The sequence below is a fragment of the Sarcophilus harrisii genome, chromosome 3 (assembly GCF_902635505.1).
Source record: "Sarcophilus harrisii chromosome 3, mSarHar1.11, whole genome shotgun sequence".
Lineage (NCBI taxonomy): Eukaryota > Metazoa > Chordata > Mammalia > Dasyuromorphia > Dasyuridae > Sarcophilus > Sarcophilus harrisii.
Window position 1 is genome coordinate 84,180,661 of NC_045428.1, and position 267,908 is coordinate 84,448,568.

General features: G+C 34.8%; 2 protein-coding genes across 3 annotated transcripts; one reads left to right on the plus strand and one right to left on the minus strand.

Annotated features, from left to right (window-relative positions):
- Positions 1 to 9,500: 9,500 nt before the first annotated feature.
- Positions 9,501 to 177,028, minus strand: GTF2F2 (general transcription factor IIF subunit 2). Of its 2 annotated transcripts, XM_031958394.1 has the most exons (9): positions 176,818 to 177,027; positions 167,059 to 167,132; positions 160,813 to 160,831; positions 159,862 to 160,006; positions 147,249 to 147,287; positions 92,597 to 92,678; positions 42,922 to 43,021; positions 32,014 to 32,157; positions 9,501 to 10,184 (listed from the first exon to the last, which is right to left on the minus strand). In XM_031958394.1, the coding sequence occupies exons 1-9, from the start codon at positions 176,881 to 176,883 to the stop codon at positions 10,065 to 10,067; spliced, it is 789 nt and encodes a 262-aa protein (XP_031814254.1). In that variant the 5' UTR covers positions 176,884 to 177,027; the 3' UTR covers positions 9,501 to 10,064. The 2 variants fall into 2 exon arrangements, with proteins under 2 accessions (XP_031814254.1, XP_031814255.1); XM_031958395.1 differs by lacking the exon at positions 147,249 to 147,287 and having other exon boundaries at positions 176,818 to 177,028.
- On the plus strand, positions 111,200 to 112,918 carry KCTD4 (potassium channel tetramerization domain containing 4). The gene has a single exon (XM_012547038.3). The coding sequence runs from the start codon at positions 111,411 to 111,413 to the stop codon at positions 112,185 to 112,187; it is 777 nt and encodes a 258-aa protein (XP_012402492.1). The 5' UTR covers positions 111,200 to 111,410; the 3' UTR covers positions 112,188 to 112,918.
- Positions 177,029 to 267,908: the final 90,880 nt, after the last annotated feature.

Sequence of the window (267,908 nt, forward strand, 5' to 3'; positions counted from 1 at the left end):
TATTTTGCTGCACAAGAAAAATCAGATCAAAAAGTAAAAAAAAATAAGAAAGAAAATAAATTTCAAGCAAACTACATCAAAAAGCGTCAAAATGTTATGTTGTGATCCACCCTCAGTTCCCACAGTCCTCTCTCTGGATGTAGATTGCTCTCATCATTACATATTTGGAACAGGCCTGAAACATCTCATTTTGAAAAGAGCCACGTCCATCAGAATTGATCGTCATATAGTCTTGTTGTTGCTGTGTACAATGATCTCTTGGTCCTGCTCATTTCACTCAGCATCAGTTCAGCATCAGTCTCTCCAGGCCTCTCTGAAATCATCCTGCTGATCGTTTCTTATAGTACAATAATATCCCATAACATTCATATATGATAACTTATTTAGCCATTTTCCAGTCAGTTTCCAGTTTCTTGCCACTATAAAGAGGGCTGCCACAAACATTCGTGCACATACAGGTCCCTTTCCCTTCTTTATGATCTCTTTAGATACAAGCCCAGTAGAAACACTGCTGGATTAAAGGGTATGCACAGTTTGATAACCTTTGGGCACAATTCCAAATTGTTCTCCAGCAAAGATAGTTTTCAACATTCATTTTGTAAGGTTTTTTGTAAGATTTTGTAATCCAAATTTTTTCTTCCTTTCTCCTTACCTTCCTCCTCCTCAAGACAATAGGTTTATGCATATACAAAAATTTTAAATATATTTGCTTATTAGACATATTGTAAAAGAAAAATCAGAACAAAAGGAAAAAGCTATGAGAAAGAAAAACAAAAGACATGAAAATAGTATACTTCGATCTGTATTCAGTCTTCATAGTTCTTTCTCTGGATGGGGATGACATTTTCCATCACAAGTCTATTGGAATTGTCTTGGATCATACAATGAAATTTCAATAGAGCTCCAAGGCAAGAGGTATAAAAGAAAAACACATTAACTTGGAAAAAGAAAGGCCTTCAGATGTAAGATGAATATTCCATAAATTAGGAAGGCCCAGAAGTATGAATAGTTCAGTTGCCTTTGAAAAAGCCAGCAATAACAATGAGCTTGCTTCTAGGTCACAGGCTGTATTCCTAAATTCTACATTCTCTAGACTATCATCTACACAAGACCTCAATAGAGTTTGGGAAGTGTAACTGGCTGAATTGGGACAGATCATTATAAGCCAAGGAAGAATCCTTATTTGTAGGAACTGATTCCAAAATAGGAAGGATTGTCCAATCTATCCCAACTTCTGTCTGAAAGTGACAAATTTCATTGAGGCTCTGGGGAAGTCAAGGAACAGAGACTTTTGGGACCTCATTCGGATATTTCCCTTTAACAGTCAGTAAATAGACTCAATTAGTTCTTTAAGAATTTGGCAAATGTCTTTTGCCAAGACCATCAAGTTAGATCATTACCCTGTAACAGAAGAGCACCATAACTCTGCAACTAAAGAGAGCCCAGCACCACCCAGTAGAGCCAATGGCCAAAGGTGGTGAGAATGCAACTGCCCATAGTTCTCCCTTCTACCTATTTATTAGAAATACTGCCTCCTGAGAAGAGCCCAATGATTGAGCAATTTACCCAGACTAGGGCAACAACAATCACCATATTGTCATATCCTAGCAGTTTGCTTGCTCCTACTGAAAGTTTCTCAGGGGCAGGGAAACCAGCCTGGCTGTTTGGCAATAGTTTAGCAACTGAATGACTCATCTAGCTCAGCCCAGTAGTGTCTGCTTCAAGTGGCCCAGAAAAGTATTTAGTTCAGTCTAGCAGCAGCTGAGCCTAGTGAGGAACCAGGTCAGAAGCAGATCAACCCACTTGACCCAGCCCAAGAGTGGAATGAACCATTCATCCAAGAAGCCATACCCTGTGAAGACCAAGCCCAGTTGAGCTACCCTTCCATTGAAGATGCTAGCTGAATAGTGGAGCAACTCATCTATTATTGACACTATGCTCCACAGAAAACTTTATTTTTTTATTTATTTTTTTTAATTTAATAGCCTTTTATTTACAGGATATATACATGGGTAACTTTACAGCATTAACAATTGCCAAACCTCTTGTTCCAATTTTTCACCTCTTACCCCCACCCCTCCCTAAATGGCAGGATGACCAGTAGATGTTAAATATATTAAAATATAACTTAGATACATAATAAGTATACATGACCAAAACATTATTTTGCTGTACAAAAAGAATCAGACTCTGAATTATTGTACAATTAGCTTGTGAAGGAAATCAAAAATGCAGGTGTGCATAAATATAGGGATTAGAATTCAATGTAATGGTTTTAGTCATCTCCCAGAGTTCTTTTCTAGGTATAGCTGTTCAGTTCATTACTGCTCCATTAGAAATGATTTGGTTGATCTCGTTGCTGAGGATGGCCTGATCCATCAGAACTGGTCATCATCTAGTATTGTTGTTGAAGTATATAATGATCTCCTGGTCCTGCTCATTTCACTCAGCATCAGTTCTCCACAGAAAACTTTAAAAGGATCCTTCAGAAAAAGAAAATACATTAAGGCTTTGAACTTCCAAAGTAATTAGTTGCCTTGGCCATGTGTATTTCCTGTACTCTTTCCTACCATTCTTTGGCAAGTGATTTTAAGAGAAAGACTGCTTTTAAGTTAATTAATTGACTGAATATTCATTTGTTTTGATACATAATGGTTTCCTTGGTTAAGGAATATGGTCATAAATGTGATCTATAATTCGGTAGGATTATTTCTAAAAGTTTAATATTTTAAAGAACTTCTTGGATTCTTTTATGCGGTATTGATATTATGTATAGGAATGTATTGGGTATTTTAAAGTAAAATGATTTATATAATGTTCAATTTATGAAACATCTACTTGGATATGAAAGATAATTGTTCTAAGATGTGAACTTACTGGGACAAATTCCTTATTGTTATCAATATACGGTCATGGTAAATACCTGGTTGGGATTTATCTGAAACTTTGGTTAATGGGATTTGTTATTGGAGGTAAAATTTCTTGGGCTTATAGTTAATGCTATTTGGGAGTTTTGAAGCTCTACCCTCTGACAGTTAGTGGGATGTTATAGTCATGTCCCTGCATTTTTTTTCCTCCTGTGACTGTTTTCTCTACTCAGAGCAATAGTCAATAGAAATTGTTAATGCAATTCAATTATGTCATACCTTGTTATTTCCAATCTGATTATATATGATCATTATATCCTAAATACTTGGGCAAATAAGTATTTAGCCTGGTCATCTATCTGTACTGGATATTGTGTTTGGATATTCAAGTTTTTTTTTTAAAGGTTTCTAAATAATGAGAGGATGATTAGCACAATGGTCTGTGAGACCCAACTGCTGTTTTTTTTTTTGTTTTGTTTTGTTTTGTTTTTTTTTTTAAATTGGGACTATAGTTGACAGCCTTTTGCCTGTCCTGTGAGACAAGCATCTCTTCACATAGGAAGCTGCTGGCCAATCTATTTTGGCCTCCCCACGTGTTGTAGCAGTCCTTGTGGACCAGTCTTTTTCTCTCAGACTGTCTAACATTTATCTGTTAGATTTGTTTTTTTTTTTTTTTTTTTTTCTTAGATTTTGGTCAAATTACAGCTATATCTGGGACCTAAATCAGCTTTAATTGTTAGCACACCACACCACATCTATCCCCCTCTCTGGACTGAGAATCTCCGACCGTCCTCAGCAGGAAGCAGTTTTTGAATGAGAGACCATCGCCCCTGCTCCTAGTGTACTTTGGACTGATATGAGGAATTTGGGAATGGTTGATGAATGATTGTTAAACCCTGACTGGGTCAGCTATTACTGTGTGTTTAAGATTTGGGATGGAAATTGTTAAACTTGTGTAACTATTGCTGTTATGTTTGGAGGATTTTTAGGAAACCTTACTGTACTAGTCTGCTATGTATAGGAATTTTGATTCACTCTTGGGATTTATATGTGGGATGGTTATTTAATAATTTCTTTCCATGAGAAATAAAAGGGAGGAAGAGATAGGAAATAGGGGAAACTGGTGGATTTTTCTCAATATCTGAAAGAATGGGAACAATTCCTATTCATTTTGCCTTAGGCACTTCTGCTTCACCCCCTATCTCATTAGTTCAAATTGGGTTGGAAATTATTTAGAGTTTTTTTGTTTGTTTGTTTTTACTCCTTGCTTAAAATTACTGAATTATGATTTGCTGGTTATGTTTTAACTTTGAACCCTTTATTCTGTTGAAATTGCCCTGGCAGACTTAGTTTTGGGGATTATATTTTAGAAACAACCAGGAATCAGACACCTGTCTGGGACTGGCAGTCTCTCTGATCTGTTTCTCCACTCCTGTAACCCCAGTTTCTTAATTAATATTTTAGCATTCTCAAAGGATCTTGCAGTTTTGTGTTAGGCTTCTAAAACTTCGAGGTTTGCCTGCCTTGATCTAACTTTGCATACTCTGACACTCTGCTCAGAAATCTGGATCCTTTCTGCAGCCCTGTCTGTTCCTTTGGGTGGGGACAGGTGGAGCTACTCTAAGTCTCATCTTTCTCCCCTGGAGTGGGTTGCCTCTCTGAATGGGCAGCACAATTGTCTTGAGCCCTGCTGCTCTATAAGAAGAGGCTGAGTTTAATGCACAAATGACCACAGATTTAACTCACAGTGAACTGTCCATCTCAAATTGGATTCTCTGGCTGAGATGCTCCCCAACTGCAGAGGACCTGACATGCTTGCAATAGGGAGCCTTTGTACTGCTGATTAACTCTGGGGTTATCAAGGAAAGACTTGTCTTTGCCATAAGATCTTGCATTTTTCTAGTTTTATTTTGGTTTCACATAGGGTTGGTCAAAATTATGGTGCTGAACCTTCCAGGTATCAAGAGGAAGGTGAGTCAATGATTTGAATATTCAAAAGAGAGAGTATGGAATGTTGTGCCACAGTTCCCTTTTATTGTCCTGACTCAGTTTACCAAATTGTCCTGCCTCAGTTTCCCTAAATTGTCCCACCTCAGTTTCCCTAAATTATCCTGCCTCAGATTCTAATTGTTCTGCTCAATCCTGCAACACCCACCCCTCCCACCTAATCATGATAATCCAGATAAGGCAAAAGACCTTCTATCTTAGACATCATGACCCCAGTCATTCCCTATTTATCAGAATATCTGGTGCCCTCCCCCCACCCTGTCAGAACCGGATTGATAGTCCGTTCCTGCTCTCAGTGCTCTGACTCTGCCCCTGCCTCAGTTTACCCCTGTAGTTGAGCCATGTGTGTATAGCCTTCCTGGGAAGCTCACATTAGCTGCTGGATGCTTTGGACATCAGCCCTGGGGGAAGCATGTCCCCAGCACAATCTTTCCCTCTCAGAAATCCAAATAAAACATTAAAAATTCTCTAATCTCTTTCTTGCCTCAGTTTCTCTGGCATTACATAAGCATGTTTGAAAATATATATGCTATTCTTCACTTCTAGTCCACTTTCTTTCTTAAGAAGTCTTCTGGAGCAGTGGTATCAAATCCAGAGAATAAGGATCTCTATGGACACATATTAGCATTACTTATTTTTGTTGAGTATTTCACAGTTATATTTTAATCTATCTTGGCTAGCTCTGAGGGTCTTGTGGTCTGTATGTAGCATGTCTGATACCTCAATTTTGGAGTAATTTGTGGTTACTGCATTGAAGAGAGTTCTTAGGTCTTGCAGTTATTTTTCTTTACACTGTTGTAGTCATTGTATAAATTATTTTTCTTCTTTTTTTGATTTTTTTCACTCCAGGTTTTGATTTTTTCACTCTAGGTCACCTTGTACAATATCTCCCAGATTTTTTTTTTAATCAATCCCTTTTGTCATTTCTTATGATGCAATAATTCAATTACATAATTATACCATAAGTTATTCAGCCATTTCCCTGATAGTTATCCCTTTAGTTTACAATTTTGCTACAACAAAAAGTGCTGTTATTGATTTTTTTCCCCCTACATATCTTTTCCCCACTTCTTTTAAGTAATTTTTTTTTTGGGGGGGAGTTATCATTTTAAATTGTTTTCTAAAATGGCTTTGTCAATTTACAGTTTCATTAATGCCACCTGTCCTTTCATATGTTGTACAACAACTGTTACTTTCATTTTTTTGACATCCTTCCCAATCTGATGGGTATAAGGTGGAATTTTACAATTATTTTAATTTAAAGTAAATTATTATTTGAAGAATTTTCCCCTCCTGGTTTTATTTCCTTTTTTTTTTTTTTTGTACTTACCTGTTCATATCCTTTGATCATTTATCTACTGGGAAATGACCCTGAGTTCTTGAGAGGATACACCGGTGAAACATAAAGTCTATCAGTCTGTTTTTTTTTTTTTTTTAATTATAGCAGTTTAATATAAAAACTGGAAAAAATAATGGTGAATAAAAATTAAACTATTTCCAGAATAGTTTTCTACAAATCCTAATATCACAGTCACCAGGGCAGTGTCCAGTGTGAGGGGCTCCACTATCTTTAGATAATCACCAGGTGATGTGGAGAGACCCAGAAAGTGGTGAATGGAAAGGACCAGATAGACTAACCACTTTGGGGAGAGGGTTTGCTTGTATCTCTACAGGTGGAGAAGGAATCAGATGGGTGCCAACGAGCCATATTCGCCTTGTCCATCTGAGAGAGACGGAGCAGACCCTTGAAATGAAGAAAGACCCAAGAAACATCGGGTGGTTCTGTCACTGACTGTGCCCACCACTGAAAGAGTGTGGCAGTTATGACATTTGACTCTTGGACATCAAAAATTTTGGATTTCAAAACCCTCAGGAATCATTGGATTCTCTGAGACATGATAAGACTGTTGCAGGACTTCAAAAACTTGCGGGGATCATTGGATTCCCTGGCACATGAAGCAATGGACAATAGATTAGTTTTGGACTATCTCTTGGCTGCTGAAGAAGGCATATATGTGACTGTTGTTTACACACCCTCCTTCTAGGACTTCTGGCGATCTTTCACAACACCATGTTGATTTATATTGTTATATTGCTACTTGCATGTACAATTCATGTTTGTTACACCATGAGCCTGCACTGACTGTGGGGAGAGTCATCACTGCTAGCCTGTGCTTTATTGCTATGTGCTTGTGTAATATCTCCCATGCTGATGAGCTTGTGTATACCTGTTTCTAGTAAGACCCTTCAGCCCAGAAACCCACTAACAATATCTGGCTCGATTCCCCACTTCCCTTTGGTGTTTTTCATCTGTCTTCCTGAGAAGTCAGGAAGGACGTGAGCACCTATGTTCTAAAACAAAAGAAAGCGGGAGATGTAAAGGGCTGAAACTCTGAATAGGTGCACTGGAATCAGACAACCGAGCACTTAAGGCTAATTACCTATTGGACAATAATTCTATTAGCATATGCTTGGAGAATGGCCCTTCCCACTATTCTGTGCTGGTTTTGATCTTTTGGTGTATAAAGAGAATTGTGGGATGGACTAGGGGGTGTAGTAAGACAAACCAGAGTCACTTTGGTGGTAGATGAAGAGAAGGAAGGTTGTGGAGATCCTGTGTCCATTCAATTCACTTCTCCCCCTAAAGACCAAGAACTTTTGCTTATCCTGACTCCGGCTGATTCTAATGTAGCCAGGGTGCTAACCAGAACTTCACAGTCCATGTAAAAAAAAAAATGCTTCATTCTACACTCTGGGTCCATCACCTCTGTATCAGAATTGGGTTCATCATGAGTACTTCAGATGTTATAGATCATTGTATTGATCAGAACAGGCAAGTCTGTCACATTTGATTATTATATTGCTCACTGTGTAATGTTCTCCTGATCCTTACTTTATTCTGTATCAATTCATGTCTTCTCATCTCTTACAGTACAATACTATATTATTTCTTACAGTAGAATGGTATTTTGACACATAACCAATGTTAGAAATATGGCTGTTGTCTCTCTTCCAGTCATTTTTATATTAAAATAGATTTATTCCTTAAGGGCTATTTCTCTTTGGAATGAAAATTGAGTAGCTCTCAAAGCCAGCAAATACATTTTGGTGTTTGTAAATCATCTTATTTGTAAAATGCTTTAAAGTTTGCAAAGCACCTCATTTGAATGGGACAGGTTTCTAAGGATGAGGTAGGTACATATATTATTATCCTCATTTTAAAGATGAGCAAACTAAAGTTAATTTGTTCAATAGCTTTCTTAACTGACACTTTATGCACTAAGCATAGATATCAAGGAAGCCTTGGGGCACATGTAGTCTACAACACTTGCGAGTGTGGCCCAAATCATATTAAGATGCAGTTACCTGATTCCACTGTACTGTTGTATTAAAAAAAAATGTATAACATATGTGGTTTTCTATGTCAATATGCGACCTGCAGGGATCCCTCTTTATGGTTTAGTGACCCCCGTTCTATCTAGTTAACACTTCTGCCCTACATCAATATCATCAAATTCATCAATCAAAATCTGCTTTCTGAATGCTTCTTGGTGTGAAGAATTAGGCAACCAGAGACAGAAGAGAAAGTGGAGGGAGTTCTCCAAGAGTAGATACCATGGGAGGAAAGAAGGGGAAACACCATTAACTTGTTTTGATGCCTTTTCAATGTATTTTTTTTTTGAATGTTATAAGAAAAAGAAAAAGTCAGATCATGGCATGACAATGCTTGAAATATTCTGTCCTAAAATCCTACCTTTCTGACTAGAGAGGGGAGGTGTATTTCATTATCTGTGCTTGGAGATCGTGACTAGATTTTTCAATTACTCAGAATCTGCCTTCTTAAGAGTTATATTTAAATTTATGTTATTGAAGCCATTATATATATTCTTCAGATTCTGCTAACTTACTCGGCATGAATTCATAAAATTTTCCATGTTTCTTTGAATTCATCATATCTGTAATTTCTTACTGCACAAAAATATTTCAGGAGTCATATCCCATAATACATTTAACCATTCCCAAACTAAAAGCGACTACTTTACTTCCAGACCTTTATCACAAAAGATTCTGCATTGTCTTTTCTGTCAGGTTATTATTTTTTTTTTAAGATTAAAAAAAAATTAGAATTACCTTAGCTTTAAAGTATTCCATAATGATGGGACTTCACAAATTCTTATTTTTTAAAATTTGCTTCCTTTTTCTTCCTTGAAATCTCTTTTTGTGAGACTCAAGTAAATCAACAAGCCTTTTAAATGACTTGTCCTGTCATTTGGGTGTGTCAATATTATCCATAAGTTTTCTTGGCAAAGATCCGGAATATTTGCCATTTCCTTCTCCATGAATTAAGGCAAACAGGTGTGACTTATCTAGGATCACATAGCTAGTGTCTGAGGCAGAATTGGAACTCGGGTCTTCTTGACTCCAGGCCCAGAGCTTTATGCACTGAGCTAGTATATGTTTGTAGAGGCCCAGTGTTGCCTGTCTCCTCTTTTTAACATGCTTCACCTTTTAGTAACTCAATATTTCTATTGAGTTAAAGAGAAACAATAGAGAAGTAGTTCTTCATTTTTTTTTACTCTTCAAATTAGAATCACCAGGGCCCCAAGAATATAAAATACTCTGGTACAAATTAAAATGGTCTCTTTTATTGATAAATTGAAACCTAAAACATGATCACATTTAAAAAAAAAAAAAAAAACCTTATTAGGTAACTTTCTTTTTGAGCACATTTCAGAGTGGAGAAGTCTTGCTTTTTTCATTCAGGAGACTGTGATGGTCTCCCTTTCTCAGGTTTATTTTGAATCGATTGTCCACTGTGGGCAGGTAATGGCAAAGTTTCATCCAAGAAGACATCTCTGTTAATTCAAGTCTTTCCTATGGTGTTAGAAAACCTTTCCTCATTTGACATTTTAAAGCCAACACTTGAAAACAAAACCAATTTTTAAGCAAAACAATCCCTTGTATCGGCTTATTACAAATTTCTTTTATAAATAACTTCCCCCCTCCCCAAACTTTAGAAACTTTATTTAAAAAACAAACAAAGAAATGAAGCTGAAGGAATTAAAAAGTACCCGTCACTTTACTCTCTTTAACAGACTGCTCAAAGTTTTGAGGACGGCTGCAGGGTTTGCTTAGTACAGTCACAAGCTCACCCTATCAGCTTCTTGTGGGCATATGGATGAGGTCTTCCTAATCACTCTTATCCTCTCCTTGGTAATGTCTGTACTCTGGCTTCAGTTCCCAGGTATTTTTGTGGGTCCCTTTAACATTGTAAATGCCTATTTCTCTCAAGATTTCCTTCAGGTATATCTAAAGAAGAAAAAAAGAAACCACAACAGATTAGATTACGATGATAGATAATCACTATATTTTGCTTAAAATACAATTATTTGTTTGCCAGAGCAGACTTTTCTGTAACAAAAATTACGACCTGACAAATGTCAAGCTCTCAGAGGGATTTCTTGACTACAGTTTAAGAATTCTGCTATGCTGGCTTCTGACACTATACTATTAGTCATACCACACATACAATTACCATGTATTTCAATTTACAAGATGCTGGAAATCTATGCATGCCATCAAATTTAAAGCAGAGGGGTTTTTTCTAGTTAAAAATACACGAACACCTAGCAAATTACTGGCGTTCAATGTTTATTATTATTATGATACCTCATTAATAACAATTGTAGCAGTAATAATCCATCGCTGCCAATCCTGAGAGTAAATCATGGAGTTCTACATGAAGTTACAAAGCCAGCAGCTGCAGAGGGGCCACAAGAGTCTGGAAGGGGGTCAGAGAGGGTCATTATTATGAAGTAACCAGTGCAGTGCCTATATACAGGACAAAATGCCTGTATCAAGAAATCTGGAACTCCAAGCTTGCTAGTCACAGGAGGTGCCTGATCAGCCAGTCATATTCTCAGTTACTCCCAGGTCATGTCCTGGGTTGTAAGACATCAGGGAAAATTCAGTCATGATAGCAAAGTGCTTCAAAATACACTGTAGTCTGCTGATTGGTGACCCTGGAGTTCATGTGCTAAGGGGGCATGCAATGCTCTACACTTCTTCCTCACCAAAAGAAAAGCAAATGAAGCTACCTAAAAGGAGAAAAAAAGGATCCAAACCCCTATGGATTAATCTATCATAGAACCCAACTCAATACTGTGCTGTTCCAGTGTGCAAATAACTGCATCCCTGCTGACAGATGAGGAAAGAAGAAGCATGTTATAAGCTGACCAGTGTTAATTTAATTATTTCTCCTTTAGGGGAAAATGAGTCCTGACTTTCAGACATGGTTTCAAAATTCCACTTTCTAGTTGTGGAGTTAGAAAGAAGACCCTTAGTTTCTGGGGCCCTTGAATGTCTTCCTGTTTCTCTTGGAATGTCAAGGGAAAACACCAGGAGCATCATAAGATCTCTCCTGTTGCTTTCTAAATGTGAATTTTTGGGGTGGTGCTAATGAAGATAAAAGATGGGAGAATTCTCTTAGAAACTGACTTCACTTTGATAGGAGAAGAATGAATTTTTGATAAAATCACTGAAATTTTAATCATTGAATTTGTACAATTGTGTGATGGACAAATCACTTATTTGATTTTGAGGAAGCTCAGTTCAGTTGTAGTTTTTAAAGCAAAGCATTTTGGTTAGAGTCAAGAATGTATAATCTGGGACCTGTAAATCTGGTTTAAAAAATCGGCAACTATTTCAACACAATTCCTTGTAATTTTGTGTTTTGTCACATGCCTTTAAGAAAGGGCTTATGACAGAAACTAAGTTCTGAACGCCTGGGCTGAGGGATCTTCACAGACAGCCTCTACTACCTCTGAAGGTTTCTCAAGTCTATTGCTTAGCTCCCTGAGATGAACAATCAGGATGACAGGCATTCAACAGGGAATGCTTGTAACTCATACTTCCCACAACCATCACATATCAAAGGCTCAATGTTTTTAAAAAACAAAACAAAATTGTTTCAAAGGCTTTCTGTCCCATGACATCAGCACTCCCAGTCCAAGCCCAGCAGGTGGCAGCAAGGGATCAAGTGAGCACCGGGGCTATGGTCTCCCAGTGACCCAGTAGGGCCCTTTCTGGATACATAGACAGAGATGTTTCTGAGCAGCCCAGATGACAGATGCCTATTACTTTAAATTGCATTTTTAAAAGGCGTACACCTAAGAACTCACAGAAAAGTTACCATAAACACAAAGCTATGAGTTAGGCACAAATTATTTGTAATCTAAGTACAAAATGGCCAATATGGTGATTTATATGTTCGGTTTCAGTGAATTAAGTAAATGGATGAAAAGCAGCTGCAAAACAGTGGTTTGCCTTTAAGGTTAAATGATTGAAAGAAGGTAAAATAAAAAGACCTCCCAGTGTGAGAGAGAACTCCCGGTCAAGATTCCTTTCCTTGAGAGTAACTGTAATTTTGAGATACAAACTTGTCACAGTGCCAAGTTGGTGAGAAATGAGTTGGTAAGAAATGGGCGCGAGTGTGTACACACACGTACCCCCCTCCCACAGCTCCTTGGACATTTGCTGTTTTGGGGAGGGGCTCCCCCATTTTTGCTTGGCTGGCTTGGTATAAGGATATAAGCATATTAGGTTCCCTTCACATAAAGACAACACCAGTGGCAGCAAGTCACAAGGCATGAACTTTGACTTCTTTCCCCTTAAATGGAGATACAGAGGTTGCAACGAATCATTATATTCTCTTACTTTGCCTCAGTATTTATTAAGCACTTACTAAGTGAACAATTGTGGATACTGGGTGAGGTACTGAGTTCAGCTAAACCAAGTCCCTAATATAAAACCAAACTTGATGATGCCTAAGAAAGGTGAGAAATATCATGGGAGGGCTGGAGAGATTTGGGCTTTAGAGAAGGGGGGGGGGGGAAGGGAAGTGAGAAAGGCAGGGCATTTAAGGCACTAGGAAACTGTGAGGTACAAGAAGTAGAAGAGCACAGGACAGAGGGGAGGAAAAAACCAACACTTTGTTACAAGTACACAAGTACACAAGCACAGTGTATGTGGAGAAGAATAACAATGAAACAAGACCGGACAGAGAGGAACACCAAACTGGAAGACCTTGCAAGCTAAGAAACTTGAATTTCACTTGGTAAATAATGGGGAACAGCTGAAAGGTTCTGAGCAAGAGTGATATAACCCATTTTGTGATTAAGGAAGACAGGTCTGGTAGCAAAGTGTAACCTAAGTTGTAGAGGGAAAGAAAATAGAGGTAAGGAGAAGTATAGAAGGCTAATCAAATAATGTCATCAAAGTTCTAGAAGTCAATGTCTAGACATGGAAAAATGTTCTCGTTCTCTATGCAAGGATTATCTGCTTGTTCTCAAATCTAAAACTGATGGAGTACACATCTGCTTGACCTAAGTCAGCTAACCTATAGCTATCCAGAGGGGGAACTATGGAGTCTAAATGCAGATTTAAGCATACTATTTTCACTTTTTCTTTCTTGTGGTTTCCCCCTTTTGTTGTGATTCTTCTTTCACAACACGATTAATGAGGAAATGTTTAACACAATTGTACATGCATAACATATCAGATTTCTTGCTTTTTTGGGGAAGAGGGAGAGGAGAAAAATTTGGAGCTCAAAAGATTAAAAAAAATTTTTTAATAATAGTTTTTTAATTTTCAAAGTACATGCAACAATAGTTTTCAACATTTTCAACATTGTGTCCTAAATTTTTCTCCCTCTCTTTCCCCTAGATAACAAGTAATCTAATACAGGTTAAACATGTGCAACTCTTCTTAACATATTTCTACACATACCATGTTACACACACACACACACACACACACACACACACAAAATCAAATTAAAAAGGAAAAAAAAAAGACAAAGAAAAAAAAAAAAACCAAGCAAACAACAACAAAAAAGGTGATCTACATTCCATTCCCATGGTCCTGTTTCTGATGAAGATGGCTCTATCACAAGTCTATTGGAATTAACCTGAAATCACCTCACTGTTGAAAAAAGTCAAGTGCATCAGAGTTGATCATCACAATCTTGTTGTTTCTGTGTACAATATTCTATTGGTTCTATTCCACTTAGCATCAGTTCATGTAAGTCTCTCCAGGCCTCTCTGGAACCATCCTGCTGATGATTTCTTATAGAACATTAATACTCCATAACATTCATATACCATAACTTATTCAGTCACTCCCCAACTTATGGGCATCCACTCAGTTTCTTGGAGCTCAAAATCTTACAAAACTGCATGCTGATACCCTTTGATCCAGCAGTGTTACTACTGGGATTATATCCCAAAGAGATTATAAAGAAGGGAAAGGGACCGGTACGTGCATGAATGTTTGTGGCAGCCCTTTTTGTAGTGGCTAAAAACTGGAAACTGAATGGATGTCCATCAGTTGGAGAATGGCTGAATAAACTGTGGTATATGAATATTATGGAATATTACTGTTCTGTAAGAAATGACCAACAGGATAATTTCAGAAAGGCCTGGAGAGACTTACACGAACTGATGCTGAGTGAAATGAGCAGGACCAGGAGATCATTATATACTTCAACAACAATACTATATGATGACCAGTTCTGATGGACCAGGCCATCCTCAGCAACGAGATCAACCAAATCATTTCTAATGGAGCAGTAATGAACTGAACCAGCTATGCCCAGAAAAAGAACTCTGGGAGATGACTAAAAACCATTACATTGAATTCCCAATCCCTATATTTATGCACACCTGCATTTTTGATTTCCTTCACAAGCTAATTGTATAATATTTCAGAGTCTGATTCTTTTTGTACAGCAAAATAACGTTTTGTCATGTATACTTACTGTGTATCTAATTTATATTTTAATATATTTAACATCTACTGGTCATCCTGCCATCTGGGGGGGGTGTGTGTGAAAAATTGGAACAAGAGGTTTGGCAATTGTTAATGCTGTAAAGTTACCCATGCATATATCCTGTAAATAAAAGGCTATTGAATTAAAAAAAACAAAACAAAACTGAATGCTGAAAACTATCTACATATGTAATTGGAAAAAATAAAATACTATTAAATTTTAAAAAAGACATGATTGTTAAGAAGAAAATATTAGAGCAATTGGACTGGAAAATGTTACAGCCTGAAGGAGATTATACCATGGAGTCAATGCTACCAGCTAAGTGGAACTCCCTAACACACTACTTATATCCTTGTATGATTGTGGTTCATAGTTTGAGAAATATGTTGTGGCATAAATTCAATTATTCAATCTTCCCATAAGTGATGAGGTTACTTTGGCACTAAGTCTGTAAATTATTCAGGTAGAAAGAAACTGTGGATAACATAAAAAGATGAGGAGATTCATAATCTTCCAATAAGATCAGACTAGCAAAAATCTCTCTCTCTCTTTTTTTGAGGGGGGTTACCAAATCAAGTTCTTAAGGAACAACTGTGTTTGATAAATGCCATAAAGGCAAAACAATTATATGTAGAAAGAATATTCAGGGTATTTAGTATAAGAAGTTTTGGAATTTGTCTCTTCCTCCTGTGGATTTTTTTTTTTTTTTTTTTTTGGCCTTTCATTATATTTTTTAACAAAGAAATCTGTCAATCAACTTTCTACCACAAAAGATTGGGGAAATTTCTCACTACAGACTGTGTTCTAGTACTCGGCCTGCACAAGATCTGAAGGAATCAACTGGCTCAGGTCCAGCAATTCTTCCTCAAAGAGCTGTGTGGGAGTGTTTACAGCCAGACTGAATTTGAGAAAGAAAGTCCTACAGGTTCTGCGAGAAAGAAAAGCAAGTCATGTGTGTGTTCTAATAGGGCAAAGGACCAGGAAACCAATGCAGGGGGAAAATGTGGTTTCAAGGCAGAAAAGTGGAGTTCTTTTCCCCAGTCCATGACTCTTTGTCCTCCTTCTTCCTAAGCCTGAGCCAATATATGTAGAATCACATGGCAGAGCAGCCTACTGATTCTGATTCTTCCTCTCCTTCCTCCCACCCTTGCCATTTCTTTCAACCATTCAATCATGATTTCTTTTCTCTATGGATGCTCCAAACAAAACGATGGGTGATACCTGGAAAGGAATCTAGCCACATATGTGGGAGGCTCTGCATAAAAAATATATCTCAATTTCGAGAGGGTAATTAAAATATCCCACAGAATGAATTTACCTTTAAGTTAAATTTGAAACTTAAGCTCTCATTATTTAGTATGTAAAGTAAAAATGTTACTCAATTCAGCTTTTATTCAGAGATCTTATACAAATATTTATGCAAAGATTGCATTTAAACTAAAAAAATTTTTTTTGAATAATGTAACCTCTAAGGAAAAGGAATCTATTTATATATCTATATCTACACATTTTTTCTTTGCTAAGGAAGAAAATTACTAATAGCAAATTTGCTAATAGCAAAATATATGAAATGTTTTAGCTTGCTTCATTTCTGTTGGTTTTTGTTAAAGAATCAAGTTGCCCACACAAAACTAACCTGGGGTTATGAATTCCAAAATAACACTTTTCTTTACCAAGCGAATTTCCTGTTCTCAAGTGAGGTCTCTGTTTTAACCTAGGTGCTTACTGCTTGGTTGTGGTTTTATGCTCCACAGTTATTTTTAGAAGAGATGAAGGATGATGAAATGAGTTTGGTACTAAAGAACAAGAAGTTACATATGAAATTCAATTTATGGGTCACTGCAAATGTGAAACAAAATGGCAGCTGATAATTTCAAGTAGAATATCCTTCTAGCTGAAGATTTAATAGCGAAAAAGGAAATTTTTAATGGCCAAAGTTCTTATAACTTTGGAAAAAACCCTGTCAGGATAATGATAATTCTTACTAGCCCTGTGAAACAAGGAAGAGGTATTATATAAAAAGAAAGGGAAAATAGAAGTCAGTGTCCTGCTCCAAAACAGAATTCAACCACTCTAATTCTTTGACATGTGGTCATCTAATCTCTACTGGAGACCTATTGAGAAGGGCCACTAACTCCTACCTCCTGATGTATCTCATTTCACTTATGAACAGCTGTCTTTCTGTCTTCTCTAGTTCTTCTTTTTTTCTTTTTTAAAATTTTATTTTATTAAAGCTTTTATTGACAAAACATATGCATGGGTAATTTTTCCACATTGACCCTTGAAAAACTTTCTGTTCCAAATTTTCCCCTCCTTCCCCCCACCTCCTCCCTTAGGCAGGTAGTCCAATACATGTTAAATATGTTAAACCCAATATATGGATATGTATTTATACAGTTAATCTTGTTGCACAAGAAAAATCTGATGAAGAAGGAAAAATAACCCTGAGAAACAAAACAAAATTCAAGCAAACATCAACAGAAAGAGTGAAAATGCTATGTGTGTTCCCCACCCAGTTCCCACAGTCCTCTCTCTGGATGTATACGGTTCTCTTCATCACTAAACATTTGGAACTGGTTTGAATCATTTCATTATTAAAGAGAGCTATGTCCATCAGAATTGATCAGCACATAATCTTGTTATTACCAAGTATAAAGACTTCCTGGTTCTGCTCATTTCACTTAGCATCGGTTCATGTAAGTCTCTCTAGGCCTCTCTGAAATCATCCTTTTGGTCATTTCTTACAGAATAATATTATTCCATAGCATTCATATACTACAACTTATTCAGCCATTCTCCAATTGATGGGCATCCACTCAGTTTCCAGTTTCTTGCCACTACAAAAAGGGATGTCACAAACAGTTTTGCACATGTGGGGCCCTTTCCCTCCCTTAAGATCTCTTTGGGATATAAGCCCAGTAGAAACACTGCTGGGTCAAAGGATATGCAGCAGTTTGATAACTTTTTGAGCATAATTCCAAATTGCTCTCCAGAATGGCTGGATCTGTTCTAGCTCTCTTCTACAAAACCCGATCTAACAGATTAGGTATGTGAATGAACCAACAGACAGACCTAGGAAAAACTTTTCCTTGTGTTCCCCAATGTCCAGGTATAAAGTAATAAATGAAGACAATTCTTAAGAAAAAGTAACATGTACCAATACCAATAGTCATGTAAATGTCTTCAATATTGTATCACCCCATTTGTCTAGCTTCTTCATGGAATGAGATGTTCCATCTGTAAGATTTTTCATATCCCAAATAATTGAAAATTATGACCTTTAAAATTATTCCTTATTTTTTCATTTTAAAAAACATAAAAAAAAAAAAAAAAAAGATCCACCATCTTTTACATTGTTTTGTTAGAATACACAGACAGGACAGTGGGAAGACCAATGGCCTCAGACCTAAGGGGCCTGGCCTCTTATTCTTATTGACTGACCAGTTATGGAGAACTCTATAAGGGCAGATATGATGATCATGATGACAATTTCCCCTTTATAAGCTTCTATCACCCCATGAATTCTCAAGAATCTTTCTAGCTCTTTAAATCTATGATTCCTATGACATTATGAAAGTAAAGCTTCTCAAAAGTTCCACAATAAATTACAATAAAGCCAATAGTCCCCAGATCTCCTTATTTTTAAAGCAGAGACTTACCTGACAAGGTCAAGTGCATTTATTATTAATTAAGCAAAAACGTTCATTTCTAACTATTCTGATGGAGGCCACGTGCAAGTTTATCTACTCAAATCCTTTCCACAATTTGACTTAAAGGTTTAAGGAATTAAAGGGCATCTCCTCTGTTCCAGTACAGAATTTTAATGCAAAGCAATATGTGCTGGGCACTGAGGACACAAAGATGAGATGAAAGAAACTGCCTGGTGTTAAAGAGTTTCCTTTCTACTGGAGTAATCATCATTTAAAGAGATAATTAGAAGAAGACTGATTTGGGGGAGAGAAGGGACAATGCATGGAAAATCTCCAGTTGCAAGGGCTCTTGTACATTAGCACCTATGACTTCAGGCTCTTGTTCCAGTTAATTTCTATTACAGTAGCTCCTCAAGACAATTGAAATATGACTCATTTTAGTATGAATGTGTTTTGCCCACAATTGCATTTACCCTCTGCTTAGCTGAGAATTCTGTTCAATATTTTCTGAGTTTCTACTGGCTATTTTTCAGAGATTCGTAGGAAATTACTTTTTCTCTAATTCTTTTCCCATTTAAGACTTTTAATTTCATATACTTTTGCCACAGATGATTTAGACCCATAACTTTTACCATTTGAAACAGCTTCCTTCCTTAACTCCTTTTCAGGTTAAATCACAATTCAAAATTTGATTATCAAAGATGCTATTCATATGTTTCTTTTTCTAAAAACTTGTGTTCCTTTGATTTGCTATTGAATATAATGAACTTTTTGTAATCTGGATGTAAGAGGACCAATTTTACCTTAATATAATTAACCTGGAATTAAATACCAACATGTAAATTTGAACAACATGCTATAGATGAAGTCACAGGATTGATACACGTGGCTTCTATGGCATCTTTCCCTGCATGATGTTCTCATGTTGTAACAATTTATTCTGTGTATGTAATGCTTGATGGTTACAAAGCACTTTAAAACACCATCACTTCCACTCCTTGCAGTAACCTAAAGAAGCCAATGAGGGCAAGTAGTATTATCATTCCCGCCCCTGTTCAGATGAAGTAAAATCAAAGATGAAGTGATTTGTTCTGGGTCATACACCTTGTATTTTGGGGAGAGAAAGGGGTAGATGAGGGGGAAGAGAGAGAGGAAAGAGAGAGGAGAAGGGGGGGGGGGGGGGAGAAGCAGGGAGAGAGAGAGAGAGTGTGTGTCAGTCAAGAGTCTGGTCCTTATGATTTCAAATCCAAGGGTCTTTTTGGCCTATCTCACTGCTTGAGTGGCTTAGACAACATCATAGAGAATGCTTTAAATTAGGTTCCATAGGAATGGTGGCTACCAAGGTGACAGGGCACAATTAAGTGAATTCTGAATTTGTTACCTAGGAATACATATATGAAGCATCAAAGACACTGAAGACAACAGATAAAGATTAAGATGGCACAAATGTCTTTTTGAAAGCTGTGAAATGAATTACAGCACCTCAGCACTCTGACAATTACATTAATGAGATTGAAAGAGAAAAATCTTCCTTACTGAAGGAAGAAAATATATTGACATCACTGAAACTGAAATCAAAGGCAAGCTTAGAATTTCTGAAGGTGTATTTTGTATCAATAGACAAATTCACAATGAATTAGCATCATTTTCAATGAATACAGAATTGTTCATATTAAAAAAAAAAAAAGAATAGGTTAATATGCCCAAAGAGCTATAAAACTGTGCATACTCTTTGATCCAGCAGTGCCATTATTGGGCCTGTAATCCCAAGGAAATCATAAAGGAGGGAAAGGGCCCACATGTGCAAAAATGTTTGTAGCAGCTCCTTTTGTAGTAGCAAAAAATTGGGAAATGAGCTGATGCCCATCACTTGGGGAATGGTTGAACAAGTTGTGGTATATGAAAGATAATGGAATATCACTGATGAATAAGCTGATTTTAGAAAGGTCTGGAAAGATTTACATGAACTGATGTTGAGCAAAACAAACAGAACCAGGAATACATTGTACACAATAACAGCAAGAATGTGTGATGATCTCTGGGGAAGGGGGTAGGGAGGTAAGAGGTGAAAAATTGGAACAAGAGGTTTGGCAATTTAACAAATTCGCGCTGTAAAGTTACCCATGCATATAACCTGTAAATAAAAGGCTATTATAAAAAAAAAAAAAAAAAAAAAAAAAAAAAAAGAATGTGTGATGATCAACCATGAAAGACTTGGTTTTTCTCAGTGGTTCAGTGATTCAAAGCAATCCCAATAGATTTGGATAGAAAATGTCTTCTGCATCCAAAAAAAGAACTAAGGAGGAGACTGAACATAAAGCAACATATGCTATGTTCACTTCTTTTTTTTTTAAACCTTTCCCATGTTTTTCCCTTTTGCTCTGATTTTTCTCTCCCAACATGATTCATAAAGCAATGTGTATTAAAAATAAAGAAATTTACTAGAGAAAAAAAAGTCTGAGTTGAGAGAAAGGTTTAATGTCAATGGTAAGATTAAATCTTTATGCATCATCCCATTTAGCTAAAACGAGTTGTATTTACTCCATTTTTTTTAACCAAAAGGAGACATTTTTCAAATTTAGCTTCCAATAACAAAATTAAAAAGTTACATTTTGTTTTCCTAGTTGATTATTATTCATTGGGAAGGTCCCTTTTTAAAAAATAGTATTTTTTTCCCAATTACATGTAAAGACAACTTTGAATATTCATTTAAAATTTTTTTAAATTTTTCTCTCCCTCTCTCAACTAATTTCTCCCTAAGACAGTAAGCAATTGAATATAGATTATACACAATCATATAAAAATATTTTCATGTTAGTCATGCTATGATAGAAGAAACAGACCAAAAGAAAAAAAAGACACAAAAAATAAAAAACAGTATGCCTTCAATCTGCATTCAGAAAAGTCACATTTTATAATAAAAAGTAGCTTGTATTCATCCATATATATAGGAAGCAGTGAAAGAAATAAAAACTCAGTCTCAGGAAATGTCAAAAGGAAGGGATATCAAGCTATCAAAACCATCATATCACTTCCCCTCTCTGCATCACTCCCTCCTTCACTCCTCACCTTTTAAACAAGTCAGAATAGGAAGTTAGGAGAAAAAAAAAAATGCAGATTTAAAAAGGCTGAAATTATTCCCTTCAATTGACGTAATTTTAGGAAATAAACATAAGATGGTGTTAGAAGATTAAAGTTATAATACTATGCCTTACAGAGAATGACACTGATTATTCTAGAAAGTCTACTGAAAGGAACATTCATCCTCATACCAAGCATAAAAATAAGTTCCAGACCCCAAAAAACCAGGACAATTTAATAAGAATCAGCAGATATTAAAAAAAAAAATGTACTTTGTCTCACTTTGGAATCAGGAAATTAAGGGAAAGATTTTTTTTGTTGTTGTTATGAGGAAAATCAGCAATAGATTTTGACTTTATTATTTTAGCTTAGTGGAGCAATAATAAGAAATGGAGACAGGAAGATGAGACAGTAGATGATATTGGTAATAGTATTTTCCTGATTTAATATAATTTTTTAGCTCAATGTTATTTGAAAACCAATTATAAGGTTTTTACATTGGTACTTTCAATTTTATTAGGTAGTACCCATCTCATACATTGCTCCTGCTTGACTCTGGGATGTATGTGATGATTCTAATTCAACCAGCATTTTTTTCCTACAACAATATAATACTTTATTAAAATAGCTATGCAGTTACCTTTCTGATTGCACAAGGTAATATAATATGTCACTAATACAATGGCCTCTAATTTTGTCAATGTGATTAGTCCCCTCACTGAAACAAATTTAAATTCTCAAGAGGTAGCATGGGATATGATCTTTTTGAGTTGTGACTGAAAAATTCAACACAATAATACAGTATAGAGAAAAATTAAAAGAAATATAAAGACACAAATCCAAGTACTTTCTTCCCCTAAACTTTAATTAATCTATCACAAATTTAATTGGTTATTCTTAACAAAGGTAAGTATCATTTAACCTAAATCTTGTCTCTAGTTCTGAAGCCTTCTAGAATATATGAAAATGGTAATCTGTATTCTTTTTCTTAGGTGTTTATTTTCAGTAGAAATTTTTATCATCAGCTTACTCTTATATAGTACCTGTCATTTAAATTCTGGTTACCTTGTATCCCTTATCTAAGAGTAACCCTTTAATTCCCTCAGTGAAAGATTGTATTTGGCTTTCTAAAGTCAAAGACTATAGCCCCCACTGTCCCCTTTATGATGAAAAACAATTGGTTCTGTTGGTGTTGGACTGTTATCTCTGCTACTGTGAGGTTAAGGCTGGTTTATTACCTGAGCTTGGTAATTCTGAGCAACAATGGGCTAAGATGTACTAATGGATGTCCTAAATCTGTCACCAATAAGTTAAACCTCAGGGTAGTAAGGAATGGAATACTTGGTTGCCTGGGGAAGGGGCAAATTAGGCCAGTACAGAAACAAAACAAGTTTCCTTACTTATCAATGATGGAATCAGACCTATGAGTAGCTGCTTGCACTTCCAGCCTAGGGGTGATAGATCTATCTGAGACTAGACAGAGACACAGACACAAGAGACATAAAGACAAACAGACACACAGAAACAAACACATACACAGAGACAGAGAGAGACACACAGAGAGAAAGAGACAGAATGAGAACTAAAGAGAGAAAAAGAAAAATGATCAAGGACTCATATTACATATTTTTCTGTAAGTCACTCTTCCCTGTGTCCATCTCTTTTCATTCATGAGTTTCCCAACAACCACAGGATGAAATAACTTTCACATACACCATCCCCTTCCTTGTAAATAGTTTTAAATCACAGTTTGTTTTAAAGCAGTATATCAGAAGTTGTTTTTAAACCTGATATATTTCTTAAAAGGAGTCAGTCATTTTATAAAATTTTTTTAACACAGTACAATGATATAGAATAGAATTTAATAAGAAAAATATAGTAATTTCTCCAAAATCTTACTCAATGCAGTCATTCAAAGGTATAACCTCCAAGACTTTCAAACATGCTCTTCAAGAGAAGGAGGAGAATTTCAATTCACTTCATCAGACATGTGGGGGCCTTATTTCTGAATTACTGTGTCATCATAAACTTATCTGTGACTTGACCTTGGGGCAGGTAGCAAGAACAATCATAGTAAAAGAACATCGTGCTGAACTCAGAAGTTATGACCAATGCTCAAGTCCAGGCTCTACTGCTGTTAGTAGCAGTATGGACAAATCATCTTTGCTTCAATAAGATTTCTTCATTAATAGCTCTTTGACAAAATGATCTCTAAAGTTCTTTCTAGGTCCAAGATTCTGTGATTCTAAGACTTGGTGATACTTTTTAATATTTTTTTTCACTCCTGTGTTTGACCTTCAAAGTTTCTCTGTAGCTCTGGTTTTTCCATCAATAATGCCTCTTTCTCCCCAAAAGGTCAATCCATTCTGTGCCTCAGCTGTTGGAATATATAGTCACTTATGCTGAGTAAGTTATTCTTAGCCATAAGCCTAGATCCTTTGTACTCGGGAACACTCCATTCCAAGTTCTCCATTCTTTTTAAGAGTAGTGGCTGTTAAACTGTGTATGATCTTGGCTGTAGCTTCTCGGGACTTGAATTTATTTCTGGCTCCTTCAAGTATTTTTAATTTGATCTCAAAGGTATGGATTTTTTTTTTTTTCCAGGAGATGACCAGTGGATTTTGTTTCCATCTTATCATCTGATTCTAAGAGTTCTGGCCAGTTTAAAGATTTCTTGAAATAGGAATTCTATTGGTCATGCTATTCAGATCGGCCAGTGATTCTTAATGTCCTGGTTATTTGTCTGCAGGCTGGCCTAGATGCTGGAGTTGAGACCTTGCTTTGAGTCTTAAATCTGAAGCAGACCATTGCCGCTGGTGGTGGTTTTAGAACTTGCTCCCCTCTCCATACACTAACTCAGGGCATCCTTACTCAGAAAGTTTACTGCTGTGCACAAGTCCCCTTCTCACTTTGTCCTTCATCTGTTACCCAGAATTGAATTGTAGGAAACAAAGCTGCCAGTTGGCACCTATCTCTGTTGCAATGCCTTGATGTTGGTCTGGGGGTGCTCCTTATGGGTCTGAGACCTCCTCTGGTCCTAGAATACAGCTTCTTCCTGTGTCCTAGAGTTCCAGACTGCTCCAACCTGACACTGTTTTCAGTGTCCAAAGACTATCTCCTTATGTCCAACTGGACTGGACAAAGGATTCACTATGATTTCTCTGGATTTCCCCATTAGCATTTGGTCTGGTACACTTTATGTATTGTTAGGAAGAATATGTAGAGAAGAGTGCAGTGTAATGCTTCCTATTTCTCTGCCATTTTGGCTCTGCTCTTCATTTGGCACTGTTACAAATATAAAACTAATTTTAAAATTCACTTTATTCCACTGTATCAGTGGAAATTCTTCATTCCTCTTTGGCTCTAATCATCCTAGAGATCTCTGCACCCTGTGACCTCTTCTGGGATTGATCAATTGCTCTTAGAGCTTCCATTTTCAAAAGTATCCAGAAGTCAGCTATGTTCACTCATTTATTTTTTTCCTCTGGACTTTGGTCTTGACTCTCCAGACTTTTTTTCTCTAGCATGTCCTCAAATAACTTCTTTCCTTGATCCTGCCTTTAGCTTTTCTGTTTCATTTTATGTGCTGTCTTCCCAATTAGAAGATAAGCTTTTTGAGAGGAAGGAATGTCTTTTTGCTATTTGTATTCCCAGTGCTTAGCATAAAACTTGGTACATACCAAGTCCTTAATAAATATTTATTCACTTAAAAACACAGAAGAGTGACAACACACTATGTGCAAAATAAAAAAAGTAAATACCAAGAATGGTAACTGCTTAAAAAAAAAGTCATGTGCATTGAAGTGTTCAATAAATAGTTTTAACATATCAGAAGAATATTTCTACTTTGATAGGTAGAATTAAAAAAGAACCAAGGTTCGCAAGAACTGAATCTCCACTATATCTCACATCTCAGAAGTTTTAATTACTGCCTTTTTTCTATTTTTACATTAAGAATCTTATAATTTAATAATCATTAATTAAGCATTATTATTTTCAGGATATGTTTCTCTATATATCAGTATCGCTCATGCTTTCTCTCAGTTAACATTTTTTTGTCTGAATTTCACAAGTATGTTTATTCTCCAATCAAGTCTTTTTATATCCCATTGTGCTATAAAAGTGGCGCTGGGCTTTCAAAAACTGTGACAGCATGCTTTGACAGCCTTGGTAATGCTTCGAGGATTGCTCAGGATGGGCTAAAGCATGCTTATTCTCCAAAAGACAGTCAAGGTTAATTCAGAGAGGCTCATCACCAGGCTGACCACAGTGATGACTTTTTCAGGCACAGAAATTCTTAAAGACCTTCCACTAAATCCTAGAGAAACCCAGCCCCATTCTGGTGGAAAGAGTACAGATTGTAATGAGATAAGAGATCCTTCAAGTTCCTGAAGCTCAGATTTCATTCACAAGATCCGAATACACAGATATGACAGTTATGCTAATATGAGTTAAAAGCTAGTTATACTTCTTGAAAAGGCATTTGCCCTGAGTCCTAGCTATAGAAGTGTCACAGACAAAAAGGAAAATTATTCAAGTATGTCCTGGGTCCCTGAAATCTTTAAATCTCTGCATAAGTGATTTCTGAAAAATTAAAAAATTCACACCAGAAATTTGCTCTCAATACATACATGAAGAAGAAAATATACATCTTATATCTATAGAATTTATTTTAATTTATCTGATTCTGTTTTTATGTTGCTGAATTTAGTTTTGGTGCCATAAAACAATGGATTGGTTTTGTACTTTTTCTCTTGGGAAAGAAGAAAAACAAGGAAGGCAGATGATACTCTAGGAATGAAAATGGGAAAACAAAAACCAAAACCAAAAAACTACAAGTAGACAGAAGACCATATGGATTAAAAGAGGAAACAAGAGGGGGAAAAAAAGTGAAAATCAGGGGAGGAGGAACAGTTAAATGGGTCTGAGAGTAAGTTGTAGAGATTCACACTATTCACACTTTTAGAGCATAAGTTGAATGGACAAATATAATGCTTAAATTAATGTTCAGACCACTGATGACAGTATTTAATGATAAATATAGTAATTAGAATAGTTTGCCTCAGAGCAAGAAATGTTATTCTTTCTTAAATAATGGGTCCCCAAATGGTATGACTTATATGCTACAAATATTTAATGAGTCTCTAGAGATATACATCTGTTTGTTTTTAGATACATGCTGCCATTCCTGCCTCATGAACAAAAAATGCTTATTACAGATATTTTTGAAGAAAAGTTTTGGTATTTTTTAACCTTTCATTTTTGAATATAATTCTCTCTCCTTCCCTAGGCAACAAACTATGCTTTATAAAAGACTTTTAAAAAGAAGGGGAAAAAACTACTTGTTCAGCAGAACTAACCAACATATATAAATATGTCATTTAAAATGTACTATTATTTAAATTTATACTACACCTGACTAAATTTCCCATCAAATTTTTAGAGATGCTAGAAAGAGACTTCATTCTGGGGGGTAAAAATTACAAATATTGCCCCACCTTACATCTTCCTTTCCCCTCACAAGTTGTTACTCTTCTGCTTCAGGCTCACCTCCTTTCACCTAGACATCAGTGGTCCTCAAAGTGTAGTCCAAAGAATTGTTGGGGTCTCTGAAACCCTTTCAGAGGGTCTACAAATTCAAAATTATTTTTTATTTCTAATATAGTAAGTAGCTATAAATATAACCCATGTGAACAAAAACTCTTTGAACAGATCCTCAATAGTTTTTTTAACAACATAAAGATACTGAGAACAAAAGTTTGAGAACCACTGACCTAGACAATAGTACTAGACTCCTGGCTGAAAATATGCTTTCAGGCCCTCCTACCTCAAGCCATATAATTGCCAAATTAATTATCCCAATGAACAACTCTGATATATAATTCCCTGGTTCAAAAACTTGAGAGAATACACTATTACCTAAGATAAAATACAAATTCTCTGCTCTAGCATTTAAGATACTCCATAATCTGGTTTCAACTTATAACTTTTTTTCCCTAGCTATTTCTCTCTATTCCTTTTCCTGTATTCTATGGTAAATACAAGCAGGTTTGTTGAATGATCCCTGATTTTATCCTCTCCTATATATATATGAATAAGCCCTAGAATGAACTCTCTGTCTGGAGTGCATTTCCTTTTCAACTTTACTTGCTGAAATAGCCTTTTTTTGCTTTGAAGTCTCAGCTTAGGTATCACCTTTTCCTTGAAACTTTACCGGATTCCCTCCTTCCTCTTCCAAATGAAAGTAACCTCTCTTTTGCCCTAGTAACACTCTACTTTAAAAAGTGTCTTATCCATGCCATCAATTATAATCTTCTTCAGGGAAGGAAACATTATTTTTCATCATTGTATCGTCAGTGTCTAGCACCATGACTTGTATCCAATAGGCACAAAACCTAATTTATAACAATTTGAGAATAAGAGAGTCGAATAGGCAAAAATTCCCCATTTTGTGTGTGTGTGTGTGGGGGGGGGGGGGGCGGTGGCGGTGGTGGCCAAAGGCAGTAAATAGGACAGATGGTATAGGCCTGACAGGTTGAAATACTACTAATTTTTGAAAAGATTCTTAATATTAATATTGATAATAACAACAGCTAACCTTTATGTTTTCTTTTGAGCCAAACTAATCTCTATTGTGAAAATAAGTGAATAGGGAAAGGAAGAGATAGGGCTGTTTCCTCATGACATTATTAATGATCTCTCCTAGAAATGAATGGTTGAAGGAATACTGAAGAATTTTTTCTTTTTGGAGGGGAGGGAGAAGGACTTAAAATGAGCCCACCTAGTCATTATTTAAAAGGGAACAATTAGTCAACTTTTCACATGTTTTAGATTCCCTGATGATATGATGCTTATTTTTCTACTTTGTAGATATGAAAAAAAAATTTAAGGAAAGAAAAGAAATAAGAAGTTCAAGACTAAAGATCAAAGTTAAAATTATGCCAAATGATAAATAATTGGTTTCATTAGCATCTTGTCTGGGTAAGGAAACTTAATTAAGAATTATAAAAGACTCTTTAAAATGGTTTTTACTATACATGGAACACTGGAATCTAGCCATGTACTAACTGGCTTATTAGCTTCTGAATAACACATTCAACTCCTTGTGCCTAACAATTAAGTCTTATATATCTCCACAGAAGGGAAAGAGACCTTATGTGAAGCTGGCTACAGCTTTGGATTCTAAAATTAATCTTTCACAACCAATAAGGATTTTTGAAATAATGACACCAAAAAGTAGATGGCAATCCAAGAATACAGTAAATAACAAAAATGACTCTGTTTATCATACACCTTTTGGCCTGAAACATTACTAGAGGCAGAAATAACAGAGGAGGCATGGAGATACATTTTAGGATGTCAGAAAATGCATGCTGTATGAGACTATCATTCAAAAGTAAATAAAATGTAGGTGTGAACAATACAAACTTTTCATAATGGGACCAGTATCTTACTTTTTCTGTAGGATTTACTTCAATAATATTTAGAGTGAATGATTCTGTAAAATATTATGGATGAATGAAAGATAATGCAGTCCACTCTAGATTTCTAAATTTTCTCCCACCTTCTGATTCCAAATAAGGCAAGATTTCTAATAATGCACTAAATCCAATTGTATAAATACTATGATATAGCTAGCCTCAGAAATGGGCTTGGGTTGAAATCTCTCCTCTGACCTCTGATACATACTAACTAGGTGACCCTGAACATGTAATTTCACATTTCACAGGTCTAGATAATTCTCTAAGGCTCTAATTCGCAGAAAAGTGACAACCTCATTGCAATAGGGTTTCCTGTACCACTGAAATCACTTGTGAGGTTTCTATAAATGTGGGGATTTATTTTTTTTTTTCAGTAAGTGGCTGATCATCAGCATCCTTTGGACTCTGTCAAGAGGAAAATCACTTCATGTTAGAAGGCAAAACTGATACAGTTAGCAACCCCTTCGTTCTCAAATGAAGACTATTGGAAGTTCCTTTCCTTTGTACAAATCTGTTGTCCAAATAATCTTATGGAACACTTTTCTATGAAAAACTGTTTGCTTAGTGTAATACTGTCTGAAGGTCTCACTGCTCATTTTTTAGTAATTTATTTTTTTAAACATTCCATGAGAACTTTTTTACCCAAGTGCACATCTTTTGAAGTAGACTTTTTAATCTTACTACAAAGATAAGAAGCAGTAACTTATAGGAAAACAAAAGATCTCCTAATCAGTTAATTCTATTTTAAATTTTCTTGCTTATTTAAGAAATACTTCTTCAAAACATTGATAGGGAAAGGACTGAAGTTATCAAGGTGTTTGGCATTACTGCAGTGAGCAATTCTCTTTTTGTATTTAAGCATAAGAGATATTTAGGATTATTCTGGTATTCACTTATTTAAAGGCAACATTTTGTGGTGAAAAGTATACTAAACTTGGAAACACAGGAGTGTCTGGTTTAAAGCTTGACTTTGTCAGTAGATGCAATGTGACTTCAGGCAAGTCACAGATATATGTTATCACAGGAGATTCACCAGAGTTGGAAGGGGTATCTGAGGCCATCTAATTCAACCTGTATCCAAACAAAATTCCCCTCTACAGAATTTCTTTCAAGTAGCCATCTGACCTCTGCTTGGAGACCTCTAGGAAGGGAGAATTAATCCCAGAATATGAGTTGGGAGGCACCTCAAGGGCTATCTACTAATCTACTTGACAATCTGCCCAGTTTCTAATTGAAGACCTCTTCTGAAGTGGGATCCACTGTCTTAAGGCAGTTCATTTCTCTTTCTGACAACTCTTCCAATAAGTTTTTCTGTTGTCCAGCCTATCTCTGATTTTTTGTAGCTGACATTTACTGGCTGAATAGAACGAGGTTGGCCTATCAAATACAGAAGGCAGCTATTATGCCCCACCTCTTCTCCCACTTTTTTCTTTGACTTGATAAACAGATAGGAAACTCACTGTACCTCCTGAGGCTTTTTTCCCCATCTTTTTAGATAGTCTTTATTATTAGGAATCTCTTCCTTTTCAGCTTTTACACATTGCTTTCGTAGTTCTGTCCAAGCAGAAGAAGTCTAATCCTTCCTTTTATGTCATAATCTCTCAATTAAAGATAACTTTTTCAAGATGTTGTCCTCCGTCTCAAGACTTCTCTTTTCCAAACTAAAATACTCACTTTATTCAATTAGAATCTGGATAGGACACAATTTCAAGGTCCTTCATAGACTCAATCAACTCTCATAAGTTTTGTTTTCCTCATCTTATAAATGAGGGTAATATCCATAGCACCCTCATTGCCTACACATAAGGCTGTTGTGATGATTAAATGAGACAGTGTACATAAAACACTTGATACATTTTAAAGCACTGCATAAACATAAGCTATTACTGTCAGTATTGAGTTGTCACAATTGTGAGATTTCTAGACAAGTGAAATATTACCATCATAGCTCTGGTGATAAGTTCTGAAAAAGGTTAGGAATGTGGTTTGAAAACAATACATTAATGAAACCTCAGAAAACAGTTAAGTGGAAATTTAAGTTTTTATTTAAACTGTAAAAATTTTAGTTATCTTATTAAATGTACCCATAAGAAGCTTTCAGATCAAATTTTCTATTATATGCTGAGGAAATTCATTGTTCAGGAAACTGAAAAGCTAAAATGACAGGAAATAAAAAAAGCATATCCAATACAATTCTTTCCATTGTTAAGGAATACCCTTGAATGTAAAGCATTAGTCACCAAAAATGCTAGAATCTTATAGTTTGGGGAAAATGGTCTAGGAGCTTTGTGCCTTTTAAAGAATGTTATTGCAGTTCTAAATACATTGTTCAAAGAGCATCCAAGATGAGGTATTTATTCTTTTAGAGGAGAAGGATTGAAAAAGAGGGTGACTGAGAGAGGAAAAGTCTATGATGGATTAAATATTGACAATGAAGGATTTTATTATAAGTTAAACAAGTTAAACCAATTAAACAGGGTTGTTTTTTGGTTTGTTAGTTTTGGGTACTCACCTAAAGATAGAAGGGAAAAACATCACTTGCTTATGAGGAATTGCTGACATTGAATACATTAGGATTTAATGCTACTGATTTAATCTATAAATCATGATTGCTCTGTAAGTGTTAGATGAATTTGTTTACATTTTTATGCTAACAAGCTTATGAGTATTAAATGTGAGAACAGATATGAAAAGGATTATTTGGCAACATCCAAAGAGGCCAGGTTCTCTAATAATTATTACATGTAAAATGTTTAGCATGTCTGGCACATAACATAATAAATGTTAACCATTATTACTTGTCCATATGGTAATAATACCAAATAGCTAGTATCTATGTACAGATTTAAAATCTGGAAAGTGGTTTATAACTTTGCAAGGTAGGTAATCTAATTATCCCCATTTTCTAGATGAAGAAATTGATGCTAATAAGTGATGAAGTGATTTGCTGCAATTCCACATCTAGGACATGTCTAAGGCTAAATTTGAACTTTGGCCTTTCTGCCTTCATCCCCAAGTGCTCTCTCCCCTGTGCCATTCAAATGTTTGATAATGTTTTCGAATAATTCACAAAAAGATCTGTGGGAACATATACATACCACAGGCTGTTTGGTGATGTCCACTAAATCCTTAATATTGTAATACTGATGTTTTTCAAAAGCTGAAAACAACATGTCCAAAACCTGTTGCTTATCAGCTCTAGCTCGCTTTCCATCTTCTTTCTTTTTCTTCTCATATTCAATCTATTTAGAAAATGAAACAAGTGACAATATACATTTAAAACACTCTCTAAAAATTTAAAAAGTCATTTCAATTTTATCACTTATTAATAATTCTAATGTCAGTAAAGAATTGGCACATAATAAAGACCATTAAAAGGGAGAATTGGCAGTAACAACCTAGAAAAAATGAAAAGAAACACTGGTCTTAACCAACACTTTGAACTATATAATTCCTCTAGTACATATGATCATTTACTCAGAAATACCATTTTTTTTTTTTGTCAGAAGGAATAGCAGAATGATTAAATTAGTTTCTTTTGAAAATGAAAATTTTAAATACATCCTGTAATTAGGGATTTCAAATGAGTGATTTAAAAAAAAAAAATCAACGTAAACCACTCCCTAAAGGATTTTGAATACTTAAAACACTAATTTAAAAAACATTTTAAAATTCCATTGACAATAAACTAGGAAAAAATAATATAACCATACCTCATGTAATGCTGCTCTGATCAATGCTAAGTCTCAATAACATGATTAACACAGAACCAAATTCTAAGATAAGTTGATAAATCCTTGTTAATTAAAAGGTCATGATATGCATGGTTGTGATGAGCCCCACAGATGTTAATTTCCTCAAGCCTCAGTCCACTCACAGATACCATTATTTCTTATTGGACATGTATTGTTCTGATAGAAAATAATTAGCTCTAAGACAGGTCTTATCTTTTTATACCACCGATGACTCTAAGTAGACCACGTCAGTAATTTTTTGTCATTTAAAATTTTCATCTAATAGCCATCTATTTAATTTTATTCAATTAACAAAAATTTATTTTCTTTCCTTTCTACTCTCCCACCTCCCTAAAGAAAAATACAATTCTTGCCACAACCAGTATTAATACTGTTTTCTTGAAATGAAAGGCAAATAACTTGACCAATAACTAGAGAAATTAATTCAGACTTCTTAATATGATGATTTTCTGACTTGCTCAAGAAAGCTTTAAATTGAAAATTGAGAAAAGAAAATGTTTACTTAAAAGTGTTATAATTTTCAGAGGAAGAAATATTACTGTTAGAAAGTGGCTTCATTTATGTATCAAAACACAAATTATAAGTAATAATGGAAACGACATTTAGCAGCAGAGAATGCAACTACTAAAATGGAAGTATATGATTTGTTCACAAGAAATGTTTTTTAAAGAAGAGTTTTAGTAGAATATTGTACACTTGCATAACAATCTAAAAAAAGACACATTTGCATAAGGATCTATAAAAGCCCTGAAGGAAATATTTAGGACAGAAAAAAAAAAAAAAAAAGAAATAATATTGTTTGATAAAGCACACTGTCAAATAGCAAACATGGAGAGAGGATGAAGTAGGCCCGAGTTTGATTGCTAGATCTGACACTTTGTTGCTGACTGTAGGACCCTGGGCAACCCAATTTCTTCATTTATAAAATTAAGCTAATACATGTGTTATTATCCATCTCTTGTAATCTGTAAGATTTTAAAAGAAGTGGCCTACATATGTGAACCTGTAATAAAATTCTCAAGAAACTAACATGATTACAGTAAGAAAGAAAAGGAGCATGTGTCTAAAGAGATCCATGTAGATTGAAGCAAAGGGCAGATAAATCACCAGAACAGAGATTTGTAGTAGAAGCAAAAACAGAGAAAAAGAGTAACAGGAGAGAGTAAAGGTTGACAAAGAACTCCAAAGACCAACAAAGGACATTTGTATGTGAGAGGGAGCTCTTAGCAGGTACTTGGGGTATATGAGAGAAAAAAAGAAAATGATAGAGATAATGAATAGCTCTTTAATTCTTGCTTTACTTTTGTTTTCTCTGTCAAGGAGACTTGAATATACAGATCAGGGATATGAAACCTGAGTTCAAAGCACCAGCCAGATGAACCATATCCTACAACATTTTTGTATATGTGGATCCTTTTTCCTCCTGGGATAAAGACACAGTGGTGAGATTGCTGGATCAAAGGATATGCAGTTTGATAGCACTTTGGGTATAGTTCCAAACTGCTCTCCAGAATGGTTAGATCAGTTCACAACTCCACCAACAATGTATCAGTGTCCTAGTTTTCCCACATCCCCTCCAATGTTTATCATTATGTTTTCCTATAATCTTACCCAATCTGAGAGATATCTACAGGCACCTTAGAACTGTCTTACTTTGTATTCAGATGAATTATATCCTAAGAGCAAAAATCTGGCTGCAGTGCCTGCTATGCCCAACTGGTGATCTATAAAAGATTAAAAGAATGGGAGAGGCACTGTAAGCCTGGTGCCTTGATTTTTAAAGATGAAAAAGGGTGGATTCTAAAAACTATTGGCCAGCAAACTTGACTTTAATTTTTGGATTACATAAAAAAACCAAAGATAAAAAGGGATAGTTTAAGAATATATAGAATGGAAAAGCAATAATCACTAAAACAAGTCATAATAAAATAATTCCATTTCTTTTTCTAATGTTATTACTAAGTTTGCAGATTGGAGGAATGGTACAGATGGAAGTATACACATAGGCTGCAGCAAAATATTATAAGTTCCCTCAGACAGCATTGAGACATAGTCTGAAGAACCTTAGCTAGGGACAAAGAAGATTTAGGGCAACATGAACTCTATCAGTAAACTCCTTGGGGATGAAGAATACTTTATTCTTTGTATTTCTATCACCAGCACTAAGCAGCTAGGTGGCACAATAGATAAATTTCAACATTAATAACTGACTTTCTAAATAGAAGTCTTCCTGATTAGAAAATTTCTCTTTGAAAAAAAAATATATATATATATACACACACACACACACACACATATAATACACGTAAAAATGAAAATTGTAAGTTTTAGCTAAAATTTCACAACAGTCCAGATTTTGGAAAAACGTGGCCCATATTCAAATGAATTTAATAGGGATAGGGCAGATTCATCTTCCTGAGTTCAAATCAGAAACTTATTAGCGTATGACCCTGGGCAATTTACTTAATCCTATTTGCCTCAGTTTCCTCATCTGACAAATGAGCTTGTTGATTCAGCATATTTTTTTTTAAAGGTATTATATGGAGGAGCAATCAGACTTGCTGAACTTATTCCCAAAGGCAGATGTAAGAAAAAAAATGGAAATGACAAAAAAGTATTTTTCAACTTAATAAAAGGAAAAATACCCTCACAATTAAGAGTTTTAGGGAGAAGTGAGTTCTTCCTCACTGGAGATTTTAAAGTGAAAATTGAGGTCACTTCTTGGGGGCTATGGGAGAAAGAATTCTTATATTGCTATGTGATAGATTAAGTGTCCACTGAAGTATTTTCCAAAACTCTTTGTGTGTGTGTGTGTGTGTGTGTGTGTGTGTGTATGTGTGTTATTGTCAAATAAATGAAAGTTAGGCACCCGTAGGCATGTACTTTAGAATTGATTTTAAAAAGTTTAGATAAAAGCATGACCTTAAGATCAGAGTCTTTAAAAAGGAAACTTGTTTCAAAGGGATGTACAATTCTTAAAAATGAAACTTTTAAAGGATCTTTGACCTCAAATTTCAAAAGGTCACATATAAAAGATATAATATTGTTGAGGTGAAAATCTCTAAATTTATAAAAGAGAAAATTTTTAAAGAAAGGCTAATGGCAAAAAAAAAAAAAAAAAAAAAAGGCATTGAAAGTTTTCTTTGGAACAAGAAGAGGAAGACGTAAATTTAACTATTTGAGAAAAAGCAAAACTAGTTAATTTCTATTTTGTTTCTTTAAAGAAAACAATTCTTCCCTTAAAGTGGAAAGGGTTTAGAATTGAAGGCCATGGTAGCTAAGGAGATAATAAGAGTAAACTTAACTCCTTTAAATTAATTCAAATCTCAAGGTCCAGATGAATTACATCCTAGAATATTGAATGGAGATGCAAATATAATTACTGACTTTGCTTACCATTTGTAATCTGAGAAAATGTAAAGAACAGGAGGTGTAGCAGATAATTAGAGATGGAAATGTTCTTGGTGAGGTTTTGTTAAACTCAGAATTTTTAAAAATTTAAGTTCTTTTATTCAATTAAAATTTGTCTCCTTGTAATTTCCACTCATTAGTCTTAATTACCCAGTGAAACTATGGGAAATAAAGTCTTATTATGGTTCCATATAATAATGTTTCAAATATTTTTGCTGGGGAAGGGGGAGAAAGGAAATAATAAAAAAGAGATAGGAATGCTATTTGGGGGTAGAAGGGGTAATAGGTGGCAAGAAATAAAGTTGATTTGCTCAGCTCTGATGTTTGCTTGTATTCTCGGTTGAGGATAATCATCTTTGTGAATGTTGGAGGGGATGTGGGAAAACTGGGACACTGATGCATTGTTGGTGGAGTTGTAAATGAATCCAACCATTCTGGAGAGCAATCTGGAATTATGCCCCCAAAGTTATCAAGCTGTGCATACTCTTTGATCCAGCAGTGTTTCTACTGGGCTTTACCCCAAAGAGATACTAAAGAAGGGAAAGGGACCTGTATGTGCCAAAATGTTTGTGGCAGCCCTGTTTGTAGTGGCCAGAAACTGGAAAATGAACGGATGCCCATCAACTGGAGATTGGTTGGGTAAACTGTGGTATATGAATGTTATGGAATATTATTGTTCTATAAGAAATGACCAGCAGGATGAATACAGAGAGACTTATATGAACTGATGCTAAGTGAAATGAGCAGAACCAGGAGATCATTATATTCTTCAACAACGATACTGTATGAGGATGTATTCTGATGGAAGTGGATTTCTTTGACAAAGAGAAGATCTAACTCAGTTTCAATTGATCAATGATGGACAGAAGCAGCTACATCCAAAGAAAGAACACTGGGAAACAAGTGTAAACTGTTTGCATTTTTGATTTTCTTCCCGGGTTATTTTTACCTTCTGAATCCAATTCTCCCTGTGCAACAAGAGAACTGTTTGGTTCTGCACACATATATTGTATCTAGGATATACTGCGACATGTTTAACATGTATAGGACTACTTGCCATCTGGGGGAGAGGGTGAAGGGAGGAAGGGGAAAAATCGGAACAGAAGTGAGTGCAAGGGATAATGTTGTAAAAAATTACCTTGGCATGGGTTCTGTCAATAAAAAGTTATAATTATTAAAAAAAAAAAAAAAAAGGATAATCATCTTTGGACTGGAGAGGGTAAAATAAAAAATAGTTAATAGGCCTAATAACTGATGTCCAAGTCAAATAAGAATGTGAGAGAATTTAATGATTCCAGATTTAGTACAAATATGTCAGGTACTGAAAGAGTGAGAAGATATCATTGATGAAATACTAGGAGAAATCAGTGAAAAAATAAATGGAAGCCCAGGAAAAAGGATGTGGGGCCAAGAGAAGAGCAAAAGTACAGTCCCAAGTTTGAAAAGACAGAAGATAGAAGAGTCTGTAAGCTGCAAACTAAGTGAAGATAAAGCACACAAAACAATAAATATGACACAGGATGTGAGAGAGGCAAAGGAGGAAGTGCTCAAGAAAAATTTCAGAAGGGAGACATTTTCAACTGGGGAGAACAGGGAAGGCTTCAGAGAGAAAATACTTCATTCAGCCTGAGCTTTGAAAGAAGCTAATGATTTTTGATGGAAAGGCAGACTCAAGGTAAGCAGATTCAAGAGGTTAAGTCTGGAAAGGGTGCTCAGAATCAGATTATGGGACAACCTAAGTGACAAGCTAAGCAGTGTTTATCTGCTATTAAATGACAGAGGGAGCCCTGATGGTTTCCAAATAAGAAGATAGTTTGCTACAGTGCAGAGAGTACTGGCCTCAGAGTCAGAAGGTCCAAGTTTGACTTTTCCACCTGTCATTACTTGTGTGACCTGAGAATAAGTCATTTATTTTGTCTTGTCTTCAGTTTCCTCACCTATAAAATGGGGGGACTGGACTCACTGGACTCTAAGGTTCTTCCCAGCTTCAAATCCATAATCCAATGATTTATATTAATGAATACGATTATTTTGGCATCCATATGAATAATGGATTCATTATTCAATAGGGGAGACAATGGCTAGAGAGAGCAGTCAGGAAATGATTACACTAATCTACAGAAAAGATTTGTGGAGACTGAAGAGTTATCTCTGTCTCCACTGAAGAAATCATCAATGAGGAGAAATAAGAGATGAGGGCCGAGAACAATATATTGGAAGAAAATTCATACTTGGAGGACAAAGAAGCAGATTATAAACTAGCACAGAAGCCTGATAAAGGAAGGAAGTTATGTAGGGAAACTGAGAGAACTATGCCATTAAACTCATGGAAAAGTGCAGCAAACTTAAGAAATGAGGCCTAAGGACAATACATCAGACTTATTAAGAAGCCTCTGGTGACCTCAATTTCAGTAAAATGGAGAGGATCACAAGAGATACTGTAAAAGGCTGAATAAATGATAGGAAAATGGAAGTAGTAAGTCAAGATTACTCCTAGAAGTTTGGCAGTGAAGAGGAGAGGGAATATGAGCAGACAACTTGAGGGGTTGAAAGGGTAAAGGAGGCCATTTTTTTTTTTTTTGAAAGACAAATAACAGCTTTAGTGGAGAAAACTGAAGTTTATAAGTTTATGAACAGTTTATTACACCTCAACAAATGTATCATAAATCAATAAAGGAAAAGTTAAGTAAATTCATTATTAAGCTAGCTATTGATTCTTAAGTGTTCAAAATAAAATGGTATTGGAAAAGAAATAGGGATTTTGGATGATAGGGAAGTATATTTGTAGGCAGTACAAAAGATATCATTAGTTAAAGCAGAGAGGGTATAATGGAAAGAACAAGCTTTTGCAAGAGATGGGAGGGGATGGAATCTTATTCCTCTCTCCAAGTCTTCTAGAGAGATTAGCACTGGCAAAGAGAAGGGCTGCTTTCTCTGAAACTGGAAAAAAGCAGGAAATTGATTAAGATGAAGAGGCTGACAAATACTCTCGGCAAAGCATTTTGTGACTGAATTTTAACTGAGGTAGATTTCTGAATAAGATAACATTTATTAGCAGGGGCATGCTACCTGTCAATGAATGAGTCAATGGCTTGCTTCCATGTATGCCAAAGATCCTAAACAAAAGTTCCTCTTTTGCAGGATTTAGGGACTACAGAACAAATAACAGAAGAGAGTAGATGACAAGCAATTGAGATAACATGATTGGTTTACAGAACTGAGGTACAGGGAACAACATAATTGGTTGGAAGTCTAGTAATGGGTGCTACCAATCACTCCTTCCTTCTCTTATAAGACTAAAAAGTACTCTTTGAGTCCAGGTATGAGATAACAAACTGGATATCCTTAAAGGACAGCTTGGTGGAATAAAGATATCAAGGCCAGGCTCTCTTTCTGTTTAAAGACCAATGTTAGCAAAATTCCTTGAACTAAGAAAGCTGTATTTTTAAACTTAACCCAATATAAATATTCTGAACTCAATTCAGAGACAAAGAACCAGTTACAGAACAAAATCAATTACTTGTAAATAAGATCAATCATAAATGATACAAGATCAAGTTTAATCTTCTCAAATAAAAGGGAAGCCCTAATATGAAAAAGGGGTTTGCAGTAAACTGAAGATATGAGGACAAAGTAAGTGTGGAATAGCTGAATAAATAATATGAGACTGGGTTAGCAATGAATAAAAAGATGGTATGAATGAGGAAGAACTCAACTGAAGTTAGACAACTTGGTTTATAGTAAATACAGTCTAAATGGTTTTGTAATAACCTTCTGCAGCAATCAATGTCTTGGAAACAGTAGAAGTAGTAGTACAAGAAGGAATAGTAACTAGCACTTATACTGCACATTAAGGCTTGAAAAACACTTTAAATATTAACTCACCAAGCCTAACAGAACTCTCTCAGTATCCTCTTCTCTCCCACCAGATTGTGCTTTGGATACTCAGCAATTTCCTGGTTGCTGTGGGAGACTCTGCTAGCATACCCTGACTCTTTCCTCACCTCACTATTCAATGGCAACAAGCAAAAGAATTCTCCTTGGCACCCCAACTTATAAAGGAAAGAAAGGAATAGAAAGCCACAAATATGCTCTATGTGGGTGGCAGGGCTCAATCAGAGACATGAAGAACAGAAAGAACTGACAGGATGTCAGTATGTGTGTAGGGCTATACTATGCTGAAAGGAAAGTGACTGGTATCTAGCTGGGACCTGTTGCCCTAGAGTAAGGACTAAGGTTAGCAAATAGGAAATTCTTCAATGTGGGTGGGAGGAGGCTGAGACAGTTTTCATCTATAGTTCCTAAGAGACCTACCATTACATGGGAAAGGGTCAGAAATTGAGCACTGGGAGAGTATAAGGACAAGAAACTAAAAGGGGAGAAGGGAAGAAATATTTGGTAGGTATCTATGTGCCATACACTGTGCTAAATGTATTACAAATATTACCTCATTTGAAATACCAAAGATTTCAGGAGGAAGAAAATTTAGTTAAAAACTCAAGACCACACTCAGGAAAGTCAACAGAAGATACTCAAAAAGAAAGAAAGATGGCTTCTAAGATATCTAAATGACAGCAAATTGTCAGTAAGTAAAAAACAAAAGAAAATTAAATCACATTTAATAAGAGACAACTCTCATTTCCCAACAGAGCATGGAACTACAGCAGGTTATCCCTGAATGGTTCAAGAAAGAAGTTATAAAAGGAACAAATAGCAGAAATCATTGCTTGTATAAAAATTTGAATCCATGATGGTGAAACTATTCAAAGAAGCAAAAAGAAAACAAATGACTGGGATAAGAAACATAAAGAAATGAAAGACAACCTGGAAGACACGCATAAAGCAATAAAATTTTAAAAATTATGATTACCATATAAGCAAATAACAGCACTCTCAAAGACAGGATGTATAAAGACAACTTAAGTATCCATTAAGTCTCCAGAATAACATTACAAATCAAAAAACTTGAACATCACAATGCAAAAACAATAAGAGTTGAGAACTTCTGAATGCAAAAGACAAAGCACTAATTGAAAGAATCCATAGTTTGGCCCTAGGAGTGGAAAAGGCAAAATTGAAGGTCAAGAAACTACTCAGAGAAAAGAATTTCATATTTTAAAGCCTTAGAGGCAGAAAACTTTGGCCGGTGTCTAGTATTAATTTGTGATAACCCCTCTTAGTAGCTGAATGTAAAAGACAAAAAGAAAATATAGGGTTAGAGAAACTGATGCACTGATAAACTTTTTAACACCCTACGAAATATGAAGTAGTAGGAGGCATCAGTGAGAAGCAAAATCTTCAATACTGGGTACTGAACGCACAAGAGAAGGAACCAGCACTGGAGAGGTGAGTAAAGAATATGATGGTTTTAAGAGAAAGCTAAGTTTCAATTAGGATCAGAAGATGTAAGGAATATAAGAGAGTGAGAAAGAAGGTAAAAGAGAGTGGGTTAAAAAAGAGTAGGAGATCCAGAAGTCACAGTGGAAGTAAGGAGAAAGGGACTAGGGATAGGCAGAAACATGAGTGTAGGAAGAGATTTTTGCTTAGGAAAATAGGAAGAACAAGAGAGAGTCATTGGCCATGGGATAGGGCAAGTAATAAGTAGGACAATGCTTGGAAAATAAATCATCCTGAAGTGTCTAATATTGGTATAGTGGTGCCTAGAAAAATTTTCATTAATGCCTGGCTATAACATTTACCTTTAATTATACACAACTGATTAAGTTCAATTTCCTTTAAAAAACAATTAACAAAATCATTTAAAAATGCAAGTTAACATATCTACCTTACACCTATCAGAATGACAAAAATGACTAAAAAACATCCAAAAAACTTGTTGGAATGACTATGAGAAGACAGGCACAATGGTGTACTGCTGGTGGATTTATTAATTGGTACAATTACTCTGGAAAGCAATTTAAGAACTATTCCCCAAAAGACATTGAATTCAGTGGTGCTGCTATTAGATCTTTACCCTAAAGAAATCAAAGAAACAACTTTTTTTGTTGTTGTACAACCTAGAGTCAAAGCTCATGCCCATTAACTGGGGAATGATTGAACAAATGATGGTATATGAATGTAATGAAATATTATTGTGCTATAAAAACTGATGAAAGAAATATTTCAGAGAAACTTGGGAAGCTTTGTATGATTTAATGAAGAGAAAAGTAAACAGAACTAGAATAATTCATGAAGAAATACCATGAAGAAAAACTTGAAAGACTTAAGAACTCTGATTGATATAATAAACAAAAGATCAAAGATGAAACAATCCTTCTGACATGGGTGAGATGGACTCAAAAAGAGTTTAATGAGAAATGTGTTGTCTGTATTTGTTTTGCTTGACTATGATTCTTTGTTACACAGGTTGTGGTTTTCTTTTTTTTGTTTGCAGAGAAGAGCGGAACTAGTAATCATGTCATAAAAATAAAGAAGAAGAAAAAAGTTGTTATTATAGAATTTAAAAAGATACACAGAAGGGAACAGAAGGAAGTTCAGAAGGAAACACAAAGAAAAAAAATGAATTTGTTATGTACTTAAAGAAACTGTACATAACAGACATTTATGATTTTACATTTAATCCTTCTCTCTCTTGTTTTTATGTGGAAATGCTACTTTTTGGAATGCTATAGCCCAGAATAAATTTATAAATAAGTTTACAAATATTTTAGAATTTTAAAAAAAGCTATGAATAAGATTTTCCACTTAAAATCAACACTGCTAATCTGTGAACACCATAGTTTTTTTTTTTTTTTAATTAAATTACACCAGATTTTCATCAATCTTTAGACATAGGAACAAAAATAGCAAAGCACAGAGAAAGAAATTCATGAAACTTACATTGTATTGATGATTAGCCACAGGTTTAAAATTTGTTGTAACAGCTTTGTCCAGCTGTTGTGATAATCTTACAGGTTTTGAAGATTCTTCTATTTGTAACCTGAAAAATGGAAGAAATATTAATATAACCTTCTATATCTGTCACTTAGAAAAATTATCTCCATAATTCAACTATTGGCAATTACACCTTATTGATAGCAATATTGCAAGACAAACTCAAAAGTATGCTAGCCTCAAAACAAAATATATTTCAGTACTTGTAAGTCTAAAGTAATATGTGATTTCCATTTGTGAATGGAATTTCCCTCATTATTTGATGTATTCATATCATGTTAACTTGTCTAAGTTTTAGAATGCAGTAATTTTCAAAATTTTAATATTAAAAATTATCTTTGATCAATAGACTCAAATCAATACATTTTTTCTGAATATATGGGCATATTAGTATTCAAATGAATACTCACTGAAGTTCTATATTTAAATTAGTGAAGTTAAGAAGAAGGGAAGTTTGGGGAGAAAGATAATGAATTCAGTTTTGTTTACACCAAGTCTAAAATGTTAGTGGATGTGAGACATCCACTTTGAGATGTCCAATAGGTAACTAATAACAGCAGACTGGAGATTAGAACTGGGGTTAGGCCTGGACAAACAGATCTGAGAATCATCTATACAGAGATGATAATTAGATTTATGAGAGCTTATAAGAACACCAAAAGCTCAGGACAGAGTATTATGGGGCACCCAGGGGACACCCTGGATTCAGCAAAAATGTCTAATAACTAGAGAGAAGAGTTTTAGTTGAATTTTGAAATTGAGGCAGGATTACAGAGAGCTCAGAAAAAAGAGAAAACGGAAATAGAGGTGCCAGTTGGAGACAGCTTTCTCAAAGAGTTTAGAAACAAAAGGGAGGAGAGGTTAAAAGATGACAGCCACAGAGGATGAGCTATTAAGTGAGGATTTATTGAGAAGGGAAAGACACAGACAGATTTTTAGGAAGCAGTGAAGTTGCCAGTGGGCAGGGAAAGATTGAATGATCCATAGTGGTAATTTGCTGAAGGAAGTACATTACAAGTACCAAGAATAAAACAATTCCTCTTGAAAGGAACTTGTATCCTATGGAAGTACAGATAAAAATATAAAATGAATAAATACAAATATGTAGAAAGTAGTAAAATAAAAAGATTTGGAGAGAGGGAATTAAGTACTTGAAATGATTAGAAATGTTTCAGGTACGAGATGATCTTTGAGTTATATCTTAAAGGAAAAAAGAGACTCGAAAGAGGAAATAAGAAGAGGGTACATTCCAAGTATTTTGCAACAGAGTAAAAGCACAGTGATAGGAGAATGAGTATTGTACATAAGGAAAAGAGACAAAACCAGTTTGGTTGGAGGCATTATAGTATTGAATTCAAGGCCAAAAAATAAAAAAAAATTAGGCACTTACAACACAAAAACAGTAAGTTGAGATTCATAGTAATGCAAATTATTTTAAAAAACCAAGTTATAAGATCAAGATTAGAATTTAATCTAGTCCATCAATATTTATTTGAGCACCTACTTTTGTGTAACACACAAGTTGGTATTGTGGAAGATAACAAAATGTAAGAGAGTTCTTGTATTCAAGGAAGAAAGGGAAGTATGAAGGAAAAGATTAGAAGTCAGAAGTCGTGGATTCAAGTTCTGCCTGTCAGTTTTTCTCTGGGTTTCACTTAGATTCCTTATCTGAATAAGTGATGGTCTCTAGAGTCCCTTTTCTCTAACAATCTTGAGTCCACTATCTAGTTAAGAGAAATAAAACAAAATCTGACTAATGGGTCAGTAGAAATGATATCACAAAGCAGCATCTGACAGTGCCAAATATACTATGTGGACAATTGATGCTAATGAAGATCATATAATGATGAGAAAGACTAAGAGGACCAAGGAAAGCTTCATAGCGTCTGGAAGAAAAAGGAGAAAGTCATTCCAGAATCAGGAAAGTACAAAGATATTTAGTAGGCAATAAATTGGGTTGGAGGAAGAAAAGATTTTTATGTGGTCAAAAGAGAATGAGACCCCCAACTTTCTATTATAACTAAGTAAAAGAAAACCCCAATTAATGAGAACTTTTAAGCAATTAGCATATAGGAAACTTAAGACATCAAAGCTCCAGGAGAATGTAATTATATACCAAATTTCTATGATATTTAATCCTTATTAAAGTTTATTTTCAATCTTATAACTTTCATTATTAGAGATGGTTTTTTGAAAGTTTTAAGTCTACAAGTTTTTCAATGTTACCTATCTATTAGTAAAGAATTAAGTGTTGCTAAGGAACACATATAAGTACTCTACTATCAAGAAGATGTAATCTTTTGGGGAAACAAATTATATACAATTTTAAAAAATTAAATTAAAATAAGTTATATGCAACTTAAAAAATAGAACACACACACACACACACACACACACACACACACACACACACAAAGCTAAATCCTAAGGTACTGCCGTTTGATAAGCACAGTAAGGAATATATAGGACTTGATAAATGATTGAATTTGGGAGAATACAAAGTATTCTATGTGATACAATATAAATCACCTCTAAGATTTTAAATTTGAGAAGAAATAGAGGAATACATCTACCTATAGTCCCAAGAGGCTAGTAAAGAGAAAAGGAAATGTCTTTTGCACATCAATTAACAAAGATTTACTGAACACTATGAGCTAAAAGTCAAATGTGACAAAGCAGCACAGTATCTGACATATTAGAAAGTGCTTAATAAATGCTTGTTCACTGCTGACTGACAGGTTATGAACTTGTGTGTGATTAAAAGAACAGTGGTACCCTTGACATAAATATGTGTTCTGAAGAGGGTTTTAGAGGAATGATGATGAATTTTGTTTTGTACATGTTAAGCTTCAGATGCTTAATGAACACCCAGTTCAAAAGTTCAGTGGGTATTTGATGATATGGGACTGTCATATCCATTTTCAACCTTTTGTGAGTTATCTCTAGACAGATGATAATTAAATTCATGGGAACTATAAGGGTCACTATGTAAGAAAGCAAAGAGGAAAAAAGGGAAGGGGGCCTAGGACACAGCAAGGATATTATGGGCCAGAACTCTGTACTTGAAACAAGGATTCTTACAAGGTGCTAAGTGGAATTAAAAAGACAATGGTAATCCAGTTTAGCATGGTGATTAATAATTCTCTAGTTCAGCATGATTGATTTAATCTTACAACAAATGGTTCCCTAGTGATATAATGATTGGCTTATACTCAGTATGATAAATGGATTTAACTGTAATAGAGCATATAAGCTAGGACAAACTCGGCCAGATTCATTCCATCTTCATCAGCCTCATAGTGGCTAGCCTGTCCTCCTGCTCCACTAAGACCAAGGCCTGTCTGAAGGGCCTCAAAAAAGCTAGCTGGGCCCTAGACAAAGAGACCATAAAGAATTTGGACCTTAACATCTGGATATTCTCGTGGTGATTACTCAGCAGAAACAAAGGCTGACCAGAGACCTCCAGAAAACCAACCAGAATGCTACATTTTGGTGTCCGAATCTAGGGCTAAGGATTTACAATCAGCAGTCCAGACTGACATGATCCTAAGTTCAGTGGAAAAGTCTCTGTGACCCAGAAATTAGAGTGAGTACAAAAATAGACAAGAAGGAAACTTTGTTAAGGGATAAAGTAGTGTTTCAGCTGAAATGGGACAAATGTTTAGAAAACAGCCTTCTTCTCCACCCCAAGGAAAATCAAAAGCATAGTTAAAATAATAAAAAACCAAGGTTTGATTGTAACTTGGAAGCAGATCATTGAACTCTTCCCAAAATATTAAAATATACATCTTGGTTCTCTAAGGAAAAAGAATTAGATCCAGACAAGCGGAAATTAGTAGGAGAGCAACTATGTGAATGTTACAATGAATATTACAATTGGCTTTAAGGAATTATATATAAGTGTTAGAATAAGCAAAAGGAAGAAAGAACAGGAGGGGGAAGATAAATGAAAAGCATGAAGAATTAGACAAGAAAGGAGTTAAAGATAAAGCTGATGAAATTAAGGAGTGTGGTGCTTCACAGCAGGAGCCATTAGGGCATACCCCATCCCCTGACCTAACCCTCCCCCCCAATTAACCCTTCATGGGTGGAGGGGAAAAAAGAGGAGGGGGAGGGGCAGTGACTCAATCAACACCACCTATGAAGCAATCTATGACAAGATTACAAAAGGAACTAGTTAAAGCTAAAAAAAGGACAGGATATATCTGATTTGATAAATGCATATCCTGTTATTCAAGAGTTTGACTCTTCAGGTCAACAAAGGAGAAGATACACTCCTTTTGATCTGGAAAAAATCAAGGATTTGAAAAAGGGTTGCACTCTTTATGGGGCTACACTGTTTTATGTTAAAATGGCATTAAGAGAATTTAGCTTATATTTCATAAGAAAATTTATATGTATTTACATCTTAATCCCTAGTGATTGGAAATCCATAGCAAGGACATGTTTAAAACCTTGACAAAACTTATTGTGGCTTTAGGAGTATCATGAATTATGTAGGATTCAAGCCCAACAAAATAGGCAAACTAGAGTTAATATACAAATCATCTTTGACCAACTAGCAGGTAAAGGTCAGTATGCAGGTGATTAAGCACAGATTAATTATCCTTTGATAGCATATGAGCAAATTGCTGCTGCTGCTATCAAAGCATGGGACTCCCTTCCAGGAAAGCAAGACAGAGGGGAAACCTTCACGAAAATAGAGCAAGGTCCAAAGGAATCTTTTGTTGATTTTGTGGGACGTCTGCAAACAGCTGTCATACGAATGATTGGAGAAAATGCAGCTACAGAAAATAATGATCAAACAACTCGCTAAAGAAAATGCTAATGAGGTTTGTAGAAGAATTATATGGAGACTACACAAAGATATTCTTTTAGAGGAGATCATAAAATGCTGTTCCACAGTGGGCACGAATGCAGAACATGGCAAGACAGGGTCCCTCTTAGCAAGGGACTTTCAGAGAGACTTATCAAGGCTTTCAGTATGGTAGAGTAGGGCATCTGAAAGCTTAATGTAGGCATAGAGATAAGAGTGAGAGGACAGGGTGAGAGAAGACCCAAAACCCTGTATACAAAATGCAACACAGGCTTCCACTGGGCCTCATAATGTAGATTGATCCAGGGAAATGAATAAGAGAAAGGGATTATAATTGGAGAGAATACAGGCTTTTTAACCCAACAGAAGGGCAGGGTCTAGTGCAAACAGCTCCAATATAATCGCCAGGTGATGTGGAGAGATCCAGGAAGTGGTGAATGGAAGGAACCAGATAGGTTAACTGCTTGGGGGAGAGGGTTTGCTTGTATCTCTACAGATGGAGAAGGAATCAGATGGGTGCCAATGAGCCGTATTCGCCTTGTTCATCGGAGAGACAGAAAAAGAAAAAGAAAACCTGGAAACAAAGGAGAAGATCTAAGAAACATCTGATACTGAAAGAGCATGACTGATGAGACTGTTGCAGGACATTAAAATCAGTAGGAATTATTGGATTCCCTGAGACATTATAAGACTGATACAGGACTTCAAAATCTGCAGGAATCATTGGATTCCTTGACACATGAAGTAATGGACAATAGATTGGTTTTAGACTATTTCTAAGACTTATGGACATGTATAATTCCCATGTTGATTCGTGTTGTTTGTTTGTAATACTCCCATGTTGATGGATTTATGTATACCTGTTTCAAGTAAGACCTTTCAGAAACCCTCTAATCTGGTTTGATTCCCCATTTCCTTTGATGTTTTTATCTCCCTTCCTGAGATGTCAGGGAGGGTGTGAACACCTCACTTTTTAGTGTTCTCACCTCCTTTTTTGAGAAGTCAGGGAAGGTTTGATCACCTCCTTTTTGGGGTTCTCACCTCCCTGAAAAGTCAGGGAGGGTGTGACCACCTATGTTCTAAGACAAAAGAAAGCTAGAGATGTTATGGGCTAGAACTCTGTACTTGAAACAAGGATTCTTATAAGGTGCTAAGTGGAATTGCTAAGATAATGGTTATCTAGTTTAGCATGGTGATTAATAGTTCTCTAGTTCAGTACATGTACTTAGTACTTAATAAAAGATTTACACCTACAATGATGTAATTAAAATAGAGACATATAAAGCTGGGGCAAACTCAGCCAGAACCATTCCATCTTAGATCAGGTTTCTGATGGCTCTCCTCCTTCCTGCACTTTGGGAGAGATTGATTCTGACTCAGAGACAGATTCACTTCATCTCACACCACCTTGGTGGCTGGCCTCCTGCATTTTCTCCACTGAGATCAAGTTCCTTCCTCCACTGAGACCAAGTTCCGCCTGAATACCCCCCAGAAAGCTAGCTGAGCCCCAGGCAAGGAGTTAATAAAGAATTTGGACTTTAACACCTGGCTATTCTCATAGTGATTAATCTACTGAAATGAAGACTGATTTAGAGACTTCTAGAAAACCAACAAGAACAATTAGGCAGTGTGATACAAATGATAACTTGGGAAAGAAGACTGAAAAGTAAAGTCAAATAGATTGGAAGAGTCAAATGCTCCTGAGGAAAGCATAGTTAACTGAATCATAACCACAGAGAAGTCAAAAAGTTTGAGGACTGAGAAAAGGTAATCAGATTTGGCAATTAAGGGATAATTAAAAGTTGAGAGAGAGGGAGAGAGTTCAAAGATAGATCAAAGAATCATTCCCCATACTTTAGCTACTGAATTGAAATCAACATGTAATCAAAAATCTAAGAGGAGTGCATTCAAGAACATATGTGTTTTGACATGACTACTTGATATCTGAATGTATGAAGACATAAAGTTTCATAAAATTCTTTCCTTAGTGACTCTCTTTTCAATCCATCTTTCTCTTGAAGCCCCCTTCCTATCATCAGTTTTTTACTGCACCATAAAATCTTTGTTCATGTTTCAAACAGCTCACTTTACTATTTCTATCTTTGCGCCATCTAGAAGGGACACATAGTCAGATCCCCTTTCCCCATAATAAATTATTGCCACCAGATTTATTACAGAGTTTGGGTTTCAGTATGTTTGGGTATTTCATCACAAAGCATTAGCTTATGTATATCTTTCTTTGTATTTGTACTTATTATGGGTCACTGGATTTCAATCTGTATTTGGATTTTTTTGATTCATATTTCTTTTTTAAAATCTTAAACACAAAAAAGTTTTGTCAGCAATTGAGGCTATCTATAATTTCTAATGCCACATATTTAATGTTATTAAACATTTTACATAAAATAATAAATGTTGGCACAGTCCTCTCTTTCCTAGGAAGGAAAGCTCCAATAGAATCTTGGTCTTCCAATTATCTGCTGAAAATGCCAACTATTATTTCTTATGCTCCTTCCAAAAAGAGCTCTTAGTACTTCAAAACTCAAAAGGTTAACCTGTAGAAATGAAAGGGAATTAAAAAAAATCTTAAAATACTTTAATTAACTTTGAATAATTTAAAGTAACTTAAAAAGGGTTTTATCTAACACTACATAATTCATTTAGCATTATCTCATGAAGTGTCAGAGCACATTTTCACAATTTTGCTACGCAACAACAATGCGCTAAATTAATGATAACTGACCTTCTAGACTTGGTCAAGGGCAAATTAAAGGGTTTTTTTTTAGTACTATGTTGAGGAGTTTCATTTGGTAGATAGTAATAAAGCAAATAATCAAAATGCACTAGGAAAGTCTGGAAATATATATTGACTAAGAATTACTTTGGAGACAAGGGAACGTGAGATAGGGTAAAAATATGATGAATCTATTTAACTTAAGCAAAAGGAGCATGTCTCTGTGGGGAGTTATCCTAAACCAATAATTTATATTCTCTCACTATGGTGACAATCTAAAAACTATAAATGTATGTAAATGTAAACATTAACTTAAACCTACAAGAAACACTTAGAGTGTTTATATATGGTGTCTAAATCACACCATAGAGAGCAAGCTCTATTTATTTTAAAACTCTGAATGATATCCTGACTTAAAGATCTATTATAGAAGAGACTGAAGATTAATCTAATCTTGTTGCTTGATGCAGAGATTTAAAGTTGAGTTAGGTCAGTTAACAAGCATTTATTAAGTCCATACTATGTGAATGTCACTGTGCTAAGCTCTGGGAAACATGATCTCAAGGAGCTCATATTTTAATGGAGGAGACAACAAGTAAAGAAAGATGCAAATAAAAGATATGCAGAGGAATGGATCAAAGATAATCTCAGAGAGAAGGAAACAGGAATGGGAAGGATGAGGAAAGGTTTCTTATAGAAATTAAGATTTTAGCTGAATCTTAAAGGAAGACAAAAAGCAAAGTATTCTGGGCATGAGGGACAGCTAGTGAAAAGGTACAGAGAATAGAGATGTAATTTTATGTAAAAGAAAGAAGGAAGATATATATATATATATTTCTTGGCTGTTCATGATACCAATAATAGGTAATTGAAGAAAGGATGAGAAATTAACCGGAGACTAAATAACTTACACTTACAGAATTGGAATGTTAAAGAATAAGTCAAAGAAACAATAGATAATTAATTTCATTAAAGACAATAATAACATTGAGCCAACACATTAAAAGTTATGGGATGCATACAAAATATCCTTTAGGGGAAATTTTATGTCTTTAAAGGTTTTTAAAATATACTTATTTGAAATAGCAATAACAACACCACCACCAAAACACACAGAAGAGATCAAAGAATTGGGCATGCAACTAAAAAATCCCCTAGAAAAACATCAAATTTAAAAATCTTAAGTTAAAAAAATAGGAATCCTGAAAATGAAAAAATGAAAGCAAAAAACAAACAAACAAACAGAACAAATAACTCTTTGAATTAATAAAACTAGAAGTAGATTTCTGAGGAAAAAAATTGACCATTGCTAAAAAAAAGGAAAACCAAACAGAAGCAAAAATGAAATGAGAATTCACAACGAATGCAGAATTATCAGACATCATCTTTGCCCAAATATATGCAAACAAACCCAGAAAAAGCTATAAATGACTATCCAGAGGGGAACAAACTCCCACAGGGACTAGACAGAATTATAAAAGAACTCTAATCACTCAAAGAACAATTAAGAAAATGTTTATAAAAACATATGAGGTATCATTTTTAACTTTGAAACATCTCTTGTACATATTCCCTTCTGTTCTTTGACACTGCCACTATTCTGGTGCAGCTTGTCATAGCTAATGCCTAGACAACTGCTTGCTGGTTAAGGTCTCCACTCAAATTTCTCTCCGCTCCAGTCCATAATCTACTTAGTTGTCAAATTTACCTTCCTAAAGCACAGATCTGACCAAGGAATCTTCCCCTAGTCAATGAATCCAGTTGCCCTCTATATCCTCTCAGTTTTAAATATGAAATTTTCTATTTTGCTTGTAAAGTGCTTCACAACTTTGACCCCTCCTTTATAAAAAATTCTATTTTTTTGATTCATCTTTCCGTCTCTCTCCTTCTCCCCCTACCTCCTCCCATCTGTTTCTCACAAACACACATGTAACCTTCTTGCCACTCCCACCCCCCAAAAGAAGAAAAATAAAATCTGTTACAATCATGTATAATTAAACAAAAGAAATTCTCTCATTGATTATGTTCTACTCTAAAATGCTTCAAAATGCATTTTGAATACATTACCTCTCCATTTGGAAATAAGCAGTACACGTATAAGTCCACTGGAATGGTGGTTGGTCACTATTGAAAAGAGTTTCTAAGTCTTTCAAAGTTAATTTCTTTTACAATATTGTTGCTATTTTAGAAATAGTTTTCTTAATTCTGTTTACCTCATTGTCAGTTTATACAAATTTTCCCAAGTTTCTCTGAAACTATTCCCCTCATTATTTTTAACAGTACCATTCCATTTCTTTCATAAACCCTAATTTAATTCCTAAATGATGGGCACCACCCTCAATTTCCAATTTTGTGACACCAAAAAAAAAAGTTACTTTAAGTTATTTTTATATACATGGGTCCTTTTCCTTTGATTGCTTAGATATTGATGTAGTAGGAGTAGTGCCAGATTTAGGAGTATGTACAACTTATTAGCTCTTGGGGCAGTTATGAATTGTCTTCTAATATGGCTGGACAAGTTTATAGGTGCACCAACAGTGATAATGTTATCTGTTTTCTCAGAGTATCTTCATTATGTTTCTGCCCAACCCTATCTTTTTTAATTTTTTCTAATAGCCTTTTATTCACAGGTTATATGCATGGGTAACTTTACAGCATTAACAATTGCCAAACCTCTTGTTCCAATTTTTCACCTCTTACCCCCTACCCCCTCCCCCAGATGGCAGAATGACCAGTAGATGTTAAATACATTAAAATATAAATTAGATACACAATAAGTATACATGACCAAACCGTTATTTTGCTGTACAAAAAGAATCAGACTCTGAAATATTGTACAATTAGCTTGTGAAGGAAATCAAAAATGGAGGTGGGCATAAATATAGGGATTGGGAATTCAATGTAATGGTTTTTAGTCATCTCCCAGAGTTCTTTCTCTGGGCATAGCTGGTTCAGTTCATTACTGCTCCATTGGAAATGATTTCTACCCCTAGCTTTTAAAGTAACTTTGACAACCTGATAGTTGTAGTAGTATTTCAGAGATGTTTCAATTTGTAGTTTTCTAATTATTAATGATTTAGAGCATTTCTTTTACATGGCTTTTGGTAGCTAAGATTTCTTCCTTTGGAGATTTTTTTCAGAAGTTTGCTACAAAGATTATCCCCCAGATTCCTATTTCTCTTCTACTTTGTGATATCACCTTTTATGTCTAAATCCTGTACCCATTTGGTACTTTTGGTACACAGTATGAAGTGTTGATCTAGATCTAGTTTTTATTAGACTGCTTTTCCCAACACTTATTGTTGGAGAATGAATTCTTATCTTACAAGCTGGAATCTCTGAGCTTATCAAACACTATACTCATTTAACAGTACCATTCCATTTTCTTTCATAAACCCTAATTTAACTCTGGTATATTACATAACTAGTCTGTTCCACTAATCAATCTCTATGTCTTATGTAGCACCCAAATTGCTTTGGTGATTTTTATTTTGTAGTATAATCTGAGATCTGGCACTGCTACACCTTTTTCCTACTTTCCCCCTGTATTAATTCCCCTTGATATTCTTGATCTTTTGTTCTTGCAGATTAAAATTTTTTTTTTAACTATAGCTTTTTATTTACAAAACCATGATGGGTAATTTTTCAACATTGACCCTTCGGTAAGACTTTCTGTTCCAATTTTTCCTCTCCTTCCCCCCACCCCCTCTCCTAGATGGCAGGTAATCCGATACATGTTAAATATGTTAAAGTATATGTTAAATACAATATATGTATACATATTTATAGTTATCTTGTTGCACAAGAAAAATTGGATCTAAAAAGAAAGTAAAAAAAACCTGAGAGGGAAAACAAAAATGCAAGCAAACAACAACAGAAAGAGTGCAAACAGCAGGTGAATTTTGTTGTTTTTTTTCCCCCTAATTCTATAAAGTAATCCTTTTGGTAGTTTGATTGATATGGCACTGAATAAATAAATTAATTTATATAGTACTGTCCTACCTTTTCAATCTTCTGCTTGAATCCCTCCCTTCTATGTCCTTTTTAGTCAAGTAATACTGGTATTCTCTCTGTTCCTTGCACAAGAAAATCAAACTTCTGACTACAGGTATTTTTGCCGACTGATCCCTATGTCTGTATTTCTCTCCCTCTCTCTCTTTACTCCTGGCTTTCTTCAATTCTTAGCAAAAGAACTACTCTCTCCAAGTATTTCCTGGTTTTTCTTGATATTAATGTCTTCCCTCTGAGATTGTCTTCAATTATCTGGTATATATTTTGTTTAATGTTGTTCCTTCTCTAACATTAGACTGTGATCTTGATAGCAGGAATGTTTTTTGCTTTTCTTTATATCCTTAGCACTTTTAGCATAGTGCCTGGCACATAACATGCAATTAATAAACGCCTGTTGACTATATTAGAAATGTTAGTTATAGCAATAAGAAAAAAGACATTGAGGAAATAAGCATGGAAAAGAAGAAACAAAACTATTGCTATCTTCAGATGAAATGATATGCTTAGGGAACTCTAGAGAGTCAACTAACAATTAATTCAAACAAAAACTTGAGTGAAGTTATGGGATATAAAATAAATCTGCATATATTAGCATTTCTGTACTTTACCAGCTTAGCAGGAAGAGAAATTACATTTAAAATAAATACAGAATATATAAAATACTTGGGATTCTACTATTAAGGCACATACAGAAACTATATGAATACATTGCAAATTAATCTTTAGGGTAATAAAGGTAGACTTAAGTAATTGGAGAAATATTAATTTCCTATGGATAGGTAGCAACAATATGATAAAAATGACATACCTAAATTCATTTTCTTATTCAGTACCACACCAACCAAACTAACAAGAGATTATAACATTAGAAACAGTAACAAAATTCATCTAAGAACAGAATTAAGACTCTTAAGGGAAATAATGGGAAAAAAAGGGGGAGAAAGGAAGGAAGCCCAGAAGTAGCAAATCTCAAACTATACTACAAAGCAGTAATGATTAATGATTACTGGTTAAAAAGAAAAAAAAAAAGGGTGGGAAGATTAGATATACAAAAATATAGAAGCAAATGAACCCTGGAAACTCAGTGTTCAACAAACCTAAAGACCTAAGAGACTGGAATAAGTACTCATAAGTTTTGGTGACAGTTTTTCTCACTATTAAATAAAAATTGCTGGAAAAACTGGGCAGCAGTTAGAAATTGAATTTAAACCAATACTTCACACCTTATATCAAGATTAGCTCCAGATGAATTCATGATATAGATTTTTTTGGGGGTAATATTATAAGGAAATTACAAGGAAGAAATGACCTTTCAGATTTAGACAAATGACAAGATCATGAACAAGTTAATGACCACAGAAGATAAAGACAAAAATCTAAAAGTTGAGCACAAACAAATCCAATATGGCTAAAATTAGAAGGAAAGTAGTTAATTAGAAAAAAACAATCAAACCTCTTTACAGCAAGTTTCTTTGATAAATGGTTCATGTCTAATAAAGTGATTCAAATTTTTAAGAATAAGAGCCATTAAGGGGCAGGTAGGTGGTGCAGTGGATAGAGCACCAGCCCTGAAGTCAGGAGGAGCTGAGTTCAAATTTGATCTCAGACACAATACTTCTTAGCCGTGTGACCCTGGGCAAGTCACTTCACCCAAATGCCTCAGGGGAAAAAATAATAGTAAGAGCCATTTTCCTGTTTAATGGCCAAAGGATACAAAACAGGTAGTTCTCAAAAGAAGAAATCTCAGCTATCTGTAGTCACATTAAAAAAAACCAAACATCTGACTGATTTCTTTCTTTTTTTTTTTTGAAGAGAAATGAAAAATAAAGCCACTCGGTTTCTGTCTCCCACCTTACAACTTGACAAAAAAAGGAAAATGAAAAAACACTGGAAGGAACTGTGGGGAAAAACTTAGCACTGTTAGTAGAACTGAGAACTGGCCAAGCCATTCTGGAAAAGCAACTTGCAATTCTGTCCTCAAAGTTATTAAAATATATTTACTTTGACCCAGCAATACCACTACTTATATCCCAAAGAGATCAACGAAAAGGGAAATGATATATGTGTACAAAAATATTTATAGTTATTCTTTTTTGTAGTGGCAAAGAAGTGAAAACCATGGGAATACCCATCCTTGGGAAATGGCTGAATAACTATGATAAATGAAAACAATGGAATAACTACTATATTATACAAAATAATGGAATAATTTCAGAGAGACCTGTGAAGACTTGAATGAACTCATAAATAATGAAGAGACCAGAACCAGAATATTTTGTATAACAACAATAGCATAAAAACAAACAAATATGAAAGGCTTTAGAATTCGATCAATGTAATGATTCAAGAGGTCTGATGATGAAGAATGTTATCCATCTCCTATGGTGAGGTGATAGACCAGTATGCACAATGAGACACATGTTTTTGGACATGGTCAATAGAGGAATTTATTTTGATTCCTATATTTATCAAAAGAAATTTCTTCTTCTATTTTTTTCCCTCTCTACTTATGAGGGAGAAAAAAAATCCAGATGTTTAATAATTGGAAAAAAAATAAAAGAAAAAAGGCAGGAGTTGCTATATCAACAAATATAAGAGGGAAATAAAGAATAAGAAGATAAACAATTTGGACTCTATTGTATTTTTATTCCAGTAATAACTTACAATTAGAAATTAATTTAAAGTCTGTACTGTACTTTTCTCTCCTTGCCATCTTCATGGTGAAATGCTCCTGCTTCTACTTTCCATCTAAAAATTTAAGCTTCTGTTCTAGGAACCTGGATTTCAAATACCATTACACGCAGTCTGGATTCAGAGATTCGCCTGACTATTACTGTGCCATCTTCATGTCATGATCCCTGTATATATCCTCCAAACCTGCCACTCTCTTGTCTGGTCCACACTTTTCCAACATGTGCTATTTTCTTCTATCATAAGATAAAGGTCTTTAGGCCAGGGACTTTTGGTTTGCTTATATTTGCATTCCTAATGTTTAGCATAGTGTCTGGGACATGCTAAATGCTTAATAAATGCTTTTCCTTTCCTCATAACTCTGTTAGGGTATGTTTATTCCCAGTGCATTGATGAAGAAACTGAACCTTAGAGAATTTCAGCAACTTGATATGAGGTTACTTTTCAGAATGTTCTAGTATATATTATATGCTTAAATGATAATTTGTTTTTAAGAATTTTTTGGCTTATCCCAGCAGAACAAAAATAATTCATAATAACTTCTATCAAGAATTCTGTCAACCTAGCAGTAATAGGATGACATAAAAATACAACTACAGGAATAATCCGTAATGGCACTAGAAGAAATTACACTTTTCTGAGTCATGTGCTAATGGTTTTGTAAGCATTATTTTTATATATTGCCGAGACTGGAATTTGGCTGGAATCAGAAGAAAACAGCACTTAGAAATTAAGGCAATGTTAAATACTTACTAAAAAATTATCATATCAGGACGCTAAGGCCTAGCCAGCTCAGGAAGATATCTAGACATCTTGCCATCTGCTTTTCCATCAGTCTAGTACTACCCCCTTCAACACCTTGAGAATAGGGATTATCTTGCTTTCTGCTTATATTCATATTCCCAACACTGAGCCCAACTATACAAATAAAAAATAAGACAATCCCTGCCTTCAAGAAGCTTCTATTCAGATGGAGGAAGGTAACATTTAAAAGGGAGGTGAAAAATATTTGGGGGGGGGGGTTTCATGAGAAGAAGGTACTGTCTTGGAGGCAATAAAGTAGACACATTTTCTTTGAAATGAACATGGTTGGTGAGGGTGCTTCCCCAAATGGAGATTTAGGGAGAAAGCCATGATTAACCACTAAATCACAACCGAGGGGAGAATCAAACCCAAGACCTCTGGCTTCACACACAGGGATTCTTCCCATTGGAAGCTGGACCCTTAGTCTCTACAATCAAATACAAACACAACAGAGCAAATATCCCATTATGAATTAGGATTACATCATCTCCTCTAACCCCCAAATTAATATTCCCATTGCAACACAAGGGATATATAACAATTCATTGTCCCATGGCTCAGCTCAGAACCCCTGAGATCCCTTTCCTTGTCACTTCTTCACTCCCTCATACACATTCATGTCTGCCCTATCCCTCTAGTCCCTATTTAACTCTACTCTTTCCTTCCTCCCCCCTCCTTTTTAATTTTAATAATAGCTTATTTTCAAAATACATGCAAAGATAGTTTTCAATATTCACCCTTGCAAAATTTCGTATTCCAAATTTTTTCCCCTTCCTTCTACTTCCTTCCTCTAAGATAGAAAGTAATCTATATTCTTTCTTTCATTATACTTTCTTTCTTTCTTTCTTTCATGGTGTCTGATGGAAAAAAAAAGTCCTTTGTACAAGTCCTTTTACCTCCTTGAAATCTGGATCCCCCCTCAAAGATACAGCATTCTTAGCCATCTTATTCAGGGTGGAATGATGCTTTTCTCATGTTCATACATGCTGGGAAAGGAGAGAGAGCAGATATGCCTTTTGCTCCTTCCACTTCGAGGTCATTTTGTTACCACCTTTAATCCAGGACCTCATCTCTTTTAAAGTCACTTGATTCAGATAAAAGGTATTGCCTAGCTCTTGATGGATGTTATAGAACAGTTCCCAGATTTATTCATTCTTCCATTTTTTCAAAGTCTTCAGGACCTAGCTCACGGTCTTCCTCTTCAGCATAATCTACCTTGATGTTAGAGATTTCAATTTATATACTGAAGTCCTTGCAAATGGGTTGTTTCCCAATCAATGAAGCAACTCAATTTCTGTTCAGGTGATCCCCAAATCTATATATACACAATCCAAATCCTTATCAATCTCCAGATCTACATTATCACCTGTCTATAAGGCTATCCTTCTGATCACTATGATTCACAACCCTGAACAGATGCTTGATCATTCCCTGTAACTTAACTGCTATATAAAATCCGTTGCCAAACCTTGTCACCCTTACCTCTCAATAACTTCTGCATCTAACATTCATGTGGCATCTAATTTAGCCTGGCCTTTGGCTCCCACCTATCTTTACAGTCTTACTGAAGATACTGTCCTTCCAGTCAAACCAGGCCACTAACTGCTCCCCAAAAGCTTTCCATTTCTCAATACTGTATCTTTGAGCAAATTTTTCCTTATGTCTAGGTTGATTTCTTCCTTGCCTGCATGTCTTAAAGATTTTTTGCTTCCTTTTAATTATGGCTCCAGAATCAACTCCTAAAGGAAGCTCTCTGCTGACTCCTCCAACTTATGAGCAAATCTTTGCCTTACCCTCCATACCTTTTACATCTTGGGCTTCCTGTCAGCAGGGACTTTTTCATTTTTATTTCTCTATTTCCTAGTAGCATAGCTTGGTGCCTTGTACATGGCAGAACCTTAATAAATATCTGTTAGATCAAAAACAGTTGCAGGATGGACAATTATAACTAGCAAAATACAAAAGGGAAGAGTGTGAAAATGTGAAATGAAAATGGTTATGGGCTGCTGGTTCTCTTGGAAAGAATAAACAAAGAACAAATACTTAAGCCTTCATAAAAATATATGATTTACATTCATAATTCAAACACTGAAATATAACCAAATAATTCTGGTAGCTTTTTAAGTTCATTAGTTAGAATTCAAACTGTATTTTAAAACTCCAAACTCTTTTGGGAAACTATATTAAACCTTTATCATTATTATTATTACACTGATTAGCAGGGTATAAAGGAAAGGGCTTTGTTAATTCTATAAGAACATATAAAATGAGAGTCCTGAATCACTGGATTTTGTTTTCTTCCAGGCCTTTATTGGAAACAACAGACACCCACAAGTCTGTAACAATTGTTAAGCAAACAGTAATTCAACAAAGAGACAAAATACATGGCAATTAAAAATAGGCAAGTCTTTTTGTAAATATCTTGCTTTACTTAAAATTATTCTGTACCTCTCTCCCCATTTTTGATTAAGCTTATGAAATGTATGGAATAAATATTTTCATAGGAAGAAGTATAAATAAAAATATAAAAGTATTAAAATTCAGCTTTCAAAAATAATTATTATTCTCTATCCTCTTGGGGTTTATTTCTATTTTCCTAAACATTTAATATCACTGTGATATGAAATGTCACTTTACAAAATTTGGATTTATAAGTCTAATGTTTAGAGGAATTCTTCCCACAAATAATGTCTGCAATTTGTTTAAGCAGTCACCAAGCAGAGGGTAGTACCAGAGCTATGTATAACTTTGTGGTTATCCAAATCTCAGCCTAGCATACCTATTCAATGAATGATGCCTTGTCTATAGACAGTATGTAATTCAAACAGCTAAGCATATGAACCCAAGACTAGCAAAAATATGAAATAATTTCTTCCACTAATGTCCTATTCCAAAACCTCAATAGTACATAGGTGACCAGAGGTTCTTGAAGGTTATGCCAGTGCAGCAAAAACCTTGACAGGTCCTACCAAGTTGGAATGGTTTCAAGAAGACCTACCTAAATAACATCTAATTTCAGAAAAGTTCATTACCTGAAGCCTGGTTATCAAGGGATTTATTTGTAAAGCCACAGCAGCCTAAAGATTTTTTTTTTAAACTAATGAATTAGAGGATTTCAATTTGTATTGGCAGAGGAAGTACATACATCAATGAAATCACAGATCCCCAAAATGCTGAAATTTAGACTTAAAGAAATAAAATACCCAAGACAGAAGTAGATGTCATACTTTCTCATCATTTAACTGTTCTTACTGCTTTATTTCATCCTGGCTTTATTTCAGGATTGAAACACTGACATCTTAATCTCCCAAGGACTTTCTTAAAGCCGCATCTTTTGGGAGCATTTAAATATGTTTAAACGGTCTATTTCATAACCTTTAAACAAGGCAACTTCAGCATAATTACAAAGATAATCTCATCACTGTACAGACCTAGATGAATGTTAAAAGAGGTTATTTGATTGCACCCAACTAGTATATAAGTCAGAAGGTGACATGTACCCTGAATTCTACCTGCCTTCTTCTTCTTAATTTCTGGTCCTTAATAACTTTAATTAAGAGGACAGTCAAGGATAATCAGTTCAATTTTAGATGTCGGCTTAGTGGTTGTAAGGCTGGACTTGGACAGTCAGAAGAGCTGGGCTTAAAATCTATCTCTGACATTTAAAAACTTTAAGGTTACTTAACTTTTTGTGTCCCAGGCAATTTTCCAGGAATAATTTTTAGTGGAGGGATTTCCAATGTATCCTCAATGAGAAAATCACTTATCCTTTGAGTATTCACACACCTGAGTTTGAGCTAGCAACCCCAGGAGAGCTGGTGATACATATTTGAGGGTTAAGTAGCTTAGAGGTAATAGCAGAAGCCATGACAGGAAATAAGTTCTCTGAAGAGAGACTGTTAAGTATTTGGAGGTGAGGGCGGTGATAAAGACTGAGTTAGGAAAGGGGGAGGAAAAATGAGATGAGACTGCTACAGAAACAGGTAAAGCAGACTGCCCTCAAAAGAGTGTCTCTGGGTAATAGTACACAAAAGTGTTTTTGCCTATCTTTTTCACTCAATGCACTTATTGTCACTAAATACTAAAGAACACAAATGGCATGAATTATATCTCCTAATTGGGAAGTTACTTCTAATGTTGAAAGTTTTCTTCATTGTTCCTAATGTCTTTCTCCCCTACTTCTAATCCTATTTCTATGGCTTATATCTTCTTTTTGTGATTCAACCTTAGTACATACAAGATCTTTTATATAGCATTTTCTAAATCTTAATCATGTCTCGATAATTCTTCTACTTATATATCAGTTTAAGTCTTCAAAGTTACTACAAATGGCTGAATAAGATGTATTAGTCCGGGGCAACATAAATAAATGGTTAAAAAAAAAAAAGATACGAATAAGCAGTTTTCAAATGAAGAAGCATAAGCTATTAACAATACTATCAAGAACAACCCAAATCACTAATAAGAGAAGTATAAATAAAAATACCTCTGAGGTTCCATCTCATAGTCATCTGGTAAGTTGTAAAAAGGATTATGGGAGATCAAGCATTCTAATGGTGGATTAATCCAATTTCTAGAAAACATGCCCTAAAAAGCCACTAGTCTGCATACCTTGGACCCAGAGATACTTCTATTAGTCACATACTTGTAAGAGGTCAAAGACAGAAGGAAAGACTCCATTTGTATATTAATATTTTAAACAACATTGTTTGTTGTAGCAAAGAACTGGAAACAAAGTGGATATCTATCAATTGAGGAATACTTAAATAAAGCATAAGAAAAGAGAATTATTGTGTCCTAAGAGATGACAACTATTAAGAATTTAAAGAAACTGGAGTAGACCTGTATGAACTGTTGCAGAATGAAATATACCCAGCAGGTTTAACAGATCTCCTGTCCAAGGTCATATAGTTAATAAACAAAGCATAGAAGGATATGAACTCAGGTCTTGATTCCAAGTCCAATGATCTATCCACTGAATTACAAAATGAGAGATACAATTTCAGATTGAGTTAATGAATAGATGTGTTTTGTTTGATTATATTTGATATATATATATTTAAAGGATCCCTCGGGAGATAGGATTGTTGTTGAGTAGTGATAAAGATGAAAAAATAAATTAAGCATACATAGAAGAAACAAAGTTTATATTTGTCACAAATGACAGATTTGCTACTACTGATAAATTTTCCAGCTTTAAACAAACTATAAAAGAAGCTCATAGCTACATATAATCTTTTTGTTTTTGTTTCTTTGCACACTAAAATGTTTGTTTTTGTTGTAACACAGTTTACTAGTTATTTAGTTTCCCATTATTACAATGATTAGTCATATGATCCAATGGATTGTTTGTTAATTTTTTGTTGTTGTTGTTCTGTACATGAAAAACATCAAATAAAACATTTCCATAAACACAGATTGGAAAATGGCTATAGTACAAAAATCTCTGAATCTATTATGTAAAGCATGCAATTAAAAAAAAAAAAAGGCTTTAATTTATTCAACAAATGACCCCAGAACTTTTTCTTCTTTGTATTTAAAAAATAAAATGCTTCAATGTGGTCTTCTTTTGTTTCTTGGAATTTCTATCACTAGTCCTTCCCCTAATGTTCCTCTACTTACTTAAAAAAACTCATTTTCCCATGTAACAAATTAGCACAATTGAGGAAAACAATTCAAATACTGGCCATGTCTGAAAATGTGTAGTTCAACATTTCCTTCCAGTCCCCAACTCTTGTTAGTCGTAGTTAACAAGTTTCAATTGTCAGTCCTTTGAAGGTGTGGTCACAGTTCTTACATCTTTGAAAGTTGTTTTTTTCTTGCAAAGTAGTGGTTTTTATATAATTGTTTTCTGGGTTCTGTACATTTCACTCTGAATTATTTTAACTGTTGATCAATTGCAATTGATCCAATGTACTGATTTTGTCTTTAGTTCATGTCAGATATAATTTCCCACAGCATCTCAGCAAATATAACATATAAAGTTAAGGCTTTTCATTCCAGAGTTCAGAAATGAACTTACTAAAAGGAGTTCATAGGCTTTTATCAGATTGTCAAACGGGTCCATGCCACAAAAAGGTTAAGCTTAAACCCTTGCTTTAAAGAAAATCCCTTCATCTATTCTTCCATTAATAATAAAAAGAATTTGAAAAATCCAATTTGGTATGACTCCCAAGAAAGGGTCTCAAACAAAGATTTCTCTTTAAAAAAAAGAAAAAAAAAAAGGCTGATGAGAAGAACAATTTAGTACTTACACAAAGTAGAAACACTTTCTAGTCTTTCCTATCTGACCAGAATAATTTGGCTCCACTTCAATGTCTCTCATTCACATGGGCATCCTGCTGACATTAGGGATGCAGTTACTGGATTAATTCCACAGTAAGTTAAAACAGAATTTGAGGCAAACCTTTATAAAAACAGTCCTCTGCCATACAAAGTGATCTCTCATAACTCTGACAGACTCAGTCTGTTAGAGTACCGAAATGCCCACATTTGAACTGGGAATGGGTGGATATTTAAACAAGTACAGCTTTTGTTAATTATTTGGTACACAATTCAAATTTCAGAACCAATTTTTTGAGCTGTGTCCACTCTTTGATTATTTTGATCAAGGAATCTGTTCAATTTAAAATGCAATTCAGGTACCACATTCTATTTAGAACCACTCTTGATCCTTCTAACTGAAACTATCCTCCAACCCATCCTACCACATATTTAACTATCTTGCTTCTATTTAAATTTACTATTCAAGTTGTATTTATCCTATAAATATTTTTTCAAGTATTTGTCTTCCCATTAGATTTTAAACTTCTTTGGAATAGAGATTTTAGTCTCTGTATCTGCATCTCTTATAGTGCCAGGATACAGGAGGCACTAAATGGAAACCTTTCTTTGATTTTTAAATGTTTTCAAAAGTAAATTTCTTCAGATAAAACATCTCAAAACTAATTGGAGCTAGTTATATTAGACTAACATTTTAAATGACTAGTTCACATCTCTGATGCAGGAAATTTACTGAATTTTAAAAAATATGGTAAAAATGATTCTAGATTTGTGAAAAGATGCTACCTAAATCAATTCTTCAAATACTATTTTTTCACCCACCTCCAGGAAGTATTTGCTTCTAATTTATTTTTTATAATGGCCTTTTATTTTTCCAAATAAATCAAAGATAGTTTTTAACATTCACCTTTGCAAAAGTTTGTGTTCCAATTTTTTTTCCCTCCCTCCTTTATCCCCTAGATAGCAAGCAATCCACTATAGGTTAAATATAATGCCATATAAATTCTCCACTTTAGAAATAAAACAAGAATTTCTGTAACATAGTAGAATAGGAAAAAAAAAAAGATGACTGTGAAATGAAACTGTATATCTATATCAACTTGCTATTCCTTTTAAATACATAATGAAATTATTGTGTAACTTTTTCCTTGCCCCCTACTGGCCCTACAGATGTCTATTATTAGATGAAAATGTACATGTGAATGTATATGTAAAACCATTCTATACACCTATTTATCAGGTTTTTTTGGTATATAGTATTTTTTTTTCCATATAACTTGAGTATTTATAATAGTCAAAATGACTTAGTCACTCAAAGTTCTTCTTAAAACAATATTGTTGTTACTATATACAGCATTCTCTTGGTTCTGCTCATTTAGCTCTTCATTATTTTGTGTAAATCTATAGACGTTTTACTAACATCACTGAATTCATTTCTTATTACACATAATTTTTTATAGTATTTTATTTTTCCAACTACATGCAAAGATAGTTTTCAACATTCACCTTTGTAAAACCTTGTGATCCACATTTCTCTTTCTCTCTTACTCTTCTTCTCAACATAGCAAGTAATCTGATAGAGGTTAAACATGTACTGCAAATAATTTTAAAGAAAAGTTTTGCTAATTCAGAACATCTCCTTAAACTATTGATTCATAGAGCTGCCAGGGGTTTTAAGGCCTATTTAGTTCAATTTAGCCTGTAATGAAGGGTCGCTGTAACAACTAAGCTTTGGCTTATTTAGTGTCTAAGAACCCAATACACTTACTAGTTAGCCCCTTCCCATTTAAGGTGATCTCCCAAAGCTCATCAGTCTCAACTATTCTTTGCAACTGGCTATTTTTGGTTTTGGTCCAGTCCTGAAAAGCAAAACTTTTTTCCTCTAAGATATACGTTTAAATGCTTAAAAATAGCTATTACACCACCCCACCTCTACCCTGACTTCTTTTCTCCAGGCCCAGAATCACTAATATTAAAGCATTTTCTGTTTTGACTTCACTAGTAAAACTGAAGTTTATCTCTCTCCATTGCTGCCTTTCCCTCTACTCAGAATGGGTGGGTATGGTGCTTGCTCATTTCAGTAGAGTGTCTTTTATTTCCCGTTTCTGTGGTCACAGTAGCTATCTTTTTCTTTATTCTCCAGCTTCATTTTGTGTTTGTTTTTGGACGACAAGCAGGCTGGTCCAGACTGTAGGTATGGACCATAGTTCTGCACAAGAGGATAGTGTTTTTCTTTGGCTTCGAATGCTCTCATGATAATTCTCAATGCTATTGTAACAGTATTCTGTGCTGATAATAACAACATCAACGAAGAGTTTCCATCACCACTTATGGTCCCTCTTCTGTGACATGAAAGTTCACAACTCAATCTATGGTAAGGAGAGCTACATTATGTTTCTTTAAATAATATCCCATGACAATTCCAGGAGATGTTTTTAAGCTCTTTAACAAAGAATGATAATAGAACTCTGTAATGGTTTACATGAAGTCTAGATATAGATATAAACAACAGAGGTCCCCTTCTGAGTAATCTCTAGTTGTTTCTATTTCTAGAAGTATGATAGAAATGTGATAGGGAGTAGTTCAATATTAATGAACAAAATTAATATTTGTAGATATACAATGTAGTTCATATGTCAATGCCATCGCCATGGGAACTCTTAGAAACACAGTTATGAAGGAACTATTATGAAGGAACTTAGAGGGCACAAATTTAGAATGAGTAAATAATATAAATATTATATGTCTGGTTCAAGTCCCTCAATATAAAGATGAGGAAAATGACGAGCTGAGTAGGTAGGTTGGTGTGACCTGCTCAATGGTAAATCTGAACCTTGGTTCTCTCTGAATACCAGTCTAGCACTTTTCTTACGCTACTGTCAAATGTCAAGAGGAAAATCTGAACTCAGATCTTTTTATTTCCAAGTTTAGTACTTTACTATTCCATGTAACTCTTAGATACAATGTGTAAGTGATATACATATTATGTGACAATTATATTAAGTAAGTATTTTCTTTCAAGTTGGCCAAGATTAAAATTGTTAATCATTAGCAAAGGGTTTTTTTTTTTTTTTGGGGGGGGGGTTTCTTTCTAAGATTCTCCTAAAAATGTCAAGGTAATATCAAATTGGCTAATATGACAGAAAAGGATAATGATAAATGTTTGAAAAGATGTGATAAAATTGGAACACTATGCATTGTTGGTGAAGTTGTGAAATGATCCAACCATTCTAGAGAGCAATTTTGAACTATGTCCAAAGGGCTATAAAACTGTAGATATCCTTTGATCTAGCAATACTACGACTAGGTCTGTATCTCAAAAGATCCATAAAAAAAAGAAAAGGACCTACATGTGCAAAAATATTTATAACAACTCTGTGTGGTGGCAAGGTATTGGAAATTGAGGGAATACCCATTAATTGGGAATGGCTGAACAAGTTGTGTATAATTATGATGAAATGCTATTATCCTATATGAGATGATGCCCTCAGGAAAAAAACTTGAAAGACTTACATGAACTAATGCAAAATGAAATAAACAGAATCAAGGAAAACATTGCATATAGTAACAGCAATACTGTACAATGAACAACTGTGAATGACTTAGTTATTCTCAGCAATATAATGATCCAAGACAACTCCAAAAGAGTCATGATTCAGAGAAAGAACTATGGAATCTGAAAGCAGATCCAAGTATACTATTTTCACTTTTTTTTTCTTTCTCATTTTTCTTCCCACCCTCCCGCAATTTTTCTTTCAAAATATGAATAATATGTAAATATGTTTAATATGGTTGTATATGTATAACCTATAACAGATTGTGGTTGTTTTCAAGGAGGAGGAGGCATATGAGGGAGGGAGGAAAAAATTTGGAATTCAAAATCTTATAAGTGAATGTTTAAAACTATCTTTACATGTAATTGGAAAAAACAAAATACTATTAAGTAGGGGGAAAATGCCAAGATAAAAAAATGTGTTCATGGGTGCATATCAAGCAGACAATTGAAGTCTTTTCATTAGTCATTATGCCCCAAGCAAAGAAATGCAATGGTGTATGCGAGATAAACAATGAAAAAGGTTTGTCTAAGTAAAATGAAAAGTAACAGTCAATTGCTTTTTTCATTAAGGATTTTATCTGTTATCTAAAAGAAGGTTGAGTTTTAGTTTTGGTAGTCTGTAGCATGACACAGGATGTGTACTTATGTGGATAAAACTCTAAACAATTTATTTCATAAAATGGCAGTTAATTATCAAGAATACCCATTAAGAGTTCATTTTATCTCTCTCTCTCTCTCTCTCTCTCTCTCTCTCTCTCTCTCTCTCTCACACACACACACACACACACAAATATAACCTTAGTAGCTATAGTGATTGGGATAATGATAACACTAATTCTTTCTACTTTCAAAATTTTACCAGGTTACTTTGACAAAACTCTAACTGCTAAATGCTATAATCGCTGGACATTCAATAAGTACTAGCTTATTTAAGTAGACAAAATCTGCTTACAACTAAACTGTATTAATTAAGATGAACAATACATTAGTTTTCCTTTTTCATACAAAGTCCTTAAGAATTATCTATTATAGAATGAATGTGATTCCATAAAACTAATGTAATTTCATGGAAATTTATGAGGCTATTTTCCTCTTAAGTGAGAGAAAGAAAAAAATTTATTGTCACCAAGACAAAAAAACTCATAATGAAAATGCTATACTGTAGCTTTTGGACAAGCTTTAAGCATTCCTTATTATATCACAAAATACAAGAAATAATGAAATAAAATGTGATTATGAAGCTTTATGACAAAAATTCTGAAACACAATTTATTTGTCATAAAAGAACTTTTATATTTTAATTTGTATCCAAGATATGGGTGAAAATAGTCTCTATTCTTCACAGATTAAGATTCTTAGTGTACCAAATTTTATTTGACTTTATAATTCTATTTACACTTAAGTTTCATGTTATAAAGTCTTTACATCTTATTATGTTGAATATAATTTAATTTAATTTTTAATTTAATGTGTTTGTAGCATATTTAATTATTTAAATTATTTGAATAAAAATATTAATTAATCACCTAATCAGAAGTTCTTAATGTTTTCATGTCAAAGACCCTTTGGTGAAGTTTGTGACCCCTTCTCAGAAAAAAAAAAGTTTTTAAATGACTAAAATAAAATACTTAGATTTACAAAGGAAAGAAACTTTTATTGAAATGGATTTTAATTGAAATGAAAATATCAAAATATTTTTAAAAATACATTCAAGATATCAGGTGTCCTATATATAAGATACTGAAGTTTCCTGTCTTTTCCCTCAAGGATAATACAATCTAGTAGAACAAAATAAGATATGTACACAAATGAAAATACTGAACTTATGAATTTTATCATAAATGCTGTTTTTTTAGGGTTTTGTTTTTTAAAGATCAGCAATAACAGATTTGATTCTGTTAGCATGGCTCATTCACACAAGTCCATTGGTATGTAGAGGACACTTTCCCTTACACTTCTATCAACTAGAAGTGAGGAGAACTTTCTCTCAAGTCCTGCTTCTGATACATAGTGTGAAGGACTTGGACCAGCCATTTAAGCTCTCACTGTTCTAGGCAACTAAATGTTTTTTTTTTTTCCTCCCCCATTTCATTTAATTTTAAAAAATTAACAATCATTTTATTTCCTTTCCCTTCCAACTGCCTAAATTTAAAAGAAAGAAAAACAAAATTCAAATATTCAGAGTTGACAAATTTCTACCTTGTCCATGAGAAGGGAAGTCAATGAGCATTTGCTTCTTAATTGACTCTTATGTGCCAGGTCCTGTGCTAAGCACTGGGAATACAAAGAAAATTATCTCATCTTATATCCTGAATCTGTCACTTTTTTGTCAGTTTTTTTTTTTTTTTTTAAATAACTGTTGTAGTTAATCTACTAACTGTTTCTCTGGTTCTGCTCATTTTTTTCTTTTTCTGAATAAGTTCATATAAGCCCTCCCAGGTTACTCTGAACCTAAACCCATCTCTTTGTGATTTTTTTTGAAACAACACACTACATTCCTATTCTGCTGCTAAGTCCTTGATTCTATCTTGGCAACTATTCATGACATAGTTCTACTGGTAGAGGTAATTTTCCTTATTAATAAAAATTATAGGTTCAGTCCTTAACCCTACAATATAACCTTATATATATTAATCAGGGAAGGGGAAAGAATAGATTTTAGTGACTACACTGTGCTAAGAAATGTGCCAAGTGCTTTTTGAAAATCTTTCATTTGATCTTTATAAAATACCTATGTAAATGTGCTATCATCATCTCCATTTTACATTTAAGGAAGCTGATGTAGACAGAGTTTAAGTGATTTGCCAGGGTTACACAGCTATTAAGTGTTTAGGACTAGATAGGAATTCAGGTCTTCTTAACTGCAAACCCAGCACTCCATCTACTCATTCAATCCCGCTTACCATATGTCTCTTTAAAACATCAGCCTCAATGCTGGCATATGAAAGAGTTAACTAAAGCTAGTGATGAAACCTGGCCATGGAATCAAACAAAATTAACTGGATCCATATAGGAAATGAACACATAATCTTGGTCTCATGCACATGGTGCTTTAGCAAACTGTGGCCACTAATTGAAGGCTAAGTTATAGAAATTATACATATTCTACAAAATTGCCTGTTTTCTCTTAATATTGCTTTAAAAAACTGACAAATATCAATCAGATACTCAGTTTTCATGAATACCCAGTCATTTACTTTTCCCAGGAATTCTATTATATGCAAATCATTGTTTTAATGAATCACTGCATTTTTATATACATTATATTCACACAATACTGATTACCAAATAGCACTGGACTTCTGATTTTAAGTCTTACACTTAATGTGTTATAGGGAAGTGTTAATATATACCAAATAAAAATATTGTTTGGATGTGATATGAAGTATGACATCTTAACGTGAACCTTAACATGTTTCATAACAGATGGTACAGAAGTGACTATTGTTACAATCAAGATTAGATCCTAATTCTGAAATTATGTGTGTCACTGACATCCACAGACTATACCATCTGGTTCTCTGAATGTATATAAAAGAAATGTGTATTTTCAACTAATACATATAATTATACTTTGTGCAATTAAAACTCTGTTTTAAGATGAAAACTGCTGTATGTACAATTGGTTTAAATTTCAACTAAGGAAGTGTAAAAGTTGAAAGTTATTGACCTAATAGTAACGAGACGATAATTAAAAACAGGGAAAGTTAACCAGGTTAAGAAGTATTTTTTTTTTTTTTTTTGCCTTTTATCACTTAACTAGTCTGGACTGGTAAAAGACAAGTGGGAGAATGGCTGGAAGGACAGCTTCAGAGTCTTAAAGACCACACTCTGTGAGCCTGAGCAAAGTCTTGTAACTTGTTGGTGCCTTATTTCACAGCAGTGTGTTCATCTGTCCAAGTAGGGGGGATTTTTTTCATTGAAAATTCTCTACATCAATGAAATCCTAGGTTATTATTTACATCATCAACAAAGAAGTACAAAATCATGAGGTATATCAGTGAAGTTACTTTCAGACTGAACAAGCTCGGTGTCTTAAGAAAAGCAAGTGCCACAAGCATATTTCTTTGCCTAGTAGAAATGTTTAATTAATCAAAGGAATTAGTTATGTCCACTGTGATCTATAAGAAGAAAGGAAGTTTAGCAGAGCCCCTGACTTGGAGTTAGAAAGACTTATACTCAAGTCATATCTTTGAGGAAGGCTAATCATGCAACCTTTCAGTTTGAAACCTGCTGCTACATATCTGAATCAATGGAGGGAGTTTTCATGTTGGAGATCCCTGATGAACTTATTGTTTGTAAACAAAGAGATAATAAACAATTCTCTACCCCTATATAATTAAGTAGTAATATTTTATATGAAAGATTACATGAACATACAAATTATTCCTCCAAATCAAACCCTCCAATTATATAGGATTGCTATTTTAACCTCCTGTAGAAGAACACAAAAATGGGTTAAACAATTTTTTTGCAGCAAACATCATGCACTATTTTATAAAGTGCATTTTGTCCTAATCTAAAACACTTGGTATAAATCAGAATCATTAGCTGCATAGCATGTCAGACTGCAGGGAGCTGTAGAGACATACACTAATAACCAAGATGGTGTTACTATGGTGACTAAATAGATAGAGCAAATGGCTACTTCATTAGTGAGTCTATGAAACCTCAAATGGGGGAAGATTGGCAAAATCTACCAACACGAAGCCACCAGCAGCAGCTGGGATATCTAGAGAATATCTGAACACAACAATGCAAGTGTCTGAAAAAATTATCTTAATCTCTAAAAATTTCTAGGTGATTCTATTTCTGGCTACTCCAAAAAAAAAAAAAAAAAAAAAAAATCACACCAAACTGGGAAAGATGCAGGCAGGTTTGTGGAAGCCAGATAGCATTTAGGTAGCCCTTTAAGATCTGTAAAGTATTTTGTAAATATTATTTCATTTTATTCTTACAAAAACCTGGGGTGGAAAGTGCTGTTATCACATCCATTATACAGATTAAGAAACCAAGATGGAGAGAGATTAAGTAACTTGGTCCAGGTTGCATAGTTAGCATGCATCAGCCTCCAGGTCCAATGCTCCACCCACTGTGCCACCTAATTGCCTAATTACATTAGGGATCTATCAGATATGGCAGTAACATTGGCTTTCATTCTTTCTTTATGTATCCTTGCCTTCCAACAATCAAGTGAGAAGAGACAGAGTAAAAGATAATTTCATATATCCCTTTTCTTTTCATTTTTAGTAGATCAAATTGAAGGCATAAAGATTTATTAAGTGGTTCAGTGATGTTAGAGAAAATCATTAATGCCAAAACCTGGCAGATTAAATTCTGCTCCTTAACCCTTTTCAGAATAAATTATAAACCTTGCCCTCCCCCCGACCCCAATCAAAATAATAAATGACTTTCTTTTGCTTCTCCTAAGTTACAGGAAAAGTTTTTGTGCAAAGGAACTTACATAGTAATTTTTAAGTAATGAAATTATGGTCATTAGCTAATTTAAGCTGACTGAAATGTTGGGTTACATGGCAAGTTCAAGGATCCTCCAATGCCCATCTCTGTAAAGGAAAAGGAACAGATTTTGTGACAAACATGGGAAGAGGGATTTCTCTTAGTCATTGCTAGCAAGATGAATGCTAGAGGCTAATATTTAATAAGCTGATCTTTCGGCTAGAAGATGGTCATTTATCTGAGAACCTATGTGGCTTCAGAAAAGCCTGAGGAATGGTTGATTTGCTGGTGTTTGCTGCCAACAACTCCAGGAGAAATGCCAGAGCAGAACAGAAGTCTGGACACAATGTTTGCAGAACCAACCAAAGACTTTGATATTGTCAGTAGTGAGGACTTGGGCAAGACCATGGCAAAATCTGGTTCCCCAGAGTAGTTCATTGACTACTTCAGTATAATAAATATTATGTGTCAGTTTATGATGGTGTGCTTGTACAGGTTCTGGAATGAATGATGCTCTTCTACTTTCCCAGTCATCAATGGAGTGAGGTAGGGTGTGAGCTTGCACCCAAACTTTTTAGCATCATGTTTTAAATTATGTTTTCAGATGCTTTCAACAAGGATGAAACTGGCATCAAAGTCAGTTACTGGGTTGACAATAAATTATTTAATTTGAAAAGATTACAAGTCCAGACTAACGTGGAGGAAGTTAGTATATTATGTTCTCAGATGACTGTACACTCAATGTAGCCTCTGAGGCTGAGATGCAACAAAGTATGCACCTATTCTCTTCTGTTTGTGTTAAATTTTGAGGTAACAATTAATACCAATAAAACAAGTTCTCTACCAGCCAGCATCACACAATCTTTATGTGGAATCATTGGTTACAGCAAATGGAGAAATTTTGAATGCTATGGATAAGTTCACTTATCTTGGTAGTATGCATTCCAGAGATGTACAAACACATGACGAGGTTGGTATATGTATTTCCAGAATGAGATACGTGTTTGGAAGGCTCTCTACCTATTAAACTGAAGGTCTATAGAGACATGCTGATGACATTATTCCATGTGAAACTCAGGCAGCAAATCAATGCCAGGAAATAGAATTGTTTCCATGTCTTTGGAAGATTCTGAAGATCATCTGGACAGATAAGGTACTGGACACTGAATTGCTTTCTTTCTCTTCTTATAATAATAGCAGTTTCTTTTTCAAAATATATGCAAAGATAGTTTTCAGTATTCACCCTACAAAACCTTATGTTTGAATTATTTCTCCCTCTCTCTCATCTCTCCACTAGACAGCAAGCACTCCAATATAAGTTAAACATGTGCAATTCTTCTAGTATTTCCACAATTGTTATGCTGCAGGAAAAAAAAAAATCAGATCAAAACGGGAAAAAAAACAAGTATACAAACAACAACAAAAGTGAAAATACTATGCTTTGATCCATATTCAGTATTCATAGTCCTCTATATTGGAGTTTCCTTGAATCATTGTTGAAAAGACATCCATCAGAATTGATCATCATATAGTATTGCCATGATCTCCTGGTCCTGCTCATTTCACTCAGCATCAATTCATGTAAGTCTTTCCAGGCCTTTCTGAAATCATCCTGTTGGTTGTTTCTTAAAGAACAATAATATTCCATAACATTCATATGCCATAACTTATTTAGCCATTCTCCAACTAATGGGTATCCACTCAGTTCCTTGCCATCACAAAAAGGACTGTTACAAATATCTATGCACATGTGGGCTCTTTTCCCCATTTTATTTCTTTGGGATACAGACCTAGTATCTAGATCAAAGAATATTCACAGTTTGATAGCCCTTTGGGCATAGTTCCAAATTGCTCTCCAGAATGGCTGGATCAGTCCCAGTTTTCCCACATCCCCTTCAACATTTATCATTATCTTTTCCTGTCTTCATAGTCAATCTGGGGGATTGTGGTACTATTGAGATCCTTTCTCAAGCTGAACTGCTAAGCATTCAGATTCTATTGCAGAGTATAATTCTGATAAGTTAGCCATGTTGTTCAAATACCAAACATACATTTTGCCTGAAAGACTATTTTATGAAGAATACATATCAAGTTAAGTGCTTCCACAGAGGTAAGAAAAAGTGATTCAAGGACACTGTCAACGTCTCTCTGTAGACTTTGAACTGTCAAATATGGGAGACACTAGCACAGGATTGCCTAGCATAGTGTGCCCTATATCAAAGGTGCTGTGCTCTACAAACAAAGCAGAATTACAGTAGTTAATGAGAAATGACATATACAAATTTAGAGGTGTCTCCACTCCAAATGTTCAAATAAATTATTTGTGCCCAATCTATAGTAGAGTCTTCCAGTTCTTACTGATCTGATTAGTCTCTTATGAGATACATTGTACACTGACTCCAACATAATGATGTTATTTTGGTTTCCTTCAAGCATGAAAGACAAAATCACCCCCACTCTCTACCACTCAAACTTTTAAAATAATTATTTCTAAAATAATTAATTATTAGAAATAATAATAATAATTATTAGTCCTCTAATAACAATTCTTCACAATCTTTCTATACAATACTTGAAATGTTTTTTAGAAATAGTTTCTTCAGAGCAAGATGATTTAATTTCATAAACACTTACAGAAATTAATTTTAACATCTGAATCTATTCCCAACATTAGAATGCTAATGTATCACTGAAAACTGTATATCCAAATAAATGGCATCTTAATATCATGATTAGACATCAAATTTTTCAAAGAAATAATTAGCCAAAAGGCTAATTGTGTAGCAAATTATGAGATTGGTAGTAGAGTACTTTATACCTCAAACTGAGTGGAACCCAAATAAAAATTTGTTTAATTTCACCTAAAGATCTGAGTGCAAGGGATTTACCTCAAAGAGTTCAAATTCAGCCTCAGACACTTAACACCTACTAGCTGTGTGAACTTGGGCAAATCATTTAACTCCAAATGCCTCACCCTGCTAAAAAATTAAAAATCTATTTACATCTGTAAGTTTTTAAGCTGAGATTTTCTATTTTGGTCTGGAACTTGGTCTTAAATCTTATTACACAGCTAAACTAGTTACATATTAAGCCACTCTTAAGGTAGCTTTGATTAAATTAGACATATCTACGCTTCCCCAAACCATTTCATCAAATGAAGAAACTGAGACTTAGAAATTTTAAGTGATTTACCTGAAGTAACAAATACATAAATAAGAACTAAAATTTCAACTTTGGTCCTCTGAATCCAAATCCAGTTATTTTTCCACTACAACGTTACTTCTTTGAAAGGTATAATACTTTTGTCAAACTCATATTTACAATTTAATTACCTAATATGGCAAACAGTGTTGGCAACTATCATGTACCAGGAACGTATTGCAATAGTTTTTGGTAGAGATGGAATGATGAAAAAGGGGAGGACCAAAATTTAAACAAGATAGAATCCTTGCTTTCAAAGAGTATATAATCTAGTAGAAGGGCATCTTGGAGTAGTAAAAGGAACACAGAACTTGGAGATAGAAACAGACAACTTTTGGACATGGACAACTCATAGACAACTCATACTTCACAAAACTGTTGTAAAGAAAGTATTTTGTAATTTATAAGCCATTTTCCAATACATATTGTTATTATCAGGAAGGGAAAGTCAAATACACAAGTAACTATTACAAAGAGAAAAATGAAGTATTATGAGAAAGGTATAAATTAACAGTAATGGAGACCTTATAAAAGCTTATGAAAGACAAATTCAATTAATTAAATTAAAATAAAATATGGATATATTAATATCAAAATAATTTTGACAAACTATGAATTTGTGTATAAATAAAAAAAAATTTTGTTCCACTTTGTTTAATGAATAGAAACACTGTGAAAACAATTTCTCTGCAAGGATATTTACAACTTATTAATTATACAAGGTTTGTAATTTCTTTTCCAGAACACAAAGTATAAACTAAAAGAAAAAAATGTAAAACGTAATTCTCAACATTATCAACTGAGTTCATATCCAAAGGTGGATACTAACATCTCCAATTTTTCTACTAATTTTTATTCAACATTTTATTTCATATATATCTGAATGTAATCATATTTTAAAAATACCTTTCTAGACTTTTTTTTTTTAAAAGATCCTATAAAAGTTAATGATTAAGCAAATTCACCAAATCATTTCTGTCATGTACCACACAATGTACAGAAACAGCCCTGATGTCAAGGAGCTCCTTTTCTAGTAGAGGAGACAATAAGTAAATTCCTGGGTATTTATATATAGACACATAGAGTGGTTAATTTGTGGTTGATTCAGTTAAGTTTGATTTTGCGATGATGTCATGATAGCTTTTGATGACCACCATTACCTATTTTATAAGATCTCTAATAACTCATTTAAAAATATATATATATTCTAGAATTTTGCCAGAATGGATATCAAGCTCCTTAAAATTTCCATTTAAACTTACTTTCCTTTTGTGAAAATCAGGATATATGTCCATTTCCAACCTTGTAGTCTTTCTCTCATAGGCTGAGATATTTTGAAGGTCACCTAGAGTGGCTTAGCAATCATATCAGGCAGCTCCTAACAACTCAGGCCCAGTTTTTTTTTTTTTTTAAACAATCTTGACATGTACTTCATAAGGCCCCAATGGACTAAAACTTATTAAGGGCAGGTGGGTTTGCTCTTTTTATCTCTCTACTCATCTTGGGGTTCAACTCCCTAGGAGCTATATTTGTTTTGTTCTTTCCAGTCCAAAGATCATTGTTCTTGGCAGAAAAAAAACCATAAAATAAAATATAATTTGAGCAGTTTTGTCTTCTCATTGTCATTCCATATCATCCATCCAACCCAAGCAATGAACTTATCCCTTTTTTGATCTTTTTTTCCTTAGAACAATCTAAAAACAAAACGAAAAACCCTTCTGAGCATTTTGTTTCATACAGTGGTGAAAACAAGAAGAATTTTTACAATGTATGCTTTGTTCCTGATTCAAACTGAATTAAAGACAAAAATGTAAATTCTGGCAGTCAACAATTTAGTGGAGTTTACTGGGTACAAATGTTTCATAGTACTTGAAAAGATGACTCTTCAGGGAATTTAATTAGCAATATTTTATCATAAATCACATTTTTAGAAAGATATAAAACACATTCTATTTATAAGAGATCAAATAATACCTAGTTCTGACTTGAGATTTGTTGAACATTGTCTACTACATGACATTAATACAGTGACAATCTACTCACTAAAACACTAGAGCTAAGAAGTAGAAAGTAAAGAAAAAACAATCTCCAAGGAATCAAAATAGACGCCAAATTCCATGCCTAAAGGAAAGAAAATTCTGTGGGTCCTCACTGAGGACCCAGTTTTCAGACATAATTCTAAGTCTATAGACTATAGACTACAAGCATAAGTCTATAATAAGCTTGGTGCTTTAACTTACAAGCTCAAGATATATTAGCAGCAGACCAACAAAAGGGAGATGAGAGGCTGCTCCAGACAAGACAAATTGATTACTGTCAGAAATAACCGTGGCAGCTATAAAAAAGTCAGAAAAATTACAAAAACCAGATGGAAATCCAAAAGTCACATGTTCCTAAGGCAGACCAAACATTAAATGTAAGAACTACCCTACATATATAAGGAGAACACTGCATGGCTCATCCATCTAGCCCAAAGTCCTCTCTTGAATTTGAGGTTTGAAAAGGCTTCCCTGGGGTCAGAGTACAACATTTGAATCAGCAGTCACAGCTTCCTACTCTAGTCAGTGGTTTCCCACCATCTCAGGCTGACCTAGGGACTGCCTTTTCGAGGATGTCATGGCTATGTTCTATTAAAGTACAAAAAGTAATGAAGGATGACCTCAAGCCATCATATAAAAAGCTAAATTATGTTCAATTTTTATAAAGACAAACTTATAGAAAACAATATAAAATCATTTATGCTTTGTATGGTGGTTATTTTTAATAAATGACAAAGATTGTATTGATTTAATTATTATGGAGCTGGTATTCTATCATTTTCATTTTAAAGGTCAATCTCTCTACAAAACAGAAGCATCTAAAGTTTATTTTACATAAAAGTACCCATGAAATGAGCTGAAATAAGAATAAAAATAGAAGTACAACTTTTAGTCATTTAGTAATTTAGAATTCCAATAAAATACCATATGGCTTTCGTATTAATTCTACAAACTGAAAATTTTGTTGCTAGGGTATTTCGCTATTTCCCCCCCAAAATAACTTAATTCATATCATAGCTAAGTCATATATAGATGAATGAGTTAATATACTATATTCATTTTAATCAATAAAGAGCATATTTCTTTAATGCAGTTATATTATCTTGAGTTATAAAACAGAAGAATCTTGCACAAGCTAAGCAAACTTCCTCTTTTCAGGTGTTTTTTGAAGCAGCATTAAAATTATCTGCCTTCACATTTTTATTGTTGTTGTTTTAAAAAGCTGAAAGTCTTGCCTGGAGTAAGTCAAGAAATTGAGCACATTCTGAATACTACAAATTCATTGTGCATAACTGCAGTTATGTTCTCATCACTGCTCAAACTATTTTCTTCATTAATTAATTAATTTGACTCCTTAACTTATCAACACTTTAACTCAGAGCAATAAAAAAAATCAATAAGGAAGACTTGCAAGATAGTCAATTTACTGACAAAGAAAGAAACCATGGAAACTGCTAAATAGATAAGAAGTAGAATGGCTACTGCAGCAGGGGAAGGGAGGAGAGTCTTCACTGCAGTCTCATATGCTCAGGTAATTAAGATGACTGTCCTCCTCTGCTTCAGGACAGGATCTCAGTCCCTGCCACTCACTACTAATCCAATGTTAGCTCTCATTTCCCTATTTTTACTCATATCATATTCTCTTCTTGAAACATCATTCTTCTTCTTTATATTCTGTCCAAGTCCTCTTATCCCCTCCTTAAAGCTTATTCCAAACTTTAACCATTTCATCCCACACTGAGCTCTCCCTTTACTAATTTTTGTAGAATTAAATGTCTGGACCACTTATTGGCATTAAATCATAGTTTACTTAGTCATTTAACCTTTCCCATGAATGTACTTTATTTTTCTAATTGAATGATAAGCTCCTTAAAGCAGAACCTATATTATACTTCTTATACAACAATGTTACATATATGGTAGGTGCTCAGGAAATAGCTGTTGAGTAAAAGAATTTTAAAAGATGCTTCAAAGTTATGGAATATTAGGAATCAACAAAACAGCAGACACATCACCTTGGCATGAAGGAGTCAGAAAAAGAAATGACTCATCTTAAGCCTAAGACAGGCTTCAGGATGAAAAAGCATAGGTACAAAATGAAGATGTCAGAATCCAAAAGACCATCCTGTACCTTTGTCTGGCAGAGAAAGGAGGAGGTCTAGGATTCCTGTATGTTTATTTAAACCAATTAAACCCTACTCCCTTCAACCCTTCTCCACATTTCTTTTTTCTTTCTTTTTTTGCTGAGGCAACTGGGGTTAAGGAACTTGCCCAAGATCACACAGCCAGAAGTGTTGTGTCTGAGGTGAGATTTGAACTCAGGTCCTCCTGACTTCAGGGATAGTGCTCTATCCACTGCGCCACTTAGGTACCTTCCACATTTCTTACTATTTTTAAGTTGATAAATTTTACTGTGATAGCTAATGGTGTCATTTAAGTAAAAAAAAAACCAAGCAATAAGTATAAACTACAAACATGATCTCCATGTTGGGGGACTTTAAAGGTACAAGAAAATTCCAATCTCACTGTACAGGGTAATTGTATTCCTATGTGGGATGTGCTGAAGATGAGTGTATCTTGGTTATTAAAAATGAGACACTACTAGTAGCCAAAAATAAGTTATATATGACTCAAATACCACTCTAAACCAAGTAAAATGGCAAACTCCATTTTAGATTGCCATTTTTCTTCCAGACTAAAATCCATAGTGAATATCTAACAGGGAGATAGCAATCCAAGTTTATAAGGCAGATGTTTAAAATGGAAATATAATTTCCCATAAAAACAATGTTATAAATGGTGGTTGAGTTTAAGAAGCTAGACTCCTCAAACCCATTAAATCCAGCAGGTCATATAAAGAAGAAAAAAGGAAGGTCTCCTACATTTTCTGAATTAGGGATAAGCTTATAGCAATATTACAACCCATGAAGCTTTTTTTTTTTTTTTTTTTTTTTTTTTTTTTAAATATAGCAGCCTTGGATCTCCCTTACTATCTTTTCTAGCTCCATAGCAAGCTCCTCAATACCTTTGCCCTTTAAGTCCCCAGTACCCTTGGGTTGTTCCAGGATATCTCAATATCCTACCAAAATATTCTGTATAACACCTCAAAGTACTCCAATTTTTGAAAATTATCTGCTTCATTCCAATTAAAATTTCAGTTTCTTCAGCTAAGATGACCTTAGCTAAGCAATGAGGTAATCAAATTGATTGAATTTATACTTATCATCTAATAACTGATGTCCCTGTAAGACACCCAGAGGTATTTAATTTTTTTTAAAGAAAATGTTTAACTCAAATGATGCTAACAGCAACACATTTACAATGCTTATTTAAAAAAAAAAAAACCTATGAGGTAATACTAATAATTAACACTGACATAGTGCTTTAAGTTTTACAAAGAGAGCTCTATATAAGTCTTACATAATCCTCATAATAATCTCGTAAACTAGGTGCTATCATGACTCCAATTTCACAAAGAAGGAAATTATGGCTCAGCAAAGTCAGATGTCTTATCCAGGATTGCACAGCAAGTATGTCTGAATCAGCATCAGCATAGCACCTAGGCCTTCCTGATTTCAAGTTCAGTGCTTTGTCTATTAGTCACAATAGGTCCTGGAGAGTAATATGAATTGATAATGGTCATATGGCAAATATGTTTGTCTGCCAGGACTTGAAACAAAAAAAGAAAAAAAAAGAGGAGGGAGACAGAAGATACCTAAGGGAAAATAAGGGAGACCAGATCATCATAGAGATATAGAAAGGCCAGCTTTGCCTAAAAGTCTGCTCCCACAAGACTTCTCCTTCTTAAGATCTGGAATGGCAATTTCTCTGCCAGACTTCCAATTGTGTCCCCATATCTTCTGTGGCTGTAGGAATGAAAGCAATGGCTTCAGAAGTGGTAAAGGGCCACTTCTGTGGAGAAAGAAGTAGGATGAGTTAGTTTATTTATGAGTACATTTATTCATTCAACAAATATTTACTGACTACTTATGTAGAAGGAGAGGTACAATGAAATGATAAATACTTCTGCCTTGCCATAACCTTTGTGAATGAGACAGAAAAAACCCAAAACATATTAGCTTTTTAGAAGTACACAAGGAGCACAGTGTTCTATGGAATCAGATGAAGGGAAAGAACTTGCAGTTAGGAGAATCAGGGATTAAGTGCAAGAGTTATGGAGATGTGGGAGTTGTTTATAAGTAGAGGATTACCTGTACTTTGTTATGAAACTTGGAATGAAAAGTTATTCATAAATACCCCAAATTTGCTTCTCCTTTCATATAAAAATTATTCTCTGGGAGTAAATTCTGACTTTCAACAAAAGAATTAAACTCTTAACAGATCATTTATTAGTTAGTGCTTTGGTGTCTTAATTATAATGCCGGTAGTTAAAACCATTTTGAAAAATACTGGTTATTAGTTGTCTATTTAGCTCATAGGTTTGGCTCTATAGTGAATAGTTTATTTTGTTCCATAGTGAAAGATTACAGCAATACTGCTATTAATGACTTCCAAAGATAACTTATCATTAGACTTTAATATTAGAGATAGACAGAAGCCATATGGAAGCATTTACAGGACATGTACAATAAAAGTTTGTGACATGAAAATATCAAGTACCATTTTAAAACAATGTCAAATGTGCTAGAAAATACATGGGAGTCTTAGAGAAATGTATGTCTTCAGAAGAACTAAATACTATTCCTGAGCCAGTCATTTTTTTAAATAACCAAGCCACCTCCTACTCATATCCATGGAGAGAGCGAGAGCGAGAACGAGAGAGCAGAGAGAGAGAGAGAGAGAGAGAGAGAGAGAGAGAGAAATTGTCTCTTTTGGTCATTCTCCCAGTCATTCTTTAAAAGACAATAGAATCAGCTACAGGACGGCTGACGTGCAATATGATTCTAGGTCCCTTATGCCATCCTGCTTGCTGAGACTGGAAATTCCTTTACCTCATTCTACAATTAGATATAAGGAGCAAAAACTAAATCTCTGCTTCAGGTAGATTGAGATGCATTCATTTACACTGAAATGTGTGCAGTCAATGAGGAAGTATCAGTAAACGATATCAGAATCTTTCCCATTATTTTAGAGGAAGTAAGAAAATAAGAGGACATTAGATAGAATAGTTGGAAAAGGAGGATGGAAAAGAGATGGAGATACCAAATGCAAATTTTCTTAACTTTAAAATTTTTGTCAAAGATCCTTTTTATTACCAGTAATTATTCATGAATGAATAAAATGTGGGAGGGAACATTTTTGTTTTGAATATTGGAAGTTTAACAAGAACAAGGCTATTGAGTCTTGTGACATAAACCACATTGTTTTATGTGATTTTTTTTTTTTTTTTTTAGTCACAGTCAACTTTGACATAAAGGTACCTCAAACCTAGTTAATTAATTCAAATTTAACTCTGGAATCTTAATATGATGAGCCAGCTGTCTTCTAAATGCTTGCCTTTTACTCAGTTCCTCTTATGAAAGTGTACAGATGGATCAATATAAATCTAACACAACCAGGAAAAATCCCATAACTAAATAATGATTCAATAATATCCACTACATATAAAAAGTAAAAGTATTCAAGATGGCTCATACAAATGAGATTATTTCTTAAAGGGAAGACTTTTTTTTGGGTGGGGGAGGGAGGCCCCCACCATTTTATCAACTTCAAAATTAGGCCAATGAACTGGTCTCCAAGTTTTGACAACAATTCCCAGAAATAATACTTATTTAAGTTTATTTCCATAAGTATTTCCAGGAATCTTTTCTTAAATTATTCCTATCTTCCTCAATCTAAAATGAAAGAAATACTCTCTCTCCCACTTAAACTTATAGCCTGATTTAGGTTATTAAAGATTTAAAGGAAAAAGAAGACATTAAGAAAACAAATACAAATGCATCAGAATAATAGTACACACAGCAACAACAACAACAAAAGTGAGTAGAGAAAATTTACACAGGCTAGTAGAGCTTCAACTATAGATGTATTCCTCAATTTTAAGAATTTTTAACATGGAAGAAAGGAAAAAGTCATGTAGAGCTATAACTAGTTTAGCAAGAATGGCTTTGTAATGAGTAAAAGTATGGCTTTGTAATGAGTAAAAGTATATTTACTAAAGGTATATAAAGCAAAAAAAAAGGCAGAAATTGTCCAGCAGTTTATGAACTTTAAAGTAATTAAGACCTGTTTCTCTAAGAAATGAGTAATGCCAGGAGAGAAAAAGGAAATATAAATCTAAAAACTACTTTCTATGTTTCTTGATCTCCCTCCATCCATTTTTCTACCTTTTTAATATAGACACAAATTTTAGAAATATAAAAACAATCTCAGGCTCTTGAAGAGGTACCTAGCAACACCAAAAGGTGCTGAACTTGAATGAAAGAAGACATGAATTCAAATTGTGCCGCAGACATTTCCTAGCTGAGAGGCAAGGTTACTTAATTTAATTCCCTGGGGGGGTCTCCTGGGTTTTATACATCTCTTCCAGCTCTAAATCCAGGATGCTAAGAGCCTATGCATACATGGGCCAAGATCTCGCTAATCTCACCAACCAGCATTTACTAGGAATCTCCTCTCCATTTGTGACTTTGCTTCACTCTTCACAAACCCAGTTTCCCTACTCCAAAGGATCCTTTCCACATAACTATGTAAATTTTGTTCATCCTTTTGGACTTAGTTCTAAACCCACTTTCTCTTTCAAATCCCTCTTTGATTTATTTTTTATTAACATAACAAAGCCTCTTTTTGAACTATATATATATATATACTATATAACTATAGTATTATAATAATAGTAATAATAATATAATATAAACTAATAATAAGAACTATAATATTTACTATATTATACAGACAATCATGCATTTTTCTATATTGGTTTCTTCTTCTTACTCCTCTTTCTCCTCTTTTTCCTTTTTCTCCTCCTCCTCCTTCTTCTTCTCCTTCTTTTGCATATATAGGCAAAAGGCTACCTCTCAAGTCAGAGGAACTAGGTCCTGTCCTACCTCTGATTCTTTACTTCCCTAAATCTCAGCTTTCTCATACATAAACTGAGAGGGTTGTACTAAATATCTTTTGAAGTCTCTTCTAATGCCTAAGTCAAATCTAGGTAAAAAGGGCCACATAAAGCTTCTGGCTTTACATACAAATAATTCCATAAACTGCAAAGCAACAAGGTAAAAATCAGCACCCAGTATTTGTGAATAATTCCAATTTCTTCTATTTTAAAGTAAAAATATCACAGATGGAAAAAAAAAGGAAAGTTATCTAAGTAAAACTCCACTTATTTGTCATTTGCCATATGGGATAAAATGAAATATTACCAATTTGTTAAAATTCTTTAAAGGCCCAATAATATTAAGAAACCTAGAGGAAGGTCTCTAGGATATTGGGTAGAGCTACCCGAGAGAATTGTGGATATACATGGCCAAGAGTTATATGGGATAAGAAGGCATGGGTGGAATATATTTGACAAGAAAACTCAATGAGAGAATAGATCAGAATTTAAAATTTCAAATATGTTAAGAAAAATCCCATGTTTTACATGGCTAATATGGAAATATGCTTTGCATGATTTCAACATGTATAACTGATACCAAATTGTTGCCTTCTCAAGGAGTGAGGAAGGTTGGGAAAGAGAGAATTTGGAACTTATAATGTAAAAAAAGATTATTATAAAAATTTGTTTTTACACATAATTGGGAAAATTTTAATAAAATAAACATAATTTTTTAAAAGGATAACTACTTTCCTTATACTTTCTGGGTTAAAGGCAGATTTTTTTTTCCTTTGGTTTGGATATGTGATTGCATCATGTAGGAAGTTTCAAAAGAGGAAATACATCTCATTTGTATTTTCTGTCCCTCTCTCTGAAGCACTGGAGGGCAAAGAATTTCTCCTTAAAGCTCTCATTTATAGATGGCTCCCAAGCCAGCCCCACTTCTTTTTCCAATAACTGAACTCCTAGACTGGGCTCCATTATGCCCCCTTGCCATGTGCCTTCTCTAGCCCTTCCACTCTCCCCTTCCTTTTGCATTGCTGTCTTCCCCTATTGGACAATAAGTTTTAAAGCCTGGGGCTTTTTCCTTCTATGTATCCCTAGTGTTTAGCACAGTGTCTGGCAAATAGTTCAAAAGAAAATGTTTATTGACTGTCCAACTATTTAAATCAGCAACTAGTCTTAAAAAGTTGTCTGGAGACAATTAGAATTCAAGTGACTTGCCTGGGGTCACACAACCAGTATGTAACAGAAGGGGATATTGCCAGAATTATAAGAACTAAATATGTTTAGATACTATTATTATAGTTGATGAAAAGAAAACACATGTATTATTAGCATTCCAAAAAAGATAGATGTTTTTATTTGAGGGTCTTTGTTTAAAACTATGATTATCAATTCTGAGAAAAATGAAACTAAAGTGTTTTCCCCGCCTCTTCCCTCAAACTAGGTTCTCCTAAAGATATCTCCAAAGTCACAATGAAATGCTAGGAAACTAGGAAAGAATTTCAGCAAAATCAGTTCACTCAGTTTAACTAAGAAGGAAGGTGGCAGATGAAAGGCAGAGAGAGAAAGGGTATAATCTACCTTACTGGCTCACATATAGAACTTATTTCTAAAATAAAATGTCTTTGAAAGAACAAAAAATAAGTTGTTTTTACAATTTACGCTAGCTAAATTTTGCAACAGGTAAGGTCTATATTCAGACATTATGGGAAGTATAACATTAAAGAAATTTCTAGTTCAATCAAATTTCAGGTTATTATTATTTGATGTTTCACATAATTTATTATGTACAGCAATTCAAAACAAATTTCCACATAAGAAAATATTAATGAACAAGAAAATGTGGGAGGCATATTGGGCACTGAGGATACGAGTATAATCAAACAACATTTATTAAGTGTCTACTATGTGTCAGCTACTGTGCTAAGTGATAAGGATACAAAAGTGGTTAAAGATCCTTGTCTTCAAGAAGTTTACAATCTATGAGAAAAACAACATGCAAATAAATACATATAAAAAACAAGCTACATCCAGGATAAACAGGAAATACTTAATAGAGAAGGAAGGCACTGGAATTAAGAAGGATGGGAAAGGGTTCTCTAAAAGATGGGATTTTAGTTGGGACTTAAAAGAAAGCCAGGGAGGTCAAAAGGTAGAGCAAAGAAAAGAGCACTCAAAGAAGTAGGGAAATGCCAAAAGCCAAGAGATAGAATATGTTGTGAATGGAATAACTAGAAGGCCAGTATCATTGGACCAGAATGTGCATCAGAAAGCAAGGTGTAAAAAGACTGGAAAAGCAGAAGAGGACTAGGAGCACTCTGTGTTTGCTCCTGGAGGTGATAGAGTGCACTATCATTTTCTGAGTAGGAGAAGGTAATGTGATTGATCCTGTGCTTTAGGAACATCACTTTAGTGGCTGAATGGAGTGAAGTGGGGAGTGTCTTATGAAGTGAGAGTCCAGCCCACTGGAAGCTGGATAATATGAATTTCTAATGTACCTACTTAGAATGTTTGGGAGATGTCCTCCAATTTATATACAGAAACTGGTAAGTAGGAACAAAGGAAGAGCAGTACGTGGGAGATGGGAGGATGTCAACCAGGGCTGAGATTTGGAAAGACAACTTCAGCAATAGGGGAGTAAGGGATTCAAGAGCAGAGATCAGAGGAGAGCTGAAAAAATAAGTATTGGTTTGAGGGTGGAGAGAAAAGACAGAAGTCAGCGCAGAAGAAATGGCCCATCACAGAACTGAGGAGTGAAAGGTATAGACAGTTCAATGAAAGTAAAGAATCTCCCAGACAGGGGAAAAGTGGTGGAATCCCAGGAGAATATGGTCAGATATGGGAAAGTCAAAATTTCTCATTGGGGAGAAGGTAGCTGATTTGGGAGTTTATAGAAGCCTATGTACAGAGTCTTAGTGTATACTGGAGAGGAGAGGAAGGTAATGAGCCAGGGGCTGAACTTCTTGAGAACAGAGGGAGAATGACTGGAGGATGGTGTATTTTAGCTATAATATTTTTGATTGGTTGGGAAATATGAATCAAGCAGACTTCACAAAAGAAAAAGTTGCTTCATGAAGAGCAGTGAAGAGCCCACAGTACTCAACTCTCCAAAGAATGAATCAGTAACCTCAGAGTGATATTACCTAGTACATCCATCTACATCTCCGGCACATCATCAAGCCTCTTCTTGAAGGAGTCTCTTCTCTGGAAGGAGTCTCTTACACCCCCAGGAAGGTCATTCCATTTTGGGGGAATGTTAATTGTTTTGAAGTTCTTCCTGAGACTGAACCAAAAGTTAACTTCCTGAAGTCTAGTCATTGCTCCCTAGCACAGTACTCCAGGATCAAGCAGAAAAGACAAATCTGAAAAGATGAGGTTTTTTTTATTTTTCATGCCAAACATTAACTAGTTGCTTACTTAGACCAAACATCACATGACACGTTTTTCTGTTCTTTTGCCATTCTGTTCATCCTCTCCTAAACATACTCAAGCCACCTAAATGTCCTTCTGTAAAGAGGAAAAAGAGGGGGCATAGTGTAATGGATAAAAAGCTAGCCCTGGAGTAAGCAAGAGAGGAGTTTAGTCCTTTCTCTGACACACACTAGCTGGATGGATCTGGGAAAGCCAACTGATCCTTCAGGGTCCCTCTCCCAGGAAACGCTCTACAACACAGAAGAGTTGTTAGTTGACATTAATGAAAGGAGTTTCCACATTGAGAGTTCTCTATATGGATGAAATTAAAAGTCCAGACCAATCACACAGTATTTTACAAACTTTAAAGCATTATATAAATGCTACCTACTACTGGGTCTGATATATATATATACCTTTGCGATTTTATGTCTAAGATTACTTTTGTCTGGCTTTCTCATACCACATCCTGATGGTATTTTTTCCATACCACATAAAGCTTTCTAAAACAACTGCCTCATTTAGAAAATCGAACGAAATAGGGATGTGTCAACCTACTGTACTAGGTAACTTACAGAAGGGTATTCTGCTCTAAACAAAGTATGACAAAGTAGCTAAATTAGACCCAGAGACATAGGCTTGGGAGAGTAGAGCTCAGGGTTTATTCTGCCTTGGTTTCGCTACTACAGAGTTTCTATGATTTAGACTCTGGCTGATTGCTGGCATTGCTAGAAATGTTTTCAAGTTTCCCATAACTTCACTCATTTGATTCTTGTCTGCCTTTTAATCCAGCAATTTTGCTGTTACACGATGATGCCCCCCAACGAGCATACTGAATAATGGGTTGTTTGAGATAATACTTTTTAATGTCAATGGACTGATGAGCTACTGACAACTCCAGAGGGTATACTGTAAATAATGTAAAATTAGTATAAGATGTTAGCATGCTAAAATGCCAATTGATCACATAAGTACCATTTTACTCTGAATCATGCTTACCTATACTTTTCCAACAAATGTTATTTTAGCAGATCCATTGAAAGGATTTTACATTTAAAACAATAATGCTCTAAAGAAAATTGTTTCACACAAAAAATTATTTCACAATAAAATGAACAATTAAGCAATCTTCCGTGTGCCAAGAGCTTCACTAACTTGCAAAAACACTAAAACTGAACTAAATCACACTGTTATATCACCATCTTAAAACCTGGAATCTTTTGCTTTCTCCCAACATCAGTTCAAGGAGTTACTTGATAGGCCTAGATTCATAACTGATTAGGAAGAATCAGGAATTATAAATGACGCGAAGAATTTCCTCTTATCATATGATTATTTCTCACAGTCTCTTATTTCTTTTTCTCCCTTACTACTCAATCATTTTCAGTAGCCAGACTGCCTCGAATTAGTTTAGAAAAACAAAATAAATGCCTGTCATCACATATATCTGGAATGTGCTAGTTATCACTGCATAAGAATCATATGCCTGAACAGCCAATCAGTAAACATATTCATATAAATAGACAGTAAACAATTATTTGAGGAGAGTTCACAAAACGTGTAACACTTTGCTAGGAAAATAAGAGATAACTTTAAATAGTCCACCGGCAGTGCTCTTAAATATTCAAGAAAGAAGTTAGTTTAGCCTTAAAAGAAAAAAAAAAACTTTAAGGTTGAATAGCAATGGCTAAATTTTCCTTAGCAATATCTATATAACCTTTTCAAGAGAAAATTTTGACATATTTTGTTTCTACATCATCTAGATTTACCCTTGTCTCTTATTGCTTCTTCACAAAAAGCCCTCCCTCACAAGTATGACAATTGTTATTCTTATATATTTGGTGTCTCTTCTTCAAACATTTCCATGGGGTATTACATCCTAGAGATGAGTCAAAGATTACAGACATTTTATTTACTTTATTTACACTATTTCACACTGGTTTCCCAATGATCACACTAATTTATAGATCTATCAACTTTCCTTAGTGTGTCTGTCTTCCCATGACTTCACCAATATTAGCTAATCCTGTCTTTTTGGCACTTAACCAATTTCCTGAGTGTGAGGATCTTCACATCTTAGTATACAGAGAGGCTTTCTATATTCAATGTAAATATTTCCTTTATTATTGTGGGTTACAGAAATCTGGCTATCAATCATGGTTTCATATCACTTAAGAAAGGCTCAATAATGTTTGATTCTGTTCTGTTCCTTGAAGACTAAAAGATTTTGAATTTTTTTTTTTGAAAGAGGAAGGCATTCCAAAGACGGGGAAAAGTATCATGGATGAATAGAAGATTCTTTTTCTTTCCTTTTTCTGGTCAACTAACTAGCTTTTATTAAATACCTACTAGGTACCAGATATGAACTTATGGAAGACCCCAAAGAAAATTAAGATGCTAGTAAATGGCCTATGTAACCAGTATAGTTCCAACTTCAATACTGCTTTAAGAAGCTAAGTCTTGAATCAATCAAATCCAAAAGCACTGACTAAATGAAACAACATATACATAGATTAGTAATAAAATATAAAAGTAAATTGCAAGAGGAGATCAGGAATTTTAAATGGAGTTGATAAATCTCATTTCACTAAAGTACATGTTCCATAGCTAATTTTTATATGTATTGTGGTTTTAATTACCATTCTTAATTTTATTTGAAGTTAGAGATAAATTATTGACCACTCTAAGATGCAGTTTTTCCTTCTTAAAAAGAATATTTAAGAAAATTTCTCAGTAAAGTAGAGAAACTTAAAAAAATATTTTCTCCCTCTCCCCTTGTAATTATAGAATTTCAGGGCTAAAAGAACCAAAAAAAGATCATCTAGTTTGACTTCCACATTTTATGACAAAAGTAACTACGGAGGGAAAAAAGTTCCATGACTTGTCAATACTGACATATAATTCAAGTCAGTGGAAGAAACTTGGGAGCAGAACTCCAGCGTTCTTTCCACTATTTGGTATGCATTCTAAAGATCAAGATTCTAAATTACACAACACTAAAATATACAAGTTTTCGGATAAGCTATAATAGACTTATGATAAAGAATACTGTTTACCCTTTGAAAGATTTTCTTTAAAAAGGGAACTAAAATTTAGATATCAAAATTAAATTTCAATTAACTAAAAATATAAAATATAGCTATCTGATTACATATTTAATTTACAAAATGCTAAAGACCAATATATATACATATATATATATATACACACACACACACACATATATATATGTAGAAGTAAATGAATTTTAATTAATTCATTCAAAAATACAATTTTAAATTCTATTTTAAAAAACTACATGGCAAGAATGAAATTAGAAATTTAGTATATGCTTACAAGGTAATTATAAAATACAATATTTTGATTATATAATAGTAAGTTATGGCATATAAATGATGATCTATAATATATTACAAAGACAATGGTTTTAATAAATATTTTTAGGGAACCAAGATACTTATGGGTCCTAACAAGTAGAATGCTTGTATGTTCCCACAGGACAGCAGTTCTGCAGTGCAAAGAAATTCTCATTTATTTTGTAAAACAGATGGGAAAATGTGCCAAGATCTCAAAAAATAAATATCAGATTCATTTCAAAGGTAAAAATACTAACCTCTTCAATCTCATATAGTTTTCACTGGCAGCAGGTCTGCATTCAGCACGTTGTACCACTATTCCTTCCAATGAAAGTTTATCTTGAATGGAAAGAAAAATATATTAAATCAATATATTCAAAGACAATATTTAATACTTTCAGTGCTATATTTTTGATACATTAGGTAAGATTATTCAATATAGTTTAAACTGAGGCAGAAAGAAATTGGATCTCAAAGGTTTACAGAACTATAATAGTATTTATGAGAAGATTACTAAAATGTTTGATAAGTTTGGAAACATTTTTGTTAATTAGCAATTTCTAAAAATCTAGATCATTTATTTTAAATTGTAATACTACTATAATTAAATTATGAAAATTAACTCCCAGAACTGCCAAATTTAACTATGCTATGCAAATAGTAGGTTGATTTTTTTTTTGGGGGGGGGAAGGGATATATATACCATGTACCATTTCTGGCTTTATTAACTCTGACTGATGGTGTTCGAATGGTCTAGATTAGGGGCTATAAGAGAGTTGTTAAGAATCCCCCTTAAATTGACTGCAGGTTTTAGGAGTGAGACAATTCACTCATTCCCAAATTATTAGTTGCAAAATGAAAGTTTATTGTTAGATAGAAATCGGTTTACCAAGAGACTGACTTCTATAGTGGCAGAATTATGGAAAATGAAGTTTTGCACTGAAAATGCAGTTCTCAGTGGACAGAAGGTCCTGGCATCAAAGGGAGCTATCAAGGTCTATCTGCAAAAGACCTTCGTTGAAGGAAGCCATTATACTGGGTGTGTTGGTGGGGGCTGGGAATGTCCTGAGCAGGTCAGACCCAGTGGGGGGTAGTGGGTGGAGTCCCAAGTTGGCTCATATACAAGCTGAATTTCAGCTTGAGCTGGAATTTGAATAGAATTGAATAGAAGATCTTTAATTGAATAGGGTTGGAATTCTTTTGCTAAGGACTGAACCAACCCTACCTAGATAAAAGAATGAAACTGTTTGTCTTGTTTCCCTTGGATGGGGTCCCTCACTGAAGCAGAGTAAAAGATTTTCTCCTTCAAGGAGTTTAAGGGTCCCTTCTTCATTACTTCTAGTTTCATACAGAATTACAAATATGCTAAGGGGCCATTAAAAGTTGTTAAAGTGATACTTTACCTGACTATAGAAAGAACAGAGAAACTTTAAATTAATAATTGTGGTAAGAATTCACATATTTGATTGAAAAATTTAGTATACAAAGATCTGCATAAAACTAAAAGGAGACATTCCTTTTTCTTAGATCTGAAATTTGAGATCAAAGCTTAAAGTACACACTATGGAATAGGGAAAATCAATTATTCAGCAAGCATTTATTAAGCATCTATTATATGCCAGCTCTATTCTAGGGACTGGGGAGAGACAGAATGAATTAGTATCTGACCTCAAGGAATTTACATTGGATGGAGGCTACAATACTATTTCAGTCAGAAAATAGCAGAGGACTGAGCAAAGGACATTTTTTTTTTCCACAACTCAGTTTCCTTATCTGTGAAATTAGGTGACTGGATTGAATAATCTCTAATAACTTTTCAAACCCTAACATTCTAGAATTCTAAATCAATTTCTTTATTCCTTACTTTTTCTGTATAATGTGGATAGAAGAAATGTGGCATAAGAGTCAAAAGCCCTGGATTCAAATCTTGACTGGGCTTTTCTTAGATTCTTTTTTTTTCTTAGATCTTTTTCAAAGATTTTGTATTTAACTTCTGTCTCAGTATCAGAATCCATAGCTTTAGAATAAGAGAGATGAGTGACATGATTTTTCAGATCCAAAAACTATGTCCACCATTGCTCTGGAGATGTAAAAGAAAGAATCCAAGGACTTTTACAGATGAAATGTAACTCAAGACACCACTTAAGTCTAACTTTATCTTACAGATTAAAAAACAGTTTAAAAAAAAAAAGTAAAATGATTTACCCAGGATCATATGAGTAGGATGTAACAAAGCTAAGATTTAACCTAACCTTACAAATACAAACAATGTCAACAATATAAAACATTGCAACTTAGCTACATATCTCTCTTCCCAATTTCTCATTTCAAAGGAAAACTCAAAGAAAAATTGCAATCCCCATGTATTCTAAATATATTAAATAAAGTTTTGGTAACTTTACTAGGTAAAGATACTCCATGTGAAACTAGAAAAGTATGGCCAGAGTACCTGTGGGATCTCAGAGCATGTGGAAGGAGTAGAGTGTAACAAGACCAGAAAGGGGGGGAAGGGACCAGCGGGTGGGAAAGACTTTCAAAGTCAAACAAGGGATAACTGTTAAGAAAGGAAACAAGTTGAAGGAAGGGAAAAGAGGTTACTAGTGCAGAAAAATAGGAACATTGTCATTAAAATTCCTTTCTCCTCCCAATGTTGTGTGTGTGTGTATAAAATACATAATAATCTCATTGCAAAAAACTATCAATCTTATTTTGTTTTTGCAACTATAGTCTCCCCTATTCTTTTCTTCTCTTCTCCTTTCCTAAAAGCCATGCCTTAAAATAAAGCATTTTTAAAAAAAGGAAAAAATGATCACAAACTATCAATACCTAGAAAAAGTGTGAGCTTGTAAGAAATGTTCCACACTTCCTGGCCTATCTCTGCAAAGCAAGAAGTGAAAGGCATTTTTTTCACATCTTTCTTTGGGGTCAAGGTTGCTGACATATACCTGTAGGTATGCACATATGTAGGTACATATATGTGTTTTACTTCTTAAAAAAAAAAAATGGTGAAATGGAAAAAAATATATACTAAAAAAACTCGTTAAAAAACAGAAATGGAGATATGCCAAAAAACCAAAAACAATCCCTTTAAAAGTACAATTGGCCAAATGCAAAAGGAGGTATAAAAGCTGACTGAAAAAAAAATTCATTAAATTTAGAATTGGACAAATGGAAGTGAATGACTAAATGAGACATCAAGAATCAAACAAAATTTAAAAAAAGAAAAAGTAAAATACCTCATCAAAAAAACAACTGATTTGGAAAATAGATCCGGGAGAGATAATGTAATAATTATTAGATTACCTGAAAACCATGATGAAAAAAAGAGTCTGGACAACATTTTTCAAGAAATCATCAAGGAAAACTGCCCTGATGTGCTAGAATCAAAGGGTAAAATAGTCACTGAAAGAAATTCCCAAAGAAAACTTTAAAGAATAATATAGCTAAATTCCAGAATAATCAGATAAAGAAGAAAATACTGCAGCAGCTAGAAAGAAACAATTCGAGGAGCCACAATCAGCATTACCCAGGACTTAGCAGCTTCCAATTTAAAGGACCAAAGGACCTGGAATGTGACATTCCAGAAAATATACATATATGTTTTAAAAGATGTACTAACAAATTCAAAAGAATCATGTTATTTCCTCCATTAGGATATAACGTCCATGAAGGATGAAACCATTTCATTTTTATGTCTGCATCCTTAGGCACATAATTAGTATTTTATGCTCACAAATTTGTACAAGAACCATGCAACAACCTGGTTTTGAATTCCTCCTTCAAACACAGGCTCTGCCTCCTTGGACAAGTGGCTCATTTTCCCCAAATCTAAATCTTTTCACTTTGCTTAGATAATTTCTCACAAGTCCATTCTAACTCTGACAAAATTGGAAACATTCAGTCTGCAAAAGTAAAGACTCAAAGAAGGAAGTGGAATTATAGATTTAGAACTACCTAAGACCTAAGAGGTCACTCAGTACAAATCCAGAATTTTGCAGATAAGGAATTGAGGAACAGAAAAATTAAATGAATGACTCATGCGAGATCACAGGTAGGAAGTTCCACAGAAGTGATTTACAAATAGAGCTTAAGACTCAAATCAGAAAAACTTGATTTAAATCCTGTCTCTTTCACTGACTAGATGTTGAACCATAGGCAAGACATTTAATCTCTCAGATTTGGTTTCTTCATGTATTAAATGTTATTTCCCAGAGTTATTGTAAGGATAAAATGAAAACATATTTATAAAGCACTTTACAAACCTTAAAGCCCAACAGAAATGTCAGTTATTATAAGTTCTGGGATTTGAACCCAGGTTTTCTGATGCTAAACTTCTTGCTTTTGCCACAATACAGAATCTAGTAGGAGCTTAATAAATGTTTAATGATTGTCTGCTTCTAGAATAACTTCCTTCAATTTATGAAGGATTGTTACCTAAAAGAGAGATTAGATTTATTTAATAGGATCCCAACAGACAGAACAAGACTAAATACAGGGATAATTGAAAGCAAGGCAGAGCACAACTACAAAGAAGGCAGTTCTCACTCCCTTCCCCCCATTTATATCAAACATTTACTAAATGTATTTTAAGTACGAGATACAAGATCTATCCAACAATGGAATTGAAGCAAGTGAACTCTGAAATCACTCTAAAATTATGTTGCCTTTTGATCTTGGAGTCTCGGGCCCTCCTGGGAAAGCATATCTCCCAGACAAGTTAAGTGTCATTATTCAATTAGAAATATTGGTCAAAAAACACCCCATTGATCTTTTGGGGATGCCAGACCCTTTCAGGAAATTCCAATTGGAGATCTGGGCCGGATATTGATAAGCATCTAGACCTGGGGACTGGCTTTCTTTTCAACCTGAAACCTAAACCTCAAGATTCCTTTTTAAAGGACAATTTCTGAACTCATTCTTTGTAGATTGTCCAAAGTAGGACCCTGCCCATTGAGAAGGCATTCTCTTCTCAGTGCCAGCTTCCATTTCCTTAATAGGACTTTGCCACTAAAGAAGTCAGTCTCTTAGCAAAACTGACTGCCTATCCAACAATAAACTTCCATTTTTGCCATTAATATTTTGGGATTCATGAATTCTTTCACAAAGAACCTGCGCCTCTAACCAAAACTCCAACCACAATTCTCTGACTACCACTAATCTCATCAGAATGAGCCACCTTGTGAAGCCCAAATTTTTCCACCATCAAAAGTATTAAAGAATAGGATGGATGCTAGAAACACTGGAAATATATTCCTGCTTGAACTTGAGCATGATGAAAATCTCCTGGGTTTCTGTCAACTCTTTAAGAATACATAATTGTTGGGATACAGGAGCCATCTGCTAGTGGCTGCTGGATGTTATGGGAGCCACCTGCCAGTGGCTGCCGGAGATCTAACTCAGATCTGTAGAATGGATCTCTTCATGTGAGAGAATGATACTGATACAAAGAGATTGAGAGGCAGTTGCATTCTCTGACTTCTCTCCTCTTCCCTCTTGCCTCCAATTTATTTCATTCCCAATCCACAAGCAACATCTGCATTAGTAAAGGCTGCTTTGCAACTCCTTCAAGTGTTATGATTCACAGCTGTGGTGGCTCTTGGAGAATTGACCTGCCCCTTCACCTAAACATGGTCCTCAACACATAATTATTGATGATGATGAAGATAAGGACAGTTAGCACTCTAAAGTTTGTGAAATGCTTTTTAAAACTCATTTTATTCTCCCAACAATCTTGGGAGGTAGCTGTATTTATCCTTTGCATTTTGCAGAGGAAAAATTTGAGGCAGACAAAGTTTACCTCAGGATCTCATAGCTGGTGGTACTTCCCAACTTCTGAGAACTGGTTAATATATATTTAGCATTTCCCAAAATGTCAAAGTTCAATGATAGGAAGATAGGTGACTACAAAATTAGATAAGCCAGTCAGCATGAAATCCAAAGACAAGAATTTAATTTAATATGCTTAAAACATGTAAGGTAAGGCCTTGGTTTACATGGATACGTGCAAGGAGAGGCAGGAAAGACAAGAGAAGGCTACTAAGGCTCCTCAGTGAGAATTATGCTTCTATGTTATGAAAGACTGTCCCCTCAAGTTCCTGATACTAATACTAAGACATGCTGTTTTATCCCAGAATATGGTTATACTAAATTCTTATTGAGATTACTGATATATACTTGAGAGCCGTTCTGGGATCAAGAAGTACATATATTTTATAGGTAAAGGAGAGAGGTTCTGTTTAGGTGGTGATCTGACTAGTTTCCCACCCCTAATGTCACAGGCAGGAATTCACCAATCAGCTAGCATGCTAGACGTTTCTAGCTTAGAGGTTCCCACATGTAGAATATTTAAATATGAAGGTCTCAGAGCAGGACAGAAAAGGAATAACTAGAAGGGCAAAAGGGGACCTGGCCAGGAAGATAACCTATTAGAAAGAAAAAGATCTGTCATTCTTCTCCTCCCTCCCTATCTCCCCCAATCCAGGTTTTTCTAAACTGTATATAACGTAAAATAAGTTCAATTAATTCAAAAGATAAGAGAAATAATAAATAGCAGAAATAAGGAATATTAGTTTTGCATATAAAGTACTGAAAACTTTAAAGAGTTCTATATGTCCAAAATTTTATGTTTTTGTATTTAAAAATGGAGAGGGGTTTAAAAAAAAACTTTATTTCTGTGGATATAATGGATCTTCTGTACTTTATACACAGCCACAAATCATTAAGAATGTACTAATTTGTAATTTATGACAATACTGATAGGCTAATTGGAAGTTTCTTTTTGCATTTTTTTTTAAAGTCTGTCAATAAAATTAACTGTGTGAACAAGACAAGAAAGAAAAATTTCTAAAGGTCTTCCACTAAAAATAAAGTTTTGCTGTTTTTATATGAGTTTTTTTTTTTTAATTTTGTCCATCAGACTCTTTAAGTACACAAGCCTATAAAGAAAAAGTTTGAAAAGCTCAGAAAAACACATTTCAACTCTACTGCTCTCCTTCCTCCCATCTGAGGGATGCTGGGTAGAGAAGGATATTTATCATCTTTTCAGGAGTTAAATATTTTCTTGTATATATAGAATGATAGAAATGGACCATCCTTTTATTATAAATGGTTTTCAGTCTGGACCACTGCAGCTAAAAACTACCATATTAGGAAACCTAACAAAATTCTTTTAAGAAGTAGCATGGAGCAACAGAATGATTAAGGGCTGAGTTAAAAGACTGAACAACAGTTCTTGTGAAAAAGAACAGGGAATTTGAAGAGGGCTAACCATGTGATGTGGCAACTAAAAAGAGAATGCCATTTTAGGTTTCCTTGAAAGACAAAAAAGCATCTAGAGCAATGGTGATAAAAACCTCTATATCTTGCTTTGGTCACACAATCTCTCAAGCTTCTTTATATTCAGATGTGAATACATAATTTTTAAAGAAAGATGAAAACTGGAGGGGATCAGGAAGAAGCCAAAGTTTTCACATGTTATTTGTTTGGCTATATCTAATGTTGTGGTAGCGGTAGTTACTCTTTCTATTGGGCTAATTCTACTTCCTAGATGCTCCAGTGACTTATTAAGATTTTCTATTTGTTTTTCTAAGCTGTTGATTCTCACATTTATTTTAGTTTCCCTTTAATATACATTTCTGTTCGCAGATGCCAAATTTTTCTTTATATTAAATTTTTTTTTTAAACTACTCCAGAGGTTCTTACAACAGGTCAATTGTTTCTCCTGAGAGTGTGTGTGTGTGATTTCAGTCTTCTCTTTTAGTTTCCTCATTCCTTCAGCCTCTTATTTTCCTTGGAGGTTTTTCCTGTGAGCCATTCTTTCATTTCCTCTTTTTGTAGCTGTTTTTTTTTTTTTTTTAATTGAAGGGTGGGGGCACATCTGTTTGTGTTTTCTAGCAATACTGAGGAGCTGGATGCCAAAACTTCTTTGGAGCCATTATCCTAGGAAGGATTCTGTGCCAGATGTGGAATGGGAAAAAACCCACTGAGGTCCTTTCAAGTTGTTACATGTTTTGTTTAAGTGACACTGGGAGTAAGCACCAGACTACTGGTTATAGAGTTTAGTGGATCTTGTATAATGATAAGGGATGCAAATGGAACATAGCTCAAGTAATACCTAGAAAGCTATTCATCTTCTTTAGCATGTAAGGAATGAAACTAAGAATGTTTGGAAGCTATAAGACATAAGGAAGATAAAGAACACGCTTCTTTATACAATCCTTTTGGATACAGTCAAACCTCAAGAACATTTAGAGAACTACATCAGGATTTAAACTTGGCTCTATAGAACAATTATCTGGATTACTGTCTCTCCCGAGATAGGAAGGACTACCTTCCTGCCTGCCTGATCCAAGCCACATCTGAGCCTTCCTTGCCTGAAAAAGAAGAGACAGAATAAAACTTCCCCCTCAGCAAATGGCATAAGGTAACTAAAACATTTATAGATTAAGTACCTGAAGATTTCTCCTCTGTCTTAACCATTGTACTGGCTTTGATTTTTTTGTTGATTTTTCTGTCTCTTAATCCACTTGGCAGCTGACCTTAAACAGATTGCTCAAAGTAGTCTTGAATTTTAAAGGAATAGATTATCCCAGCTAATAGTTGTGAATAAACTTGTTTGCTTCTACTTTTCTTAGTTTTCAACAGTTTATGGAATATATAGCACATTAAGACTTTGTTCACTCTAGCTCAGTGTTTGAGATGAGCTTCTTATCTTTTATGATAAAGAAAGTCAAGGCAATTATTTGCTCTAATGGAAGGGAGCACTGACAAAAACAGAGATGAAGCTAAATTATATTTGGCACTGAAACAGATTTCTAATATTCACAAGATGAATGGTTGTTTATGTCTAAATTCTGGGAATTTGCAACAATCAAATAATGAAGCTATGCTCTGATTTAGGACATCTTAGAAAGCTGACCATCTTTCCTAACCTCTACCTACAGTACAACTTCAATGAAAGACAAAATAGACTTAAAAGGTATAAGATAGGCCATGTGGAAAAAGACTAATGGAACTGAGGACTGTTTAGCCTGAAGGATACAATTCAATTTAAAAAATTTGCTGAGCATCTCTGTTGTGTCCCGTTCCCACAAAAAGGACACTAAAGAATTATAAGAGGCATCATGTACTACCAACACATTAATTAAGAACAATTCTATACAGTGCATAGGTCAATATTAAAATATAAGATACAATCAAGTGTACCAATATTATTAGAAAGAATATAAAATTATTATTTATATCACATTATTATCATATAATATTAACACTGTCCGATACAATATATCATAATAATGTGCATCTTTATAATTTAAATCATCAATCTTGGATAGCTGCAGAAAGGGGTATCTCAAAGGAAGTTGGATAAGCACTCTGATTTAAAAAAATTAATTTTACAGACTATATTTGAAATGCTATTAAAATAGGAAAAATCCTGAGCACTATTAACAAGTCATTTTTTCATTCCCCATTTTCTTAAACTATTATAGTTAAAATACTTTTACTACCCTGAATGAATATCTGCACTTTTCAACAAATGATTTACTTTTATATCTAAACAAATTCTTTTTTTCTGATTCAGACCAATGATTTCATATACTTTGATGGGCTTGAACTCTACTTTTGATAAGACTAGTCAGTGCTGGAACTCTCTTGGGAGACAAAATGAGAACTCAGGTAGTGAGGACTCAGTTCTCTTTAAAATATAAAATATAATTCTCTGTCTCCCTCCTCCTCTCTCTGTCTTGCTCCACATCCTTCTCATTTTCTCTCTTTCCTTCTCCTTGCTCCTATTCTCTCTCCCTCCTTCCTCTCATTCCCTTTCTCCTCAGCACATAAATGCAGAACACAATCTTTCCAATGCTAGGAACTTTTCTAGCCTAATAGTTTTGAATTTTCTCCCTACACACTGAACTTTTTCTGTCACATTTCCTTGTTGAATTTTTAGAAATGTTCCCTAGAGTAAAATTTTCTAGGCTTCTCAGAAAACTTAGCTCAATCCTACAAACATTTAACCTGGAGGCAGAGAGATACAGTGAATGAAATAATTTACTTGGAGTCAGAAGACCTGCATTCAAATCTTATTTCAGAACTTGGTAGTTATGTCATCATAGGAGTCACTTAACCTCTCAAGAGCTTCAGATTATTCCTCATCTATAAAATGAAGAAGCCATTACTGACACAACTACACAAAACTACTATGAGGAAAAGAATACAAACCTTATAATATTACTTATATATAAGTTTCTTTTATTAGTATTATGAATATTATTTGTCTCACTAGAATTATTCGTGAATAGGATAACCTCCTCTTCAAACTACTAGTGCTTCTTTGGCTGAAATTCTTTCTGTAATAATTGGAACATCTATAACAACTCAGAAAACTGTCAAATGCAGTTAGTTGGCATATTGCTTGTGAACTATATCAATCTGATAAAATATCTTGCACGTACATTTATACTTTGTCATGGCTGGCACGCAGATTGATCCAAAGTTTAATTCTCAAAGCTGCGCAGCTGGATCATTCACCCTCTTTTCAAATCAATGGATCCCAAAGTGTCACTGAATTCAATGGCTTATTTATTTCAGTGATATACATATGAGCCAAATCTGGGATTCAATCAAATGGGTTTTGATATGTCAGGAGTAGAGATGGGTTTAAGGACACTTTTTGGTGTCATTTGGTACTTATCTCAGAGTCCACAGTCCTATAAACTGGCATTAAGGAGGAGGAGACAACTATAATAGACAATTTTAATACTCAGATGAGAAAAGGGAACCCGTAAGACTTCTTGAAAAGGTACAAATTGGGGGGTAGGGGTAGGGAGGGGAAAGAAAGGGAGGACTTGTGTGAAAGTAGCATTTAATCATATCTAAAAGACAAGGTCCCAAATCTTGAAAAGTGACAAGTATCATATACAATTGATATCATTAATGCTTACTTTCTCAATGGGTAGGGAAAGGGCAAGAAGGAAGGAGAGAATTTGGAACTAAGAATTCACAAGGAATAGAAAGATAGTGGCCTTAAATATCTAAGAAAATGAATTCTGTAAGTTTTTGCAAGTTTGTACCCAAGAATAGATTCCTTTATCTTCCAGATAAAACAGACCAAATAAGCCCTTCTTGCTTCTAATTAAGGAAAATATTTTTAATACATTAAGTGGTCAGCATAGTGAACATAAATCAATACAACCAGTAAGTCAGATTTTCAATACTGTTAAAGAATTATTTTCTCACCACATAGTTAAAAATAATTTTAATGTTTGAAACATAAATATAAAAAAATGAAAATCCATAATTTTAAAAATATCTGATGTTTTATCATACCATGGAATTTATTTTTAAGAGATATCTGAAAATAAAGAGAACAAAATCACAAGCAGGTCTTCTAGAGGAAGGATAATCACAACTTACATTATAAAATATTTAAGTTTTACAAAACACTTTCCTAACAACTGCTCTGAGACACCAGGTACAAAGATTCTTATATCCATTTAAATGAGGAAACAAGTTAAATAATCTGCCCCAGATAACTCAGATACTTTTTGAGGTGGCAACTGAATTATTCTCTTCTGAAGCCCAGATTGATGCTTATACCTTATTAAGAGGAGAGGGTGAAGTGGGTGGGTTGTTTCAAGTAAAAGGAAAACAGGGAAAGAGAAATTTAATCACAATACAAACATTTATTGACAGCAGCTATTGTGAGATACTGAGGATACAAAGACCCCCCCCAAAAAAAAACATTTCTGAAATCAAGGAGTTGATGTGCTACTATGGGCATCACTATGTACATAAAAGTATATACAAAATAAATACAAAGGAGTGGAGTCAGATGATGTCAAAAGTCACAACTAGCAAACCTCCCTCCAAACCTCTTCCACAAAGTGACCAAAGAAATTCTGAACAACAATTTGTAATAAGTCATTTTTCCAGACCAGAGCAACTTTGGAAGACAAAGAAAAGTCTGTGGAGGCTGGAATGAGGGCTGGCCAAGAGCCCTGTACAGAGGAAGCAGAACCAGCTGTGAACTGTGGCAGGGCAGGAGTAAGAAGTAGCACTCAGGACCAAAATGGGACTAAACACCTGGTCAACAAGAAATTCCAGGGGACATCTATATGGTCTCTGGGTGTAAAATTGGATACGTTTGTTAGCTCCTTCACCTAGTTCCAGATCACAATTCCAGAATGAAGAAAAGTGCCTGGATATCTGAATGATACCCTCAAATGGAGGGTAGAAACCATACATCTTTCCAGAAAACACCACTCTGGAAGCAACAAAAAAATCAAGAGACCCCTCGACCAAGCTGTGAAAGCAGCAAGATACAAAAGAAGCTCAAGCTAGACAACCTCTCCTTGATGTAGTGCAGTCCTTAGAATAACCCCAAGGCTACCTGACCTTGAGAATGATTTAGTTAGGAATGATGTATTTTTTTCCCTTAAGCTATCTTGTCTTAGTTTACATGGCCAGGATGCTGACCTCAAAATATTGCTGGCAGTCAGATAACAGCTTTGTTGGTCAGTGATAACTGGATTTCTGAGATGGATGAACAATAATAAAATGAGGTGCTTAAAGAAAGTGCAGAACAAAACTGGGTGCCCATTTCTTCCCCTAGTAACTTATAGGTCTAAAAACTCACCTCCAGAAGATTCCTTCTTTGAGCTGTGCCTAGGGAACTATGGGCACTGCACCTGTGCACAAAGTCATAACCAGATCATTCTTCAACTCCATCTCTACGTAATAAAATTAGCTTATCAGTAACATGAAGCACTTGGTTTCTTACTTTTCCCTATAAATATATCTTCTTGCTATTGGCTCTTTGCTGACTTCTTTTGGAATTTAGTTCATTTTAACTGGCATTAAAAATGTAATAAACTTTGCCTTTTGACTTGGAGATGGATCTGAGCCTGCAAATTTTTTTGAGATACCTCTTGACACTGCTCTGGAACCCCATTATTTTGGGGGTCCCCTTGAAGTCCAAGACCTCCAACCTTCAGAGGTGAGCGGAGCCCAAATCTAATATAAAGTGCAAAGCCAAGAAATGGGCTGGAAAAATGAGCAAACACACATAAAAAAGAATCTGATCCTTAAAAATTTCATGGTAACAGAGAAACTCAAGGAATAAACTCAGAACACAATGACTTGAAAACATCTAGTAAAAATTGGGAAATAAGGAAGGCATCATGTAGCAGGGGCAATTGAGCTGAGTACTAAAGGAAACAAGGGATTCGCAGAGACAGAGATGGGGGAGTAATTTTCAGGAAGTGGGGAATAGCCTGGGAAAAAGGCACAGAGATGGGAGACAGAACAGCTAAAAAGCTAGTCTGGCTCTAATGCAGATTGAAGGAAAAGGGGTAAAATATAATAAAACTGGAAAGGTAGGTAAACTTCACATAATAAAGCAAGGAGTTTATATATATTCTAGAAGCAAGCGGGTAGCACCAGAATTTAATAAATAGGAGAATGGTAAGTTGGACTAACACTTTAGACAACTACATGGAGAACACATTTAAGGGAGAGATGAAAAGCAAGATCAATTAGATGGCTTCAGTAATAGTCTAGGAGAGAAGAAAGGGCCTGAAAGAAGGTGGTGGACACATAAAGAGAGGGAAGGGAATGGATGTGAGAGATACTGAATAGGTAGAAGTGACAAGATAACTGAGTAGCTACGTATGGTGAGAGAGTGAGGAGGTAAAGTGAAGAGTGAGGCTACTAGATGGTTCCTATAGGAAATGTGGGGAAGAACGGTGGGTTTTGTGAAAAAGGTACTGAGCTCTTTGGACATGGTAAGAAAGAGCTACTTAAGGAATATCCAATTTGAAATGTTCAAAAGGCAGCTTGGAGATGTGCAGTGAACTCGGAAAAGAAACCACAGCTTGGATACACATCTTGGAGACCTCTGAAAAGACCCAATAATTTATGTCATTGGAACTAACAAGATTGTCAGATGAGAGAGCATGAAGAAAAAAGAGGAGAGGGCCAGAACAACATTTGGGGTGCATACACACTCTAATACAGATGCTGAAAGAGCACAAAAAATTGAGGAGCGGAGAAACAAGAAGAGACTCAAGTGACAGGTGTCATGAAAATCTAAAGAAAAGAAAACAAGCACCCAGGATGGATGAGGAGAGTAGTCAAGAGTCTCAAATAATGAAGAAGTTAGGGATGAGGATTTTTAGCCATTAAAAGGTCGCTGGTAACTGTGGAAGAAGCTACCTCCATGGAATGTTTAAATGAGAAGCCAAAGTGCAAAGAACCTGAGAAATGAAGAGAGGCGGTGACATTTTTTTTTCTCTTCCAGTATTCTACCAGAAAGGGAAGAGAGATATAAGTTTGAGAAAAGCTTGAAGCCTGAGGAAATGAAAGGGTTGAGGGAAGTTTTTTTCCAGGATGTTGGAGACTTTTTTTGTTTGTAGGCAGAATGGAATCTAATATAAAGTGCAAAGCCAAGAAATGGGCTGGAAAAATGAGCAAATACACATAAAAAAGAATCTGATCCTTAAAAATTTCAACAAGAACAAGTGAAATTGAAATGCAGAGAGAGAGAAGTTGAGTGAGAAGGGTAATTGCTAGAGAAGATGTGAAGAGACAGGACTAAGAGTACATGCAAAGGGATTGATTTTGGCACAATGATCACCTCTTCATCAGAGACTAAAGTAGAATAGAAGACAACAGAATAGAAGATAATGTTTGAGGGGTTTAAAAAGCAGAGAAAAAAGGAGATCATAGAAAATGACCTCTATATTTCCTCAGTAAAGGAGGTGTTGAGTTCATCAGTTGAGAGGGGGAAAAAAGTGGCATGGGAGACTTGAGAGAAAATAATTTCTAGGGAGAGTGAAAAGAGAATCAATTAGAAAAGTAAAAGGATCATATGAAGAGAACCAAAAGATGAGAGGAGAATCTTGAATTAAGAAGCAAGGGAAGGCCAAGACATATGAAAGGCAGTCAGCTCAAGAAATGCTTAGTAAGTGCAGCAATTTGTTATTCCAGGTCTAATTATCTTTATTCACCTCCTAGCAAGACAGTTACCAAATTCTGGGCAAAGTTGGCCCAAAGATGACAACAAAGATAGATAAAAATGGCTGGCAAAATACAATATGTGAGTATGCAGAATTTATAGGCAACTCCTAACACATACTTTTTTTTTTTTTTTTTAAATCTTCATCCTATTCTCTGAACAATAACAACTTAAAAATTGTACAGCACTCGGAGATATATTTTGATCTCAATTTATACTGGGAATTGAATTCCGTCTGTCACAAGTTTTATCAACAGTCTTCTAGTTCCAGAAGAAACTACTATTATATTAAATTACTGGAAAAAAAAAAACCTGTAAAAAAAAATCCATGCTAAATTGTATCAAAATTGTTTTACATAGCAATCAAATTCAGTTATATAGGTAAAGATAACTATAGTTCCAACAGTATTTACTCTTTAAGTTCTGCTACTTTTATGACTATCAGTCATTTTGCAAAACATTTTCTTTACATAAATCCTTAATCTTTTTATTTGTTGTTGTTAATTCTTTTCTGTCACACCCAACTCTTTGATCTCATTTGGGTTGTTTTTTTGTTTGTTTGTTTTTTGTTGTTGTTTTTTTTACAAAGATACATGCTTTGTTCAGCTCATTTTACCAATGAGGAAACTGAGGCAAGCAGAGCTAAGTGGCTTGCTCAGCATCCTACAGCAGAGGCTGGATTTAAACTCAAGAAGATAATACTTTGTCTCTTGGCCAAAGGTTTTGTATATTGTACCACCTTTTTTTTTTTTTTTAAACAGCAAATAGCAAAGCCTAACAAAAATTTGTCTAAGTGAATTTGTTACTGTCTGCTGTAGTATACAATCTAATTTTTAAGAAAATCTATAGAGTAATCTCTATGTTTGGGCAACTAGGTGGTACAGAAGACAGGGCCTGGGATCAGGAAGACTCATTTTCCTGAGTTCAAATCTGATCTCAAGAGACTTACTAGATGTGTAACCAAGGAAATCCCAAATGGAATTGGAGAGGTGGACACAATTGAGAACAATTAAACAATAAAAATCTCTATGTGTATTATAAACATGACGTTTTTATTGTATATGTTCCTGTTTTTTCTGGGCTGATATATCAAACCTTCATAAAGAACTTATTTTAAAAATTATTACTTTACTTCAAAAAATAAAAGTATGAGACTTCTGGAACAGAAAGTCAAATTATAACTGCAATGTACCCATCATTTAAGCTAATGACATTGGGCAAGGGTTTTGAAAAGGAGTATCTTCTGCAACAAACCAAAAAGTTTTTGAGAAGGCAAAATTACTTAGGAATCTAATCCATAACATTGAAACAAATAAAAAAAGGGGGCATTTTTTTTTTAAACAAATGAAGAAACAAAGAGAAAAATTGACCCCTGTTCACTCCAAATACCAAAGTTACAGATTCTAAGTCCTCAGGCCAAGAGCATGCTGCTCATGAGATACCTCTATTAGGGTATATTTTTATTTCTGTTTATCAAGAAGTGAAGCTTATACAAATAGGAATGAAAAACTTTTTTGAGGCGAAAGTTGGTAATACAAGGAGTTGGTCTACTTTGTCAGGCAAACGAGTTTGAAGATAAGGATGTTACAAGCTGAATGGTGGAACATAGTGAGAAGGACATCATAGAACCCTCAGTACCAACTACTCCAATTTTGAAATGGCTGAGAAACTGAGGCCTGGAATTACAATTTATCCTCAGCTATGCCCTCATCCTTTTTACTGCAAAGAAAACATCCAGAACAGAAAAAGGAAAACGTTAGGAGTTTGCTTCATAAAGAAGCAAAAAAGGAATTTAAAATGAAATGTAGATATATGTGTGTCTGTATACATACAAACCTACATGTAAAGTCTATCTCTTGTCTAACCACAGTATTCTCCTAACTGTTCTGGGACAAGGACTGCCAGCCATTGCAGAAAAATGTCTAATAGTGCCTAGACTTTTCTTCCTAACAGTTACTTTAATTCTATTTTAAACAGACATTACGACTTTTGAAATACATGGCAAATAAAAGTCTTTACAAAAAGTATATGAATTTATTTTGGTTAGTTTAAGGAACTGCTTTTTTTCTCTTTCTTTAAATTCTCTGGTAAAGGATGGCTGAAGAGGCAGGAATATATTAGGAAATAAAAATGATGCTAAAACAAAAGATAGTAACAAAAACTTAAGAAAGTAAACTAATTACAGTAACTATGAGTAACAATGATTAATATGAGGTGTAAAAGATGAGGAAAGCCATTTGAATATAAATTGGCCTTGAATGTAATTCCAAAAATGTACTTGTCATCTGTCATTTTATTTTCATAAGTTTTCCACAATATGGTAATTATGGATTTAAATCAATTATGCTGAAAATTTCTCCTTGAAATAATTTCTCTCACTAATTCCCTCCATATAATTTCTTTGAAAACTGATCACAAAATATTAAGACATAAAAAAATTCTTTAAGACTTTTCTAAGCAAAGTACAACAATCTTTTAATCCTCCTTCATATAATAAAGAAATAATACATTTACAATTGATAATTACTGACTACATAAAAACTTAGTTTGTAAAATTAATTACTTATGACAAAATGGCATTAGTCAAATCATTCTTTCACAGGAAAAATAATCAAACATTTATATCAGGCTGGTTTAATAGAAGATATTTTATGTTGCTAGAGAAAAATTTAAAAAATAAAGGTTACTATCTTAAGAGCTATTTAGTTCATTTTTTCAAATTAAGCAAATATTTCAAATAAATAATTACAAATAAACTTGAAATCTTGGACATAAAAACCTAAGCAAGTTCTCATCCTTAGATAAAAAGACTTAATTTCCTACACTACTCTGGAAAGCAAATTATATTTTTTGTGTCCCCAAAAAAGGGAGGGGAGAAAGGTTCGTTTTTCTTCCTCAGAGGGACTTAAACAGGTATTAATTCTCTGGAAGGGGAAAAAACAGAGGTTGGGCGTGCTTTTAATTTTTCCTGCTCTATTAATATTTATTTGATGGAAAAAAAACTAGTTTAACATGTACAAAATTAATTACTGTCTCATGCCAAGCTATTTCAATTTGCCACTCTTCACCATTCCTGCTTTCTTTCCTTCCCCCCTCCTCCACACTACATCTATTTTGGTTATATATAGTATATTCAAGCTACAGCAGTCTGGGTCTTTGTTCAGCAATTGTTTATCCTCAACATTACATAGAATCCACAGGCAGATTAAACAGAATCAATTATAAATGATTACTGAATCTCTTTTACCTCTCTTGATTTTCATCTTAAAAATTAAAAAGTCATTTATATCTAAAGAAACTAAGAAATTATTTCATTGAGGATACTGCAGTCAGAATGTCATGTCAAACCCCCCTCCCCCCAAAAAAAACCAAACCTAGGTGCTATACAATAAATAATAGTAATAGTTCACCTAATTTTCTCAAAAAACAACAACAACAACAACAACAACAACAACAACAAAACCTGACACTATGCAGTATATGTCATGTATAAAGCTTATAAATTACAAAGCTATCTCCATTTTTATTGTTTTATTATCTATACTATCTCTAAAATCTACATGCAAAAAAACCCACCATTAATTCAATATCCAGCTTCCAAAAGTGATAGTGTATAAAAAAATTCTGAATGACTCAATGATTTATAAATATGAAGCACTGTTGGTTTGACAACTTAAAAATTATTTAGATACAAAAATCAAATTCATGCTAATAATACCTGTATCATTAAAAAGAAAATGTGACCTATTTGGTAGTAAGCACATAAAATATTCAGTATAATCTAACTTTCATGCCTGCAAAGAAAATGCTTTTGTAACCAATCTCTGCCTTCATACGGTTAAATGCAAATTCTCTTTTTCAGTCTTACTCCTGAAACCTCCTGCATACATAGCTGATACGCCACCTACTGCAAAACAGAGCTGACAGCTCATGCAAGGTTGCCAGCATTTTCATTCCATCACCGAGCTAGAGCTGAATAAAGGCGTGTTTGTGTGGTGGTGGTGCTTTTTAAAAAGCTTTCTCTAAGCCAAGAACAAGAAGCTGCAGTGATTCTGAAAATGGAACGCAAAATAAACAGGAGAGAAAAAGAAAAAGACTATGAAGGGAAACACAACAGCCCTGAAGGTACTGATCAAGGAAAGAGCTGCAAAACGCTGACGACTCTCAATGTTGGTGGATATTTGTATATTACTCAAAAACAAACACTGACCAAGTATCCAGATACTTTCCTTGAAGGTATAGTCAATGGAAAAATCCTTTGCCCTCTTGATGCTGATGGTCACTACTTCATAGACAGGGATGGACTCCTTTTCAGACATGTTCTGAACTTCTTACGGAATGGAGAACTTCTACTACCAGAAGGATTTCGAGAAAATCAACTCCTGGCCCAGGAGGCAGAATTCTTTCAGCTTAAAGGGCTGGCTGAAGAAGTGAAATCAAGGTGGGAGAAAGAACAGCTAACATCCAGAGAGACTACTTTCTTGGAAATCACTGATAACCACGATCGCTCACAAGGTTTGAGAATCTTTTGTAATGCTCCTGATTTCATAACAAAAATAAAATCTCGCATTGTACTGGTGTCTAAGAGCCGGCTGGATGGATTTCCAGAGGAATTTTCTATATCTTCCAATATTATTCAATTTAAATACTTCATAAAGTCTGAAAATGGCACACGACTTGTGTTAAAGGAAGACAATACCTTTGTCTGCACCCTGGAAACTCTTAAGTTTGAGGCTATCATGATGGCTTTAAAATGTGGCTTTAGATTGCTGACCAGTCTGGATTGTTCCAAAGGGTCAATTGTTCACAGCGATGCACTTCATTTTATCAAGTAATTACTTCTTGTCACTAGACAAAGGCAACAAGCATGAAGCCAGTAAACCTTGTTAAAATACAGCATCCAGACATCACAAATAACATGCCTAACTAGCTTTGTACCCCAGAGCTCTGCTGCTAATGAATTACTGTGAGCTAATGGTATGTAAATTCTATCTATGACATCCATCTCTGGGCTATTTGTGCTGGACAGAACCCTGCATCTGAAAGAGAAACAAACTATCTCCTAAATACTGTAAATAAATATTGAATGTTTTTGGTATTTGTTTATTTTTTTTTCAGGTGGTTTTCAATTGGAATCGCTATATAAAATGTCTTGTGCACTTGCACGATTAACATGCATGTACATTATTGCACTTTTATGATGATAAAAATATTTGAACAGAATATAAGACTTAAAAAACTGCCTGCTTACAGAAAAATTACAAAACAGCTGATTTGGAAAATATAAGCACTCAGCACAACACAGACTTGCAGATCAACTAAAACAGATTTCTAGTGCAACAAAATGAGACTGCAAGAGGGCATTAAAGATATTGATTTAAATTTTAATAGTAGGAGATAAAGAATATTTCACAGCTTCTTGTGAAACAAAACTGGAATTACAGCTGAACTGATAATTTGCTGAAAATTCCTAGAATATTGTGTTTGGTAACAATAAAAAAAATAAAAACAATGCTAGCTTCTTTTCTTGTATGCATGACTATAAGCAATAATAATAATATGTCAGAACGTTAATATTGTCACGTAATGACTTCATGTTAAATCTATGACATGAAATAGCCAATTACCATGTTACAATAACACTGGATAGTCACATAAGTTGAAAAATTAGCAAATCTGGTTTTTGCAGGTTGAAGTCCTACAGGTATAGAGAACTTAAGTCTTGGTAGTTATTATTATTAAAATATAAATAGCAGTTGTTTCAGAGAACTATTACCAAACAAAAGAAAACAAAATATCAAAAATATTAAAACATCACCATCTCTTCCTCATACTATAAAATAATTCAGTTAAAAATGCAATTAACTATAAAAGTGATAGTTTTGACCTTAAAAATTTTATGAGATCTTAAGATTCATTGGATTTTACTAAAATGACAAGTTTCTTTGAAATCCTGGTTGAATGAATACAACAAATAATTTTCAACAAATAAATTTTACATATTTGCACCAAAATTATTTTTTTTCAGGTTTATATGTTTAAGTGAAATTACGTATCTAAAAAAATTTAAAAATGTTTTTCAAATGTATGTTTATTTCTTGCACAGGGGAACTGAGTCACTTTATGCCACCTTCACCATGAAAAGTACTAATTTAATCTGCTAGAACTACTCTTTTAATCCTAAAAAATTTGAAAGATCAAGTTTAAGTTTTAGCAGTAATACACATGTGCATAAATATCCCTCAAGAATGCCTGAAATTGCATTTTAATATTCATATTTATAAAATTTAGTTTGATACACACAAAACTCATTCATTAATAGTAAATTCACTTTTAAAGGCACACATTTAATTGTTGTAACATCACATCCAATGTTGGATACAGATTTAAGTTAAATGTGATTATTAAAGAACTTTTCTATAAGTACCAAGTCTAAAAGCATTCTTAAAAACAAAACAAAAAAATGAAACACCTTGGCTAGTGCAAAGTTATCTTAATAATCCACATTTTAAAATCCTCATACTTATACTATAATATAGACTATTAAAAACATGGAAAAGGAAGGTAATGTATTATTTCTCATAAAACATCAGGTAATTTTTAACATATTTTAACAATGTATGTTAAAAGTAAGCACTGACTTTTAAATACCTGATGGCTTTATGGGGTTATTTTATCTTGGAATTTGGCATTTGGTAATGCAGAAATCTTAGTTAATGTCACAAATACACTGGACCTTTAAAAGGAAAATTTCAAGTCAAATGGTAAAAATATTTTTGACATATCTGTGTTTATAGAATAAATGTATACACAAATCTTAATACTACTACAAATAGGCCAGAATTCCAATCAATGAACTGAGAATCCACAAATTTAATATTTTTCTGGATTATGCTAAAAACTACATGTACCTTGCTGAAAAAAATCACAGTCTTAATGTAAGAGGATCATAAAAAGAATGAAGACATGGGTCAAGAGCATAGCTACACCTTTGAAAAGTTCTTATCATAGTCTTACAGATTAAGGACAAAAGCGACATCAGAGATTATAAAGTTCAACTCTCATTTTACAGATGAGGAAAATGAGTCCAGAAAGAATATGTAACTTGACCAAAATCAGAGAGGATACAAATAACAGAGTTGGGATTTAAATCTAGCTCAACTCTAAATTTCATGTCTTTAAATAAAGAAATTTTAAAAGTTATTAAAAGTTAGTTTTTAAAAATTATTAAATATTTTAAAATTTTGGTTTAACCCACATAGTTAGCTTAACTCATAATACTATGCCATGTAATACCTTTTTTTTAAAAAAAACTTTATTATTACTTTCCATTAAAAAAAATTCAAGAGGCTTTACAAAACATAATTATAAAGCAGAGATTTAAAAAATCTTTTTAATGTCATGGGCCACTTTGAAATCTGATAAAGCTTATGGGCCCCCTTCTCAGGGAAAAAAAGTTTTTAAATGCATAAAATAAAATTATAAAGAAATCAACTCTATTAAAACAGTTATCAAAATATAATTTAAAAAATACAGACACCAGATTAAAAGTTCTTGCCCTATAGCAATGGTATTTTCACTACGGTCACTCAGAAATTTGTTCCTCAATCTCCTTCCTTTAAAAGAAGAAATCACTAGAAAGGATTTAATGATACATTAAAAGTTAACTTTACTAGTTAACTACTTGCCCATTTTCAGTAACTGATCGCCTCTTTAAAAAAAATCTAAATAAAACATGAAGTGTTACAACTTAGGACAGCAAAGGGCAAGTATCATATTTCAAAACACTGAAACATTACAATTTAAAACTAATTGTTAGGTTATTATTTCAATATTAAATTTGTTATTATAGTCTTAATGAAATGAGAGAATCTTTTGATAATATTTAAGTCAAACACTGAAAAGGAAGAACCAACGAGAAGTTTTTAATTCGGTCTATATCTGTGATTACAACAACACAGGGGACTCCCTGATGTAGAAACTCCATCCACCCTTCTAGATCTGTTAACCCAATCTTATGGAGTTGCCATGTGTACATTAGATATAGCACTTGAATCTGGATCTTTCCATTTCCAGAGTTTTCTCTTTTACATATCCTAAACCATGTTGCCTCTAACACTGAGAGCTAAGACTTCCATCGCTGGTTATTTCTAAATGAAAATTTAAAGAGGGCTGGAATCATACTGAGTGGAGTATACTTTAGGCTCAACCAGTCTCTCTTTTATATATTGGCCCCTCTCCTGGTTTTATTTTTAATTTTTATGTGCCTCATAACTATTTTGAGGTTCTTATTAGTACTATATTTCTTTATACAGACTTTAAAAAATATTATATTCTTAAGTATCTGAGGACAGGGCATGTACAGAAGAGAGGGTGGATAATTGAATACTAATTTGATATCTAAAGAAATTAAGAGATAAACAGATAATAACCTGAAGGACTAAATGTGTATCATCCAGATTCTTTTCCAAGTTACCCATCTGATCCACATGGATGAGTGACATACCTCAAGAATGCTAGCTGAATAGGCACAGGATACAGACTATTAAAAAAAAAAAAGAAGAAGAAGAAGAAAGAAAAGAAGGGAAAAGCAGTGTTGTTTGGTAGGGAGGGAGGAAAACTCAAGGCTGCTCTCTCTAGTTTTTTTTACTTTTATATGTTTCCTTAACTGACCACATTTCTTATTGAAACATAGTAATGAATATTTCTAGATTGAAAATATCCTATATATTTATTCTAGCACAATCTTTACATAACAAAAATAGCACAGTTTAAAAAGCAATTTATCTATTATAAAGTATTCTTTACTTTTACAATTCTACAACTTTAAAATTACAAGAATGTAATTGATCCTTGTAATAGCCTTATTAGTAAGCAAAGCAGGTGGTATTATCTCTATTTTACAAAAGAGGGAACTAAGGTGCATGGTCATAAAGTAATCAATGATAGAATACAGGGCTAGAACTCAGGCGTCCTGATGATGACCTTTGCAAAATGGAACTAAAACTAAAGCAAAATGGAACTGTGTGTACTTTACATCAACACTCCAAAGAGAAATGGATAAAAAGGTTTATTAAAGCTTTCAAAACACAAGGATGGATCCTATTGTACATGACTGGAGTTGATAAGGATGGTGGCGTTATGTACGAGTTTGGGTACTTTTTGGGGAGAGGGTACAATACAGTTACTAAAAAGATTCAGATTCAGATTCAGTTGACATTTTAACATTCAACAAGACAGACCCCAGGGAAAAGTCAACTGTTATTCTAAAGCAACACTGTGATGTCTCACAAGCAAATATATATTCAAATGTGATACTCTTGTAAATTTGGAAAAAATATCCACCCAGTGTTCTGCAAAATATTTTGTCCTTTGGCTTCTGAACATCATACTAAATCTAATGAGTGGGCATGAAATACAGCTCTGCTGGAGATTAGAGAGAAGTCTCCAAATATTCAAGGCCATGGACACAAGTGTACACTTGTAAAAATATATCATATGTGTGTGTATACATACATACACACATGTTACACACACACACACACACACACACACACACAGTAACCAAAATACAGAAACTGAGACAGCTGTGAAATACATTAGAACGCTGGATTGATATAAAAATTTTATTCTGGAAAAACTCCACATGTGTGAGAATACAATATTTGCTGTTCAAATATAAAGTAGTAAATGTTCTTTTAAAAACAAGTTATAACTACTTTTATCAGTAAAAGAATGATTGAAAAGCAGTTTTTTGTTTCTTGGAAGATACGTACTTAAACACTACTATAATATGCTATTCAAATGTCAAGAATACACAAATACAAGTTGAGCTCACTTCCCTAGCATTGATGTATTTCTGAAAAGGTGTGGGTAATAGAATTTGGGCAAACTAAATCACATTTTTTATACTACAAGGGAGTCCGATTCCCCAACTTTTTTTTAGTATATTCACATTTTTACAAGTCAAGTTTGCTGTAAATGACACAGCTTTATATTCATTTGTGGTTGTATCTTTCACATAATCCTCAAGGCTGGACTGATACACTCTATTTGGCTCCTTATTATATATACTGTTTATATACTTGATCTCTATTCCACCAACTAATTTATAAAAATGTAGTCATATGTATATATACCACTTAAGGCTTTCTACTTGGAAATTTATTATTGCTTATATTATTAAAAATAACATTAACATAATAAGCAGTTACATGGCACAGTGGATAGAATGGCGGGCATGAAGTCATGAAAACATCTCCCTGAGTTAAAATCTGGCTTCAAATACTAGTTGTATGACCCTAGGTAAATCACTTAACCCTATATGCTTCAGTTTTCTTATCTGTAAAATGACCTGGAAGAAGAAATGGCAAATCGAACCAGTATCTTTGCCAAGAAAATCCCATATGGGGGTCATGAAGAGTCAAAATTACTGAAGAACAAATCATCATCATATGAATTATTCATATTTAGGTAACAAAATGAGTCTTATAAAGCATTTTCTTCCCAACAACCATTTGAGTACAAACATCAACTATATGTGTTCAGATGAGAGGATAGAAATTCATGCTACTTTTTTGACCCAAAGGTGCAATGATTGGGTAAAAGCCTTCTGATTAATATTCTTTCTTCTAGACTCCATTACTTCTCTACTATGATTAAATATTGACAAGACAAGAGATTTCAAAAAGACGACTTAAACATACATACACAAAAGAACATCTTTTCATTTATTTGTTACAAAATATCTAATGTGAGCTTATTATTATCTTATTTTCTAGTTTTATATATTTATGAGATGAAAACAAATAAAAACTAAAGCTAGAGAAATTAACACATTATAAAGTTCACAACAAATTTGTAAAATTAGAATCTGAACCTAGTCATTCTGACATCTCATAAGGTTCTTAATGCATACTTTTAGGAATAGACAACATTATCAGGATTTCAATGTCTTATTTAAATAATTTAGAATTTTAGCCATTCTTGTTAATGAGAAATAGAAATTTACAAAAGCAAAAAGATTTTAGCTACATAGCTAAAAGATTCATTATAAATCAAAAAGTTTCTTTCGGATGGTAGACCTGGAGGATGAAGTATTGGACATTTTTATTATGTCTCTAGTAATATAACATTACATGACCAGGAAATAACATGAAAAAAACTTTGGAGATAACCAGATTATTTAAAAGTTAGAGTATCTGAATATATGAACATCTACATTGCCTACACAAAATTAGGCTATCTATCTCTTTGGTTCCATATTGCTTGGACTTTTTCTTCTTATCCCATTTCATTTCAGCCCCAATAAAATAGTTCAAATCATACAGAAAACTGGATCCAGGAAAATCTCAGCTCAAGGGGTCAGTGAGGTGAAGTTTTCCAGTGAATGTAAGCAAAATACATATATAATTAAGAGTATTGAATAGAATTGTATTTGTAAAAGTCAATTGATAATGGCCATGTGGAAGAAAATAATTAACAAGTCTAACAAGTTCATGTACATCTAGCAAATTGGTGGCTATGAGTAAGCCTGGTTGGAGGGAAAAGAGCCATTACTATGAATGATATAATATAGAGATTCTCAATCTTGGTTTTGTAACACTGTTAAGACTTTTCTAATCACCTAAGAAGCATGATTCAAAACAAAATTCATTTTCATTCTTTAATTTAAATAACAGCAAGAATAATGATGATAAACAAATGCCATATGTGTGTGTGTGTGTGTGTGTGTGTTTTAAATTGAAGGAGGCAGGGGGGTAGGAGTAGTAGCTGGAGAATGTACAGCATGAGGGTTGTGACCACAATTTGATATGATATATGAATGAAAACCTGGAGATGTTCAAAATTTTTCATAATTAATCCCTCAATGTCCTCTGAGATAAGTAAATGGCAAGGATTATTAGTAACCCATTTCCTTCACTTAATAAGACACTGAAGTCGCATCTAGTCCCAATTTCCAGGGCTGTAACACCATCATTAGAAGGTGCTCTGTGATGCAGTTGGTAGAAAGCCTCAGGCCTGGAGTCAGGAAGGCACGAGTTCAAAGTCTCAGAAATTTACATGATATTTAACTTCTTATTTTTTTCCTCTACAACAAAATGGGATAATGACATCCACCGACCTTGTTGCAAGATTGTTGAGGATCAAATGAGGTAACATTCCAAAAATGTCTGGCACAAAAGAATGCTCATTCCCTTCCCATAGTTCCTTTCATGCCCATGTTTTCCTACACAGCTCCCAGCATAACTTTATTGCCAGCTAACTAACCACATCATCCAGTGCTTAACTGCGCGCTGCTTCAAAAACACACAGCTCTTATAAAATAAACTACAGCCATTTTAACAGTCAGGCAAACAACCTCAAAATTATTAGATCATCCAAACACAAAAGAATAAATCTCTTTGTTTCGAGGGTCTGCTATAAAGTATGTATCATATAACCATAACCAATTTAATAGTAGGAATTAACAGCAATCTAAGGCACTCAATTTGCATTCATTTTTTCTATCAAATATTTATTAAGCATTTATCAATTATCAACATTCTGCTTGGCATATGAGAGACATACAAGTGGGTGTATATATATATATATGTGTGTATATATATATATATATATACACACATTGCGAATTAATATGAAAATTATATGTGGATTTTAATTAGTTAAAAAAAATTTAAAAAGTTTACAAAATAGAATGTAAGAAAAGCACCACATTAAAAAGTGATATGGCAAGACACAAAATAATCGTCTACTTATAGGACCTCTTAGAGATTATAAATATTATTTAACAGAAGAGATTTATGAAACAAGTATACAAAAACTAATGTGCTCAAAAGTTGATTGATTATACAGCAATTTCTAGCATATAGTATGCTTCAAAAATACAGTAACACCTACAAGGCAAATAACTGTGGTTGGGCAGGAAAGTGGTCTTTCCAACAAACGATCCTCAAATATGATTTTCCACACAGTTTTCACAGTACTAAGCAGAAAGGCTAAGAATAAAAAGCATTTGAAAGCAAGGGTTTCTCAACTATATGGATAACTAGATCAAAGAACAGTCAGATTTTTTTTTTTTTATTAAATGTCATCATACTCAAGTAATATTTTACATTATCCAAAGTAATAAAAAAGCTAGCAATAACAACTAGGATATAATATAATTATCCAAGTAGAATTAATATCATTATTAAAATCAATAATAATCCCTATTTTATGGTTACAATATGTTTTCTTCATAACAATCCTGTAGTAGGTAAGTAGATAGTAAAATTATTAGTAAATTCATTTATAGATGGGAAAACTCAAACTCTGCAAAGTTAATAGCTGTGCCCAAACACAGTAGCAGAGAACAAAAGTCTTCCATTAATCCTATCTAGAAATAGTTCTATTTACTGAAAAGGAATGGAATGAAACAATATACACAAAGTATTCAATTCTCTATGAAATTATTGAAAAAAAAAAAAAAACATTTAGGACCGAAGAAGCAGCAACAGTGTAAATCAGCAACAGTGTAATTCAATTAAATTATCTGAATAAAATTAATGGAAGATATACTAGAGGAAAATGCTATGAAGCAGAAATTCTGAAGGAATAATACATAAGCTAAGAAAAGCAGTTTTTAAAAGTTATATCATTCTAATTACTAAGATGTTAAATAAAAATTTAAATTTTTTTTGAAGAACAAGCAATACAGATTGCTTAGCAAATATGTGTAATTTCTTTCACCCTCTTTCCCCAAATGTGCTTTAAAATCAGGCATATGTTACCTATTTTTTTTTTAAAAAGGCTCTATAGAGGTAGTTCAATAGGAGGAATACTAGATGCACACTCAGAAGATCTGATTGTGAGGTCCACTTCTGTTCTTTATGAGCTTCGATGATTTGAGGAAAGTTACTTCCTCATCTGTAAAATTAGAGAGTAAGACGACCTACCACGTGGTATAGGACAAACAATGAATCTGGGTGTAAATCCCATCCACAATGCATATTAGTTAATGTGACTATGGTTTCCTCATCTACAGTAAAATGGGGAAGGTAATCCTTACCAAGTTTATTTCCCAGAATTCTATTAGAGTCAGGACTAATAACAGATGATCTCTGTTTAATGTATGCTTCTTGCAAGTAGGAATGGTTTCATTCCTGATGTTTGCATCCTAGAACGTTGTAGATATTAAGAACTTAATAACACTTGCTGGATCTCCAGCGCGAGTGGTTTCTAGACCCAACATTCTGTGTTACTGAGGATAACTTTTAAGAAACCGATTACTGTGAGATCAACTTGTAGGTATAACTGCTATAGATGCTCTGCCTACCGCTTCTGAGAGAGGAAAGGAGAAATAAGAACATTTTTCCTTCTCAGGAAGAACTAATGGCTCAGAGTGAGTGTAAATAGTAATTGCTTCTGTTCTATCCGGAAACTCTTGAGGGTCTTCCCATCTCAGATAGACTTTTTTTATGAAGCCAAACTAGGCCACCTTTGCCTCAATTTTTACCCAGCCTTTAATCACTGAATGGTTTTTTTCGGGGAAACTGAGACTTGGGAAAGACCTTGGCTTAAGTCAAGGTCTCCCACTGCATCCCAGGTTATTGCCATTCTGACCTACTTCTTATCACTAAACTTGGATGGCTTGGAATGAGGCTGATGACTTTGCACAGTTCTATCTCACAAGCAATTCACTTGTAAGTCAGGATATCACCCTCCTGATGTCATTGATCCTCTTCAAGAATGAAGTACAAATAAAAACAAATAAACAAGATGGGATGTTCAGAAAGGACATGTTAACTAAAAGATATATTTGTGGTTCCAAAATTTTTGCATCACCTCAAAATGAATACACAATTAATTGATTCTAGTTATTACTGATTCATGATCATTTCTCAATCTCAACTGGAGATGATTAGCAGTTTTGCTAAAAGTTTATTCAAATCAAAATTTTTTTTATAAAAATCTAATAGCTACATGATTATATTTAGCAACAAAAACAAGTTTAAGAAAATCTCCCATTTCTTATTCTTTATCTTGGGAACCACTCTCTCTAGTAAGTCTGAGCCATCCTTAGCAACAGTGACTTAAAGAACCACAGTGCTAACAAGATATGCATGACCCATGTGCTGCTGCTGTCAAATACTGCCTAGTCACCTCCCACCGACACTGACAAACCTTCCCGAGCTAACTACTTCTCATTATAAAAGTGGGAAAGATCATGAATACAGTCATCCTCACAGCTGGATCCATCTCCAAAATCAGATTCAATTTCGACCCCCTTACAATTCTGCTCACACACTGAGCAACTAGCAATTGAAATCTTAAAAGAAAAATGATGGTATACTAGACTATGTTCTATAATAGTGGCAGTAATGAATGTTGCCTTGTGATACTCCAGAGGGAAGAGATGCTAATCTTCTATCAGCCCCTGACTTCTGAACTTCTCATTTCAGTAAGTGAATAAATAAGCTTACAGATGGTTATATCCACTTTCTGAAAACTATCACATACAGTTTTCTCTCCTAAAAGAATGCTCTTTGGATTAGCAAAAGGTAGAACAAAAATGGTTTCAAGGGAATGGAAAGTAAGGAGGGAGGCAAATATCATTTAGCTGCACTAGTGAATTGAGGTCTCCAGGCTCAGATGAACTATACCTAGAATTTTAAAGAACTTATAAGTGTAATTATTGAACTACAGTGGCTTAGGTGCCTTAACTCTGAAAAGGGCAAATCTTGTAACATTTCTTAAAAAGCTAAAAGGTTCAATTTGTATCCTATAGAATAATGTTATTTATTTTTAGTCTTGGTAAAAGTCTAAAGCAAATTAATGAGGGGATGGCTTGTGAGCACTTAAAAGGTACAATAGCGATTGTTAAAAATTATCATGGTTCCACTGTGTCCAAGAACTCTGATTAATTCTTGGGAGGAATTGTTAATTGGTCCATCCTGGAAATAAATTTGGAATTTTGTGAAAAAAATAATTACAGTATGTCTATACTATTTGACTCAGAGATTTCTCTACTAGGCATATACCCTAAGGAGATTAATGACCAAAAATAATGACCCCACATATGCTAAAATATTTATGACAGCAAAGGACTGAAAATAAAAGTACATGTCTTTTGATGAGGAAATTTCTAAACAAATTGTGATTCATAAATGTAATAGGATATGCATATAACATAATTTTTAGGATGGCTGCTGCAGAATTGAAGGGACCCCTGGGGACAGTCAAATCCCTTTTTCTTAAGGTCAAGTAACTTGCCCAAAATCATAGAGATTAATGAATAATGAGAGTAGATAAATATGGGAAGAGGTATAAACTGATTCAAAATTAAGAATGCAGAACCAGATAAATAATATACAACAACAAAATAAATGAAAGAAAGTAAAAACAAATAAAACTGAATTTTGAAATGATCATGACCAAGTTTGGCTTCAAAGACATGCTATGATTCAATCACATCTTAGCAGAGACAAATATGGTTATAGAACTCTGGGTATCATGGAAGACTTTTTCAAGATATCTTAATTAGTTTTCCTGAAATTTTCCCTCCTCTTTTAAAATTCTTTATTATAAAGAATGTCTCTCTGGGAGAGGAAAATGAATGCCATCACTGGGACATGTAGACAAAATAAAAAAAGCTATCAATGGTAATGCATTTTTTTTTTTTTTAAGGTCATGCTAGACTAACTTAATATACTGTCTTGACATGGTATTGAGAGAGGAAGATCATTCAAAATTGTTAACAGTATACATGCAGAAGTAAGTCTTTCTCTAATACTATGTCTATAGTTGAGATGGAAAGAGGGTGACAGTTAAGTCTGGTGGATTCAGGACTAAATGAATGACTGATAAGAATTGTACCCACAACTTCCTGTCCAGTAACATGTTCCCTGGGCCTCCATTATTAACATTTCTATCCATAATATTTGTAGATAATAACAATAATAGTATTTATATGTTGCCTACAATGTGTCAGGAACTGAGGACCAGGGGCCCTTTACACACAGTATCTTGTTGGATTCTTATAACAAGCCTACCAAGTAGGTACTGCGATTATTCCCATTTTTACAGCTGAGGAAACCGATGGGAAGTGAGTATTTGCCCAGGGTTTCATACTTAATAAGTGTCTGAGGCAGAATTTGAGCTTAGGTTTTCCTGACTTCAGGTCTGGCTCTCTATCCATGTCATACTCACAAAGCATGTTAAGGTTTACACCACAAGAACTATCAGAAAGGTACTATTATTATCAATACTTTGTAAATGATGAAACTGAGGCTCAGAGATACCTGTGATTTCTAAGCTAGCAGGTACCTGGGGCAAGCTTTGTACCAACATCTTCCTTACACCAAGTCCAGCCCTCTCTCTGATGCAACACCGCCTCTCTATCAAGTGGCTTAAAAGAAGGAAGACGGCACATCTATCAAATCGGGGGATGAGACCATGCTAGGAGGGACAACTACCAGGCTGACGACTGAACCCAGATGCAAAAATGTCTCAACAGCTAAATCAAATCATGCCAAATTAAACAGTGATATAAATGAAAGATTCCAAAAATGAGTCCTGCCCATACAAGAGGGAGTAGGAGTAGCTAACCAAGGGCCCCTGTAGAAAAAAGAGCTGTAGTTCCTAGAATCAAAAGTGTCATATGATAGTCACCAACTGTGGGGTCAGAGACAATGCTTAAGAAAGAAAAAGGTAACAGTCCTGCGATACTCTTTTCTAATCAGGTCACATAAGGAGAAGTCGGCCAAGCATCTGAACAGAGTATCCAGGACATGAAGAGCACAAGGATGCCAAACAAGGACCAAAGAAGAATAAAGGATGCTTAGCTTCAAGGAGAGAATGCAGAGAAGAGTCACTAGTCATTAATCTTCAAGTATGGAAGGGCTGTCCTGGAGCCAGCTCTGTTCCTTTGGCCCAGGGAGCAGTAGGGGAAAGCGGTATGTGTTACAGAGGGGCAGACTGAGGCTTCCAAACTCTAAGCCACCCAAGAATAGAATAGATGATCTTGAGAAACTAGGGATTCTGATTAAAAGGTTGAAAGAGAGAAGCATTTTCAGATGTGGCTAATGAGGAGATTTAGGAATGTGTAACTACATATTAAGAGCTATATATATATATATATATATATTTAATTGAATAATGGAGCATAGAATAGGAAGGATAGATTAATGTTTTAAAATATTTTAACTACAAAAATTAAACTAAAAGCGGTTTTTTAAAAAAGAAAAGCCATCACCACATAACAAAAGAAGGTCAAAATGGATACATAATTTGGGCATAAAAGATAATACCATAAACAAATTAGGAGAGCAAGGAATAATTTATCTATCAAATATTTGGAGAAGAGAGGAATTTATGGCCAAAGAACTAGAGAACATTATGAAAGGCAAAATGGACAACTTTGATCACACTAAATTAAAAAGTTTTTGAACAAACAAAAGCAACAGAAACAAGATTAAAAGGAAGTACAATGCTGGGAAAAAATCTTTACAGTCAGTGATTCTGATAAAAGTCTCATTTCTAAAATATATTAAGAATTGTATCAAATATATAAGAATACAAGTCATTCCCCAACAGATAATTGATCAAAGGATACAAACAGACTAATTTTAGATGACGAAATTAAAGCCATTTATAATTATAGGAAAAAATGCTCTAAATCACTATTGATTAAAGAAATACAAATTAAAACAATTCTGAGGTACCACCTTGTACCTCTCAGACTGATTAAGATGATGAAAAAGATAATGATAATTGTTGAAGGGGATGTGGGAAAACTGGCACACTAATTCTTTGTTGGCGGAGTTGTGAAATGATCCAACCAATCTGGAGAGCAATCTGGAACTATCCCCAAAGTGCCACTATTGGGTCTGTATCCCTAGGAAATCATAAAAGAGGGAAAAGGACCCACATGTGCAAAAATGTTTGTAACAGCTCTTTTTGTGGTAGCAAATTGGAAAATGAGTGGATATATATATGACCATTCACTGGGGAATGGCTGAACAAGTTGTGGTATATGAAGATAATGGAATATCACTGTTCTATAAAAAATGATGAATAAGCTGATTATAGAAAGGCCTGGAACGATTTACATGAACCAATGCTGAGCAAAACAACAGAACCAGGAATAAATTGTACACAATAACAGGAAGAATGTGTGATGATCAATTATGAAAGCCTTAATTTTTCCCAGCAGTTTGATCTAAAACAATCCCAAAAGACTTTGGGACAGAAAAAAGACTTTGGACAGAAAATACTTCTGCATCCAGAAAAAGATCTAAGGAGATTGAATGTAAATACTATAATGTTCACTTCCTTTTTCTATTTTTTTTTTAAATTTCTCCCATGGTTTTCCCCTTTTGCTCTGATTTTTCTCTCCCAACATGATTCATAAAGCAATGTGTTTTAAAAATAAACTTAATAAAAAAAAAAAAAAAGCAAAGTCATGGGTTATGTATTCAAATGAAAGCTGGACAAAGCATTTGTTAGAGATACTGCTTAACAGGTTGTTGATCAGCTATCTGTTGGACAAGAGCTCCTAAGACTCCTTCCAACTCTCAGAGTATATAATTTTTCCATAACATCTAAGGGAATATGTAGAAAACTTTTATTTCCTTTTAAAATCTGCATTTGGGGGTGTGTGTGAAATAATTTATACAATTGTCTAATAGTGCATTTCTGTCTATTACAAAGAATAGAAGAGAAAAATGATAAACACAATATAGATGAGCTTTCTTCTCAATGTTACCATGATACCTCAATTTCCACATTCCTTTTCTCATTCATTACTCATTTACCATTTATTCTTTTTACTTTTCATCTTGTCAAAGGCAAGAAAAACCCTGATACTTATATCTACTTCCAAGAATCTATCAGTACTATAACCAAATAAGAAGCAAATTGCTTTGGTTTAAGTTCTTTTGCATGTGCATATCTAAATGTGTACATGGTAAAAAGTAGAAATAATTCTGGCTGGATGAACATAGGGAAGGTATTACTCAAGTTCTCATCCCTTCTTGTCCTCATATGGAATGTTCTCCAACTACATAGCATGTGCCATTCTGCAATGACTGTTCTTCACTAAGGCAGTCCCAACACTAATGAAATGACAAGTCTGTAAATAATTTTTTAAATTTAAAAATTATACATAAGGTTTCACTGGTATTTCTAGGTATTATGTTTTAGAGATTTCTAGGAAAAGGAAAAATCACAATAGACTTCTGATTAAAGTGATAATGTGAAATGTCAGATTGGGCACCAGAAATAATTGTTAAAATAAAAATCACAAGATAAAGTGTCTTGTATAAGTTCTTTTGTTCAGTTTAGGACTATACAGAAAGATTACCAGACCAAGAATATCAGATTTCAAATTACTCTCTAAACCAGTCATCAATAAAGAACAATTTGGTACCAATTTAAAAATAAGAGGCCAATTAGTCAAACTAATTAAGTACACAAAGTATTGAAACAAATAAACCTAGGAACCTAGTATTTGATAAATCAAAAGGCCCAATTACAGATATAAGTACTCACTATTTGACAAAAGCTATTGGAAAAACTGGGCAGTAGTATGGCAGAAATCAAATTAGACCAACTTCTTAAGATCACATACCAAGTTTTGCTCCTAAATGGATATATGACCTAGATATAAAAGATCATATTCTAACAAAGGAAGAAAGTGTCTTTCAGATTGTTTAAGGGCAATGACCAAAAGATAGAGAGGATCACAAAAGGTAAAATGGGAAAACTTTTGATTACATAAAATTTTTAAGTTTTTGCATAAGCCAATGTAGCTAAAATCGTAAGAGAATCAACAAGGGAAAAAAATCTTTGCTGCAAGTTTCTCTGCTAAAAGTGTCATTCCAAAGTATATAAAGGATATGAACAGGTAGTTCTCAAAAGAAGTTATTTAAGTATATCAAAGCCTATACCTATTGGCCACATTAACATAGAAAACCACAAATTGGCATTGATGTTGTATTTATGTTTTAAAAACATTTCCCAATTATATTTGAATCTGATTTATACTCTAAAATAACAAATCATATTTTTAAAAATGTATCAGATCACTAATAATTAGAGAACTATAAATTAAAGTAATTTTAAAGTTTCAACTCACATCCATGAGTTTGGTAAAGCTTACAAAAAAAAGGACAAATACTGAAAACTGACACATTAGCACAATGCTGATAAAGTTGAATTGGGCTAGTTATTTTGGAAAGCAATTTGGGACTATATCCAAAAAAGTGCTATCTATTTGACTATCTCCAAAGATATTAAAGGAAGAGAGAAAAGACAGTGGCCCTTTTTCTAGGGGAAAGGTACTGGCAGCACTCAGTTAGAAAAGAATTCTGAGACATAAATTTTAATGAATATTATTGTGCTATAAGATGACAAAGGGGAGGGTTCTAAGACCAGCATGAACTGTTGCCAAGTGGAGTCAGGAAAACAATTTGTGCAATAACAGCAACATTGTAACGAAGAACAACTCTCAGCAGTATAAACACAAACCATGATTTCATGATCTATGCTTCCCTACCACCTGTGAGGCAATAGAATCAAATCAGAATGAGGCATACAATTGATACAAGGAAAACTATTTTGCTTGATGATGCTTATTTATCAGAAGGACTTTGTTTTTCTTTTTATCTTTACAACTGTGGATAGGAGTGGGAAGGAAAAAAAAAAATGCTTGCTAATTGAAAAATAAATTCTAAAGTTTAAAACCTCCACAAATTAGTTCTGTTAGTGCCTGACTCCCCAGAAACTAAGGTAGGTAGATAGACAAAAGCTTCATGGGAGATGATGTTCAATGGTAGACTGGCATTTGTATTTTCTTTTTTTTAATAGCCTTTTATTTACAGGTTATATGTATGGGTAACTTTAGAGCATTAACAATTGCCAAACCTCTTGTTCCAATTTTTCACCTCTTACCCCCCACCCACTCCCCCAAATGGCAGGATGACCAGTAGATGTTAAATATATTAAAATATAAATTAGATACACAATAAGTATACATGACCAAACCATTATTTTGCTGTACAAAAAGAAGCGGACTCTGAAATATTGTACAATTAGCTTGTGAAGGAAATCAAAAATGCAGGTGGGCATAAATATAGGGATTGGGAATTCAATGTAATGGATTTTAGTCATCACCCAGAGTTCTTTCTCTGGGCGTAGCTGGTTCAGTTCATTACTGCTCCATTGGAAATGATTTGGTTGATCTCATTGCTGAGAATGGGCAGGTCCATCAGAACTGGTCATCATATAGTATTGTTGTTGAAGTATATAATGATCTCCTGGTCCTGCTCATTTCACTCAGCATCAGTTCGTGTAAGTCTCTCCAGGCTTTTCTGAAATCATCCTGTTGGTCATTTCTTACAGAACAATAATATTCCATAATATTCATATACCACAATTTATTCAGCCATTCTCCAACTGATGGGCATCCACTCAGTTTCCAGTTTCTAGCCACTACAAAAAGGGCTGCCACAAACATTCTTGCACATACAGGTCCCTTTCCCTTCTTTATGATCTCTTTGGGATATAAGCCCAGTAGTAACACTGGCATTTGTATTTTCAAAGAGAAGTTAAACCAAAAGAATTTCTTTAAAAAGTAGAAGGGGCTTAGTTAGTTAAATACAAGAAGAAAACCAAAAGAGGAAAATCTGGCAAGGAGATGGGAACCTAAGTTTCCAGATTATGCTCATGAAAAGGTAAATCAACAGTAATCATCTAATAGGGAATCTTTTAACTTAGTCAACCACAGAAAAAAATTAATGAAAATAAAGTCTAAAGTTATTACAATAAAATTAAGATACCACATGGTGGGAGGAAAATCCATGACAGGTATGTGATGATGGTACAGACAGTCGCTAAAAACATTTCATTAGGGGCAGCTAGATGGTGCAGTGGATATAGCACCAGCCCTGAAGTCAGGAGGACCTGAGTTCAAATCTGGCCTCAGACACTTAACATGCCCTAGCTGTGTGACCCTGGGCAAGTCACTTCACCTCAATTGCTTCAGCTAAAACAAAAAAAAAAACCTCACTTCACTTCTTAAGATTCTTCTCATATCTTGAGTATGCAAAAGTGGAACAATGACACACTGATACAGAGGTAGCTGCAGCCTCGGTGGCAGGTGACCATAAGCCTGCAAAACTGAAGCAGGAGAGCTGAAGCCTATCTAGCAGACAAAGAAAGGAATCACAAGGGCCTCTATCAGACATAGCTATGACATTGGAAAATTTCTCTCATGTACTGGTATATATAGAAGTTAGAGCAAGAACTATGGTGGATATCATTTACGATAAGATGGGGTACAGAAAAACTTCCTAATACAACCTTTTATATTTCCTTTTGGCTCCACAATACACTAATACACTAAGAACTAACATCAAGGCCATGAATAAACCAAGGAAAACTGACTTAACTTGGTCACAGCACCAAACATGCAATCACAAGACTTAACTTTGGTTGTATTCCAATTGTCCCATGCATATTAAACTTAATAACAGTGAAAGATAGGAATAAGACCTATGATTTCACTGGTAGGGAACTTCTAGATTAAAAAAGTCTCTCAGGCCCTCATAGCCAGGACATGTCAGAAGGAGGACTAGAACACAGGCCTGTTCTGATGTCAGCACTCTAACCTCTCCTAAACATGCTTCTCCTAACTCAATAAAAATGACAATGATACTGAAAATTTATAGGGCACTGTAAGAGTTGCAGATGCTTTATATAAATTATCTCATTTGATTCTCAAAACATATACAGATGAGTAAACTGTCTTGGCCAGGGTCACACAACTACTATCTGCATGAGGCAGGATTTGAATTCAGGAGTTCTTGTCCTTTAAGTCTGGCACTCCATCTCCTAACAACAGGGCTTCTTAAATCTTTTCCACTCATGACTCCTTTTCATTTGAGAAATTTTTACATGACCTTAGGTATGTAGGCATATAAAATAGGGATACACATCAAACATTTATTGATAGTAAATCAAAATTCTGCAACCTCCACATTTAGTTATGAGACTCCAGAAGGGATTACAACCTATAGTTTAAAAAGCTGAATCCTATACCAAAATGCCTCCTTCATTAAAAACTATTTCATTCTGTTTTATTCTTCACAGCTTCCCATGCTCCAGAAGAAAACCCTTTTCCCCTTGCTCCTTACTCACAATTGACAAATCTATGGAAATGGTTTTCAGTTAGGTAACATCTCTGCATGGAAGCCTTCCTCATTCTCTTTCGCAGGAAGTGATTCCTTGCTCACTCTGCTTAAATTCTCTATCAAATCCTAACTTGTGTTTACTATGACCTCCCTCTTGAAGGCAGGCTGAGTTGGTTTTTTATTTTTCTACTCTTGAGGTCTTGTTTCTAATAGAAATTAAACAAAATGTTTTTCTTTCCCCAACTAACTTGCTGCCCATTCTGTTATAAAGCAGCATAAAGAGCAGGACCAGGAGGCCAGCAGTCTGGCTCCAGCTTTGCCAATGTCCTTTTGCACAAAATGCTAAGCTTTCCTGGGTTTGTTTTCTTACTTACCTGTAAAATGAGGACAAACATTTTATGACTATGGTTTGCTACCTTTCTTAGCACTTTACATACTTTTGCTATCAATATCAATTGATGCCAGTGGATCTTTTCATGCTAGGTACTGAATATGCTCACTAGCCTGTTTTCTCCTTAAATCTATCACTCCCAATCCTCCTCAAACTCTCATTCCTAAGAGACAAACTTCCCTTTTAGATATGTACAATAAAGTCATTGCCTCTGCAATTGATATTTCCATTACTACTGAAGAGACTTCTACTTCAACTTTCTGTAACCACCAACAAACATACCTAATTCCTTCCTTTCTTTTAGGACTAGGCAATGACAGCTAGGGGTAACTCTTTACTGAATCAAGGCAACAAATTATTACATTTTTAAAAGTTGTTTCAAATCACATAAAAAAGAAAAAAAGAATCTTCTTTATTCACACTAGTATCTAGATGACTGAGTGGAAAAAGGGCCTAGAGAACCAGATTTGAAGTAAGGAAGACTCATCTTTCTGACTTCAAATCTGCCTTGGACAATTACTAGCTATGTGACCTTAGGCAAGTTTCTTCACTGTTTTGCCTCAGTTTCCTCATCTGTAAAATCAGCTGGAGAAGAAATGGCAAACCCCTCTAGTAACTTTCCCAAGAAAACCACAATTGGGGTCACAATAAGACATCAATGAAATGACTGAACAAACAACAACAAAATGATTTGGTTGTGATTATCTCACTCATCAAAGAAGTCCTAAAGGAAGGATGCAGCAGTGACATTCTTATACTGCTGGGCCTACAGAGCAATTTTCTGGTGCCAGTCAAAATCTATAATCCTATATTAAGCCCCAAACTGATTATCATTTTACTACTTGAAAGTATTCAAAGGGGACAAGTTGAGATATTTTGGAAAGCCAACCACAACCCATTAATCATATGTTTTGTGTAGCAAGAGACTAAATTTTCTAATTAATCATGTGATCCAGAATACTAGCTATCAGGAGAAATAGCATTTCTATACTGCCTTATTTAGTACTATGCTACTGATTTCATGTGAAAAAAAGGCTAAATACTACCTGATTCATTTTTTTTAAAAAAGGCAAATGGAGGTTATGAATGGATTTTATATCTGCACTTCAACTATAAAGAAAATAATGCCATCCTAAAAAAATCAATCTGCTATAAGGAGAAAATGAGATCTCTCAGAAATGGGGAGGAGGGAAGAACAAGATGGATTGAGAGGGGAGCACTACAACCTGCAAACTGACTACCTTCAAAGAACAATATATTATGGTATTGAGAGAAATCATTCTTCTTCATAAAAGACAGCTCAAGTGAATGGAGTCAGCTGGCTTCCTTCTGTGACCAGGGACTTCACTTACCAGGCTTGTAATCAGATGTCAAATCTTCCAAACTCATAAAGCAACATAGAGGGAGAAGGAGAGACTCATACAATGACAGGGCCTTGAAATCTATCAACACCTGACAATCTGTTAACCACAGAAGACTTGTATGTCTATTGTATCACCAATAATGTCAAAGTGAAGTCATAGGTCATGAAGAACTTCAGAATAAACAAGCTCTGTTTGCCCACCTCTATCAAAATAAATATGTGATGAATACTCAAGCAAAATAACACCCTAATTATAATACCGCTAACCTATCATCCCAACTCTTAAGAATATTTGAATTATTGTTACTAAGCAAAAACAATGAATATTAGAATGGTCACTGTCAAAATGCTCCCTAATGACACATCAAAAATATAAGCAATCTAGGAGATATTTTCCTGAAAAAGAGTGGGTAATTTATGATAGAAGCTAATTAAGACCAAGGAAGGTTGGGGGATAGGAAGCCAAGTACAGGTTTACAGATGAAAGAGACCTTAGAATTAATCTATTACTGGAGTTCTTAACTTTTGTATCATCAACTTCCTTGGCGGTCAGCCGAAACCTATGGGCCTGCATCAGAATGTTTTTAAGTGCATAAAACTACAGAAAAAACCAACTAAATGCAGCTATCTAAATATTATTTTAAAATTTCACAAATGTCAGGTTAAGAATCTATGATTTCTTACAAAATAGTCTTATTTTATACAAGTAAATTAAGGTCCAAAGAGGATGAGTCACTTTGGGCCCTCATCTCTTTCTCTATAAAATAACATGACTCCTAAGGTCTCTTCCACCTTAAAATCTGCTGCCTGTTAGAAGAAACAATAAATAACTATACTTTATATAATATATAGTTGGGTTTACAAGGACAAAAAATCCTTATAGGATGGCCAAAATAGGAATCACAAGCCTCTGCATATATGACTAAGTTAGTCCTCTGTCAGGAGGGAACTAGCCTCCAGGACCACTGATCATAGTGGAAACCTTTTCAGTCAGGTAGAAGCTAACGGAAGGTACAAATGCTGCCATCCTGTATTAATGAATGACATTTAAAGACCTTTATTTTAATCATCATGTTTAATACACCTATATAAGATCTATTCAAATGGTAGTTCTTAGATCAAGAGACTAAAAGGGAAAAGTAATTTGGAGCTCAAAATTCCTTATAAAGGACAACGAGGAATAATAACTGCCACTTACATAGTAATTTAGTGTAAACAAAGCATTCTTCTCCTGATCTTTTAAGTAATAGAAATATCATTATCCCTATTTCATAGAAGAGGAAACTAAGGATGGTCACACAGTTAAGTGCCGGATTTGCATCTAAGCTCAGTTTTCTTTGCAGTATCCTAAATGACCAGTAGCTTCATTATAATTAGAGATGGAATGCTGAAGACATGATAGTTAACACTTTAGAAATCTACTAAACATAACCCTCTACATCACAGAAAAGGTTCTAAGGAGTGCCAGATACTTGTCAAGATGAACATCAATAGGAGAAAATCAAGTGTTGCCCTAAGAGCCATTAAAGAGTAGAGATGGACCAATATATGCTGGGTATTTATTAACCCTTGGCTGTCTGATTTAAACCTCAGGATTCATTGTGTATCAGCTGGAGATGAAAGTATTTTGGGGGAACTGAAGGTGCTTAAAGCAAAAAAGACAATCAAGATTATATGGAATCAAAACACTTTTTCTTTTTTTCAGTTTTATTGAATGCTAGTACATATGGAAGGACAATAAATAAACCTGAAAAATGAAGAGGCAGGAAAACTCGTGGCTAAAAATAATGTAAAATGAATGGATTACATTTTAACAGTTAATAAAAATTATCTATGGTGCAGTAAAAGATCAAGTATCCTTATCTTCTGGGGACAATCAATTTACAACCTTTTTTCAATCTTGATCAAGTACCATGGACTATTTGTATACTTTTAGTTTCTTTTAGGTGACTCTTCCTATCTGCCTTGGTTTCCCTTTCCTCAAAATGCTGCTTTGCTTTCTTTTGGCCTACCCATCTCTCCTAGTCTCCTGCCTAAATAGCTCTGCCACACTGCCAATTTAACCTACTACTTTATCTCTGTCTGATTTTCTATTTTTCTCCTAAGTTAAACTGACTAGATTCACCTCCCACTCCCTAACTATTTCTATAAGTACCCTTAGTACCTTCGTGACTATTTTGATTACTGCCTATGGAATGTTTCTCTGACTTTTATCCCTGGTCTTCCAACTATGTAAATTTTGTGTTAAGAAAATGGACTATCTTTTCTGAAATAGCTACTTCAAAGGCAAACTTTCTATTAGAAAACTATTTACCCAGTAGGGCACTTGTAAGAAAAAAATGTAATTCTCTGTGCACACAGTACTTCATTAGTTAGAAAAATGTCATTTATTGGGACCTTTATTTCATTTAAGATTAAAAAATTCAGAGAAAGGCAATTCAAATAAATTAAGTACTGCTTCACTGATTCCACTGACATTCACTTTCCACAAAAGGTTTTACTTTTTTTCTAAATCTTCTTAGAAGTGTTGATATGAAGAAGAAAAGAAATTTAATTGGTGCCTAAATAAATCTACTAGATGATGTCTCAGAAAGTAACCACAGACTCCCCCCTCCTCCAGTGTTTGAATTGTACAAAAGTATCAGAAACTAATATTTTATGATGTCCCATTTATAGCAGCATATTTACCAAATAAGTAAATCTTTAGTGCCCTACCTAAAAACAAAACATTTATCATTCATGGTTGTTCATAAATCTTAACTCATACACACTAATTGAGCTGGAAAAAAAAATTTGTCAGTCTTACTGTCTTCAACTGGAACACTACAGACAATATAATTTTGAACCACTAAATTCACACCCCAAACAATGGGAAAAACAAAACACCTGAAAAGTCATTAACATAACTTATTGCCAGCCTGAGGGAGAGTTGGAGAGGAAAGAAATTAGGTAACAGTTCATGATTTATTCCACATACACAAAAGCTTCTGCAACTCAAATTGGGGGATATGAATACTTTGATGTGTATCTCAAGAGAACTCAAGAGAACTTCTCTGATAAAGAAAATGGATTATTTAGAATCAATTCAATGAATGCTTATCAAATATCTAATATGTGGAAGGCATTATGTATGAACTAAGCAGAATAAAAATATAAATTAAACACAATCCCAACCTCAGTTTAGCTCTGAGTAGAGTATATGATTCATTAGAAAGGAATATATACAAAAATGTGTACAAAATTAAATATAGGGTATACTTCACTTTAATAGCCTAAATTTTAACATTAAGTTCAAACATCTTAAAATTATGCTCAATCTTTTGGGATAGCTTTTGATATGTAAAGACCCAAGAAAAATTATCTTCAAAGTATATGTGATTCCCTACTTTTAAGGCACTAAAACATTTAGTAGGATAGTATCCTCCTCTTCCTTCCACCTACTCAATCCTCAAATTTTTGCAATCTGGGTTGCTTGCCACACCACAACTTTTTGAAATTATTCTCTTTAATATTCATACTTAAAACTAAATCCAAATACAATTATTTAGTAGTCATACTCCTTGATATCTGTACTGCACAGGATGGATATCTTAGGTCTACTACTACTAACTATGACAGTGAGCAAATTTAATATCTTGGAGTCCTGTTTCTTCATACATAAAATGCTGAAATTTAAAACTAACTAGTGTAATCTGTTTACTCTTTGCTCTTGGTCCTTGTGACTATCTTTGTGGTCCTTTGTCTTAACTTGGAATAAGAGAATGTAGAAGGATGGCCATTTATATTATTTAATATATTTTTTTTTTTCTTAACTCTTCACTGACTTTAGTTTTAGTGCTGATTCAAAAATCACCTTTCTTCTTTGATGTATGCCGTCTTACTCAAAGCACTTGTCATCTTAAGTAATTCACTACTGGTGCTGTCTAGGAAAACTCGCTATTAATTTAGGTTTGTTTGTTTGTTTTTTTAATACAGATTTCTAGTCAGTTCCCTATAATGGATTTATATTAGGCATATTCTAAATTTAGTTTTTTACTTTTTAATTGGTGTTATATTGTTGGATGTTCCCATACATTTTTAACATAAATTCATGCTTTCTGATAGTATAATATTTCTGTTGTTTGTTTTGGTTCTAAATAGATTTTATAATTTCATAATGACTTTTAACTAGCAATGAATAAAATGGATGTTGTAAATGTGCCCAGTAGCAGCATTTGGTAATTGTTATGTTTATATCAAAAACCGCTTTCATTTCTTATTCAGTCCTATTCTTAGAAATCCTTCAATATAGATAAGACAGCCTTCTTTTGCAGCTGAAACTGGGAAATGATTGGTCATTAAAGAAGGATTTAATTTACCCACGATTACAAAGTTAATGTTAGAACCATGTTAAAACTTAAGTTTTCCCTTTTTAAATTTAAATATTCTCAATGAACAAAAATTTATTCTTTCCCAATCAGTTCCCAATAAAAAAGAACTCCCATTTTCTCAACTCTTAGCATAAACTAGACCACACAGCAGATGTACTTCACATGACCCTGACAATACAACACTAAATTTGTATAGCACTTTACCATTTACAAAGAATTTGCAAATACATTAATACTTTTGATTCTCACAACAACCCTGTGAAGTAGTCACAATTTCCATAACAGATGTGTCCCTGGAAAACTGTGTATAAACCAAATTTTGTGAAATGAACAATTTTAATGTACACAAAGAACTCCTTATTTCAAAGAACTCTGATATCATTTACAAAGTGTAGACACCCTTTCTTTGTAAAGCATTTAACAATCCCTTCATTTGTTTTATAAAATTGTAGCAAATTTTAAAGTCTATATAAATATCAACATTTATTATTTATTCAGATTTGGGGATTTTCTTAGAAGCATTGTCACACCAATAATTTAAAACTAGACTAATTCTAACTGGAACTTGCCCCCTAGAGCAAAGTAATGATCTGCTTTAACTACAGTATAGTTTTAAAGAAATACTGTCAATCAGTACTTTAAATATGTTCATCTATGAAATTAACAGGTTAAATAAGTAGAAGCTCAGTATATTTAACTAAAACAAAATGTGCGTGAAAGTCAATAAGGCTAGTGCATAGAAGACTTAGTCTCAGAATCTTGGGTTTAGGTCCTACTCCTAAACATATTGGATATGTGACTACAAGTAGGCCATAGCACTTTGTCTCTCAATGGCACAGGCAAGTCTTTAAGTTTCAGAATAATCATGGATCTAAATTCGTAAAGGGAATTTCTTTATCAGTTGTTACCAATCAATTAATGAAATCACAGATCTAAAAAAAAAAAAAGTCTGTTTAGAGAAATGTACATTAAAACAACTCTGAGATACCACCTCACTCCTATTAAATTGACTAAGATGATAAGAAAACATCATGAGAAATGTTGGAAGGGCTCTGGGAAACTTGTACACCTAATTCATTGTTGGTGGAGTTGTGAAATGATCTAGCCATTTTAGAGAGCAATTTGGAACTATGCCCAAAGGGCTATCAAAACTGTACATACCCTTTAGTCCAGCATTGTCACTACTGAGTCTGTATCTCAAAAGATCATAAAAGAGGGAAAAGAACTCACACATGCAAAACAGTTAGTAGCCTTTTTTTGCCATGGCAAGGAATTGGAAACTGAGTGGCTGGCCATCAAATGGAGAATGGTTGAATAAGTTATGGTATATGAATGCAATGGTATATTATTTTCTATCAGAAATGAACAAAACAAAATAAAATTGACAATCATATCTAAACTAATCTAATTATTCAGTGTCATACTAATCAAATTGCTAGAAAATTACTTTATATAGCTAGAAAAAAATAACAACATTCATCTGGAAGAACAAAAGATGAAGAATATCAAAGGAATTAATGGGAAAAAAACAGTAAAGGAAGGTAGTCTAGTCATTCCAGATCCAATACTATAAAATGGCAGTCATCAAAACCACTTGATACTGGTTAAGAAATAAAGTGGTGGATCAGTAGAATAGGTTGGGTACACAAGAAACAATAGTCAATAACTATAGTAATCTAATGTTTAATAAACCCAAAGACTCCTACTTCTGAGATAAGAAAGAACTCACTGTGTTTTAAAGATTGCTAGGGAAATTAAAAAATAGTACGCTAGAAACCAGGTATTGACCAATATTTAACACTCTACACTAAGGTAAGATAGAAATGGAATCATGGTTTAGACATAAAGGACAATACAATAATAGTCTACCTGTCAGATCTTTGGGAAAGGAAGGAAATTTAAAGCTAAAACTAGAGAACATTACAAAATGCAAAATTTAATTACATTAAATTAAAAAGGTTTACACCATCAAAACCAATATAGCTAAGATTAGAAGGAAAGCAGAAAGCTAGGAAACAATATTTTACAGTCAATGTTACTAAAAATGGCCTCATTTCTAAAATATATAGAGAACTGACTCAAATTGATAAGAATACAAGTCATATTAATATAGCATTGGTGGGGTTGTGAAGTGATCCAACCATTCTGGAGAGCAATTTGGAACTATTGCCAAAGGGCTATAAAACTGCATATCCTTTGATCCTGCAGTGTCTCCATTGGGCCTGTATCTCAAAGAGATACTTTTAAAAAAAATTTATTTTTAATACCTGTTGCTTTACAAATCACGTTGGAAGAAAAAAATCAAAGCAAAAGGGAAATATGATAGGAGAGGGAAAAAAAAAAACAGAAAAAAAGAAGTGTAACATCGTATATATTGATTTAGATTCAATTTCCATAGTTCTTTTTCTGGATGCAGCATTTTTTATCCAAAATCTATTGAGATTGTTTTGGATACAGAGATCATAAAAAAGGGAAAAGAATCCACATGTGCAAAAATGTTTGTAGCAGCCCTTTTTGTAGTGGCAAGGACCTGGAAACTGAGTGCATGCCCATCACTTGGGGAATGGATGAATAAGTTATGATATATGAATGTAATGGAATATTATTGTTGTATAAAAAATGATCAGCAGGAGGATTTCAGAAAGGACTAGAGAGATTTGCATGAACTGGTGCTAAGTGAAGTGTGTAGAACCAAAAGAACATTGTACACAGCAATGACAAGATTATGTGATGATCAATTGTGATGGACTTGGCTCTTTTCAACAATGAGGTGATTCAGGCCAGTTCCAATAGATTTGTGATGGAGAGAGCCATCTGCATCCAGAGAGAGGACTATGGGGACTGAATATGGATCACAACATGGTATTTTCACCTTTTTTTTGTTGTTGTTTTACTTGCTTGCTTTTTTTCCTTCTTTTTCTTCTTTTTGATTTAAATTTTTCTTATGCAGCATGATAAAAGGGAAAAAGATCTAAATATCCAAAAATGTAGCATCCCTTTTTGAATTGGCAAGAACTGGAAATGGAGTAGATGCCCATCAGTTTGGAATGGCTGAATAACTTAAGATATATGAATATAATGAATTATTATTATTCTATAAACAATGATAAATAGGATGATTTCAGAAAAGCCTTACAATAGAAAGATTTACATGAATTGATGCAAAGTGAAATGAGCAGAACCAGAAGAATACTGTACACAAGAATAGCAAAATTATGTGATTATCAATTACCATATATTTAGCTCTTCTCAAAAATACTGTGGTCCATGAAAGTTTCAATAGATTTTGGATGGAAAATGTCATTGGCATCTAGAATGAGAACTATTGAGACAATATGGATTCAAACATACTATTTTCACCTTTTTTCTGTTTGCTTTTTCTTTCTTTTTCTCCTTTTGCTCTGATTTTCCTTTCACAACTTAATATGCAAATATATTTAAAATGATTGTATATGTATAACCTATATCAGATTGCTTGCTGTCTTGGGGAAGGGGGAAGTGAGGGGGAGAGAGAGAGAAAAAATCTGGAATACAAAGTCTTACAAAAATGAATGTTGAATGCTTATTAGAAAGTAAAATACTAATAAGAAAAAAAGTTATTACACCCACTATATATATTCTGTCATATTTCACTGATACAGCCAATTTTGAAGAACTGACTTTCCCCCCTTTTTCTTTTTTGTTCTGTTTCAAGGGATGGTTCTCTGAATAATGAATAGGGGAAGAATATATTTGGAAAAAATATATTTAGGAAAAAAGTGATTAAAAACCCCAAATGATACAATCTTTAATTCTAATTAGAATTCTTTCATATAAATAGAATGTCTTCAATAATGATCACTGATCACAACTTCTACTTTCTTACCCAATGTAATCCTTGTCTACATTGCAGCAAAATCATCTCTAATAGATCTCTCCAACAAGCTTGACTCTTCCTTTAAGTCTTCAGAATTTCATAAGTCCTAGTTCTATATGTGAATTGTGTATAATCCCTCATTTTTCTTGTGTGACCGGTCCACCTCCATTTATGGGCAAGACATGTTCTTGATAATCTTTTTATACCACCTCTTTCACTCAAATCATTATTGGAAATGTAATCAATGCTGCTCAAAGATCAGCATTCACATAAAATCACTGGAAGAATACTCGTATTAAGAAGATGGCTTTTCTGTGTGATAGTTCAAAGACCCTTAAAAATTCAGTGTAATTTCCCCAACACAATCAAGCACATTTCCCCCCTCATGTTTAAGTCCAGACACAGCTTGATAACTTATCTGTAGCAGGTATACTCTGTGAATGGATGTATTTACCTTAATGGATTATCTATTTAGATATGTATCTGATAATTGGGTAGTATGTATTCTTGATTTGATTTCTGTTTGATTATTCCTGTGTGGACTACTAAATCAAGTGAACTCTTTTGGATTGCTCCACATCATCCAGTGGAGATAGAATAGTAATGTGAGGCTAGACACAATGAGTACAATGTCATATGCAAATAGAAGCAGATAGGAGACCTCACCATCTAGAAGGAATTCTGTGTCAACCTTTTGTAAGAATTACTCACCCTGTTTTATACTTTGATACTGATGACCAGATAGTTGAACAAAATTATTTCTTTAACTATATGTCAAGGAATGCTGGAAGATCTTAATACATGCTTGGGAGATACCTTAACAGAATAATGACTTTAAGACTATAGTTTACCCTATAAATGAAAGAAAAAGCATTTATTAAGCCTTTACTATGTGTCAAGTAGTTGTTAAGCACCAGGGATAACAAAAACAAAGCTCTAACAAGGAGCTTATATTACAATGGAGGAAAGAAGACAAAGCAGAGAAAGGGAGGAAGGCTGTTAGAATTTGTTATGCTAACTTCCTGACTGGCTAGGGGTCATGAAGTGATAGGAATGGCTGGCCTTTTCTCCTGTGAGGCTGCTTCCCTGGATGATGGCTTTCAAAAGACCATGCTGAAAGCATGGCTAGTGATTGGGGGTGAGGGGGAGAAGGTGTGCCGTGATTCTCAGAGCTTTTGAGCTCATCTACTCAATGGTAGATGGTCAGCAGTTACTGCCAAGAGATGTGGTTATGGTGGATCTACTTCCCACAGGCTTGATGGGGGAATCCTGAAACTGCCCTTGACTTTTGGGGTGAGCCCTGAAACTCTTCTGACAGGGACCCACTCTTACAGGCAGTTAAGTAGTTTCATTAAGATTAGCCCAAGACCATTGCCTACTTAGCTGGAATTTAAGTGGTCTCATTTAGCTGGAGATCTGGACCTGATATTTCTATTGAGTAGCTGGCTTCACCCTCTATTGAGCTGAAAATTAGTCCAGGCCCACTTCTACTTAGCGCATACTTAGGTGGTCTCTTTCAATTGGGAATCTAGGCCTGGAGGCAGTGACAACATTGCAGTAATTTCATTCAGTTGAAACTTCAGGCTCAGATTGCCTATTTAAAGGGCAATTTGGGGCTCATTTCTTTGTAGAGGCCCAAAAGCAGGACCATGCTTCGTCAAGGAACCTCTCCTTGGCATAGCTGCCTGTCAGAATCCCTGCCCGCTGAGAAGACATTCTCTTCTCAGTGTTAACACCTCTGTTTATCTCTCTGCCAGGATTTCTCTGCTAGGACCTTTATCTCTCTGCGAGGACTTTGTCACTTGGAAGTCAGTCTTCCTAACAAAAACTGACTTCTCAGTGGCAATAAAACTTCCCTTTTGCCATCCAAACTTTTCCGGTTTGTGAATTCTTTCACATTGGACCTGCACCGACAAAAGAAGGGTTCCCACAACTCTCTACATGGACACTAACCGCATCATTTGGCTCTCTAACCACATCAGGCTCTGATTTCCTTTCTTTTTGTTTGGATTAGTATGACAGACTCCTAACTTGCTGAATAAGAAATCTCTATATTATAAGTAAGTTCATTTCAAATCATTGTAAGAACTTGACTTTCCCCATGTGAACCCAATCTCCAATTGACTGACTTTCCCCATGTGAACCTAATTCCCATGTAAACCATGTGAGCCTAGTTGAGGTAGGAATGACTCCCCCCCCCCATGAGAACTTGACCATTCTCTAACCCATAAGAGCATATGTTTTAACTCCTTGTCCTGTGAGAATCTGACCATTCTCTAACCCATAAGACCATATGTTTTAGCTCCTTCTCTCATGAGAACTTGACCATTTTTTAACCTATAAGCTGGGAATGTACCATATGTGTTTTAGCTCCAACTATGATTCCAGGAACTCGCCACTCCTAGGAACTGTTGCTGTCGATAAGGACTGGCCTCCTTGTCGATTCAACACTTGATCACAACCACCTGGGGCCCTTGTCGGTACTTGCCTGTCTTATATGATGTCTCTACTTGGCTCAAAGCCTTCTTTGTCCTGATTCCTATAAAAGGCGGGTAAAACATTTTCTATTTGAAACCTCACCTACGGAGATGACGTTCTGCCTAGGATTTTCCCGTTCGGGACTCAAAGGCTGAACTATTGGGGTTTCCCAGCCACTGCAGTCACCCACTGCGTGTCAATTAGAGTCGGAGCTCCCCCGATCGGTGACGTACTCTCTCTCTCTCTCTCCACTATTCTAATCATAATTCTTATTATTCTTTGTCTCATGTATTATTTGGTGTATTAGTTGTTATTGTAAGCATCCTATTCCGTGTATCATGTAATTGATATTGTAAGCACTCTACTCCATGCATTGTGTAATTAAATTTTACTTTCACTTTGATTGGGTCTGAGAGAGTCATTAATAGAAGCAAATCCGAACTTTTTCCTAAAATCACAAAAATCACATAACACTTGCCTTCTTGCTTTCAGGCTCACCCCACTCCAATACAGTTTAAACAGTGCTACCAAAACCATCTTCCTAATGCACTGCTCTGATTCTTCCCCCTTCCCTGCTTCCCATGCAGATGTTATCCACTATCTACAGAAAAAAATATCACCTAACCATGCACAATTCGATGTCAAGCTACATTTCCAGGTATAATTTATACTTCTACCTTTCAGACTTTCCAACCAAAGAAGAGAAGGCACTGTTTCTATAGCTTTTCCTCGTTTTCTCCCTCTGCTCTCACACCATTTACTGAGCCTGCCCCTAAAAAAATCCAATTATAACTTTTACATACACTATTCCTTTACTTTCTCTACCCATATTCAAGGATTGAGATTCCTTCCTACTCTCCCAAACTCTTTGCAGGAGACTTCCTCACCTCATCTACCCAACAGAAAACAATTAAATTGTTCTTTAGGGTTCTTTGTAGTTCTCCTAAGCACTTAAGATATTCTTGCTTGTGTTACAATAAAATTACTTATATCTTTGTTTTTATTTTTCCACTATAATGTTAGCTTCTTGAGGGCAGAAACCATATCTTCTTTAATTCTGTAGATACTTCAGCAAAATAACAATAACCACAAGAGCAATAATAATAGCCGGCATTTATTTAGCTTTTTAAGGTTTGGATAATGCTTTACAGAAATGAAATCATTTTAATCTCACCACAATGCTGGGAGGTAGGTGTTATGATTATCCTCATTTTACAAACAAGAAAACTGAAGCAGACAGAGGTTGAGTAATTTGCTTAGGGTCACCCAGAAGAGTTTGGAACCATATCTGAACTCGGGTCTTTCTGATTCCAAGACCTCTGTTACTATGGTGACATCTAGCTGCCCTGAACACTGTTATTACACATAGAAAGCATTTAGCAAATTTTTGTTGAAGTGAATATAGTCTTTTCCTATGTTAAATATGGAGTCCAGCAACTTGTCATTAGCAGTAAATTCAATGCAGTACACACAATTTTACAAAGTTTATAAAATAGCAAAGGAACATGTTCAATGTAACTTTTTCCATTTTGAATATTAAAATGCAAGAACCTGAAGCAACACCCTTTAAAGTGTTGCCTCTTATAAAAGAGGAAGGAAAGATGAAAAAAGAAAAGACAACGTCTAATATTAACCAAGAAAGACTTTTTTTTCCAAAAAAAGGAAAAAAGGGGAAAAGAAGAACAGGCAGTTCATCACAGCCTTGGTGTTTGTTTTATAAAATCAAAAGCACTGCAATGAAAGCAGGAAGCCAAGGGATAACATAGGTTTTCTAACAAAAAGAGAAGATTTTATTTGAATTTTTGTATGCAAGTCATCTCAAGAGCACCAGTTCATTGTTAGTGATTTGTTTACTTCTGGCAAAGCACCAGCTGCATCCGCCCTTTTTTTTTTTTTTTTTTTTTTTTTTTTTTTTGTGGGAAATTACAAGTTATAATTTGTTTGGGAGGCTGGAATTGTTAATTTTTCATTTTGTTAGTGATCCAATTTGGGGGAAGGCATTTTTAAATCTAAAAGGTACAATGACAGATAATATTGTACCTTTTACTACTCATCATTCTACATGTGGTTTAACTCAAAGCTGGAGCCAATTTAGTTTATATAGCAACAAACTTCCAATTTTCTAAATCAAAACAGAATTTTAAGACTAAATTTTACTTTAGCCACAACTTGCTAGGAGCACATATTTGACATACTAATCAATATACTTGCTGTCAAATGTTATTTTTAAAATTTATCACCCTATGTAAATTAACATTCACCTACTTTTTTTTTTGTTTGTTTTTTTGCTAAGGCAATGGGGTTAAATGACATGCTCAGGGTCACACAGCTAGGAAGTGTTAAGTGTCTGAGGCCAAACTTGAACTCAGGTCCTTCCATCTTCAGGGCTGGTGCTCTATCCACTGTACCCCCTAGCTGCCCCCTCACCTACTTCTTTGAATATGCATTTACTTAGTTTTAAAGGTACTTTATTCCTTTTAAGTATAGATACTATATATTTTGAATTTATTAATATTTATTCATTTTGATTAAGCTAATTCTAAGTCCTTATTTTTAGATTTTTTTTTGAAAGTTACTCTAAAAAACACATTTGACACATTTCAAATCATCAGTAATAAAAGAGAAAACCATAAAATTACTCCTTTCCGAAAAGCACTGAATAAATTAAATTTGAGCTGAATGGCTCAGTGAGGTTCTAGAAGTGGTTTTCCAAACTTTCACTTTTCTTCTCAAGGCAAAATTTCTCAAAACATTTCATCATAAAGGTTATAATTACTTTATACCTTCCAGATAATATTAGTGCCTTAATTAATGATATTCTTTTCTCCCACTTTATTCACTCATAACTTGTTTTTCACAGTAAAAGATCACAGATCCTGGAGTCTTAAAATGAAGCAGAATTCAAAATCAGAAGATCAAATATTTTAAATACCAAACTAAAAAACAGGATGCTTTAAAAAAGTATTTCCAAATAACAAAGGATGTTCAGGGAAGAGAATAAGTTCTTGCCTGTCCTGGCAAGTTTACCTTTATAACTTTTCAAAAATTATGAACAAGTTACATATGCTGTTATTATTGAAATGAGTCAACTACTCTTCAATTTTATGTTGCAATATCCTATTAGACACTATAAATGAACTTTCAAGCAATTGGCAGATGAAGTTTAAATCAGGGAGGTGGTAAAGATAGAAAGAATGAAGACATTTTAGTCTAAACATAAGTCATTTTTCAAGTGCAGTAAAGCAGTCATGTTCAAAACACTTACCATTATTACTGCTCTCAGAATTTTCTTCAGGCTGGCCTTCTGTAGAACAAGAAAAATGTGCTTTTGTGATCGTGGTGAACAACAAAAATTACTTTAAAACTATAATATGACAAACAATGGTTACTGAAAAAGAAGTCATTTAAAAGGGGATAAAACCTCCACAGGGACATAACTTCAAAAGCCATCTTCCTAAAAGCTAATGTTTCTTCAGCCCTTAGCAGAATACAAAAATAATAACTATGGGGAATAAAAAACTACTGAGGCAAAGGGCACACTTTCTATGTGTGGGGGTAGGAAGGGAGAAGAGGGTGGACATGTTTCTTTCCCTTCCTTCTCCTTTTCTCTCTTCCTCCTTCCTCTTCCCTCTCTCTTCTTCCCTATTTTTTTTCTGTCCACCCCATTTATTTGTTAGGCTATTGTAAGAAACCAATTCCTTTGTGGTTTAAAAAAAAAAAAAAAGGTTATATAGCCCATAAAAGACATGATTTACAGAGAATGATGTTTTATATTAGACTGGGTTAATTCCAAGCTGGTTTCTTATACTACTGTAAGAGATGAAGATTAGCAAAACTCAGGGGGAAAATGCCAGGAGAGACTAAGTACTCATGATTCACACCTCACTGGGGAGCTTGCAATATTATGAAAATTCAAAGAATAAATTTTGTAGAATTAATACCATCACAGTAATCAATATTTGCCATATTTGAATGTGAAGATCTCAGGGTCACCTTCATGAGAAGCTGAGGCACTATCATTGGACTTTAAATGCATATTTATTAATGACTTAAACAAAGGTAGTACTTATTTCATCTTTAGTATAGGTAGTATTTATTTATTTATTTTGCTGAGGCAATTGGAATTAAGTGACTTGCCCAGAAGCACACAGCCAGGAGGCTTAAGTGGTATTAGCCAGGTATTATCAGCCAGGAGGTATTAAGTGTCTGAGATCACATTTGAATTCGAGTCCTCCTGATTGCAGGGCTGGTGCTCTATCCATGTCACCATCTAGCTGCCCCAGTCCTCATAAATTTCATAAATTATTTTTATTGACCCTTTTTTTTCTTGGTAAAGGCTGATATTAAAGCCTCTTAATCTATTTGATAGAGAATCAAGCTTGCTCTGAAGTTGCGGTAAAACTGAGATTTTGTCTAAAACCATGCAATATGGTTTCCAATGCAGATGAAAAAATACTTAGCTCATTCACATTGTCAACACTTACCTTTTGGAAGTAGAGGGACAGAATATGGGGGAGAAACCAACTAATTATCATCTCCATCCTTCCCACCCACCCCAGTTCCCTCAGGTTCTTCTGATGCTATCTGCACACCAAGAGAAGAAAATAAAAGCTACCTATAATAAGACCAAAGGAAACATCAATAGAGTCCTTCCTCTTATGAGGACTCCCCAAAAAAGTCATGTAATTTTGGTCCTTGAATTTATCTTACTAACCTTTTTTATTCTGTTGGGATACTAAAAGTTCTACTCTTACAAACTGCTTATTGAATTTCTAAGAACATTGAATTCCAGACTCAATTTGACTAGTGACCAGCTAATAACTGTTAACACTTCAAACAAATCCCCTGCCCTCTTATGTCTCAATTCTTCAACTGTAAAATAGGTAAAAATTTTGCGCTATATACCTCATGAGAGGGTTATGAAGAAAATCCTTTCTAAAGAGTATAATATAAATAAGCATTATTAAGAACAATATTCCTTTTTTTAAATTGTGAAAAAGACATCAACTAGACTGTTCATTTTCTTTTTGAAATATGAAGTTGTATTAAAATAAAGAGAGAAGAAATAGGCAAAAAGACGAGCTATCTAAAATAAGCAACTACTAGAAGCAGAACTCAAATTGAATCCAATATCTGAGCTCTGAACTTCACACTAAAAAGCAAACTAGGTCTACATCTTTCAGCTTCATGCCCTCTTCCTCACTCCTGTAGCCCTGATTCTGGTTCAGGCCTTCATCCTTTCTTATCTGGACTACTGCAAAGATCTCCTCCTAAATGATCTCTCCCTCTGGTCTCTTCCCCATCTGATTCATTTTCCACCAAGTTGCCAAGCAGACATTTCAAACTAGGCCTAAGCAAGTTGTTATCCTCTCCCCTCAGAGACCCCTCAATGGCAACAGGATAAAATACAAATTCAAGTTGTCATTCAAAGTTCTTGATGATCTGCTTCCCATTCAACTTAACAATCTTACTTTCTATTATTCTCCTCTTGGGGCATTATTCTTGGTCTGACTAGCCTGACAGCTAGAACTTAGACATGATGTGACAGTATACATAATATGATATACCTCTAGGGTGTTGACATAAGGGTTCCCCATATCTGATATAACCTTCTTCCTCACCCCTATCTCATAGAATCTCTAGTTTTCTTCAAAGCTGAACTCAAGTGACGACTTTTATCTGAATGAAGCCTGCCCTGTTCCCCTTACTTATATATAACTTGTACTTACTTACTTGTGCATGTGCTGTATTCCCTCAGTAGAATGTAAACTCCTTGAGGGCAGTTACTGTTTCGATATTGCCTTTGTATTCCCAACGCTTAGCACAGTGCAGTGCACATAATAAACCATTCATTAAGTGTTTGTTGAATTGAACTGAATCATGCAGAATGTATAACTAGAAAAAGACTAAAGGGCAAAATATTACTAGTTAAATCTTCAATAATAATAATTCAGGTTTAATCATACACATGCCAGTCAGTCTGTCTATTCTACAAATTATTTTTAAAGAACATATATATTTAACTGTTGGCTTATTTTCCTAAAAGGCTGAATTATTTGGGTGAAGGCATATTCCATTCAAAATTTCTTATCACAGATTTATAAACTAGCTTCCTACATCTGATAGCTAAAATCCTAGAAAGACATTTTTATGGCAGTCTCCATAAATACATCTGTAAATGCCTTTTAAAAAATTTTTCTGTATTTATCAGGCTATAAAGTTTCCATGGCAGAAAATCACAGGCAAGACTCATGAATTCAACATAAAATTCCACATCTTATCTTAACAATGTACTCTTTCATTCCAATTTTCTCTTGGACTACTGCATTTAGCCTTATGCATGGAAAAATGGAGTACAGACATCCTCTGCATATTTTCAGTTTTGAAAAAGAGAAACAATTTCTACAGCTATTTCCCCAATCTGGGAATTGTTTTTGCAAGAGGTGAAAGAGTTCATGAGTTGACTGGCCAGAGTTCCAAAGATCCTAATGAACTCTGCCCTGGGAACTTGGCCATAATCACACATCAAACTTGGCTGTCTTAGTTTGCTCTGTCCCAGGGCAAGATTATCATCACCTAGGATAATGCAAGATGTTCATTAGGGTGAGCAGTAAAAACAAAAGTTCTTATTCTGCTAGTTCCTTTCATAATTTCACATTTGTGGGTACGGAGACATCACAATATGCTGTGCAATTACTAAGGTGGGGGTGGGGGAGACAGCCACCCAAAATGCAGTGAATCAGATCAAATGGGAAATTTCACTAAGCCAAAGAACACGTAGATGAACAATAATTGGCAATTCTGGTTGTTATCAATCCATCCTAATATTTATTTCCTTAGAAAATAATAACAACATTGCTAAAGCTCCCAGTAAACAAAATGATTAAAAGAATATGTATTACTTGCTTTTAAAATCATAGCACAACCTATTGTAACAAACACAGAATATAGTCCTGTCGGCAATAAAGTCAGCACAGTGTTAACAGACTGAGAATTTCAGAAACACCTTTATCATCAGCCATAGCCAAAGGAAAGAAAGGAAGTTACTACATAATGGACAGAAAAACTGGCCTTGAAGTGAGGAAGATTAAATTCCAAGTCCTTTTTCAGATCCTTTTTCAGACACATACATACTGGCTAAGTAACCTAACACTTTCTGAGACATGCTTAAAATACTGATGATTTGCTTTGCTACCTTTGGTGAAGCGTTTCCTCCTTTAGTCATCTATAATTACAAAGTCACATACAATGATTAACAAAAACACTAAATTCTCATTTATAAGAAATTATACAGAAACCCAAAACTGCATTTCTTTGTATATTATTAAAACTACTTAAAAAAACAGTAATAATTAAAAGATAAATTGGCTAAAAATGTAAATATGGCTGCATAGCAAGTCCTGAGGAAGCATGGCACACAGGGGAGAGAACCAAGCCAGAAAACTGGGTTCACTTTCCTCCTGAGCCCACTATCTTTGTGGTATAGGAAAAGTCAATGAACCTTTCAGAGCTCTAGGGGACTCCAAGACGCAGAACTGCATTGACTGAGGGAGTTTCCTCATCTTGAAATTCCACAGACCAAGGATATCACATACCTAGTCCTTACTTCTTAAAAAACATAATGTAATTGATTTTTAGAAGCTGAGATGGAGGGGAATATCAATTAAGTGGCAAAGCAATGAGAGTTTAATTGTAAAAAGTTAAAAAAAAAAAAAGCTTAATACTTTTCACTGAGACATATGCCAGAATTATTAAATGATAACCCTCTCATTAAAAAGACATTAGTTTAAGACAACTAAGATTTTTCAATACATATCCAATAGGTTAAATGGAATGTTTTATTATAATATGATTAACACTACAATATTATGGATGATGAGATCTATATCTTCAGAGAAATTACTGGTAATTAATTTTGTATTTTCAAAGAGCATTTCTAGGGAACATAATTCAAAAACAATCCTACACATTTCTCTATAAATCTATATATGCCAGCTTATATATCAGCAGACAGAATATGTAGAAAGTTCTATCAAGCAACCATTAAAATAAAACTCTCACATAGTTTGGCTTTAACATGGCTGCTTCCTGTAGACAGAGATCATGTTTTATTGATATCTGTGCAATGACTAATAAAAGTTATTGGAAAATAATACTGAAAAGTCATTTTTATTATTTAAAAGCAGAATAAAAAAATCAGATTTTATATTTAGGGATATAGCAAAGTATGGGCTAAGTTGAAGGCAAAAAACATAAAACCCAGTTTTGATTCTCACATGCATTTAATAATGCATTCATGCAGCAATTTAAAGTTTGCAGGGTACTTTAAATGCATCTTCCTTTAATCCTCACAATCACCTTGTGAGGTAAGTGCTTTCACCCCCATTTTATAGATCCTGTCTCTGTATTATTCCCTGTATAACTCTGGTTCAATCACTTTACCTTCTTCAGTGACAGCTTCAACACCTATGGAAGGAGAGTGTTGGTCTCACTGGCCACCAACAGTGCTATCACAGAAGATTAAAACTCATTATAAGAAAAGCCAATTTCATTTAATACATATTTATTAACCACATATTATGCATCCAAATCTGTTCTGGTTACAATAGGGATAACAACAAAATATAAGATACAAGATAAAATGGAAGATGTTCCTTTATCCCTTTATAGTAAAAACAAAACAAAACAAAACAAAAAAAAACAGGGAATATGCTCAAGAAACAGGTAAAAACAAAAGGTAATAGATGATTAAGTGACCAAGTGAATAGGAGAGACATGAAAAGCTGTGAAGAGTTCAAGAGAGATTTATATGGGTTCAAAGTCCTGAAAAAGCCTGTAAAGATGTAGAATCTGTTTTTACCTGGCTCTCATACCAATATGGGAGTTTGAAGAGAAGGGTGCAAGCCATGCTTGGCAAAACAACAATATAAATTCAAATAGCAGATATTGTGGAATAAGTAGGAAATGAAAAGAGGTATCAGGTAACATAGGACCCTGAAGGCCAAGAGGAGTAGTACCTGTTAGATACCAAATTGAAAATGTCCATTAGGTTATTAAAGATTAGGAAGGGGAATCTGGATATGAGGCCAGGGCTCAGTTCTAGTTGCATCTTGCACAATAACAATCATCTCATAATTACATAGCACATCTGGTACACTCATCACCAGTCCGGTGCTCCTCTTTCTCTCTTGCTCACTGCATGTATCTAAGTAGGGGCCAGATCTCTACCATATCCCTCACATCTGTTTTCTTTCCACCTACAGTCACCTAAACCCCCATTCATGCCTTCAGCAACTTCCCCTTTAACCATTGTAGCAGGATCCTGGTTCATTCTTAAGACAGAGGCTAAACTGATTGTCCTGAAAGACAAATAAGGCCTTACCTATACCATCTCCAGAATCAGATATAAACTCCTTTGTTTGGCATTCTGGCCTCAGGCTATCTTTCAAGTGTAATTGTATGTCGATCCCTTCCATGTACACACAGGCCATTCCTCCCTTCCTTCATCCACAGCATTTTATCTCCCATCTCCATGCCTAGAATATACTCCTTTATCTGCAACTCATATAATCCCTCTCTTACTTAAAGAGATACTAAATGGCTAGAAATATTAATTTCAAAAAAAAAAAAAAAGCAATATAATAAAAGCAGAAAACAGATTGCCAAGAATTAAAGAGAAAGGGCATAGATCACCCATTCTACAAGTTTGGCAACGAAAGAAAAGACAAAACCAGATGGTAAGGCTAGAGAAACTAATAGAGTCAATTGAAGATTTTTTAAGAGTCTTGGGGGAGATGGAGTTAAGAGATAACAAGAGGAAAAAGCCAATAGAGAAAGAGAAGTTCAAACTGTCATAGAGTGGAGAAACTGTACACTGGAGCAAGATCACTCAGGAAATAAAAAGAAATGAAAATCTAGAGCATGGAACACAGAAATATTAGATATAAAAAAATTATAGAAAAACTAGTCTATATAACTCAGAAATAGCAATAAAAATGAAAGGAACAGGAATTGTAATTTGATATTAGCAGAATAAACCATAAACTCAACCAGCACAGTGGTAAGAATAGCTTAGGTTCCTGCTACTCCCTCAGTGCTCCAATTCACCCCCTAGAGCTATAGGGACTACTCCAATGCCTTGTACTAGTTTGAATTTGTCAACAAGTACATCCTTAGTCATGAGTTAAACTCTCTGTATCTGTCCTAAGACAACTGGACAGAGATCTCCAGATATTTGAAGCAGCTAGCAAAGGAGCCATTAGATAACCTACTATACAAGCAACTCAGATCTAAAAATGTAGGGCTTCTAGCCAAAGGGAATTAACTTTATAACATGTAAAAAGATGTTCTTCCTTAACATCCTATAGCAGTCACATACAATAACCTCTTCCACTCTTCAAATGGAACTTAAATGGCTTAAGAAGTTTTTAAGCATTAAGCATATGAAAAATGGGGATTGAATTTCAAAATTCTATTATGAAAAACACAATACCCTAGAAGTAAAATGCTCCCCACAACAGCAAGTAAGCTCTGTAAGAGATAGGACATTACATTTAAAAATTATTATCAGTGCTAATAATAGGGCCTCACATACAGTGAGTACTCAATGTTTTGTGGAATTTTGATATGATAAAAAGTATTTATATTTAAATTATCTACTCTGTGAAGAAAGCATTTAGTAAAACAGAACACTGAATAAGCACACACACACACACACACACATACACACACACAGGTCATTGCACTTTCTGATAGGGGAGGCAAGTGTAAAGAGCTCTAGCATGAAAGGACCTAGCTTCAAATCTCACCTCTGGCACTTATCACTGGTGCAAACTTGGACAAGCAAACAATATCCTTGAAACTCATTTTCTTCACCTGTAAAGGTGGATTCCATATTGTAAAATATTGACGTTGGAATAGATGGGCTGAGGGGGCTTCTAGCTTCAGGATCCTATAACTTCCTTTATTCTCTCAGAAAAGGTATGATTATAGTAGGAACTTAATGAGTGCCCCATTAATAAATGCAGATATTCCAAACAAATATGCTTGACATAATTTCAATGTACTATATATGGCATATTCTATATTAATATGCTATAATTTCAGTCAACAATGTTAATGAAATAATACCTAAAGACTAGGAAAAGATCAAAGATTTTCATTGCCAAACTGAGCACACTAAAGTTCAAGAAAGAACAATAATATTAGAAATAAGATCTAATGAATTAGAATCATGAGAAGTTAAAAGAGTTAGAAAATACTGCAAAGATTATCTAGTGAGATCCTCTCTTTTTCTTTTACAAATCAGGAAACTAAGGCAGGAGGACTGAGAATTCTGTCCAAAGTTATTCAGGTAAATAGCAGAGCTGGAATTCAAACCAAACATCCACCATTATGTAGAAGCAGTTGAAACCAGGAAAAATTAAAAAAGGTTTCCTGAAGAAATACACAATACTGAAATAAAGAATAAAACCAAAATTCAGCCATTTCTTCATGGAAGAATGAAGCTTAACCTTTCAGAAAATGTCTCTAAAGATAAAGAAAAATATTATTTTGCTATTATATGGGAGGAATATACAGATAGAATAAATAATGATAATTTGAAATATTAACTAGAAATAGAGCTAACTAAAAGCTCTCAGAAATTAAAAGCTGGAAATAATCAAAATAAATTCATAAAGTACTAATAAAGGACACATGGATTTTTTAATTAAAGAGAATAACATACAAAAATTTCTACAAGGAAATCAAAAATAACAAAATTAATTAGAAATGAGTTTTTTTTTTCAAATACAAATGCAAAAGAGAAGAGGAAGAACTATTAAATCAAAAGGGAAACTATCAAACTCATTTAAGGTGTACATTTTTTCTAAAATTGCACAATGTGTAGAATGTGAATAATTAAGGAGAAAGCAATAAATGAATATAGTACTGTATTTAGAATAAAGGACAAATACACAAAATCATATCGCATTCACATATGCCTTACTTGTAAACCTCGTATTCTTTTCTAAGTACAATTAACATGGGCATCTGAAAATAACAAGAATGGTATGAAGACTCAGAAAATAAAGGCTTGGAACTGTAAATGATAATTCTTGGTTGTTTTTTGTGAAGACTTACAAGCCTTATAGTTCAAAGGAACTTAGGAATCATCTAATCTAATGCACTTAATATTTTATAGATTGGAAACCAGGGCATAGAGAAAGTACTTATCTACTGTAACACAAATGATAAATAAGAAGCAAACAAATTCCAAGTCAGATCTTCTGGCCCCAAGTCCAAGACTCTAACCATCATACCATGAGACCTTCAATCAAGTCACTCAATTTGCTCTTAAAGGAAAATATAGTCTCTTCATTGTTTTTTAAGGGATAGGTACCTGAAAAGACACCAGATATTATGTAATTTCATGAAATTAAATTTGTAGGTTCAGATATATTTATTTTAAATTAAGTATGGAAAAAATCATTAAAAACAATTAACAAACATGGAAAATAATCAGGGGCATTGCCCAACATTAGTTTTGATTATAATACCTGTATCAGTCATTTGGAAGTGACTTAATAACCAATTAATGCAACAGAGAAAAGGCAAATATTATTAAGGAAAGTTATACCAGGAAATTTAGCTGGGTTAAAAATAGCTCAAATCCAATTTAGAAACATAAGAATAATCTAGAAGAGAAGTGATCATTTGGGCAGGGAAATCAGGAATGCAGTAAAATGAAAAAAAAAAAAGTGAGTGGGAAAGAAAATTAAAACTGAGTCTGTATAATCACATCACCAAAAGCCAAGAACATATTGTTCATACTCTAGAACATAAATGACAGTCTGGATCATTTTCTATTTCTCTGCCAAGATGAGGTTCGGAATACCATACCCAATTTGAGGTACTACAGGACCAGAAATATGAACACAAAATGTTCAGGAAAGCAAAAGCAATTGATAGGAAAACTTCTTTGGAGAACAATAAATGGTTTAACTTTCCATAATTATTTTACTGTTTTATGTAAACAGAATTAGATAGAACTGGAACTCTGATTAATGGCTATAGGTTTTCTATTTGTACAAGTTATTACAGACTCATATTAGTTTCAACTCATGTATGAAACTACTCGCTATTAGTCAATTTGATAATACATAAGGTGTGAAGATTTAAATAAATTTTTAAAGGAAAATTTAAAAATACACTTTTGTTTCTAAATTCTTCATTGCTCTCATCTTATAGTTTTCCCTTTTACATACCAAAACTCAATTACCTTTGCCCATTCATATTATAAATTTTTTCAATTAGCATTTAAGAGCCCACTATATATAGCAACTACTATTAGGTGCTAGAGGATATAAAGAAAAAATTCAAACAACCCTTGCCCTCATGGAGCTTACACTCTATAAGGAGAGACCACATGTACGCATGTAAGTATATACCAAAGATATTAAAGGTAAATACGAGATAATTTTGAGGGAAAAAATGTCAAGGACAAAGTTTGTTAAGTAAATCCTGAGGTAAGAATGTGATGATTGAGCTGAGCCCTGAAAGAAGTCAATTACCAAAAAACTTTTCTTTAGCACCTACTATGTGCCAGGTACTATGCAAAGTTCTGAGTTTACAAATTCAAAAAAGAAAAGTCTCTGCCCTCAAGGAGCTTACAGTCTAATGAGAGGGAAAAAAACACACAGACAAAAAGAAGCTGAAAGGAGGCTGTAAGGTAGATATGGCATAATGGAGAAATCAGAGAAGTCTCAAGTTAGGATAGCCAGGTAAAAAATGAGATATCTGAGCAGATGTCATCTCTCCTGAAATGGAAGTATGAGTTTCACCTTACACCTTCCAATCATAGAGTAAAAGGGCGTAGAGCTGAGTGGTGTTAAGAGACAGGTCAATTCTCTGAGAGCCTCTACAGCTGTGGATCATAGCATCTGAAGGAGTTGCAGGGTAGCCTTTGCTGACACAGGTGTGAAATGGGAATGAAATAAATTGGAGGCAGAGGGAAGAGGAGAGAGGTCAGACAATGCACGGCCTCTCAGTCAGAGATGTCAGAGAATAGCAACTGCCTCTCAGTCTCTTTGTATCATCCTCTCACAAGAGGAGATTCATTCTGCAGGTCTGGGTTGGATCTCCAGCAGCCACTGTCAGATGGCTCCCGTGTATTCCAACAGGGAGGGGAACACCAAGGCAGAAGGAAGATGAGGATATTCCCAATAATGGGCTCCCTGGAGGGGGGTAGAGCAGTCAGTCGGAGAAGTCCCCAAGTAGAGTAACCAGGTAAGAAAGCGGGAGAGGATCCTAAATGAGAAAGCCAGGGACTCTGAGACAGAGAAGAAAAGAGACTGTATTCTATACATAAGGGACAGTCAATATTAAGACACTGACAAGAATGCTTGTGTGTGATCAAGATCATGAAAGACATTTTGGCTTGACCAAAGAGAATAAAAAGGGCAATAATGTGCAATAAGCCTGGAAATACATGCTAAAACCAGGATGCAAGGCTTTCAATGTTAAACAAACAAATGTACACTTGACCTTGGAGGGAAGAAGAATTTCCTGGAGCTTCTCGAGCAGAGAAGTGACATGGTTAATTTTTGCTTAAGGAATATCACTTTGGCAGCAGGGACTGACAAGGGGAGGCACCTGAGCCATCTGTTCCATCTATTTCAAGCGACCTCTCTATAACAATATATTCCTGTGTATAGTAATGTTTGCTTTTACATTTTCTGTCTGCCAAAGGGTGAAATAATGAATGCTGACAACACAATAAATAAGGCATTAAAACTAATCCTTACCTAGCACTACAAGTCAGAAAAACTATTACAATTTATCACATTGATAAAAAGTTATAGCCAAAAAATCCATCTTATAGTAATTTATAGGTTATTAGTTATTATAAGGATATAATTTTTTTTTACTGCTGAAATTATTTACATCTTATGAAAATTCATTACAACTCTGGAGATCTTTAAAAAAAAAAATGGGATGAAATCACAAATTTCACTTTTGAAGGATAAACAGATCATCTTTACTTATTTACTATGTGAAAGTATGTTAGAATGTAATAGGTAGCACATAGTCTACTTTCACAGTAATGTTTCAAATTCAATTTAGACAAGAAAGGTAGAAGACAATTTGCAGCAACAATAGAAGAAACTCCCTTTAATGCTTATTATTCCAAAAACTCAAATATTTGCTACAAATATCTGATTCATAAAAATGGTAGGTGATTAATACACCACGCAACAAAGATTTCCCAGACCTTCTTTCTTTGACAGGTCTGGTTAAGATGGATTAGTGCATAACAACATTCCTTAAAGCAATAATTGTTAACATTTAGCATCTTGGTGCTGAGGAGGGGAAAAAAACCTATTTCTGCAAACAAAACACATGGGATGTGCTTTATATGTATGCTGACCATAGTGCTTTATATGTATGGTGACCTTATCATAGCAGAATCCAAAGCACAAAGGTTTTTTTTTAAATCATCTTAGAAAATGCATTTTATAGTATAAGCTGTTCTATTTATTCCACATTTATGTGCAGAATACTGAAACATAAATCCCAAGTCTTTGTGATTTCTCTACCTTCATTAGTTTGTAAGTTCTACATTAATTATGTAAATTGAGCTCCTTGAGGGCAGGAGCTGTTTTTGACTCCTTTTGCATCCTCAGCTCTTAGCACAGCACTTTGAACATAGAAAGTGCTTAATAAACACTTATTGCTTGATAGATTGTATCATACAAGAAAAGACTAAGCAAAGTATGGCATAAAAAAATTAACTGACTTAATGTTAGATCTTGATGTCCTTTTTAACAGTTCATAGTGTTGAACTTATAAACCGAAACAACATTTTAAAAAGTAGCAATTATTTTACTCTACCTTACCTGATGAGCTCTCTGTAAAGACTGTCAATGTCTGTCCTCCCACACTTTGCAAGAGAAACGGATGTTCTCTGGGAGCACTAACAGAAGCAGGTTTTCCACCAATATCATGGATATTTGCAAGTTCCTCATTCAAGGTAAAAGATACCTAACAGATAATGAACCAGTCCATTAATACCAACTTTTTATTATGAATTTTATATACTTAAATTTTACATTATTTCATTTTCCAAATGATTTATCTTTTTATAATTATATTGAAACCTCTTCAACATATACTTTATAAAATAAACTGTAAGAAGCTGTCCTAATACAAAAAGAGTTACAACTAACCTATCAAGAATAGGTTGCATTTCTAACAGTTAAAGTCTTTAATGTTAGAAAAAAAAATGCTGACACTAAGAATTTTTGATTTATATTAAATGTTTAAGTTTTATTCAATAACCACTAATAATTACTGAATGTATGCAATTTCCCTAAATATTTCTGCAAATATTAAATACTTGCCACAGGACTATAGATCAGAACTGGGAGACTGCTTTCTTTTAGAAGGGTTCTCTTTGAGATGCCTCACCCAGTTGTATACATTTATAGCAAAAGGATTTATAAATATTAGTTTTCTGATCTTCATTACAACTGTGTTATTGGAAGAATATGATCACCTAGACTGGAAAAACTAAACCAAAATTATTCTTTATTTTAATACTTTACTTTGACTTTAATACTACAAGATCCCTGGTGTCCAGTTCAGAAAAGATAAATGTAATACTAATAAAAGGAATGGCCAACCAGGCAGCTGATCTTGTACATGTGAATAACCACAAAGTCAGGAGACATATGCTGATGAGCTTTTCTGGATGAAAATCTTTCTATACCATATAATTATTACCATATAAGATAAATATTTTTTCATGTATTAAAAGGAATTAAAAGTGTAAATATAAATCAGCTTACCTCAGTCCTTCCTTGATTCCTAGAAAAGGGGAAAAAAGGAACATGCTTTAAAATAGGAAAAATCTAAATTTTCTGGAATAATCTTCTAAAATTATGACAGTTTACATTTAAATAATATGTATCCTTACAATTTAGATATTTAAAATCATTCTCATACTCTTGGAAAAAAATATATATATATACACAGAAAAAACCCTCCCTTTCTTTATGTCTTATTATCCCTATAATACTACATTTGCTTGTTAATCAAAGACCAAAGACATGGAAAAAAATCATGTAGAAAGAAATACTCAAAGTGTTTAAATATAAAATGGATATTTTAGTCACATTTATTAGAAAGCTAGATCAACAATCCCACCCCTGATCATCTTGCCAGGGAGTAATCTTTGTCTTGCCATATCCTTCTCCAGCTCATGTTATGGATGATGCATTAAATCAAACCTAAGTTTCTGATGTCAGATTTGAACTCATGAAAATGAGGCTTTCTGATTCCAAGTAGTGTTCTATCTACCGAATCACCAAGCTGCCCTAAGGTTGGATAAAATAAGGTTGAGTAACAAGTCTGTAATGTAGCTTTGTAATATAATGGGACTTCCTTTAACTTCATCCAGTTGCTCTTCAATAGAAACTGGGGATAGAAATTAAGCATAGGAATAATCCAAGGCTGATATTTGGCAAAAGATCTAAAAGAGCAAGAAAAGTAAGACATTTAAAATCAGAGGAAAGTAATAAAGCTGAAATGACTTAATTATTGAACTGAAGTTGTAAAGAAAAGAGAAAGTTTAGAGCAGGGATATGGTCTGCCAGAATACTGAGAGACTGAACAGAAATCTAAATGAGGGCAAAGAATAGGTATAGGCAAGGTAAACCATGGAGAAAAGTTATAGTCAAATAGGGAAATATGAGAGTTTCTAATTAGAAAAGTGGAACTCTAAGAGATAATGATAAGATCTAAATCTAGCATAAATAGATCTAGCATATAACCAACTGAGATGGAATAAAGGATTAAGTTCTGGAATTTATGGAGAGAAAAGAAAATGGGGGTCTAGGAAGTTTGAGGGATCATATACATGAATATTAAAATCCCCTTGTGTGAAGATAGCAGCTGGGGAGGAAGATGATGAGTCAAGTGCTGAGAAAAAAGGGAGATTGACTGAAGAAGTTGGTCTGAAAACCATGAAATAAAATCTACACTTCAGATTCTCTGAAATCTGATTTTAAGCAACCTGTCTTGAAATGAGATAAATATCACATTAGGTCTTATATTCTACATTCTCCTCCACTTTTGCTCTGCTTTCTCCCTTTTCTGTGCCAATGCTCATGTTTCTCCAAGCATGGACTGGCCTTTATATCTCTTTCCTTTTCCTCAAGACCAGTCTCAGATATTTCTATGAAGCATTTCTGAGCCCTCCCTGCTTGGGGAACTAGCATTTTTAGCTCAAATGTCCAAAACACAACCTGGAGAAGCTCTTAGCTCTTTTCTCTCTTCCCTCTTACCACAGTGATTCATTCATATTCTTGTTCTTCTCCCCTAAAAGATTATAAGCAACTTGAAAGTAAAATCTGGTTAATCTCTATATCTATTTTACCTCAGAGAATTCCTTGAATGTTCTCTGCTAAGAGAATGCTAAGATTCTAGTAGGTGCTAAGAGTTTAAATACTGTACAAAAGCACTGAAGAACAAGTTAATAACTTGCTCAAGAACGTAGTTTAAACTGTTCAACTATTTTTGCAACAATTAGAGAAAGGCATGAGATACAAAAAACAAAAAGTGAGGATTTACAGACCTTCTAGATATGAGGAAGAACAGGGACTATTGTGAAGTTGTAATCTGTATAAATTTATAATACAGCCAAGATGATGGAATTTTTCTTTAACTTTCTCCAAAGGCAACCCAGAAATAAGAGTGGACAAAATTGACAATAGAGCTTACACAGGATTGAGAATTGGTTAAAAAAAAAAAAAAAATGGGACATCTAGGTGGCACAGTGGAGAGAACATGATCCCAGAAGTCAGGAGGACCTGAGTTTAAATCTGGCCTCAGACATTTAACACTTCCTAGTTGTGTGACCCTGGGCAAGTCACTTAACTCCAATTACCTCAGCCAAAAAAAAATTTAATTAAAAAAAAAGAGAATTGGAAAAAATGATTACAGAAGGATAAGAGTATGGCATTTAAGGTGTTAAAAATGTTGCTCAAAATTTGGAACTACGCTCAAAAAGTTATCAAACTATGCATACCCTTTGATCCAGCAGTGTTACTACTGGGCTTATATCCCAAAGAGATCTTAAAGGAGGGAAAGGGACCTGTATTTGCAAAAATGTTTGTGGCAGCCCTCTTTGTAGTGGCTAGAAACTGGAAATGGAATGGATGCCCAACAACTGGAGAATGACTGGGTAAACTGTGGTATATGAATGTTATGGAATATTATTGTTCTGTAAGAAATGACTAGCAGGATGTTTTCAGAGAGGCCTCGAGAGACTTATATGAATTGATGCTAAGTGAAATGAGCAGGAGATCATTATACACTTCAACAATACTATATGATGATCAATTCTGATAGACATGGCTCTCTTCAACAATGAGATGATCCAAACCAGTTCCAATTGTTCAGTAATGAAAAGAATCAGCTACACCCAGAGAGAGAACTATGGGAAATGAGTGTGGACCACAACATAACATTTCCACTCTTTTTGCTATTATTTACTGGCATTTTTGTTTTCCTTCTCAGATTTTTTTTTTTACCTTCTCTCTAGATCCGAACTTTCTCGTGTTGCAAGATAACTGTATAAATATGTATTCATATATTGTATTTAACATATACTTTAACATATTTAACATGTATTGGACTACTTGCCATCTAAGGGAGAGGGTGGGGGGAAGGAGGGGAAAAATTGGAACAGAAGGCTTTGCAAGGGTCAATGTGATGACCGTGTATTTTAAAATCAGCCGGAGTCAGGAATTCAGGTTAAGGGAAAATCTTCAATCTTTATTCTCAGTAGAGGTGAAGAAGGATCGGAGTTCCTTTGAACTCTGATCGAAGGATCGAAGGGGGGTTCATGATCACAATGTGTGCAGCTGAGTGAAGAAGCCAGGCAGACCAGAAGGCAGCCAGCCTTCTCTCCACGCCTCTCTCCCTGCCCCTCTGCCTCCACCCACCAAAATTGTCATTTCCTATATAACACATCAGGACTTGCACAAAGAATGGGCGGGGCCATTCTTTCTCCAAGCATACATATTAATAGAGTATGGTCCAATTACTATTTAGCCTCACGTGCTTGGGACCTCAGTGCATCAACTCCAACTCGAGCTTCAACCCATTACAGGTCAATGCTGAAAAATTACCCTTGCATATATCTTGTAAATAAAAAATTTTAATAAAAAAAATATATATATGTATATTGCTCAAATGATGTACTGGGAGATCAAGGTAGTATAAGAAAGAAATAGATAAAAGAAACAGATGGAAACCTTTAGGAATTCATAAGTGTGTGGAAGGCCTGGAAATGAAGATGAAAACAAAGAAGAACAGTAGGAGAATGAACAGAAGAGATGGAAAGATAAGTTGCAGTGGTCAAAGATAACTTAAAAAATGTAAAAAACAAAAAGAAAATATAAAAACATAAACACATCAACATTTGGGAAAACTATATTAAACTCTGGACAAAATTATATTAAAGTTAGATAAAGGAAACCAGATATTCTTAGAGAAGTAAGTCAGAAGAAAGTACATCATGGGTAAGGAGGACCACCTGGGAAAAGGCAGGGAGACAGGAGATTGAGTTTTAATATGAGGAACAAAAAGGTTAGCATGGAAGATGAACTAAAAACTGCATGAAGAAGACTAATGAACCCTAAGGCTGGCAAGATAAGACTTTAAGTTTGTATTTGGGTCCTTAGGGTAATAGGGAGTCACTAAAGTTTACTAAAAAAAAGGCAATAAAGAAAATGAATTAACAATGATATAGCTATTTCTTATTTTATACCTATCTAAGAAAAAGATTCCTTTAAACACTTTATCAATCTTTTTAAGAAGTTTAGAACAAGGATGGGTTTTTTTGAAAAGGGAAGGGGATGATGGGGAAGAGAAGAGATGCTGGCTCCATATCTATTCTTCCCTTTGCTACCAGCAAAGAATCTTCCTCTCTCAATGAATACTGACACCTAATCTTCAATTCAGTTTTAGAGAACTGCCTGCTATATTCAGAGATAAACTTTATCCAGAATCAAAAAGACAATGTGGTCAGGAGTAGGAAAAAAAGCTAAGCGACAATGCCTCTGAGGCAAACTCTTTATCTACTAGGCTATGATGCATCTCAAACACTTTTAAATCTTAAACAGACTCATCTTCTGTTTGACAACACTCTTAGTTTCAATACTGTATATATTTAAAAATAATGATTGGCTACATTTCTTTAAAACTAACTGGTGATTAAAGCTTGTCATATATTGCTTTAGTAAGCTAGCTCTAGTTAGAGGAAAGGAGCAAGCATTTATTCAGGATCTGCTGTATGCCAGGGACTGTGCTAAGTGCTTTATAAATATCATCTCATTTGATCTTAGCAATGATCCCTGGAGGTTAAGTGCTATTATCCTCATTTTAAAATTGAGGAAATTAATGCAGCTAGTGATTAAGTGATTTGCCCAGGGTCTTACAGCTAGTAACAAGTGTCTGAGGCCAAATCTAAACTCAGGCCTTCCAATCTGATTCCAGACCTAGCACTCTAACCACTATGTCATCTTATAGATACAACCCACTTCTAAGAAAACCAAAACATGAAAAAGCTGAGCTTCATAATAAATGCTAACATTTGTATAGAACTTTAAAAAGTTTGTGAAAACTTTATGAAATAAAGGGGAGTAATATCTACTTTACAAAAGCCTTCTTTACTTTGTAAATAGTAGTATCTGAGTGCTTTGAAATGAGTTCTTAATATGCATTAAAAGTATGCAGTTCATAAAATTAGATTAACATATTATTTTCCAGGGACATATCTATTACATAAAGTAATAACTATTTCACAGGGTTGATGTAAGAATCAAATGAGCTAAAGTTCTTGAAAACTCTTTGGAATGGCAAAGTGATATACAAATTTAATGTACTGCTGTTAGTGTAAAATAACGTGCAGTCCTTCTATGTGGCTTGTGCTAGAGTTATGAAAATTAAATTCTAATACCATTACATGGGCAAGTCATAAAACTTGTTTCTCTGTTTTGTGTGCAAATAAAAAAAAAAAAAAAAAAGCTGTTATCTATCTTCATTCACCTTAGAGGATTTCTAGGACGAAGTCAAATAAAATAAGAAATAATAATATTTTTGAAATAAAATAAAAGTAACTATCAAATGCTACCATCAGGTTCATTGGTGATCCCATTTTTTCACTAATGGATAGCTTTGTTAAAAAGTCACTAAGAAATGATAAAAATCTATTTAGAACCAAAACAAACAAGAGAAATATCACACTATCAGGAGACACATCAAAAAATAAAAAGATATCCAACTATCAAAATAGAAACAAAAGTACGATATGTCAAAATTAAAACATAGGATATATCTGACATACAAATCCAACACAAAAAACTGATCCATGTAAAAGAAATCTCTGCAAAGAACAAAGCCAATCTCAAGTTTAAAAGATGGGTATTACATAATGGTGGGTAACTTAAGATAGAAAGGTATTCCTGAGACAAGAATAGTGATTTTGAATCATTGCCAAAACTGAAGGTAACAAAAACTTTATGAAAGAAATTATAGGGACAGCTAGATGATGCAGTGGATAAAACACTGGTCCCAAAGTCAGGAGAATCTGAATTCAAATGCAGCTTCAGCCACTTAACATTTCCTAGTTGTGTACAAGTCACTCAATCCCAATTGCCTCAGGAAAAAAAGAAAGAAATTATGCCAGAGTAACACAGATACCCTTCAATATCTGAGATCACTTGCTTTCCTTCAATATATTTTAATATTTCTTTCCATTACCCAGAGTATATAAATGGCTTGGCACAATGCAATGGATTTCCTGAAAGTCTCTTGCACAGCCGTATTTCATAGAATAAATGAACTCAAGAGTTGGAAAGGTCTGACTCGCACGTAATCTAGTCCAATTTTTCATGGCTTTCGATTTATATTTCAATCACTCGATACTGTTTGCTATATTATTGTGCTGTGAATTATTTATAAATGTGTTTATAATATAGTTGTGAATTTTCCCAAATAACACACAAACCCCATTTGAATCCACTTACTTTGCAATCCTCAGCTTTCCTACTTCTCCTCTTCCTGAAGCTTTGGCCCACTGCTGAGACAAATACTTAGGAACCTAAAAGGAAATAGGAAATATACAAGCAATATAATTTATGATCTTAATTTAAAAAAAAAATTATTTACATTGAAATTTCTTAAGTTCATAATAGCCATTTATTGTTAATAAACAAGTATTTATCAAGGTTCTGTGTTGTGCTCAACAATGTGGGGGATAGATGCAAAGAAGACTATATTGGAATGACCAAATTTTCTCCAAAATTGGGACACACTACCTCATCAGGGAAATTTCTCTTTGAAAGCCTCATCAAAAGCACATTTTCTTTTCTTGCAAACTGGAAATGTCCCAGATTTTAGTCACTGCATATATAAAACAGTTTTCCCTGACCTCAAAGCTTTTCTAATTTAGTGGAACAATTTAAGGTTAAATTATGTAGTTCTAATTATAAATGTAAAAGGAGTTCAGAGGCTTCAGAGAAGATATAGAACTTGAGCTAGGCTTTAAGAATGACACTCTTGAAAGAAGCCAGACCTAACTATTCAAATTTTTAAAAGATTTTCTGCAGATAAGAGAGTAGCCCATCAATTACTGGCAAGTGTGTCCTAATAAGTTAGTTGGGGACAGGGAGCTTGTCTTTTCATTAGTACATATCTTAAGTCCCTAGCACAGGCAGTCCCTACTTTAAAAAATGTGTTCCTAGAGACCATCCTTTAAAAGTTGAAAACCACAAGGCAAAATCCTAACAGTGCATCTGCTGCAACATTGGATGAGTGGGCAAAAGTGGTGGGAAGAAAATTGTAGTCTTTGAATGGGTAGCAACAAACCTAGAAGCAATAAAAAATGTTAACTACTTATATTCTGTCTTGTGCTCCAAAGTGATCAATAAATTACTCAATCCAATTGCTCATGAAAGGAAAGGGACATATTTAGATTGTTTACTTAATCCTTGTAAACTCTAGCAAGCAAATCAATAGCAATTATTTTGGGTTAACAATATTCTAGCTGTTTTTAAAGAACCTAATTTGACGCTGAAAGTCTTCTGGTTAAAAATTAAATTATAGAAAGGACAAAATAATGAAATATAACGAACAGTAAACATTTCTAGACTGAGTTAAACTGTTCATATTCATTTCCTAGATACATCTATCTTCCCAGAAACTTCCACCCCTTCACATGTGTATGTGGCTTTGAGGTTTACCCAAGGGGTCCCCTGGATGAAACTACTTAGGTTTAAGATCTTTCCAATATTTATGAGGAGACATTGATTTTTAGTTATCCTAATGTCTTGAGAAAAACAAAATGGAGAGGTGTTGATGGCAGAATCCTAGTGTCACAGAAAGAGCTTCCTACTCTATTACCTTTCCCACAATATGCCCCTTGAAATGCAAGGGTTGAGGAAGAGAGAGTTAACAGCAACAATTGACAATCATGACTGCTGAGCAATATTTTGGGGACTCTTGGTTTGGGATTTCATAATATGAAATTTCATGGATTTAGCTTTATAGCTCATATATTGACAAGAAATTTCACAAACTCAATGTAGTAGCAATATAAATACTGATGATTTCCTCAACTGTGAAAAAATGATGGTGATTTAGAAAAGCCTGAAAAGATTTATACAAACTGATGCAGTGCAAAACAAGCAAAACCAGGAATATATTATACACAGTAACAGCAAGATTGTGTGATGATCAATTATGAAAGACAGTTCTAATTCAATGGCTCAGTAATCCAAGGCAATCCCAATAAACTTTGGGTAGAAAACACTATCTCCATCCAGAGAGAGAACTATGGACACTAAATGTAAATCAACACATGCTATGTTCACTTTTTTTCCTTTTTCTTCTGTTTTTTTTTTTTGTTCTTTTTTCTCCCAACATGATTCATAAAGAAATGTGTGTGCATGTATACACACACATACACATATATTTATGAAATGAATGTGTGTGTGTGTGTGTGTGTATAAATAACCAGGAAAAAAATTAAAATGATTTATGCAAATTAAAAAAAAACACACAATATTATATATCTCAGCTACATGTTGTCCCTAAAGGGTTGTAGAAAATAGGGCTCCAGATTACTAGTCCACTCACAATCAGGTAAAATCACATCAGGCAAGTCTTTGATTGGATAGGAGACATAATGGCTGCCTGAAACGGGAATAAGAGCAAGTAGTACAAATAACTTAAAATTCTAAATGGTGTTCCTTTCTCCTCTGCTCCTAACACAATTTTCTCACAGTCTCATACTACATGTTTCCAGATTTAATTCCTCAAAATTGGAACTCAAATGTAGCAAAAAGCAGATAAAGATGAGAAATTTGTGGGAAAAATTTTTTTCTCTAATTATCTTAAAGTCCAAGATGGCACTCAGGATACATTGTTTTCTTGGTTCTGCTCACTGTACTTTGCATCAGTTAATATGTCTTTCCTGTTTGTTTTTGTTTTTTAAGCCATCCTGTTTATCATTTCTCATGGTACAATAGTATTTTATCATAATCATATGCCACACTTTGGCCAGTTCTTCAATTTCAAATTCTTCACCACCACAAAAAGAGCTATTATAAGTATTTTTTACACAAATAAGTGCAACAAAATTTTTCAACTATATAAAAGGAAAAAGACTTGGCTTATATGATTAAAAAGAAAAAGAATACACTTAAATTTTTATAAAGTAAGCATGTTTGCTCTCAGGCAAAAAACAGGTCCCTTTTCAAAGTCTATGCATATTATAATTGAAAGATACAGCATTAAAATTTAAAAAAGCCTTCAGATACAGTACTGAATTACGTTTTGAAGGTGTTAAGCAATGTACTTCAAAAATCATCTGAAACATGTTTATTAAGCTATTAACCTGTGCTACAATAAAAAGGAAATCCAGTGTACTTTAAGGACAAGATAGAATGGATTTTTAAAAGTATCCAACACATTTCTTTTGCAAAATAGCTAATATGGAAATTTTTGCATGACTATATAAGAATAATCAAAATCAAACTCCTTGTCTTCTCAAGGAGGGAGAGAATTTGAAACTCAAAATTTTTTTAAAATGATTTTTAATTGTTAATTTTTGCTATTTTTTAAACACATAAGGAACACTAACAAACTCTTTTCTCTCTCCCTGAACCTCTCCTTTAAGTTCCTATCCTATATCCTCAAGTGCCTGTTAAATATTTCTACTTGCTTGCCTCCATCACTATCTAGAGTATATATTCAAAAGAGAATTCATCTCCACTCCATTCCACCCCTATTTCACATATTTGCTTGCTTATGAAAAGTAGGGAAGGAGATGGAGAGTCCAAGCCATGTCTGATAAATTATGAGAATAGCTACAGAGAAAGAAGAGGGCTGAGTAATAATAGTGGAGAGAGAATTAGACAATTTGGCTGGAATGTAGACTATAGAAAAGTAATATAAGAATGTAGAATATAGTATGATATTTATCTCACCTCCAGATGGACTGCTTGGAACCAGATTTCAGAGACTTTTGAATATCAGAGTTTGAAGCATAGACTATATTTCTTTTATTTTCTTCTTTTTAAATTCTGAGTTAACAATTCTCTCCCTTCCACCCACAAAGAAGGCTAGCAAGATATCAATTCTACATGTAAAATCACACAAAACATATTTTCATATAAGTCAGAGTGCCTTACAAACAAACAAATCTTGTCTCATACACTTAACACTTCCTAGCTATGTGACCCTGGGCTTAATCCAGTCACTTAATCCCAATTGCCTCAGCAAAAACAAAAACAAAACAAACAAACAAACAAACAAAAAAAAAAACCCAAGAAAATTATAGTTCAATTTCTACTCAATTTATCAGTTCTCTTTCTGAAAGTGGATAATATTTTTTCATCATGAATTCCTTGGAATTGCCTTGGATCATGGTATTGATCAGAGTAGTCAATTCTTTCACAGTTAATCATTATTATAACATTGTTGTTACAGTACATAATGATCTCCCAGTTCTTCTCAATTCACTTTGCAACAATTCACATAAACCTTTACATGTTTTTTGAAGTTCCTCCAACCCCTTCCAGCACAATATTCCATCACAACTATAACCTACAACTTGTTCAAGCCATTTCCCAACTAATAAGCTCCTCTCAATTTCTAATTCTTTACCACTATAAAAAGAGCTGCTAAAAATATTTTTGCATAAAAGTTCTTTTCCTATGATCCCCTTGAGGATCACTGTTGTCTATTACACCTTTCAGAAATCACCCTGACCTTTTGTTGGCTCTGCCCCTCTAAATTTGATTTGGGGAATGATATTAAAATTTTTCAGACAGCATGAAATCAAAACTGTTAAAAGTCATGAGAAATATTCTAAATCACTAATAATTAAAGAAATGGAAATTAAAACAATTCTGAAGAACCACCTCACACCCATAAGATTGGCTAAAATGACAGAAACGGAAAAGGACAAATGTGCAAAATTAAGGACATTAATACACTGTTGATGGAGTTGTGAACCAGAGAACAATTCTGGAAAACAATTTAGTACTATGTCCAAAGGGCCATCAAACTGTACACACCCTTTGACCTAGCAATAATGGCAACTAGATCTATCCCCAAAGAGACCAAAGAAAGAGAAAAAGGACTCATATGTATAAAACTATTTATAACAATTCCTCTTACAGTGGCAAAGAATTGGAAATTGAGGGATGACCATCAACCCTGGAAGTGCTGAGCAAGTTGTGATACATGATTGTGATGAAATACTACTGTGCTAAAAGAAATGGTAAGCAGGATGATTTCAGATAAACCTGGGAAGACTTGTATGAAATGAAGTGAAATGAGCAGAACCAAGACAAGAAACATAATAACAGCAACATTTTAACTGTGAAAGACTTGGCAACTTTTATCAATACAATGACCCATCAACAATTCCAAACTATTCATGATAAAAAATGCTATCTGCATCTAGAGAGAGAACATGTGAAATAAGTACAGGTTGAAACATTCTTTTCTCTTAATTTTTCTTGTTCATTTGTTTTCTTTTTCCCTCAACATAGCATATGTGGAAATTTTGCATGATTTCTTATATAATGATATTGAATTTTTTTGTCTTCTCTTAGCTGAAGGGAAGCAAGAGGCGGAGGGAAAAAGTTTGGAACTTAAAATAAAAAAGTCCATTAAAAACAACAACTTCATGAACTCCCTGAAATCTATCCTTGAGGTCTGTAAATCAGTTTGAAAAATAAAGTTTACAAATGAGATTAAATTTTGACAAAGAACATCTAAAACACATTCAAATCATAAACCTACCGTTTCACAATACTCTCTCTCTCCTCTAAACCCAAGGCACTCATTATCTTAAATCAGGGGTTCTTGTTGTGAGCTTGTTTTATTAATAGTGCAATAATAATATTTCCATATAATCGACCATTTGCAATCCTATGAAGTTTATTTTATACATTAAAAATATTCTGAAAGGCAGGCAGGAAATATAAGGTGGGGAGAGCAGAAGGGATCCTATGATCCAAAAAAGTTAATAACTCTTTTCCTAGATATTGAACTCATCACTTATTACTTGGATAACTGCAATAAGCTCCCACTTCATGGCTCAATAAACTCCAGTGGATCCCTATTATTCATAGATTCACAGATTTACTATCAGAAGGGAACTTAAAAAAACTATCTACTAAGAACCCTGACCCATGCAATGAGAGATTACAATTTAAGGGGCCCAATAATGAATCATAACTTCTAGATTTAGGAGGTGATAGACAAGAGATACAAAATGATACATAATATTTTCAAACCCAACAATGTTGTATTTCTCTTTCACTTGATTAGATTTATTTGTTACACAGAAAGCTATTTGTTTCTTATTGTTTGAAGAAGGGCAAGTGATGGATCAGAGGATTATGGGTTAGGTGGGGGAAATAGACATGGGAGAGGACAAGGGAAATAAGTTATCAAAAAAAAAAAGTACTTAATGAGACATAAAATATCAAGAGAGCAAATGAAGAAACAGACAAACAAAAGGGTACCAAGCTAAATGTATTGTATGCTTAGGTAAAAAAACAAGCTAAACCTAAGATTCAATTTCATGTGTAATTCCCTTTTTCTGTTCTTTGACTACACAAACAATATTTGTTGATGACTGTACAAGTTAACAAAAATTTTAAAAATTAGAAAAATCAGACAGTTGTGATCTTTACGACAGATTTTTTTTTAAAAAGCCATCTCCTCCAATGTATCTATTTTACAGATGAGGAACCTAGGGTAGAAAAGTTTAAAAAGTCTTGCCCAAGATCACACAGGTATTAAGTGATTGATCTGAGTACAAATATAGGGCCCTCCAAATCCAATTCTCTTTTTACTGAACCCTGGGATCAAGCACAAATGCAGAGTTCATCTGACATTGAAGGCACTTCACAATCAGGTTCTAGCTTGTTTATCCAAGTTTACAACATCTCTCCCCTTCATATACTTTTTGGCCTCTGACTGCCCCTCACACAGGATACTCCATTTCCAGTGCCCCAGCTTTTGCACAAGCTACTCTTCCTTCCTGGAAAAGCTCTCCATTCTCTTTCCCACTCATGAGAATCTCCATTAACTTCCTGAGAAGCTCATCTCAAGTACCACCTCTTCAGCTGCTGTCTCCCTGACCAAAATCAAAGCAAAAAACCCCCAAAAGCCTCATTAATTTTGCACATGTTTATGTGCACATATGTTATATTAGCTCCTTGAAGGTAGGAATTTAACTTCATAGGCCCAGTGCCTAGAATATAGTAGGCCTGCCACAAATAATAGGTGCTTAATAAATGCTTGTTGACTGAGTGACTTGCAATGAAGTGACTTGGGATTCAGGAAACCAGCTGTGTAATATCCAGCAAATTAAGTTTCCTCATCAGTAAAAAGGGGATGATGAGACTTCTACCATCTACCTAAAAGGGCTTTCTAAAGATTAAAGCATTATGAAAATAGCTGTCTTTACTTGGCAACCATGCTCTTACATCATTATCATTATTGCTACTTAAGTTTTTCATATGCTGACTTGTTTCCCCAAATATACCAATGCCTACTTATAGGCAGAGAATATAGCCTCTTTGTATCACTCACATTGCCTTGCATAGTAGGTATTCAATAATTATATCTGGATTGATTTTATAGATTTATCAAGTTGTCTTTAAACATGGCTAGATCTGCCAAAAAAATCAGAACAGATTTTGAAAACATGCCATTATTGATAATTTGCTTAAATTCACAGAAAGCTAATTACTGCAAGTGGAATGCAATGTGAACAAATTAATAAATACACAGCCCCTTGGTTGGCCAATGGCCTTTTATATCCATCAGACCATTCACAAGATCCATTTGAAATGTGACAATAAGAATGACACTGATGCAAGAGATTCAGAAGCAAGTGGCTTGGCACTTGGAGTGTATTCAAATTGTGGCTCAGATATGTAATTTATAGATTAGAAAATATCTCGTACAAAGTCTGGGTGGGTAAAATCAGCTACTAGGGATGACCCTCCTGCTGTCACATCTCTAAAAATCTGCTTACCCAATCATAGTAACATTCTGCCACTATCTCATTTAAGACTGAAATGCTTCTGTCAATAAAAGTTATTACAAATATTAAAAAAAAAAATAAGTATGTTAAAGTACAAATTAAACACAATATAAGCATACATGTCCTAAGTTATGTTGCTGTACAAAAAAAAATCAGAGTTTGAAATAGTGTATTATTAGCCTATGAAAGAAATAAAAAATGCAGGTGGACAAAAAAAAAAAAAAAACTGAAATGCTGTTGCTCCTCTTCTAAAGCTTAACTCAAATTTATCACCTAACTCCATGAAATGTACCCTGAACAATGTTTACATTTTTCCCCCTCTAATTTTAACCCAGAATTCCGTTTTCCTTTTCACAATACACTTAACTAATCTTTCCAGCATCTTTTACTTACTTTCTTCCCTTTTATCCTTAACTAGGATTTTGTTCTTCCTCTCTTCTGTTGTTCAGTCAATTCAGTTGTGTCCAACTCTTGATATCCCCCTTTGGGGTTTTCTTGTCAAAGACACTGCAGTCTGCCATTTGCTTCTCCAGCTCATTTTACAGATGAGGAATCGAAGGCAAACAAGATTAAGAGGCTTGCCCAGGGTCTATTAGGTATCTGAGGCAAGGTTTGAATTTGGGTCTTCCTGATTTCAGGCCCAGTGCTCTATCTACAGGTTACCTATCTGTCCCTCAAACGGTCTAAAACACAAGATTTGGCAGCTAGATGGTACAGTAAATGGAATACTGGGCCTGAAGTCAAAGTTCAAGTCTGGTCTCAAATATTTCCTACTTGTGATCCTGTGATTCTATTTGCCTCAGTTTTCTCATTTGTAAAATGAACTGGAGAAGCAAAGGGCAGACCCCTCTAGTACCTCTGCCAAGAAAACCCCAAATGGGGTCACCAAGAGGCAGACATACCTAAAAAAGGATTGAACAACGGAACTTCTCATTTTAACCACTATTCTGTTCTGCCTCTACAAGCTTTCCAGGAAGCTGAATGATCTTTTCCCTTTCTATCCTAAATTTCTAGTTCTACACTTCTACAAGTGTAGATTATCTTGTAAAAAAGGAAGTTATCCGTCCTTTTGGGAGCAGGCTACAAACTTCCAGGAAGCACCAGCGTTAAGCTGCCCTCTTTAGGCACTTTAAAATCGCTCGCTGGATAAACCTGCCAGCGCGTTGATCTCCCCGCGAGGCAGACCCAGGGACAGCCTGCACAGGAGACTTGGGGAAAAGTTGCCAAGTCCCTGGAGCAGCGGCAGCAGAGCGCATGGTGAAGGCAGCAACTCCCAGATCTTCGTCTCCGCCTTTGTCCCCCTGCTTTCCCCTGAAAGGTGCGGGGGATTCCCTCCCACCCAAGCCCCTTCCTCCTCCTCCTCGGCTTAGGGCTCCCTCCTCGAGGGTAAGAAACACTAGCTGGGAAATGGATTTAAAAGTAAACTTTGGGCTCGGACCCTTGGTAGCTGTATAGGACGTTCCCCACCGCTCCTACCCAGACACTTTCCGTCTCCGTGCCTCAGTTTCCTTCTTCACAGGGCGGAGTAGGACTCCGATCTCTAATTGTTAACCTCACACTCCGCGAGGGCTGCCTCGGCTTTGTTTTTGCATTCTCTCCCCCTCCCCCCAACCCCGACCCGTAAAGTGCCTAGCGGGATGGCCGGCACACAGCCGGCGTCTAATAAATGCTGTTAAAGTCACCGTTCCCCCCAACCCCGACCCCTAAAGTGCCTGGCGGGGTGGCCGGCACACAGCCGGCGTCTAATAAGTGCTGTTAAAGTCACCGTTCCCCCCAACCCCGACCCCTAAAGTGCCTGGCGGGGTGGCCGGCACACAGCCGGCGTCTAATAAGTGCTGTTAAAGTCACCGTTCCCCCCAACCCCGACCCCTAAAGTGCCTGGCGGGGTGGCCGGCACACAGCCGGCGTCTAATAAGTGCTGTTAAAGTCACCGTTCCCCCCAACCCCGACCCCTAAAGTGCCTGGCGGGGTGGCCGGCACACAGCCGGCGTCTAATAAGTGCTGTTAAAGTCACCGTTCCCCCCAACCCCGACCCCTAAAGTGCCTGGCGGGGTGGCCGGCACACAGCCGGCGTCTAATAAGTGCTGTTAACGCCACTGTTCCGCCATCCGCGCTTGGGACGCTGCCGGGCTGGTTCCCCGGAGGCGGGAGCCGCCGGGACCCCGCGGACCCGAGAGGGGAGAGCCGGGGGCGAGGTCGGACCAGCCCCTACCTTCACGAGCCACACGCCGGTGTTTTGTTTGGCGCCGGTCAAGTCGAGCTCCCCGCGCTCGGCCATGGCTCAACGCCGCCGCCGCCGCCGCCGCCGGTGGAGTGGAAGGGAGAGCGCGGGTTCGGAGAAGGAGGTGCGGAGGGCGCGACTCCGGCGTCACCGGCGTCGCTCCGAAGCCGGGAAGCGCCGATCTTGGGGGAGGGGAACACGCCACTCCCGGAGACCGGGAAGCCGCGCCTGCGCACTACGTTCGTGCCCTACGGTGCCTCGTGGGAGACATTTTTCCTTCGCTTTGCTCGGGGAAAGGGGGCGTGGTTTCTGACGTCGCGGGACTGAGGTGGGAGGGGAAAAGGGATGCCTTTGAGAGGCACAGACTGAAAGGCTTTGAAAGCAGATGCTCGGGAGGCAAATCTCTTTGCTGGGGACTGAGTGAACGCCGGCCCGTTTCACCCCCTCCCCCCCACCAAGGGCAGACTTTTTAAAACTTGGGTTACACGCTGTAAAGTTACCCATGCATATAACCTGTAAATAAAAGGCTATTAAATAAAAAACAAAAACAAAAACAAAAAAAACTTGGGTTACAAACTAAAGATGTGTTACGTGTGATGGACGAGCAATAGAAGATGGTGAGAAAGCTAAGGAAAACTGTGGGGAGAATGTTCTCCAACTCCCACATCAGGAAACGGGGGTCTAGATAACTAAGATGTTGCCAGGATCACGCAATCCCGACTCCCAGTCACACCATCCTCCCCTCTGGGAAATAAGAGCCGCCACAAATCCATTCACTTAAAGCACTGGAAGTAGACACACAAAAGCAATTTTAAAAATAAAACATAAAAAAATAGTTCCTTCCTCCGATTCAAGATCAAATAGAAATTTGATTTGAATTAATATTCCTTTTCCATCTTGTCAAAAATCTTCAATTGGTATTTGGTTCTCAATTGTAAATGAATTCAGCAACAAGACTGATGACATCTCCCATAGAATGTTCTCACATGCAGTGGCCGTTATCTCCCTTGACTTCAGCCATCACCCAATAGATGATAACTATCTATTATCACTCAAAACTGCTCCATCTACAAGAAGTTGTGTAATGTCAGAGAAACCGAGGCAAGGTAGAGATGAGAGAGTTTTTAATATTTTATTTGGAAGGGAGAGATTTACTGGGACCAAATGGATCCATGGTTTGGTCCCAGGGCTGAATGAGACTATCGGGTCTAAGAATCCCTCCAGGGATGTGGGAAAACTGGGACATTGATGCATTGTTGGTGGAGTTGTGAACGAATCCAACCATTTTGGAGAGTAGTTTGGAACTATGCTCAAAAAGTTATCAAACTGTGCATACCCTTTGATCCAGCAGTGTTACTACTGGGATTATATCCCAAAGAGATTATAAAGAAGGGAAAGGGACCTGTATGTGCAGGAATGTTTGTGGCAGCCCTTTTTGTAGTGGCTAGAAACTGGAAACTGAATGGATGTCCATCAGTTGGAGAATGGTTGAATAAATTGTGGTATATGAATATTATGGAATATTATTGTTCTGTAAGAAATGACCAACAGGATGATTTCAGAAAAGCCTGGAGAGACTTACACGAACTGATGCTGAGTGAAATGAGCAGGACCGGGAGATCATTATATACTTCAACAACAATACTATATGATGACCAGTTCTGATGGACCTGGCCATCCTCAGCAACGAGATTAACCAAATCATTTCCAATGGAGCAGTAATGAACTGAACCAGCTACGCCCAGAGAAAGAACTCTGGGAGATGACTAAAAACCATTACATTGAATTCCTAATCCCTATATTTATGCCCACCTGCATTTTTGATTTCCTTCACAAGCTAATTGTACAATATTTCAGAGTCTGATTCTTTTTGTACAGCAAAATAAAGTTTTGGTCATGTATACTTATTGTGTATCTAATTTATATTTTAATGAATTTAACATCTACTGGTCATCCTGCCATCTAGGGGAGGGGGTGGGGGTAAGAGGTGAAAAATTGGAACAAGAGGTTTGGCAATTATTAATGCTGTAAAGTTACCCATGCATATAACCTGTAAATAAAAGGCTTTAAAAAAAGAAAAAAAAAAAAAGAATCCAGCCTCTAGCCAGCCAGTGCGAGTTCTCAATGACATTTATACACAGTAGCTAAACAAAGGCAGGAGGGTGGAGTCCAAACTCTAGTGAATAGTAATCTCTAGGCAGGAACCATCAACTCGGCTCTGATAAGTTGTGGGGTAGGGCCTTAAATTCTTACTAACAGGAGTTAAGAAAGTGTCTGACTAGAGACAGAATGTCTGGATTCCCCCTTTTTGAGTTTACACATTGACAATTTATAACCTCTGAGTTTACCAGTCTTAATGCACCAGAGGGAAGGTGGGTTTGCAACTATGGGGATTGAAGCAGAACAATTAGGGAAACTGAGGCAGAACCAATTTAGGGAAACTGAGTCGGGACAATTAAAACAGAACCGTGGCACAACAATTGAGACCTGAAATTTTCCTTTCCAGAAACAACTATGAATGTTAATGAATAAAAAATAAAAGAAAATGCATTTATTAAGCACTTACTGTATGCTAAATACCTTGCTAAATTCTGGAGATACAAAAACAAAAAAGAGACACTTCCTTCCCTCAAAGAGCTTACTAACAGAAGGGAGTTACTTATACAGTTCAGGGTAGCTTTGAAACGGTGCTTTGATTTGGAAAGTCACTGGGTTTGTGACTGCTTTACACATAGTAGGCACTTAATAAATGTTGATAATTGATTGACACTCACTTTTGATAGCAATTGATTTAATTGTGGTTCCAGTTTAGTCAGGAAGGATCAAGGCACCAGGGTAAATGGTAAAGGCCATTGTTCTGGAAGGAATAGCAGTAGGAAGGGTGTATAATGAAAAATAAGTATGCCGTAATAAGAAATGTAACTAAGTAGAGCTTGATAAAAAAAAAAAAAAGGACCATGTGATACATTCAGCAGGTGTGTAATATTCAGAGATGAGAGAATTATTCTTTTGATAAGCTTTGCAACCTATCTAGGTTTATACTTCTCATACTCTCTGTACCTACATTTGTCAAGATTTTAAATGTTTTTTAAAGCCTCCCTCCAGATACTTTGTATTTATCTTGTATTTGCATATCTTTACACATATTGTCTCTTTCAATAGAATATAAGCCTTTGAGAACAAACTGTTTCCTTTTTTCTTTTTTGTTTCCCTAATGCTTAGTACAATAAATGGTCCATAAGATGATGAAGAGAAGACTAGAAGGGAGCTCAGAAGTCATCAAGGCTAGTCTCCTTATTTATAGATGAGCAAACTAAATGCAAGAAAGGCCATCCAGGTAGTAAGTACTAGAAATAAGATATGAAATCCAGTTCCTCAGACAACAAAGCCATTTCTTTTTACATTAAATCACATTGTGCTTAAGAAATTGTTGCTGAAAAATGTTTGTGGCAGCCCTTTTTTTAGTGGAAAGAAACTGGAAATTGAATGGATGCCCAGCAACTGGAGAATGGCTGAATAAATTATGGTATATTAATATTATGGAATATTATTGTTCTGTAAGAAACGACCAGAAAGATGACTTCAAAGAGGCCTGGAGAGACTTACTCTGATGCTGAGTGAAATGAGCAGAACAATTTGATCATGATGATGGAGATCATGATGATGGGGGTATGAAACTGTGTTCCCTTTTGTTCTGTAAAATTAACACTCTGAAATTCTGTCCCCTTTGATTCCTGACCTCCCAGGCTCTGTGGATTCTGTGAAAGAACTTCTCAGGCTGGGCCATTTCTAAGGCTCTCTCATTTCTTTGCAAAATATCCAAAGTATTGTGCTTTGCCTCTTTGGCATAGTTGCCAGGACCCTGCCCACTGTGAAGACATCCTTTTCTCAGTGCCAGCCTCCATTTCCCTAATAGAACTTTGCCACTGAAGAAGTCATTTTTTCTAGGAAAGCTGCTTTCTTATCCAACAATAAACTTCCATTTTTGCCACCTAAAACTCTTCAGGTTTGTGAATTCTTTCACGAAGGACCTGCACCTGATCAAAAGGGGATTCCCACAACTCTCTGACTGCCACTAGAACCCCATCAATTATGGTAACAAGATTGTACCATGACCACTTCTGATGGACAGGGCTCTCTTCAACAATGAGATGATTCAAACTGGTTCCAATTGTTCAGTGATGAAGAGAGCCATCTACACCCAGAAAGAAGACTGTGGGAACTGAGTGTGGTTCACAACATAGCACCCACTCTTTTTGTTGTTGTTTGCTTGCATTTTATTTTTTTCCTTTTCTTCTTCTTTTCTTTTCTTTTCTTTTTTTTTTTTTACTGGTTTGATTTGATTTTTCTTGTGTGGCAGGATAATTGTATGAATATGTATGCATATATTGGATTTAACATATATTTCTACCATGTTTAATGTGTATTGCTCTACTTGCCATCTAGGGGAAGGTGTGGGGAAAAGGAGGAAAAATTGGAACACAAGGTTTTGCAAGGACTAATGTTGAAGAATTGTCCTTGCGTATGTTTTAAAAAATAAAAAGCTTAAAAAAAAAAAAGAAATTGTTGCTGAATTGAATTAAATAAACCAAATTGAAGGGAATTAAAATGAAATGACTGATGATTTTTAGGTAGATTACCCTTTGCTCTTCTTACAGTCCTTCCTTCATTCCCTTTCTGATTTCATTTGAGGCTTGGATCCCATGGTCAGCAGTTGTTATGATACCCTTAAAGTTTTTTCTCCCTTATCTGTTTGATGCAACCACTTTGCCAATTCTGGGTAAAGCTCTACTATACTGTTTCTCTGTAATTGTTTCTGCTCTGGTGCTTGCTACTTGGATCAGTTCTTCAGTCAATTTGGACTTAACTTCCCTTATCTGTGAAATGAAATTTTGGACTTGTTAGCCTTTAAGGTCCCTTACAACTTCATATTAATGATAGTATAATATCCCTGGAGAAAATCACAAATCCAGAACCACTGCCTCCAGCACAAATTGATATTATCTCACTTTTTGTGAGTCCTGTGAATTCTGGACCTTTTTATTCATTTCCATTTGAATTTTCAAATTTCCTCCTATATCACTATTTTAATCCTTTTCTAATTTTCTCAGATTGATAGGTTCACTTGCATCATAAGCATCATAGATATAGAGTTGGGAAGGATGCCATAGGTCATTTTAGTACAAACCTACATGAGGAAAAAAGCTCAGAGAGGGACCTGATTTGCCAACAGTGGCACAAGTAGTAGATCCTAACTGCTCTGACTCCAAATTCAGCAATCTTTCCTTCAGAGTCAGGCAATGAGCATTTTTTAAGTGCTTAACATATGCCAGGCACTTTGCTAAACAATAGGATCACAAGGAAAGAAAAAATAGTCCTATATTGTCTACCTCCTTCATTCTGTGTTGAAAACCTTAATTTCTATGTCAAGGTGATATTTAAGGCCTAGTACTATAGATTATTTGTGTGATAATCAAGTATAGATTTGGCTCTTCTCAGCAATTCAATGATCCAAGGCAATTTCCATAAACTTTGGATTGAAAATCCTATTCACATCCAGAGAGAAAACTATGGAGTCTAATAAATGCAGACCAAAGCATAGTCTTTTCATCTTTTTTCTTTTATTTTTTATCTTGCATTTTTTCTTTTCTTCCCATTTTTCTCTCCTAACATGATTCATATGAAAATGTATAAAAAATAATGAATGTACATGTATAACCCACAAAAATTAAAAAATAAAACATAATAGGCTGCTTTCTTTCTTCACCCATCATCTTGGGAAACCAACCTATTAGTGGTATTGTTATGGTTCAAAATTAATACAGAAAGAATCCTTAGCCAGCAGGAGTTTTATTCACATGGGAACATGAAGGCTAATCATGGAAGAATTTAGCAAAGTAGGAGAACAAAAGGGGTAGTCCATATTCAAAAATTTTGGTACTTTCCCAAGATTCCTGATACAAATATAGCCTATACAAAGGAACAGGATACTAAGCAAGGATATGATCTTCTGTGACCTCTAAGATAGTTTTACTTTGGGCTTTATCTGGGAAGGAATGTTCTTTTTGCTGCTTAGGCAAGGTTATGATGATAACAGCTAAAAACACATTTCTGAGACAAAATTCAAAGGCCCGTTCAGAAATTTGTTTCAGTATTTCTGGATCAAGGAGAAGACACAGTTGTATAAGTTGGGGCATAAATACAGATTGCTCTCTAAAATGGTTGCATTAGTTCACAAGTCTTATCCCAATTTTTTCATATCTGCCCAACATTTGTTATTTTTCCCTTCTATCATTTTAGCCAATCTGATAGGTGTGAGATGATATCTTCAAGATGTTATAATTTATATTTCTCTAATTAATAATAATTCAGAACATTTTTATATGACTGTAATTTTGATTTCTTCATTGAAAAACTGCCTATTCATATCCTTTGACCATTTATTATTTGAGAGATGATTCATATTCTTACAAATTTGACCAAGTTCTCTATATGTTTGAGATGAATACATTTACAAGAAACCGTCTAGAAAAATTACTCTCTTCCCAATTTTCTGCTTTCTTTCTAGTCTTGGCTAATTGATTTTATTTGTACAAAACCAATAAAAATTTAATGTAATCAAAATTATACATTTTACATCTCACAGTGCTCTCTATAAGTCTGATGTGTTCCATGTTCTTCTATTTTTTTTATGATATATTCCTTTATATCTAGTTCATTTATCCATTTTGACCTTATCTTCGTAAATGGTATAAGATATTGGCATAGGCCCAAATTTCTGCTAAACTGCTTTCTAATTTTCTCAACATTTTTTTTTTGCTTTCAACATTTATTTTTGTAAGACTTTGTGTTCCAAATTTTTCTTCATCTCTTCCTTACCTTCCCCCTTCCCAAGACAGCAAACATTCTGATATGTTAAATCCTTTAAAACATATTTCTATATTTGATATGTTATACAAGAAAAATAAGACCAAAATGGAAAAAAAAAAAAAACAAAGGTGGAAATACTATTCTTTGATCCGCATTAAGTCTCCATAGTTGGATGAAATCCAACTGGATAAAAAATGGCATTTCCTATCCCAAATCCATTAGAATTGCCTGAGTCACCTCTTTGTTGAGAAGGGCCAATTCCATCACACTTGATCATCACATAATTTTATTTTTATTGTGTACAATCCAATAGTTTTTCTAACATATAGCTTTCAAAATAAATATTTGCAAAATTTGGTAGATATGTGAGTGAAATGGGAAACTGAGGACTTCTCAGAATAATAACTTTGAGTAATTCAAGACTCAGCACCAAGGGTCTGTTACTCATTAAGGCTCTGGGAAGAAGAGCAAAAGACTTGCTCTTCCAGCAGAAAACATCTAAGAGATAACCCCATGACCATTATTCAATTGCTTAGAGAAGAACCTGACTAATTATTTAATGGCCTGGAGATATTCGAGAAGCCTCCAAACTAGCTATCTCTATTTGTTGATTGAGAAAGCTTCAGATAAAACTAAGTCTCCTTAGTTATTTTAGAAACCTTTAACCCCTCTAACTTCATCGGTTACTTACCTCTAAATACATCTCCTTATTGTGAGGGATTATGTGATTTCACATAAAATCTTTAACTAAGGTAGGTTGAACCTATACCCTAAATTTTAGTTTATGAAGGTCTGATGGGTTTGGGAAAAATGAAATTCTTTGTACAAAGATTACAATAGAATGTCACATCAGCTCAAGCAAACATTTGCAAACATTGTAACAACTGACCACAGTAAATTTAGGCAAATACATCTGCAATAAGTCAACTATATTGGCTTGACTAGAATTGAGCAAACTTTGCTATTTCCACCTGAGAAGGAAGTGAAAATTAACCAGATGAGGGAAGGGAGTCACAGGTTCCTGTGGTTTTTGACTGTTTAAATCATTTCTTAGCTTTTGTAAAATCATCCTCCTTTCTCTGAGAGCAGGACTACCTGCTTCTCTTGAGATTCTAATAAAGTTTCTGATCTTCACTTTGGGAAATCTCTTAGTAGTCAATTTGATTTAGGGATTGCCAGGCAGCCATACCACAGATATGGATTTGGTTTGTGGAAGGTCTTAAATTTAAGAATGAACTTGAACATGACTGTAGGTAATAAGGAAGAAGTCATTGTGATATAGTAGAAAATATGTTGACTTTGAATCAGAGAACCTGGGTTCAAATTCCACCTCTTCCTTCCTATGTGACATAAAGAAATTACCCAAGCCTGCTATGTCTCAATTTTCCCATCTGTAAAATGAGGAGATTGGACCAGACAACCTTGAAGGATGCCTTTCAGCTTTAAATCTATGAACTTATGAACCATTAACAGCTTATGACCAGAGGAGTGGTGTAATCAATAGCAAGCATTTATTAAGCATTTACTAGCAGAAAGCACTGTGCTAGGATAAGGATAAAACTATAAACAAAAAGAGTGATACCTCCTATTTTCAAGGAGCTTACATTATAATGAGGAAAGAAAACATGTAAATAGGAAAATGAAAAAGGCATAAAAGGAAAGGTATGAGAGGGCTTCATGGTAAAAAAAGGATGGCTAATTATGAGTAAAACCTTTTATAAATTTTAATACACTCTAAAATATGAGTTGCATTTTTATATCTTTTTCTTTTCTTCCTTTCATCTATTTTCATGTGAAATTAAAAGAAAAAGTTGAGAAGATGATAATAAGATGGAGCTTTAATCAATTATGAACATTTTGTTTGAATGGCAGCCCTTAGAATTAACTCTCCAGTTTCCAATTTCAGCTTGGCTTGATTGGAGCTCCAAGGAACATGATGGAGGGGAGAGGTATTCCCTTTCCAACTTTCTTCCCCTTTAGATTATGAGCTTTTTGAGGGCAGGGAATGTCTTTTTCTTTCTTTTTTTTTTTTATTTGTATCTCCAGGGTCTAGCATGGTGTCTGGTGCACATTAAGTACTTACTAAATGTTTATTGAATTGAATTGATGCTTTGAATTGTATAAAGTGCTTTCCCCTAACAAGAAGCAGTTATATTGGACTGCATCAAGTTGTGCTGAGCAACATGATAGAGTGAGGCATAGTTGAACTAGGAGTAGAGAGACATGTTCAAATCTTGCTTCTGACTCCTATTAGCTGAGTGATCCTGGGCAAGGCATATAATTCTTCTGAGCTGAAAAATAAAGGGGCAGGAATTTGACCTCTATAGTCCCTTCTAGCTCTAAATTAGGACATTTTGACTTTCTTAGCTCTTGCTGTGCATGTTGGAAACGGAGCAGAAAGAGTGAGAATTCTGTGTATTAATCAAGTAAGAAATGTTGCTGTAGATTATGGTACTGTTTAATGAGTTACAGACACAGCTATTGGTGTGGAAAGAATGAAAGAGTCCTCAAGAAGAGTTTTCCAGATGAATTTTTCCAGTTACTTCTGGTAAACTAGAGCACATAGCCAGCCATTCACAGCTAGACATAAATTAATGTAATCAAATCACTGATTTCATTTCTGAGGGAAATGATTATTTCTTTGATATATTAAAAAATAATTATTGAATCAGAACCTCCTTTTCTACTTTTTCATCCATAAATCTACTAGTGTGGAAAATCTTGGGGAGAAACTTTATTCAGGGTAATTTCTAATCAAAGAGTAAAAAAACTCTAAGTTTAAGCAAATATATTCCAACTCATTGTATTTCCTCAAATAGGTCTAGGAAAATGTGGATTCTCCTTTTGTCAGATATGGAAATTGACAAATCTCTTTGATTAAGGCTTGGGTGATTCAAATCATGTACCCCCAAGTCCCTCATTAGAATGAACCTACATCTCATTATAATATTCATTTCCTCATCAATTATTAACCAGAGTTTATTGCTACTTTTAGGAACCCCATTCTTCCAAGGGCATATAAGTTGTGAGCCCATTACGATGAGGGTCTTTGGCATTCAAGAGTGCTACTGACCTCTTTTATTAATAAAATGCTAGTATTAGTAATAAAACAATTGATTACCTAGAAATTATATCACTTGAAATTTTTAAACCTCATATTCCCAGAGATTTCTTTTGGATCTTATTGTTTTCTACTTTTCAGACACCATCTTTTTCCTCTGGTCCTTTCATTTCCATCACTAGCACTAGAATCTTAATTGGGGGCCCTTACATCATTATTCTAGGGTACACCTGAACAGGAACTTCTCCCTTCTCCTTATTTTGACAAAAACAGAAAGCATTGTGCTTTCCAACTTACTCACAGCTCTAGATAAGAGCCTTGACTTCTGGCCCACCCAAGGGCTGGGCCAGGAGGAACATTATAATTGCTAGCATTATGAATAACTGGAGAAACTTCTTCCCCAGGAAGTATCTAGAGTTTCATTCAACTTGTACTTACATGTACCTCCCTCAGAGTCAATCAATAGGTTGGAACCTAATCCAAAGGATATAAATCTTGTTTGTGTTGTGTTTTTATTTTGCTTCTGTAAGATCAAAAACTTACCTAGAAGCAAAGCTTCAATAATTTCGTACTGGCAAATTAATGGAACATCTTTTTATACAAATCATCATTTCAGTTTTCTATATTTTAACCTGTAAGTCTATGTTTTGAATCTCTTATTATGTGTGACTGTCTCTGACTTCCAGTTTCTTATAAAAAAAAATCAGGGAGTTTTTGTTACAGCTGCTCTCAGCACTCTGCAGCAAGAGCCAAGCCCAGAAATTTGCATGTGGTTTCATGTAGCATAATAAAGTCTGGCATAATCGTTTAAACTATTTAGATTAGTTAGGGTAATGGCCACTGATGAGATCTAACCTCATACTAGTTAAACTAAGCTCATGTTAGAGCTGGGCTGTGAGGTAATTCTCACTTCTTCATCTCTAAGACTGAGTGGGGAATGATGAAGAAGCAACTATATAGGATACTCCTTCATTGAATATGGTGAAGGACTGGCAGAATAAATTGATATAAATATGCATAGTCACAAACAAATAAGTGGTGAGAGGAAATCCTGAAAGCCTTTTTTTATTTTTAAGGAAAGATAGACAAAAAGACAGATAGATTAAAAAAAGAAAGAGAAAAAGAAAAAAAGAAGAGGTAAGAAGGGAAGGAAAGTAAGTAGGAAAGAAAAAAGAAGGAAGGGAGAGAAAGAAAGAGAAAAAAAGGTCCTGAGGTATGTGAGGATGTAATCTCCAAAGACACAGAACTAATATGGCATCTCAGTGTTCAAAAGTCCTGAATGCAGGTAAATGCATTCTTTGTTCATTATTTTAATTTTTTGTTATTCTAAGCCTGACAAAGACCAAAAAACATATCCAAAAAAGAACAAAAAGTGTGTTTGTGCGTGTGTGTGTGTGTGCACGTATGTGGCTTGTGTACCCATATGTGGCAATAGGGGGAGAGGTAAAATTGTACATGAATTTAATAATCTATATATATGTATATGTATATACATATATATATATATATATAACTTTAAAAAACTAAATTCAGCAGCTTAATTCTGAAAATGTAGCATGTCTGTGCAACTCCCTGAACCTCGTTCTGATATCTTCTTGTTTTCTCTTTGAATTCTTCATAGATGCTTTATCCTTGATAATTTTTTTGGAGAGACATTGTTATCACTAGTCCACTTCTTTCTTTAATCCTCTGACACCTTTTTTTAAACAAAGTAGCACAGTCAAGCAAACAAATCCACACATTAACCACATGTGAAAATATATTTTTCATTCTATGCTTCGAGTCTATTACCCTTCTGTCAAGAGGCTGAAAGCATGCCATTATTGGTGATTGTAATTCATCCTGACATTGATCAGAGTTCTTCAGCATTTCAAAATTGTTTTTCTTTACAATGTTGTTATATACATACACATTTTCATATATACAGATACATATATGTATATGTTACATATAGATGTTACATATGTGTGTTATAATAATAAATGTATATATTCATATGTATCTATCTTTGATTCTGTCTGTCTATACTGTTTTCCTGGTTCTACTTAACACATTCTACATTGGTTCATACAAGTCTTCTCAGATTTCTCTGAATTCATCCCTTTCATTCTTTACAATGCAATAATAATTCCTTACATTCATATGTCATGTTTCCGTCATTTCACGATTGATGGGTACTTTCGTAGTTTCCAATTCTTTGCTATAATAAAAAAAAAAGTTCCTCTCAATATTTTTATTTAATGAAGGAAGTGGTTAATAACTCTTCCAAAAACTCTATTTGCTGTATCTCTAGTGTTGTTCTGACTTTTTGCAGGCTATAAGGTCTTAACTTGGTCCATTTTGTCTCTGATACTTACTCATTCCCCTAAAATCAGGAAAGAATAAACACAACAGAAACAAAAGACACAAAAGTATCATGCATTTATTGTCACATGCTGATCGGGTAGAGAGGGAATCTACCAACCTTACAATTTCTCTTAAATTACAGCATCTCTTTTTCCCTCAAAAGAGACAAGGGAGAGAGACTGAGTTTTTCTCTTTATGTCTTTTTTATATGTTTTTCTCTTTATGTCTTTTTTATATGTATAATCAGTTCTGTCTCAGAAGCTGATTAAAAGATTTTTAATCACCATGAAGTAATCTGCGCTGAAATAATCATTAAATATCAACATATACTTTGCTGTGAGGAGGTAAAGGGATACCGTAGTATCATATGCATCTAGAAGTACACTCACCAAGCCTCTTCAGGGTTGATGATAACAGGAAGCACAGAAATGTTCTAAAAATTGGGTACCCATTGGTTTGTCCCCCATTACACTTGTATATATAGGTTTTCTTCTTTTCTTCAATTTTTTGGGGTCCATTCCTAATTAGTAAAATAGCTTTGTCAAAAGGTATTAACACTGTACTGGACAGGGATAGTTCCAAATTGCTTTCTCTAACTGGCTGAACCAATTTACAGTGTGCCTTTCCTTCTACATGCCCTCCAACAATTGTTGCTTCTCCTTTTTGTTCTTTTTGCCCATTCTGAGAACTCTGAGTTATTTAAAATTATGTTTTACTTCCATTTCATGAGTTGGAACCCTTTTAAAAATATGAATGTTGATATCTTGCTTTTTTTCCTTTTAAATACCAAATATTCATGTCCTTGGACTATTTAACAAAGAATGGATCTTGTTATTATAGTTGAACTCATTCCATGAATATTTTTGATATTAGAAACATTGCAAATATTTTTCCCAGTTAAAGTTTTCTTCTAAGTTAAACTGTATCGATTTTGTATGTACAAAAACTATTCAATTTTATGCAATCAAAATTGTCCATTTTATCTATTTTCATTAAGATAAACTTGGTTTTTCTTAACTTTACCTGTTTTCCAAGTCAGTTGTTTTTGATAACAAAGATATTTATACTTCCTTCTATTTTTTATTCTTTTGATTTTATTCTATTTCTTTTGTTTGAGGGGGATCATTGAGTTTTGTTTACTCTGTTCCATTTTTTTAGGGAGTCTATAACTTGCATAAAGTTTTTTGGGTTAATGTCTTTTGTTAATGATTTCTGGTTAAAGCTGTTAGTTCTCCAACCAGTTCTTTACTTCAGAGTTCTTATTAAACTTATAATTCCATTTTTATCTCTTGCTTTATTTCTTTCAAGTACACTTGTAGTTTTTGAAGGTAAACAATCTTTTGTTCCCCCTGGAAGATCAATGTATGCTTATATGGTTACTCTTTGTTTTGGATTATCTCTTGGACATCTCTCAACTTACATTGTATTTTCACTATTCAGTCCCTGTTTCTGTTCATTCATATCTCCAACCTCAATTCCTTACTTGGGTTTTAATGCCAGGACAGATATTCCTCATTTATTCTTGAATGGGGTGGACTGGTCCTGTTTGATTCTGATATGAATTTTCTGTGCTCTTGCTACTGATTTCTGCTTTTTCTGATGTGTTCAAATTCAGAGTTCTAGAAGGCTTCAGAATTCTGTCAGGGCTCATCTGTCCATGGGTAGAGAATAGATGTGGTCTTATAGTCTTCCTGATTAAGGTGACCGCTTTTGATTCTGTCCCTCTCTGGCTCTTCCTGATCCAAGCCTGTTCACCTGAGCTTGTTCTGGCTTTTTTGCAAGGATGCCTTTTCAAGTGCTGAAGGCTTCCATCTGTCTTTTTGTATAGTTTTCCATTCGAAGGAGAGTAATAATGTTTCTTTTTGAATTTCCTGATTGTTATTCAGACTAATCACTTATTAAAATCATTGCTGAAGTATATGTGGGCTATCTGGGCTCCTCTATAGTCTTTTAAACCACTATCTTAGCCAGAAGTTTCACTTTTTTTTATTATTATTATTTCAGTAGACTCTAGACTTCTTAAGTCCTAGAGAGTATGTCTTCAGATCCAGAAAAGTACAGGGATCTTTTCATTAGAAATGATCTTTCATTTGGGCAGGGGGAGTCCATATCCCTTGAAAGTAGAAAACAGCTTTGAGACAAAGCTGAAATTCTATTTCTACTCTAGGGTAAATCTGGTTCAATTTTAGACCCTCTGGAAAATCCTGGATTCACCTTAAATTGGGCCCTTTATTAGACAGAGCACACTCCCCCCTTCATGTTTTTCTGAGATTACACATGGAACAATGGCAGACTTCAATGTATACTACAGTCTAACTCCATTCTCACAATATACCATAACTCAGAGCTCCATACCTCATCTAGAACTGGTCTAAACCACCAAGGTTAAGATGTAAAGTTTGCTGGGGCATATCATTCATAACATTTTCTCTGTAATTGAATATCTCTAGGTCATTTAAATCCAAAAATGAACAACTTCAACACACTAATCAGAGAAGATATATGTGGGAATTGTTAGTTCATTATGTTTGTATATAACCATTAGAATAGACAATATGAAATAACTTTAGGGAATTAGAAAAAAAAATGGTAGATGCCTTAGCTTTATCTTTTTGTGCTCTGGTTTGTCTGGTAGCAGGAAGAAAGTCGGGTAGTTTTCCAGAACAGATGGTGTCAGAACTTCTGTATTTATCTCACTTAACAGCTGTTTGGTATAGTCAAGCCTGTTGCCTTCCAGTAGCAAATCATATTGTCAAAAGGCAAAAGGTGTTACCATGTCACTTTTAATAAGGCAGCCTCATTATCTACAGGACAAGTGCACAGCTTTTTAAATTTTTTTTAAACTTTGAAAATTCCCAAACAAGTTTTGTTATCATAGAAGAAATTTAAAAAGTCATACCTATGATGATACAGAATTGGAATACTTAGGTTGCCCCTAATACAAAAACTATTCCCACTCAAGCAATTTCATCTTGGGGCTTACCTACTACTGCCCTGCTCTAACTACCTGGAAAGACACTTTCCAGACTGGATCTTCTATAGACCTTGGAGGTAGTTAATGCACTGCACATGGGAACTCCCACTCTAGGACTAAGTTATTTTTATTAGCAAATGACTGTTTCTGTTAAAGGTGCATAAATTGACTGTCCTATCAATAGATTCATTCCTGGTATTCATCAGATCCAAACTTCCCTGTCCATGATTATACAACATGTATTTATTCCTAAATCATCTAGGTCCTTGAAGACAGAGATTATCGGTTTTTGTATTTGTATTTCCAGAGTTTAGCATGGTATCTGGGACATAGTAAGCACTTGCAAGAATGTGTTTGCATTCATTCATTCATTCAATTATAATCCTTTTGCATCAAATCAATCTGTAAAATTCTGATGGTGAATTTTCCTTGTTCTGTTTCTTTATTTAACCTTAATCTCAATTTAATAGTTGTCCTGTCTTTGCACAATGACAGTGTTTCTATAGAAGATGCTTTGTGCCTCTATAAATCAATCAATAAATCCTCTGGGCTAAAATAATTCCTACCTCTGTCCAATTCTCTCAAAGACTCTTACTAGTGCCTAATTAAACTAAAGTTAACACCCTAAGGTTAACTTCATAAGAAGCAGAATCTTATAACTTGTAGGCATCAGAGAAGACTCTTTGCTTATTTTAATTCACACATAATATGAATCAGTTGGGGAGGTTCTGTGAAATACTGAAAGGATTGATATAATATATGGTTGCCATGACCTAGGAAAAACCTTTCACTCACAGTAAGTCAATTTAATTGTTCATTAGGGATTGTTGCAGGGAGTAAGTATTAAATAAAGCATGAGAAAATTTTTATTTTTCACCATTATAATGCAATGTAATTTATTTTTATACAAAATTTATGCCAACATTTATATAACATTTTGTACATTAAATAGAATTACAGTTAGAATACAGGCCTGGAATACTAGATCAAAATGACAAGATAAAAACCACAAAATAATGGTAAGTGCTGTAAAACTATATTAAACAGATGTGTCTTGACTTGTGCTTACATTTCAAAGACTGGTAAACTATGCATTTTGAATATCAATGAGAGACATAGTCATATCCCTCTGGACAGCATCCCACACATTTACATTTTGTTAGATTTAAATTTCCACTTCCAAATGCAGGAGCAGTTTTATAAGGAAGACTAGATAATTACTAAATTTTCAGAAAGTTAAAAAGATCCATGTTTCTCAAAGTTATAATTGCCTTTTTCAGTCCATGGGAAGGGAAGAACAGGAAGGACAACAAAGGGGTACACTACTTAAGCATCAGATTTTTTTTTGTTGTTGTTAGCTTGCAGGGCTCCTCCCTATGAGATAGAGAATTTTCATACCTTTGCTAGGGTCTTTCCTCCTTTCTTCAGCCTTTCCTTGACTTCCTAGTTTCTTTTTTTTTTTTTTTTTCAGTATTATAGAGGTTGGAGCAGATCACATAAGTATAAAAGTATATTTTAAAATATAAAAGCTGGCTAAGGACAGTACAGTCAGCTAGGTGCTATAGACAGAGTGCTAGGCTTCAATTCAGAAAGTTCTGAATTCATATTCAGTCCCAGATACTTACAGCCTTTATATCTTCTATCAGTGACATAGAATCACTGATTGTGGTTCTGTGCTAGTTTCAAGCAGCTATTTATCAATGTTGTTCTCCTGGTCCTACAGTTGCTGTTGGTAACCCCAAAGAACAAATCCATTGGCATGTGGCAGTAGGACTTTTCTGTCTTCACTGGAGTCTAGCTGAATATTATTTCTTCCTCATAGCAGATCGGATGGGTTCTGCTATGCTCCATAAATTTAAAGCCCCACAGTATAGCTCCTAAAAATCAGAAGCCCTTAATATGCTTAGTTTACTACACTTAAGGAGGGGGGAAATTCCCTAAGGGTGTAAATATCCTTCTGGGAAATTTCTCTTAAAGAAGAACACCCTCCCCACTTCAGCCTTGGCTTGAATGGCCTTTCCTCCTCTCTAGAAGGAGACATTTTATTCCAGGTACCAAGATCTTTGGAACAAATAGTACAGCCCCAGTTAATTAGTGCTTCAGGCTTAATGCTCTCTCTCCCTCTCCTTCCCCACCCCCTGCTCCCTGCCTCTTCTCTCTTCTCTGTTTCCTTCCCTCTCCTTTCCTTTCCCTTACTCTCCCTCCTTTTCCTTCTCTCTTCCTCACTCTCCCCCCTTCCCTCTCACTCTATCTCTGTCTCTTTGTCTCTCTGGTCTCTTTGTCTCTGTCTCCCTTCTCTCTCTCTCTCTCTCTCTCTCTCTCTCTCTCTCTCCTCTCTCTCTCCTCTCCTCCTCTCCCTCTCTCTTCCTCTCTCCCCCCCCCCCTCATCAATCAAAGCAAAGATTTTATTCCCTCCTAAACAACACCTTTTGATTATATTTTTGGGTAACATTTCCATTCTTTGACAAAGAATTCTTCCAGCTTGGAACAGAATAAGCTATGTGACTCTTTTAAATTCACAACTGGAGATCATGGTTTCTCATATTTATTTCAGGGAAACTCTGCCTTCTAAAAAGAGACAGCACTGTATAGTTCTGACTTCTTTCCCTGTCTTTGGGAAATACTTTGTGTATACTGTTTGAATGAATCCAAACAAGGTCAAAACCTAATCCTAGGGGGACAGGATCATTATCTATCTCCTTCTTAGCTGAATTCTTATTCTTTCACAAGCAGAGCAAAAACTTTGATAGTCCATTAAAAATCCATGGGAGCAAGCAAGAAAGAAAATGCTGAAGAGATTTCAGATCAGAGAGTTACAGAAAGGACCAATGACTCAGGAACCCAGTCCTGTTCATGCCTATTCTGATTAGAAGCTCAGAGTCTAGATCTTAAGTAGGGCACATGTGGTATTGGGGAGGACTAGTACCTCTGCTGTAAGGGCTTGGCAAGCTCTTTCAGAGTTGCTCATCCACCTTTGGTGTCCACCCGAATTGCCCAACTCTTAGCTGTGGCTCCAAGAAGTTGTAGTTTGCCCAGCAGCCTTACCCCAGTAAACTATCTTGGCAGACAGGTTAAACCAGGTTGAGGTCAAGCTAAGTCACACATCAAAGATGCCAAGGCCATCCACTATATCCCAGGCTATCACCAGTTGTCTTAAATTTTATCCTGCCTTTAGACTTTGATGAGTTAGGAAGAGAGAGTGAGGCTGACCAATTTGTGCAACTCTGCCTCACTTAAACCCAGTTCACACACAAGTTGAGACATTATTCATGATGTCATTGATCTTCCTCAAAGATGAAGGACAGACAATAGCATCTGAGTAACTCTTAATGTAAAAACCATTAAGTACCCAAACACTCCTATGAATGGGGGCACATGTCCTTCCATATTCATACACTCTACAATTTGTGTAGTTGATCCTCAGTCTACAGACCCCCTACTTTGTTTCCAGTTTTTTTCTATGTCAAAATCTGCTGCTATTTTTTCTATTTTTATCTATATAGAACCTCTCTTTAAAAATCTGTTTTGGGTATATTAGAGACAGTGATTTTCTTGTAGTTTATCCAAACTTCTCTTTTTGATGTATGTATTCTAAGAGCCTGAAAAACATGTCAGGATGTGATATTGACTTCAGTAAGTCCTATCTCCCCTTTTATGCAAATATTTGGTATCTGCCTGCTCAGCCCCATCTTTTTTTCTTCTAACCATGTCACTTTATTTATTTTTTAATAATAATTGTTTATTTTCAAAATACATGTAGCCTTTTCAACATTCACTCTTGCAAAACTCTGTGTTCCAAATTTTTCTCCTTCCCTTTCCCTACCCCTTCCTCTGGATAGCAAATAATTCAATATATGTTAAACATGTACAATTCTTCCATTTCTTCCATGCATATTTCCACATTTATCATGATGCACAATCAAAAAGGAAAATGAATGAGATAAAAAACAACAAAAAGCATGCAAACAACAATAAAAAAGTGAAAAACTATGGTGTGATCCACATTCAGCCCCCAGAGTCCTCTTTCTGCGTGCAGATAGTTCTCTCCATCATAAGTCATTGGAATTGTCCTGAATCACCTCATTGTTGAAAAGAATCAAGCCCATCAGAATTGATCACTGCATAGTCTTGTTGTTGCTGGGTACAATGTTCTCTTGGTTCTACTTACTTCACTTAGCATCAGTTCATGTAAGTCTCTCCTGGTCTTTTCGAAATCGTCCTGCTGATTGTTTCTTATAAAACAATAATATTCCATAACATTCATATGCCATAAATTATTCAGCCATTCCCCAATTGTTGAGCACCCACTCATTTTTCAGTTCCTTGTCAGTACAAAAAGGGCTGCTACAAACATGTTAGCCCATGTGGGTCCTTTTCCCTTTTTATGTGATCTTTTTGGGATACAGAACCAGTAGAAAGACTGATGGATCAAAGGGTATGAAGTTTGATAGGCCTTTGGACATAGTTCCAAATTGCTCTTTAGAATAATTAGATCAGTTCACAACTCTACCAACAATGTATTAGTGTCCTAATTTTCCCACATCCCCTCCAACATTCATCATTATCTTTTCCTGTCATCTTAGCCAATCTGAAAGGTATGTAGTGGTACCTCTGAGTTGTCTTAATTTGTATTTCTCTGATCAGTATTGCTTTAGAGCATTTTTTCATATGACTAAATAGTTTTAATTTTATCATCTGAAAATTGTCTATTCATATCCTTTGACCATTTATCAACTGGGAAATCAGACCCATAATTTTTATCTCTTGATGTATTGACCTGTAGTAAGTAGGCATTCAGTAAATGTGTTTCATATCATTGACAGGAATGTTTAGAAAGGACAGAGAAGCAAAAGAAGAAAAATGAAAATTGATCAGAATGATCTCTAGGCTTTTGCTTCTAAACTTAATAGATAGGACCATAGATCTAGAGCTGGAAGAGATTTGAGAAGCCAATTAGTACACTCCACTGATTTTTACAGAAGATGCAACTAAGGCTCAGAGAATTTAAGTGACTTGTCCAAGATCACATAGATAGTATAAATGGCAGAGCCAGAGTTCAAGCTCAGGTTCTCTGACTCTAAATTCAACATTCCAGGCTCAGTAATATAAGCAAGCATTTTCTGCTTGCCTTCTTGCTATGTAATTTTTTGGGGGTGACTTCTAAAATTCAACCTCAGCAATGTCTGGGAAGAAAGACCTGAACAATTACTTAATGCATACATATATATGTACTTATACATATATTATATATGTATATGTATTATAGAGAGAAGGAGGAGAGGAAGGGGAGGGAGAAGGAGAGAGAAAAAGAAAAAAGAAAGACATGCAAATACACATACTGAGAGAGACAGAGAGAGAGAGAGAGAGAGAGAGAGAGAGAGAGAGAGAGAGAGAAAGAGAAAGAGAGAGAAAAAGAGAGAGACAGAGAAAGAGAGAGGATGTTATGTTGGTTCCTATGCTTCTTTACATTAACAAGAATAGCTAAAATTCATCCATTATGGAAATCCAGAAAGCACACTATAAAAGAAAATTCTCATCTCTTAGGTTTATCCCCTTAATCTTTTCACAATTTTCTTGGGTCTGTGCCAAGCACATTTGAATATTGACATGATGCAGCATGGATGTTAATGGATTAATGTAAGGGTCAATTTTCCTTCCTAAATCATAGCCTGAGTAGGCACTAATGTCTCAGAGGAAAAAAATGAACATGAATTTTATGAGTAGTACAATGAAGAATTAACTGTTCTTGGCTTAGTATAAATCTATTTTCAAAAGATTTCCCTTCTCTCCTAACTTCTTTTAAATGAAATCTTTGGATTGAAATCAGAATCTGGATTAAATCAGACTTTCTGGCTTCAGCCACTTCTCTTGGTAAATTGCATGAAGTTTCTATCTAGTAATCTCATCTTTCAGTAACTGCTAATAGTATTATAATTTTATCCATTTTCATTGGAGATGAATTAAGTTATACTTTTATTGATCATGGGAGAGTGGTCACTAGGAAATTATTTTATTTTTGAACTTGACCTGTGATTTAATTGATGTAGAAGACACCTTTCATTGCTCCAACCAGTCAGTTTTTCCACTAGAGAGTGAGTGCCTGTGCTCTAAGAGGTTTGTTCATAGCCACATGGCTACTCAGTCTTGATCTAGTTTATGACTGAAGCTGGGCATCTATGTACTACTTTATGACATGGGGAACTTTTAAAGCTGTATCAATGGTCCTGATTTTACTTTTTATATTGGGTGAACAATAGGCAATGAGTTGGTAGAAAATATTACAAGCTATGAAAAACAAAACAAATATCTCTTCTATGACCATCACAACTAGGTGATTATTTTAGGTATCCGGGGGCAGAGTTAAGAGTTAAAGGCAGGAACTTGATGACCTCTCCTCCAGATGGCTCCAAATTTTTTTTAAATAATGACACTAAGCAAATGTTAGAGTGGGATGGAGTAGAACATTTTTCAGTGAAAGACAACTTGGAAGGTCAGCAGGAAAGATCTTTAGAACCAGGGTGAGAATCCAATGTGCAGTCCTGGTGCAGGCCATGCCAGTGCAGCCTCTGCCCCACACCAGCAAAACAGAAATGGATTTAGAGAACTGTGAATCGGCAGCAGCACTGTTGACTTCCAGATCAGTCAGTCCAGAGTCATCAAAGATGACTTAGAAGGGCAGCAAGAAAGGTTTTTCAGTAGAGTGAGAGGGCCCTGGCAAACCAGCAAACTAGGGATGGGCATGGGCAGTAATGGCAGTGGCAACTTCCAGAGGCCTCAGCTCACAGGAATTCTCTTTGTTGTCATTGAGAAAGGACTCTGTTGCTTTAGCACACTAGAACTTACAGCCCCCATGCAGTGGGGATACTTCTCACAGTTCCAGGATAGAAAGGAGTACTTATGGTCAGATCCCTAGAAGGATATCTGAAAATAACTGCACCCTGAAACTCGGGACAGTGTACCCTCCACCCTGGAAATGGAGTCCTACTTTAACAAAGAGTTAAAAGCTGAGCAATAAACTAGAAAAATAAATAGACCGCAAAAAAAGTTTCTGACCATAGAAAGTTACTATAGTGACAAAGCAGATCCAAATATACACACTCAGAACACAACAGAGTCAAAGCTCCTGCAATGAGATATCAGTTAGGAATGGAAAAGGAGAGCCCATGAATGGCTAGCAATTAGAAAAAATAAGTGGGGTGACTTGAGAAGGCATCAGACAACACAAGGGAGTCCAGGCAGATAGACAATTTGTTAGCATTATAGGACTTCACTGGAGGATAATGGAAAAATGTTCAAGCCATCAGGCAAAATATAGGATTGTGGGAATATGGATACTAGAAATAGGCAAAATTTTTAGGCAGGAAAGAAGGATGGGAATAGCAGTTAGCAAAAATCTAGACATAAAGATCAGGACTTAAGGACAGGAACTAAGTCCCTAGAAAAATTTGGGGGAATAAATAATACAAAAATCTCACCTTAAGATCTAGGATTCTAGTAAGGCAACAAAATAGGGAGTCAGACATGGCAGACAATACATCTACACAGTTTAAATAACTTTAGTACAAGACAAACTTTTGAAACTGGGGTACAAGGTCACAATGGACCACCAAGAAACTTTTTATATTTACTTTTCTTAGGTGCTGAATTGGTCCTTGAAACTTGAGTGTGGAAGAATTTGAAAAGTGGGGCCTTAGTGGATGCAGCTTTATACATTGGAGAGATGATTTATGGAAAAATAGGAATTTAAGCAGATATCTAGAATAGCAAAATAGACTATGAACTGTCTGTCCTATGTGATGAAGAAAACTGATTTGTTCTCTCAAATGTGGCATGGGACCTATAACTCTGGAGATAACTCTGGAACACTTATCTAACCCAGGTTCAATGAGATATGATTTAAGTAACATTTAGAAAATACACAAATAATAAACTGTATTATTATGTTATCAGTATAATATGAATTTTATACACATGAATTATATAATTATGCACACATGTATATACTGAATATATATACTATATATAAATGAATGGCACATAATATTTATGTTTAGGGGGAGGTTATTATTCCAAGTTCCATTCACACTGGCAAATTGGGTCCTTTCATCTAAGTATATCTTTCACTTAGAGACTTAGGGTCTCTAAGGGTTAACCTTGAAGGATCTGAAGTATCTTTCTAATGCTATTTCCTTGAATTTAAATTCTGATGTAGTCCTCATAAACATCATTGATGATCTCTCCCCCAGACTGCTCCAAATTCCTTTAAATAATGACACTAAGCAAATTTTAGAGTGTCACAACACAAAAAGATGGAATAGAACATTTTTCAACCAAAGAGGACTTGGAAGGTTAGCAGGAAAGGTCTGTGGAACCAGGGTGAGAGTCCAGCGTATAGTGACTTCTGCCTTAATATCATATAACTAATTAATATTAATTAAGTTGTACTAAAGACACATAGAGAAGATAGAACAATAATAGAAGTACACAAACATTATTCCATACTAGGAATACACCCATTCTTCCATTCCTCAGCTCCTCTATTACATATAAACATGTTTATATTCTATTATTTCATCATGTAACTGCATCTCAAGTCCCCATCAAATACATTCCCTACCAACAGACCAGTTAAGGGGAAAAAATAAAATAGCAAGTGTTAGCAAGTATGTGCAACTAAAGCTCAAATCCCATTTGTATAAGACACTCCTCATCGGTAGAGATTGATTGATTACTCAATACTTCATAACTGTGTGAAAGGTGGTGTTGGTGAGAGCATGAGAGAAGAGAGATCTTGACCTTTTGGCTCCTACCTTGGAGAGAGAAGACCCTGGTTTATAGATTCTTTTCAGGGAGAGGTCCTTCAAGGAAAGAAAGATTGGAAAAAAGTCTTTTTTCCCAGAAATGTCTGAAACTACTGAAAACAATTTCACTCTCAAAGTTGGAAGCCAGAAGCCTAAGTTCTTTTCTCTTTCAAACTTGGAACATTAAATAATCAATAATCAACAACTAAGTGATAAAATCGTTCTCCCTTCCTCTCCCTTTCCTTCCCGCCCCCACCTCCCATTCCCCCCCAAAAAACTGCCGGCACAAAGGACAGTGATCTCCTACAAATTATCATGACAACAGGAGGACTGTTTTTCAGATAGCCCATATTCTATGAGTTGTATCATAATTGGAATACTGGTAGTTGGGTCTGTCTCTGAGCAACTCTCTTTGCTGATTCCTGTTCCACATTATTCAACCAGCTGCCCTCTATTTCTGTCTCTGAAAATGACATTTGCTGCTTCTAACAGCACCTGTGCTGCTGGAACTCCTTTTCCTTTGAAGGGGTCCTTTGTGAAACTGCCCCCTGCAAACAATTTTGGAACTTCATCAACACATTTCCAGCTCATTTGTCTGTCAGGCCCAAGAAGACACAAAAGGGTCAATGGATAACATTTAAGACATTTTTAGGGGGTGAATCGCCTTCACACCCCCTAAAATAAGACATTCCTCATGTTTTCTTTAGGGCGAGTAAATTCTTTTAATCTTTCCAGAACCATGAAAACTTTCATGAAGTTTTTCATAAGCTTTAGGAAGACATAGGTGCTAGAGGGAATGGGGTAAAAATGCTATTAGTGTGGTGGGCGCTTCTAAGACAACATCCCTGTCCAATTTACACTACTGGAGCCTTACCTGAATGTGCATTAAGTATATGTAATGTTTAGGGTTATCCCAATAATCAGAGATATCCAAAAAGGGATTTGGTTTCCTCAAGAGATAGGGTTTTTTTTTCTCACTGAAGGTCTTTAAGCTAGAGTTGGATGACCACCTGTCATGTGTGTTAAATTAAGGCTTATTTGGAAGGTAGGAAAGAAGAATTTATTAAGCACTTACTAGTATTTAGTGATTTATAATTATTAACTTATTTGATTCTCACAACAATCCTGTTAGGTACTATTATTACTTTTTCCATTTTATATTTGAGGAAATTGAGGCAAATAGAAATTAGCTAGTAAGTGTCTAAGCCTACATTTGAACTCCTGATTGTTAGTTATGTGTTAGACTAGATGGCTACTGAATTTTCTTCCAACTCTGAAATTCTATGATTCAGTGACACAGTTTCTACCCTTTATAGAAGAGCAACAAAATGTATACACACACACACATACACACACATATGGTATATGTACATATACACTGATATTTCATATTATATATACATATTTACTGATAGTTCTAAGTTATGTATGTGTACACCATAAAGCATTTTAGGAGAGTGGGGAAAATACTAAGAAATTGGGAAGGGTTGTGAAGGTGTTAATTGAGTTGAATATTGAAAAATGCTAGGAATTCCAAGAGACAGAGATGAGTAAGGACAGCATTTCAGTTATGAAAAGAGAGTAGGTAGGGACAATGGAGTAAAAAAATTTTGGCAACTAGGAACATAAAAGTGTTCCCCTCACTCTCTCTAGTGTGCAATAGTGGAAACTGGATGGGTCAGACCCTTATTCTGAACCTGAGAAAAAGAGATGATAATTCTATAAAAGGAAGCAAATTGAGAATCTTTCTCTTAGCTTTGCCTCTCATCACTCTTAACTCTGCCAGTTTATTTAACATACAATCCCCTGATAAGCATTGGTAACATAACAAAGAGCCATCATCACATAATTTAATTTTAAAATTTCTTCTTCAATGACAAACATAATGATTGCTATAATAGAAAAATTCACTATTGAATCTTTTAAGCTTTGATTATCTAATTCTGGGTGAGATGATCTCTAGGGTCTCTTCCAATGCTAATTTCCTAGGATTCCGAATCTATGATTTTGCACTAGCTTTGTCCCCAATCCCCTTATGAAATATCAATTGATTGGACCTCAGTGACATCTAGGATAGAAAGATGGCAGTTAAGAGTATCATGTGACTCAACAGAGAAAAAAAAACCTACTGCTGGAGGAGGAAAAGAAAAAATTTCCTCTAAATCAAATATGCACTTTTGTGACACATAAGTCTGTGTGGTGGCACATACATTAGAACACCCACTGCAGCTGCTGACAGCTTAGTACAAATTACCTTCAAGAAGGACTCTGAGGTACGCTTGGCTTGGCTTTCAAAATTGCTCCACATATCACCAGGAAATTTTATATTGTTTTGGAAACACAATGAGATTCTGTCAACCAACTAAACCCTTGACAGCCTATCAAGTACTGAATGCCATGTCAGTGATCAGGCAGGGGAGACATCCTCCTGGAAAAGTTCCATTTATTACTTAGAAAGATTTAGATTGATAATCGTTGGTCCCATTTTGGGAGTCAGCCACCTTCTTTTAGAGCATTGTGTGCCATTAACAAGGTAAAGGCTTAAGCAGGAAAAGAAGGGGGAAAAATAAAAGACTAGGATAAGGAGGCTAAAGAAGTGAAGAATGAGCTAAAAATAAAAACAGAAATTGTAGGATGTCACCAGCTGTCACTTAGGAGCACCAAGTGCCATCCTTTAATTTCTGTTATACTTGCTCCCACCTCTACATTTAGCAGCTATTGGAAGAGATCTTAGACCATTATCTTAAACTACTATTGCTTTTCTTTCTGACACCAAAATTTCAAAGTAATTGTTGTTCAAGATGAGAAGGATATATTTATAGCTAGCCCCATCAAACTTGTGTAAGCTTTCTTAAACTACTCATCTACTAACACCTACAAAGATCAACACTGTTTGTTATGAATTTATTTGAGAGGCAGAGCAGTATAAACTAGCAATCATACAATGTTTTAATATTTGCAAAACCTTTTACATTTATTATCTTGCTTGATTCTCACAGGAACTCTGGGAAATAAGTGATATTATTATCCCCGTTTGACATATAGAGAAACAGAGGCTGAGAATTTGGCTTGCTTAGGGTCTCATAAATCATATCTAAAGCAATTTAAACACATCTTTCTTTTTTATTATTAAAGCTTTTTATTTTCAAAACATATGCATGGATAATTTTCCAACATTGATCCTTGCATAGCCTTGTGTTCCAAATTTTCCCCTCCTTCCCCCACTCCCTCCCCTAGATGGCAAATAATCCAATACATATTAAATTATATATATTAAATATATGTTAAATTATACATATAAATTACATTATATATAAATACACATTATAAATTATACATGTTAAATATATGTTAAGTCCAATATATGTAAATATATTTGTACAATTACCTTGCTGCACAAGAAAGATCAGATCAAAAAAGAAAGAAAATGAGTAAGAAAACAAAACGCAAATGAACAACTGCAAAAAGAGTGAGAATGTTATATTATGATCCACACTCAGTTCCCACAGTCCTCTCTCTGGATGTAGCTGATTCTCTTCATCATGAGATCATTGAAACTGGCCTCAATTATCTCATTGTTGAAAAGAGTCACGTCCATCAGAATTGATCGCCATATAATATTATTATTGCTGTAAACACATCTTTCTGACTGTCTTATACCCTCTCCCCTGCTCTACCTAACTGCCTCTATTAATATACATTTAATATCAAGTTCATTCAGTGGTACTGCTCATGTGTATAGTTTTGATAAAACATCAAAGTCACATAGAAAGCCTATACAATTGAATGGGAGAAGTTTTTTTCATTTATGATTCCTTTTTTTCTTGCCTCATAAATAGAAGATTAGTGTTTGCAGTTTATTCAATGACTAACACTCTACTTTTATTGTTGTTCAGTCATTTCAGATTCTTTGTGATCCTATTTAAATTCTCTTAGAAAAGATACTAGAATGGTTTGTTCTTTTCTTCTCCTGCTTATTTTATAGATAAGAAAACAGAGGCAAATAGGGTAATTGACTTGCCCAGAGTCAAACAGCTAAAGTTTAATTTGAACTGAGGTTTTTCTGATTCCAGGCATGGCATTTTAGCTACTGTGCCATAGATTGCCTTTGTTTAAAATTGGAGCTTAGTAAATGTTTTTTGAATGATTGAATAAATGAATGAATGAGTGACTGAAATGACGTTTCACTCAATTTCAGAAAAATAAAACAAGCTAAATTGTCATACAGAGTTCTTTTATAGAGATTTGAACATTCAGGTGCCTGACTAAACATATGCTTACTCAGTGGAATGAGGTAAAATTGATTTATAGTTCAGAACCCAAACTAGGCTTTTAGAGGACTCCAAATGAAGGATTTGGGACAGGCAAAGATCCTTAGGATAACACTGTGTAAGGGGGCTGTGTCTTCATTGAATAATTGTGCTTGAGATCTTTCAGGAACATGCATTCAAAGAATAATTGTGCGCGTGGAAGAATGAATAGGAGTTTTGTCTGAATCTTGTGAAGGTTTTTGTTTTTTTGTTATTGTTTTTGTGATGGCCTCTCTCTGTCCCTTGGAAGGGATGGCATCTGAGGCGTGCTCTGGAACAATGCAGGCTTCAAAGAAACAGGCTGAATTTTTAATGTTCACTCTGTGCTCATTAGCAGCAACTGTAACCTCTCATGTTTTCTTCTCTCACATGAGTCTTAAGGATGCCATTAAAATCTCAGTGACTTTTGTGCTTTCTGCTGGGGAGATAAACAATATCTGACCCCATGTGAGTGACTGCATGAATAGTGATCTCGATTTCATCTTATAGCAACAGAAATTTCAGATGGTTGCTAAGGAGACTATTGGTATCTGTATGTCTTAGATATCACATTGCCTGAAATGAACGAAAATGGTCAGTGTCTCCTCTTTCCTTCCCACAAGACACCTCAAAAAACTCATTAATTCAGCTAGCATTTTAAGATTCCACTGATTTCTGCAATGTTTTCGGGACTTCTGGCCTTGAAAACACTGTTTATGAGTGTGGTGTAATCTAAAAGAAATATGCTTCTAAAAGTGATAATACATCTTCCTTATAAAAACAGTAGCATGAAAAGATTGGCTCTAATAGCCCAGTTCTCTAAGAGCTCTGCCCCAACACTGAAGAATCCTTGGATATTTTTTTTATTTGAAGGACAGAGAGGATTTCTCCTTTTGGGCCAAAGACTATATTATTTTAAATTTGTTTTTCTTAGAGCTGCCAAGGGTTTAAAGTTAATAAACCCTGGGGGAATCCTAGACATCTATCTAGTGAGTATATACACTAGACAAAATAGTGTTCTTCCTAAATCCCCACGAGTTAATTTTAGGTTAGGGTAACTCAGAGTACCGAATTTAGAGGGTGCCATATTAATAAAATATTGACTGCATTTGCAGTCTGGTAACCCAGAAATAACTCAGCACCAGTAATCAATAATGATTAGTTAAAATAGGAAACTATTTGGAGTGAGCTCCTTCCTTGTCCCATCATTCCTCCTCCCCCAGATTAATGTGTACATGATGCAACTTTTCTCAGATTAAAAAATTCATAGCTACAGGTCTGCTCTCCAGTTTGAACCTTTCATTTGTACCAGGTTTCTATACTGTTACACAGACATACTGTGCTTCTTCATAAAATCATAGATTGCCAGACTTTGAAGAAACCTAAGAGATCATCTCATGCACTCATTCCCCTTTTAAAATTTAACAATGATCTCCATGACTTTACCCATGTTATTTCCTCCACCTGGAATAGTTTTACCTGCCCTCCATTATCTTTCAAATATTTATCCATATTTCAGTGTCCCCTTTAACACAACTTACGTGAAGCCTTCTCCAGCTACTCCAATCCACATATGTTTTCCACTTTTGAACACTTATGTAATTGAGAGTAGTTATCACTCAGTTTAGTGCTTAACTATGCCTGTCCTGGTGTTGTTTACTACTTATTTTGTGCATTATTTTGTCTCTTCCCCTTAACCTAAGACACTGTTTCAAAGGGCAGGAATTAGATTTTATATTTATTTGTAATTCTTTATTCCCTATTGTGGTCTACGTTAAATATTTTATTGACCAAATAATTACAATCCATAGTCTCAACATCCAATGAAATATGATGTCTAAAATTATGAGACAAAATTGATCATTACTATAAATATTATTTTATTTTTATTTTAAATACATATAAAGATAGTTTTCAACATTCATTTAAAAAAAACTTCGTGTTTTAAATTTTTCTCCCTCCCTCCCTTACCTCTCCTCTCCCCAAGACAGCAAACAATCTGATATAGGTTGATAATGTACCATTCTTCTAAACATATTTCCATATTCATTATGTTGCTCAAAAAAAATCAAATCAAAAGAAAAAACCCATGAGAAAGAAAAAACAAACAAGCAAGCAAACAAGCAACAACAACTAAAAGGTGAAAATACCTTGCTTTCATCCACATTTGGTCTCCATATTCCTCTCTCTGAATGCGATGACATTTTCCATTATAAACCTATTAGAATTGAATCACCTCATTATTGAAAAAAGCCAACTCCATCACAGTTGATCATCACTTAATCTTGTTACTGTGTACAATGCTTTCTTGGTTCTGCTCACTTAGAATCAATTTATGTAAGTCTTTCTAGGTCTTTTCTGAAATCAGTCTGCTCATCATTTTATATAGTACAATAATATTCCATTACATTCATATACCATATTCAGTCATTCCCCAACTAATGAGCTTCCACTCAATTTCCAATTCTTTGTCACTACAAAAAGGGCTGCTACAGACATTTTCACATATATGTGTCCTTTGCCCAAGATTATTCTAAAGTATCTACTTGCAGGTATGGTGGCACAAGCCTGTAATCCTTGCTGCTAGGGATGTTGAGACAGGAGCATGTCTTGAGATTGGGAATTCTGAGATGCAGTAGACAAAGCACTAAGTCTGATTCCAATGTGAGCAGGAGGCCATCAAATTGCCATCAAAGGGATGAATTCTCCCAGGGGAGCTCCATGGAGGAATGAATAGACAAGAAAGAAATACATAAATACAGATATGACTACACGTAGGTAAAGTATGATACATGTCTCCTGTGTTCAAGCTAGCCCTTTCCCTTCATGTATGTGAGTTCATGTGGGTGGGCAGTATTTTTTGATGTTTATTTCATACATTTTAACTACTTAATTCCAGTGAAAATAACTGAGTTTAGATACTCAATCATTATCATTATCATAAAAACCTAGGTAAATAATAGCATGGAATTAAAAACATTGATTTGGAAAAGTCAGCAAATGATATTGGGCTCCCTTAGTGAATTCCTAGGTTTAATAATGAAAAATTTTCCCCTCTCCATTTCAACTCCTACATTTAGAAGAAAACAATTCTCCAAATAAGTGCTCATATGTTAACCCAGAATCTGAACTAGAAAGAGAAAAGAAAAACCCATATACCAAACATGTGTCTAAAAGAGATTTATTAGAGAATATTCTTTATAGCCCATCACAATGCTTTGCATATGATAGGTACTTGATAAATATTCATGGATTAATAGTGAGTTGAGGGGGGGATGTTCTTTAGTCTTCTAATTTGTGTCTATTTTAGGGGGATTTGAGGATTTGATAACTTCTCTAAGATGGCTTATCAAAGTATTGTAGCTTTAGAACTGGAAAAGATCATGGAGGCCATCTATTCCCCCAATTTATATTATAGTTAATGTCATGTTAAATGCCTGGATGGAGGTCACATAAGAAGTCATTATTAAAGATAGGACTAGAACTCAAGCATTTTGACTTCTGAGCCAATAGCATTCACCACATTGTACTCTGCATATTTCTTTCTCTTTTAATCAATTAATTAACTAGCATTTCTAACAATATACCAGACACTGTGCTAGGTGCAGGGGATAAATTCAACCATGTCTCTTTACAAAATAATTTACATTCTAATATAGAGATTATGAAGATATATACAAGAATAAATATAAATATGTTTGAAATCATTAAACACAAAATAGTTTGAAAGAGGAGGCACTAGCAATTGGAGAGATCTGAGAGGCTTCATGTAAAAGATAATGCTTGTATTACATCTTAGAGGAAAAGAGAGATTTGATGAGTTGGAGGTGCAGAAGGAGGATCATTAATCAAAAGAAAAGACATAGATATAGAAAATGGAATAATGTGTGAGAAATCCCTCTTAGAGAGAGTGTAGAATATAGCAAGCAGGAGAGAGAACTCCAATGAGTGGAGAGATGGTTTAGGGCCAGTTTATTAGAGTCTTTAAAATGTAAACAAAAAGCTTTCAAGGCAATAGAAAGGTACTGGAGTTGTTTGAATCAAGGAGTCAGATTTGTATTTAAGGAGAATCACTTAGCAGTGTGGACGAAGGACTATCACAGGAAGAAACTTAAGACAAAGAAGTAAACTAGGATGCTCTTGAAATAATTTGGCATAAAGTGAGTGAGAGGCTGAACAAGGTAGGTAGCAGTATTAGTAGAGAGAAGGAGTTTAATGTAAGAGATGTTGTAAAGATAAAAATAGCAACATTTGGGGAACACAGTAGCCAATTATATATGTGGAAAGAAGGAGAATAAGGAGTCTTCTATAATGTCAAAGTTATGGAGCCTGGGAGAGTGATAGGATAGGAGAGTTTTTGATAATAAGAAAGTTTTTATGAGGGCTGGCTTGTTGGGGAAAGATAATGAGTTCTCATTGTTACACATTGAGATGTTTCCTGGACATTGAGTATGAAATACCCAATAGGTAATTAGTGATGCAAAACTGAAGTGCAGGGGAAAGAGTGGGACTTGTTATTTAGATCTGTGAGTCATCTGCATAAAGATGATAATTAAACCCATGAGGATTGATGAAGTCAATGGAAACAAGTATAAAGAGAAGAATAAGGGGTCTAGGATAGATGTTGCAGAAACTGTGTATCAAGGGTCGAGGTGGCTTTGGTACTCCCTCTAGGCAGGGTCCCATAATTCAGCACCTTGTAGAGCATCCATAGCAAGGCAGTATGAAATGAATATTAATCATTAAAATAAATCGAAATTGAAATTGAAAGAAATGGAAAAGAAGCTTGTAACATCAAGTTGTCAACGCTATAGTGGGATATATTTAAAATTCACATTATGTAGGGGGGTCTCGTCTAGGCCTGTCAAAACTCAGCATTCTGGTTGACTATTGATCCTCACCATTTTCAGAAAATCCTTTTCTTTTCTCTACTACAAGGTAGCACTTATAAGCTCTTTCAATTTACCATCATCCTTAAAAAGGTATTTAGTAATTTACAAAGTCTCTTTGTAAATAATAGTCCTCTAAATTAGAGAAACCTCAAGTTCACCAAATTAGCTATTTGGGGGCTATACCTGAATTTTGCCTTATTCAAGCAGAATGGAGCTCATAGCAACAAAGCCTGGTTTAGTTTTTTTTAAGCCAGAGAAATAAATCTAGTCATGCTCATTATGTTATAACAGTAGTAGTTTGGGGGTTAGGGGTAAATATAGATTGAGGTTGGAGCAGGGAGGGAGATTCAAAAACCAGAGCTGTCATCAGAGAACAACAGTCTTAAAAGAAACTTCATCTTTCTTAAGCTCTGGATTGTTCTAAAGGCTATCACAGAAATTCTTCAGTTAAATCAGTTTTCTTTCCTACTGATCAGGACTCATTCAGTTGAATCCTTCTGTCAGCTAGTTGTTTCTATCTGCCTCTGATCTGACAGAACAGCATTTCAGTCCCCATTCCTATATTATCAACTCTTCTCAGTTTTCTATGTCAGGTTCTTATATATGGTTTCTATCTATACTAAGTTCCTCTGTTTTTCATTGGCTTAGATGAAAGCTTCCTGATTTCCAGTGGCTTACTTAAAGAGTCATAACTCCCCTACTCACTTTATCATATCCCTGATATCAAATCATATGTTAATCTTCAAATGTTTGTATGAGTTCTCCTTTTTTTTAGTTGTATCCTCTTTGATGATAAAACATATATAAAAGCCAAAATCTTTTTTTTTGACCAAAATCTGTTGTATTTATTTTTTCACATTTAAAGCTAAAAAATAAGCTCATACCAAAATCAGAGGTTGGAGTCCATCCCTACTTTTTTTTTTAATAGCCTTTTATTTACAGGTTATATGTATGGGTAGCTTTACAGCATTAACAATTGCCAAACCTCTTGTTTCAATTTTTCACCTCTTATCCCCCTACCCCCTCCCCTAGATGGCAGGATGGCCAGTAGATGTTAAATATATTAAAATATAAATTAGATACACAATAAGTATACATGACCAAACAGTTATTTTGCTGTACAAAAAGAATCAGACTCTGAAATATTGTACAATTAGCTTGTGAAGGAAATAAAAAATGCAGGTGGGCATAAATATAGGGATTGGGAATTTAATGTAATGGTTTTTAGTCATCACCCAGAGTTCTTTCTCTGGGCGTAGCTGGTTCAGTTCATTATTGCTCCATTGGAAATGATTTGGTTGATCTCATTGTAAAAGCCAAAATCTAAGGTACAATAATACTCTGCAGCTAGCTTTTACATTATCCAGAATCTCTTTAGTGTCCTTGAAACTTTTTTTTTCACTCACATTTCCCCAGTTTTCAATAAATAAACATTCTCTTTCTCTTTATGATATCAAACTGTTCCCACACAAGAAAAATATGGTTTAAGTTGTTCACAAAGGGATTCAAAATCTTGTATTTTACAGTTGTTTGTCCTAAAATTGTTCAAATATCATCTGAAAGCTGCATTCCTTCATATAAATATTAGCAGTTTTTAATTAGAAAATAAAGTACTTTCCTACTCTTTTTTAGTTATGAAAATGTTCATTGATAGTAGCAACAATATCTTATATTATTTAACAGTAAATAATATTGTATTATAATAAAATAAATCCATTTTCTGCTCTCTTATTATTAAGTTTCATATGAAAAGGACTCTATAAAGATAGTGAACTTACAAATGACTAGACAGGTCAGAAGAAAACTAAGAGGAAGGAATGAATTGAAACCCTAGAGAAGAGAGAGTATCCATGGAGGAAAAAGATGATTGATACTGTCAATTGCAACAGGACTTAAGGCTGGGCAAAGACCATCATCTTTGACAATTAAGAAATCATTGGTTGGCAAAGAATGGAAACCAAGAGTATCCATAGATTGGGAAATAGATGAACAAGTTATAGCATATATGTGTGTATGTGTGTATGTTTCTGTATGTGTTTATGCTATTGTGCTATCAGAAATAACAAAAGGGATAGTTTTAGAAAAACCTGGGAAGACTTGTGTGAACTGATAAAAAATAAAGAACTCCAGATGATGAGTGGTGTTATGTATTGCCTGTTTCTAAATCTTTGTGATCTTCTAAGTGCAATAATTGGTTAAGGGTTATGAGACTATGGAAGTGAGGGCTTCTCTATTTACTCATGTTTGATTAACAAGGAAGAGGATCTGAAAAATGATTACAGATATGAGAAGACTATATTAAGACAAACACATTTCTGAAGTTATCATTAGGAGAAGGTGGATAGAAATAGATTGCTTTCATGAGTAAAAGCAAAAGGAAATCATGCTACATACAAGATCATAGCTGTAGCATGAACATGGGTTTTCCTGGGAGTTTTTGATTCTTAATTTGCCTGACTAGTGATGGGAGAATAGCCTTGGCTTATTTCATCAGAGAGAAGATAAAAAATGCCCTCAGTATGATATATCTGAACATTTACTTAGTTTTTCTAGAGGAAAAGGGAATATATTTCCAATGCAAAAAGAGCCTGAAAGGGAATAAAGCCAAAATTATGTATCATGTATTATAGATGTATATGGATATATTTTCTAGTAAGCAATTACATTCACTTACATTCACCAGAGGAAGTAAAGATAATATTTGTAGTTACAGAATTCTAAGAAACAAACATATCTTTAAAGATATGAATAAGAAACAATCATGGAAACAACAAGCGAGATGCTAAAATGAATCAAGATAGTCACTGTTTGACACTGGATAACAAACAACAACAAAAAGAAATTCCAAAACATTAGAAACATTCTCAACAACCACTTCCCAATTGAGTATATTTGCAATTTCCTCTTACCTATTATAGTTGGAAAAGGAAGCTCCTAGCCCCCAGCCCCTAGTAACTTCCTTTGTAAACTGGAGGGAAATCAACTCAATATCTTGGCAGTCGTAAGCAACTATATTCCCCTAGGTCTTGATATTTATTTCCTACCTTTTTGCTCTCTTGGATTTCATGATCTCCATAAATTCATCATCCTTCAAATTATCAACTCTGAAACTTGCATTTTCTCCTGCCCTTGGGGTCTCTCCCTCCTGATTTGAGAAGATAGTGGATGGTCATGATAGAGGTCCTCCAGGTCTTCTATTTAGGGAAGATGCCCAAGACAGCTCTCTCATCATTCTCACCTGGGCTGCATGATTTCATAATGCACCTGAATGCAGTCCCCTTCTTCCTCTTTTCAGCTTCTTTTTCTATGTCTTCCATTAGACTGTAAACTCCTTGAGGAAAGGAATTGTTTTTTTGTCTTTATTTTGTATTCCCACTTCTTAGTACAGTGTCTTACAAGTAGCAGGAACTTAATAAATGTTTGCCTTATCTGATTCTTTTTTTATTTATTGAAGCTTTTTATTTTCAAAACATATACAAGGATAATTTTTCATCATTGACCCTTTTAAAACCTTGTGTTCTAATTCTCCCCTTCCCCTTCCCTCCTCCTCTAGATGACAAGTAATACAACATATGTTAAACATGGTAAAATTATATGTAAATCTAATATAGACATATGTATTTATACAATTATCTTTCTGCACAAGAAAAATTAGATCAAAAAGGAAAAAAAAATGAGAAAAAATAAAATTCAAGCAAACAGCAACAAAAGAAGTAAAAATGTTATGTTGTGATCCACACTCAGTTCCCACAGTCTTCTCTCTGGGTGCAGATGGCTCTTTTCATCACAAGATCATTGGAACTGACCTGAATCATCTCATTGTTGAAGAGAGCCACATCCACCAGAAATGATCATTGTATAGTCTTGCTGTTGCCATGTAGAATGATCTCCTGGTTCTGCTCATTTCACTTAGCATCAGTTCATGTAAATTTCTCCAGGTGCCTCTGAAATCATCCTGCTGGTTGTTTTTTACAGAACAATAATAATCCATAACATTCATATACCACAATTTATTCAACCATTCTCCAATTGATGGACATCCATTCAGTATCCAGTTTCTGGCCACTACAAAAAGAGCTGCCACAAACATCCCTGTACATGTGTGCCCCTTTCCCTCCTTTAAGATCTCTTTGGGATATAAGTTCAGTAGAAACCCTGCACAGTTTGATAACTTTTGGGGCATAATTCCAGATTGCTCTCCAGAATGGCTGGATCCGTTCACAATTCCACCAAGAATGTATCAGTGTCCCAGTTTTCCCATATACCCTCCAACATTCTTTATTACCTTTCCCTGTCATCTTAGCCAATCTGACAGGTGTGTAGTGGTATCTCAGAGTTGTCTTAATTTGCATTTCTCTGATTGATAGTGATTTAGAGCACCTTTTCATATGACCAGAAATGGTTCTGATCTGATTCTTACTGAAGTTTTTTTCACATCACTGCTAGATATGAACAGTTTCCACAGTTTGGTCCACTCACCCCACCCTCCATTGCTCATTCCTCAGTTCCATTTCTGATCAGTCAACTCTATAATTCAAAAGACCCACATCACTTCCCTGTGTGGCCCTGCTCCCACTTCATTCTTTCCCCATCTCTTTGCCTTGACATCATGCCAGTCCAGTGTCCAATAAAACTGAAGTCTTGGCCTTTGATAAGACCCAATTCTTGGACCTGAAATCTCACAGGGACTGTCAGCTGGACAGGCTGTTTGCACAAAGTACCAAAACTATAGGCTTCTCTTTCATTACATTGATTAATGCTCACATTTAGATGAGCATGCCCTCTCAAATGCAGAAACCTTAAAGTAAAATGAAACATCAAAAAACTCCCAAGACCAAACATCAGTTTTTCTTTCATACACTATAAAATCATTTTTATTGAAATTTGTTGGCAGCAATCTGTAGCAGTGGATAGAGCATTGAATCTGGAGCCAAGAAGACCTGAGTTCAAATCAGACTTCAGACACCCACTAGTCATTGACCCTGGGAAAATCTCCCAGAAAGCTAATAAAGAATAAGAAAAAGTGTAAAGGTGAAGTTGAAACAACCCCAAACCATTTTAGCCTTGGTAATTTAACCACATGAAGACATATCTCAATCAGTCACTTAAAGTCTTTTGTTAAAAATTCTAACATAGAAATATTTTATGATTTACAGTCTTTTATACCCATTATTTTATTTGATCTTCATAACCACCCTATGAAATAGATATTAAAATTCTCATCATCCCAATAAGAAAAGCTAGTCCTTGACTAAGAAATCATTTAGGAGATCATTTTTTGAAACACAGAAGCAGATGTAGAGCATCTAGATGATTCCATATTTAGAATGATAAGTCTGGAGTCAGGAAAACTCATCTTAATCAGTTCAAATCTGGCTCCAGATGCTTAATAGTTGTGTAACACTGGGCAAGTTACTTAATCCTGTTTGCTTCAGTTCCTCATCTGTAAAATGGGCTGGAGAAGGAAAAGGCAAACCAGTATCTTTGCCAAGAAAACCCCAAATGCGAACATGAAGAGTCAGATATGACTTGAGATAATTGAACAATAACATGGCACAATCGTGTCTATTTAGGCTAAATAAGAACCTAAATAAGGATAAAACCTGGACTTGTTGGTCAAGGATGTAAAATTTTCTAGAGCACCAATATTCCAGAAGCTGAGATTAAATGGAAATTCTGGTAAAGGAACAAAGGTTTTTTAAGCTAAGTAAGTCAATATAGAATCAGGAGACAATATATATGAAGGGACATCAAAATGAGTGTCCTATCATTGGAAGAAACCTTCTGTATCACTAGGAAAGGGAGGTCCAGAATTTTAAGTGATTTACCCAACAATACATAGTGAATAAATATATGAGTCAGGATTTTAACCCACATATTCCCAACTCCCAGACAACCCAGTTTAGCACACTACTTCAAATTGATCTGAATCAATTTGTCTTCCCAAAACTTTGGACTCTAACACCATTACAATATGTTCTTGCTCCTTCCTTTCCTGATGTGTCAGGATAGTTATGGACTACATCAAAGGGACACAGATTTAGTGCTAGAAGATACTTTAAAATCCATCTCATTTTACAGATGAATAAACAGGTCTGGAGAGATTAACTAGACAATCTAGAGAGATTAGCTAGGCTCACACAACTAGTAAAAATCAGATGCAAGATTTGGATTTAGGGCTTTCTAACTCCAAGTTCAGTCCCACTTCCACTATAATGTGCTATCTTTCTATAACAAGCTCTCTTCTCACTTAGTCATACTGGTGGCCTCATATAGAATCTCTTTCCTTGCAATAACTTCCTGGACTTGAAGAACTTAAGCTTTGATAGAAGACTTCCACCAATTCTAAGACAAGTTTATTGTGTACCAACTTTTATGCTTTCTTCTCAGGCTCATTCTCTTGGCATTCCACCATACATAAATCATATCCCACTTGATTCTCATAGTAATTAATAATAAGAGTGAGCAATAGGTAGGTTCAAAGCCCATCTCTAACATTTCAGAACTCTATAGATTCTACCACACTATCTTTTGGAAGCAAACGCTTCCTGAGGATGGAAGAGGCAGGATTGGGATCCACGTGATTATAAGCCAAAAGCCCAGATATATAAAGAACCTGGTGCTCTCCAGAGTGCTGAAATCCCAGGGGCTGAGTTAAAATGAATTGGTTAGAGGAATAACAACTTCAAGCTAGGGAATTTGGCACAGGATCAGCAGACTGGGAGTGTCAGAAGCTATCTGTCTGTCTGAATCAACTTGCCTGCATGAATAGTGTGAAACGACCTAGAGTACTAGTGGGCTGAAAATATGAATCAACAGTGATATGATAGCCAAGAGCTGATTAAATCTTAGGCAGCATTAACAAATTTCCAGACCATGAAAGTCCTTCTGTCCTCTGCAAGCAACAGAACATACTTAGCTTAAAGTATTGTGTCCATTCTGAGTTTTGTACTTTAGAAAAGACAATAAAAAGCAACAAAATAAAGATTATTGTGCTTGCACTATTCATGCACAAAATTCTTGTGAGGAAAATGTCTTATAAAATCTTTGTGTATACAAATGTGAATTATGCTATTACCTCTTTCCAATTTCAGTCCTCTCATTTCTGGCATTATAGAATTTGGAAACATGTTTGTGTTCATTCTATTTATCCCCTTCATTCCAAAAAAGTCAATTTATTTTGCTTTGGCTTGAGTATTGACATTTTCTTGTCTAGACAACCTAAAGCTCCATTAAGAGGCAGCAAGGTGTAGTGAATAGGGCAGTCGACTGGGAGACAAGAAGACCTGGGATAAAATCCTACCTCAGATATTTATTAGCTATGTGACCCTGGGCAGGTTGCTCAATGATCTTTGCCTCAGTGTACTCATCTATAAAATGAGAGAGATGGAATTGATGACCTTTAAAGTCCCTTCAGTTTCTAAATATATAATCCAATTACATCTTGATTAAAATTGAATTTCTTAAGACCATCATACCTAGTTAAAGGTGACTTCCATAATTTTTGTTGTTGAAGGATAAGGTAATGCTTTTTGTTTTGCTTCCAGAATGGCTCTTCTACTTGTGTCAGGCCATCTTAATAGCACCCAGGATATAGAGATGTTTTTCACTCAATGAAGTGGTGTATTCAGGGAACAATCTGTCATGATTCTTAGATGTTTTTCTGTAAATATAACTGAAAACTTAGAACTCATCATCTTGTAAGAATGCAGTTTTCCCTTTCAGTTACTCATATGAAGTTTACAATGGAAGTTAAAATGAATGTAGATTAAGTAATTAAAATAGGCCATTCAAATCAATCCTCCAAATATTAATTTTATTCTCTAGTATCCTAAATTAATTCTGGCATCAAAACAGAGTATTCTCAAAAAAGAGAATTTTTAACATTTTTTAAAAGTTTTGAATTCCAAATTTTGTCCCTTCCTCCTCAATGAAGACAGGTAATTTGATATAGGTTATCCATGTGAAGTCATACAAAATATAGTTCCACATTACTCATGTTGTGAAAGAAAACACAGACAAAAATCTCTACCAAAAATAAAGAAATAAAAAAGTATGCTTTTCTCTGAACTTAGACACTTTCATTTTTTCCTTCTGGAGAAGGATAACATTTTCCAAATGAGATTATCCTTGAGGATTGATTATCTGATCTGCCAACATAGTTTGTGGTCAACAAAACAGAGAAGTAAACAGAAGAAGTTAGCTTGTTGCTCTGAAGTGGTATATGCTTCTGATAGTGTCCCAATATGACAAATGAGAATTTAGGGAAGATATACCCATATGAATCACTGTTGTAACCTTGAGGAATGTCCTTTCTATTCTGTAATGTAATTAAAATCTGTTTAGCAAAATCAATAAAATATAATAAATCATAGATAATATTCATCTTAAAACCAAGTTAATTACACCCTAAACTAATCTATTTATTTAGTGCTATACCAATCAGACTTCCAAGAAAATATTTTCATGATCTAGAAAAAATAACCACAAAATTCATATGGAATAATAAAAGGTCAAGAATCTCAAAAGAATTAATAAAAACAAAATCAAATGAAGGTGGCCTAGCTGTACCTGATCTAAAACTATATTATAAAGCAGCAGTCACCAAAACCATTTGGTATTGGCTAAGAAATAGATTAGTTGATCAGTGGAACAGGTTAGGTTCACAAGACAGAATAGTCAACTATAGCAATTTAGTGTTTGACAAACCCAAAGATCCTCACTTTTGGGATAAGAATTCATTATTTGACAAAACTGCTGGGATAACTGGAAATTAGTATGGCAGAAATTAGGCATGGACCCACACTTAACACCGTATACCAAGATAAGATCAAAATGGGTCCATGATTTAGACATAAAGAACAAGATTATAAACAAATTGGAGGAACATAGGATAGTTTATCTCTCAGACTTGTGGAAGAGGAAGAAATTTGTGACTAAAGACGAACTAGAGACCATTATTGATCACAAAATAGAAAATTTTGATTACATCAAATTAAAAAGCTTCTGTACAAACAAAACTAATGTAAACAAGATTAGAAGGGAAGCAACAAACTGGGAAAACATCTTCACAGTTTAAGGTTCTGATAAAGGCCTCATTTCCAAAATATATAGAGAGCTGACTCTAATTTATAAGAAACCAAGCCATTCTCCAGTTGATAAATGGTCAAAGGATATGAACAGACAATTTTCAGATGATGAAATTAAAATCATTACCACTCATATGAAAGAGTGTTCCAAATCATTATTAATCAGAGAAATACAAATTAAGACAATTCTGAGATACCACTACACACCTGTCAGATTGGCCAAGATGACAGGAAAAAATAATGATGAGTGTTGGAGGGGATGTGGGAAAACTGGGACACTGATGCATTGTTGGTGGAACTGTGAACGAATCCAACCATTCTGGAGAGCAATATGGAATTATGCCCCAAAAGTTATCAAACTGTACATACCCTTTGACCCAGCAGTGTTTCTGCTGGGCTTATACCCCAAGGAGATACTAAAGAAGGGAAAGGGACCTGTATGTGCCAAAATGTTTGTGGCAGCCCTGTTTGTAGTGGCTAGAAGCTGGAAACTGAGTGGATGCCCATCAATTGGAGAATGGTTGGGTAAATTGTGGTATATGAATGTTATGGAATATTATTGTTCTGTAAGAAATGACCAGCAAGATGAATACAGAGAAGCTTGGAGAGAATTACATGAACTGATGCTAAGTGAAATGAGCAGAACCAAGAGATCATTATATACGTCAACAACGATATTGTATGAAGATGTAATTTGATGGAAGCGGATTTCTTTGACAAAGAGACCTAATTCAGTTTCAATTGATCAATGATGGACAGAAGCAGCTACACCCAAAAAAAAAAAACACTGGGAAATGAATGTAAACTGTTTGCATTTTTGTTTTTCTTCCCGGGTTATTTCTACCTTCTGAATCCAATTCTCCCTGTGCAACAAGAAAACTGTTTGGATCTGCACACCTACATTGTATCTAGGATATACTAGGACATATTCAACATATATAGGACTGCTTGCCATCTAGGGAGGGTGGAGGTGGGAGGGAAAAATCGGAACAGAAGTGAGTGCAAGGGATAATGTTGTAAAAAAAAATTACCCAGGCATGGATTCTGTCAATAAAAAGTTACTATAAAATAAAAAAAAACAAAACCAAGTTAATGTGATCCATAAGGATCTTTATGCAGATTTTAGTGCTCCCTATTTCTATTTGAATTGACACCATTGATCTACAATGTCCTTTTGGTACCAACAATTAGCTTTGACCACAAGTATATTGACAATTGAAACTAATTTTGTATCAAGAGCCTTTCTCAATCCCCCTTAATGTTGGTGTTTTATTGTCTTTGATCATTTCTAATATAATTTATATGTATCTTGTTTGTAGGGGCAACTAGGTGATACAAGTGGATAGAATGTCAGGCCTGGAAATAGGAATACTAATCTTCCTGAGCTCAAATCTGGCCTCTGACACTTACTGTGTGACTCTGCACAAGTCATCTGATTCTATTTATCTCAGTTTCCTCATATGTAAAATGAGCTAGAAATGTAAAATGAGCTAGCAACCTTTCCAGTATCTTTGCTAAGAAAACCATAAAAGAGATTTTTAGACACATATTAAAAAAATAACAAAATAACAACATATCTTGTTTGCACATTTCTGTATAAATGTACATTTGTATATTTTTGTATACTTTTTTGTGTATTGTCTCCTCTGTAAGACTAAGAGTGAACTACCTGAGGTTGGGAACTATCCTCTAAAGTTTAGTGCAGAGCCTGGAACATCATAGGCACTTAATACTTAGTGATGGATTGTGTTGCAACTCATAATCTTAGAGTTGTCAGAGTTACTTAAGAAGTTGTAACCTTCTGAAGGTCCATAAAGCCAACATGTGTCTTAGATGTGGGACAAAAATCTCCATCTAGCCAGCTCTTTTTCCATAGGTCTGAACATATTGATCAGGAAGCCAAAACTAAAGGACTTCAAGGAAATGATCAATTTTTTACCTCAATTTGATTCTCCAAACCTTGGATCTTTTCATAACATCTGCATTTATTCAGTGCTGGTAAGGATTGCCACCAGTCACCCTAGGGGGACTATGCAGCAGTGAAATATACATGTTGATCTGCTAAACTTCTTTTACCCTATGTTTTTATTGCTTTATGCAAGCAGTCTCTGTAACTGAACCTTTCATAAAACATGGGAAATTAATATTTATGAGGCACAACTGAAATTTGATTTCTAGCTTATGCATGAACAGCTGTTTTGAAAACATGTTCACCTTAGAGTAAACCAGAAGACTGCCCAGTTGCAAATAAATATCCTGAAGCTTTATTTTGTGCAGTGTCTGGGGAGAAGTAACTGGAACGAAATGAGTTAGATGCTCGTTTGAGTGATTTACTGTGTTTTAGAGAGGCAGCTGAATAGAAGAAGGGTTTGAATCTCAAAGGGAATAAACAATGTGGAGCAAATAGCAAAGATGCCAAACTTCATCCCAAGATAAATGTGTTCATAACTTTCTTTTATCATTGCATTGCAATTAATGCCTAAAGCAAATGATGAAGATGTGCAAATAACTCTCCCTTATTGGCACTGGGAAATCTGCTACTACTGCTGGTGCTGTTCTTCCTACTGCTGTTGCTTTCAGAATAGTAACAAGGATCTCATTGCTGCCTTCTGCTCCCTGTCTTCTTTGTGGAAATCTAATGGGATCCCAGGGCTGTAGAGCTTTATCCATCCTAGAGATAAGAGCTGCAGTTCCTACTTTGCCTCTTTAGCACAAGGAGTAAAAGGCTCCTTTTTTCTCAGGAAAAGAAGGCAAAAGTCCTAGAGACCCAGATTTCTTCTTCAATTTCAGGTTGGAATTATATCAGCTTTAGCTGGTCAGGAACAGCTACTAATGACGTACCATTCCCCCATTGCCTTTATCTCTTCTCTGACGACTCTAAGCTGCCCAGAGCCCACCCTGGGCAACCGGTTGATGGTTGTTCGCATGACTTAGATGAGTTGGTCACAACTACAAGCCTTCCAGTAAACTGAACTACAAACTCTGATTCCAAATCCAGCATTCTTTCCACATCCCTTTGTTTTACACAGGCTTGGATGTACTTGGTAACACATATTTTTGATCCTTCATTTTCTCCTTACAAATATAAAAAAGTATGAGATGATGTCAAGCAGCATGGCAGAAAAATAACCATATTGGGATTTAATGGACTTGTGTTCCATTACTTACACCTGTATCTTTTTAGAAAATTCAAATGACTCACTTAGATGTCACTTTTTCCATTGGTAAAATCCAACAACAAACATGCAATGAAGGGATTGAATTAAATAACTTTTGAGTTTCTTTCCAGTAATAGACCCCTACATAGAAAGAACCTAGATGGAGGGAAGAAGATGGAGAAGAAAGTTTGGATAAGAAAAATTTAACTCCCTTTCAAATTCAAAAGGGCCATAACTGTGTTTCAAGCAGAGAATGTTGTATGTTATATTGCTACTCTTTCTCTTCTCAAACCTGTTTTTTGACCTTGTTGTGCACTTTAGTCCTTCTATTTCTCCATAACAAATTAGATACTATCTATAAAAAGTGCAAGTATAGTGCATAGTAGGTACTATATAAATGCTCCTTCCTTTCCCTTGCTCTCCCACATATTCCCAATTCATCACCTTCTCTTAAAGAAGTCTTAATCTAAAAGTGCACTTTCACCCTTCATATATTACTAAGGCACAAAACAAGGTAATTCTTATTATCTGTCTTCTACTCTGTATACTATCTGCCTAGCCCCTCATTGCTGTATAATGACTTTTACTCACCTCTTATTGACTCTATCCCATTCTCCCAGCACCTGTTCCAAATGTTTCTTCACATTCCCAAATCTACTTTTCACCTTCTTTTCAGTAGATAACCTCAGCTCCTAATTTATGAAGAAGATTGAGGCCATCTGATATTAGTTTCGTTTTCTCTTCTCCACTCTTCTAAACCTCTCAATGTCCTCATCGCTTTTTCAAACCCTCCAATTTCATTTTAAGTTGGTTTTCCTTCATGCTAAGGCTAAGCATTTTACCTCTTCTCTTGAGCACTAGATTTAGAATCAAGAGGGCAGTTTGAATCTTAGAATTGTATATTTATTACAAGAACTTGTCATTCATCCTCCCTGGATCTGTTTCTTAATATCTAAAGTAAGGGGACTGAATTAATGATCTCTGAAATTCCTTCCATCTCTGAATTTTCTGATCCCATCTTCTCTATGCCCTCATTCCATCAATCCCTCCCTTTTCAAAGATTATATTGAATTTTTCTTTCAGGCTTTTAAGGAATTTTCTGAAATGTAACAATGTAAACCTGAAATGGAACCCTCCACAGGCTCATGAAATACTGTCCTGGAAGAAATGGAAGGTATAAGAAGGTACCTTATACCTAAGTGAAAGCTTTCATTGTCTCAGATTGAAATAAATTTATCTTACCATTTGGGAATAATGCAGATCAAGTGACTTGTTCAAAGTCACACGGGTAAGTAGATAGCAGAATTAAGATTCCAATTCATGTCTTTGACTTTATATATAGTTTTCTTGCCACTACATTAAGCTCATTAAAGGGCTTATTTAAAAAAAAAAAAAAAACTTAAAAAGTGAAACATTTACTAACTACTGTTAGCATAATAAAACCATCAGATACTACAGAGAAACTTTTAATGGGTGATTCCTCATAGATCTTTCTTGAGACTTTTTGACATTCTTCCTTGGATTCTATTTATTGGTACAAATGACTAATTCTCTATATTAAACTAGAGAAAGAAAAAATTAGAAGCCCTTTGGGAGATCAAAACTTGATGAATGGGGAGATATTGAAAGGTGGGAAGATGTGTTAGCATCAATAATATAAATAACAAGAAGACCATTGAAACTTTTTTTGATGAACAGAAGAGAACAGAAGAAAGCACAGAAAATTGGAATGGTTTTGAAAGTAATGAGTGGAATTATATGTTTTTTTTAAAAGCATGTGATATGAAATGGAGACTCATGGTTTCATATATGATCCTCTTTTAGTGTTCTGCTTATTTGTATATTTAAATTAAGGATTATGAAAAAGTAAAAAGAAACCACATGTTGATTAAAAATAAAAATAGCATGTGTAGATATATTACTATTGTAATATTCTCTCCTCTGTCATCCCATAGTTATTCAAAATTTGAATCCAGGTCTTCTGACTCAAGAATTATTTTTGTTTCCTTTAGTGTTTGAAAATCTCAACCAAATTCAGCGAATTAATTTCATATCTGAAATTTATAAATATCTGAGTTTATCACTGACTGTTGCTGATTTCCCATAGGAGACATATTAAGCCTTTTCTATGCACACATTATTTGTATTGTCCTCCAACTTTTCTGTGGGTGAAGGTGCAGTATTTTTCCTTCTGTTCTACAGGTGGTGAGGAGGAGGATTCAATGAATAAACTGCATTTTATATTGGCCCTGGGCAATGATTGCTTAACAACTTTTGTGATTTATTCAAAAGCTGTTTGCCAATAAATACAAAATTGAGAGTAAGAACAAAACGATCTTTCTTGCCAATCATTATTATTATTATCATCATCATTTAACACTGGTGACTCCTTAGGGCTTGATTCTTTATACTAGTTAATTTTTACAATACTCCTGATAGATAGATAAGTCTGTGCCTAACAGAAGCAAATGTATTCCAAGATGTTTTTTCCGCTCACTTTCTTTTTATTATCTACTTATATTATAATGAATTTGAATAAGAGAGTAAACAATATTTTGTTTGAGTGGCTTCATTAACAACATTCCTTTTCAACTAGAGTTTACCATATTAAGGGGCACACTCTCCAGGGTGGTGGTAATCAGACCCAGACCCACTTAGGAGGCCTATGACTAAAGCATAACTAAAATTATTGAATATTTTCAAGTACAATTTGTACATAAACATGGATTTTTTCAATGCAAACAAAGCTCAAATCAATCAACAAAAAAGCAAAATTAACACAGTGATTTTGTTCTACTTGACAGTGAATGGAGCATGGCTATTGTTTAATTCAGATATTCTAGAGTTAGACCACCAGTAAGTATTCAATTTCTGTTTTGTTCCAGGTACTATGCTTAGTACTGGGGATACAAAGAAAGGCAACCCCCCCAAAAAAACCCCAAAATAGTCAAAGAACTGACAGTCTAATGGATAAGGCAACATGATAACATGCAAAACAACTATGTACATATATGTATATGTTTATATGTGTGTGCACATATATATCTATTTGACTGTCTGTCTATATGGAAAAGGAAGGTATTACAAAAGGAGTCCTCCTTTATTGTAATACCTTCCTTTTCCATATAGACAGACAGTCAAATATTTTGATCATATTTTAATTGAGACCTGAAGGAATCCAGAAAAAGTAGGCGATGGAAAAGAAGAGAAAAAGAGTTCCAGGAATAGGGACAACCAGTGAAAATGCTCATTTAGGAGATGGAGTGAGGACAGCAAAGAAATCAGTATCACTGGATTGTAGAGGTGAGTAAAATATAGGAATACTGAAAAGATAGGAAAGAGCTAAGTCATGGGGGGAATATAAAGTCAAACAGAGAGTTTTTATTGAATCCTGGAGGTGATAGGGAGCCACTGGAGTTTACTGAATGAGGGTTCAAATTTAAGTTGACCCGTATTGAATCTTGATGAAGGCATAATAAACCAGCCATTAAACTACAAAGATTCATGATAAAGACATGTTGTACTATTATGCAACTTACTTAATTTTAACCCAAAATGTGTCAATTCAAAATTAAACAGTCTTTTGTGAAAGTTAATATTGCTTGTATTTCTCAATGTGATTCATTTCAATAAGTAATATAATAAGTAGGTTTCTAAAAAAAAAAAACCCTTTCAACTTTTTGGAAAATACAATAACTCAAGTGATTAATCACTTGACCTTTTCAGCAATTTAGTGTCTTAACTTTATTGTCTACTTTTAGAAATGAAATAATTTCGCATGATGGATAAATACATAACTAGTTTGAACAGAAAAATTACTAAAGCTGTTGAAGCTAATACGAACAAAGGAAATAGAGACCATTAAAGAAGTAGAAATATGGAAATACAAAGTAAAAGAACCAAATCCAGAATATATAATCCACTATAAAAAGAATCACCTTTTGCTTTATATAAACAGTTTTGCTAAAAAGAGTATGAAATGTAATAAATTAAAATGTCATATCAAAACTATACATAAAGCATAATTGGCAAGATAAGAATTTTTCCCATGAAAATTAGAGGCTCTTAGCAAAAACAAGTTTCTTTAGAAATTTGATATCATATCCATGACTTCAAAAGGACTGCTTATATTGTATAAAATTGTAGCATTGCTAATTGCAAAAAGCCTTATCCAAAAGGAGAAATGTTGAGAAATATGACTATTGATATGGCTTAAATGATACTTGGTGGACTGTGTGCAAAATCTTTCAAATGGTTCCATTTGCAGATATGATGAGAAGGAGAACTGTCTGAAGACTTTTGAGATGAATTAGTAGAGAAACTAAAACCTTTATGCTTTGCATTGTAGGTGGATGAATAATAATAGCATCAACAGATGTAGAAAATTTGCTCAGTAGATTACAAAAACGTACTCTGCTATTGAATTTGGCATGAAGATAAACTTTTCACTTTGCAAAACAATGGAGGGCAATGTAACATCAAGAGAAAATTTCCCAATAACTGATATTTTTTTCATGAAAATGACATGACAAGACAGGACAAAATTATACTAGACTCTATAATAAGATAATTGATACCAAGTGAAAAAAAGACCATAATTTTAATAGATTTGGCCATTTTAAAATGTCTGCTTTGTCAATGAAATAGAAGAAAATAGGAGTCAATTTATTAATCAGTTGATTGGCTTATGAAAACATTGCTTATAGTAATTTAAAAGACTAACTCTTTCTAAGTATGAATGCATACGTTTCATTTGTCTTGGACAAATATGACATTTATGGGCTTATTCAATCTGAAAATGATGGGTAATAGACTTGTCTTATGATATAACATCAAAATATGCATTTGAACTAAAAGTCTTGCTATCTTCTGACTCTGAATAAATGAGTATTTTAGTTATCACACAAAATAATATACTTTTTTATTATAGCTTTTTATTTACAAAGCATAAACATGGGTAATTTTTCAACAGTGACCCTTGCAAAATCTTCTGTTCCAAATTTCCCCCTCCTTTCCCCCTCCCCTAGATGGCAGGTAATACATGTTAAAATATATGTTAAATACAATATATGTATACATATCCATTCAGTTATCTTGCAGCACAAGAAAAATAGGATCTAGAAAGAAAAAAAACCTGAGAAGGAAAACAAAAATGTAAGCAAACAACAACAGAAAGAGTGAAAATGCTATGTTGTGATCCACACTCAACTTCCACAGTCCTCTCTCTGAGTGCAGATGGCTCTTTTCATCATTGAACAATTGGAACTGGTTTGAATCAATTCATTGTTGAAGAGAGGCATGTCCATCAAAATTGATCATCTTATAGTCTTGTTGTTGCCATGTATAATGATCTCCTGGTTCTGCTTGTTTCACTTAGCATCAGTTCATGTAAGTCTCTCCAGGCCTCTCTGAAATCACAAAATGATAACACTTTTTGGAACTACTTGTCATGTATCGTTTTTATGAAATGAGCTTTTCTGTTATACCTATTACATCAAATTATCAAATAAGTAAAGAAAAATAGAATTATAATTAGAGATATCATCAGTGCCACTACTTTTTTCTCAGTAGTATTTTATTTTGCCAAATATATATAGTTTTCAATATTGATTTTGATAAGATTTTGTGTTCCAAATTTTCTCCCTACCCTTATTTCCCTCTCCCCATGACAAAAAAGCAATCTGATCTACATGCGCAATCTTTTAAAAAATATTTCCATATTTGTCATGTTTTGAAAGAAAAATGAGACCAAAATGGACAAAAAAATGAGGAAAAAACCCAAGCAAACAAATAACTAAAAGGTGAAAATACCTTGCTTTGATATACATTCACTCTCCATAGTTCTCTCTGAATGAAGATGGCGTTTTCCATCCCAAGTCTATTGGAATTGTCCTATATCACCCTTTGCTGAGAATAACTATCATATTTGATTATCACATAATCTTTTGGACAAACAGAGATTTAGATCATTTTTTCATATGACTTTAAATGGTTTTAATGTCTTTATCTGAAAATTGTCTGTTCATATCCTTTGACCATATATCAATTGGGAAATGATTTGTATTCTTATAAATTTGACTCATTTCTCTATATATTTTTGAAATGAGGTGTTTATCAGAAATACTGGCTGTAAAATTTGTTTCCCAGCTTTTTGCTTCCCTTCTAATTTTGACTGCATTGGTATTGTTTGTGCAAAATCCTTTTTAATTTAATGTAACCAAAATGATCTGTTTTGCATTTCTTGAATTTTTTTGAATTTTTTATAATCCAGTTAGTCTTCATTAGCAATTCATGAAATAAGTGCTATGAAGATCATAAAATTTCTAATACATGTTCCTATCCTTACAGAGTTTTCAATATGGTTTAGGGATTGAAGAATTTATTTGCATAATGTATGTATAGCTATAGATCTATCTATCTATCTATATATGCATGTATATATAAAAACACACTTATAGTTTATATATACATAGTTTATTGATGGGGGCAACTAGGTGACATAGTTGATAGAGTGTCAAACCTGGAGTCAGGGAGACTGATCTTCCTGAGTCCAAATCTGGACTCAGAAACTAAATGACTGTAGTTTCAACTATTATTATATAACCCTGGGCAAGTTACTTAACTCTCTTTGCCTCATCTGTAAAATGAGTTGGTGAAGGAAATGGCAAACTATTTCAGTATCTTTGCCCACAAAGTCCCAATTGAGGTCACAATGAATCAGACATGACTGAAGCAATTGAACAACCACAAATTTATGTGTATACACATTTTGTATATATGCCTATATATGTTTACATATATGTGTGTGTGTGTGTGTACATATGCAGAGAGAAAACAATTTAAGAATTCAATTAATTTTAGGGAATAGAAGTAATATAAAAGAGAAGAGAACTAAGTTCCAGTTAGAGAGCTGAGAAAACTTCAAGCAAGATGTGGTAGTTGAAGAATAAAAGATATTTGGCTAGGATATTCACCTTTTCCTTCTCCACAAAGGGAACCCCTTTCATCTCTGGACATGAAACAGACCTAGTTCCTAGCTAGAAAGTTAGGGGGTGCCATAATGCACCGAGTGTAGACCTGGAGTCAGGAAGACAAACTTCAAATCTATGCACTTAGCAGTTGTGTGATCTTGAGCAAATCATTTAACCTCTGGGTGCCTAAGCTCTTCAGTGGTAAAAAGGATATAATAATAGCACCTACCTCCCGGGTTGTTGTGACAATCAAATCAGAAAATATTTGTTAGGCACTATATAAATACTTGCTATTATTATTAATCCCATTCTGAACCAAATCTCCGTGTATGGATCCAGAGTTGGGAAGGTCTCTTAGTGAAGGAGAGGGTGAATTCAGCAGTCCCTTTGGACCCAGCAGCAAAGATTATAATTATAGAAATTTATATGAAATAAATACAACTTAATTTTTTTTGGTCAAAGTACTAGCAACTGGAAAGAACAGAGTCACAAAAGACCTTGTGTTTTAACGCAATAGTAGAATCTGATCTGAACTTTAAAACAGACTAAAAATGAGAAAGGCCAGAGAATGCATTTTAGATAATGAGATACATCCTGTGCATTAAGATTAAGGATTAAGAGATGAAATATTGTATATGAAAATCTATGGGTCAATTTGGCTGGACCATGATGTGCCTAAAGAAGAGTAATATATCATATTGATGGAGGAATATGTTAGACTCAGATTAAAGTTTTTTTAAAAAGTAAGTTTTTGTTGCTGTTTTCTGTTTTATATATCATCATAATTATCCTCAATATCCTTCACCCACCCCCAGACCACTATCCCATATAAAACCAAAAAGAAAAAGAAGAAAAAAACCTCAGTTTTGTTGTTGAATTGTTTCAGTCATATCTATAACCCCATTTGGAGTGTTCCTGGCAAAAGTATTGGAGTATTTTCAATTTTTTTCTTCAAATCATTTTACAAATGAGCAAACTGAGGCAAGCACAATTAAGTAACTTGAGATTCTCATGGTTAGTGTGTCCAAGATCAAATTTGAACTCATGAAGATGAGCCTTCCTGATTCCAAATCTGCTGTTCTATCTACTGTGCCACATAGCTTGTCCCAAAATCCAAAATTATGTTCAATGTGTAACACTTATGGACCTCCCACCTCCTACAAAAGGGTAGACCAGTGGCACACTCTCATACCTATTCATTCAAGTCCTGCTTGATCTTTAAAATTTTGTTAGTCACTGTGTGTGTGTGTGTGTGTGTGTGTGTGTGAGAGAGAGAGAGAGAGAGAGAGAGATAGAGAGAAAGAGAGAGATGCATGTTTTTTATTTACATTATTGTAGTTGTGAAAACAATATTCTTGTTTCTATTTATTTCACTTTGCATTAATTCACAGAAGTTTTTCCATGCTTCTCTGTATTCATCAAGACATTATTTCTTACAATAATGTTGCCTTTATAATCATGTGCCATAATTTGTTTAGTTATTCCCTAATTGATGGGCATCTACTTTGTTTCCAATTCTTTGCTATCACTAGAAGTACTGCCATAAATATTTTGGTATATATATGAGTACTTTTACAAAAGCTTTTGATGCCAAATCCTATGAATTTGTATTAAATCATTTGGGTAATAGGGAACCTCTGGAGTTTTTTGAGAAACAGAGTAGTATGAATAAATTATATTCATTTTACAAAGACAGTTCAAGTTTTTCTCTTTTTCTTTGTTAGTTCTCTAGTAGCAATAAAAAAACACTATTATTGCAAATGTACCTTACACTATCATCTTCATCATTCAAATTGTCAAAAACATACAATCTATTAAGAAAAGCAATAAAATACAGAATCTGCTCATCCAGCCTATAGGATTCCTTGTATCCTTGGTTTTCCATCTCTCAATATGTTTTCATGATTTAGTTCTGAAATTTCATGTACTCCTCACCCCTAAATCTGAAATTTTCTATACCCAAGAAGCTTTCAGCTGCTCCCTACTCCCCAAATTAAGGCCAACCCCTTGGCAAATAGAAACTATGCAGGAAAGTGCTTTTTAGATTATGCACTGCTGAATGTATACATAGCTTAAAGCAGTGTTCTCCAGGTTTTATATGATAAAGATTCTTTATTTAACCAAAAGTCATTGTTATCCTTCTTTCCCATATCTTTTATAAAATAATCAACAGAAGCAATTGTTATTTTGTACAAACAAAATTAAGAATTTTTAATATCCTAAAAATACACAGAGATATTAAATACATGCTAACATAACATCACATGCAAATAATATGTTGGTAAAATTATTTTTAAATTTCACATTTTTAGTATATGAAAATAAGTATAATATTATTAATATGATGAGTGATCTGGTTCTCCACTGCAAACTTTTTTTAAAAGTAGGGGCACTCAGTGTTTCTGATAAAGTCCTCATTTCTAAAATATATACAGAACTGTCTCAAATTGATAAGAATATAAGTCATTCCTTAATTGATAAATGGTTAAAGAATCTAGACAATTTTCAGATGAAGAAATTAAAGTCATTTCTAATTTTTAAAAATGCTCTAAATCATTATTGGTTAGAGAAATACAAATTAAAATAATTCTGAGGTACTTCTCATACCTAGCAGATTAGCTTGGATGACAGAAAAGATAATGACGAATGCTGGAGGGGATGTGGGAAAAGTGGGACACTAATGCATTGTTGGTGGAGTTGTGAATTGATCCAACAATTCTGGAAAGCAATTTGGAACTGTTCCTAAATTGCATATCCTTTGGTCCAGCAGTGCCACTACTATATTCACAGAGATTATATAAGAGGAGAAAGGACTCATATGTGTAAAAATCTATAACAGTTCTTTTTATTGTGCCAAAGAATTGGAAAGTGATTGGATGCCCATTAATTGGGAGAAGGCTGAATATGAATGTAATGGAAGGTATATGAATGTAATGGAATATTATTGTTCTATAAGAAATGATGAACAGACTGATTTCAGAAAAGCTTGGAAAAACTTTTATGAACTGACGCTGAGTGAAATGAGCAGAATCAGGAAAATATGTACACAGCAACAGTGGAATTATATAATGATCAACTATGATAGACTTTGTTCTTCTCAGCTTCGGTGATCCAAGGCAATTCCAATAAACTTTGGATAGAAAATGCCATCTACAACCAGAGAAAAAACTGTGGAGAATGAATGTGGATCAAAACATACTATTTTCATCTTTTTTTCCTTTCTTCTTTTCCCTTCTTTTCTCATGGTTTTCCCCTTTTGTTCTAATTTTTCTATAGCAACATAACTTATATGGAAATGTGTAAAAAAAAATGAAAAAACCCAAAATATTCAAGATAAAATCAGGATAACAATTTCTGTAATTAAACAATAACATTGTAAGGAAAAACAACTTTATAAGACTTGAGAACTATGATCAATGTAATGTCCTACCAAGATTCTGGAGGAATGATGATAAAGCTCCAAACTACTGCTTCATAGAAAGGTGAAAAACTCAAGACAAAGTGCAAGACATACTTTTTTAGACAGCCAAAATAGGAATTTGTTTTGCTTGAATATAGCTAAGTATAACATACTTGATTATACTGAGTGTAGTTAAGAAAAAAAGAAAGTTAGGTGGTGCTTTGGAAAGGATATTAGATTTGGAGTCTGTATAACCTAATTTTGAATCCTACCCAGATATTTACTTCCTATGTGACCTGGGGCAAATCATTTAATCTCTCTTATTCTCTGATTTCCTCATTTGTAAGATGGTGATAATATCTCCCAGGATGGTTGGGAGGAAAATGAGGTGCACGTAAAATGCTTTGTAAACTTTAGAGTTATATAAATGTAGGTAATTGGTTATTATTATTATTATTATTTATAGTGTTTTGTTCTTGGTATTTTTTCTCACTGGCGATGGAAGGGCAAGGAGAGGTAAAGATAGGGTAGCAAAGAAAAAAAAGAAAGAGAACCATTAAAGCATCTTATTTTTTAATAGAGAGAGGGAAAAGAAGGAAAGACAGAAAGAAGTTGAATGGTGTTGAAAACTATAAGTTGACCTTATTATATTCTTAAGAAAAGCAAGATGTATGGGATAAAGATTTTTTTTTCATATGCACGTCTCTTTCTGTTCTACTATGTATATGCAGATACCCAACTTTTTAGGTGTTTATTTAGAATAAAAATAAATAATACTCCCACTTCCTCCCACTGTATCACATGTTTGATAAGATTCTTTAGTATAAAACACAGGATATGGAGGCTCAATGCTTGAGCCTCTTCAGAACCCCAAAGAATGTTGCAAAAGTGGGTTATGGACAAATGGACCAGCTGTGGCTATTTATTTACTGAAGCAGCAAATATGTAATAGGAGGAAGAATATATTAAGGGATAGTTGCCATGGAATTTCTGAACTCATATCCTGGCCATTTGTCAAGCCTACAGCTGAAAGTATGAATTGTTTTCCTCTTTTAAGGGTATCAATTGGGGAGGTTGGTAACTTTTGAACTTAAAAATTATTTCCCTAGAAGACATATTTAGAGGGGCAAATAGGTACAATTGTAACCTAGTAACCTCCTCTCTTTCTGAGAAGAACAGAGCAGGAAGCTTTATGGTCTTTTCCTTCCTCCAGCAGAAATCACAGTTATCCTTGGAGAAAAGGGGACAAGATTCCTGAGATATATATATTCTTCCTCCCTATGAGCTGCAATTAGGCCATCCATGTAGACACAAGATAACCCATACGGACAGGATGTCTTTTTTCTTGCATGCTTCATATTTTGGTATCTGAGTATCAACCACCCAAGAGAGTATTATGATAGTTATAAATTATTACCACTGTTTTTAACATCTTTGTTGATGAGTGTTTTTAACACTCCTTTGCATGGAGAAAATAAACATTTGTCCTATACCTGATCTACACCAACTATTTCTACTCTGCTCTTTTGTGGAGACCCTAGATATGAGCCGAAGCTAAGTTTTAAGTGATTATTCTCTCTGGGGCATTGGGGTAAGTGGTATAAAGATTATAGCACTCAAGAAAAGAAAATCCTAACTTTTTTTGGACAAGTCAGGGTCTCCTTGAGGGCAAGTATCATTTAATTTTTGCCTTTGCATCCCCAATGCCTGGCATATAGTAGACACATTTGATCTATTGATTCTAAATATCATTGCGGCAAAATAAAAATTTTGAATATTAGCATATAGATGCCAGATTATCATTACAAGGCTAAACTGTGTTCTTATAAACTTACCTTTATTCCCTAGGCCTTTAGGGTTAGGAGGTTGGCAAAGGAAGGAAAAGAGACATTTATAGTTTGAGCATATGGCTCACTGCCAGAATCTCACAGAATGTCAAAATCTTACATTTCTCTTGGTTTTATCTGAGATTTCATCTTGTTCTGAGTTAAAGAGCTGAATCCCAAGATCCCATTCTGTACAAAATCATGTTAGGAAGAAAACAAAAAGGAAAGATCGGCGTGCTTGGAATGATAACTATTGGCTTCCCACAAATTCAACCCACAACAGCAGCATTTTATGGTGGCTGGTCATCCTTTTGCCCCTCCATCTAAAGGCAATGAATGCAACAGAACCTGGAAACTAGTCAGTTTTCTTAGTCTGTTGCTCAGTTAATGAGACAGTCTTTTTATCATTTGAAAAATACAAGCAGACATTGCTTGGCTGAAACTTTCTCCTTTATTTATCTGAAATGTAAATACATTTCAGATAGATAAATAAGGAGAATTTTTCTCAGTGAGAGGGAGAATAATGAGGAAAATAAGAAGAAATAAAGGTATAAACAAAGAGATCCTGGATCCAGAGGAGAGATTATACTTTTAAAAACTGTGACAAAAAACAAGGCAAGTAAATCTGATTCATGTTTGTGCTGCATCTCCTTCCTTCTTGATTTTTTTTTAACGTACTTTATTCTGACTTAGTCACCTTTCTAAACCACCTATACTATGTCTCTCTTTTCTCTATTAGTTTCTCTGAAGGACTGAAACCAGAAGAAACCAGAGATGAGCATGTCCAGTGCCCATAGGTTGCAAATTAGAACTTTAGATAGATTAAAGTTTTTAAAATTCTTCTTTTTGATTTTTTAAAAAACTAGACATCATTTTCACCTGCAATCAAATTATCACTTGTTTCAATATTCCCATTTCCCATGGAGAGGATCTAGCAAGCACTGATGGTCTTGCATGATCATTCAAAACAAAAGCCTTATAGTATCATCATCATTATCTATTCTTCTCATCCAGAAAAGTGCCACTCAAAAGAGATGTTACTGAGATGACCCGATTGCAGCAGCAACATCTGTAAAGCAGCATATGATTTTTTTTTCTTAGCTAGAACACAAAGATGTCTGCACACAGTCACTAATACCATATTCTAGGCAACCTAGCTTTAATCTAAGTAGGGTGAAGAAAGGGCAGCCCTGTGCTACTTACTATGTCTGGAGAAAGGAATGGTTCCTGATTGGTGGAGAGAATGCAGAGACATATTTCATACTTGAGTAAGGAATGGAATTGTGCCAAAGTCTTTGGAGAGAAAAACTGTGGTTCCAGAGACATTCTTTAGGAGAGAGGAATATGGCTCCAAAGTTGTTCTTTAGGAGAGAGAAACTGTAAGACATACCAGGAGAACCAGCTGTTCAATATATTCCTGAATTTCAGCTTGCCTCCCTGGACACTTCTAAAGGGAACTTCCCTGGGTAAGATCAGTCCTTATCTCGGTCGGTCTGAGGTGAGATTTTATCTTGCTCTGAGTTAAAGAGCTCATTCACTCATTTTTTGACTATGTGTTAATCCATATAACTATTTTTTTTTTGCTGTTTGAATAAATAAGTTTGCTCATCAACTATTTGTGATGGTCTTTTGTGTAATTGGTGCTTGTTGGAAAGGAGCTAAGCTGGAGGTTGCAAGCTAAGAGCTTGTTACTGTTTAGTCATTTTTCAATTGGATTCAACTCTTCATAACGTCATTGGGAGTTTCTTGGCAAATATACTGGAATGGTTTGCTATTTCCTTTGTCATTTTACAGATGAGGAAACTGAGGTAAACAGGGTTAAGTGATTTGCTCAGGATCATATAGATAATAAGTTTCTGAAACCAGATTTGAACTCAGGAAGATGAGTCTTCCTGACTCCAGGCCTGGCATTCTATACACTGTGCCACCTAATTACACTAGCTGGCTTTATTATAAATTACAAAGTACTATGTAAGGGCTGAAAAGGGGAGATAAGCAGGCAGAGTATTCCAGGCATGTGGGCAGTATATGACAAGGTACAGAGATTAGAGATAAAGTGTTATGTTTGAGAAATTGTAAAAAAATAAAAGGCTGGTGTCACAGTGTTATAAAGTATGTGGAAGGGAGTAAAGTGTGCTGGAAAAGCAGGAGAGCTTACAATTACAAACATATAGTTTCCTATTTGAATTTCACGGTAACAGGGAACCATTGCATTTTAAGCAAGGAGGTGACATGGTCAAAGCTATGCTTTGGAAGAACTACACCACTAAGTGGAGAATATTTTTTAAGTGGAAGGAAATTTCAAGCAAAGAAATCAGTTCTAAGATAGTATCCCAGGAGAAGTGATGGGAGCCTGGAGTAGGCTAGTTGTTATTGGAGTGGAAAGAAAGAAACCTCTATGGGAATAGTTGTAGAGGCAGAAGTGACAAGCTCTGCCAGGTGGGCAAGTGAAAAGTTAGGGTGACATGAAAGTTATGAGTCTGGGTGAATAGGTGGTTCCTTCAATAGTAATAGGAAACTTCAGAAGTATGGAGAGTTTATGGGTAGGGGACAGATAATGAGTTTAATTTTGGACTTGTTGAGTTTTAGATGCATCTAGAACACCCAGTCTGAGATGTCCAAGAGGAAATTAGAGATTCTTTGTGGGATTCCTTAAAGAGATGAAGATTTTACTAATATTACCTTCTTTTTGGATGCAATTTTTAAAAAATTCTTTTGCAAAGGATTTTACTGGTCTCCAACATCAAAGAACTATAAACCCTGCTGATCACTATGAGCCATATAGTCCAACATAGCTGGTTAGAATTGATTTAATTTCCTAACTCCTAGGTAATACAGTAGATAGAACTGTGGCACTGGAGTCAAATAGACTTAAGTTAAAATCTGGCCAAGACACCTAGCAGTTTTGTGAGTCTGAACAAGTCACTCTCTCAGTCTCGGTTTTCGCACTAGTAAAATTGGGATAATAATATCACCTAATTTCCTGGGTTGTGGTGAAGATCAAATGAAATAATATTTGTAGAATGCTTTGCAAACTTTACAACTTTATATAAATTTTAACTATAATAATAATAACAATCACCATCCATTATTATTTTTATCTCCAAACATGACAAAAATGTATACAGTACTTGGTACACAATAATAAACATACATAATAAATGTTTTTATTCAATCATTCATTTAGTCAGTCATATAGTAATCAGAATATGTCAACATATCTGTCAGAGAGACAAAAAGATGAGATGCAGATGATTGAAAAGATGATGCTTATAATACCCCTTCCTGGAGCTCACTTAGCAACTCTCAACTCCAATGGCCATCTGGATCTCCATGGGATTGGTTATTACTACTCCCCTGGTCAGATAATGTTGTAGTGATTATCCTCTTACATACAAACTCATGAGTCCCTACTAGTGTGCTTCCTTTTAACAATCAACCAGTAGACTCAGTTCTTCAGCAAGGCATTTGCTCAAAAGACATACAGCAAGAACAGGTGTTACAAATTATTTCCTTCACACCCTGGACACTTGCACAAATATATCCAAAGTCTAGGAGTGGAAAGAGTCATTAGGAACTCAAAATACAGCAAAAGTGATGCATATATGTAGAGGGAAATTCACATATGTTACATCTCTGTGTCTTCACAAAGTTTCCCATGAGTTCCTCTGATTTTTAGTGGTACTATTTCTTTGTAGGCCATGTTCTCTTTCATTGCTGGGTTTATTTATTTTAGGGCATGATGTCTTAGTTGGATGGGTCAATTTGTACCTGAGACAAACCAGGAAGGTCATTTGGTGATGATAGATGCTTTTATTGGTCTTTGCAACTTATATGGTGAGCTGAGCAAGCCATTCTGCTGCTGAATAGTGCTTTACCACTAGTCAATGACTTTCAGACAGTACTACCAGATGCTTGTCTTTTCCGAGGGTGCAGTATCTCCTGGACAGATAGATCTACTAATCTCTAGGGCATGCTCTTGATGAACAACTAGTTTTTTTGTATCTTTAGCCACTGGTTGGTCTCTGTTGGAGTACTACAAAAAATTAATCTAATGCAATGAAAAAGCCTTAATTTAGAATCAATAGCTTTTTCCCTTTGTCCTTCTTAGGGCCTTACTCTGGGGTTGTTTGTCACCTTCAGGCAGGAGATGAAACACTTGCTTCTTTTTTCACAAATTCATCCTCACCCAAAAGCCTTTTCCCTTAGAGTGATCAGTGAGTTTTAACTCCACTCCTACCTTGGGAATATAACATTGATGAATTTTTAGGGCTGGAATACAGTCTATGACTCTGAGGCATATTGATTGTCCCACTGACCTCTTGATTTGAAATTAAAATATTCAAATGTTTCCTTCCTTCTAAGGTAGGAAATGTCTATTTTGTATCTGAAGAATTTCTCTTTTACTTTTAAATATCTTTTTTTTTTAGCTTCTGTAGACTTTCAGCTTTGCTGAAGTATTACTCTCTTTTCACTTATATTTAGAATATTCTTTCCGATAAAAGGGCCAGTCAGGTGTTGTAGTCCTCAATTTCTATGTCTATCTCCCTAATGTGTCTCAGCAGGGCTAAAAGTAGATTAATATCTCAAACAAATGTCCTTATATTTCTGAATGAGCCTTTTCAGTTGCTACAATTTACTACTGTATTTTGGCAAGATAGTTCTGAAATACCATCCCAAAGGAGATAGGATAATAAGGGTAAGAGAGGAATAAATGTAGACCCTGTCCTACTTCTTTTATACAAATTGTGAAAAATGGCAATTATGCTATTAATTTCATTTTTTCTTCCCTGGCACAAAGAAACCACATGCTTTGGATTGATTTCATCAAAGTCCTCCAAGAAACTTCTGCTGGCAGCCATGGTAACTATATCAAAACAGGAAAAAAAAAGAAGTGTGGGGGTGGGAGTAGGGGGGGAAGTTGTGGTGGTAATGGCAATTATGTTAGGAAAACATTTTTAAAAAATTTATTTTAAAATGATTTGTGTATATGTGTGGGAAAGATGTGAGATAATATGGTGTGGTATGCTACTGTTGTATATGAAGAATGTTCAGATTATTTTCAGTTATGCAAGGAGCTAATTGCTTATCTGGTGTGTCTTAACTAACAGAATATGCTCTGCCCAATATGTTGACATCTAGAATAACTAGCTGACTGCCAATCTAAAATGCCTAGGAAATGATGATTCTTCAAAGGAGTTTAGGAAAGTGTCTTAGCCTCTTTTTTTTTTTCAAACCTTCCCCAAGCACATTCTTTGATGTATTTATAAAGACATCAGTATTCCAGAAAATTTATAATGAGAAATACTTGATCTCTTTCTTTCTTATAACCTTCTTGCTATATCTATATTTCACTATCACTATTTATCTGTGTATGTATATGGTTATATGATATGCATATATATGTATATATGTGTGTGTTAATTCTAGTTTAACTTTGAAACTATGGCTCTGCATTACATTATGTTTAGTTTTCTTTGTAATTCTACATATTTAGGCATTTTAAAACCTTATTCTGAAGAATCCATAGGCCTATTAAAGGGGACCACAAGACAAAAAAGTTAAGAATGTCTGCCTTAGAGTATTGAAGTATTTATCCCCCAAATAGCTCCTGCACATACATGAAAAAAATTCACTGACAGTTTATTTAACTCCTGATTAATCACAGTCAAGAGGGAAAAAGGTTGAGAGAACGATGTCACTATTATTACTAATATTAATGCTTTTGTAATTTGGTTACCATGTAGTCAAATGTTGGGAGTTTGGGAAAATATAAAAGACAAAAATCCAACTAGCTTCTTCTTTACTTTAGACTTCTTTCCCCTGGAGACTTAAAAAGTAATGGAAGGTTACTTATTGTATCTATAACTTATTGTCTTTTTGTCAAGAAGGGAAAGGTTTGAGAGTAAATAACAATGTCACTATTATTGACTATTATGTAGTCAAATATTGGGAGTTTGGGAAAATATAAAAGATAAAAATCTAACTAGCTTCTTTCCTTTAGACTTCTTTCCCCTAAAAGTTTACTTGTATCTAAAACTTATTGTCTTTTTGTCAAACTATATAACATGTCTAGGTCATTAATTTCAAAAATAATTTTTTAACTCTTTAGCACTGAAAAATAGGAGGGAAAATGGAAGTGGAAGGTATCATGGGATCTTGAGCAAAAGAGAACTGAGGGGCCAAAATAGGAAGTGAGAATGGACAATGAAGGGATCAGTCTTGAAAGCAGGCATTCCGTGAGGGAATTTGGTGAGCCCATTTCTAATACCACATGATGAAATGTAATGGAGAGCCATGCACCTCCACACTTGAAAGCATGAGCAGGCTCTATTTGACTTTATTCTGTATATTTACTGAGTGGTTAAAAAAAAACCAGTTTTTGGTTGTCTGTTAAGCCAAAGGAAAGAGAGCATATAAAAAGCACCAGTGGAGAAGCTTGCTCTTTCCTTTGTGTTGGCCAACAGGTGACAAAAATTTGAGAACCGCCTAGGATGTCTGTGTGTGGGGGAGACGTTATTGTTCTTCTTCTGCACCAGACTGGTTTGTAGGCTCATGACTTCCTTGAGTTTTTAATGAGGAACACCTACATCTTGTTTTTCTCCTTTCCTTTGTTACAAGATCTTGTGAGATCTCCAATGCTGGGTGTCCAATAGTCAAGCATATAAAGTTTTGAAGAACAACTTTCTTAACCCAGCCCAGCAGTAAACTGAGCTGGCAGTAAAATGCCATACTCGAGAGAAAAGAGTGACGTCATTCACTGGCTATGGCACATTTGGAAATGAACTCTGTGGGGCTGATGTTTTATAAAAAGTATTTTAAGTTTGATCCCTTTCTGCTCAGAGACCAAGATGGTAGAGGGGAGAGTATGCATCTAGTTTGAGTGGATACGTTTGTACTTCTTGCTATATTGTCTTATTAAATACCCTTTGCAAAAGCTAATGGATGTTCATTGGTTTTCACTACTATCAAGGAGAAAACAAATGGTCAGATTGATATTGGAGTTCTAGCCAGGAGGTAAATCAATTATGTCTGGGAGATACAAACTCCATCTGGTGATTAATATGTGTGATTCCCACATTGGGAATGGAAGTTTAAGCCAATAGCATTGGAAAAACCCTATTGGCCCTCAGATTCCTACTAAGATGTTGCTACTCAGTGGAGACCTGATTTTCCATTGTAAATGGGAATTGGAATAAGGAATCTCAAGGATTTGTTACGTAAGCAAGAGAAAATTCAAATCCAGGAAGCTACTTGCCCAAGATCATATAGATAGTAAGCATCAAAGGCAAAATTTGAACCCAGGTTTTTTGCCTGAAGAGCAGGTGCTTTTTTTTCCACTGTATCAATCAAGAGCAGGATAGCAGCAATATGACAGAAATGAGAATGGAGGAATGCAGGCAATTTCAAGGTAAGACAGTAAAAATCAAAATACTTCTCTGTTTCTTTCTTCTGATCCCATCACCAGGGGAATCTTATTTTGTATGTTAATAGAATAATATGTTTTGTTTTATGATTTAATAGACCAACAAAGAGTAAGCACAGTAGGACTGTGTACATGACACGTTTCAGTCAGCTGTTTGATGGTAAAGATGTGGGCGACTGTGAAATATCACTTGTGATATTCTTGATATGTGTATATATTGTCATAAAAATTTTAGATGGAAAATTAGGTATATTGGTGAGTAGTTGTTGATTTTTCTCTCGGTTGCCTTTTTGAGTTAAAATAACATCTTTTTTTTCTCTTTTCTGTTTTTATGCATTAATGATTTTTTGTGATTCTGATCTTGACAAATATGCAAACATTTTCAAATACAAAAACAGAAAAAAGGATTGTTTAAAAAACTGAATTTCTATTGTGTGTAACTTGCTTTTTAAAATTCATGACAAAGTAAAAAAAGTACATGATAAATTCAGTACATTGATTTTTAAACAATCTGGAGTATTTGTGTCTCCCTATGAATATATTTCTTCATTTGCACACTAAAAATTTCAGTGAACGTTTTTTAATATTGTTTTTTTGCTTTTTGGAATACTGAATTTCTGATCTTTCAGTTTTAGTAGAAACTGATAGATTTTGTGTGGTCTTGATTATGTTTCCTTGATACTTTCTAAATGTTTACACCTTTTTTTCCAGTGACATGGGAGACCTGGATTTTGGCTATGTCATTCCTGCAACTGTTCTTTTGGGAATCTCTTTCATGAAATGTTTGTTGGATTTGTTCTAGCTTCATGTTACTATCTACTGCAAATTGGTTTTGACAGTTTTCATTTTTGGTTCCTTGAGATAAGAAATTCAGGCTTTTTTTTTTAAATCGTGGTTTTCTTGGAGTCTTACATTTCTTAAATTATTTCTTTTTAACCTAATTTGCAGGTCAGTTGCTTTTTAAAATTGTATTTTATATTTTCTTCTATTTTGTCAGTATTTTCATTTAGTTCCAATAGCTCTTGCTGTGTCATGGAGACATTAATTTCTGTTTAGTTTATTCTAGTTTTGGAGAAGTTCAATACTTGGGCAAAGTTTACCATTTTCTCTCCCAGTCTATTTACCTATTTCCAATTCTTTCCTCAAAAGGCTTAAATCTCTTATTTAATTTTTCCCCTAGATATTCATGCATAATCCTAACCCTAACTCAACTTTAACTCTGACCCTAACTTTAAAAATACATTTTCCCTTTAAATCTCTGCTTTCAGTCACTATAATGTTATTATCTTCTTTTAAGGGAGAGGGTGTGATCTCTAGATTTGTAATAAGACTTGGTATTAATCTGTGGCCTCTTTCATTTAACCAGCTTTCCAGTTTTAGCTTCCCGGATTCAACCTGATACATTGGTTGGTCCTACTAGAGTAGATGCTGGGGAACTTGGCAGCCTGCCTTATTTCAGGGAATCATCTTAGCTGGGAGTCTCTCATGTGAGATCTTTCCAGCCTAATTGTATTTTACTCTCTTTTATCCACTTGAGGCCATCCAATTTGCCCCTCTTGATGTTAACCACATAAGACATTTTATCTCCATTTCACATCTCTGCCCCATTGCAAAGGCAGTCCTCCACACTTAGAATGCTCTGTCTTTTTGCCTTTGCTCTTTAGAATGCTTAACTTCCTTTAAAGCTCAGTTCAAATGTCAATTCTTACATCATACTTTTCTGATCACTCTAGCTGCTAATGGCTATTCCCACAAATTAACTTGTATTTATCACATATACATACATACATACATATAAATGTATAGTATATATGTGCTTTTCCCTGAATATTCTATCTTCCCCCAATAAAATTTAAATTTCTTGAAGGAACATACAATTTTATTTATGTGTTTGCATCTCCAGCATAGTAGTTGCTTAATATAAGCATTTGTTTATTGTTTGATCAACTCTTCTTCCTGACATGACTTTGAAGGGTATCTCTGAAAAAGGAATTCTTGACAAGGCAAGAAATAGGGAGAAGGGGTATATTGCTGTCTTATCTTAGAAGGAGTTGGGATAAGTACTAGAAAAAACTGGTTTCTTGGAAATACTAACTTGAATATAAATATAAAAGTAAAGGTTAATACATAGATGACAACAGCTAAGTGAAGCAGTGGATAGAGCACTGAGCCTGGAGTCAGAAAGTCTCATTTTCCTTAGTTAAAATCAGGCCTCAGACACTTACTAGCTGTGTGATCCTAAGAAGCTCACTTAATCCTGTTTGCCTCAGTTTTCTCTCCTATAAAATGAGATGGAAAAGGAAATGACAAGCTACTCTAGTATCTTTGTCATGAAAATCCCAAAGAGGGTCATGAAGAGTTGGACACGACTGATACAATCCAATAATAACAATCACATGAATGGCAAATTGGTTCAATTACAGATTTTGGATCCTCTGAGCCTATTCATATGACAGACAATAATCTAACTATAATCTTCTCTGTTAGTTCAATCTCTTTATTCTAAAGATGATACCAGCATTCCCAACATAAACAACTAGGCTAGTCCAGGTTTCTTTGCAAATGGTACTGCTTAGTTCACATCTTAGTTTCTCATGATTCCCATATTAAGCCGAGTTCTTACAGACACATCACTTTGCTAGATGGATTCAGTGGCTTACTTCTTAGCCTTTTACTCTTGATGTGTGGTATGATGAGAAGAATTTTTGGGATTTCTTGAAAACTGTCAAGAAGGAAGAGGTTTCTATAGAATTGAGAATACTAATTACTTAAAAGGCAATGGAAAGCTTGATAAGAAATGATAAGCTTAATAATCTTAGGAAAATAAGGAAAGATTTACATAAAATAACAAAGAGTGAAATGAATAGATTATTGTACACAGTCAGAGCAATACTGTTTTAAGAATGACTTTGAGTTAAGATATTTTGATTGTTATAAATACACTAACTATAAAGAACATATAAAGAAAGACACTATCTACATCCAGAGAAGGAAGTGATATAGAAGTATGTATAGAATAATTTATATATATGTATATGCACACATACATTCATATACAAATATACATACACAATATCTATCAATCTATACATGTCTAATCAGTCCATTTCTAGAGCAGGGTGAGTTGGAGAGAAGAAAAAAGGGAAAAAAGAAATTCACATGATAACTTTGTTGTATATTTATAAGAAATGGCAAATTGCACATAGTAGATTTATATTTCATGACCAATCATCTTTTTTATTATGCTATATTATGAAAAATACTTGTTTTATTCCACAAATTAAAAATTAAATAACATTTTTTAAAAAGGCAATGGAAAACCACAGGAAGGTAAAGGTAAGTTGTAGCATATTGCCTCTGATGATTTACGCCCAAGAAAAGAGTTGTAAAGTCATGACTGAGGCTCTCACTGGAAAACATTGGCAGCAAAATGGCTAGGTGGAAAGAGTGTAGGACCTGGAGTTATGAAAACCTGAGTTCTGATCTCACTTCACATATTTACTAGCTGTGTGACCCTTGGCAAGTAGCTTAACTGTTATCTGCCTCAATTTCCTCATCAGCAAAATGGTGATAATAATAGTACCTTACTCCCAGAATGGTTGGAAGGATTGGTAATATTTGTTAAAGATTGTGCAAACTTTAAAGAGTTATGTAAATACAATTATTACCATCACAAATTTCGTTTTTTGCACTAGACCCCTTTGGATACCTGGTAAAGTCTATGCCTCCCTTCTCAGAATAAAATACAAGGGATACAAGGGGAACCAATAATATTAAAATATGGTGATTAAAGTATTTTTAAACTGTACAAACCCTATTTTAGTTATGCCTTGAAATTCCATATTTTATATATCTATTCAGCTACCATATTTTATATATCTGTGACCAAAAGAAAGAGTTAAGGCTACATGTCAAGAATAGAAAAATAAGCAACATGAATGGTACAACAGTATCCTTGTGAAACAAAAAGATGACAGTCCCCAGGCTAGGAGGTAGATGCTCTAGAAAGACTTCATGATAAAAAATATGAACAAGAGAGGAACAGAATGAGGTGTAGAGAATGTCAAATCAGCACCAGTGGAAATCACAGCTTTTTCAGAGTCTCTTAATAGGAATCTTTTGGAGAACTGGTAAGACCAAGAAATGTCTCAATCTATCCGAAAAGACCTGCCCTTCAACACCCCTCGATTTAAAAAAAAAAAACAAGTTAGGCGGCTGCTTATTCTTTTAACAGCTGAACCCCATGCCTGTTTATATAGGTAGTGATGGCACAGCTGGTTTAAATGAATCTCCATGGTAACAGTTATAGTCTAGTCTCCATGGTAACAGTGGCAGATTTTTCACATGGGTTAGATTTGTATTTGAAAATTTGAAAGGTTTCGTTTTCTTCCCTACATTGAAGCCCACAATTCAAGAGTATGAGTCTACAATTCAAGTTTTAGTGGCCTCTTGGGAGGGAGGGGGAAAGTTAATAATGCTTGATGGTAGTTGTCATCTAGGATTGAATGAGAAAGAGATGCATGAGTCAGTGGGGAAATATAGTACCACAGAGAGTGAAAAAGATTTAATTGCACATGAGAGTTGTTTACTTCAGAAAGAATAAAATATAAAAGCTGCCATAGCCCTAGAAGGGGTAAGAACTTAGGAGTTGGAGAACCTATTAAGTCATCTGTAATTTGGAGGAGGAGGACTTGGAATCAGGAGACTTTAAGGTTCATCTAACTCTAAATCAATGAACCCATCATCATATAGTAGAAGGCTGCCTACAATTTTCAATCACATGAAACTCAGAAATAATTAGAAAAGTCTCTATATGTGTAAACTGATGAAAATAGAGATATTAAGATAAGATCATTGGAACTGGCCTGAATCATCTCATTATTGAAAAGAACCACACCCATCAGAATTGATTTTCATATAATTTTGTTACTGTGTACAGTGATCTCCTGGTTCTGCTCATTTCATTCAGCATCAGTTCATGTAAGTCTCTCCAGGCCTCTCTGAAATCATCCTGCTGATCATTTCTTATTCTAATTAAGATATTAAGGAATTAATAAAAGTTTTTGAGAGAAGACCGTTTTAACCTTTGATTCAATAATTAAATAATAATCATATAGCATTATTTTTCTGTACTCGCTTGTTGCCATGGGATCATTATTCTTTCATAATTGTATCTACAATTTTATTTAACACATTTCTGCTATTTATTATTGTTGTTATTTAATAATAACATGTTATTATGCTATGTTATTTAACATAGTATGTATGCATACTCATGTGCATAGTACTGTGGGGAATAGGAAAGAGATTATTAAAAGGCCCCTGCTCACATGGAGATTGTAGTCTAACAAGAAAATCAAGAGATGTATATATTAAAAATTAGATATAATAAATAATAATATAATTAGTTAAATTTTATTTTTAGGGGGTGTCTTAAGCTGTGGTTTCATTAATGATGATGATGGAGAATTCCTGATGTAGACACTGCCACTACCAATAGCATTATTATCAGTCATGATAATAATTATTATTGATAAGAATAATTAGCCTTCTATTAAAGCTTCAGAGTTTGCCAAACTTTTTAACATATGTTATCTCATTTGATTCTCTATACCATCTAGCCAGAGAGCTGTTTAAGGCACTCTAGAGAAGTTAGATGATTTTCTTAAGGTCATATAGCCAGTATGTGTCAGAAGCAGAATTTGAAATCACATTCTTCTGATCCCAAGGCCAATTCCTTATCCATTATACAATGTTATTCTAAATCGGAGCTTCTTACACTTTTTCCACTTTGTGATCCCTTTTCACCTGAGAAATTTTTACATGATTCCAGGTATAAAAAATAGGTGTACAAATCAAACATTTACTGATAATAAATCATAATTTTTACAAACCTCACATTCAGTTATGAGACTCCATATGGGGTTGTTAGCTATAGTTTAAAAAGTTGGATTTTAAATAACAATAGAAGCAATAATACAAGAACTACCATAAGGAAGCATAGAATTGTTATATCAAGTCACTATTCAATTCAATGGACATTTGCTAAATAAGTAAGATATATTTAACCTTTATTTTTGTCAACCTCTAACTAATTCAGCACTATGCTGGGCACCAAGGACATAAAGATGAAAAAAAATCATCCCTAATCTCTTGGAGCTTACATTCTATTAAAAAGGAATCCAACATATATCCATTATACTATAATAATTATGTTTATATAATGCAAATTTTAATATAATTAAAATATAATATATAGTATAATTAACATATTTATACATAACATAACATAATTAACAATTATGAGGCTAAATGTAATAAAGGGAAGGCAAAATATGGACAAAATATTCAAGGAAAATTTGAGGAGGTATAGAACACTTTTAATTGGGGAAGAAGAGAAAGGACTTATGGAGGAAGTGCTGAGTTCTGATGAGGAAGACACCACTGTAGCTTGATGAGGGGTAGCTTCATGAAGATGGCTTTGAGTTTAGCCTTGGAGATTGGATAAGATTTGAATTATCAGAGAAGAAGGAAATACAGAATCAGAGGTTTAGAGATCTCAGAGGTCAGCAAACTCAATCCCCTCCTCCCATTTTAAAGATGAATAATTTGAGATTTACAGAGATTAAGTCATTTCCCTATGGTCACACATGTAGTGACAAAGAGAAGCAGCATTTGAACTCAGCTGTTGCTAATTCAGAGGAATTGATGTAAGCAAAAGCCTCATTATGGGAATATGCCTGAGGTGTTCTGAGAATAATGAGAGTGAGTTTGATTGAAGTCTTGGGTTTGTATGGGAACAGAATATCAAGGCTAGATTATGGAGTATCACTTACTCAATTGATTGATTAATAAGCATTGATTAAGTAATTACCATGCACCAGTCATGGTGTAGGTACTGAACTAGGCATTGGGGTACAAATACAAAAAATGAAACAATCCCTAGTCTGCAGAGTTTACTCGGAAATAATCAACATACAAATACATGTAGAATTAACGTATACAGCATAAACCCAAAATAAATACAAGGTAATGAAGTATAAAGTAATTTGGGAGGGAAGGCACCAGGGATGGAAGGAATCAAGAAAGCCTTCACATAAAATAGGTATTCCTAACCTGGCCTCCATAGACCCCTACTCCCCCAGGAGGATATGGATAGATTTCAGGGGCTTTGATAACTTGGATGGAAAAAAATATATACCTTTATTTTTGTCAACCTCTAACTAATTTAGCATTTCCTTCAAAAATGAATAAAGACAAGAAAACATTATCCTGAATATTGTCCTTGAACCTCTGTTCATGGGCTTCACCAGGCTTCCAACAGGAGTCTATGACTCAAAAAAAAGTTCTTTAACTCTAGGGAAAAGTTGATGCTTGGGCTTTGAAGGAGGAAATAGATTCTATGAAATGGAGATGAGGAAAGCATGAGGTAACAGTAGCAAAGCCAGAGATCTTCAGTGTCAGAGTAAAGAAGCTATCTGAAGCTTTTGAAAGTAACTTGCAAACCTACTTGTCCACAACACCTCATTCCCAGACCACACTGGATAACTGAAATATTTGGTGAATTGAGTCGTTTCTGAAACAAAAAAATGAATGAAGTTACTGTGAAACATTGTGTATTTTAATTGTTTATAGTTGTATCTTGGGCAGCTAGGTGGTGCCATAATGCAGAAAGTTGTGGACCTGAGTCAGGAAATTCGAATCCAGTCTCAGACACTTAGTAGCTGTGTGAGCCTGGGAAAGTCACTTGATTTCTTTGCCTCAGGTTCCTAATCTATAATGTAAACTGGAGAAGGGAATGGCAAGCCACTCCAGTATCTTTGTCCAAAAAAAAAAAAAAAAAAGCGTCACAGAGTCAGACACAACTGAACAGCATCCATGTTTCATCTTCCTACTAAACTATAAATTCTATGAGGGCAGGGTCCTGAATTTTCTAAACTTTATATTATGACAGCTGAGTGATGCAGGGGATAGAGTTCTGGTCTGGAGATAGGAGGAGCTGAGTCCAAATCTGGTCTCAAACACTTATTAATTGGGTGAAGGTGAGCAAGATACTCTATCTACCTCAGTTTCCTCATCTGTAAAATGAGGATAATGCTAGCATCTACCTCCCAGGGTATTTGTAAAATGCTTAGCACAGTGCCTAGAACTTAGGAAGTGCTTAATAAATAAATGCTTGTTCCTTTCCCCTCCTGATCCTTGCACCTAGCATACTATCTATCCCTACTGGTCCTTGGTACACAGTAGGCATTTGTTATATATTTGTTGAAGGAATATTTATAAAATATAAATAGAACACATAATGAACCAGGATGCAAGGAAACTTTGAGATATTTCCAATTTAGAGTGGAATTTAGAGTGGAATCTTTGATATTGGTTCTAGGACTTTTTCCTAAAATGTCTTTTAAATTAAATAATAGCTTTGGACCACATGCTCCACTCAATATAACAAAAAATAATGGGAAAAATGATTTGACTAACTGAAGGGACTGAGGGTAAATCTCATGTTGACTGTTATGTAACTGTCCTCTGACCTTAGTAAGGAGAACCTTGAGAATACTAAAGGCTCTAAAAAAATGAAGGTCATTTTTAGACTTTTTCAGATTCTCTCTATACTATGTCTTATGAAGGGTGTGTGTATGTGTGTGTGTGTGTGTGTGTGTCTGTGTGTGTGTGTGTGTGTGTGTGTGTGTGTGTGTCTGTGTGCACGTGCGCGCGCTGGATGGGGAGGGAGTTATCCCAGGACCCTTCTATCTCCAATCTATAGACACTCCAAATCCCCAGATCCAGGATTAATAGGCTAAGGTAATTTACTTGGTCGGAGATAGAAATACTCCACATTTTTCATTTCTTTCAGTTTCTTGGATTTGTTTGGATGGGTCAAATAAATCACTTGAAAGAGCATTGTTATTTATAAATTGCAGTAGGATGTGTGAGTTGAAACGCTTCATTCTTCATCTGCCTCAGGCTTGATCTTATTTGTGCTTGATTGACGTTCTTCTGTGAGAGGGCTTAGAAAGCATGGAAAAGGGAAGGAATATCCTATTTAGGCTATTTTTTAGGTTTGGATTCAGAGACCCCCTAATCACCATGGGTATCTGTGATAGATAGGTACATAGGCTAATTGGTCTCTTGTTCACATCATAGAAGTCTGGGAGATAGATGTATTTAAGAGCCCGGCAAGTCTTTGAATTCTCACTAGAAATCTAAATCACTAGAAAGAAAAATCTGGCTCCAACCTACTATTAATTCCCTTCACACACACTACATTCCAGCCAAATTGGCTGGTTTGCTGTTTCTGAGGATATGCTATCCTTTCTCTTGGCCTCTGTATCTTGGACAGTCTTCCAGATTCATCCCCCTACTTGGAACACTTTCTATCACCTTTGTTCTCATAATCCCAAAATTCTCCTTAAGGCTTAATTCAAGTGCCACTTCTGAAATTAGGTTATTCTTCCCGATACTGATACTTCTTCATAATGATCTCTATGTATTTATCTATTCACCTATATTTAGTTTTTTCTTAATAGAAAGTAGAGGCAGGGGATTGTTTGCTTCTGTCTTTGTACCCCCAGTTTCTAGTTTAGTGTTTGGTACATCCTTAATAAATTCTTTTTGAACTCAATTGAAGAAATCTTTTCTGAAGATTCCCTAAGGAAGAAAGGCTCTGTTTAAAGTTGATACCAGTGAATTTAACACTATCATTGATTTCTGTCTCAGAGAAGCTATGCATCCATCACCTAAAATGTTCCTTATACATACATTGAATAGCTTGCTCTGTCTAAGGTTGTGTGTCATCCCAATAAAAGAAACAAACTGATTGCACACTCACAGATGCTGAGCTGGAAGGAGTCACTTAATCCAACCCCCTCATTTTATGGATAAGGACAAAGAGGGTAGAGAAGTTGAGGAATCCCATTCAAAGTGCTAAAATAAGTAGTAACAAAATGAGGATACAGACCCAAATCTTTGAATTCTCAGTTTCTTTAGTGTAATATTGTACTGCACATTGACTCCCACCAGTGGTCTTTCTTTCTTTTTTAATAATAGTTTTTTTTTTAATTTTTGAAATATATGCAAAGATAGCTTTCAGCATTCACCCTTGTAAAACTGTGCTCCAAATTTTTCTCTTTCCCTTTCTCCACCCCATTGCCCTAGACAGCAAGTAATCCAATGTATCTTAAACATGTACAATTCTTCTATACATATTTCCACATTTATTATGTGGCACAAGAAAAATCAGATCAAAAAGGAAAAAAATAAGAAAAAAAAAAGCAAATAAACAACAACAATGACAAAGGTGAAAATACTGTCGTGTGATCCACATTAAGTCCTCGGAGTCCTTTTTCTGGATGTAGATGGCTCTCTTCATCACAAGTCTGTTGGAATCAGCCTGAATCACCTTACTATTGAAAAGAACCATGTCCATCAGAATTGATCATTGCATAATCTTATTGCTGTGTGCAAGGTTCTTCTGCATCAGTTCATGCAAATGTCTCCAGGCCTCTCTGAAATCATCCTGCTGATTGTTTCTTTTAGAACAATAACATTCCATGATGTTCATTTCCATTACTTATTCAGCCATTCCCTAAATGATGGGTATCCATCAGTTTCCTGTTCCTTGCCACTACAAAAAAAAAGCTGTTACAAACATTTTTGCACACGTAGGTCCCTTTTTTATGATCTCTTTGGGGCCACCAGTGATCTTTCCAGATGTGTTATCGTTATCTCTTCAATGATACCCCTCTTAAAGGCAAGAACTTTTTCTGTATTTCTAATAATTCTTCACAGAATGCAATGTGGAGAATAGGTATTTAACATTCCTTTTAATGTTAAATTAATTTAAATTATTTTTATATTATATTATATATATTATTTATATATTATATATAAAAATATAATTTATATTATATAAATTATTTTTACATATATTATATATAATATAAATATATAATATATAATATATTAAGTTATATAATTTAAATTAAATTATAAAAAATTTAATTTAAATTAAATTAAATAACAATATATAATATAACAACTTAACAATAGTGGAATGCAATTCTTGGCAAGCAATCACAAGTATAGAGATCAGGAAAAGTGAACATAAATAAAAGTAATTCCTGCCAACAAATCACAGAAAACATATGTTTTAATTGTACTGGAAAATTTTTTAAAAGTTCATTTAGTGTGTATTGAACAACTAATGTGTGCCTAACTCTGTATTTTGAATGTAAAGATTTTTTTTTTCCTGAGGCAAGTGGGATTAAGTAACTTGCCCAGGGTCACACAGCTAGGAAGTTTTATGTGTCCAAGGTCAAATTTGAACTCAAATCGTTCTGACTTCAGGGCTGGTGCTCTATCTACTGCGCCACCTAGCTGCTCCAATATAAAGAATGTTTTAAAAAGATGAGATGTAATGTCTGTTTTCAGGGAAGTTAGGGTCTTGTTGTGGTACTAAAGTGTGATAAACTTTGTATTTATGACATTCACTGGTAACTGAGTGCTACAGCTACATGAAACTTTTTAGTTTCAGGACTAGAGATCTTAATATTTTTTACTTGACTAAATTAATTTCTTTTCTTCATCTGTTCCCCCACGAAGAGTTTGCTTTCCTGAATGCCTGATTTTGAAAAAGAATGAACTCAATATCCTGAATTGCCATAGATCTACCTTCTTTCAAAAATTTCTTTGATACCCAAGTTTTTGAATGGAAATGAGAAAATTATTTTACCCAGTTAGCTCTATTTAAACATCTAATTTGACATCAACTGGTTTAAACATATTTTTCCTCATTCATGTTTCTAGAAGAAATATGATCAATTAGTCAATTAAGACATGCTAAGAGGCAGCACAGCATAGTGGATAAAGAACTGCCCAAGAAACCAAGAAAATTTGGATTCAAGTCAAATAATCAACTGAGTGATTGACAAGCATTTATGAAGTACACACTATATTTGGGTGCTAGGCATTGTAACTAAAGCACAAAGAATGAAATTATCCTTACTTAAAGTTTACATACTATGGAAGAAGACAAGAAACATACTTAGGCAACTAGGTGGTCAAGTGGAAAGAGTACTGGAGTTAGGAAGACTTGAACTGAAATCTAGCCTCAGACACTTAGGAGCTTTGTGAACAAGTTGCTTAACCTCTATTTGCCTCAGTTCCCTCAACTGTAAAATGAGGATAATAATAGCACCTACTTCCCAGGGTGGTTGTGTACAGCAAATGAGATATTGTAAGATGCTTTGCAAACCTTAATTTACTATATACATGTTAGTTACTATGAAACACATAAACACATATTTGTGTGTGTGTGTGTGTGTGTGTGTGTGTGTGGAGAGAGAGAGAGAGAAGGAGAGAGAAAGAGAGAGAGAGAGAGAGAGAGAGAGAGAGAGAGAGAGAGAGAGACTGTATAAAGTGAATACTTGCAAATGGCTATGAAGTAGCAAAAGATGGTATTTTGGGAGGGACAGCACTAGCAGCTAAGGGAATCAGAAAAGACTTCATGCAGAAAATGGTGCTTGGGCTGCATCTTAAAGGAAAACACAGAGTCTATGAGATGCAGGTAAGGAGGATTGTGTTCCAGTCCCAGTTCCAGTTGCTCAGACCAATATGAGCTCGAAATGCTCTGCCACAGATTGGATACAAATAGTCCATATGCAAATTTGGGGCAGCTTCTTTAATTTTGTTTATTTTGTGTTTCCTTTGACCTAATTTAATTGTGCTTTGATCATAGAGCACAGGACTTTCCCTAATGAGGACATGCCATGCTGGGTGGTCCTGGGCTAGTGTCTCCCATCTCATACAATTGATTCTAAAGTTCTTAAGAGATACCTTGGGAGTGTCTTTGTATCACTTTTTCTGACCACCTTGTGAGCGCCTACTTTGGGTGACTTCTCCATAAAATAAATTTTTTAGCAAGTGTACATTTGGCATTCAAACAATGTGGCCAGCTCAACAGATTTGTATTCTCTACAGTAGGGTTTGAATGCTTGGCAATTTAGTTTGAGAAAGAACCTTAGTGTCTGGTATCTTATCCTGCCAGGTGATCTTCAGAATCTTCCTACATACTAAATGACTAGCCATCTAGCCTTTGCTTAAAACTTTCTGGTCATAGGGACCCACATTCTCCAATGGTAGCCCATCCCACTTTGGGGATCAAAGTATCAGGAAATTTTTTTCTCTCAAATATAAATCTGTTTCTTTGTGAATTCTATCCATTTTCTAGCTAAGTTTGACCTTTGGGGAAAGGCAAGTAAATGTAACAATTCTCCAAATACTTAAAAAGAGTTTCCATATCTACCATATTTTTTTGTTCTCGTCAACCAATCAACAAACATTTATTTAGTTCCTTCTGTATGCTAGGCATTATGCTAGGTGCTAGTGATAAAAAGAAAAAAAAATGAGAAAGCACCTATTTATCTTTAAGCAGGTTACATTCTATAAAGGGAAACAACATGTATGTATATATAAATACACAAAAAATGCAATATAAACACAAGGTAATTTTGGAGGTAAGGCAATAGACATAGGGAGGGATTAGGAAAGGCTTCATGTAGAAGGTGGTACTTGAGCTGAATTTGAAGGAAAGACAGGATTCTAAGAAGATAGGTGAAGAAATAAGGTTTGGGGATTGTGCTGCTAATTGTTAATTTTCAGCTTGAGGATTTAAACCCTGGATATTTGCAAGTTCTACAAACCAAGGTTTGGTTTCTTGTTTTAATGATTATATAGATTTAAGAAAATGATGAAGAAAATGTCAATAATGCAGAATAAATTTAAAGTGTGTCCTATGTACTTTCCCTCCATCTGAAACCTGGTAGTTAAACATTTATCAGCATACCCCTGCCTCTACCCCAAGTACTTTCCAGGAATGAGGGATAACTGGGAAAAGGAACAGAGATGGGGGATTGCATGTCACTGGTGAGAATGCGAGTTTGGTTGGACCATAAAGAAGGGGAGAGGGGGAATGTATAATAATACTGGAAAGGTAGATTAGAAATATGTGGGCAGAAGCTTTAAAAGCCAAAAAGAGAAGTTTTTATTTGTCCCAAGAGGCAACAGAGAGCCACCCAAATTTGTTGAGTAAGATGGTGATGTGATTACACCTGAGCCTTTAAGAAAATCACTTGAGCTGCTCTGTAGAATATGCATTAAAGAAGGGAGAGACTTGAGACAAAGAGATCAATTAAGAGTCCACTGTAACATTTCTTGTAGGAAATTATGAGGGTCTGAAATAAGGAAATGATGATGTTGTTAAGTTATTTCAGTCATGTCCAACTCTTCATAATCCCATTTGGTGTTTTCTTAGCAAAGATAAGTAGAGTGGTTTGCCAGTTCCTTCTCCAGTTCATTCATCAGATGAGGAAATTGGGGCAAATAGGGTTAAGTGACTTGTCCAGGGTCACATAGATAGTAAGTGCCTGAGGTCAGATTTGAACTCAGGAAGATGAGTCTTGCTGACTTCAGGCCAGACACTCTATCTATTATGCCATCTAGCTGTCCAAATAATTGTGTAAATAGAGACGGGGTTGGGGGGGGGGAACAGTTGTGAAAAAGTTTGGAGGTCAAAATGACAAGATTCTCCAGATTAAGTTTCTTTCAAATGATCTTTAAAGGGCATGGACTCAGAGCCCTTGATGATCCTCATTCCTCTCTTCTGGACATTTCAGGATTATTCTTCTTAATATGTTCCAAATTCAACACAATTCTCCAGATTTCTTCTGACTAGGATAAAGTAGATGGGGGTGGGGCAGAAAGAAAGTTCTTTTCCTATCATTTAAAATCTGGTTAATGAAATCGTTCCAGGTTTTAAGATCTTTATGTACTGGGAAAGCTTACTTAATGTTATAAAGTGTTTCCATAAAACCGAAGTTAGTAGGAATAATAGCCTGTGTGGCACTTTGGGGGCTGTGGACACTAGGGAACATTGTTCCCTAAGAATAATGTTATAATTTGTGAAATATTTTTCTGAGTGGTCAGAATTTAGACTATAAATCTTTTGGAGTGTTGGGATAATATTATGTTTATGTTGGTAATACTGATTTTCTTTGCTGTATAACCTTTTCCTTTCTTCTTTTAGAAACCTCAGGGAAAAAAAAAAAAACAAAGGGACAAGAGAGCATGAGAGAGCATCCTTTCAATCTCTACGGTGAAGAGATTTAGCATGTTCTTCAGTACCCACTTCTGTCAGAGTCACCAAGAATCAGTGTGGAAGGGAGAGAGTCACACAAATTTAAACTTGTTCTCCCAGCCAAAGGGGAAGTCAGGATACTACCGAGTGACTGTTGCCAGGATGAGGGCTTCCTGGGATTCATTGACCCATTTTCTGATTGCCCTAAGTAACAAAAATTCTGATTGGGCTGCACTCCAATAAGTAATGACAAAATGGAGGGAATGCAGGTTATTCTTGTGTTATAAAGGGATGCTACTTGGTTAGGATGTATTTCACAATATAATCGCAAAATAATTTTTTCTCTATGTATGAACATAGTTAAACTTGTGCCAATATCTCAATCACCATATACTTCTCTTTTTCTATAAATAAATGCAGAAATGACAAAGTGAATATCAACTATTTTGCCACTAATGGCTTTCAGTGAAGATAACATCCTATATTTCTATTTTCCAAGATCTTAAGGCACTTTATCAGAATAAAGTATAAATATAATAATAGAACAGAATAATTATTATAACAATGTAATAATTATTATAAGATCATTATTATAACATCAACATAATAAAATAGAATAATAATCATAATAATGTAATCATTGTTTTAATAAAATAATCATTACAATATAATCAATATAATAATAGAATAAAGTAAGAAAATTATTATAATATAATCACCATGGTAATATAATCATTGTATTATAATAGAATAATTGACAGTATAACAATCATAATGTGATCTAACAAAACATTTACCATAATAATACAATGGAATAATCATTATAATGAAACAATACAATAATTATAATATATTATCATTATAATAATTCACATTTATGTAGCACTTCAAAGTTTACTAAGTAGTTTTCCTACAAAAACCTGTGTTGTAGGAAATTGCAAGTATCTTCCTTCTCCATTTTACAAGTGTGTAAAATAAAGCCAAAAGAAATTAAATGCTTAGATCAGAGTCATACAGAAAGTAACAGAGTGACTGACCCCAATAGTTCTGACAACAAATAGAGCATTCTTCTCACTGTTCCTTGATTGCTTGTCATACTGTTAATATCTAATGTAGCACTTTGTTGTTACTTTCATTATCTCATTTGATACTAATAACTCTATGAAGCAGGCAGTGAAAATATATCCCCATTTTAGAGATAAACTGGTCCCAGAGATGTAGAATGTTTATCCAAAGTCACACAGCTAGTATGTAGCAGATCCTGGCTTGCTATGGTGGAAAGATATCATAACGCCTCTCCTCCCTCAGATTCTTCCAAGAAGGTAAGTGAAAAATATAGAGAAGTCATTTCTTATGGCACAATAAGCACTGAGGATACAAAGAAAGGAAAAAAAAAAAAAAAAAAAAGTTTCTGCCTTCAGGATACCAATATTCTAATGGAGGATACAAGTAACATGCAAAAAAAAAAAAAGTACAAGAAGATAAATATAAGATATGCAGGTAATCTCAGAGGCAAGACAGTAGCATTAAGGCAGATTGAGAATGGCTTCTTGCAGAAGGTGGTTTTTTAGGTTAAGACAATTTTGTATACCATAATTTGTTCAACCAGTTTTCAACTGATGGCTGTGCTTTTAGTCTCCAGTTCTTTTTCATCACAGAAAGAACTATAATAAATATATATAGGTCCTTTTCTTCTTTTTTCAAAATCTGAGTTTATGTATACACATACATTATAAACATGCATTGTATATGCACACATGCACATATGCACATTTGCACACACATACATACATATATACATATACACATAAGTGTATATGTATGTGTGTGTGTGTGTGTGTGTGTGTGTGTGTGTAATTGTTGAGTCATTTCAATTACATCCAACTCTTTTTAACTCCATTTGAGGTTTTGTTTTTTGGCAGATACTAAAATGGTTTGCCAATTCCTTCTGCAGCTTATTTTAGAGGTGAGAAAATTGAGGCAAATGGGGGTAAGTAATTTATACAGGGTCATACAACTTGTAAGAGTCTAAAGCTAACTCCAGGCCTAATACTTCATCCACCATTCCACCTAGCTTGCCCTAAATATGTTCTTATACACACAAATATATGCATTAAAAAAAAAAAACCCTCTAACTAAGGCAATATTTCTTCTACACAGCTCAAATTACCAGGATTTACTTGTATCTTAATTATCTTGGTGAGTGGGAAAATAGTCATGTACAGTGATATTCAACAACATGAGGTTTGGGTGGATAGGATTAAGACAAGCCAGTTTCTCTATTATAAACCCATTGGGAAAGTGAATGGCTAACAACAGTACCCAGCATATTTTTTTAGGCCTGAAACATGCTAAAAGAGGAGGTAGGAAAAATAAAATAAATTGCACTTCCCAACTATTTTTTATAATTTTATTTTTTATTATAGCTTTTTATATACAAAACATACGCATGGGTAATTTTTCAACATTGACCCTTGGAAAAACTTCTGTTCCAATTTTTCCCCTCCTTCCCCCTATCCTCTTCCCTAGATGGCAGGTAGTTCCACACATGTTAAATATGTTAAAGTATATGCTAAATACAATATATGTATACATATTTATATAGTTATCTTGTTGCATAGGAAAGATTGGATTTAGAAGGTAAAAATAACGAGAAGAAAACAACAAAAATGTAAGCAAACAGTAACAGAAAGAGTGGAAATGTTATGTTGTGGTCCATACTCATTTCCTAGTGTTCTTTCTCTGGGTGTAGCTGGTTCTGTTCATTACAGATCGATTGGAACTGATTTGGATCTTCTCTTTGTTAAAGAGAGCCACATCCATCAGAATTGATCATCATATGATATTGTTGTTGAAGTGTATAAACTCCTGGTTCTGCTCACTTCACTTAGCATCAGTTCATGTATGTCTCTCCAAGCCTCTCTGTATTCATCCTGTTCCCAGCTATTTTTAGTAATCAACAAGATTACTTATTTTTATGTATAGTCATTGTCTCTGCAACTAAATTACAAACACATTAAGAGAGAAGAAACTCATAATTTTCTCTAAATCAGAGGTTCTTAACCTGGGGTCCATGAACTTGGGTTTTAAAAAATATTTTGATAATTTTACTTCAATTTTATTGATTTCTCTTGTAATCCTATGTGTTTTATTTTATACATTTAAAAACATTATTCAAAGAAAGGGTCTGTAAGCTCTATCAGACTCCCAGAGAGGTCCATGACACAAAAATAAGTTAAGAACCTCTACTCTACATTGAACATTAGCCAGAATGTCTTGCATTGAACAAATAACTCGATAAACATTTGTCCATGGGTTATGAACTATTGGATTGTGTGATCTGCTGCAAGTGGATTTGCCCCTATATATATGACTGCATGTATGACAGTCAATAAGTATTTAGGCACTTTTAATATCTATTATGTGGTGATGTGGTAAGTACTGGGAATAAAGACAGGCAAAAGACAGCCTCTGCTCTTGAGACATAATCTAATAGAGAAAAAGACATACAAAAAGTTATGTTCAAGCAAATTATATATGAGATAAGTAGGAAATAATAGAAAGAATTAGGAGGGATCAGGAAAGATTTCCTGTAGAAAGTAGGATTTTAATTGGGATTTGGAGAAAGCCAAGAGGCAGAGATGAGGAGTGAGTGCATTCTAGGTATAGGGGACTGACAAACAAAATATGTGGAGTGGAGAAATGAGGCTCATTTCACTCAGCATCAACATGAACAGTAAGGGGGCCAGTGTCACTAGACTGAAGAGTATGTGAGAGGTTTTGGAGAGCTATAAGGTATAAGAAGCTTAGAAAGAGGAGTGGATTATGAAAAGCTTTGAACACCAGGAAAGAGGATTTTATATTTGATTCTGAAGGTGATGAGGAGCCGCTAGAATTTATTGAGTTTGTTGGGATTAAGTAAGAGGGTGTTACATGATCAGACCTGCACTTTAGGAAAATCACTTTAGTGGCTAAGTGGAGGAGAGATCTGCGAGGGAAGAGACTTAAGCAGGCAGACCCACCAGCAGGCTATTGCAGTAAATCTAGATGTGGAGTGATATACCAGAGTGGTGAGGTTGTCAGAGAGAAAAGAGAGCTTGTGAAGAAGTACTGCAAAGGTGGATTTGACAGGTCTTAGCAATAGAATGGATGTGGGAGGTAAGAGTGAGTGAGGAGTCCAAAATGACTCCTAGTTATGTTCCTGAGGGATTGGGAGGATGGTATTGACCTCTATAGTAATAGGGAAGGTAGGACAAGTGAGGGTAGAGAAGTAGAGAGATAATGAGTTCCATTTTGGACATAATTGAGTTTAAGATGACTTTTGGACATCTAGTTGGAGATGTTCAAAAGGCAGTTGGAAATAATAGGCATTTGGAAATAAAAAACGAGGTCAGCAGAGAGGCTGAATTTGAGATTTGAGAATCACCATCATAGAAAGGATAATTAAACACACAAGAGCTGATAAGGTCACCAAGCAAGGTAATATAAGAGAAAAGAAGAGAACCCAGAGCAAAACCCTAGAACCTGTAAGCTTGGACTGGATAAAGAAAGGTAATTTTTCTTATATATATATTTTTGTCTTGCAAAGACCATTAAATCTGTGAATATTCTCAGGATCCTTGAAGTCAATTAATTTTTTTTAAAGGTAATGTCATTTTCAGGCTTAAATTAATGATAGCTTTTATAAAGCATCCAATGAAGTAGTAAAAAGCCCTAGTACAGAGAAACCTTAGGATGTTCACTTAAAAGGCAGATAGAATGAAAATGGGAAACTCTTTTTATTATTATCATTATAGTCTTTTATTTACAAAACATATGCATGGGTAATTTTTCAACATGGACCCTTGCATAACCTTCTATTCCAACTTTTCCCCCCACCCCCTCCCTAGATGGTAGAGCATCCAATACATATTAAATATGTTAAAGTATATGTTAAATACAATATATGTATACATATTTATTCAGTTATCTTGCTGCACAAGAAAAATCGGATCTAAAAAGAAAGAAAAAAAATCTGAGAAGGAAAACAAAAATACAAGCAAACAACAGAAAGAATGAAAATGTTATGTTGTGGTCCATACTTATTTCCCATAGTTCTCTCTTTGGGTGTAGCTGACTCTTTTCATCACTGAACAATTGGAACTAGTTTGAATCATCTCACTATTGAAGAGAGCCATATCCATCAGAATTGATCATCATATAGTCTTGTTGTTGAAGTATATAATGACCTCCTGATTCTGCTCATTTCACTCAGCATCAATTCATGTAAGTCTCTCCAGGCCTCTCTGAAATCATCCTGTTAGTCATTTCTTACAGAAAAATAATATTCCATAACATTCATATACCACAATTTATTCAGCCATTCTCCAATTGATGGTCATTCAATTTCCAAGTTCTAGCCACTTCAAAAAGTACTGCCCAAACAGAAAATGGGAAACTCTTAAATACTTAATCTTCTGTGGTAAATACAGCTATTTATTTGCCAGTCATAATTAGCCTGCATTATTTATTAAGCATCCATTACATGTGCTGTCACAAATATAAAGATCTAATCTTTCAGTATTTTCCCCTGATTCTTATTCCCCATTTGTTGCTCCTATGGGAATAGCATTGGATTTGGTCAAATGATATCCTCTATGACTTTGAATAAGTATTTTCATTTCTTTTGTCCTTTATTTCCTAATCTGTCTAGGGAGGGCATTGGATCAAAAATCCTCTCTAACTTTTAGCTCTCAAACTATGTTACTAGTAGGATCTTGCAAATTACTGAGAGAAGAAATGACTGATTGCTAATTTAATTCTTCAAAAGTTTATTAAATAGTAAAGAACATTGCTAGCACTGATTGAATTAAAAAGTTTAGATAAGATATGGTCCTATGATCCTGGTCCTTTTTAGGCTTTGATTTAGTTAATTTACTAAGAAGAAAATCTGAAAAGAAATTCATAGTAATCTAAGAAGTAAAATAAAAAAATCCTTAGCTTCAGAGATTGCCTGATGCAGCTTCTAGAAAATGCAGGGCTAAATTATGCAGTGTTACAAAGCACGCTAAGTTCCAGAAGTCTCTGACTCTCTCTCTCTCTCTCCTCTCTCCTCTCTCTCTTCTCTCTCTCTCTTCTCTCTCTCTCTCTCTCTCTCTCTCTCCTTTCTCTCCTCTCTCTCTCTGTCTCTCTGTCTCTCTCTCTCTCCCTCTCCTCCCTCTCCCTCCTCTCTGTGTCTCTGTCTCTCCCCCTCCCTCCTCTCTGTGTCTCTGTCTTTCTCTCTCGGTCTCTCTCTCTCCCTCCTCTCTCTGTCTCTCTCTGCCTCTCTCTCTTTCTCGCCCTCCTTTCTGTGTCTCCGTCTCTCTCTGCCTTTGTCTGTCTCTTTGTCTCTCTCTTTCCTCTCTTTGCCTCTGTCTCTGTTTCTGTCTCTCTCTCTCCTCTTTATTGCTTCTACAAAACATCTGTGTTTATGCTTAGCAAGCCTTATCTAATCATGGTTGGATCATTTCCATAAAAATGGCAGGGGGAGTTTCCATTTCAAGCCAAGAGGCAGTTTCTGAAGTGACAATCTACTGTTGCTCCCTCTCCAACTAGGATAAGTGCAAAAAAAAAAAGTGCAGATTGCCATCTATGCCTCGGTGTGTGTGTGTGTGTGTGTGTGTGTGTGTGTGTGTGACATTTGGACCATGATCCTTACATCCTTAAGAAAGTCTGTCTGATAAATTCAGGATGGAGACAATATGCTTATGGTATTATAGATGAAGCATTCAACAATCCTCAAGCGAAGATTATAGTTTTAATTTGGTTTACCTAAAGGCCGACTTAAAAAAAACTGCCCTTGAAGTAAAATAATCAAAAACAGCAATGAAATACAGATAAATACTTAGAGTGTTCAAGTCTCAAATTCCAGGGTTTGTTGTAAATTTACGTTATCTAGAAGTCCACAAGGCGGCGTCTTCCTTTTTCTTGGGTCTGGAAACTATCGATTGAGATCTCTTCCGTTTTTCCATTGTCCCCTGTCACTGATCAATGCAGCACGTTTATGCAAACTTATTTGATTGTAAACGGATGTAGTATAGAGTGTGAAAACATCACTGGGCTCAGGATCAGGAGATTAGAAGAATTCTAGCTCTGTTTCTTTTGTAAAGTGGGAGTCTTAGGTAGACCAGGAGTTTAGAGTGAAGTCCCCAGCGGGGATGTGATATGGCTCTAATGGGTGTGTGATGAACCAGAGTGGGACATACTTCTCTCCTCATCATAGCCAATAAAGGGGCTTGTCTCCAAGCAGTCCTATTCCCCCACTTCTCCCTTATCATATAAATTCCCAACTTGCATTTGGGGGTCAACCCCTCAGATTAGATACATTCTGAACAGCAATTGCCCATGTACCATTGAAGAAATCTACTATTCTGCTCCCTCCTCCCTCCTGCCCCCAGATCCCTTCATGGCTATGGTAGATACCCCACTGGATGGGAGACTGTGCTCTTTCACAGTGACCAGAGCAAAGTGCCCTGCCTGCTTTCCTCATTTTGGGTGAAAGATGAGCAAACCTGTTTGGATCCTGTCTACATGACACATTTCAGTATATTATATTCTCTATCCCTTCTTTCCCTTCATCCTTCTTACCAACTTCCCCATTACTATCAAACCCCACCACTGGATCCTTCCCTTCACTCAGGTCTACAATGGCTATTTTTGACTTCTCAATCACCACCATCCCACCTATCAAAAGAATTGCCAAGACTTGTCAGTCTTCCTTTTATTCTTTCCTATCACAAAGTCTAGTTCAGGTTGTTACCACTTCTTTACTGGACTTCGGTGATACTATCCTCCACAAAGCTGCTAATGGGATTTACCTAAAGTACCTATCACTCTCCATTCAATAAATTATTGGTCCTTTATTGACCCTAGGGCCAAATGCTATTTCATCTGCATCTCATTTCAAATGTCTATTTTTCCTTATGTTTTACAAAATACATAATTATTAGTGTAGCCTATGAATATTTTAAAAGGTAAATATACACAGTGCATAGAATATTGGCCTGGGATCAGGAAGATATGGTCATGTTCAAATCTGGTCTCAGACATTAGCTGTGCCATCCAGGGCTAGTCATTTAATCCTGTTTGCCTCCATTTCACTTGTTAAAATGAGCTACAGAAGGAATGGCAAACCACTCCAATATCTTTGCCAAGAAACTCCCCAAATGGAATCAAGAAGAGTTGGACATGACTGAAATGATTCAACAAGAAAAAGTTGAACTAAGTGAATGGAAATATACCAATATTCTTTAACTTGATAGGGAGGAGTGTCTGATCAAAAAAGTTTAGAAAACATCGGTCCAAATAATATCTGATATCCCTCATAGTTCTATGATTAAGATGTTTTCAATTTTCAGAGTAACTTAAATATTAAGGTCTTAATCACATCTTTCTTTTGCTTTCTTATATTACTCATTATTCTTATCCTTTCAGATAATCCCCAATCCCTTATATTCAGGATTCCTATGCTCCAGAAGATCATTTACTTAATGACTAATTTATAAAATAACTTTTGAAAATGACTCCTCCCCCACCCCCCCTTCACTTCAAAACTCATTGGCCTCCTTTCCTGTTTTTTTGTTTGTTTTTGAGACTGGGTCTTTCTATATCACTTAAGGTAGAAGTGTAGCAGTCACTTCCCGGTCTGATTGGCATTAAAATTTTGACCTGCTGTTTTTTCTGACCCTAATGCTAAATTCACTGCAGACATCTGATTGGGTTAACCACACTTCAACTCAGAAATCAGTCTCCCTCCTCTAACTTCCCCCTTAAGTTCCTCAGATCTGATGTCACTCAATTCTGTTTACCCATGTCTTGAACTTTAAAGAAATCCTTACTTTCTTTTAAGGTTGTATTCAGGCTCTACCTTTCACAGGAAACTTTTCTGGATGAACTAAACAAACATTTATTAAGTGCTTACTGTCAAATAAATAGGGGACAGTCTTTGTAAATCTTTTTAAAAGGACAATTTTAATGGGGAGAACCAACAGTTATGGAGATTGGGGCCAGGAAAAGGAGTATCTCAAGAGTCACAAGGATGCTGTGTTGATTCACAGAGAAGCCAGTCAACAAAGTTCTTTTTTTTTTTTTTTTAAACTTGTTTTATTTTTCCAAATACCTGTAAAAAAAATTTCAACATTCATTTTTGTACAACTTTGTGTTATGAATTTTTCCCTCCTCCTTCCCCAAGACAACAATTTGATAAAGGTTAAATATATGCAATTCTTTTAAACACACTTCCACATTTGTCACATTGTGCAAGAAAAATTGGGTCAAAAGGGAAAAAAAAACACAAGGAAGAAAAACAAGCAAACAACAATGAAAGGTGAAAATACTATGCTCTGATTTACATTCAATGTCTATAGTTTTCTCTCTGGATGCCAGTGGCATTTTCCATCCCAAGTCTATTGGAATTGCTTTAACGAAGTCCTTATAACAATGGTAGAATCATTTTAATTTCTGTGCCCAAAGTAAGGGACAAGGCTGGCTGGGATGTGAAGCATGTCTGGCTTGATGCTACCTAAGTATAAGCAGGCTAGTTGAATTTGAACTTTGTTTCAGTCTTACCAAACAAGAGGGCAAAGGTGCTGTCCCAAGTCCTGAGAAGAAGCAAGGCAGATAGAAAGATGGCTGTAGTAGTCAGCTAGATGGGCTGTAAAGCATGACCTGATGGTGGTCTTTTCTGAAGCCAGCTAATGAGGTAGTTGAATTTGTGCTTTTCCTTTTATTGCATTATTTATGTGTGCACATGTTGAATCTCCAGTTGAATAGCATAAATTCAGACTTAATTTTTTATTAAAAAATCATAATGAACAAAAATCTATTTTCTCTTTCTCTTACCTCCCACCTCCCTTCATTTCCTTCCCTCCCTGGAAACAAACAAACAAACAAACAAAAAACCTTTTGAAAAAGTCAAGTAAAAACAACCCCCACATTGGCCTTGTCCAAAGACTATTTATCTTAATTCTGCACTGAGTCCTTTGCCTCTCTGGCAGGAGGAACCATGTTTCATGAGTGGTCCTACACAACTGTGGTTAGTTATTGTGAACAGAGTTTTTAAGTCTTTCAGGGTTGTTTTCACAATGTTATTGCATAAACTTTTTGTTTCTTCACTTCATTTTGGATTACTTCATAAATTAGTCCCCAAAGTATCCATTTTCATCATTTCTTACAGGACGATAATATTCACTGGCATGATCTAATTTGTTCAGACACTCCTGAGGATCACAGACTTAGCTATGATCTCTGAAATCATCACCTCTGCTTTTTACTTAGCGAAAACAAGGCAGAAGCTAAGTAGTTTGTCTAAAGGTTTTAAGTGGCAGTCTTCACTTGAGCCTAGCTTTCTGACTTCGAAATCCAGCATATTTTGGGACAAAAGCTTTTTATGTGTTTCTTCCCCATGAATCTCCAGTACTTAGCATATAGCTGACATTTAATAAATGTTTACTAAGCTGAATTTGTAGTAGAAAATCGAGATTTTAAATATTATTTAATGTCTATCCTCTTCCTCTTTCCTCCCCCAAATTGCATAGGGTTTTAAACTTCATCATGATTTTTCTTGCCTGAGTTATACATTTAACAAAGCCTCGAAACTTACCTCGACACTAAGATAACAGACAATCCCAATAACCTCTTTGTGAGACCTCCTTACACCAAAAAAATCACTTTACATTATTAAACAAACCTTGATTTCCAGCTTAAGCATCTCATCTTGGAAACACTTTTTAAAAAACAGTTCTTTAATTGTAAAGTTCATAATGACAAGACTGGACAGAGTAGCACATACCTATTTTTCCATATTTATATTTCACACCAGGGATAA

What these genes read in the sequence shown, in the direction of transcription:
- KCTD4 (XM_012547038.3), top strand. Translation starts at nt 111,411, where the DNA reads ATGGAACGCAAAATAAACAGGAGAGAAAAAGAAAAAGACTATGAAGGG.
- GTF2F2 (XM_031958394.1), bottom strand. Translation starts at nt 176,883, where the DNA reads ATGGCCGAGCGCGGGGAGCTCGACTTGACCGGCGCCAAACAAAACACC. An exon ending in AACTATATGAGATTGAAGAG is followed by an intron (nt 43,022 to 92,596) that starts GTTAGTATTTTT and finishes TCCATTTTTCAG; the next exon opens with GTTACAAATAGAAGAATCTT. An exon ending in ACATCACCAAACAGCCTGTG is followed by an intron (nt 10,185 to 32,013) that starts GTATGTATATGT and finishes TTTCTTCTTTAG; the next exon opens with ATATACCTGAAGGAAATCTT.